This window comes from Candoia aspera, chromosome 4 (genome assembly GCF_035149785.1).
Source record: "Candoia aspera isolate rCanAsp1 chromosome 4, rCanAsp1.hap2, whole genome shotgun sequence".
Classification (NCBI taxonomy): domain Eukaryota; kingdom Metazoa; phylum Chordata; class Lepidosauria; order Squamata; family Boidae; genus Candoia; species Candoia aspera.
The window spans coordinates 90,217,942-90,506,299 of record NC_086156.1 but is presented as its reverse complement, the minus strand read 5'-3'; the positions used below and the strand labels follow the sequence as shown (position 1 = coordinate 90,506,299).

Below are 288,358 nucleotides of genomic sequence, written 5' to 3'. Positions count from 1 at the left end.
AAATACTTTTACTCTTGAAAATGTAATGAGGGATATTTTATATGCATCACTAGTCATTCCGTCTTTTGTTTTTAGCAGAAATGTTTCAGAAAGAAATGGAAACTCAGCAGCCACGAATAACTCAACCCTCTAATCTTTATTATTCAAAAAGTGAAGGAAGAATTTGGAAGACCTTAGTGATGCTTTAATTTCATGGATGTATCTCCTTGCAGATTTGCTTGGAAACAGGGAAAGAGGATCTATTTGCTAATCTGCTCCAGGCAGTAAAATATATTGGGCTTGTCCTACATGGAAACACTGTGTTGAAAGAATTAGCTGAATAGGGGTTTATTTGTTTGTTTGTTTGTTTTTCACTCATCCTAGGCTATTCAGTGATGATGGGACACAGATGAATGTATACTTCTACGTGCTACAATATTGTTTCTGTGTCTTCATTCAAGATGTAACAGTTTTTCATGACTGCTACTTAAACTCATTTTATGTCTTTCTAAATTCTGGACTATTTATGGAATAGGAAAATCTAAATTAACTTCAAACTAGAATTCCATCTTTACCCCTTTGGAAGAAACTACTATAAATGTATTGGAAAATATCTGTTTTCCATTGGTATTGAGAAGTTCTAGCAGATTCTGTGAGTGTTATATCTGCAGGTTTATACTGAAAACCCAGCTGGATAAGGGTATGGGCAGATAGGATAAATTCAAATAATATCTAATTCCGTTTCCAGTTATTGTTTTTATAAATTTTGCTAATCTCCACATTCTACATAAGGGCAAAATGCTTCATTTTATTTTCTTTCTTAGTTTAAAAGCACAATCAATTATTGAGTCAATGATTTGAACCAGAAGAGGGAATGAGATTTTTCTTAATCTGATTTCCATGCTATATTTTCATAACAAAAATGGTCTGCACTCATTTTGTTTCCCGTATTCCCCTTATTAGTTTTATATTTGTAAGCGCTAATTATAGATGACAGATTTTGTCCATACATGCAAGAGTTCATACCTTAAAAGGTTAATGCATTAAATCATACTGGTTCTGCGCATCTTTTTTGAAAATAAGATTACACTGAAACCACAATTCTGTCATATTTTATGTTTTATGCTGCTTTTACTTCCATGTGTATAATACTTAAACTTACCAAAAAGGATTTTCTTATTCCCTATAGGAATAAGTCTTGTTCTCACTGAGACATGGAGGAACAAAATCAAACTGCCTTGACCGAGTTCATCATACTTGGCTTTAGAAATCTGCAGGAGATCCACCTTTTGCTCTTCAGTGGGTTCTTCACCATTTATCTCTTCACTGTGGTGTGGAATACCTTCATTGTCTTAATGATGCTGGTGGACCAGAAGCTCCAAACCCCCATGTATTTCTTTCTTGGGAACCTCTCATTTCTGGACATTTGCTATACTAGCACCACTATCCCCCAGATGCTGGCTCATTTACTCTCAGAGAAAAACAGCATTTCCTTTTTGGGTTGTGCATTTCAGGCATATTTCTTTTTTTCTTTTGTGGGCATTGAGTGCCTCCTTCTTGCAGTTATGGCCTTTGACCGCTATGTTGCCATTTGCAATCCTCTACGCTACACACTGATTATTAGCAAAGCATTTTGTCTGCAACTGGCCACGGCCTGCTGGGCCGGTGGCTTACTTAACTCAGTGGTACATACCACTTTTGCCTTCCAGTTACCATTTTGTGGCAACAACCACCTGGATGCCTTCTATTGTGATATTGCTCCACTGCTGAGATCATCATGTGGAGACACTTCTCTCAACCAAGTTCTCTTGCTCTCCATTGGCCTTTTCATAGCCTGGACCCCTTTAGCATGCATCCTTCTGTCATATGGTTATATCATTTCAACTATCTTAAGGATGCACTCTTCAGAAGGGAGACAAAAAGCTTTTTCCACCTGTTCCTCCCATCTCACAGTGGTCCTTTTGTACTATGGAAGTGCTCTTTTCACCTACTCAAGTTCAAATAACAGTCATTCTTCAAATCAGGCTAAGCTCATTCCAGTAATATATAGTATTTTAACCCCACTTTTAAATCCCATCATATATACCTTACGCAATAAAGATGTAAAAGATGCCTGGAGAAGCACAATTAAAAAAAGGTGAAACATTTATTTCTTAATTATACTTGTTTTCAAGGTTATGTTCACCATTGAAATTAATATTCAGTTAATTAAAACTATGGTGAAATACACAGATTCTAATGTATATATGTATTTCAATTTGTACTGGTTTTCCCAACATTTACTGTAATTTGTTCATTTCTTATAATTATTCCAAAATGTAACTTTTTATTGTTCTTCTGAAATAATGACACTTCAGTTGGTAAAAAATACATGCAGCCAATTCTTGCACAGCTAGCCTATTCAATTTTTTATCACATGTACTTAAAATAGATTGTTTATGCCACGACCTGGCTATACCTGTGAAAACAGGAGGTAGTTTTGCTAAATAAGACTAAAAGTTTTTAACTAGTTGAAAGTTTTGTCTTTCAAATATCTGTGGAAGCACAGACAGAGTACAAGGGAATATTGTCCTCTGATCTTTTCTTTGGTGGCTGGTATTTAGAGGTGTGCTGATTTTGAATCCAGAGCTAGTATATAAAGCATCATGATGAGCACCCTTTCACATACTTAATTTCCAAATTTACATCATGTGAACTTAACAGTGATTCCTCCTAGTCATCATACAGTATGTTCTACCTACCACTTTCCTGATGAATTTTATGACTACAGCAAGTCTCTGAAATATATATATATATATATATATATATATATATATATATATATATATATACTGTGATCTGTAAGTGGTTGCTAAAACTGCCAGATGTTGCCCACAGCATGTGACTTCCTCATTCCTATCATTGCTACGATACCTCAGGTATTAGCACAAATTCTGTTTGGCATAATTTGTTTAACCTAGATGCTACCATTAATTGTTCTTTAATGGTAGCTTTCTCTAAGGAATTAAAAAAGTAAATAATGTTGGAAGAGCCTCAGGGATTTAGTTAGTTTCAGCACTTTATAGAAAATAAGTGTTTCTTCTTATTAAAAGAGATCTGCATTTTAGTAAAAGTTGTCTCTCTGCACCATATTTCAATACTACATTACTACATACTACAGTACTACAAGAGGCTGCAGTCATCCACTTTAATTCAGAGATAGATAGAAGGTGATGATAGATAGATAGATAGATAGAGATGATAGCTACATTCTAAATGTTTAGAACAAATGTAAGTACACTATAGCTTCTGATCCAATATGAAGCATACATTTTCTTATACAGTATGAATTTGGTATTCTGTTCACAAATGAACAAAGAAATTGTTGAAATCACCATGCATATACTGGGGGTGGGGGATGCTATATCTATATGCTTATGTACTTGATTTTAGGGATTCTGAACAGCTGAATATTTTGTTTTATTTTCAATATTTTAAAAGTCTTGTATTCTATTTTGCGTGGCTATATTGTACAGAATGCCTCAAGCACTCCTAGAATAGAGGGGCAGATAACCAATATAATAAACGAAAAAAGCTTCAAGATTTATGCAGAGGATAATCATTGCTTTAAAAACTTACTTGGTTGACCTAATGAAATAAGCCATAAGAATAAAAATAGATAACTCTCAAATTGTGTTTGTGTTTGTGGGTGTGTTTTACTGTGCTCAGAACTAGTGGTAGCACTGGTCAGAAGGAAGAAAATAGTTCTGAGATCTCTGGTTGTACCCCTGAACAAAGCTACAGAATCCAAAGAATAATTGAAATGAAACCTGAAAATGCATATTCTACGACAGCTCAAGTACTGGACAATGTAAGCTGTGGCTTACATTTCTGTTGTGCTTATCACTATATAGGTGGAGTCTGGTGAGCAAAAATGTGGACTCACAATGGAACTTCAGTGAATGGATTCATTCTCCTCGGCTTTACCAGCCATCCTGTACTGCAGCCTCTCCTCATGGTGTTATTTTTCACTATGTCTCTCATCACTGTTCTTGGAAACAGCCTGATCATCTTCTTGGTCTGGATCAACTCCCGTCTCCACACAGCCATGTATTTTTTCATTGGTAACTTATCTTTGCTCGATATATTCTTTACACTGATCACTACCCCTCAGATGCTAGCCCACATGGTTTCGGAAATTAAGATAATCTCTTACAACAGATGCATGGCCCAATTGAACTTAACTCTCTGTTGTGGGATGACTGAATGTTTCATCTTAACTCTCATGGCATATGACCGTTATGTGGCCATCTGCTGGCCACTGAGACATCCCATCATCATGAGAATGCCAGTGTGCATGCAGATGGCTGGGATATGTTGGTTTGGAGGCTTTTTCAATGCTGCAGCATTAACAGTCTGCACAGTAAATTTCCCCTTCTGTGGACCTAATCAAATCAACCATTTCTTTTGTGAAGCACCAGCTGTGCTTCAACTAGCTTGCATGGACACCTATGTGATGAAGGTGTTGATCTTTGCACTAAGTGTAATTGTCCTCATGCTTCCTCTTAGCTTTATAGTGCTCTCCTACCTCCACATTGCCAGAGTGGTCTTCAATATGCATTCAGCTGAGGGGCGACAAAGGGCTTTCTCTACCTGTGCCACACATCTCATCATTGTTGTGTTGTTCTACAGCACCATCAGCTTCACATACTTGCAGCCCCAGTCTGACCACTCTGCTGATCAAGAGAAGAAAGCTGCAGTCTTCTATTCTTTAGTCTCCCCCATGCTCAATCCCATCATCTACAGTCTGAGGAACAAAGATGTTAAAGAAGCCTTAGCTAAAGTGAAGTAAATCTCCTCTTTGGGAAAATGAGAACAGGACATTTGGTCTGTGAATCCATTTAATTGATACAATTCTGCAACTTATCCTTTTCTGACTCTGTCTTTCTTGCCAGTAAATTGTGCAAGTGATCATTAAAAAAACCTGTTCCATACATTGTTATATAAATTGTACAAGACATGTACAAAATATGGAGAAATATACTGTATATTTGCTTATTTCCTAGTTATCACAACAGGTGAATAGTTAACAATAAGTATGAGGCTCTTCTTAAGTGGGGATGCAGCTCAAGAAGCATCTGGTTCTTTACCTTCCTGCATTGAGCTTACCAAAATTCTGGAAGGCCAGACCTGCCTTATCTATTCTTTGTGAGTGCTTCACCTGAGTTGGCTGCTTTAAGGTTTTCTGTCAGGCTAGGACACATTCTATCAAGACTTGTTTTACTGCTTCCCAGTAAATGCTGCCCACATTTCCTCTTCTGAAAGTCTTCATGGAAGGAATAAATTATTCTGCTCTTAAAATTGAAGGGAAGGCACCAAAAAACTTGCAGAGAACACATTGGAAAACAGAATTTATCCTTAAATTTTAGTGAACATAAAGGATTCATCTGTATACTATAGATGATGCCAGGCTGCTAATAGTACTTCTGAAATGTTATAGCTCCTTTTTTAAGATAAATTTCCTTCTGTACTTGAACAATATTATTGATTTTTTGTGATGTCCCACCACTTCTCAGCCTTTCATGCACAAACACCTATGTCAACATAATGATTCTTTTTATATTCTCAGCTATCATAGTATTAAGCACCTTTTTGTTGACCATGCTTTCATATGTCTGCATTCTTGCAAATGTCATAAGGATTCCCTCAACAAAAGGAATGCAAAAAGCCGTTTCTACATGCAGCAAGGACCTGACTATAATATTACTGTACTATAGAACAGTGATCTTCATGTATCCAGCAGCAAAGTGGTCAGCTAAAGTCAACAGTGTGCTTTCTTTTATTAATGTGGTTACTCCTATGCTCAACCCAGTCATCTGCAGCCTGAGAAATGAAGATGTCAGAAAGGCAGAATGATACCCAGTAAATTCTGTCACAGAAGACGAAATTCTTAACTGCAGGGACTTAATCTTTGTAGTTCATAGTTTATTACACTGAGCTTTCTAAAATGTTTTACATAAGCAGCTGGACTCTGACAATGATTGACTAAATAACAGAATTTTCCTCTGACCATCTACCAGACTGAATAGGTGATGGATGTATTTTATAGAGATAATCATAGAAGTGGATATTATTAGTGATACTGTATACTATTGTTGATACAATGCAGTAGGTTATGATCAAGGATAATTGGGATATTGTGCATATAGGGTTTTTTTTTAATGTTTTCCACACATTTTTCAAAGGGAGCACATTCAGATATCTAGGGAACAAAATGGTTTTCAGGAATCATTTATTCTCAGCCAAGAATGTTGTTTGTAAAGCATGGCTGATGGTTGGTTTTAGCAGCTCATCTGTTTGGTTCATTTTCTAGAAACTTATATTTTATGTGAACATTGTATTTTTTTTAAAAAAGGAGTTGTGGATGTGTGTGGTCTGTCTATATCTGTATACATACATCTTGCCCTTCAAGTTGAGCTCAGTTTCTGGTGAGTTCAAAGAAACATTCACAATTGTCATTTATTTGCAACAGTACAGAAATAGTTTATTGCTGCTACAGTATCTTCTATAAAGTTTGCATCACTTATCAGTCTAACTTGGGATTTCCCAGGGAGAGCCTAGGCAGTCCTGTGGTCTCCAATCACAATACAAACCCATTGCAATACTGCTTAGTTATCTGAGGTCATCTAAAGTAAAATAAGTATTGTTACCTGCTGAAATTTTTCTGATTTATACATAGATACAGTAAAATATACATCACAATTTTTAAAATATTTCAATCATTATATTCCATTATTTCAGTTTGGTGCTATATAATCATCAGCCTGCTAAATTTAAAAAGTGATAGTCATATTTTCTTATTTCTCTGAACATGTAATTCCCAGATTCATTCAATAATTAATACACTGAACAGAAATGTAATTGGAATAATTAAGAACTTCAAGCTTCATTTCACTGGGTTATTCTTTCACCCTAAGGTGTGACTGAAGTAGCAAGGGGGTGCGGGGTGGGAGTGAGGGAACACTGAAAAAATACCCTTTTTCTTATCCAAAGAATTTATGAATATAGTTGGTCTGAAGAAATGAGATTTTTTTTAATTTGAAATTTAATTAGTTATAGGAGGAATATTTCCAAAGACAGACAGACAGACAGACAGACACACACACACACACACACGCAGACACAAACACAAACATGCTTACAATCATTACAGTGTGTTTGTTTACTTATCCAAGCAACCAATGCATATGGGCAATAAAGCTTTATATTCAATAAAGCTCTGAGTGGTCAACTAAATAAAAACATAAAATCCCATTATAAACCAAAAGAAAGAAATTAAGTTGGGGCCCTTATTAAAAACTCAAATCCCACTTATCACAAACCTTCCTGTAAGCAGTCCAATAATTAACATCCTGACCATAATGCCTGGGGGACAACCCAGGTTTGATGGTTAACTGAAAGGCAATGAAATCAGGGTGGTCCATATTTCTGGGGAGACACTGTTTCACAGGGCAAGTGCCATAGCAGAGAAGTCTCATTTCTTGGCACTCACCAGGTGACACTGATTCACTTAGAAGACCCAGAGCATGTCTACCTTACCAGACCTGGCAAGACATGTGGAAACCACTGGGGATAGGTGGTTCCACAAGTAACTAACCTGGCCCCATGTTGGAAAGGGAAGGGAAGGGAAGGGAAATTGAATATGGCAATGGGCAGATATGGCAATAAACAAAAATTCCCAGTTTGTATGCAATATAACAAAAATGTGATTGCTATCAGGGATTTAATTACGTCTCCAAATACTTGGACTGAATATTTTTTGGTAAGCACAAGGAAGGAAGGAAGGAAGGAAGGAAGGAAGGAAGGAAGGAAGGAAGGAAGGAAGGAAGGAAGGAAGGAAGGAAGGAAGGAAGGAAGGAAGAGGAAGGGATGGATGGATGGATGGATGGATTCAGGTGACTGTCAGGGTTACAACTCATGAGGCTACTATAGAAAAAGTAATCATACTTTGTCTCACTATATTTTGATGATGAACACATATATGACTTGCTCTCACTTGGAATTCCTACAGGACCAGTTCCATTCCCATCTGTTTTGCTTCCATCTACTGTATCTCATTATTTTACAACCTTTTCTTCTTCTATAGACGTTAAATAGTAAAGTTTCAGTTATTGTATATGACTGTTTGATACGAGATCATGTTCTTGAGTCATCCAAAAAGATATAGGCCACTGAAACATGTTTAGGTTGTCCCCCTGTTTCTACAGAATCATAAAGCAATGTTGAAGTTGATATTGTGGGGAAGATATGGCATAATTAATAACATGAAATTACATCATAGTGTCTAATGACTTCTATGTTAGATCATAGCATTTAGCACTATCAGTCTGGAGATGGATTCATTTTTGTTCCTGGAAATATTCCAGAAGGAGTGGCCAGAAGCACTTTTTATTAAATAAAGCAGATGAGAAATTATATGTATCCAATATCATGCATGTTTTCTGTATTACCTAGGAATGAGATGTGTGTTTTTTTAAAAAAATGTTAAACTGTTTAACTTTTTTTTTTATTCATTAAGAACTTCCTCTTTGTATTAATAATAAAGCTGTATTTAAAATATAGTATAGTAGGTTTCTTTTTGTTATGTCTGTTAGCACTAACATTATAGCAGACCTTGTTTATAATAATGCTGCATTCTTGTAATATTAATATTAATATTCATCAATATGCCTTGCTTGTGCTGTGGCCAAAATTACATTTGAGAAAGAAGAATGTTTGGAATACATATCTTTTCAAAATATTTTAAAATGCAATAGAATAGTGGAGTTAATGGAAATGGGTGTAGGAAAGATCACTGTATTACAAATGATATACATGATTTAATTTTGAAAGTATATCACAGATTATTTTTTACATTTTCAGCATAGGTATGTTTTTCAGATGGATGGCTTGGACCTAATGTTTAGTTCAATTCTGTATTAAGAACTTAGTTCTCATACATGTGCACATATTAATTTTATAGAGATAATCACTTGTTAGTGAATATTTTTTTAAACTGTTTGGAAACAGACAACTGTAAATAGAAATTACCTCAAGTTGCTATTACTATGGCTTGCTAATAAGTTTTTGTTCGCCTTTCATACATGAGTCACATAAAACTGTAAGCAGAGTCACCAGCAAAATAATCTCAAAGTAGGATTCTTACATTTTTAGGCAGACCTGAATTAAAAAAAAAAAAAAAAGTTCAGATAGTTGTGCAGAGAAGATAAACTAGTTTTTTGAAAAACCACCAGTTCCTTTAATCCATCCAAATATTCTTCTTCAGGATTTGTTTGTAACATAGCATGCTGTACTCAAAAAGTACTGGTTTCTATTTTTAAAATCAAAAGGATGGAGGGAAGTAATTCATTGTGCTTGCCTTCTTTGCCCATTACCATCCCTTCCATCTCCTTGCAGAAATAATAGTAGCATTATTATTAGTAGTAGTAGTACTAATTAATAATAGTAAAAATATAGGTGAAATCTGCTCAGCAAAGTATACATGGAAAGGAAGTCAAGATAAATAATAGAATTCACATATGTTTATTTATTTAATACTCTGATTTCCATCCAGGAAGTGATCAAGACAGATTTCAGCAGGAAAATATGAATTATAGTACAAAGGAAATAAACATGATTAAAAAATCCATCAAGATGTGTATTGTTTTTACACATATTATCATTTTAACTCTCTTTGGGAAAAAAGAAATGTACAAAGGACATATACAATTGAAGTGATATTTTCCATGTCATGGGACTCCCCACCCCGCCATCCAAAAAAGCAAACTGATGAGAAAGAAATAGAGACCAAAATCAGATTTTAAAAGCAAAACTGAGAGTAAAGGGAAAATTGTGATTGATTAGATCAGAGCTATTAGTCAACTCTTACCAGCAAATAATGTAAAATAAGGCAATGGTTTTTTTCTAATATTTGATCTTACAACATTCTTGTTGTTATGCAGTGTCCATAAATTTATTTCTGCAGAAATTTTGTAACAACATGCTATATGAAAATGTCCACAGGGCTTCATCTCTTACCTAAAATGTGACATCTCATTTAAAGTTTCTAAAAACTAAGTGAGAACATTTTCTCTCCTATCAATTTCCTCACTGACACTTTCACTTCCTTGTTCCGTAGGCTGTAGATGATTGGGTTGAGAGTTGGTGTTAAGATGCTGTATAGAATCCCCACAAGCTGGTCTTTTTCCAGTGAGTAGCTGGAAGTAGGACGGACATAAGTAAAGATGCTGGAAACATAGAACAGAATCACGATGGTGAGGTGTGATGCACAAGTAGAAATGGCTTTGTGAAAGTGTTTTTGCTGTTGGTTGCTAAAAATGGTATGGAGGATGAAGGCATAAGAAACTAACGTGAAGAAGAAAGGACTAAGGCCTATGAAAACACCCACAGTGAGCAGTGCAAGTTCATTGATATATGTGTCAGAGCATGAGATACTCAGCAAGGGAGGAATATCACAGAAAAAATGACTAATCCCATTTGATCGGCAGAAGGATAGACGGAATGTGAGTGTGGTATGAAGACAACCATTAAGAAAGCCACAAGCCCAGGAAATTGCAGCTAGCTGCAGACAGATATGTTTATTCATGAATCTACTATATCCCAATGGACAACATATAGCAAAATAACGGTCCAGAGCCATGGAGGCCAGGAGGAATCCCTCAGTACCTACCAATGCTACAAGAAAATATAATTGTACAGCACAGCCCATCAAGGAAATGCCTGGAGATTCCACCCAGAGATCTGCTAACATTTTGGGCACAGTCACAGAGATGTAGCAGATGTCTAACAATGAGAGATTGACAAGAAAGAAATACATGGGACTGTGAAGAGATTGATTCAGAACAACTACAGTGATCATAAGTGAGTTTCCCAAGAAACAAGTGGTATACATAATAAGAAAGAGGATGAAGAGGAAACTCTTCCCTTGTTTAATATTCATAAATCCCAGGAGTATGAACTCTGTGACAAATGTTTGATTTTGAGCACACATTGAACACATGATCTATAAGCAGACTACCGTGAATAAAATGGATATTTAAGATAGTTCTATACTATGCAATATTTGTGCTTGATCTAATAGTTGCCTTTTGTGTTGATTGTTACTAAACACTAATTATCATAAAGCAATAATTTGTGCCTCTTAGGAGGATCATATAAAATTCCAGCATCTAATATTCAATTGGCAAAACTTCATTGCCTTGATTACCATTCTGAGCGTTCCTTCATGGCATTCAGTCCTGTTTCTGTTCTCCATAATTAGCATACTATTAAGGAAACAAGTCCTACTGCACACAGAAGTCCTAAATCAATTTTGAGCTCTGCTGTGAAGATTCCAATTTTCCCAGTTTCTTAAATCTTGTTCCAGGTCCAGAAAGGTTAAACCAGGCTTCCTTTGCTATCCCACATTATGGTTTGCAATCAGGCTTTTTTTTTTTAAAAAAAAGTTGTTTTTATCCTAATTTGGAGAATATAATTTAGTGGCCAAGCTGAATATTAACTAAATGAATGACTTTAAATAACATCTTCATTTATCCATTCTTTTTTTTTTTTTAATTGTCAGTTTCTTTTTAACCCAAGTGGAGACTATATCTAGGGTTTCATTATGGCTGTAGATAATGGGATTAGGCATGCAGGATCTGTATACAGTGGAGTAATGTGTAGCAGCTTTTCCCCTGCAAGTAATAGTAACTTGAGAAACTCATCTCAAGCCTGGCATAAAAGTAAGGAATAATCTTGTTCCTGCATGTTGCAGTCCTGATCACTTTTCCCAAGGAGTTCTATTTATAAAAAAGCAAAAACAAAACAAATCCTAAGTCAGTCTTTCATGCATATTAAATAAGATCTAGCATGTAATGTTATATATAGTATGACATTTGTCTCTCCCCTTCCCAAGTACCCTATAGAAGTCAATTCTCTTGATTCCTCAGAGGGGAATGATTCAAGTTCCACAATAACTTATCTCACTTAAGGAACAGGAAATGTGACTCATCACTGAGACAACATAAGTATAGTATTGTTATATCTGCTACTTCTTTAACCCACCCAAACCTGTTTACTTCAACTGCAGTGATGGCACTAGGAAGAGAGAGAGAATGCATTTATTATCAAGGAAGCTATTAGAATTTTGAAACAGAAAAAAAAAATAGCATATTTCACACTAGTTTCATATATCTCTCTTCCCACTCTGAAACCAACATTTGATCCTCTTATCTTCTGTAAGGGACAGCCCTTGGGTTTGCCTTCCATAATATTTCTAATTAAAGAATACTAATACTAATTAATACTAATTAAAGAATACTCTAAGAATACTAAATCACAGGAATATTATTGGTGTACTGGATTGTGTAATCAGATTGAGGATTCATTCTAACTGTTCAAGGTAAACAAATTCAGGGGAAAAAATCCATATGGGTAAAAACTTGCAAATTGTCAAATCAATTGAGACATCTCTAATCTGTTGGATACTTTGTTTATGGAACATCTGAATAGAAGCTTCATGTGCTGTTTATAGATAAAATTCTGTTGAATTCACTGAGTTCCTAGAACCTTGTCATCAGCACTTTAGATAATCTCTAAAAATAAAGGTCCCATGGATACCAAGAGTCTATCTGCTAAATACCCAAATCTTACATAGTAACAAATTATTACTTTTGGCAGATGGATAAATATTACTGGAAGTTATGTTCAGTCTGTCATAGTTTCCAATCATACATCTTATGAAGCTCTGAAATGGCTATGTCTTCCAAATGAATATCTGTTTTAACATGAGTCATTTTGTTATATTTGTACCTAAGAGTTATCTATTACAAGAGTGGTAACTTTGCTCTTAGGAATTTAAATTGTGGGCATCATTGCCCAAACAGATATTTATGTATTTATATATTTTCACAATTGCCTTTTCCCAAGAGAAGATGATGAAATCTTGTTTTAAACATAGTTTAAATAAAATTTGCAACAAAAAAGTGTATGTTAAACTGGTTATGAAATTAGAATTATCCTTTAAAATAGCCACCAAAAGAGCAAGGAAAACCAAGACAGTTGCAACATCATCTACAAATATAATTAATGCTGTTTCTTTGCTCTATCTAGGTATGAAACCACTGGGCATTATCTGCTTCTTCCAGGCCTCTTTGAAGTGGCCTCCTACCTACCTTCTCAACAACCTTTCCTTAATTGAAAAGGTTGGAGGGGGGATGCAGCAAGATGGCCAGCCATTACTAGCAAGTCTCATGAGCTCCTTGCTACCAGTTTTTATTTATTTTTAAATGGCAATATAGACCATTTTATTTTAATAGCTGTAAGTTGCTGAGAGCAGGAAGAAAGGAAGAAAAGAAGTAAGGAGAAGTGGAGGAGTGGAGGAAAAACTATAGCCTCCCTGAGGAAACTGAGCAGGATGGGCAAAAGGAACATCAATGAAGCCTGTCTTGGACAACAACCCTCCACCAAGTCGGCCAAGCTGTTAAAATTGAGGGATTCCTGTTATCTAAGGAAGCTTCAGGTAGAGCAACTTTTACTTCTACCTCTATTTCCACCTCCAATAGATTTGAGGTGCTTGAATGGGACCTTCAAAGAGAAATAATAATAATAATAAAAAGCAACAGCTGCCAGAACTCTGGTAAAGATGACCTTCTTGAAGGTCTACTTCCCTCCCAGCTTCTTCATCTTCTCTCCTAGCCCCCTGCTTTAATTTACCTTTTATGGCTATAGAAGAAGAAAACAAGGCTACACAGAAACAGGAATGGAAGAAGCTGTTTCTACAGAGTGGCTCAACTGATTTTATGCCCTAGTGATGCCTCCTCACAGTTCAGTTATTTTGCTTTGTGAGCTATTTGATTATATGAAGAAATTCTTTGATTACTTAAGTTTACAAGCTAGACATGGACAAATAGCATCTTTTAGAAACAAGTCTTAAGAGACCTCACACTAATAAGGTTGACAAAGCTGACATCAATTTTTAAGGTGAATTTTTCTCCCTATGGCGAAGTCAAGTGGTGCTGTTCTTGCTTGCTCCAGAAGTTCAGAATATACTCACCTTTGTAGCCAAATCAGATTATCCTCCACAAATTATTGAATAGTTTGAACTTTAGTCATTCAGACACAAAAAGAACAATTTTAATATCTATGCTTTAGGTTTTATGCTGACAGCATCAGCGGGTGATCTTTGTGAAGCTGAGTGGCTTCTTACTCACCCTGGAAGGAAATTGATTTTACTGTCCTTCAAGCAATCTACCATACCTCACTATTTGCTCAAAATGAAGTGATATCTTGCTGATTTTCAAATTTCTTCTGAGTTTTCTGTAATGAAAAAGCAATAACTCTCTTTAGCCCTGCTTATTCTGCAAATTAGCTTATTTTGCAAATTAGCTTCCTGTTATCAGTACTCTCTCATTCACTCTTGATAAGGCAAGATTCTGGGAGTCATTCTGATATGCAGTTGGAATCCAAGCAAGATGCAGTAGAAGCTGACCTTAAGGTATAACAAATTTCCAAGAATGACAAGTTCACCTGGACAAAATACATGGGAGTTCGGAGGGAGGGGTTGAGTATAGGAACAATCATCTCTAACCTATTATCCCATTGTTCAGCAATAATTTTAAGTACAGGAGATTTTCAGAAATTTGATCTTTGAGAATTGCAATAAAAACTGACCTGATCTGAAGTTTCCAAAAGTGAAACAACAATGTTTACAAGCTTTGCCTGTCTTCTTATATTCCCATTTCCACTCCAATAACTATTTCAAATATTTACTTTGACTCTTCCATAGCTAATGCAGTGAAGATGTTGCAGTCTAAAAAGGTTCAGATGAAGAATCATGCAAAACTGTCATTTCAGGAGAACAGCTCCCCGCCCCCCTTCAAATGGACTCATACATTGTCTTTGTTTCAACACTTCTTTTGACACAATGCCTTCAGACATACCAACATTTTCATCAGGATGACGGTGAAGTACTCCAAGTTAGGGTTTAGGCATGAATTTGAAAGCTTGTAAATAAGTGTAAGTATGAACCCAAACCTCTCTTTCTGTTGTTGATGAATATATGAGCCAATGAGCCAGATAATATTCCCAGAAAGGATATTTGTATTCATATCTAATTTCCCCTTTCACACACACCCCTATTCCCAATTCCCTGCCATCTCTCCTACATTTACTCTTGGGGACTCAATCAACACAGTATCTGGGATTAAGGGAATTTGAGATATAAATGGCAGTGAGGGAAATCCAGACATTTGAAGTGGAAGCCAAGAAAACTGATTATTTTTTCTCCTTTCACTCTTCATTATTTTCATTATAAGTGCAGGTCCTGTATCTAGGCCATGTATGTACTTGGACTCCAGTCCAACATCAAGATTGGAACCAAGAGGAATCATCATCATCATCATTATCCTCATCCCATGAATGAAAGTATATTATTATGTTTAATTACATTTTATAACATTATATTTTAGTTAAACAATAAACCTTATTACAATCACAGAACAGTGTCAGAAGTCCATTATGTTGCTTCAAATTGTAATACAAGGTATATAATATGCAAACTACATAACATTTCATTAAAAAATATAAAATCAAATAACAGCATAATAAAAAGGCAGACCACAAATTTCTATCTTCCTGCACTTCTGCTCTTTCTTACAATAGTGGCATAGCCAGCAAGCTCCCAAAGATGATTTTACTACTTGCATGGGATTTTGGAGTATTTACATGCAAATAAGTAGCTTATATAGTAAAAGTCATCTGGTGCCCCTGGAAATTTTGATAATGGAATGCTCTGATGGTGCTAGCATATTTTAGTGAAAGCTAGCTCTTTTTTAAAAAAGACAAGAACACACTCACACAGAGAAATGTACTAGAATGCTTTGAAATATAAAACCCTGCAACCATTGTAATGGGTGGAACCGTTATATATATATATATATATATATATATATATATATATATATATATATATATATATTTATGGAGCAGGAGTACAGACTTTGCTATGTTGGTTGTGTAGCCAGAGGAACTATGTGAATAAGTCATATTTATTTATTTAAATTTATTTATTATTGGCATTTTTATTCTGCCTTTTTCCTCTGAAAATGCATGGTGGCATACATGATGGAGTTTCCCTTAACTTTATTCCCATAACGACCCTTCAGAGTAAGTTGCACTGAGAATAATTAGCCATTATCCATTATTCAACCAGTGAGCTCTGTGGTGTCATGTTCGCCGTTTCAATGTCTTTGATGCATCGTAACATTTCGCATGTCATTAATTGGATGCGTGTTTCATCTTTCTGGGGAGGATGGGAACGGTTATCTTTTGGCTTCGCTTTGGAATGTATTTGTATTATCTCTTGCACTCAAGGTTACTTTCCCAGGCTAGCAACGCTGACGATTGCTAGCACCTGTGCCGGGCGGGGCTGTTACGAGGGAGGCGGGATACGTTTGCACCAAGGGTTTAAGTTTGTATTTGGCGCGCTTTTGCTCATTCTCAGCTTTCTCTGTATTTGTCTTTAGTACTCTAATAAATCAGATTTCATTTAGCAGCCTCTTGTGAGTCTGAGTATTTGGGGCTAGGGCAATCATTACATAAAGCTGAGAATCTAAGTTCCTAACTCCGCTGGCCCCTGTCCAGGAAAGACAAGCGTCTAACCCTGTGAGGGAGAGAGCCCGCGATGACTGAACCCGACATCATGATGATGGAGGAAGGGGAACCGGACTCGACCGTGAGGCAGTCCGGCCGACCGTCCCAAGGTGGGGAGCTGTCAGCCATCCGAGAGGAGGCGAGCTCCGAGTCGGAGAGTGAAGCCGGGGGGCTGAAAACGGCCCCAGAGACCACCGTAAATTCTCCGGGCGAGCTGCTCACCTGGGACGAGACCCACGGAGATGCCACGGCAGCGGGGGGTCCCTCCTGGAGGCAGAGATACCCATTATCCCCCAACGTGGTGCAGGTGCAGCCAACGGAGGGCTCACCCACTCCGGATCGGATCCGAGTGTTGGAGTCCAAAATGGATTCGTTGGAGGCTATATTGAAACAGCTGAGCTTGGATGTGACCTCGTTGCGAGAGGTCCGGGAAGAATCAAGCCAGAGGCATTCAACCCCCTCTTCCCAGGGGCTGTCCCCGGAACGGCGACGGGTGGTGCGGAGGCGCGAAGGGGACCAGTCGGTCCAGATGGAAATCGCAGCATCGCCAGGGCGATCGCCCCGGGGCCCCGTGCCGCCCCGAGCCAGGGAAACACAAGCCGCGGCAGCACCAGTGGTAGGGCGCAGCCCGGTGGGAGGCGGCATGCGAGACTTCCCTGTCAAGTTTGATGGGGACCCGACCAAACTCTCGTTCTTCCTGACGAACGCGAAAGCCTATATGGAAGAATGGGGGGCGTTTTTCCAATCGGAAAAGGCAAGGATCATCACCATTGCCACCAAACTGAAGGGGAGGGCGGCAGACTGGTATGTCCAGATGTGCCAGTCGGAGGCGCCTGAACTGGAAAGTCTCGAGGAGTTCCTCGGGGCATTGAAGCAACACTTCGAGGACCCCTTAGCAAAGGAGAGAGCAAAGCGAGCCCTGAAGGAACTCAAGCAGGGGTTCAGATCAGTGGCCGATTATGCTTTGGAGTTTAAAGCGCTAGCTGGGAAGGTGGATGACTGGTCCCAAGCTACCATTATCGAGCTCTTCAAGGATGGCTTGAATACAGAAGTGCTGCGCTGGTCCCTGGGGAGGGACGACCCATACACGCTGTATGAGTGGATCCTGCTGGCGGGGAGGGCTGAACATGCCCAGGAGATCTTTGCCCAGCGGAAGACCGCCAAGTCGGGGCAGGAGGTGAAGCCCAGCCGCCCATCGACCACCGGGGGGAAACCGGGACAACGACCCTGGGACGAGGAGCGGGAGAAGCGGTATGCTAAAGGCTTGTGCCTGAGATGTGGTAAAGAGGGGCATCGAGTGGCAGCATGCCCGAAGGCAAAGGTAGAGTAACGGCCCGGAAAACCGCCAACAAAGTCCCCTGCATTGCCGAGGAAACAGAAAGCTGCGGTGGCTGAAACCGAGGGAGACGATGTGATGTTCTACGAAATTGAAGGGGAGACCGAAATCCCGCAGCCGGCGGGAAACGCCAGCCACCTGCTCTAAAGGGCGCCGCTGGGCAGGTGGTAGAGGACGGGCGCGAGCCTCCATCGGTGAGTGGCACTTACCGCATACTCATGGTGAAATTGAAATTGGGCTCCCAATCCAAGACTGTGGAAGTATGGGCCATGATTGATTCGGGGTGTTCCCGGTGTCTTATGCACCCTGACGTGGTGGCGGCTTTGGAGCTCCCCACTTTCCCTTTACAACGACCCATCGCTTTTACTCAATTGGATGGGTCCATGGCAGGGGGCAAACCGGTCACCCATTTTACAGGGCGGGTAGCCTTGCAACTGGGCAGTCACCAGGAAGGGTTGTCTTTTGTAGTGGCTCCTGTAGGGGGACCATTGGTGGTGTTGGGGGTACCCTGGTTGGTGCAGCAAAACCCCCAAATAAATTGGGTTTACCGAACTATCACGTTTAGGGATGGGTTTTATCAAGCGGCAGAGGGGAAGGGTGCCCCAGAGGAGATGGTGGGGGTTGCGGCAGCTGCGACTCCGCCTTACCCGGCCTCTCCTCTGGAAGGCTTGCCGGCCGAGTACTGGATGTTTGCTGATGTATTCGGTGAAAAGGAAGCTGACCAGTTGCCCCCCCATCGAAAGACGGACTGTGCCATAGAACTGCTGCCCAACACCCAATTGCCTAAACCAAAAATTTATTCCATGACGCAGAAGGAACTGACTCTGTTGAGGGAATTTGTGGACAAAAATCTGGCGCGCGGATTTATTGAGCCGGCGAATTCACCCGTGGGGGCGCCGGTTCTTTTTCGCCCAAAAAAGGACGGGACATTGAGACTTTGTACGGATTTCCACGGATTAAATGCCGTCTCAATTTCCAACAAATATCCCTTGCCATTGATAAAGGACATGTTGTCACATCTGGCCAAGGGAAAGATCTTCTCAAAGCTTGATTTAAGAGAAGCCTACTACCGTGTACGAATCAAGGAGGGGGATGAGTGGAAAACTGCATTCAATTGCCCGTTGGGAGCTTTCCAGTATAAGGTGTTGCCGTTTGGGTTGGCTGGGGCCCCTGGGGTATTTATGCAATTAATCAATGAAGTTTTGCATGAACATCTGTTCAAAGGTGTACTGGTGTATTTGGATGATGTGTTGATTTATACTGAAACCATGAAAGAGCATGTAGCTCTAGTAAAGCAAGTATTGTGTAAACTCAGATCTGCTGAATTGTATGCCAAGCTGTCGAAATGTGCCTTTCATCAGACCCAAATTGACTACTTGGGGTATAGGATTTCAGATAAAGGCATAGAAATGGACCCTGCCAAGGTGCAGGCTATCATGGACTGGGAGAGTCCCCGCACCCGCAGGCAACTTCAAAGTTTCCTGGGGTTCAGCAACTACTACAGATTGTTCATAAGGGGGTTCGCTGAGATTGCCTTGCCCCTAACTGAGCTGCTGCGAACCAAAGGGGTGGGAGATACTAGAAGAGTAAAGAATCCCGGAGCGCTGTTGAGGTGGACGCCTGCTTGTCAGACGGCGTTTGAGCGACTGAAAGCAGCTTTCGTCAAAGAGCCCATTTTACAGCATCCTGATCCTTCAAAGCCGTTTGTTGTACAGGCAGATGCCTCCGATTATTCTGTTGGGGCATTGTTGATGCAAAAAGACGAGGCAGGATGCCTCAAGCCCTGTGCCTACTTATCCCGCAAATTCTCCGAGACTGAGAGGCGTTGGCATGTTTGGGAGAAGGAGGCATTTGCAGTAAAAGCTGCCTTAGAAGCTTGGCGGCATCTGTTGGAAGGGGCAAATCATCCCTTTGAAGTATGGACTGACCATAAAAACTTGGAGGCTCTTAGTACCCCTCGAAAACTGAGCCCCAAACAGGTTCGTTGGGCTCAATTTTTCAATCGATTCAATTTTCAGTTCAAATTTATTCCAGGGAAAAAGAACTTCTTGGCTGATGCCTTGTCAAGGCAACCTCAGGACTCTGGGGCAGCGCCAGATGTGGTAAGCACCCTGTGGACGGCGCCCCAATTGGGCATGCAGGCTGTGACGCGAAGCCAAACGCGCACGCAGCAGCCGCCCACCACAAGCGCTGTTCAGCCAAGTACTTTGTCAATTCCCTCCCAGTTGCAACAAAAGTTTCTAAAAGAACTGAAAACGGATACTTGGTTGCTTGCGAATAAAGACAATGTTACTTTTGACAGAGGCTTCGCTTGGAAATCCGACCGCCTCTACGTTCCTGAAAGCCTCAGAAAAGATGTGTTACTACGTTCACACGATGACAAACTCGCAGGTCACTTCGGGTTTGTAAAAACCTTGCACCTCGTTCGGAGGCAATTCTGGTGGCCCACATTACGTAAAGATGTTAAAGACTACATTGCCTCCTGCACTGTTTGTGCAATGTCCAAGCGCAAGGTGGGCAAGCCCCAAGGACTGCTGCAACCCGTGGCAGCCCCTTCTTCCCCTTGGGAGGAAATTTCCATGGACTTTATTGTCGAGCTACCGCCCAGCCAACGCAAAACGGTCATTTGGGTGGTCAAAGACTTTTTCTCCAAACAGGCTCACTTCATCCCTTGCGTGTCCATTCCGTCGGCACGTCAATTGGCTCGCCTATTCCTGGTACACGTGTACAGATTACACGGATGTCCCTCCCGCTTGATTTCGGACAGAGGTACACAATTTACCTCGCAATTTTGGCGGGCGTTTCTCAAGCTGTTAGGCACGAAGCAAGCCCTGTCCACGGCTTGGCATCCTCAGATGGACGGGGCCACTGAGGCGGTTAACTCTACTCTAGAGCAGTACCTTCGAGCTTTTGTGAATTATCAGCAGGACAATTGGGTAGACCTCCTACCGTTTGCTGAAGTGGCTTACAACAATGCAGTGCATCAAAGCACTGGCCAAACCCCATTTCGGGTAGCTCAGGGTAAAGACTTTGTACCTATCTCTGATCTACCGCAACCTCCGGCAGGTGCAGTCACTCCAGATGATTGGACAACACAACTGGCTGACTCCTGGCCAATGATTCAAAAGGCATTGGCTGATGCACAAGCGGATTATAAATTGTATGCTGATCGGAAGCGGGCTCCCCAACCTGCATTCCAAGTTGGGGACTCGGTGTACCTTTCTACCAAGTTTATCAAGTCATCACAACCTTCAAAGAAACTTGCGCCTAAGTTTGTGGGTCCTTTCCCGATTATCGCTCAGATTAACCCTGTGACTTTTAAACTTGACTTGCCTCATAACCTTAAACGCTTACACCCTGTTTTTCATTGCAGCTTACTCAAACCGACTATTCCTTCTGACCGCTGGCATCGCCAACCTCCACCTCCCACCCCCATCATGATTGATGGTCAGCAACACTTCGAAGTTAAAGAAATCCTGGACTCTAGACGCCTTCGAAATAATTTGCAATATTTAGTTCGTTGGAAGCATTTCCCTCATCCAGAGTGGGTCGCTGCACCAGATGTGGCTTCCCCTGTTCTGGTGGCCCGTTTCCACTCTGCTTATCCCACAAAACCAGGTCCCTAGGTCTATTTTTAGGGAGGCGGTATGTCATGTTCGCCGTTTCAATGTCTTTGATGCATCGTAACGTTTCGCATGTCATTAATTGGATGCATGTTTCATCTTTCTGGGGAGGATGGGAACGGTTATCTTTTGGCTTCGCTTTGGAATGTATTTGTATTATCTCTTGCGCTCAAGGTTACTTTCCCAGGCTAGCAACGCTGACGATTGCTAGCACCTGTGCCGGGCGGGGCTGTTACGAGGGAGGCGGGATACGTTTGCACCAAGGGTTTAAGTTTGTATTTGGCGCGCTTTTGCTCATTCTCAGCTTTCTCTGTATTTGTCTTTAGTACTCTAATAAATCAGATTTCATTTAGCAGCCTCTTGTGAGTCTGAGTATTTGGGGCTAGGGCAATCATTACATGTGGTCACATGTGGATTTGAACCTGACTGCCTCCACTCCTCATTCAACACCTTTACCACTACACTACATTGGCTCTGCATGCAAATTCTACATACACACAGTAAGAGCTCATCTATAAGGACCAGAATTCCACCTAAGCCTGCAAAGTCTATTGTAGAAACATGGACATTGCTGAGAAGCCAAAGGCTGTCACCTATTCTTTGTCATGTTTACTATAGCCACTCTGATCAAGATTGTAGGCAGTTTATATTTCAAAGTTCACTTCTACATTTAACTGCATCTATATCATACATAATTAGGCTATGATGGGATAAAACCCTGAGGCCATCTGTTTATCTTTTATAACTCAAGTGCTGCATAATGTCAGTTCTAATACCTCTCTCTCTCATTTAGCCAACAAGTGTTACATTACCTGGAAAAATCTTAAACATTGCTTCTTTGGGGTCAGATAAGCTTCAAGAAGATTTTCATTCATAATCAGATACAACTAAAATATAATGGAAGTTTGGAATGTGTCTCTAACTTAAGGGATGAGGATGAGCTTTGAAAAAAATAATGCAGCTGAAAATTTGAGCCTGGGTTTTTACCAGGTCTAGTTAAATATTAGACCTATGACCATTCATACAGGAACAATGCTTTTAAAAATATCAGAATAGGAAAGGATACAACAGAAAGATTTATCACATTCTCAAGCATAGTTTTTTCCTTCTATTCCTTAACTTCCCCAGCCATGTCTATGCTTCAGCAGATTTTAGTTTCTGGATGATTATCTATATCCTCTGATTATCTGGATCAGCTCTTTGATTTTTTGGGGGGAAGGAATTGAATTAGTGATTTAGCTGTGCAAAGATGGGGGAAATGAGTTTGGTTTCTATGGACATACACATAAACTCTTCAATCAAAGGGGTTTTTTTTATTATTTTTTTAAAATCTCCATTAACTCTTCAATCTTTCAATATCCTATCTTTATACATGAAGATCTGGATCAAGTTCAGTAACTGTCTTCAGCAATTTTGTTTAGAAAGATCTGAAGAAAAAATTACAAGCTTTTAAAAATAAGAATTTGCTAGAAAGAGTTCTTTGAGATAGTAATTTGTTTAACTTAAGACAAGTAAAATTCTCAGATCATTCAAAATGAAAATGGGGAAATGTGGGTATCAGGTCCCATTGCCCAAATAAAGAAATTAGAGGATTGAATAACTCTAACCTTTAGAGGACTGAGTAACTTAAATAACATGGTTATTTAAGTGACTTATACCTATAACCTGCTTCTGCTTTACTTGAAGTCATGTTTGTTTTTCTCTTTTTATAGCTTGCCATAAACAGAATTCTAAGCTATAAGAATTCCAATGTAACTTTTCAGTTTCAGGACTCAAACTATCTTCCTTTTTTTTTAAAAAAAAGTGAGTCTGTCATATATAACATTAGAGATTTATGTGGCAATAATAATTTTATTATTAATTATGTTTGTGAAAGAATGAATTAATTTGACTCATCTGAAAGTAGATTGGAATCTCTGTCCATTCTTTTTGCAATATTTATTCTGAAGTGATAGAATTGACATCTACTATTAAATACCCAGTTCTATAAAATTCTTTATCTTCCCATGTCTTGTACCAAACACGTTTTATCCTCATGCTTAAAAAAAGGATAAAACAATAAGGGAAGCAAAAAACAAAAAAATAGGGGCCCAAAACCTGTTTCAATGTTTTCTAACTTTCTAAGCAGAATTTAACGATGGAATTCAAATAAGGTTAGTTCCTCCCCACCACAGCAGAAAGAAATAGCATAACTCTAATTGATGAAAAGTCTAATGCTAAATCAGTTTGTTCACACTGAGTGCTGAGTTAGCAGAGTGGGGAATCCACAAAGCCTTTGTGTTGAGTTGGCTGCCATGTAAGATACATTAACTCCTTGAAAATATGGAGTCAGTTATAATAATGCCCAACTGCCATTGGATTAGATTCAGTAACATTACCCTTCATTTAGGAATTTGTCTATGAATGAACAATAGGAAACAATGTCACTAAGTAAATGGCTTGAAACAAATACAGTAAGAGCTTTCTGTGTTGTATTCTTAAATCTAAGTTTTTATCTTCAATTTATTATATTGTGCTATAAGATCTATTGAGAGATTTTCATTGAGTTTATGTTATGATACAGTTTGCAAGAGATGAATATCCCAAACAATATTAACATAGCAATCATTCAACACTTGTACTTCTTAAATTTTATGATGCAGTTTTTCAAACAGAACAAAACAAAAACAAAAAAGCCCATACACAATTATAAATTAATGACAGTAATATCAAACAATATATGTAAGCTTAAGGAGATGTATGCCATAAATCTGTATCCTAAAGTACAATTTAGGAACTATTTGATTGGATGATCAAATAGTCCAAAAAAAGAAGAGGACAAATATCAATAAAAATTGACATTTATTATCCTTCTCAAGTACTACAGTCTTTTCTGGCACTCATACAATTTAGGAACTATTTGACTGCATTAATCTAATCAGATATAATTTTCTTTTGTCAACTATCTGCAGTATGTCACGAAGCAGAAGACTGAAGCTGAAAAACAATTGAAGGCTTTGGCCTGAATACAGAGTTCAGAGGAAGAAAGAGGACTTACAGCATCTGTCATCTCATTTGCCACATGTTGGTTGATCACATATTTCATACAAGGGCTGTACAGTCTTTTCTTCTGTAGACTGTACCAGTTGAGTGAAACAGATTTAAGTCAATCCTAACTGCCTTGGGCCAATTTCCTCAGACCAATCAATTTCTTCAGGGCCAATTTCACTTCCTTGTTCCGTAGGCTGTAGATTATGGGATTGAGTGTTGGTGTTAAAACATTATATGAAACCCCTACAAGCTGATCCTTTTCAAGTGAATAGGTAGACGTGGGATGGAAATATGTGAAGATACCAGAACCATAAAACAGAATCACAACTACAAGGTGAGATGCACAAGTAGAAATGGCTTTGCGATGCTGCCGTTTGTGATGCTTGCTCATAATAGCATGAAGGATGAATACATAAGAGACCAATGTAAAGAAGAAAGGGCTAAGGCCTATAAATATGCCTGCTGTGAAAAGCGCAACTTCATTATATGATATGTCAGAACATGAGATACTCAGTAATGGAGGGATGTCACAGAAAAAGTGATTTATCCTATTAGATTCACAGAAAGACAAATGGAAAGTGAGTGTTGCATGGATAGAAGCATTCAGGAAACCACAAACCCAAGACATGGTAGCTAGCTGGAGACAGGTGTATTTATTCATGAATCTGGTATAGATCAAAGGTTGGCATATAGCAAAATAGCGGTCCAGAGCCATGGAAGCCAGTAGGAATCCCTCAGTGCCCACTAAGGCAACAAGGAAATAAAGCTGTGCTGCACAGTCTGGCAAGGAAATGATGGGACAATTAACCCAAAGACTTGCTAGCATTTTTGGTACAGTCACAGAGATGTAACAAATATCCAGGAAAGAGAGATTGCTAAGAAAAAAGTACATGGGGGTGTGGAGAGATTGATTTAACACAGCTACAGTAATTATGAATGCATTCCCCAAAATGCAGATAATATATATTGTAAGGAAAAGGAGGGCAAGGAGGTTCTTTCCATGTGTAATATTTAGAAATCCCAGTAGTATGAATTCTGTAACTGATGTTTGATTCCCAGTATAGGATAGGAACATGATGTTTAGACTGGATATGAAAGGGGGAAAAAAAAAGGAGAGTCAATATCATGTATTATAATTATAATCAGAATAAAACTATTCCAAAGAAACATATGTGCTTCATCAAGGCTCTGACCAATATTTTTATTATGTGTTCATAGTGGCAACTATTTTTCCCATGTATTACCATAATATACTATTATACTATAATATACTATTATTTTAGATCCTTTGTTTCTCAGATTGCTATAGACTAAATAGCATAATATTGTTAGTATTTTGCAGTTCAACACTTTCTTCAAACTTTTTTCATTCCTTCTTACTACTTCCAAGCCCAGAGTTTTTAAGCTGTTTTTCTCCTTTTTAAATATAGGGTTGTATCTTGGAACATCTGTTGGCTATTCACAACAGGAGAGTCTTGCCTACTGACAAAGATTTTAGATTTGAATCAGAATATCTCTAACTGAAATCTTACCTTGGGAAAGTTAGTATCAGCCTCAGCTTCACACTATTCTTTAGTATTAATTGTGTCATGTATATAATTTAGTCTAGAAACATATTTTTTTATTAAATATTTGGTGAAAGAAACTATGGCTGTATATAAAAATCCAGCTTTCCTTCAGGCTAGGTAACATTTGACTGATACAATGGAAAAGAAGACTGTTAAGGGAGCTTTTGAACCACTCCTATGTGAAGATTAACTTTTTTTCTAACTAATTAATATCAATCACTTTGTCCCTAATGTAGTTCCAGAGCTCCATTATCTTGTGTATTTTTGACTAGTATTTTTTTTTTTTTTTTTACTTAGTTCACCCTAAGACACTACTGAAATAATTTATAAATCTCTGTCTGGGCATGTTCTTGCAGAAGAAATCTTCAGTGGACCATAACTTTATCCTTTACCTCACATCCATAATGTTGATACAGTTAAAGAATCTTAGAGTTAAAAATGACCATAGAAGCCACCTAAGCAAAATCCCCTGCTTAATATAGGATCCATTATACATCTCTTATAGATGACCACCTAGCCTCTGAAGACGACCAGCAAAAGAAAACTTGCTGTGCCATGTAACAGCCTGTTCCACTTATTGACAGGTCATACAGTCAGGAAGTTTCTCCTGATGTTCAGCCTGAACTTCCTATTTTTAGATGGAAGCAATTATGCAGGTGGAAGGTTTAGCTTCTTCATCATCTTCTTCTCATTACTAAAATGCTGAGAAAGGACTGGAGAGCAGAACAGACAGCAAAACAGAGAGTGCAGCAAGACCATAAAACTCTGTAGTGAGGTGCCTGCAGGGGTGCAGACTGCTGTAAAATACTAAAAACATGTAAATTCTTCTCTAATTCTCTGTACTACATACTGTGTATCTTTCCTCCTAGTTGTGAAATAAGCTAGACATGTGATATTATTCTCTGTTTAAAAGATCAGATAGAGAGACAATAAACACATCTCACTTCCACTAAACTCTTACTTTGCAGAAGAAACATTATTCTTGTTTGTTTTGAAGCAGTATATTATGATACAGCAAAGCAAAGGGTTTTCATTTATGCCAGTGAAGGCTTGAGGGGACCTAATTCTTCAGGGTGTATTCACTGATAAAACTAATCAGGGATAAACAACAGTACATTACTGAAGCAACACAATGAAAGAAAAATACCTCTATAGATTCCTGGCAGCACTAATTATTTGCAGAAGGAAATACTTTTACCATTTACACTCAAGCCTGCCATTAGAGTAGATGCTTGCTTGTCTCACAAAATCTTGAGAAGGAAGAATAACAGCATGAGAAAGTTACGTTTGATCTAATAGTACATAGTCTTGGTAAAAGAATATATTACCAGCACTTGTTAGTAGCTCCAGTGAAATGGCTCCATGGCATTTAAAACATGGGCCTCTCCCACAGGTTTTCACCCCACAACCATCTCCAAGACCTACTGCTCCCCAATGGGCTTTGGATTTTTCTTGCACCAGGATTTCTCAGTTCTCTCAGGAATCCAGGTCTCTCTCATACACATTCTGTGATGAATACTTTGTCACTTGAAGATTCTGCATGTTTTTTTGTTTTTTTCCTTTTGTATAAGCTCAAGTTTTCTCACCCACCATTCAGACACTATTCCTTCCAAACCACACAGTATGGACTTACAACAGTGCTGAAAAAAAGCAACTTATGACTTGTATTCACACTTATGACTTTTGCATTGGTCCCACAGTCATGTGATCACAATTTGGATGCTTGGCAACTGGTTCACATTTATGTACATTGAAGCATCCCATGGCCATATGATTGCCATTTTCGACCTTCCTGGCCGGCTTCCGGGAAGCAAAATCAATGGGGAACCGTGTGATTCGCTTAAGCACCATGTGTTTTGCTAAATGCCCACTGTAATTCACTTAATGACCACCACAAAAAAGTCATAAAATTGGGTCAGATTTGCTTAATGACTGCTTTGCTTAGCAACTGAAATTCCAGTCCCAATTGTGGTTGTTAAGTGAGGACTAACTGTAGTTGAACTCAGGTTAGGATACATGCAATTCATATATTTCACACTAAGCCTATGAACACTTATCTTCCTCCCTCCCTCCCTCTGAACATTCCCTCTCTCATAAGTCCACAGTTTGCCCATGATGGAAACTTTTCTGGTCTCATTGTAGTGTACTGTGATGGAAGTAACAAAGAAATTTTGTTACTGGGAGGGCAAGACAAAACTGACTTTGACCCCTCACAGTATGCCTTAACAAAAGTACAAGCAGAATAAATTCTACTGCTGCCTTTTCTGGAGAGATATTAGAGTTGTGAAGCACAACAGGACGTCATGCCCAGTATAGCTTGTAATCATATTGATTATAAAAGTAATAATATATTTTTATAATTAAAGCTGGATAAATGGGTAGTTGATTTTCTCCTTTCTTTGTATAAAGCAAAAGCACACTTATATCAAAGTGTTGTTGTCTTGCTTAAAGCTACATTTGTAATGTAAGAAAAATTATGTTTAAAAATGAACTGAACAAAATTATTATTAATTGGGCTCAGTGTTTTCATTTTCTAAATATACTAAGGATATTATCACTATTTACTTTTCATAGCCCACTCCCCCTTCCATCCATCCATGTGTCAAAAACAACTCAACAGCACATAATTAATCAATATGCAAACGTTATGGTGAAACAGCGCATGAGCCAGTAAGATCACAAAACGGTAATGTTACATTGATAATGTAAATAGAGTTAATGGGCAAAGAAGCAATACCATTATTTTCCCTCTTCCTGTGACCACATTCTGCCTGTATATATGTTTGTTTTACGCTTTGCCTTTTACCAACCTTGTTGTACCCTTTTAAGTTATATTTTACCAAGCAAAATGACATTTAGAGACAGCTGACATCATTTATTATCCACTGCACAATAGAAAACACTCTACACCATTTTATTATTTTATTTATGTGCCAGATCAAACCAATAGATTAGTATGAAAATATTTTTCCCCTCACATTTGGCAAGCTGAGGTTGAAATCTTGTTTACCACTTAGAAAAATGGTTGCTAATATTTAAAGCTGAATTCAGAATCCTCTTCCTTCTCCTCCTCCTCCTCTCCTTCCTCTCTTTTAATAGGGAAAATTACCCTAAGCACACACCCACTACCAAAGTATAACTTTATTAGTCAATATGCTATGAAGTGTTCACTACATTTGTTACTAAGAATGCAATCTTATGAAAATATCACAGAATGAGGGCCTACTGAGTAACAACCTTCCAGGTTGAGTGATTACAAGATAGCTAATAGAAGCTAGTGTATAAAACATAGTTTTTGTTCTGTTTGTGTAACATATATCAACATCTTTCAGAACACATATTCAACACTGTAGGTCTTCCAATTTTTTACATACAATTTTTTTAAGGGCTTTTTTAACCTCCTTGTTCCTAAGGGTGTATATCATAGGATTCAAGAGTGGAGTGATAACACAGTAGAACACAGCTACCAACTGGTCCATGATGAAGGAGAGATTTCGGGTAGGTCTGACATAGATGAACATCATGGTTCCATAAAAGATACCAACCACTATCAAATGGGAGGCAAAAGTAGAAAAGGCCTTTTTACGTCCATCTGAAGAATGAATACCGAGAACAGCAATCAAGATGGCAGCGTAAGAAATTGCAGTTAATGTGAATGAACCAACAAGAATGAAAGAACAGATGAAAAAACTCAACATTTCATTGAGTTGGGTCCGATTACAAACCAGCCTGAGCAATGGCAAGATGTCACAGAAAAAATGATCTACCACATTGCTTCCACAGTAGCTGAGCTGTGATATAAGAAAAACTGGTACTAATGGTAGGACCAAACCAGTAATCCAAGACCACATGGAGAGTTGATTATAGACAATACTGTTCATAATTGTGTTATATCTCAGAGGAGAACATATAGCCACATATCTATCATAAGCCATTGCAGCCAGAAGGAGGCATTCAATGCCACCAAGAGCATGGAAGAAATATATTTGAGCAAGACAACAGTTGAAAGACATAACATTCTTTTCTCTAATGAGGTCAGCCAATATTGTTGGGACTGTGACCGTAGTAAAGCAGATCTCCAGAAAGGAAAAATTTCTCAGGAAGAAGTACATTGGGGTGTTGAGAGAAGGATCATAACTGGTGATGAAGACTATGACTATGTTTCCTATTATTGTTAATGTGTACATGACTAGAATGAGTATAAATAGTGGAATCCTGGTCTTTTGCAGGCTGGGGAACCCTGCAATAATAAACTCAGTCACAGTAGTATGATTTGAGAGCTCCATCTTAGAACTGCTGCTGCTTCTGTGGAAACAAGTAATATATATATATATGTTTTTTTTAAAAAAAAGTGTGATTGAATTTTCTTGTCTCTAACAATATGACATAAGAGTTTTAACCCAGAAAGACAAATAACAAAAAGCTATATAACAGGTGAAATACAATAGTTTAGGAATAAAGTGAGACAAAAGAAATAGAAATACAAGACATTATTTCTTTGCTTATATAATTGATTATAACCATTGAAAGCAAAGAAATATTTCTTAAGAACCAAACATACTGTGAAATATTGCTACATTTTGTTCTTTGAATTCATGGCAGACATCAAGTCATACTAAAGTTATGCAAACAGAAAATGATGGATACTATTCAGGATCTGATGGTCAGTTTTAGTGTTTGTTTGTTTTTAAAAAAATAAAACAAAAAAAAATAAAATAAAAATAAACAAGGTGCTGAACCTCACTGTAGATTACCATTTTGAACTATAGATCGAAGCTCCTATATTAGAACACTCATGTATACATGAGAAAAATCATAGTGCCTTTCAGAAAATTACACTTTTCCTTAATATTTACTTTCCAACATACAACAGTTATACATAGCAGCAATCAAACATACGACACTATGCTTTCTCCCTGAAAGGGTCTAGGCTACACACAGCTTTGGAACTCCTGTCTTTTTCCTTTAAATTAAGCCTACATTTCATGTAAAAGAGAAAAAAAAGATTTAATCTTGCTGACTTCAATGAGAAAAACACACAACAACTAATTTGTGACCAGTGTGATTACAGTTTTAGGGATCAGTTTAGAAATATGAGAACCCATTACAGCAGTCAAAGAATGGAAAGTAACATATGAACCTGATCAATATAACTTCTCTTCTGAAAAGAGAAAAGAAAAAACAGGTGGAAAGCCCATAATTGAGAAACAGCAGAAATGTTCTTACAGATATAGTACTGTGCAAAGTCTTAGGCCCACCATTAGATTTGTTGTTTTACCAATGGTATAATGACCATATATAATTATTTCTCAAAGCCCAATCCTATGCATGTCTATTCAGAAGTAAGCCCCATTATACTCAATGAGTAAAGGTGTTTGTTTCTGGAGAGTAGAATAGGATTACACCTACTTCCTGCAGAATACAATGGGCTTACTTCTGAGTAAGGTAAGTAACAACATTTTCAAACACTTCTATCAATAGGGCTTACTCCCAGGTAAGTGCCAATAGGATTGCAGCCTCAGTCTCTTTATTAGAATACAACCAGAAAATACAGGAAAACAGTCTAAGATGTTCTGAAATTTGTGTTTGTCAGCCCATTGTATTCAGCAGGAAGTAGATATAATCCTATCCTACTCCCCAGAAAAAAAAACCTCTACTCATTGAGTATAATGGGACTTACTTCTGAGTAGACATGCACAAGGTTGGGCTCTGAGAAATAATTATATACAGTATGGTCATTATACCATTGCTAAAACAACAAATCTAATGGTGGCCTAAGACTTTTGGACAGTACTATTAAAAGAATACTGGACATTATGCTTTCATTTACAGCAGTAAACGTGGAACCAAGATGGTAACAGCAGTAAACAGAAAATAATATGGTAAATCACAATAAACAGAAATGCAGGAGTCTCCAGTCTTTGTGGGGTTCTCTGGAATTGAGAACTTGTTGTGGGCACTGTTATGAAATATGTGTTGGGTGGGGCTTGCCCATTAACAAAATGGGTGCCATGGGGATATAGCCAGTTACAAAGCATGGATTTATCAGAATGCTACCTGTATTCCCCCCATGCACATACATATATATAAGTAACTCCTCCACCTTCCAAAAGATGCTCCCTTTGGGGGCCCAGTATATAATGTGTCAAGATAAAATGGTTAAGAAAAGAAAAAAAAATATTCTTAGTGGTATCTGTTGACAATAAAAGAATAGAATCTGAATGCAAATATCCCTATCTTCCCTATCTTCCCTAATCTCTCCCTCTCCCTCTCTCCCTCTCTCTCTTTCATCTGCTATCTGCTATTTGCTATCTATCTATCTATCTATCTATCTATCTATCTATCTATCTATCTATCTATCATCTCAGTTGTATAGACTGAAATTCTGTGAGCTATTCCTCTTCCTGCTCCATTGATTTCAGTGAACATTGTTTACAATTGTAGCACTTAATTTACTTGGGCTGGTAGAAGAGCAGATAAATACACCCTGCAGGTTTCTATTGCTTTATCCCCCTCCCCATCCTGCCCTTTCTTTCAATATGGCAAAAATAAAAGACATCTTACTTGGATATTACTATGTCTAGCTTTTAGTTTTGCATGAGCAATCCTCCTCCACAAGCATGTTTGTGTGTTTGTGTTAAAATAATTTGTGTTAAAATAATTTGGAATAAATTCTAATAGTTTGTATGGAAGACTTATCAGATAATTGCAATGATCTACAATGTTCTGTTTCTCTAGAAGTGTTTATATTAGATTAAATTATGTTTAAATGCATTTTATATTATACTTTGCTTTGGAAAGATTCCTGAAAAAAAAGGTATTCATTACCTCGCTGTGTTAGAAGCCATTGTTCAATTTTATTTTAGTAATTTTTTAAAATGTATTTGAATAGTGGCAATATTTTGATACCTCTTTTAATGTCATGTATACTGTCCAGGCAATTGGACAGCCAAGGAAACAAGCAAATGAATCATAGACTTAATCAAACCAGAATTCTCACTCAAGGCACAAATGACAAAGCTCAAATATAATATTTTAGACACATTATATGAAGTTCTAGATTCCTTGAAAAGTCCATATTTTGGGGAAAAAATAAAAAGAAGGAGAAGAGGATGGCTAGCAGCAAGGTGAATAGACTCAATTACAGCAGTGGTAGATGCACTATTGGAAGATCTGAAGGACCAAGTTAGGGACAGATAATCTTGGAAAAGATTTATTAAGTGGTTGCCAGAAGTTGACACCAACTGACAGTGGCACTTGATTAATAAACATTGTCCAATAAATAATAATAATAATAATAATAATAATAATAAGTTGCTTGACTCCCAATTACTCTGGACAGCTCACAACAAACAGTATTATTTAATTGGCAATAATAATAATAATAACCGTTCTGAAGCCATATAGTTTTAACCTCAGTTTTGTCCTTTAAATAAAAATAAAAGGCATGTATTAAAATACTTCATTAAAAAGGAAAAAAAAATGTAAAACAGCATCCGTATGAAAATATTGTGCATATTTTCTGATATTTAAAAAAAGAGAACAGCTAGAATCAATTAAAACCAACTTCATACTTTCTACTAAAATAAAATTACCTCATGCAGCAATTCAGCAGCACAACTGTACTTACCTTGATGAAATCCATGTATCTGAAACTACCTAGTTCTTCAAGAGGATAATTAGAAGTGTGAGTAGAAAACATAGCCACACAGGGCATATAAAAATGGGTATAAGAGAAGTAGTATGTAGATATTTGATATATTTTCAAATGATAGCCAAAATACAAAATGTGTAATCATCCTTTTTTATGCATAGCTACAGTATTTTTTTTTTTCCTGCTTATAAATAGCTTATAAAAATGAAGCCATTTTATCAACATGCAATATGCAAACCCTGGGGAACAAGATCTCTAAAGGACCAAACTCCAGAGCTTAAAGTTAGCAAATAAGGATTCTTTTTTTTTTGGCAAGTCTTATTACAGATACCATCTTGCTCTCTAAACAGCAAGTGGAAAAATCAGCAGTCATGCTTACCTGAAGGCAGAGAGATTTTTTTGAAGAATGACTAAGAAGACAAGTCACCGTTTAACTGAAAAAAGATTCATGCAACTTAAATTTAGGACATGATTTGTCATTTTAGGAAGGTTAAGGAGTCCCTATATTCAAGGAATGATTTGGTGAACAGCACAAACTCCTATGAAATGACATAACTGGAAGAGAAAGAAGCATGTTCAAATGGAGTGCAGTTACATACAAAAATCTACACACATATTATTCATATCTCATATTACATTGTATACTAGGATTCTACAGCACTTTGAAAATAACTTGGAAAAGGTGCTTCAGAGTGCACTGTACCATAAACATAACGCACAACTGTAGCTCTGTGAAGCAGCTGTATCTTTTCACAGTCTCATATGACCACCCTATGCAGTTGCAGAGAGCTGTTGTGTTCACCACAACCCTTCCCCGTCCCCCCACTTATAAGCTCCTCTTTGGAACTGAATTTAAATAACTGTGTTGCAAGTTGATATGCCAATTTCTTCAAGCAACCATTTTTTCCTTATAAGGTGTCAGTGAAATGTTGTATTTGTTGGGCTCAGAGATGGTAAAAAAATTGGAACGTTGCAGAGGTTTGCAGAGTAAGGCTGGACATGGAGGACTGTTTTGGAAGAAGAAGGATCCTCCAGGATTTCCCCAGGTTTTTGTTCTGGGTATGTGGCTGAAGAATTGCCCAGTCAGCCCAGTGTGTTCTGGATCTCTGTCCTCTCCTGTCTCCTTTCTTTCTCATCTCACATACCAGACAGCTGAGTATAGGCTGCCTCCTCTTCCCCAAGAGCTCTTCAAAGTGCTGCATGGAACTCCTCTCCTTTCAACTCTCATTGATGACACATGCTGGGATCCAGAGTCAGCCACTGAACACATAACACTGACTGCCCATCAGGTTCCTGCAGCCAAACCTTCTTTTGCAACATACTGTCATGGGTCAAAGCTGCTAACGAGAACTGTTGAGTCAGCTATTTGCTCCACCATCTGATTAATTAAACATTACAAGGAGGGCCACTTTATCTCCTGTGGCAGAGAGCTCCACAGTTGTAGCGGTTGCCTATTCTGACAAACTCAGACTCACTAGCAGACTCTTAATGAAATCTGATTTATTGAAGAATAGTATGCAAATCCAGAGAAAGCTGAGAATGAGCAAAAGTGTGCCAAATACAAACTAAAAACCCTTCGCCCAAACATGATCCCTCCTTTCTCTCGGGCGTGCAAACCTCCCCCCTCCCAGGTGCTGGTAACCGTCTCCGCTGCTAACTTGGGAAAGAAACCTTGAACATTCCAGATAACCCAAACACATTCCGATCCAGCGTTGAACAGATAACATTCCCAGGCGACAGAATCCTCCTCCTCTCCCAAAGAAACACGTATCAGCAAAATGACATGTGAAACATTACAATGCACCTTTTCATTGAAACAGTGAACATGACAACAGTAAGCATCTTCTGCCACCAAAAGCTTGTTTGTCCTAGTTTCTTAAAACATTTTTATTAAATATTTATATTTAATAATCACTTCTGTTTTGAACTATGTTTATTCAAAGGCCTGCATATCCTACTTACAGCAAGAGTCTGAACTGTCCTACTATTCTCAAAATCTCAGTAGATCGTGAAGCTTGTTATTATGAGGAAAACCAAACAAAAAGTAAACCCAGCAGCTTCAAGGATTAGAGCCATGTAGAAGAGTTATGTATATGTTACAATGTGCTTGATTCTGCCTGCCACTGTTAAATCATGTTGGGGCCTACAGGCTGAAAAGATAGAGGTCCTGAACCTACTGCCTCAGAAGCTCTCTGGGCTTTCACAGCATAGTCCCATTTCCTGATTTGACATAGCATCTTGCTAGTTCGTTCTAAATAAAAAGGCAAACATTGAAATAATTTTGAGTGTCTTTATACTAGGTGTAGAAGTGTGATGTAGTGACTATACTATTCACCCTTCTTCCACCCAACACCAATCTCATAGAAGATAAACACAATCAAACTTTATTATAACAGTATGCTTTTAAAAATCCTTTTCAATATTAAAATGGAGACATTCAGTGCAAAAGGAGAATATTATAGAGTTGCACAGATAATAGTAAAATGACAGCTTGCAAATTAGTTAAAAATGGAGAAATCCAAAACAAAAGACAGTTTTCCAGATAGACTACAAAGCTGATCTGCTACAAATGAAGACCATTCTGTCCCAAACAATATAGAAGCAATGCAAATAAAATATATACCCAATATAAAACAGTACAACACTTATGGGGGGTGGGGAGGGGAAAACAGTAATGATGACAGAAAATGCAGCATAAAAAAAACACAATAGTAGAATAGCAGGTAGTATTACTGATGTCACTATTTATCTTCCATGGAGCATCTCATGTAGTATCCACTCCCTAACCCCAATGTGGGGGAGTAAGTGGTGTCTGACAATTGTTCCTAGTGATTTGAAAGTAAAAATGCTAAAAAAAAAAGTAATAACTTTCAATACCATCATTTCCTGATTATAGCATAGAGCCATGTGGCTAGAAAATTCACAATAACAATTTCATTGGAGATAAACAATATCAAACTTTTTTAGAAAAATAAAAGATAAATTATAAAAATCCCTCTGATTTTAAAACCCAAGTATGAAGATCATTGTAAATATTTGAATTATGCTTACAAATTGATGAAGTTTGTAATAAAAGAGACTCTACCATTAAATGCGGGTCTGTCAGATTCTCTCTCTCTCTCATTCTCTCTCTCTCTCTAGATTGATAGATAGATAGATAGATAGATAGATAGATAGATAGATAGATAGATAGATAGATGTAGTTTTTTAAATCAAGAATAAAAATTAATACAAACTAAATTAAAGTAAGAAGGAAAATAGAAAAAGGAATGGGTTTCCACACAGCAATAAATGTAGATACTATCTTTTCTCTAATCAATCAGGTCCATTTGGCCATAGGTTCTTTCTCTGATGAACAGTCTGTAACCCTGTATTTGGAAAAGAAAGTCTGTACTTAATAGTACAATAGACCCATGGAATATTTTAGACCACAGATCAACATCTGACACCTTTATTCATGACAAGCGTTCATGAGAAATGCTGTTGTTTTATAGATGTTCTGTCTGCGATAAGTGATTATATTGCTATTTGAGAATGAAATACTATTACAGGTCCATCATCTCCAGCCAGCCATCTAAGTGAAAGAAACTGGTGTCCCATACAGCAGAGTGGGATGAATATTAGACAAACCAGAAGTCACTTTTTTTCCCTTCAGTTTGGGATTGATAGAGTCAGTGAGATGAGTTGAAGGAACAATATGGGAGTCTGGTTAAGTCATTCATTAGAGTAACTGTGTGTATACAGACTTCGCCAAGCATCCACAGAAGGAATAATAGTTCAACAATTAGTAGCAATTCTCCCTCCCCTCCCCTCCCCTCCCCTCCTTCCTCTTCTTACTCATCAATAAAATTATTTCTTGGGGGGTTATTTACACTTCTTGAGGGTCACAATGCCACATTTTTTTGAGGACCCTTACTGTAGATGAAAACCTGTGCAGCAGGAGTTTTGAGTAGCAGGTATTGCCACAATCATTTTCAGACATGCAGCCCCTTCAGTGGATATTAATTGCATGAAGATTCATCTCCTGCACCTGCACCAAACACACACACACACACTGATGTCTTGCAGCTCAATTTCTCTATTTAAATTCTTCAGTTCAGCATTGTCAGTTTCATCCAGGGTTTCAACAAAAGCCTGAATCTTGTTCTTAGGAGAGACAATTCCATTGTTGTTAGATTCTTCCATTTCATCCCCAACATCCCCAACCAGATGGCCCATTTTAGAACACATATTTTCCACAATACTCTGAATGTCTTGCATAACAGCAGGAGGAATAAGAAAGAATCTGCTTAATATCTGCTTTAGTGCCTCTATAAAAGTTGGTGAGAGTCTGATTAAGGTCCTCCATGTCTGAGGCAGTAGATTATGGTGCCCCCTAGATACCTAACTGGCAAATACTTAACATTTAAGTATTAATTTAACTTAACATAGATTATGGTGCCCCCTAGATACCTAACTGGCAAATACTTAACATTTAAGTATTAATTTAACTTAACATAGATTATGGTGCCCCCTAGATACTTAACTGTAATGGAAAATTCCCAATCTGAGTTAAGATAAGGTAACAGACAGTTCCCCAGGAAAAGTAGAGGCAGGAAAGTAAAAGTTCAGAATGGCAGATTCAACGTGTAGGAGAAAAGGTAAAATCTTCAAAATTAACACAAAAATAATAACAGGGAGACAATAACATACTTTCAACCCTTCTTAGTATTGGATAGAAAGCAAAATCCAGAACTTAAAAAAAAATAAAAGAAATTAATCACAGAAATAATGATAAGCACCAAGAGAGATTGTTTCCCCTTAAAGTAGAAAGCCTCTCTTAGGGTACAAATGCTTAAAAAAAATGGGTGCTTTAGAAATGGAGTGGCTGGACTTAACATCCCTTTGAGGCTGCAGTGCAGCTTGGAAATGGTGATGTCCCAGTCTCCTGGTGATGTCTTACCCATCAATTGCAAACGCTGTTTACGATCTCCTAGCTGCAACTCGCCATCCAGAGGACAAATGGGTCAATTCCGAGCTTTTTTCTTGATCCATAAAAAATGCTCCTGGGCTTCAGGAGAAACAAGACTGAGCCTGAAAAAACAAACACAATGCCAGTTTTGCCTACAGAGCTTGTAGGCAAAGCTGTTCAGTCCACCATGATCCCACCAGAAATCCTTGGCCTCACATTCCTAAAGCAGGGACTGCTATAATATAAAATCACAACAATAAGATGAAAACTGCAAGTAGAGAAAGTTTTCCTTTTTGCTTCTGCTGAGTTCAGCTTCAGGATAGTTGAGATGATATGGATGTAGGAGACTAGGATAATAATCAATGAAGATGAGCAATGTCATCCAATTGGGGAATGTTTCTGTGCAGGATAAGACAAGTAGAGATGGAAATTCATAGCTGAAATGCCTGATAAAATTGGGTCCACAGAAATCTAGCTTCAAAATAGGTAATATATTTATGAAAGCACATAAGAAACCAAATGACCATGCACCACCCACCAGCCACCTACAAAATGCTTTGTTCATAACTCATACATAATGGAGGGGCTTGCAAATGGCAACATGTTTGTCATAAGCCATTGCTGCAAGGTCACTCTTCACTACTGCCTGTGAGAAAGACAACAAATACCTGAGTAAAGCAGCTGGGGTATGAAATAATCTTTTTTGCCCAGAAAATCACCAGCAGCTTGGGCAGAGTAACAGAAGAGAAGCAGATATCAATAAAAGCCAGATGAGCTAGAAGAAAGAACATGGGCTGGGGAGATGACTACCAGAATCACCATATTTCCCAGTAAGGTAAGGGCATACATCAGGAAGAATACCAAGAAGAGGAAAAGATTGACTGGCCAATTGTACAAAAATCCCAAAAGGAGAAAAGATGTTGCTGTGGTGTTCTGATCTCCATTTCAGATGCTGTTGAAATTTGAAGAAAAGAAGAGAAAATAATCTTTCATTTACATAATAGAATGCATTGCACAGTGAGATGGGGGGGGGGAAACTTGTTGATAAAGACAATTTAGGGCTGATAAATCATTAGAACATGATTTAGGAATTTAGGAGATTCTGCTTTGCCTAAATACTTAAAGCATGAGGAGGATACAACCCCAAAGTGCCAGGTGAGCCAAATGGCAGGGAAGGTTAATGTTCTGGAACTCAACTCACAAGGAAGCTGGGAAAAAGGGGTAGATCTTACAGCCCTTTTTTTCCCAGTTCCCCACCCTTTGGAATTCTCACCTCAGTCCTGGGATAACTAGCAAGGGGAAATTAATGTTTGTCTTTACATTCACTGAAGATGAAGAGATTACAAGAAGGTAAGCAAGTACACAATGGGGGAATACACATTGAAGGGAATGCCTTGGCACTGGCTGCTTGCTTAGCATGCTGGCTACTGCAAGCCCGGAGACATTTAAGAAAGCTTTTAGGGTGAAATCGATTAAGTTCTTTGTCAATTTCAGATAGCAGCACAAGCTGGTCAAGGGTGCTTGTTTTTCCAAATTTGCTGGCATATAGCATGGCATATCATCTTGCAAGATTTTGAACAGTTCAGCTGGGATACCGTCGTCTCCTGCTTCCTTGTTATTAGCAATGCTTCTTAAGGCCCATTCAACCTCACTCTTCAGGATGTCTGGCTCTAGCTCATTGACCACACCTTCAAAGCTATCCCCGATATTGTTATCCTTCCTATACAGGTCTTCTGTATATTCTTGCCAACTTTTCTTGATCTCTTTTTCTTCTGTTAGGTCCTTGCCATCTTTGTTTTTGATCATACCCATTTTTGCCTGGAATTTACCTCCAATGTTTCTAATTTTCTGGAAGAGGTCTCTTGTCCTTCCTATTCTATTGTCTTCTTCCACTTCCGCACATTGCTTGTTTAAAAATAATTCTTTATCTCTTCTGGCTAGCATCTGGAATTTTGCATTTAACTGGGCATATCTCCCCCTATCACTGTTGCCTTTTGCTTTCCTTCTTTCTTGGGCTACTTCTAGTGTCACAGCAGACAGCCATTTTGCCTTCTTGGTTTTCTCTTTCTTTGGGATGTATTTTGTTGACACCTCCTGAACAATGTTGTGAACTTCTGTCTATAGTTCTTCCGGGACCCTATCTACTTGAGGTATGACAAAGTTAAAATTAATAAGGATTTTAAAGACCATTATATCAAGAATGTGATATTGTGGATCTGGAATAAATACAAGGTAAGATTTTCTCCCAATGTACCTTTGTGGTTATCACCTCAGGAAGCATTCTTGAGAAGAGAAAATGTGGGAGAAATAAAGTGGTTAAAGTGTAAAGATATATTGAATTTTGAGGAAGAAACTTTCTTTTGAATGGCAGTATTTAAAATTTAAATTTTGGTAGTGCTTGGATAAGATAATTTATTTAAATGGATCATCATACTATGTTATGTTGTGAGATTTTTTTGATAATTGTTTGAACTTCATGTGATTTAACCTTTGAGTGTACTGCACTTAAAAGTGTACATTGCACAAAATCATTACTACTAAGAAGGACATTAAGTGGCATCCACAATCATATGATGTGCTAAGCAAACAAATAATCTGAAGGAGATATTGGTATAGCATGCAAACAGGCATAATCCTGTTGAGCCTGAGGAAGTGGAAAGGACCCTCTGGACTGTAAATGCAACCACATGTCTACTAGACCAATGTCCCTCCTGGCTGGTGAAGGCATCTTTGAGGGAGGGGGTATTTCTGGCTGCCTTTAAGGAGGCACTGGTGTACCCCCTCCTCAAGAAGCCATCCCTGGACCCTACTATACTGGGCAATTTTTGCCTTGTCTCCCACCTTCCCTTTTTGGGAAAGGTGGTTGAGAAAGTGGTTGTGTTGCAGCTCCAGAGAATTCTGGAGGAAACAGATTATCTGGACTCCTTTCAGTCAGGTTTCAGGCCAGGATATGGGATGTAGACCACATTGGTCACACTTATGGATGATCTCTGGTGGGAGCAGGATGGAGGGAGTGCTTCCATCCTGGCTCTGTTGTATCTCTCAGCAGCTTTCAATACCATCGACTTTGGTACCCTTTTGGGGCAGCTCAGGGAGTTGGGGGTGGGCAGTGAAGTTTTGCACTGGTTCACCTCCTTCCTCCAGGGCCAGTCCCAGTAGGTGGTGATGGGAGGGAGAGATCCGACCCTTGACCTCTCCTTTGTGGTGTGCCACAGGGTTCGGTTCTCTCTCCTGTCCTATTCAACATCTACATGAAACCGCTGGGTGAGATCATCTGTTACCACGGGATGAGGTATCATCAATATGCTGATGATACTCAGTTATATATCTCCATCCCAGGTGAAGAAGTGATGCAGTTGCCACCCTTTCCAATGTCTGGGTGCTGTGGGGGTCTGGATGGGGAACAGCAGGCTTCAACTGAACCCTGGTAAGACAGAGTGGCTGTGGATTGATGGCCCCTTGGTTTATAGGAAGTTGTCATCTTTGGTTCTGGATGGGGTGGCACTTCCACATTCAGAACCAGTGCAGAACCTGGGCGTCCTCATGGACTCGCAACTCCTGCTCAATGAGCAGGTGGAAGTCACGGCCAGGAGGGCCTTTGCTGGGTGGTGTGCCAGCTATGCCCATTCCTGGACTGAGATGCCCTCCGAACAGTCACTCATGCCCTTGTCATCTCCCATATAAACTATTGCAATGCACTCTACATGAGGCTACCCTTGAAGAATATTCGGAAGCTTCAGCTGATCCAGAATGCAGTTGCGTGGACAGTCATTGGTGCTTTAAAATCAGTGACACCACTATTACATGAGCTGCATTGGGTACCAGTTTTCTTCTGGGTCCAATTCAAGATGTTGGCTATTACCTTTAAAGCCCCACATGGCAGGGACCAGGGTATCTGACGGACCGTCTCATCCCCATAACATTGATCCACCCCACCCAGTCAGGCAGGGAGACCATGCTATGGACCCCATCAGCAAAGGAATTTCATCTAGTGGGGTCCAAGAGGTGAGCCTTCTCTGAAGTGGCGCCTGCCCTTTGGAATATCTTGCCCCTGGAGTTGGGATGGGTCTCCTTGCTTCCGGACTTCTGGAAGAAATTGAAGACCTGGTTCTGCCACCTTGCTTGGGATGGGGAGAGTGATAGTTCCACGTAGGGGTGGCTGGAACCATAGCACCCCTTATTGATTGTGATTCCATCTCCACTTGGATTTTATATTTATTTTCCTATTTATATTTTTAACTACAACTTAGGTGGATGTTTTTATCATTATTTTATTGTAAACCACCCAGAGTCCCCCATCAGGGGAGATGGGCATCGACATAAATTAAATTAAATAAAAATAAATAAATAAATAAAACTGGCACTTCAGCCTCTGAGTAGTGACCGGGGATGAAAGGCAGGCAAGCAGGCAGGGAGTTCAACTTCTGTACAGATCTGATTGCTGGGGAAGACAAGTGGGGAGAAGCTCACTCTGTGGGGAGTGGGGAGTGGGGACAAGTGGGGAGAAGCATGTGACCTATGGCTAAGGAGGAAGAAAGGCACAAGGCCTAGCCAAGCAGGCCCAGGTCCCCAGAGCCAACCTAAAGGTTAGAAGGCCCAAATTTCCATCTTCCAGACCCTTGGAAGAATTTCAGCTCAGCACAAGACAGGTTTGCAATTTAAGAAAAGCATACAAACTCCCCAGAAGCAGCTTTTTCTAATGTTCACTTCTATGTGTAGAAAGGAGCTAATCCACAGATAATTTTTAAAGATTTTTTTTTAATCCTGCATTTATTATTTTTATAAATAACTCAAGGTGTTGAACATACTAATACTCCTTCCTCATAATACTTTCCCCACAACAACAACCCTGTGAGGTGAGTTGGGCTGAGAGTGAGTGACTGGCTCAAAGTCACCCAGGTGGCTTTCTTATATTGGGAGATATTACATCATAAAAAATTATAATATATATTATAAGTAAAATTATATTGAGAGCTACCTTTATAGCTTGAGCTTCTAGAGTGCACCAGAGTGGGACAAAGAGCTGTTAGTCCAGGGGTCCTTAACCTGGGCTCAGTTGACCCCTTGATTGTCTCTGAATATATTTTACAGAGTCTATGAACTTGGATGAGAAAAACAACAACAACAATAACAACAACAACAACTTTACTTTCACATATATAACTCTTTTACAGTTTGGTTAATTAAAACAACAACAAGAATATTTTGGTAATTGTAGTTTACCACAGTTGGGGTCCTTAGATTTACCAGACTGTCATCAGTAGAAAGTATTTGGACAATAGTCCCAAACATATCTGGCTCCAAGAGATATTATCTGAATGAGGTTTGATCATAAAAAGAAGCCTACTAAACTATGATTATACAAATGAAATCCACTTATTTTGATTCAACCAGATCTGTTAATCTATATGAACAAACAAGCTTTGGAATAGCTTTCCAGAACAACACATTCACTTCTCAGCTCACTCTCTGCATAGTATTCAACTTGCTTTATAACAAGGCATTTTACACAGTACGAGAATTCAACGGTTTGTAGCCCATTAGCTTTTTGATGGCTTCCTTCACTTCCCTGTTTTTCAGGCTGTAGATAAGGGGGTTCAGCATGGGTGTTGAGATGCTATACTGAACGGAGAAGAGTCCATCCACAATAATTGAGGAAGCTGAGCTGGGCCTAAGATTCCTAAAACATCCAGTGCTATAATACAAAACCACAACAATGAGGTGAGCACTACAGGTAGAGAAAGTTTTTCTTTTTGCTTTTGCGGAGTTCAGCTTCAGGATAGTTTGGATTATATGAATGTAGGAAAAGAGAATCACAGTCAATGAAGATATGACAAGGGTACTACCAGTGATGAGGAATACTATCCAACTGAAGAGTGTGTCTGTGCAAGATAAGGCAAGTAGAGATGGAAATTCACAGCTGAAATCCCTGATAAAATTTGGTCCACAGAAACCCAGCTTCAAAACAGAAAATGTGTTTATCAAGGCATATGAAAAAGCCATTGCCCATCCACCACCAACCAGCCATCTACAGCATGCTTTGTTCATAATTTTTATATAATGGAGAGGTTTGCAAATGGCAGCATATCGGTCATAGGCCATAGCTGCAAGAATGCAAGTTTCATTGCTTCCTGTCAGAAGTATGAAGAACATTTGGGCAAAACAGCCAGAATATGAAATTGTCTGCTTTACAGTCAAAATCTCTAAGAGCTTAGGCACAGTGACGGAAGAAAAGCAGATATCAAGAAAAGCCAGATGAGCCAGAAAAAAGTACATGGGGCTTGGGAGATGACTTGTAACAACCATGATCACGATATTTCCCAGTAAAGTTAGGGCATAAATAAAGAGGAATGCAAAGAAGAGGAAGATATTCACTGGCAAGTTATAGGAAAATCCCCAAAGGACAAAGGAAGTTATTGTGGTACTTTGATTTTCTATTTCCATTTTCAAATGATGTACAAACCTCAAGAAAAGGAGAAATAGTGAACTTTCATTGGCATGATTTAGGGTAGAATACAGGGCTCAACTAGGGGAGAGAGATGGAATAGCAGAGGAAAAACTTGAAATAGAGAAAATTATGATTCCCACTTATATGGCAACAACCTATTCTATACATTCAAATCAATACATGGGGGGTGGGATTTCTCCTCCAAAATGTTTCTTTTCCTGAGTTTAGCACTGCTTTCAAAATGTGCAGGGCTCTGGATTTGAGCTCAGCATTGATGGATTGATAGATGGATGGATGGATTATATGCCATCAAGTCATGTTGACTCTTCACAACCACATCAATAGAATTTCTCCATGATGATCTGTCTCCAACTTGATCCTTTAGCTGTAAGTATTCAGTAAAGATAAAATATTTACTGTTTTAAAGAACTGCCAGGCAGGGGCTACCTGAGGATGTTTCATTTCCACTGAAAAACAGAAAGGAACAAACAAACAGCCCTATAATAATTCAGTACATTTGCCAAATTGAACCATTCAATTTTGAGAAGTTCCTCAAGATTGTAAACATAAGGATTTGGAGGTCACATAGTGGGTTCTTGATTTCCTGTCTCTGAGTCCAAGAACCTTAATAAGCAAGTAGCTCAAAACACCTTTCTACTTTAGATTTGAAGGATTTGTTGCAACATGTTGGAGGAAATCCTAACACTTTATTGATAGCATCCTAAGTGCCATTCTTTCCATTTCATATCACAATTAATCCTGCTGCAGTGTGTAGTGGTGCAGTATCTCAAATGTGAGGATAAAATTATAATTGGTAAAAATTGGAAAGAAGAAAGTTTTGAATGATTTGCATACAGTTTTAAATGATCTTTCTGTAGTCCTCCTAAACCAACAACTACAAATCATCACTAGTGCTGACTTTTTGAAGAAAAAACATAGTTTATTTTACGTATATAACATACATTATATTTATATATTATGTCTTGTCTTGTCTTGTCTTATTAATGGTTGTAGTAGAGTAGGATGATATTCATGAACAACCAAAAACAGCGCTACCAGGTATCAGGAATGCCATGCAGTTGGGGAATGGGGAATGTTTCTATGAAAAAGGCAAGTAGAGATGGAAACTGACAGCTGAAATCACTGATATAATTTGTTCCAGAGGTAATAAATCATTAGAACATGATTTTAGAATTTGAAAAGCAATCCATCACATCAAGTTACAGCATAGACAGCTTATCTACACACATACACATACTTCATGCAGACACTCATACATACATACATACATAGATATTAGAGAAGCTTTTCCAGAATTTATTTATTTTGGCCACTGAAGACCATAAAAATATAAGGTCGCTGGAGAAAGAGTTTTAGGATTTTTGGTCACTTTTTCCACATATGGTTATGATATTGTTGTTTGTGTTGAGAATATGCAAATTAAACATAATAGTGGCTTAATGTACCAATGAGAGAGAGAAGAAGGGAGGGATGAAATGCATCAGTAATTTTAAAAAGTTTATTCCTTCAACCAGAATTTATTTGTGCTTCTTTCCTCCCCAGTGCTAATGCAAAATACAAGCCATAGGTAAGGATGAAAATACATTCTACCATTGATCCTGTTTGGCATGAAATTCTGTAATTAATTCCCAAGGAATGACAGCATAATCATTAACAAAAACAGATTCAGCTGATATTTGTATTTCTGTGGAGGAAAAGTTTTAATGAGTAACAAAATGAACTACAGAAGAAGCACTCTACAAAGTCCAAATATCAAAAGGTCTATTTCAGTATATCCTATACTATTTCCCCAACACATGTCTTTCAGAAACTTCCCAGAATTTGATTAAGAATTAAGAGAGGTTTCAAAGGAACATATTTAGAGGGCCTTAGATTGCAAAAAAAAACTGGTCTACTGAACAATTATTGACAGCAATTCTGTGGAGTATTTAGCGATGTCTTATCCTTTGTTATCTGAACAATTCACTGAAGGTTACACAGAATTAACTAGGCGAGATTCTGCTTTGCCTAATTTCAGAGGAGGGGGGGAAAGAAATCAACTTTATTTTAATACAACACTGTGTTGGGTTTCAGTTTTGGTTTTTAAGTAAAGAAACATGCTTCCTTTGCTTAGAAAACTTACCTATTCATGCCAGAAGCTCCCTGAAAGCAATCTTCACTGAGGTTGAATGCATATTCTGCAAAGATTCTGCAATTTTAAAGTGCTGTGTCACTTCTTGGCTTTTAAGGACCCTTCAAATGCTCATTTCATATGCAGGTATCTGTTTGGTGTCTGTAATACCAACAGTCTCCTTTGGGACAAGTGATGTCACACAGATCATAAGGTTGCTGTATGTACAGGAATAACCATTGAATTTTATTTCCTTTCCTTGTTATGCTTCCAGTACTATCGAGTATAGAGCATGCAGGCTGATAATTTCCTAACAGCTCTCCAGAGCCTTTGACTTTCCCACCCAAATTAAGCATCCATGCACTGTTCAGGTGGCAACACCTTTACCGTTCTGGACATCACTGGAAAGCCTGGCTTTGCCAACTCTTGTTTCTATTTCTTTATAGCAGTTTCTATTTTGGCTTTTCTCTGAGAGCCTAAGGCAATGTGGCCAGTGAGGCTGTCCCCTCCTTTTATCAGCAACCATATGAGTTGATTGAGAGAAACTCCTCTTCGGGTATATACAAGTCAGTGGAATTTGGCCTTTATGACAATATATTTAAAGATTCTGTCAATGAACGGGATTCCATGTGTGCTCCAGAATATTTTGAGATATAACAATACATTTTGTCCCCACAAAAATGGACAAGTAAATTAGACACTTTTCAAAATAAATTGCTAACTGAGGATGGCAGCAAAAAGGCTCCTGTAGCACCTATTGATCTCTGTTATTTTAAGCAATGTGTTGCAACCTCTGATGGGTTATGTTTTGCAACTCAGCCACTCAGCCTTGTGGAGTGGCCCAGGAATACATCTGGTGACCAAACGGACTGCAGAGAAAAAATAAAAAGTATCTGCCATATTTCTTGCTGTTTCGGGAGGAGTGAGTTTTGGGTGTGAGCCAGAGGCCTGTGGAAGGAATTATTTCCAATTCCCTTCCTCCGTGTCCCTCTAAAGCACCCCAATATCACAAAAATGTTTATGTGATCAGTTGATGATCTTTAGATATGTCACAGAATGCTTGGCTCTGCCTACTATTTTTGAATCAACATAGGTTTATTTGTAGATTGTCTTTCATCCTGTTGCTCCTTCTTTGTCACCCACTGTTGCTTTTTAATATTTTTTAAATCATTTTAAGATTGTCAACTGCTAATGTTTCTAAGAGTATGAATTTTGGGAGTTCTTATGCAAGACAATTTCAGTGATAAGACCACCAAACTACTAACTTCCACCTTCTGAATATATTTCCTTTCCTTACCATTAAGATCGTTAAGCAGTTAGTTCATGCTTGGCTGCAGTGTCATGTGAACTACTGTAACAGTTTATTGGGTGGTCTTCCTGACTCTGCTTTTTGCCCTCCAGTTCTCACCCAGAACAGCATTGTCCTTGACCTCTCCCAATTCACCACTATTTCTTCTTTTTCACAACCTGCCCAGGTTTTTCTCATCCAGCTCCTGTTCCTTGGAATTGACTCCTACACAGTTAGAACCTGAATAGCTGAGAGTTGAAAATGACTTTTCCCCCCCAAGATCCTTAAAGAAGTTGGAAGAAACTTTCTTCTGAGTGAAAGTATTTAAAATTTGGTGGTACTTGGATCAGATAATTGATTAAAATGGATCATTGTATTATGTTGTTAGTATGTGTGTGTATCTATATGTATATGTATGTATGTATACACACCCACACACCATGTGTTGCAGTCTATTGTGATTTTATACCTTTGACCATACTGCACATAAAAAGGTACATTGCATAAAATTATTACTACTAAGAAGGATACAAAGTGGAATCCATGATCATATGACATGCTAAGCAAACAAATAATCTGAAGGAGATATTGGTATGTCATGCAAAGAGGTTTAAAATTGGCACTTAGGCCTCTGAGTAATGACTGGGGATGAAAGGCAGGCAGACAGGGAGCAAGTTCAATGTATGCACAGTTCTGACTTCTGGGGAATGCAAATGGGAAGAAGCTCACTCTTTATGTGGCCTATGGCTGATGAAGAAAAGTACAAGACTTAGCTAAGCAGGGCCTTGTCCTCAGACCTAGCCTATAGGCTAGAAGGTAAGCCTTCTATCTTCTAGCCCCTTGGAAGAACTTCAGCTCAGCAAGATATGGACAAGAAAAGCTTCCCATTTAAAAAAAGCATAACAACTCCCCAGAAACAGTTTTTTTCCCCAAATGTTCACTTCTGTTTTCAGAAAGGAGATTAGATCCCATGATCCTCAGCTAATTGTGAAATAGTATAGTGGCCTTAGCTTCTGGGTGCACTAGCATGGGAAAAACAGCCATTAGACCAGAGGTTCTTAACCTGGGTTGAATGGACCCTTGGCCATCTGAGTATATTTCTGTCAGGCTTATCAGATATGGTAGACTGGACAGGAATCACCACCACATGACCTTATTCTACATTATTGTAAAGTTACATTAACAGAAATTTGCAAGTCTGAAAGTACAATTCTCCCACTGTTTCCTTTCAAGCCCGAGAAATTAGGGAGATTCCCACCTGAGCCTCCTGCTCCTTCCATTATGCAGCTGCAGGCTATGCCCTCTCTTATCTGACTGTTCCCTAGGCAGCATCTCTTGGCCATGTGATCCAAGATCTTTCCCACATACCATTACATTTCAGGGGAGTTTGAACTTGGATGAGAAAAACAACAACAGCAACAACAACAACTTTATTTGACTCTATGATATAAAATGAAGAAATAAAATGTTTGTTCAGATAAATAAATGATTGTCTCATTAAAATAAATGGTCACATTTTATCAAGTTACCTACAGAATTCTTCATGCAAAAAGACCTACACAAATGGAGAAAGTTTCATTCCACTAGCAATTTTCACCATCATCATCACCATCACCATCAATATCATGATTCTTGGGGATGGTCACACAAATTCACTTATTACTTTAGCATCTCATACAATCACAAACTTTGAGAATCTCTGCTACACAAAACAACCACTTGAATGAGACTCATCAGTAGAAGTGATTTGGACGATAGTTCTAAAATAACTGGCTTCAAGAGATATTATCTTAATGAGGATTGATCATAAGCCTACTATAATATGATTATACAAATTAAATCCACTTATTTTGATTCAACCAGATCTGTCAATCTGTATGAACCAACAATCACTGGAATAGCTTTCCAGAACAACACATTCACTTCTCAGCTCACTCTCTGCATAGTATTCAATTTGCTTTATAACAAGCCAGTTTACAGAGTAGGAGAAATCAAGGTTTGTAGCCCATTGGCTTTTTGATGGCTTCCTTCACTTCCCTGTTTTTCAGGCTGTAGATAAGGGGGTTCAGCATGGGTGTCGAGATGCTATACTGAATGGAGAAGAATTCATCCACAATAATTGAGGAGGCTGAGCTGGGCCTCATATATCTAATACCTCCAGTGCTATAATACAAAACCACAACAATGAGGTGAGCACTACAGGTAGAGACTGTTTTTCTTTTTGCTTTTGCGGAGTTCAGCTTCAGGATAGTTCAGATGATATGACTGTAGGAAAAGAGAATCACAGTCAATGAAGATATGGCAAGGGTACTACCAGTGATGAGGAATACTATCCAGCTGGAGAGTGTGTCTGTGCAAGATAAGGCAAGTAGAGATGGAAATTCACAGCTGAAATCCCTGATAAAATTTGGTCCACAGAAACCCAGCTTCAAAGCAGGAAATGTGTTTATTAAGGCATATGAAAAAGCCATTGCCCATCCACCACCAACCAGCCATCTACAGCATGCTTTGTTCATAATTTTTATATAATGGAGAGGTTTGCAAATGGCAGCATATCGGTCATAGGCCAAAGCTGCAAGAATGCAAGTTTCATTGCTTCCTGTCAGAAGTATGAAGAACATTTGGGCAAAACAGCCAGAATATGAAATTGTCTGCTTTACAGTCAAAATCTCTAAGAGCTTAGGCACAGTGACGGAAGAAAAGCAGATATCAAGAAAAGCCAGATGAGCCAGAAAAAAGTACATGGGGCTTGGGAGATGACTTGTAACAACCATAATCACAATATTTCCCAGTAAAGTTAGGGCATAAATAAAGAGGAATGCAAAGAAGAGGAAGACAGTCACTGGCAAGTTATAGGAAAATCCCCAAAGGACAAAGGAAGTGATTGTGGTACTTCAATTTTCTGTTTCAATTTTCAGGTGGAAATTTCAAGAAAAGGCAAGAAAATGAACTGCCATTGGCATTATTTACGGTTCAGCTCAGCATGGAGCTGGAATAACAGAGGAAAAACTTGGAATAGAGAAAAGTGTGATTCCTACTTATATGGCAAACAACCTATTCTCTTCTTTCAAATCAGGACATGGGGAGGGGATTTGTCTTTTGAAATTTTTCTTTTCCTGAGTTTGGCACTGCCTTCAAAATGCGTAGGCTTTGGATTTGAAGTCAGCACTGATGGATGGATTATATGCTCTCAAGTCATTCTGACACTTATCAGCCACGTCGATAGATTTCCTCCATCATGATCTGTCTCCAACTTGGTAACCTAATGGCTTTTTGATTGACTGCCACTAAGTCCAGGAATGTTAATGAATGAGTAGCTCAAACATGTCTTTCTACCTGAGCTTTAGAAGGTTTGTTGCAACATGAAATAGGGGATCCTAACACCTTATTGGCAGTGTCCTAAGTGCCATTCTTTCCATTTCTTATCACAATTAATCCATTCTATGTTGCAATATACAGTGGTGTAGTATGTCAAATGTTAGGAGAAAATTGTAATTGGTAATGAAAAGCAAACAAACCAATAATTATTCTGAACAGACAAGCAAGGGAACAACAACATCTAGGAAGAGATATAATCAGAAGATCTACATATAACACTGACTTGGGAAGTAGAAAGTTTTGAATGATTTGTTGAAAGTTTTATACGATTTTTCTGTCATCTTCCTTTAAAACAACTACAAATCAATACTATGCTGATCTTTAGAGAAAAAAAATATAAATACGAAGTGCATTTTACATATATGTTATATTTCTATTTCTATTATATTATTATAATATTTTTGTTTCGGGGAGGATTTTCTAGCTAAATTATGGCTAGAAAATCCTCCCCAAAACAAAGGCCATTATTATAGTATTAATATAATCTAACGGCTTAGAAACGGAGATGAGCACCGCCCCCTAGAGTCGGACACGACTGGACTTTACGTCAAGGGAAACCTTTACCTTTACTATAATATAATATACTATATGATATATAGCTTCACAGTAATAATACAAAATACATGTACACAAGGATGCATAGAAATTGTACCACTGAATTGGCTTGGGATGAAAATCACTGTTTTATTCCTGCAGAAATTATGGCAGATAAACATTAGCTGAACATTATGCATTAACTTGAAGAATTTACAACAGATAAGTGTTATCCATATTTGTACTTTCCTGAGACAGGGCAGAGAAATCTTCAATGTGTACTAGATTAAGATTCCAAGGAGTGGTACTTTAAACTTTGGAAGATGACCTATACCAAGTGATAGTACTGTTATCTCAAGCTCCCTATTTCCTACATCATTTTCATCAATCAATGTCCTCAACATATACTTCTTACCATTTTCAGCTAACATATTGTCTGACAAAATATAAAAAATCTGGTGGAAAATTGCTGGCATCAGCTCTATTTTCATTAAAGGTGTCAGGGAAGGAATAGGGAACTTTCTACTGCACAGTCTAAGTTTTGTAGGAAAAAAAATATCACATTTCCCTAATGGTATAGAAATATTTATATTTCAGGAGAATAATATAGAAAAGTAGATGCATTTCAGTTTTTAAGATTTAGGGGACAGCTGCTGGATTTACCTTTATGGAAGATTTGTGGAGGTTTTTTTTTTTTCCCCCTTTAAGTTTATCTCTCTCTTAATTTCAACTTTCTCATCCTCAAAAGAAAAGTTGACATGTTTTTAATTACAAGACACTTCTTGTTAGGAGCTGCCTATGTTCCTGGAACATGGTGTCCCTGGAAACAATGCTTTACCCTGGAAAAAACAAAAAGAAAACAGCTTTTCCAGTGTTCTTCTTTTACTGGAAGCAATATGGATTGTTCAGAGTGTCAAATCCTTGCTTGAAAAAGCAGTGATTCCCTTCCATCAGTGAAAGAAAGAAAGAAAGAAAGAAAGAAAGAAAGAAAGAAAGAAAGAAAGAAAGAAAGAAAGAAAGAAAGAAGGAAGGAAGGAAGGGGAAGGGGAAGGGTTTTTTTTTTACCTTACTTAAAATTTAAGAACATTATTTTTCTAAGGATGCTTTTAGTTTTCCTCTCCAAGAATAATAATAAAAAAAGGTTAGAATTACATCAATCTAAAACATATTTTACTACTGAATTATTCGTTCTTATCCAACAATGTTTTATTAGGAATGGGTTGGGAGGTGGGATTAAAAAGAATTATTGGGAGGTGGGTTTAAAAAGAAAAAGAAAATAAAACCTTGCGTCTTTTCTTAAGAAACTTAATAATTCCTTTATTGCTTCTAGAAAATCATGAAAAAAAGCAGTCAAGATTGGAGTTTACCTTATACTCTTTGTTGATTTTTTTAGCCTGAAAAATGCTGCATCTGTTATTGGCTCCTAAAAACATATAAATGCTCATTTCATACACTATTATGAGTTTAGTATTTGCAGTAGTGAATTGCTTCCCTTGGGGCAAGCATACAGACTTTTTTAGGTGTTAGAGATAGTCTACCTGCAGGAATTACCTTGGGGTTTTACTTCCTTTCTGTGATATGCCTCCAAATATAGCTGTTGTGGAGTTTTCAGTCTCCCAAATTTCCTAATAGCTCTTCTGAGGTCTATTTTATTTATTTATTTATTCTATCCTGCCTTTATTATTTTTTTTATAAATAACTCAAGGTGGCGAACATACCTAATACTCCTTCCTCCTCCTATTTTCCAAACAACAACCCTGTGAGGCGAGTTGGGCTGAGAGAGTTACTAACTCAAGGTCACCCAGCTGGCTTTCAGCCCTAAGGCGGGACTAGAACTCACAGTCTCCTGGTTTTAACCCCATTGCCTTAACCACTAGAGCAGACTGGCTCTCTGTTGTTGTCTGTTTATTTAATATTTATTGTACTTCTTATTTTACTTATTTTGGGAGATCCAGACAGAATGTACAATGGAGCAGATTTGCTGTTCTTAATACCTGAGTATTAAAATTTTAAAGATTGATTTTGTTTATCTCCTGTGAAATGTGTTTATTTCCCTTGGGAGTGGAACAGCAACTGAACCTTCTAGATGCATGGTCACACTACTGAAATTTATTTGTTTATATTTTCTTTGAGCATTTTTTGAGGATGCTAGGTGAGATGAAAATAGTTTGTGATAACAATCATGATGAAGGTGTTCTTTTCAATGCAAGAGACAGGATCATGTGGTGGGAACCCAGAGTTCCTGGGAAGGAATTTGACACCTCCAACTATCTGTTCTGTAATCTCAGTCAGTTCTTCTACAGTATATGCTGCTATATGGTGGCAGTGGCAGGATCAGGTGGATAGTGAAGGGCAGCACATAGCAGAAATATATTTTCTTGTCTTTTTTAATTTCAATTTTTTAAAACACTGTAATTTCCCCCCACATACACTTCCAAGGCATATAACACCTGATATGAATATGTGGGAGTCAAGACAGCCAAACAAATCATAAAATTATGCAATTTGAACAGTCCATGTCTCAACAACCAACCAGATTTTCCTAATGGTCCCAAATGGGAAAAAACAATAGGAATTATGGTTTAAATGCTTTGGGATCCGGACTTCACACTGATGGTTAAAACGTATACACATAACCAGTCCAAACTGTGGCCTTGAGGTGGAAAAAAAACTAGTTCATGGGAGTTACTGCTGAACCACTCAATGGTTAAAGTTACTCAGACCTTGTCAAGCACTACTTAGATTTATAATCAGTCAGCCTTCAAAGGTTTCAAATGTGAATTTACAGGACATCTCAAGAAAGTCTATCCCAAAATGACATCCAAATAAAGCAGGTTGAGTCTTTATTGAGAAATGTCCCAGTAAATACTTCAGTAAGAATTCTCTTGCTCCCATGACATATATGGATGTCATAGAGGATGGTTCCAGTTTCCATCCACTTATGAATTGTGAATATATCTCATAGTTTCCCCAAAGTTTACCTAGCCACAATATTCACTGGATACTCCTCACTCCTCAATGACCAACATTCTACCAACAAGGCACCAGAAGTGTAAATCCTATTTGCCAAACAGGAAAGAGAAATGACCCTCATTTATCTACCATGATCAATTTAGAACATTTAGTAAAAGAAATTTAGGATATACTCTTTCATTCATCAGGATGTACATTGTGAGTCTTATTCTGCAGTGTGGCTTGCAGGCTACATTCACAACACTGAACAAAGATAGCCAATTGTATCTTCCCTTAATGCAGTGTGGAAGCTAGAAATCATCTACTGAACTCAAAACTAAGTCACAATACTTTAACTGGGTCTTTCATTGTTAAAATATTGATTGATTGATTGATTGATTGATTGATTTACTGTGCTTTTGCACCATCCAAGATGTTAAACATTTTTAATGTATCTGGAAGGCAGTTCAAAGAAATATAAACAAAAGTTATTTTTTAAAATGAATTTGGAAAACAATATAAGGAAAAAAAACAGTATAAAAGTCTATAAATCTAACAAATAAATAAATGAACATCAAACAGAAAAAGCATCAGAAAACAGAAAAAAATAAAAACAGGAGCAATACATAATGAGGTAGTAAATTTGGCATAATGATAAAATAACAAAATAAATAATAAAATAAAATAAAATAACAGCAAATCACACAAATTCTAAAATATGAAAATGTTCTGCAAATGCAAATTAAAGGATTTTACTTGGTATTTAAAACACCCTAATGTAGGCACCAAGGAAGTTTCTCTGGGAAAACATCATGCAGAGAGAACTTCACTACTAAAAAGGCCCTGTACAGTTTGCCTGAAACCCAGAATTCATGAAGACATGAGATGATGGATAAATTTAAATGCAGTCTTTATTACAGTTAAACAATAACCACAACAACTTAAAAGAACGTATAAAGAGCCTCCTTGCATAACTTTGCATATTTCTTTTCTGTTAGAGGTTCTCAGACTGTGCATGTTGGCCTCCCAAGAGGTTTCGAACAAGTTTGCCATGGCATGGACAATTCCTTGAAGGCCAGAAAGAGTCAAAGTTAGGCAGATAGGAAGGTGAGCATCTACAAAGATCTATTGCATGGGTGGGGCACTAAATGTCACAACCATCTGAATGGGATTGAGGAGAATCCCTGCCCCAAGTCACCACATTAGATTGCTGCTGGAAAATAATGCTACACTCATTCAATTGCTTTCCCAGCCACTGCTGGTAATGTACTATCAACTAGGGCAGAGGAGATAACTCCTAGACCCAAACAGGAGGATGGAAAGCTTCAGTACACTCCTGAGTTTTCCTTGGAGGCATCTGAGCTCAGTAGAATATGGTCAGGTTAATCACACAACTTCTTCAAGGAAACCTTACAGGTGCTGTGCTACTGAAGGCTGGTCAGGCTACCCTAGATGAGGCTTCAGCAGCAGCTTTACATCTAAATGCTTGCTTTCATATGCAGAATGGAGTACAGATTCCATCCTATCCAGCCAGTTAATTGGCCAATGGGAGTTGAGTCTTAAGCTTCTAGAATACAGCAGATTGTGACAAATGTCAATCACTAGAAATAAAAAAAAGTCCCATTGTTTCAGACTCAGATTTATGAAATCAATGAGATAAGATGAAAAAACAATATATGAGTAAAATATATGATCATCCCAATAAAATCACATTCCTCAATGCAAAAAGCCCATGGGGGGGCATTAATTTAATTCTACTAGCAGTTATTATTGTGAACATCATCACCATCATCAGTGTCATGAACGATATGGGAAGGAGTCACACAAGTTTACACGGCATCAAAACATCTTTCCAAAACAAAGCATTCAACACTGATCAGTTTGAGATTAGATAGACACATTGAGAGACAGAGAGATACTATCTACAGTATGTCTCTATTTATCTACTACAGAGAGAGAGAGAGAGAGAGAGAGAGAGAGAGAGAGAGAGGTGCACACACATACAAACATGTGCATGTGTGTGCATGCATTTTGCCTAGTACAAGAAATCAAGATTTATAGCCCATTAGCTTTTTGATGGCTTCCTTCACTTCCCTGTTTTTCAGGCTGTAGATAAGGGGGTTCAGCATGGGTGTTGAAATCTTGTACTGAATAGAAAAGAGTTCATCCACAATAATTGAGGAGGCTGAGCTGGGCCTCATATTCCTAAAGCAGGCAGTGCCATAATACAAAAGCACAACAATGAGATGAGAACTGCAGGTAGAGAAAGTTTTCCTTCTTGCTTCTGCTGAGTTCAGCTTCAGGATAGTTGAGATGATGTGGATGTAGGAGACTAGGATGATAATCAAAGAACAACTGGAAACAGCACTACCGGATATCAGGAATGCCATCCAATTGGGGAAGGTTTCTGTGCAGGATAAGGCAAGTAGAGATGGAAATTCACAGCTGAAATCCCTGATAAAATTTGGTCTGCAGAAATCTAGCTTCAAAGCAGGTAAAATATTTATCATAGCACATAAGAAGCCAACTGCCCATGCCCCACCCACCAGCCACCTACAAAATGCTTTGTTCATAATTAGTACATAATGGAGGGGCTTGCAAATGGCAGCATATCGATCATAGGCCATTGCTGCAAGAACGTAATCTTCAGTGCTTCCTGTAAGAAAGACAACGAACATCTGAGTGAAGCAGCCAGGGTACGAAATAGTCTGTGTTGCCCAGAAAATCACTAGCAGCTTTGGCACAGTGATGGAAGAAAAACAGATATCAATAAAAGCGAGATGAGTTAGAAAAAAGTACATGGGGCTGGTGAGATGACTTGTGACTACCAGAATCACCATATTTCCCAGTAAGGTAAGGGCATACATCAGGAAAAATACCAAGAAGAGGAAAATATTGACTGTCGAGCTGTATGAAAATCCCAGAAGGGCAAAGAATGTCACTGTGGTGTTCTGATTTTCCATTTCTATTTTCAGGCGACATAAAAACTTCAAGAAAAGAAGAGAACATGAACATTCACTGATACAATTTAGGATAGAATGTCTTGTACAGTTAGAGATATGAATGAAATGACAGACAATCAAGAATGGAAAAGATTCTTTAGTAGAATCTTTATATTAAAACAGATATATTCTTCACTTTCAACCCAACATGCAAACAATTTATTATCTTTTGAAATATGCCTTTTCGTTGAATTTCTAGAGTCTTTTAAAAGGTGCATATAAAACTCTCCAGGGCTTTAGAGGTGATCACAAAAATGTATTTTGAAACAGTGTGCAGTGGCACTGTGCACCTTATTTTAAGTTTTTAATATAGCTATGTTTTTTTTTTTTCCCCATAGTCATACAGTAACTTTGAAGGTTCTTTATAGGGTTGCAGAGAGTTGCACCTTGTTCAGATGCAACCCTCTTCCAGGGCCAAAATATGTCAAATTTTATTTTCATACAACATATTAATCAGTTTAATGGAAAGAGAGAAAAGAAAAAAATGCAAACAGCAAATCTGCTTTGTAAATTACAGCATTTACAATTGAATAAGTGTAGAACATTACTGAAGCTTCATCCAAACAAACAATAAACAAGAGCATCTAGGGAGAAATCTAAATCAGATTTCCATAAGCCACTGAAATGGGGAAGGGAAAGTGCTGAAGGCTTGTCAGATTTCATTATTTGATTTTTCTGTTATCTTAATAAATAAACCAGAAAATAATATAAATATAAATATAAATAGTAGTGTAAACAGAAGGTTAAAAAGTTTCTAAGGCTGAAAGGATAGAATCTTGGGGCTGCCAGATCTTGGGGCTGACATGGAAAAGACATGCTTCCTAGGTCCCATAAGATGGCAGCATCTAATTTAAGGGATCAGGAACATAGCTACCCTATTCAATCTGGTGGGATGGGCAGATGTCCTTAGGGAGAAGCAGTCCTGCAAATAAACTGGACCTGTATCAAGTAGGGCTTTAAGGTAATAACCAGCACCTTGAATTGAACCTGGAAAGAAACTGGGGCCAGTGCAGTTCACATCCAGGGGTATAATGTAGGTGAGCCTGCATTCTGGACCACTTGTATTTTCTGGGTGGTTTTTAAGGGCAGCCTTATTGCAATGATCAAAGCAGGAAGTGACCAAGTCATGAGTGACCATGATCAAGGCTTCCCAGTCCAGGAAAGACAAATCTCTCTGTCAAACAATTGTCACAGAAGAAAAATCTGTTTAAAAGCCCCCTTAGCTACAGCTGCTACCTGCTCCTTAAGGAGGAGCCATGATTCTAGGAGGACCACACATTGTGTACCAGCTCAATCCAGGGGACTGCCACTCCATCCAGAGTCTAAGATGACATATCACCAGGGCCTGGAGGGCCAAAAAACCATTCATTCATTCATTCATTCATTCCTGGGGATTTATGGCAGGATACATTAACCACAATGAAGTCCAAATAATACCTGGAATTTTCTGGAGGGAAACAAATAAATCTGGGTGGTGGAAAGAATGGTAGATTTAACAAGAAGATAAACCCTGAGTGAGAAAATTAGTATGTCTGTGTCAGTATTTCCTAAAAACATTTTCTCCAGTCAGTGTTCTCCAGACATAGCTCCTATCATTTCCAACTAGCATGCTGCCTGAGAATGGGAGAGGTTACAATGCAACATGTCTAGTAAACATTAGATTGAGGAAAATAGGATAGAAGTATTGGAAGCATCTCTGTAGAATTTCTCTCCTCTGTTTTCTTATGCCCTAATATTTAAAAGTTTAACTATAGATGAAAGAGATTGAACCAGCAAGTTTCTGATATTAATGTATCTTAAATAAACTATTGCTTTTCCTCAGTTTCACGGGAATATTTAACTTTCAAGAAAGTTGTACAAAACCTTCAATCCATTTCAACACTATTGAAGATGGTGGGAAACAAATACAGCACTTACCTGAATGAAAAACTTGCTGAGGATTTTCTTTTCTTCTTACTTTTAATTTCAACTGTCTCACACCCCAGTGGAAAATTTGATGTGTCTTGAAGTTAAAGCAAGTCTGATCTCAGGAGCTCACAAAAATTCTGGAACAGGCTGATGATGGGAATAATGCCAAACCAGACAGTGTTATTCTGTCCCTGGAACAGACATGCATTTATCAGAGTGTAAAATTCCTGCTTGAAGACTGAATCAATCCTCCTCCCTGCTTAAAAAAGAGCAACAACAACAACAAATGTCTATTAATTCGGTGTAAAAAATCACCAAACAACAAAGATGGAAAATCAATTTCCGAACATGTTTTTTGAGCCACCGAAGCTTAGAAGATTTGATTGGAATATGTCACTCCTGTATTAACTAAGAATAATGTTTACATGTCTAGTTTTGTCTCTGTGTGTCTGGAGATGGGGGAGGGGAGAGAGAGAAATGAATAAAAAGAATGTGACTTTTTTATTTGTTAACTTACCACTTAAACTCTTGCTTTTACAAATTTATAGAAAATCTAGACTGAGGTCTAACTGCTGTTTGGTATAGATGCTTATTCTTTAAACTGCTGTATCTATTTTTAGTTCCTAAGAACCTGGAGAAGCTTATTTTATACCCAGGTGTACTGTATGTTTCGTATCTGATTGCTTCCTTTGGGGCAAATGATGTCAAATCCAATCATATAAATCTTTTTAGGAGATACAAATTATCTTCAATTTTAAAAATCACAGTTGAATTTTATTTTATTTTATTCTTATGCTTCCAAATACATAGGGTGGAGAGTATACAAGCTGAGAATTTGCTAATAGCTCTTCTGAGTGTCATGGGTTCTTTTTTAAATTGTGCCCAATTAGATTGAGTCAGACTCGAAAGAGCCACAAAAGCACTGGATCCTGGACAGGCTTTTTTTTTTAATATCACCCTATAAGGAAGATGCTTTATTTTGGGGAAAAAAAATAGATATAAAAGTAAAATGTGAAACTTACAAATCTATACATGAGTGCTTTCTATCCTATATTCTACTCTGTTGCTATTATTGCTATATTACTATGCTAATTACTATTACTCTAACAATTACTCTTTACTATTGCTATTGCTATTGCTATTGCTATTACTATTACTATACTCCACTCTATAGTATTCCTATTATACAGCAATGTTTTCTTCTTACAAATTCTGTTCTGCTTTCTGTCTTAATTCTCTCTCTGGGATTTCTTCTGCCTTTTTTCCTTCTCCATTAATGGTCAAAATGTAGAGTGGTTGCACCTTTCCACGTTGTGCTTTTCTTTGCTGTGCCTCTATACATCTTTTTCCTCTGGGCCATCTACTCCCTTCAAAGAAAAAACACCTTCTTTTGTTTGACTGTTCTACTCTGTTTGCTGGTGGCCGCAGAGCTTCCAAAACAGGCGTCTCCTCTGTTCTCCTCCCATACCTGTCTCAAGGTTGCTGTTTTATTGGCAACTCTGTCATGCTGACACTAGGGAGAAGGCTCAGGATGAGGGGAGGAAGGCAGCACAGGTGCCTGCATTTTTTCTCAGCAGCCTGCTCTTCTACACAGAGCTTCTTGACTTTCCCAGAAGTGAGAATATTTGCACTGTTGAGGTGATGATCTGGTTAGGCACCATCAACAGGCCTTGCCTTGCCAATCCATTCTTTATTTTATTATTTATTCATAGCATTTTCTATGCTGGTTTCCTTGGAAGCTCAAGGCAATGTACTGGTGGGGGTCTCCCCACATTTTATCAAGAACCCTAGGAATGAAGTAAGATGAAATTATCTCAGTCAGCTCCCTTGTTGAGTGTAGGTGTTAATCTCCATTGTTCAGCTCCAATGAGGTAAAAGGGGTTTTATTTCCTACTATCAGAGTGGAACCCTAATACTTTGAACAGAGTTGCCAAGTTCTTATTGGCAGCTATTGCTACAAGGTGTCCTCATCTTGGAATGATGACACAAGAGTTGGGGTAAGGGTAAGGGTTAGGGTCCTTTTATTATTTTTTCTTATTTTTATTTTATCTATTTTATTTTGCTTTCTTTTCTCTTTTTTGCTTATTTCTTAGATGTGCAAATTTTAACTGGCAGGTCTATACTGGACTTCAGCCTGATTTTTTGTGTTGTTTTATTCTTGTAGCTACTGTGCTGATCATTGATAATAAATAAATAATAAATAAATACTTCAGCAGCACTGTTCGAATCTAACACCTTAACTACTAAACTCCTACTCACCTAATTCCATAATATGTCTATTTATCCAAAAAACCCACTTCAACTGAAAGAAGCTGAGAAAGATTTTTTACTTGGGTTATATGAAAATTCAGTACAAACTATGTTGATTGAATCTTCTAAGCAAACTGGTTTTCTAAATCAAATTAAAAAAAAAAAATCAGACTCAGCCCAAATCTAGTGCCACTGAATCAATATGATTACCTTTTCCAATGATTCAAACTTCATTTATTTGAATCAGATAGGATCTGCATGGCACCTATTTTCAGGGAGATGGGCAGTGATGAAATTTGAAATATAAACAAGCAAGCAAACAAACAAATAAATATTAGAGCCCCATTCCAACTTGCTGGTTTGTTTGTTTTTTTACATATTTAAAACTAGACAAAACTTTTCAGAAAATGCTAAAATAACCTTCAGTTAGCTAGTTTGTTTATTTAATTATTTATTTATTACTCAAATTTAGCCACCGCCCATCTCCCCCATAAGAGGGACTCTGGGCAGTTTACAATAAAATCTAATGCAATATTTGCCATTGTTCTTTTTTATACTTCCAGGAAAACATGGAAATCTGTTTTTCTTCCAGGATAGGAATCTTCCAACTTTTCCTCACATAGAACACCATACATACATACATAGTGTGTACTCAAATAAACAAACAACAGAGCATCAGCCGTACATTAACAGAACAGACAAAACCACAAACATATTCCTAAGTTCACATTCTTCTACTGATGCAGCTATATCAGTTGAATATTTCAGGTGGTAAAGCATTCACTTGTTCTAAAGACTCAGGTTCTGTGAATATGTGAAAAGCCTTTACAGTGTCAGCCTGAAACCGTGATGGAGGAATGCCTCTATTACTTCTCTGAGAACTGCGAGGTAATACAGGGCTTAATTTTTTACTCCTATCACTTTCCTGAGAAGCATCTGTCTCATCAGACAGATCTTCAGTTTGCTTTTCTGGTTTAATGTCCTCATCAGGCAACAGATCACCATCAGCAAGTCCTTGCTGTTCTCTTGTGGTGGTCAGAACAACTGTAGAGCTAGAATTTAATCTCCCCCAGTTTTGTTCAGCAAAAGAAGCGCTTTTGCTAATTATCAATTTCTCCCCCATTATGAACCTGTAGCTCCTTTGGCTTTGTCCATAGCCAACAAAGATGGCTTTCTTTGTTGTGGGGCCTCCTTTCCTTCTCTGCTGTTGTGGAATATGAACCCAAGCAGTGCTACCAAAAACTCTAAGATGGTTTACCTTTGGTTTCACACCATAAAACAAATGGAATGAAGTGTCCTGAATCACAGAGCTATACAATCTGTTTTGTACATAAGAGGCAGTAGATATGGCCTCTCCCCAATACTTAAGAGATAAATGAGAATCTTTTAGCATGTATTTCATTGCATTTTGCAAGGTTCTGCCCTTTCTTTCAGCAACACCATTTTGCTGAGGTGTGTAAGGGTTAGAAAGAATTTGTTCTATCCCCTTTTCTGCTAGGAACCTTTTAAATTTGTTAGAAAGGCATTCTCCTCCTCTATCACATTGGAGTGCAGATACAGGCCCACAGAACTTTCCATTTACCCATGTCACAAAACTTTTAAATTTCTCAAATGCCTCATCTTTATGTTTTAAGATGTAGATAAATGTGTACCTTGAGAAATTGTCATGTTCGCCGTTTCAATGTCTTTGATGCATCGTAACGTTTCGCATGTCATTAATTGGATGCATGTTTCATCTGTCTGGGGAGGATGGGAACGGTTATCTTTTGGCTTTGCTTTGGAATGTATTTGTATTATCTATTGCGCTCAAGGTTACTTTTCCAGGCTAGCAGCTCTGACGTTTGCTAGCAGCTGTGCCGGGCGGGGCTGTTACGAGGGAGGCGGGATACGTTTGCACCAAGGGTTTAAGTTTGTATTTGGCGCGCTTTTGCTCATTCTCAGCTTTCTCTGTATTTGTCTTTAGTACTCTAATAAATCAGATTTCATTTAGCAGCCTCTTGTGAGTCTGAGTATTTGGGGCTAGGGCAATCATTACATAAAGCTGAGAATCTAAGTTCCTAACTCCGCTGGCCCCTGTCCAGGAAAGACCAGCGTCTAACCCTGTGAGGGAGAGAGCCCGCGATGACTGAACCCGACATCATGATGATGGAGGAAGGGGAACCGGACTCGACCGTGAGGCAGTCCGGCCGACCGTCCCAAGGTGGGGAGCTGTCAGCCATCCGAGAGGAGGCGAGCTCCGAGTCGGGGAGTGAAGCCGGGGGGCTGAAAACGGCCCCAGAGACCACCGTAAATTCTCCGGGCGAGCTGCTCACCTGGGATGAGACCCAAGGAGATGCCACGGCAGCGGGGGGTCCCTCCTGGAGGCAGAGATACCCATTATCCCCCAACGTGGTGCAGGTGCAGCCAACGGAGGGCTCACCCACTCCGGATCGGATCCGAGTGTTGGAGTCCAAAATGGATTCGTTGGAGGCTATATTGAAACAGCTGAGCTTGGATGTGACCTCGTTGCGAGAGGTCCGGGAAGAATCAAGCCAGAGGCATTCAACCCCCTCTTCCCAGGGGCTGTCCCCGGAACGGCGACGGGTGGTGCGGAGGCGCGAAGGGGACCAGTCGGTCCAGATGGAAATCGCAGCATCGCCAGGGCGATCGCCCCGGGGCCCCGTGCCGCCCCGAGCCAGGGAAACACAAGCCGCGGCAGCACCGGTGGTGGGGCGCAGCGCGGCGGGAGGCGGCATGCGAGACTTCCCTGTCAAGTTTGATGGGGACCCGACCAAACTCTCGTTCTTCCTGACGAACGCGAAAGCCTATATGGAAGAATGGGGGGCGTTTTTCCAATCGGAAAAGGCAAGGATCATCACCATTGCCACCAAACTGAAGGGGAGGGCGGCAGACTGGTATGTCCAGATGTGCCAGTCGGAGGCGCCTGAACTGGAAAGTCTCGAGGAGTTCCTCGGGGCGTTGAAGCAACACTTCGAGGACCCCTTAGCAAAGGAGAGAGCAAAGCGAGCCCTGAAGGAACTCAAGCAGGGGTTCAGATCAGTGGCCGATTATGCTTTGGAGTTTAAAGCGCTAGCGGGGAAGGTGGATGACTGGTCCCAAGCAACCATTATCGAGCTCTTCAAGGATGGCTTGAATACAGAAGTGCTACGCTGGTCCCTGGGGAGGGACGACCCATACACGCTGTATGAGTGGATCCTGCTGGCGGGGAGGGCTGAACATGCCCAGGAGATCTTTGCCCAGCGGAAGACCGCCAAGTCGGGGCGGGAGGTGAAGCCCAGCCGCCCATCGACCACCGGGGGGAAACCGGGACAACGACCCTGGGACGAGGAGCGGGAGAAGCGGTACGCAAAAGGCTTGTGTCTGAGATGTGGTAAGGAGGGGCATCGAGTGGCAGCATGCCCGAAGACGAAGGGAGAGGAACGACCCGGAAAACCGCCAGCAAAGTCCCCTGCATTGCCGAGGAAACAGAAAGCTGCGGTGGCTGAAACCGAGGGAGACGATGTGATGTTCTACGAAATTGAGGGGGAGACCGAAATCCCGCAGCCGGCGGGAAACGCCAGCCACCTGCTCTAAAGGGCGCCGCTGGGCAGGTGGTAGAAGACGGGCGCGAGCCTCCATCGGTGAGTGGCACTTACCGCATACTCATGGTGAAATTGAAATTGGGCTCCCAATCCAAGACTGTGGAAGTATGGGCCATGATTGATTTGGGGTGTTCCCGGTGTCTTATGCACCCCGACGTGGTGGCGGCTTTGGAGCTCCCCACATTCCCTTTACAGCGACCCATCGCTTTTACTCAATTGGATGGGTCCGTGGCAGGGGGCAAACCGGTCACCCATTTTACAGGGCGTGTAGCCTTGCAACTGGGCAGTCACCAGGAAGGGTTGTCTTTTGTCGTGGCTCCTGTTGGGGGACCATTGGTGGTGTTGGGGGTACCCTGGTTGGTGCAGCAAAACCCCCAAATAAACTGGGTCTACCGAACTATCACGTTTAGGGACGGGTTTTATCAAGCGGCAGAGGGGAAGGGTGCCCCAGAGGAGATGGTGGGGGTTGCGGCAGCTGCGACTCCGCCTTACCCGGCCTCTCCTCTGGAAGGCTTGCCGGCCGAGTACTGGATGTTTGCTGATGTATTCGGTGAAAAGGAAGCCGATCAGTTGCCCCCCCATCGAAAGACGGACTGTGCCATAGAACTGTTGCCCAACACCCAATTGCCTAAACCAAAAATTTATTCCATGACGCAGAAGGAACTGACTCTGTTGAGGGAATTTGTGGACAAAAATCTGGCGCGCGGATTTATTGAGCCGGCGAATTCACCCGTGGGGGCGCCGGTTCTTTTTCGCTCAAAAAAGGACGGGACATTGAGACTTTGTACGGATTTCCGCGGATTAAATGCCGTCTCAATTTCCAACAAATATCCCTTGCCATTGATAAAGGACATGTTGTCACATCTGGCCAAGGGAAAGATCTTCTCTAAGCTTGATTTAAGAGAAGCCTACTATCGTGTACGAATCAAGGAGGGGGATGAGTGGAAAACTGCATTCAATTGCCCGTTGGGAGCTTTCCAGTATAAGGTGTTGCCATTTGGGTTGGCTGGGGCCCCTGGGGTATTTATGCAATTAATCAATGAAGTTTTGCATGAACATCTGTTCAAAGGTGTACTAGTATATTTGGATGATGTGTTGATTTATACTGAAACCATGAAAGAGCATGTAGCTCTGGTAAAGCAAGTATTGTGTAAACTCAGATCTGCTGAATTGTATGCCAAGCTGTCGAAATGTGCCTTTCATCAGACCCAAATTGACTACTTGGGGTATAGGATTTCAGATAAAGGCATAGAAATGGACCCTGCCAAGGTGCAGGCTATCATAGACTGGGAGAGTCCCCGCACCCGCAGGCAACTTCAAAGTTTCCTGGGGTTCAGCAACTACTACAGATTGTTCATAAGGGGGTTCGCTGAGATTGCCTTGCCCCTAACTGAGCTGCTACGAACCAAAGGGGTGGGAGATACTAGGAGAGTCAAGAATCCCGGAGCGCTGTTGAGGTGGACGCCTGCTTGTCAGACGGCGTTTGAGCAGCTGAAAGCAGCTTTCGTCAAGGAGCCCATTTTACAGCATCCTGATCCCTCAAAGCCGTTTGTTGTACAGGCAGATGCCTCCGATTATTCTATTGGGGCATTGTTGATGCAAAAGGACGAGGCAGGATGCCTCAAGCCCTGTGCCTACTTATCCCGCAAATTTTCCGAGACTGAGAGGCGTTGGCATGTTTGGGAGAAGGAGGCATTTGCCGTAAAAGCTGCATTGGAAGCTTGGCGGCATCTGTTGGAAGGGGCAAATCATCCCTTTGAAGTATGGACTGACCATAAAAACTTGGAGGCTCTTAGTACCCCTCGAAAACTGAGCCCCAAACAGGTTCGTTGGGCTCAATTTTTCAATCGATTCAATTTTCAGTTCAAATTTATTCCAGGGAAAAAGAACTTCTTGGCTGATGCCTTGTCAAGGCAACCTCAGGACTCTGGGGCAGCGCCAGATGTGGTAAGCACCCTATGGACGGCGCCCCAATTGGGCATGCAGGCTGTGACGCGAAGCCAAACGCGCGCGCAGCAGCCGCCCACCACAAGCGCTGTTCAGCCAAGTGCTTTGTCAATTCCCTCCCAGTTGCAACAAAAGTTTCTCAAAGAACTAAAAACGGATACTTGGTTGCTTGCGAATAAAGACAATGTTACTTTTGACAGAGGCTTCGCTTGGAAATCCGACCGCCTCTACGTTCCCGAAAGCCTCAGAAAAGATGTGTTACTACGTTCACACGATGACAAACTCGCAGGTCATTTCGGGTTTGTAAAAACCTTGCATCTCGTTCGGAGGCAATTCTGGTGGCCCACATTACGTAAAGATGTCAAGGACTACATTGCCTCCTGCACTGTTTGTGCAATGTCCAAGCGCAAGGCGGGCAAGCCCCAAGGACTGCTGCAACCAGTGGCAGCCCCTTCTTCCCCTTGGGAGGAAATCTCCATGGATTTTATTGTCGAGCTACCGCCCAGCCAACGCAAAACGGTCATTTGGGTGGTCAAAGACTATTTCTCCAAACATGCTTACTTCATCCCTTGCGTGTCCATTCCGTCGGCACGTCAATTGGCTCGCCTATTCCTTGTACACGTGTACAGGTTACACGGATGTCCCTCCCGCTTGATTTCGGACAGAGGTACACAATTTACCTCGCAATTTTGGCGGGCGTTTCTCAAGCTGTTGGGCACGAAGCAAGCCCTGTCCACGGCTTGGCATCCTCAGACGGACGGGGCCACTGAGGCGATTAACTCTACTTTAGAGCAGTACCTGCGAGCTTTTGTGAATTATCAACAAGACAATTGGGTAGACCTCCTACCGTTTGCTGAAGTGGCTTACAACAATGCCGTGCATCAAAGCACTGGCCAAACCCCATTTCGGGTAGCTCAGGGTAAAGACTTTGTACCTATCTCTGATCTACCGCAACCTCCAACAGCTGCAGTCACTCCAGATGATTGGACAACACAACTGGCTGACTCCTGGCCAATGATTCAAAAGGCATTGGCTGATGCTCAAGCGGATTATAAATTGTATGCTGATCGGAAGCGGGCCCCCCAACCTGCATTCCAGGTTGGGGACTCGGTGTACCTTTCGACCAAGTTTATAAAGTCATCACAACCTTCAAAGAAACTTGCGCCTAAGTTTGTGGGTCCTTTCCCGATTATCGCTCAGATTAACCCTGTGACTTTTAAACTTGACTTGCCTCATAACCTCAAACGCTTACACCCTGTTTTTCATTGCAGCTTACTCAAACCGACTATTCCTTCTGACCGCTGGCATCGTCAACCTCCACCTCCCACCCCCATCATGATTGATGGTCAGCAACACTTCGAAGTTAAAGAAATTCTCGACTCTAGACGCCTTCGCAATACTTTGCAATATTTAGTTCGTTGGAAACATTTCCCTCATCCAGAGTGGGTCGCTGCACCAGATGTAGCTTCCCCTGTTTTGGTGGCCCGCTTCCACTCTGCTTATCCCACAAAACCGGGTCCCTAAGTGTATTTTTAGGGAGGCGGTATGTCATGTTCGCCGTTTCAATGTCTTTGATGCATCGTAACGTTTCGCATGTCATTAATTGGATGCGTGTTTCATCTGTCTGGGGAGGATGGGAACGGTTATCTTTTGGCTTTGCTTTGGAATGTATTTGTATTATCTATTGCGCTCAAGGTTACTTTCCCAGGCTAGCAGCTCTGACGTTTGCTAGCAGCTGTGCCGGGCGGGGCTGTTACGAGGGAGGCGGGATACGTTTGCACCAAGGGTTTAAGTTTGTATTTGGCGCGCTTTTGCTCATTCTCAGCTTTCTCTGTATTTGTCTTTAGTACTCTAATAAATCAGATTTCATTTAGCAGCCTCTTGTGAGTCTGAGTATTTGGGGCTAGGGCAATCATTACATAAAGCTGAGAATCTAAGTTCCTAACTCCGCTGGCCCCTGTCCAGGAAAGACCAGCGTCTAACCCTGTGAGGGAGAGAGCCCGCGATGACTGAACCCGACATCATGATGATGGAGGAAGGGGAACCGGACTCGACCGTGAGGCAGTCCGGCCGACCGTCCCAAGGTGGGGAGCTGTCAGCCATCCGAGAGGAGGCGAGCTCCGAGTCGGGGAGTGAAGCCGGGGGGCTGAAAACGGCCCCAGAGACCACCGTAAATTCTCCGGGCGAGCTGCTCACCTGGGATGAGACCCAAGGAGATGCCACGGCAGCGGGGGGTCCCTCCTGGAGGCAGAGATACCCATTATCCCCCAACGTGGTGCAGGTGCAGCCAACGGAGGGCTCACCCACTCCGGATCGGATCCGAGTGTTGGAGTCCAAAATGGATTCGTTGGAGGCTATATTGAAACAGCTGAGCTTGGATGTGACCTCGTTGCGAGAGGTCCGGGAAGAATCAAGCCAGAGGCATTCAACCCCCTCTTCCCAGGGGCTGTCCCCGGAACGGCGACGGGTGGTGCGGAGGCGCGAAGGGGACCAGTCGGTCCAGATGGAAATCGCAGCATCGCCAGGGCGATCGCCCCGGGGCCCCGTGCCGCCCCGAGCCAGGGAAACACAAGCCGCGGCAGCACCGGTGGTGGGGCGCAGCGCGGCGGGAGGCGGCATGCGAGACTTCCCTGTCAAGTTTGATGGGGACCCGACCAAACTCTCGTTCTTCCTGACGAACGCGAAAGCCTATATGGAAGAATGGGGGGCGTTTTTCCAATCGGAAAAGGCAAGGATCATCACCATTGCCACCAAACTGAAGGGGAGGGCGGCAGACTGGTATGTCCAGATGTGCCAGTCGGAGGCGCCTGAACTGGAAAGTCTCGAGGAGTTCCTCGGGGCGTTGAAGCAACACTTCGAGGACCCCTTAGCAAAGGAGAGAGCAAAGCGAGCCCTGAAGGAACTCAAGCAGGGGTTCAGATCAGTGGCCGATTATGCTTTGGAGTTTAAAGCGCTAGCGGGGAAGGTGGATGACTGGTCCCAAGCAACCATTATCGAGCTCTTCAAGGATGGCTTGAATACAGAAGTGCTACGCTGGTCCCTGGGGAGGGACGACCCATACACGCTGTATGAGTGGATCCTGCTGGCGGGGAGGGCTGAACATGCCCAGGAGATCTTTGCCCAGCGGAAGACCGCCAAGTCGGGGCGGGAGGTGAAGCCCAGCCGCCCATCGACCACCGGGGGGAAACCGGGACAACGACCCTGGGACGAGGAGCGGGAGAAGCGGTACGCAAAAGGCTTGTGTCTGAGATGTGGTAAGGAGGGGCATCGAGTGGCAGCATGCCCGAAGACGAAGGGAGAGGAACGACCCGGAAAACCGCCAGCAAAGTCCCCTGCATTGCCGAGGAAACAGAAAGCTGCGGTGGCTGAAACCGAGGGAGACGATGTGATGTTCTACGAAATTGAGGGGGAGACCGAAATCCCGCAGCCGGCGGGAAACGCCAGCCACCTGCTCTAAAGGGCGCCGCTGGGCAGGTGGTAGAAGACGGGCGCGAGCCTCCATCGGTGAGTGGCACTTACCGCATACTCATGGTGAAATTGAAATTGGGCTCCCAATCCAAGACTGTGGAAGTATGGGCCATGATTGATTTGGGGTGTTCCCGGTGTCTTATGCACCCCGACGTGGTGGCGGCTTTGGAGCTCCCCACATTCCCTTTACAGCGACCCATCGCTTTTACTCAATTGGATGGGTCCGTGGCAGGGGGCAAACCGGTCACCCATTTTACAGGGCGTGTAGCCTTGCAACTGGGCAGTCACCAGGAAGGGTTGTCTTTTGTCGTGGCTCCTGTTGGGGGACCATTGGTGGTGTTGGGGGTACCCTGGTTGGTGCAGCAAAACCCCCAAATAAACTGGGTCTACCGAACTATCACGTTTAGGGACGGGTTTTATCAAGCGGCAGAGGGGAAGGGTGCCCCAGAGGAGATGGTGGGGGTTGCGGCAGCTGCGACTCCGCCTTACCCGGCCTCTCCTCTGGAAGGCTTGCCGGCCGAGTACTGGATGTTTGCTGATGTATTCGGTGAAAAGGAAGCCGATCAGTTGCCCCCCCATCGAAAGACGGACTGTGCCATAGAACTGTTGCCCAACACCCAATTGCCTAAACCAAAAATTTATTCCATGACGCAGAAGGAACTGACTCTGTTGAGGGAATTTGTGGACAAAAATCTGGCGCGCGGATTTATTGAGCCGGCGAATTCACCCGTGGGGGCGCCGGTTCTTTTTCGCTCAAAAAAGGACGGGACATTGAGACTTTGTACGGATTTCCGCGGATTAAATGCCGTCTCAATTTCCAACAAATATCCCTTGCCATTGATAAAGGACATGTTGTCACATCTGGCCAAGGGAAAGATCTTCTCTAAGCTTGATTTAAGAGAAGCCTACTATCGTGTACGAATCAAGGAGGGGGATGAGTGGAAAACTGCATTCAATTGCCCGTTGGGAGCTTTCCAGTATAAGGTGTTGCCATTTGGGTTGGCTGGGGCCCCTGGGGTATTTATGCAATTAATCAATGAAGTTTTGCATGAACATCTGTTCAAAGGTGTACTAGTATATTTGGATGATGTGTTGATTTATACTGAAACCATGAAAGAGCATGTAGCTCTGGTAAAGCAAGTATTGTGTAAACTCAGATCTGCTGAATTGTATGCCAAGCTGTCGAAATGTGCCTTTCATCAGACCCAAATTGACTACTTGGGGTATAGGATTTCAGATAAAGGCATAGAAATGGACCCTGCCAAGGTGCAGGCTATCATGGACTGGGAGAGTCCCCGCACCCGCAGGCAACTTCAAAGTTTCCTGGGGTTCAGCAACTACTACAGATTGTTCATAAGGGGGTTCGCTGAGATTGCCTTGCCCCTAACTGAGCTGCTACGAACCAAAGGGGTGGGAGATACTAGGAGAGTCAAGAATCCCGGAGCGCTGTTGAGGTGGACGCCTGCTTGTCAGACGGCGTTTGAGCAGCTGAAAGCAGCTTTCGTCAAGGAGCCCATTTTACAGCATCCTGATCCCTCAAAGCCGTTTGTTGTACAGGCAGATGCCTCCGATTATTCTATTGGGGCATTGTTGATGCAAAAGGACGAGGCAGGATGCCTCAAGCCCTGTGCCTACTTATCCCGCAAATTTTCCGAGACTGAGAGGCGTTGGCATGTTTGGGAGAAGGAGGCATTTGCCGTAAAAGCTGCATTGGAAGCTTGGCGGCATCTGTTGGAAGGGGCAAATCATCCCTTTGAAGTATGGACTGACCATAAAAACTTGGAGGCTCTTAGTACCCCTCGAAAACTGAGCCCCAAACAGGTTCGTTGGGCTCAATTTTTCAATCGATTCAATTTTCAGTTCAAATTTATTCCAGGGAAAAAGAACTTCTTGGCTGATGCCTTGTCAAGGCAACCTCAGGACTCTGGGGCAGCACCAGATGTGGTAAGCACCCTATGGACGGCGCCCCAATTGGGCATGCAGGCTGTGACGCGAAGCCAAACGCGCGCGCAGCAGCCGCCCACCACAAGCGCTGTTCAGCCAAGTGCTTTGTCAATTCCCTCCCAGTTGCAACAAAAGTTTCTCAAAGAACTAAAAACGGATACTTGGTTGCTTGCGAATAAAGACAATGTTACTTTTGACAGAGGCTTCGCTTGGAAATCCGACCGCCTCTACGTTCCCGAAAGCCTCAGAAAAGATGTGTTACTACGTTCACACGATGACAAACTCGCAGGTCATTTCGGGTTTGTAAAAACCTTGCATCTCGTTCGGAGGCAATTCTGGTGGCCCACATTACGTAAAGATGTCAAGGACTACATTGCCTCCTGCACTGTTTGTGCAATGTCCAAGCGCAAGGCGGGCAAGCCCCAAGGACTGCTGCAACCAGTGGCAGCCCCTTCTTCCCCTTGGGAGGAAATCTCCATGGATTTTATTGTCGAGCTACCGCCCAGCCAACGCAAAACGGTCATTTGGGTGGTCAAAGACTATTTCTCCAAACATGCTTACTTCATCCCTTGCGTGTCCATTCCGTCGGCACGTCAATTGGCTCGCCTATTCCTTGTACACGTGTACAGGTTACACGGATGTCCCTCCCGCTTGATTTCGGACAGAGGTACACAATTTACCTCGCAATTTTGGCGGGCGTTTCTCAAGCTGTTGGGCACGAAGCAAGCCCTGTCCACGGCTTGGCATCCTCAGACGGACGGGGCCACTGAGGCGATTAACTCTACTTTAGAGCAGTACCTGTGAGCTTTTGTGAATTATCAACAAGACAATTGGGTAGACCTCCTACCGTTTGCTGAAGTGGCTTACAACAATGCCGTGCATCAAAGCACTGGCCAAACCCCATTTCGGGTAGCTCAGGGTAAAGACTTTGTACCTATCTCTGATCTACCGCAACCTCCAACAGCTGCAGTCACTCCAGATGATTGGACAACACAACTGGCTGACTCCTGGCCAATGATTCAAAAGGCATTGGCTGATGCTCAAGCGGATTATAAATTGTATGCTGATCGGAAGCGGGCCCCCCAACCTGCATTCCAGGTTGGGGACTCGGTGTACCTTTCGACCAAGTTTATAAAGTCATCACAACCTTCAAAGAAACTTGCGCCTAAGTTTGTGGGTCCTTTCCCGATTATCGCTCAGATTAACCCTGTGACTTTTAAACTTGACTTGCCTCATAACCTCAAACGCTTACACCCTGTTTTTCATTGCAGCTTACTCAAACCGACTATTCCTTCTGACCGCTGGCATCGTCAACCTCCACCTCCCACCCCCATCATGATTGATGGTCAGCAACACTTCGAAGTTAAAGAAATTCTCGACTCTAGACGCCTTCGCAATACTTTGCAATATTTAGTTCGTTGGAAACATTTCCCTCATCCAGAGTGGGTCGCTGCACCAGATGTAGCTTCCCCTGTTTTGGTGGCCCGCTTCCACTCTGCTTATCCCACAAAACCGGGTCCCTAAGTGTATTTTTAGGGAGGCGGTATGTCATGTTCGCCGTTTCAATGTCTTTGATGCATCGTAACGTTTCGCATGTCATTAATTGGATGCGTGTTTCATCTGTCTGGGGAGGATGGGAACGGTTATCTTTTGGCTTTGCTTTGGAATGTATTTGTATTATCTATTGCGCTCAAGGTTACTTTCCCAGGCTAGCAGCTCTGACGTTTGCTAGCAGCTGTGCCGGGCGGGGCTGTTACGAGGGAGGCGGGATACGTTTGCACCAAGGGTTTAAGTTTGTATTTGGCGCGCTTTTGCTCATTCTCAGCTTTCTCTGTATTTGTCTTTAGTACTCTAATAAATCAGATTTCATTTAGCAGCCTCTTGTGAGTCTGAGTATTTGGGGCTAGGGCAATCATTACAGAAATCATCAATGATGGTCATTGCACACCTTGCTTGTCCAAGACTTGGAGCAAAAGGACAGATAATGTCAGAGTGTACAATTTCTAGAGTCTAGTTGTAACTCTGTCACTGTGCTTATTCACAGGAGCTTTTTGTGTTTTGCATTCTTTGCAAACTACACTGTCTAAGTATTTATCACAGGGTTTTAACTTTAGGTCAGCACACAGCTGTGGCATTTGTGCTATATACTTGAAATTAGCATGACCAAATCTCCTGTGCATCAGGTGTACACATTGGTCATGATATGGCATGTTGCCAACTGCAGCCTTGCAGCTTGGCTTCCTTGCATTTTGCACAATGTACAAGGAGTCTTTTAACATACCAGTAGCACACAATTTCCCATTTTCCATATCTCACAACCATTTTTCTTAAATGTTATGAAATACCCTGTTGCAGCCAATTGTGCCACAGATAAAAGGTTTGATTGTAAATTTGGCACATACAACACACCTTTTACAGTTTCTCCTAAGCAGGATAAATACAAGTCACCTTGTCCCATAATTTTGGTCACAGACCCATCAGCCAAAGATACACTTTGTCTTTCAGTTTTAGACAGTGACACAAAAGAGCTTTTACAATTACATAAATGACAACTGGCCCCAGAATCTAACACCCATACATCCAAATTACCCTTCTCAGCAACCTGTGCAATTTGGGTTGTCTGAAGAGCCTCCTTCTGTGTTGCCCTTGTGTTTTTCTTCTCTGTCTTTCTACTCTTGGTCTCAAGGCACAGTCTTTCTGCAAATGTCCAGCTGAACCACAAGTGAAGCATCGCTGGCTGGCTAGTGCTGTGGCCTCAGCTTCCTTTCCCTTCTTTTCCCTTTTCTGGTATTACAGCTTTCCAGAAGAGATGGGGTGGGGGGATCTTTCCTCTCTCTTCTCCCATTCAGCGAGTAAGCGCTGTGTAACATACGATGGGGTGAGGTCTGCTTCAGGCATAGCCTCCAGGGTACAAATCAGCGTGTCCCACGTTTCATTTAGTGAGGACAGGAGGATATATGATTTTGTGAGAGGTGTAAATTCTATTCCTCTCTCCTGCAACTCAACAAACAGCTGCTGAATATAATGCAGGTGCTCAGGAAGGCTATCTCCTTCTGCAAGGTAGGCTTTGTACAGCTTTTTTGTCAGGGTACCTTTACTCCCTGCTGTTGCCTTCACATACACGTCTCTTAAAGCGTCCCAAAGTTGCTTTGCAGACTGCATGCCTCGCACGTGGACTAACTGATTGTCCTCCACTCCCAGGATAATGGTGGCTCTATCCCGCTCATCCTGTCTCTACCATTCAGCACTGGGATTTTGCGGGGTTTGCTCACCAATTGGCAGCCAGAGATTCTCTCTGCAAAGATACATCTCCATCTTCAGGGCCCAATTCAAATAGTTGGTCTCTGATAGGCGCTCCAGAGGCATCGCTGAGGGCTGGGAGGTAGCCATGGCTTCATGCTTATTTTGCAAGTCACCTCAGCTCACTTCTTTGTCCTGTAGACCGGCAGTTGCTGGAAAATCTCCAGGTGGCGCCAAAGAAAATCTTCACAGGTGTTTGCTACCTGCCTTTAAATTGTGCATGAGGTGTGGAGCTGATCTCTCTATTCTCTCTGGGTTTTACTGGGCTTACTGGGCTGTTTACTGGGCACATAACCTGTTGGCAGATTGCTGGGAAAGCCTTTGGCCCAGGAGAGATCAGAAAAGTCACACACCAGGCATTTCTATAAAAATAATTTATTTACAGAAAGCAAAACATATTTAAAAGTCTTGGGCTCTCAGTGAGAGCAGCCTCACTTTCTACATGCCTGCACAGAGAGGAAACAGAAAGTAAAACAAGTCCGGGCAGATTCCTCCCCCCAAGGTGATCCAACCATTAACACGTGAAAAGGAGACAATTAAATTCTACCTCTTCACCCGACCAAAATTATTAGTTACTATAGCAACCTTAATCTGCAGTAGGAACCATTAACACATATATCAGCATCTGTTTCTTCAGGAACTCACTATGGCCCCCATTTTCTTTCCCTTTAGAAATCCACTTAACCCAGATCTTAAATGAAAAAAAATTATTTCTATTTATGACTTCCTTCCTTCCTTCCTTCTCCTTCTCCTTCTCCTTCTTTCAATATTAACTGTTTCTCTTATCTTGAAAACCAGATTAAGTGTGCTTTTTTCAGTAGAAAGACAGAATGAGAAATGAGTAAATAAATGAGTTCCATTGAAAGAAATACAATATAATGCTTTAAAGGATGAAGGGACAAAATACAAATAGCAATTAGATTTTTTGTATAGAAAGTAAATATTTGAGCTAATGCAGTGTTGATATATACTGTAACACACAGTCACCATGTCACTATCCTGATCCGGCTTCCACGACCCAAATGATGTCTTCTGGTTGGCACTTGCATAATCAGCACAACTCTCATTAGGATTAAAAAAAACAAAAAACAGAACAGAACTTCTGCTGCTGACAAGCATGGCTTTTGACCGTTATGTTGCAATCTGTTAACCAATGTGATATACACTTATCATGAGGAAGGAAGTGTGTGCTGCCATAGCTGTTGGAATATGGGTTATAGGACTGATAAATTCTGCAGTCCACTCTGGACTTGTCCTACAATTATCTTTCTGTTAATCTGATATTATCAATCATTTCTTCTGTGATCTGCCTCCACTTTTAAAGCTATCGTGCTCAGACACCAGCTTGAATGAAACTATGGCTTCTGTGGCAGATGTAATTTTTGCTGTTTTCAGTTGTGGACTGACCCTAGCATCATACAGATTTATTATAAGGGCCGTCTTCAGGATCCGTTCCACTGAAGGGAAGGAGAAAGCATTCTCCACATGTTCCTCCCATGTCATTGTTGTTAGTATATACTTTTCGTGAGTCATCTACACATATATCAGGCCCACTTCAGTCTATTCTCTAAACCAAGACAAAAATATCTCTCTCCTTTATACAGTGGTAACCCCAGTTATTAATCCAGTCATATAAGAAACAAAGAAGTAAAAGAAGCTCTCAGGGCCTTTATTGGAAGAGGTAGAATGTTCCCCAGAGCTCAAAATTAATATCTATAAAATTCTTAAATTACAGTTTGGGGATTGGAGGAGATTCATTGAAGAATGTTTGCAGGAACAAATTATCAATCTGAACATATGTAGGAATAGTTACATAACATAATACTTGGGGGAGTCAGTTTTGGAGAGTGTGTCTTATGTAAAAACAGCAAAAAAGAATAGTGATAATATTAGTTATGATGCAGACATGTATCATAATTTCATGTATGTTTCAAAGAAAGTCATAGGAATTGAGAATTTGATTCATTGTAGCTAGAAGTACCAGGCAGCCTGTATAACCAACTGATAGGAACTCTCAGTCCTAGCTGTAGAAATAAACGAAATAAACCTGAAAAAATGTACTGTGGAATTTTAAAAAACTAACTGTGCCTCTAGACTCTCCCCCAACTTACCACCCCATGGCTACAAAATGGTTTACTATCTTTGTGTGTGTGTATGTATCTGTATATATATACTCTCTCTGTGTATATATACACACACAAGCACACACACACATGCATTTATTAAATTTCTAACATTTAATGTTAGATGTTCAACATCACTGAACAACAATAGAAACATATATCGAATACCACATTATTACAACATAATGTTTCAAGGCTGAAGCCACAGAAAAAAAATAAGAATGAGCTTTTTTTTTTCATAAACCATAAAATTATGAGCTCCATTCAGTCTTTCTTAATATTGAAGCACACACTATAAGGACTCCGCCTGTGCACTCATGCACCCTGCTACCATGTTTTAAATGACACCCACCCTCAGTAGGACCAAAACTAAAACAATAGCAAAACAACCAACACTCAAGGTGTTTATTGTTATAGATATGTTGGAGTCCATGGCGGTAAGGATCCTGTTCTGGATAACATTAGCTGTCTTTGGGAGCAAGATTATCAAGAGCACTCATATAGAAAATGTTCCAATTTTAATAACAGTGAAAAGTGTTATGGGCTGAGGCAGAATTTGATTGCCCAATGATGATCCCACCATTAATATTATGTTTTGTTTTTATTTTCTTTTAATGCATTTCCATCCATATTTGTATAAATTTGTTTTTTATTTGTAATTCTGGGCTGTGACCGTAATAAAAATATTGATTAATTGACTGATATGGACTGTGTATCTGCTGATAAGTACAGACTTATGTACTTTTAAAAAATCAAAAAGAAAACAAATCTATAAATGTTTTTCACAGGTCATACAGTATATTCAATATCAGTTCTCAAATTTACATACAGAGAAGGGGATAAATAATTACTATACATACATTGTACAGGAATCATATTTTATGATGTACAATTATGGAGTACAGAATGTGTAAATTTGTTTTTTTTTTGTTTTTTTAGTTCATTTTCTTTTGTCTTCTTGGCAGAATGATCCTTTCAAATATGAAATACAGTTCAGTATTGAAGTCCACTGAGCAGCCTGAATATCCTTGTGATTGCTGTCAATCCTTCCTTAAACTTCTTGTTTCTCAGTGAATGTATGACCAGATTCACAACAGGAGTGCCAACTGTATAAAGGAGAGAAATTAGCTTATTTTGGTCTGAAGAGTAGACTGAAGTGGGTCTGAGTGTAGACGGCTGAGGAGTAGAAAAGGCCGACTACAATTAAATGTGAGGAACGGGTGGAGAATGCTTTTTTCTTCCCTTCAGTGGAACGGATTCTGCAGATAACTCTTATTGTTAAACTTGTTAAACTCCATTATAGCAGTCTGGTTCTTGATATCAATATTGTTCATCCTGGTATCCTAGAGAGACATACTTACTATCTTTATTATCAAAATAGTTGTACAATTTAATAATAACTCTAACTTAGTTCCTTTTAAAAAAAAAAAAGCTGGAAATTTGAAATGTTTATATTTTTAAAGGCAACAGAAAGTCCTGATGAAAATATGATAACTCCTGCCATTCTCGCTTCAAACTCAGGGAAAAGAACTGCTTTCTATCATTATCAGATCCACCTTTCTTTTAATTAATTAATGCAGACTCCATATTTTGGGAGGATTCTATTCTTTGTCTTGGAGCTTATTACTGAGGCCAAACAGTTGTAAATGTGTGCTTTGGACAGAATGTTATGCTATAGAATAGAATGTAAGTATTTCAAAAAATAATAGAGGTTTCGCTACTACACCGCTTCATAATAAAAACTTCATAGCGTTTGCATTATAGAAAGTAGCTGCAATTATAATCATTAGATAAAAAGGGACTGCAGGAACCTTTTAGTCACTATTCAAACAGTAAATCTTTAGGCAATAGATGGAACCTAGACTAGTCAGGAATCCCTCAGAACTCAGCAGCTCCAGAGAGCAAAGCCAGTGATCATGGATAGTGTGAGGAATATTCCAAAACTTAAAGAGAGATACAGGTTTCCTATCCATTCAGAAGAGAAAAAAAGAGGCTGTTAGGAACATTATAGTGGAAATATATCTCCTACATAACATTGATTCCTCTTTCAAATACACTTTATGGCTTTGGTAATACCAAGGAATATGAATAGAAGTGTTCACCGAAAGTTTTACTGAACTAAAGGAAAATATAAATTGGAAGCACCAATTTGTGTCCAATATTTTAGAAATCTGGAATAAATAACTAGTGAATCAGGTATGCATTCAAATTCAATTTTATCTTTTCCATCACTGAAAATACATCTGCATGTAAATGTTAAAGTCTACCCCCCACCCCTGGCTGCATTTTCTCTTGTAAAGAAAAGAGAACTTGAGGAGCTGTGTAAATTCATGGAACTGAGATTCTTTTTTAAAATAATAATAATAATAATAATAATAATAATAATAATAATAATAATTATTATTATTATTATTATTATTATTATTATTGCTTATGTTTCCCCATATATTACAATCCATTTTTATTTTTTTTAAATAAATTGTACACATTATATGTAAGAAAAAAGGAAAATGAAATGTAATTATATGATATGACTCAGAGTGAAATAATTATCTTTGTTCTTTTTTTGTTCTTGTATGCTTTTGGTTGAGGCTCCTTTTTATGACTTAGAGGTATGGTTGGCTGTTTCCTTTCTCCTCTGCTGATGTCTGGAAGATAATTAAGCCGGTTGCTTTTCACCACTATGGAGATGGATGATGATGACATGGGCACACAATCACTTTGAAATAAAGAGATGATACCAGTGGGAGAGAGACCTTGGAGGCATCATCTGGTGATTTCTATTACTCATCACCATTGCTGAAGAAGAAAAGAAGTCTACCATATCAGTATTTCACAAATGGTCAGATTGAGAAGTTAGAACCTAATCCTCACTTTGCAGAGAATGAAAGTAAACATTGTTTTCAAAGCCCATCCAATAATGTAAGCAAATAGGCAGCAGGTGCTTGGGAGTAAAAACAAGGTATTACCTGAGCTACCCCACATATCTCAAACAGAAGGCCTCAGGCTGCATTAATTGCTCCATGTGGGGGAGATGGGCAGTGATAAAAAAATGATAAATAAATAAAAATAAATAATTCATCAAAATCAAATCAGGAAGAGGGATTTTACTGAGCTTTTTACTAATACATTATCCCTTCCATATTTAAGTCTTTTAAGTGATGGGGAAGAAGACAGTGTGTAAAAGCAGGCAGTGTGGATAAATTACATTCTAGGAGTAAGTCAATCCAAGTAATGGGGAGATTTGTTTCATTGTTTGGGGATCTCTGCATTTTATTCTGTGGGTAGAATAAAATGCTCTTTTATCAAAGATGAAACAATTAGATATGTTCTTTCTGGGATGGACCCAACTACATATCTGGTTCACACACAAAATTTGGAGCATTTGTTGGGTGTTATTGATAAGCTGTTGATGAAATAATCTGACAGAATTTAATTCAACTTGGAAAATATTTTGGGGTTATAATTCTATATATGGCCAGTAGAAGTTTCTAGTTGATTTTATTATTAAGTTTATATTATGTGATGACAAATAAACAAGCTAAAGAGTTTCTGAATAGTCTTCAAGGGTTGCCTCATATTGATTGAATTATAGTAATTATAGTAATAGGAACTATTAACTCAGGGAATCAACCAAGCAGCAAAAACAACAGCGAGGTCAAGGAACTCCTAAGGAAAGAACAACACCTCCACCAACACAAGCTGGACAAACTACGGTATATAAACTGAGAGCAAGGGCCACTCCCTTTTCGCACCAAAGATGTTGCCTAGTTTGTCAATGAAATGTCTGCAAGAAAACAACAAGGCTCAGACAGCACCAAGGACTCCACAATTCTTTTGTTGATTTGGAGGTATGCTTCGGGTCATTGTCATGTTGAAAGGTGAAATTTCTCTTCATCTTCAGCATTTTAGCAGAGGCCTGAAGGTTTTGTGCCTAAATGGACTGATACAGTATTTGGAACTGTTCATAATTCCCTCCACCTTGACTAAAGCCCCAGTTCCAGCTGAAGAAAAGCAGCCCCAAAGCATAATGCTTCCACCACCTTGCTTCACTATGGGTATGGTGTACTTTTGGCGATGTGCAGTGTTGTTTTTGCACCAAACATACCTTTTGGAATTATGGCCAAAAAGTTGAACCTTGGTCTCATCAGACCATAACACATTTTCTCACAAGCTTTTTTCAGACCTGATGTAGGTTTTTGCAAAATGTAGCTGGGCGTGGATAGTTTCCTTTGTAAGAAAAGGCTTCCACCTTGCCACCCTACCCCACAGCCCAGACATATGAAGAATATGGGAGATTGTTGACACATGTAGTACACAACCAGTGTTTGCCATAAATTCCTGCAGCTCCTTTAATGTTGCTGTAGGCCACTTAGCAGCCTCTCAGATCAGTTTTCTTCTTGTTTTTTCATCAATTCTGGAAGGATGTCCAGTTCTTGGTAATGTCACTGTTGTGCCATATTTTCTCAACTTGTTGATGACTGTCTTCTCTGTGTTCCATGGTATATCCAATGCCTTGGAATTTTTTTTTTGTACCCTTCTCCTGACTGATACCTTCCAACAAATGAGATCCCTTTGATGCTTTGCAAGCTCTTTGCAGACGGTGGCTTTTGCTAAAAGAGGCAACTGAGTAAATGTCAGAAAAATCCTATAGAGCAGTTGAACTTTATATGGGCTTGATCAGACTCACTTTAATTGATGGCAGGTTTGTACTGACTACTATTTAACATCAGTTTGAATGTGATTGGTTAATTCTGAACAGAGCCAAATCCCTACTAATAAGACGCTGTGTACATTTATGCAACCACATTAGTCTAGTTTTTTTTTATTTTTATTTCCCCCCCTGAGATTTCAGTTTGTTCTTCAGTTGAATTGTACAGCTTATGTTATATTAAAGGTGGAAAAATTCTGAAGTGATTTATCTTGGCCTGATTTTTTTACATCACAAAAACCTGGCATTTTAACAGGGGTATGTAGACTTTATATATCCACTGTATGTGTCAGCATAGCAATCTTTGTATGGATTGCTGGAATGGTAAACTCTGCAGTACAAATTGGACTTATGCTACAGCTTTCTCTTTGGGATTCCAATGTCATCAATCACTTCTTCTGTGATATACCTCCAATACTAGATCTTGCATGTTCAGACACCAGTAGAAATCATTTACAACAATAGTTGCCAATGTGGGGTATGGGATTGATAGTTGTGCATTGACTGTAGTGTCCTATTTTTTTTATACTGAGGACCATCATCAGGATCCATTCTACAGAAGGGAAAAATAAGGCATTCTCCACATTTCTCACATCTCATGAACATGTGTTTTTGAATCTGAAATAAATTGTCTCCAAGGAACAAGTCTAAATCATGAATCCTCTTAATCCAGTGTTTCTCTCATACAAAAAAAAAAAAACGGAGGGGGAGGGATTCAAGGGAGCCACAATGAGAGGAGTCTCTCAACAATTACGTACAGTTTTAATTCCCCAGGAAGTCAGACAGAAAGAGTTTGCACTGATCATAATGCATACCTCAGGAGAAGGAGAATCAGACAGGTCCAGCTGGCTACCTCCAAGGGCCATGAAAAGAGAGTTCAGTGCCAGGTTTAACTAGTCACTGGTAAAAGGGACACAATAGCTTGGCAGAAAACCCTATAAGGTGAGGCAGAAATCTCTGAGCCCATCCTGGAAAATAGAAACCCTGGTTGAGGTTCTGCCTATACCTCAGGGTATTTAAACCCGGATTCAGTTGTACCTATTCACCTATACCAAACAACAAGATTTGGAAAATGTTCCAAAATTCTTCATTTATTTTTCAGCCTAATAACAAGAGACTACTCAACATGTTTAACAACAGTTTAGATTTTAGACATCTAGGATTTGTAGCCCATTGGCTTTTTGATGGCTTTCTTCACTTCCCTGTTTTTCAGGCTGTAGATAAGGGGGTTCAGCATGGGTGTTGAGATGCTATACTGAACGGAGAGGAGTCCATCCACAACAATTGAGGCGGCTGATCTGGGCCTCATATATCTAAAACACCCAGGGCCATATCAAAAAACCACAACAATGAGGTGAGCACTACACGTAGAGAAAGTTTTTTTTCTTTTTGTTTCTGTGGAGTTCAGCTTCAGGATGGTTGAGATGATATGCATGTATGAAAGTAGAATAATAATGAATGAACTACCTGCAAAGGCACTTCCTGTCATGAAGAATGTCAGTTTATTGAGGAAAGTTTCTGAACAGGATAGTGCAAGAAGACTTGGAAACTCACAAATGAAATGCTTAATAATATTTTGTCCACAGAAACGTAGCCTCAAAAGAGGTAATACATTTATTGTGGAACATAGGAAACCAACTGCCCATGCACCACCCACCAGCCACCTACAAAATGCTTTGCTCATAATTTGCACATAAAGGCTTGCAAATGGCAGCATATCGGTCATAGGCCATTGCTGCAAGGATGCAATGTTCAGTGGTCCATGTTAGAAAGACAAAGAACATTTGGCTGAAGCAAGCAGAGTATGAAATAGTCTGGCTTGCATAGAAAATCACTAGCAACTTTGGAACAGTAACAGAAGAAAAACAAATATCAAGGAAAGCCAGATGAGCTAAAAAAAAAATACATGGGGCTTGGTAGATGACTTGTGATCACCATAATCATCATACTCCCCATCAAAGTTATGGCATATATAAGGGAAAATACCAAGAAAAGAAAAATATTGACTGACGGGTTGTATGGTGCTCTGATTTTCCATGTCCATTTTCAGTCTGTAGGAACTTCAAAGAGGAAGGGAGGGAGGGAGAGAGAGAAAATAAAAAAAAAAGTCATTGATATGATTTATGACAAAAAATGTATTGTCAGGGATGAAATCTCAGAGGATAAAAAGCAGTATGGAGATAATAGTTTATCTAATCTATTCTCTGTTTTTAAAACTATATTGATAGCTACAGATACACATAGACATAGACATAGACATACACGTATACATATACATATGCATATACAGTTTGGAATAATATAAGATTTTGCTGATGACTTCTTTTTAGAAAAAGAAACATACAGTGTGTGTGTGTGTGTGTGTAAACAAAAATAGAAAAATAATTTTAAAATATCGCTAACCAATTTGAAAGATTCTCACCAGAATTTAGGTGGGCATCTTTGCTTTAAATTTTCAAGGGCATCAAGTACATGTCATACATAAAGATATGCTATTGATCCATTTTTTTCATTTTAGGTGATCTATCATAGGATAATCATTTACCAAAACTAAGTCCACCTAATGAGTATACAATCATAGACAGGAGAGAGAGAAAATTAGAGGGGAAAAGGTATTGAATGTTTGAAAATGAATGTGAAGACTAAACTTTTTTAGATAGTCAATATCGCATCAGAGGTTTGGTATGTCTATCACAGTGTACAAATATTAATTTCCCCAACCAATGTCCTCTAGAAACAATTCCCAACATTTCCAACTAGCATGTTGATTAAAAATGAGAAAAGTTGCATCATAATATAACTAAAGGCATTAGAGGAAGAGAAAAAAAAAATCTGGTTTGTTTTCTTAAGAAACGTACCCATTAATCCCTTGCTTCTAATTTTATAGAAAACAATGTAGAATGAATTCTAACTGATGTTCTCTGTAGATTCTTAGCGTTAAATTGTTGTACAAGTTCTTAATTGCTAAGAACCTGTAGATGCCCAATGTATATATTGATATGTGTTTGCTATCTGTGTTATCTCACTGCTCCTTTGGGATATATGATGTTAAATTCAATCATTATTTTAATCATTAAATACATAATGGAATATACAAAGGTATCGAGTTTTAAAGCTGAGAATTTCCTAATTGCTTTCCTGAGTTTCTTAATTACCCTATGAGAAGTAACGTTATTTGAACTGTTGAAATTGTCAGGACCAGGTTTGCCTCTGGCTTGGATTTGGTTTCACTTTCCAGGTCAGAGGAGAAAATAGAAATGTATCATGCTGGATTTGGAGAAACAAAACTCCAGCACGACTCAGCAGAGTTGGAAGAATCCATGACACTGATTGGGCGAGATCTGGAGGAGGATTTTAATATGCCAATCAGCATGCGCCAGAGACGTGCTGAAAAGCGTGTGAAGGAGAAGCCAGCCTGATTGGCTGCAGGAGATTCTAAGCATGCCCAAAATCAGGATAAGGTGGAGCAGCAGAGCGCGGCGGAGCGGAACGGAGGAACACAGCAGAACTCTGGGGCAGCTGCTGACTCTGTGGAGCCTCCGTGGATGAGGGAGCCTCCCCTGGATTTGGGGAGACCACTGCGGACCCGGATGGACCCTGGATGCCTGGTTGGACTCAGAGGCCCTGGCGGATGCCTGATAGAACGCGGCAGTGTGTGCAAGATTCTGGGGAGAACGCAGCAGGCCCTGGGGCGGTTTCCCTTTGTGGGAAATGGTGGACATGGCTTCCTTGGGGCAGCGGTGGACCCAGGTTGACCGCAGGAGATCTTCGGTGGGCCTGGGTGGACCCTGTCAGACATGAGAGACCCTGGCAGATTGTGACGGCCTCCACAAGGTGGCAGAAGACTGGAGGCCTTGGAGGTGGAGTCCCATGGTGTGGACCAGAGGACCGTGGGCCCCTGGGTGGACCTTGTGATCTCTGGCAGGACTCTGGTGGAACACTCATAGACATCGGTGTACTGGGGATTGTTGGTGTTCTCAGGCTTGTGTCTGGGGGTCTGGGAAATGCCCATTTGTTAGAAGCGGCAGAGTGGTTTGGTGGGCCCCTCAGAGTGAGTGTGGGCTTACCTCCAGGGTTGAGAGTACACAGAGGGAGCCCAAGATTGAATGGGGTGTGTAAGACTACCCATCCCTGAGTGAGAGACAGGATGTGGGTAGGAATGGGTGGGGTGCCCCCCCGTGACCAGTGAGAGTGCTGGCAGGGTGGACACAGTGAGTGAGTGGATGGGGGGGTAGGCTTCAACAGCACCGAGAGCAGGAGCTGGTGCGCTGGAGGGCCTGCCTCCATCTGAGTTTGACTGAGGGTGGGAGGATGTGTGCATGGGGGAGGGGACCCTTGCGTTATCCCAGGATGGCCAGTGGTTCGGGAGTGAAGGCAATGGCCTGGCGACTCTGGGGGTTGTAGGGCGGGTTTCACTATTGAGGTGGTGACAGGCTGGGGATGTTATGACGGGAACTGGAGGGCAGGGCATTTCCAGGGAAGACGCTCCCAGTGTATATTACCAGTAGCATGTTCCAGCCTTCCAGGTTCATACCCAGGTCCTGGTCAGCAGGTTCCTGAGGGCCCTGGTCTCTGGCTACTGCTTCTGAACACCAGGTCAGTCAACAACAAAGCCCCCTTATAAATGACTTGATCTCAGAGGAGGGGGCAGACCTGGCATGTATCACTGAGACCTGGCTGGGTCAGGAAGGGGGGGTAGCCCTTTCAGAAATGTGCCCGGCCAGGTTTCAGGTGTGGCACCCGCCGTGACACTGGGGCATGGGAGGTGGGGTGGCAGGTGACATCCGAGAATCTCTAGTAGCCTTCAGGGGCACTGCCCCACAGGTAGCAGGTTGTGAGACCCTGTTTCTCAAGTTGGGCACCCGAGAACAGTTGGGAGTGTTGCTGCTGTACCAGCCTCCCTGCTGCATGGCAACCTCCCTGCCTGAACTGCTTGAGGCCGTCTCAGGGTTGGTGGTGGAGTTCCCCAGGCTTATGGTCTTGGGGGACTTCAACCTACCTTCCCTGGGGTGTGACTCAGATGTGGCTCAGGAGCTCAAGGCTACCATGGCAGCCATGGGCCTGTCTCAGATCATTCCGGACACAACTCAAAACAGTGGCCTCACTCCGGACTTGGTTTTCTTGTCAGAGCAGTGGCAATGTGATCAGAGGGGAGAGGTAGATCTGTCCCCATTGTCATGGTCAGACCATGCTCTGGTGGCCCTGAGATTGTCTTGTGCTGCCCCCCTCTGCAGGGAGGCAGGACCCATTCAATTGGTCCGCCCCCAGAGACTGATGGACCCAGTGAGGTTTCAGAAGGAGCTGGGGGTTATACCCGGGAATGTACCGCATGGTCCAGTGGAGGTCCTGGCCGCAATCTGGAATAGAGAAGCGGCCAGGGCCTTGGACAGGATCGCGCCTGTGTGGCCTATCTTGCCCACTCAAACCCAGCACTCCCTGTGGTTTACGGAGGAACTGTGGGTTTGAAGAGGGTGAAGAGATGCCTAGAGCACCGCTGGAGGAAGACAAAGACTGAATCTGACCGAACACAAGCTAGAGCCACTAATAAGGACTACCTTGTGGCAGTAAGAGCAGTGAAACATCAATATTTCTCCACTCTTATTGCAGATGCAGAATGCTGCCCAATGGCCCTGTTTAAAATTACACCATCGTTATTAGGTAGTGGGGGCTCTGTCTCCACCTACAGGGCTGTGCATAGGAATTTGCTGAGCATCTGCAGGGTAAAATCGCTCAGATTCAGTCCAAGTTGGACTCTAAGCATGGGGCAGAGTCTGGGGAGATGCTGAGGGAACGTACTTACCCGGTTATCTGGGAACAGTTTGATCCTGTTGGGCCTGAGGAAGTGGACAGGATCCTCCGGATTGTAAATGCCACCACTTGCCAATTAAATCCATGCCACTCCTGGCTGGTGAAGGCAGCTCGGGAGGGGACATGTGGTTGAGTCCAGGCAATGATAAATGCATTCTTGAGAGAGGGGGTATTTCTGGTAGCATTCAAGGAGGTGCTGGTGTGCCCACTCCTCAAGAAACCATTGCTGGACCCTAGCATACTGGATACTTTTCACCCAGTCTCCCACCTCCCTTTTTTGGGGAAAGTGGATGAGAAAGTGGTGGTGTTGCAGCTCCAGAGGATCCTGGATGAAACAGATTATCTACACCCCTTTCAGACCCAGTTATGGGATGGAAACAGCATTGGTCGCACTTATGGATGATCTCTGGTGGGAGCAGGATGGAGGCAGTGCATCCATCCTGGCTCTTCTTGACCTCTCAGCAGCTTTCAATACCATCAACCATGGTATCTTTTTGGGTCGGCTCAGGGAGTTGGGGGTGGGCGGCATAGTCTTGTTCTGGTTCACCTCCTTCTTCCAGGGCCGATCCCAGTCAGTGTTGATAGGGGAGAAGAGATCGGCCTCGCGGCCCCTTCTTTGTGGGTGCCACAGGGATCAGTACTCTCCCCTCTCCTTTTTAACATCTATATGAAACCGCTGGGTGAGATCATTCATCACCATGGGATGAGGTATCATCAGTATGCTGATGATACTCAATTGTACATCTCCATCCCAGGTGAAGTAAGTGATGCTGTGACCACCCTTTCTGAGTGTCTGGGGGCTGTGGGGGCCTGGATAGGGAACAACAGGCTTCGACTGAACCCTAGTAAGATGGAGTGGCTGTGGATTAATGGCACCTCGTGTGCCAGGAACTTGTCAACTTTAGTGCTGGATGGGGTCACACTGCCCCAGACAGATCCAGTGTGTAACTTGGGGGTCCTCTTGGACTCATGACTCCTGCTCAAAGAGCAGGTGGCAGTTGTGGCCAGGAAAGCCTTTGTGCAACTTCGTGTTGTGCACGCTTACACACTTTCCTGGACAGAGAGGCCCTCCGAACAGTCACTCATGCCCTGGTTATCTCCCACATAGATTACTCTAATGCGCTCTACCTGGGGCTACCCTTGAAAAATATCTGGAAGCTACGGCTGGTCCAGAATGCAGCCACACGGACAATCTTGGGTGTTCCAAGATTTGCACACATAACACCTTTGTTGCGTGAGCTCCACTGCGTCCCAGTTTGCTTCTGGGTCCAATTCAAGGTGTTGGTTATCACCTTTAAAGCCCTACATGGCATGGGACCAGGATATCTGAGGGACCGTCTCATCCCTATTACATCGACCTGCCCCACCCGGTCATGCAGGGAGGACATGTTACAGGCCCCATCTATAAAAGAATTCCATCTAGCAGGGTCTCAGAAGCGTGCCTTCTCTGCTGTAGCTCCCACCCTTTGGAACATCCTTCCCCCAGAGGTGAGACAAGCCCCCTCACTCCTGGATTTCCACAAAAGATTAGTTTTGTAGGCAGGCTTGGAATGGGATGGCAAATAATTATACCTGGGGATGGCTAGTGCCATGAAGTGATCCGGAGGGACCTACCACACTGAAGGTCTGATTAAGATCTCTTCGCCATGTAGATTTTATTATATTTATATTTTTATTGCATTTTTAATTGTAATGGTTTTACATTTTAATCTTGTTTTATTGTAAGCCACACAGAGTCCCCCCATTGGGGAGAGATGGGTGGTGAATAAATTTATAAATAAATAAAATAAAATAAAATAAATAATGCAGAATAGTCTGTATGTCTAGGTATCCGTGTGACAAGACGGCCGGCAGTGTTCTACTTTCTCCATTCTGTCACATCCAACTTCCACAGAAAACACCCCTGAAAAAAGCTGTTTAAAAACTGTTTTAAATTATCTTGGTTCTCTTAGAACTATCCTTCCTCCTTCATGATCTTGTTTAAATTTATCTTTCTGTTCTCCCTGGGATTAATCTTCTCTTTACTTCTCCAGCATAGTCCATCTTTATTCTTGAACAGAATAAAATAAAAATCCTACCGCTCTACCTACTTTAGGATTACTTGTGAGTTCACTAAGCATGCTGGTTGATAATCACCTTTTCTTCTTATATTTAACATTAACCCAGATACTTCATTTTATACTCAGAATGAATTCTTCTAAGGCTTCTCCACTTTAAGTAGAATAGCACATAATGTCTGCATATCAATTTATCTCTAATTCTGATTCCAACTGTACTTCCAATCATGCCATGTGTATTTTTGCTATACAAGTTAAATAAATACGGGGACCTACTCATTCCTGACTCACTTCCTTCTATATTGTAAAAACAATCTGTTTATCTACATTCAGTTTTCACAGTAACTTCTTGCTCATTGTAAAAGTTCCTGAATATAATGATCAATTTTCTGGCATTCTTACACACTTTAATTCCATTTTCTGGTATGATCTACATAATCAAGAGCCTGCTGTAGTAAAAACAACCTCCCCTTTGCCAAAAGAAAATCCTTAAATTTTCTTGTTCTCTCCAGCTTATATTAGATATTTGATCTCATGTTACTCTGTCTTTTCTGAATCCAGCCTATTTGTTTGGTATTTTTCTCTCCATATTTAGCTCTATTATTCGTTGTAAGATCTTCAGCAAAACTTTGCTTCTGTGAGGAACCAGTAGAATATCTTGATAATTTCCCACTGTCTTGCATCTGCCTTCTTTGCCTTGGATATATGCACCAATCATTTCCAGTCTCTGGCCCAGAGAGTCTTGCTTCATATTTGTTGATGTAATTAGCATGTTATCCACCTCTTCTCCCACAATTTTAAGCAGTTCAGTGGATATTCCACCTGTGCCCATTGCTTTCCTAATTCCCAGCAGCTCTGTCATTTCTCATTTCTCACATTCTACTGGGATTGGTTCCTGAATTACATTCTCTCTCCAGATATTTTGTCATTTTATAATCCCATTTGAAAAATCTTTCAGTACCTTCATTTCATGTTTTCTTCTACAAAACTTCATCCATGATTATTCTTGAGTAATCCTATTGCTAATCCTCTTAAAAACATTTCTCATTTTCTTGTCTTGTTAGTTTTGATAGTTTCCCCTATTTTTCTATGTTTAATTTAGATCTCTTTCATTGTCTTTCCTTCCATGATGCTGAGAGTTTGTGTTCAGTCATCATACTTTCCTCTTGTTGCCCAAGACTTTTATCCTTCATCTTTCCCTAGGCATCTAGATGGCATTTTCTGAAGCCCACTTAGATATTTTCTGCTTGGGAATATTGTTTTCCTCTTTGGTTTTCACAATATCTCTTACTTCTTCCCATAGCAACACAAGCTCACTCTCACATAAGCTTAGTCTAGTTAATCTGTTCCTTATGTTGAACTTATACTGTGACTATTTTCCAGGTCAAATTTGGTGGCATATCTACTCTCTTTAATTACAAATTTAACCTGTTTGCTCTGTTCCACAATTGATCTATTTCCTGCTTTACAACACAAGTCATGTCCTAATCAGCTGCAAACGCAGCACCTGATTTACAGGGAGGTGGATGCTGCCTTGTAAAGGAGGGAAGTTCCCCATCCCACAGAGTAGTTGTCTTGGTCCTAGATTTTGACAGACGGTTAAATCCATGGATCTAGCTGTCTGTCAAAACCACTCAGCAATTGTAACAATGTTGTGATTGGTGGGTGGTTTCCTACCAGATTGCATTGTTGAGAAAGAGGAAGGGCTGCAAAGCCATGGGGGCAAACCAGTGGCTTCAGTTGATTTGTCTTGCCCATCCTAAAATGGGATACTACTATCTGGCAGCCATGGGATATAGAGGATATAGAAACAGGATAGGGATCAGCAGTAGGGAAAGCAAATGTTACACTGGTTTATTTGTTTGCTAGTTCAAGGACAGATGGAGAGCACTAATTGAGTTGCTGAGAAAAGCTCCTAGGCCTTTTTTGTATATATTTGATACTCCATTCTTTCTGATACTCTGAATAGTATAGTCATAATTTCATGTAGCCCATTCTTGTCAATTGAGTTTATTATTCTTAAATCATTCAATTTAGCATGTTTTATTTCTACTGCACATTTTCCTTGGTTCATCATCTTGTTTTCTTCCTGCGTAGAAGTAGATGAGAACTGCTAGCTTTTTCATTGGGCATTATTAATAGTTTTGCTATTCGTAAAAGCCCATTTATTGGTATATATGTTACTATAGAGTTGGAACTATTAATGTTTTCATCCTATTCATAGAAGAGAATATTGGTGATCAAAGATTTTTCTTCTTCTTTTCTTATGTTACAGTATACAGTACATACTTTGTGCTAGAACTCCAGAAGCTGCTTAAGCTTTAAAGAGGAACAATGTGTTCCAAAGAAATGACTAGGCATATGCAAGCTGCCCAGTTCATGACTGTTTAGCCAACATTGGCAGATTTTCTGCAAATGGAACTGAAAAGGTCACATCCAGTCGGTGAATCTCAGAATGGGGTCTCTCTTGCATTAAAATATATGCAGTGCTGTGATTTCATTGGAAAAGAATCAGGTCTTATCTTGTAAATGCCAAGTACAGCTGATATACCAACCAAAGCTAGTAAAATGTGTTATAATTTATAGAAGGACTTTAATCCACAGAGTTAGATCTAATAACATACCCAATCTATAAACCTGATCCTTCAGTAGGAGTGCAATCCCATCCAGAATAAGCCAAATTCTAAATTCATTTTCAGCTACATTTCCACCAGTAGCACCTTTACTGTATCTAAGCTGTGATCCAATCCACACAGTGAATATATGAGAGAAAGTTGTTAACAAAAGCCAGGTTGGGCTCAAGCATTTGCACACATGCCTTTCATGTGATGATCTGGAGAACGAGATTCCTCATGTTGGGCAATTCTTTCTGTCATGTTTGTGTACGGTTGAAAGTTAGCTTCAGCAAACAGATATCTTAGTGCTCAGGGGAATTTTCTGTTTGATCATACCGCTTCAAAAATGTCAACACATCCAGGTCGAAGGCAATTCGGTTAGCAATGCATTTCTTCAATAAGTGATAGGGTCTGTATGAAATTTTGCTGATAGGCAGATCTATGGATGATAGAATTAGCGATTTTGTGTACCCGTGTGCTATTTCCCCAAAATGGAAGCAATAAAGCAGGAAATATGATCTCTCTCTTTTCCCTCCTTTCTTTGTGAAACCATCTCTTAAAAATTTCCTATTTTTAATTAGATGGTTAAGGTGTAAACATAACCCATCATAAAGGCAATTTGTTTATTTCTGCCTCAGAATGGATACTTTTCATTATATTGTTGCTAAATTATCCTTCTTCCAATATTTGCAATAGAAGTCATTATGGTATATAAGGAAGAATCTTCTATCAGTAAACAATGGTTGGGTGAGGAATGTACAAGTTTTCAAGTTAGGCATAAGCTCTTAACATTTATAATGTATTGAACAAGTGTTTATGCTGATCAGTTGAGCCCAAAGCCAACTGGCAGTATCTAATTGTCAGCTGATCTTAAAAAATAAGAACTGGTTAATATTTGAATGGGAGACCAACAAGAAATTTGAAAGGTATATCCTAGTATGGGAAGTAAAAAAAAAAAAAAAAGTGGAAGAAGGCAGTAGCAAATGAGTTGTGTTTGTTGTAAAACAAAAAACAAAAAACTACAAGTTTCTCCAGGAAGACTAGGGGACAAGGTTGACTCAAAGGAGAGCTTACTTAGATCCACTAAAATCAATGAAACAACTTGATGAAAACAAAATTTAGATCCAACCCCATGTGAACCGGTAACAGTCCCCCCCACCCACAAGTAATCACAAGATGAACAAGCATAAAGGTGCTCCTTAGCCTCTGGCTTATGAACAGGAAACTAGTTACAAGAATATTCCACCAATATTTTAGAACTCCTTATTGGGCCCTAAATGGATAGTTTTTGTTATGAACAGGGATCAAAAACAAAGAGTAAAATAATGAAAATATATTCCAATCATAAAAATGTGTGTGTATGTGTATATCTGAGCCTGTTTTATAAAATTTGATTTCATCTATGAAAGTCCTTTTCCATCTCTAGCTAGAGGGCTAAAGAATGTGCAGAGTTTCTACTCCATCATTAAGCTGCAGGCTCAAAATATAGCAACCTTACATAAATAAGGATTATTCTGATCCTCATCTATCTGTATATGCATTTACCAAATTTACATGCCACCATTCAAAGTAGACTTCCTAAGATGGCATACAATCAAATGTCCTAAAAAACTATTATTAAAATGTTTCAAAACCTACCTTAAAAATAGTAGCATAAAACAAACTACATAATAAAAACAGTTCAGACTTTTTACAAAAACTTTAAAAAGTGCATTAAACCAGTCTGTTACTCTGAAACATTAAGCAGGATTGGAAAACAGCAAAAATCCACTCTCTTCAAAGACCACTTTGTAACACAAAATACAGACATTTGCATTAAAAGAATAAAAAAACTTTGCATGATGATGATGGTAATAACCCTAACCCGTTCTGGGACAGCAAATAAAGATAAAGAAACTACTAAGCTGGGATGACATTTAGAACAGGACCTGTGAAAATCAACATCATTGAACCCAGGGAGAAAATACTGTTGGTCCAACCAATAGCAACATTTTGAACTGGACCTGTCAATGGACTAGAACTCATAAAGATGCCACAAGAGGGGCATAATATGATAATCATGTTCAGTTCCAGTCAGCGATCTAGTTGACCTATAGTTTGAACTAACCATTTAGAAATATTTTCCTCTTTACATTGTTACCATTTGGTATTAATTCAGTGGTTTACTTGGAGAGAAGGAGAGGAAGAGGGAAACATAGGCTGCTTAAAAAATAAACTCTACTTAGGAACTGCAAACCTATATCAAGTGTTTGGGTGTATGTACGTATCATTCACTAATAAGGAAAAGGCACACTTCATATGCTCAGAGGCACATTTGTTGTTGTTGTTGTTGTTGTTTTGGCATATTCTAAAGCTTATCTATGACAGCAAAAATTAATCCTGGGACTGGAACATGATGCACATTAAACCATAGCTGTATGCACGTGATTCATCTCAATTACTCCCTAGCTCTTGGTGTTTGTGGGGAACTGAACGTTGTTTCCCAATGTCCGAAATGTAAAAAATAACTGCAGTACTGGCAAATAACTAAGTGAAATTATTAGACTGCCCCCTCTGGGTATTTTGCTTCCCAACCTTTGCTTGTGGCATTGACCTATGAGAGTGTCCCATCAGGACAAGCTGCCGGAATACTTTGTGAAAGTCCAAGCTTTCAGCACTACAACCAAGTTCTACCTAATTGGAATCTATGACTTCCTATGCTCTCCCCTTTGGGGAGAAATACCTAGGAAAGAAATTCAAAAAGGTTACAATGACCCTTTTATTCCTGACCTGTCTTTGGGGTGAGTAATCCTTTTCTTGTTTATCCTGCAACAAACTTACAGATGTTTGTTTCCTCTAACTTCAGCTCCTTCCACTGCTGTGCATGGTGCCAGAGCATGTTCCTCTTCTCTCTCTTGTACTTAATTATTAGAAATCACACTAAGCCAGTTGTTACTATAAAGTTATTGTTGACTACTGGTAACCACCTGACTTGTTTCTGGTGGATCTCTTGATGCTTGCTAGTCAATGTTTGTAACTCACTGGTGACTCACTAGTCTCACTAGCTAATTTCTAATGGACCATTTAATGCCTGCTGGCTTCTTTTATTATGTTTTACCAGAATATATGTTTTCAAGCTAAAACTGGAGTAGTAGAAGATGGATGACGATCTACTTGGAGGCATATCTAGTATCTGATGATTGCAAAAGTTCTTACAAAGAAATGTTTATTAAATAAAGGCTAGCCTGGTCCAGTAGCTCTTCTCTATGTTCTTTAAAAAGAGTGCATGCTTAGAAGTACTTCACACTAGTTTCTTGTGCCTTAATTATACCTTACAATGATGATGATGATGATGATACTAATAGTGATAGCATTATTCACACAATGCTAAATAAACCCATCCTCAGATTAGGCTATTAAATCTCAGCCCTGAAATAAATGAATTCCAAAATGAAGACTGCTTTGAGCATGTGTAAAGTGTTACTAACCATTAGGTGATATAGATCTTTTTTAGAAACCAGATAAAGTTTTCATTAAGCCCTGCACTAAAAACTAAGTACTAGAACAAGTTTATTTTATCTCATTGTTCTGGTGAGGAATATAGTCAAGAAGGACATGGAAAGGCCTCCATAATTCCTCACTGAGTCAAAGGTGGATCAGATGGATCAGCAGTATTACTATGTCATGGATCCTGGGTTGCCTTGGTTTTTCTTTTCTCCTCTACATAGCATCTGTTTGTAGAGTAGCATTTTATCAGAAATGTGAAGGAATGACTTAAGCTAGCAGTACTCTCTGTCTTGGACAATAATCTCAGTTTGGACTATGCTGTTTCTAATTATTTGACAGACAACTGTTCTGGTGTTTAGATGAGTCTTTATCAGCTTAGGGGACATCATGGTGGTGTGCAAATAAGTAGCATATTGAGTCCGTATCTTCTTTATATTGTCTAAATTTCAGGCCAGGGAGAGAGAAGGAGAAACAGACGCATATGGGGGTATATTTCAGCAGCCAGGCAAATGGCAAGCAAATAATTGGTGGGCTTGCCACAGGGAAGTACTTCTTCCCCACCTAAGCCATTGAGAAACTGAAATTAGATTGAAAGGAGTCACAAATATACAATGAGAAAATAATTGAGTCTGTAAAAATCCAGATGAAATTTGATGGCAGGAAAGAGATACAGACTTTGCTGCACTGTAATGGTTGACTGGAATTTTGGAACCCAAAATCTGAGAGCTCTTGTAATGGGGACTGTCATGTTCACTGATTCAATGTAGTTTATACATCATAACATTTCACATGCCATGGCGCTGATGGGCGTTTCTGTTTGGGAGAGAGCTGCTGTGAAACCTTGTACCAAGCTCTGTATCTGTATTCATTACAATGGAACGTGTTTGGGTTATGTTCTCTGTTCAAGGACTTTTCCCGCAGACCATCAGAAACCGTTAGGAGCACCTGGGATTGTGAACTTGGGAAGATTTTACCGGGGGAGGAATTTCATTTGCACCGAGGGTTTTTAATTTGAATTTGGTGCGCTTTCATCATTCTCAGCTTTCTCTGTGATCCTGCATACTATAAATCAGATATCTTTGAACTCCTGCTCATGAGTCTCATGGTATTTTAGAATAGGCAACCATCACAGGGACAATGAATGGATGCAGATTGCCCACTTCCTCCCATACTAATTTTAAGCTCTCACTATATTTTTATAAGTTTGATATTAAAAAAGAAAGAACAACCATAAACACACAGGTTGGGCTAATACCCTCTCCAAGCCAAGTTTTAGGAAATAGGACTTTCCAAATATTGCCCTTCACTATTGGCCATGATGTCTAAGATTTCTGAGAGCTCTTCCTCATCTTAATATGTTTTCCTTTAGTTCCTCAGGCAACAGGAAAATATGACACCAGACTTTCTACTTCATTGACTGCTAACCCCTATTGTGCCGCCCTCAGTGAGGCCAGCAACTGATTTCATGCAGGACAATCTAAAGAAAGTGATTGATAGATTCCCCTGGTGTCACCTGCCAGTTTGAAAAAAAACAATCATTCATTGCTCTGTCCAAGGTTGGAGGCAGGTTTTGACAGATAGCTACACCTGTCTAGCAGGATCTGAGTTTAAAAGTAACCCTCCCCCAATTCTCCTGTAAATCATGTGGGGAGGGGAGCAGTTTAATCTTCCCACCAATGCCTTTTTGTGGAAGACCAAAAGATTCATACTGAAAAATAGTGCCCTTTACTACTCTTGCCAAAATGGGTGACAAGCAGAGGTGGGTGAGTAGTGATTTACAAGCTAGCTCTATGGAAATTAGGTGTCTGATCTCTTCAGCAGCCAAAGCTAAAGTGGTCATGGAGGGCAGTATAGAGTGACTGGAGGGGAGAAGGTCTTAGCAGAGCCTAAAATGGCTTATAGAAACTGGGCAGATCCTAGTCCCTGACTACTTCATCACCAGCATCATCAAGGAGACATCATAGTTTGTTCCTATGGCAAGATGTGTCAAATGAAGAGGAAAAATGCTATTTTAATGTCAGAGCATCTATATACATCTTAAGGCTGGTTCCATGATTGGCTGGGGATGAGACTAAGGCAGTGCCATCTGGATACTCCTAGTCTTTTTAAAATAATATTGATGTTCTTATTATGGGATGTTTTTAATATTTTAATAGGTTTTTTATTATTATTGTACATTGCCCAGAGTCATGTTTGTGAGATGGGCAGCTATATAAATGTGAGGGATAGATAAAATAAATAAACAAATGACAGAATTTTGCAGCCCAAATACGGTAATCTTAAATTCAGTAGTATATGGATGGTCAATGGTTCCTACAACAGAACTACTCGATGGTCTGTTTGTTTTTGCATTAGCATGTTGAATAAAGTTCTGTGGTTTATTCAAGAAATCATTGTTTTGCATAGTGTATGAACTCTATCAGAGTCCAATGGTGCCTAAAGCAAATATTATGGCATGTGTTGTCAGCAAAGCCTAATTTTTTTTTCATAGGTCACAGTAGGTTTCAGGCCACAAGGAGCCTGTGTGTGTGTGTGTGTGTGTGTATTAAATGTGTTGGGCTTTAGACTTCGATTTGTATATGCGCATACAACTGGCATTGCAAGCAACTGTAGGTTGTGAAAATGGAGCTTCCAATTATTTGAGCACATGCTGCTCTCTGAGAAGACTTAATGATTGTGATCAATACCAGGCCACACCCCTGCCTATTCCAGGAGCCTGTGAAACTTAAGAGCTTTGGGGAGGTTTCCTTGGACCACCCAGACCCAGACGTCAGAGAAATATCAGCAATGAACATTTCCTGCTTGCTAAAAAAAAAATTAAAAATGGAAGATAAAGAAAACATAGACTTTGATCACTGACCACAAGGCTGCCAAATTAGTACAGATGAACAAACAGAACACATCCAAGCCAAACTACACAAAGGTTGGACCGTCATGTTTTTATTTTTTTCATATAATTTCTAAATAGTGGCTACCAGGAATGGAGCTAAATGTGGGATCATGGCCAAGGGGACAATTTTTAACTCCAGATTAGCTCTCGCAAAATGCACTCTTCCAAGGCTGCTATTGGTGTCAGTGGCTTCCATTCCTAAAGTAAATAGTGGTTTGTGGGGAATGTGTTTGGTAAGAATATGAAAAGAATTGAAAATTTAAAGGAAAAAAAAAACGCATTTCTTTGCACCCATGCCCCTGTCTCTCTTTCTAGGCTGCTAAACAGAATCTCTCTCTTTCTCTCTCTCTCTCTGTCTATCTCTCTATCTATCCCTCTATCTCTATTTATTATGACCCCAAATCAATCCACTGCAGGATGAAGTCTTCTTCATTGAAGGTTATGGACTGCAATCTACCACACTAGCCCAGGTTACTAAGAGTGCATAGAAGCAAAGGAATGTAGCACACCTCCATTCTCCTCATAAGGTTTTAGAAAGCTGAGCTAGCAAAGTTTCTTCTGATGTGCAGTTGTTAAAGATATAGAAGCACAGTTCTCCTTGGCCTATGAGATTACATTCCTTTGTCCTCAGACCACTTCTTACTGTATCTTCAATGGTTCTGGCTTTGCTCCTTCCTTTCTCTGACTCAGAGTAAGCTTACTGTGCTCTACCTCTCAATAGTTAAGTCTTCCAGTTTTTACTCGACAGAATTTTTCTTTCCTTTCTCTTTTTCTACCAACAGATTCACTATTTCAGCAGCATGTATGCCATTTTTCCAACCTGGAGCCTTCTAGAGGGTTCTAGGCAGAAAAAACGTCCTGAAGGGAAGTTAGAGAGATTTTTGAACACAAGCATGGGTGTCATAATTAAAAGGAAATATATGAACAGGAAGGACAATGTTTCTCTCATAAAACACTACCCTTACTAATTTCATTACATTGTTGCCAGGACCACTCATTGGCTGGACTCAGAATGGGAAGCCTTCATTGTGGGGAGCAGGGAGTTATCATGTTATCATGTGAGGATAATTGGCAACTGAGTTCAACAAAAAATTCTGAACTATGGAATCAAGGATATCTTATAAGATTTTTTTTCTTCCAGTACCATTTCTAAAATAGAGCAAAAGAGCAAAACTCGTTAAATATTTTTGGACTACCCTACTTTTTTGCCCCTTCTGTCATTTCTCATTTAAATATTTCTTATATTTATACCCTTCTTTTGTTCAATAATTTAAGTTAGTGTGTGTCAGACTCTTCTCTTACCTACTATGCTATCATCACAACAGTCTAATATTTTTAGATTGCAAATCATTCAATGATTTTGATCGCTTAAGATGAATTGAAACTGGGATTCTCCAGTCCTGTCCAAAACTCTGACTACATTACACCTCATTGGCTTTAAAATCTACTAATGAAACTTCAGTTTTCATTGTTACTGTACTTGTTTTTGCTTAAAATCAAGTTCTCTCTTTACCACAATGTCTCCACATTCACTATTTTAAAAATAGAGAATCCAAGACAGCTAGCCAAGTCAAATCTGGGTTCTTTTCTATAATGTATTAAATTATAACAATTAGTGCAGGTGAGCTCCTTTTAATCATGATTTTCCTTGACTGGTTCATATATCGTTCTAAGAATAATATTGTTGATTTTTCCTCTCTTATCATCTGTTTCATGAAACCGGTCACTCCTTGTAATTTGTAAACCATGGTTTATGGCCTAACATGTGGGACCTAAACCCTACCCTTTATACAAGAACAGAAAAAAGTTGGTCAATCTAATCTATCACTGATGCCAGCAATTCTTCATGTTTTCAATGAGGGATTGGGAGTGAACTACTACCAAACTACAGCCTCCTTATAATGCTCTATGTATATTTGGAGGGAATTTAAAAATCTAGAGTACAAGAGTTTCATCAGAGAATCAAGCTGCACACATGTAATATATAGAGTGATTTTCCTCAGGCCACATTCAAAATTCCCTAAGAGCTTGAAGACATGGAGAGAACAAAACTTTCAGTATAGATAGCTCATTAGAAAAAACTGCAAACATACCTTAGATATGCAGACAGATAAAGAGGCTATATAAGAGACATATCAGAGACAACTAATTGCAAGCATCACCACTGCCTGTAATTGCCTATAGCAGTTGCTTGTAAAAAGAGATGAAGCCTTGAAAACAATGGGGAAGAGAGCAAATGTCTACCAATCTTGCATGGAAGCTGTTTCGCTCTGCAGCTAGCAATATCAGCACTTGTAGCTGAGCTCTGAAGCAACTTCTCTCATAGATCCAACCAGCTAGGAGTGCTGAGCAATGTTTTCCATCTTCTATTTCATGATTAAAATTTCCAAGCAACTGCCCCTTTCATAGAAATTCAGTGAGATTATGAAATGTATGCCTTGCAGAGCATTTCAGAAATAGAGAACCATCTGTTATACTAGCAGCTGAAATGCTAAGAGAGTAAAATAAATCAAGGGTGCAGGTAAAAGATAAAGCATTCATATGGAATAAAAACCAACTCCTAAGACTACAAACATGGAGCCAAATTAAACCTGATGATAGCCACCCTTGTGTAGCCTTGCTTTGCCCAACCACATTGAAACCAAGGCACGGGGAGAGAAGAGCTCTAATCTTTTGTCTCACCGACCAATGTCAATGGAAACTTTCAGATAGTGGGAGCACGTGTTTTTCATCTGGATTGTTATTAAAGCACCATGCCTTTTATGATGTTAGTTAGTCATTTTCAATAGACACATACAGAGAGCTAGGGAAGAAGAAATTTTGTGAAAAACACAAAGTCTGGATTTCCAGTCAAGCAGATTTGGACTCTCACTGCTTGCTTCATTGCTCCCCTGCAATGGATGTTGCAGTTCAAACTTAACATATTGAGTCATTCTTCCAAAGTTCAGTAACTGCCACTAAACTCATCTGTGTGTACTGTTTTGGTTTTCCCGGAAAGAAGGCCATACCTTCACTGGGTTGCGTAAAAGGGAGTGTTCTTGAGCTAACAGCAAACTTCCCAAATGCTTCTGTTTCTATCTATCTTCTGTGAGACCTTTTGGGTCTTACCGGGCATTTCAGAGTTTTTAAGCTTACTGTGTACTCCAATTTTGAGCACCGGAAAAAACAAAACAAAACAGAATTTAACTGTTTCTAAATATGTGTATTCTCTCTCTCTCTCTCTCTATCTCATCATCTATCTATTGCACAGCAGTCCTACCTCGAATTTCTAAGGGCTCTGATAGCAAATCCTCCAACACATCCAAAGCTATTGCCAGACTTCTGAAAGGATGGAAACAGAGGCAGACTGGCATTTGTCCACCACACTGACCATTTAAACATATAGATATTGTCACACATGCACACACTCCCACTGAATTTATCTGAGGATTATGAAAGTTGTGGATACAGTAAATATATAGTTAATCCCAGTACAAACAGTGATTCTTATGTAACCAACCCCTTCGTTGCAGTTCTTGAATTTAGCATGGCAATAACTTCTAGGTTGGGGGAGGGTGGGTGGAAATCCAAGGTCACAGTACATCTACGCTGCTCACATTGAGTCCTGTGAGGACCTATGGAGTAGTAGAAGCCACATTTTGCTATAACCAGCATTGCTATGACCAGTACAACAAGAAGAGTCCTGGGTGGGTGATCATGATGGTGCCACTGGGAAATTCTGCCAGTGTTACCTAGCAAGACATGAGCATTCCTTCAGCCTGAAAATAACTGCATACAAACTACTTTCAAATGAGTGCATACAGAATACTTTCAGATATCTGAATTGCCTCCCCACTCCCTGGGCTTTACTGCATCATTTTTCACTTTCTTTCCCCCCTCTTCATGGATTTGCAAAATGAATTGTAGGAGGAAAAGGTAAAGAAGCAGATTAAAGTGTTAGTCAACTCTTTGGAGGACATTTGTTGTTTTTTCATTCAGTCGCTTCCGACTCTTTGTGACTTCATGGACCAGCCCACACCAGAGCTTCCTGTCGGTCGTCAACACCCCCAGCTCCGCCAGGGATGAGTCCATCACCTCTAGAATATCATCCATCCATCTTGCCCTTGGTCGGCCCCTCTTCCTTTTGCCCTCCACTCTTCCTAGCATCAGCATCTTCTCCAGGGTGTCCTGTCTTCTCATTGTGTGGCCAAAGTATTTCAGTTTTGCCTTGAATATCATTACCTCAAGTGAACAGTCTGGCTTTATTTCCTGGAGGATGGACTGGTTTGATCTTCTGGCAGTCCAAGGCACTCTCAGAATTTTCCTCCAACACCACAGTTCAAAAGCATCGATCTTCCTTCTCTCAGCCTTCCTTATGGTCCAGCTCTCACAGCCATATTTTACTACGGGGAACATCATTGCTTTAACAATGCGGACCTTTGCTGTCAGTGTGATGTCTCTGCACTTAACTATTTTATCGAGATTTGTCATTGCTCTTCTTCCAAGGATTAAGCGTCTTCTGATTTCCTGACTGCAGTCAGCATCTGCAGTCATCTTCGCACCTAGGAATACAAAGTCTTTCACTGCTTCTACATTTTCTCCCTCTATTTGCCAGTTATCGATCAGGCTGGTTGCCAAAATTTTGGTTTTTTTGAGGTTTAGCTGCAAGCCAGCTTTTGCACTTTCTTCTTTCACCTTCATCATAAGGCTCCTCAGTTCCTCTTCACTTTCAGCCATCAAAGTGGTATCATCTGCATATCTGAGATTGTTAGTGTTTCTTCCAGAGATTTTAACTGCAGCCTTGGATTCCTCAAGCTCAGCATGTTGCATGATGTGTTCTGCATACAAGTTGAATAGGTAGGGTGAGAGTATACAGCCCGGCCATACTCCTTTCCCAATCTTAAACCAGTCCATTGTTCCGTGGTCTTTCTCTTCCTGTTGCTACTTGGTCGTTATACAGATTCTTCAGGAGGCAGACAAGATGACTTGGTATCCCCATACCGCTAAGAACTTGCCACAATTTGTTATGGTCCACACAATCAAAGGCTTTAGAATAGTCAATAAAACAGAAATTGATGTTTTTCTTAAATTCCCTGGCTTTTTCCATTATCCAGCGGATATTGGCAATTTGGTTCCTAGTTCCTCTGCCTTTTCTAAACCCAGCTTATACATCTGGCAATTCTCGCTCAATGAATTGCTGAAGTCCACCTTGCAAGACCTTGAACATTACCTTACTGGCATGTGAAATGAGTGCCACTGTTCGATAGTTTGAACATTCTTTAGTGTTTCCCTTTTTTGGTATGGGGATGTAAGTTGATTTTTTCCAATCTGATGGCCATTCCTGTGTTTTCCAAATTTGCTGGCATATAGCATGCATTACCTTGACAGCATCATCTCGCAAGATTTTGAACAGTTCAGCTGGGATGAGGTCGTCTCCTGCTGCCTTGTTATTAGCAATGCTTCTTAAGGTCCATTCAACCTCACTCTTCAGAATGTCTGGCTCTAGCTCACTGACCACACCATCAAAGCTATCCCCGATATTGTTATCCTTCCTATACAGATCTTCCGTATATTGTTGCCACCTTTTCTTGATCTCTTCTTCTTCTGTTAGGTCCTTGCCATCTTTGTTTTTGATCATACCCATTTTTGCCTGGAATTTACCTCCAATGTTTCTAATTTTCTGGAAGAGGTCTCTTGTCCTTCCTATTCTATTGTCTTCTTCCACTTCCGCGCATTGCTTGTTTAAAAATAATTCCTGATCTCTTCTGGCTAACCTCTGGAATTTTGCATTTAATTGGGCATATCTCCCCCTATCACTGTTGCCTTTTGCTTTCCTTCTTTCTTGGGCTACTTCTAGTGCCTCAGCAGACAGCCACTTTGCCTTCTTGGTTTTCTCTTTCTTTGGGATGTATTTTGTTGCCGCCTCCTGAACAATGTTGCGAACTTCTGTCCAGAGTTCTTCCGGGACCCTATCTACTAAGTCCAGTCCCTTAAATCGATTCTTTACCTCCACTGCATATTCCTGAGGGATATTAGTGAGCTCATATCTAGCTGATCTGTGGGTCTTCCCTAATCTCTTTAGTCTGATCCTAAACTGTGCAAGAAGAAGTTCGTGATCAGAACTACAGTCAGCTCCAGGCCTTGTTTTTACCGACTGTACAGATGTCCGCCACCTTTGGCTGCAAAGGATGTAGTCAATCTGATGTCGGTGTTGTCCATCTGGTGAAGTCCATGTATAAACCCATCTCTTAGGTTGTTGGAAGAGAGTGTTCGTTATGCAGAGTGAGTTGTCTTGGCAAAATTCTATCAGCCTATGCCCTGCTTCATTTTGTTCTCCCAGGCCATGCTTACCTGTAATTCCAGGTGTCATTTGACTGCCCTCCTTAGCCTTCCAGTCTCCTGTGATGAAAATAACATCTCTTTCAGGCGTGTTGTCCAGTAGGTGCTGCAGATCCTCATAGAACTGCTCTACTTCAGCTTCTTCAGCATCTGTGGTTGGGGCGTATATTTGGATCACTGTGATGTTAGATGGCTTGCCCTGAATTCAAATTGAGATCATTCTATCATTTTTTGGATTGTATCCGAGCACTGCTTTAGCCACTTTACTATTAATTATGAAGGCTACTCCATTTCTTCTGTGGTCCTCTTGTCCACAGTAGTAGATCTGGTGGTCATTTGATGTGAAGTGGCCCATTCCAGTCCATTTCAGTTCGCTGATGCCCAAAATGTCTATCTTTAATCTTGACCTCACAAGAACCACATTCAATTTGCCCTGGCTCATAGATGTTACATTCCAGGTTCCAATGGCATGTTGATCCTTAGAACATCGGATTCGCCGTTCACCACCAGCACCGTCGGCCGCTAACCGTCCTTTCGGCTTTGAGCTAGCTGCGTCATCACATCTGGGGCTAGTTGAACTCATCCTCTGTTCCTCCCCAGTAGCATTTTGGCCATCTTCTGAACTGGGGGTCTCATCTTCTGATGGTATACCGACATATCTCTGGTTGTACTGATCCATTTAGTTTTCATGGCAAGAATACTGGGGTGGGTTGCCATTACCTTCTCCAGTGACCGCATTTAGTCTGACCTCTCTGTCATGACCTTCCCATCTTGGGTGGCCCTTCACGGTTTAGCTCATGGCATCATTGAGGTGCTCAAGCTCCAGCACCATGACAAGGTAACGATCCTTTGCTGAAGTTGGAGCACATAGGGACTTGGTATAGTAATGCAGAAAGTAAAGAGGATGATCTTGACAGAGGGAAGATCCATTAACAAAGCAACAAAAAGAAAAGATTGCTTAAGTCCAAACAATGAGGGAGAACTACGAAAACATCTTGTCCCTAATTCACAAGAATATAAAAGGGGGAGAAGGAGAAGCACAATCAGACTTAGAAGATTATGTTACTGTAGGCAGTCTAACTGGAAGTTGTTTATTAGTCTTCTATGGATTCTATTTCTTGGTCTGGTCTACCTTACAGGGCTGATAATCAGTGTGCCTGGTGGCAACATACAGTATTATTATCTGCATCCATTTTCACCATCTTCACCTATCATCATCAGCAGGCACATTTAGAGGGTCGTATTCAAGAGAAGGGGAAAACAATTGTGTTATGTGTGACCCTTTTGAATGACTTGCTCCATTCCTAATGTTAGTGAGATTGTCTCAGTCAGGTAATGAGAGACAGCACTGCCTCTGAAACTAGAATTCATTATATTATCAGTGAATATCAAGAAATCTCCAGCTCAAATCTCATGATCCCTGGGATGGCATTCTGTCAGCCTTCACAGGTAAACTAGACAGGGAACATGACCAGTTGAGCTAATTCTACTTTATTGTAAGGCTGTATTAACAAAAACTTGCAAGTCTGAATATACAAATTTCCCACCATCACTTTTAGCAGCCTGTTACGTTAAGGCGGATCCTTTTTAAGTTTCTTTCTTTGCCATTATGTAGCTGTGGGCTCCTCGCCCTTTTATCTGATCATTCCCTAGGCAGCATCTCTTTCCCTTATCCCTCAAGGTCATTCCCAATACCATTACACGTTCCAGATCCCATGAAAGAAGTTGGTTTCTATCTCTGACAGGTATGCAGTTTTAGAGGAGGGAATATAAGATTAGGACATCCTCACTATCATCTGAGTCCAGATTTTTCTGGGACTGGAAAAGTTTGAGTTTGGCAACCACCAAAATTTTGGGGCCAAGGATTTGGCTGGGAATAAGCAAAAGGGAATAAGCAAGATCCATGTGAACTTAGATCCTAGCTGCATCTGACCTTTGCATGGTTCTGGTCTGGGAAAAGGGAATCAGATTCCCTGTTGTGCTGTCTAACCTCTTTTTTCTGATGGGTGTCATGGAAGTATATTTCAAAAATACTCAAGTAAACAAAAACAACCCCAGGAAGGGGATGCAAAGATGCAAACAGGATGAAGAGATGAAGCCAATAGGACATTTATATTCTGGAATATTCTAATGTTGGAGCATATAAGTAAATTATGTATGTAAAAATCTAGTGGATAGGATGGGTATCGAAGAAAGGTAAAAGTTAATGATTAGCAAGATTAGGCCAGCTCATTTTAACCAAAAATTAAAACAGGGAAGTAATTTATTAGAAATTCACATTTCTTAAAGCTACCATTAAACAAAACAAAATGTTTACATAACCAAGACGATGTCTGTGATTTGTCAGATTTGTATAGAACTCAAGGATTCAAACCTGGTTTGTAGTTCTCACATGGTATAAAAATCAGATTAGGAACGGAATAGTTTTTTACCATTAAAAGGCTTATTTCTACACTGATATGTGGGAAACATGTATTTTGCAGTGCAACAGTCAGTATTAGGCAGCTTTTGAGAAAATGCGTCAAAATTTCATAATTGTTCATGCAGTAGGGACTATGTAGTTCAACGCTGGAGTCACATGTATGATGAAACCTATGACATTACTTTTATAACACATTTCACATATTCTAGCATGTTTAGTGCACTCTTATGGTTTATAATAATTTAATATATTTACACTCCCACCACTCTTCAACAGACCTAAACTAGCTAAAGAAACATTCTGGAAAACAGTTCTTCCAAGCTTTTGGGCCAGGCAGTTAGGCAAGCTCTTTTGGTGAAATGGTTTTGGTTTGGAGATCACTGTTTAATCAGGGCGTCATGACTTTGTATTGTTATCATGGTTTTAATCTTTGTATATGTCCAGATGCACTGCTTTTAGATGGGAGGTTCCATAAAGGGTTTAAATGAATAAATGAATAACTAAATAAATTTTAAACAATTTTTCAAAATAATTTATTTGGCAATAAGAGTAAGTGCTGAGTGACCAAAAAACGCTAAAAGAGCAGATAACAATCAGAACTCCAGTAAATGTCAAAAATCATTTTGGCCTGCAATGACATTACATCTCTCTGAGGAAGCGAGGAATCAATGACTTACAATTCCAATCTTACCAAAATGGAAGATTCGACAACTTCCAGGGGATGTATGGCAAACTGAAGACTCCTCTGTGAAAGCAGAGCTGACGACTGTGGCAAAGACTAAGGAACCAGTGAGTAGACTGGCTCCTTGCAATCTCTCCAGATAAGAAGATGATGGGAGATCATCCACATGTGTTCCAGACAGCTGGTCCCTGTGAGCAGACTGCAGGACACTGGTTTTCCACAGTTTTGACTAGCAGAGGATGATGAGATGAGCCATCTTTCTCGCACCCACGGTGGAGGTTTTTAAAGGACATTAAGTTCACAAATCTCACTTTCTAATCACTTTCAGAAATTACCTATTAACCATCTTAAAGCTATTACAGACCTGTGGTTCTCTAGTTTGAAAAGTCTTCATCAGGTGAGTTGATAAACTCTGAACAAAAGAACCATTAATTACAAGCTTAAGAACTTAAAGAATTTGAAATAAACAGCAAAAAGCTAAATCAGATTTTGATCTAAGAAAATGATAAGAGAGCCAGTTTGGTCTAGTGGTTAAGGCAATAGGCTAGAAACTAGGAGACTGTGAGTTATAGTCCGCTTAGGCACGAAAGCCAGATGAGTGTCCTTGGGCCAGTCACTCTCTGTCAGCCCAACTCACCTCACAGGGTTGCTGTTGTGGGAAAAATAGGACGAGGAAGGAGTATGAGGTATGTTTGTCGCCTTGAGTCGTTTATAAAAATAATAAAGGCAGGATAAGAATCAAATAAATAAATAAATAAATAAATGGATTATGAGTCCGGTTAAATTTGTAATATTGACTTTTACTATAAGATTTTGGAATTAACTATAACAAATGAACAGCTTCTCATGAGAAACAGACTTATTCTGGCTATCCTGGCTATTTTAAGTCATACAAAAGATAAATGATGATTTCAAGAACTGGACATTAGAGTGGACTAAAGATTTTATGCAGAAGAAAAAATAATACAAGCCTGTTCTTGATATGAGTTAATACTGGGACTTATAAAATGACACAAAGCATTGTAACATTGGAGATATTAAAGGAGATCTTTAAAGAATGGAGCCAGTAATTAGTAACTACAATATCAACTCTGTCAGTAATGATGTCTGCTTCTCTAGATAGACTATGTCCAAAAGATGTTAATGAAGGAGATGCAGAACAAATTTTATCTGACAAGACAGAAACACTATCAAAAGTGGAACTACAAATAACAGGCCAAGAGAATGATTTGGAAAAGGATGCTTTACTTGATATACAAAAGAAACTGATTGAAGTTTTAAAAATTAAAAGGGAAGTACAAATAATAAACCAAGAGAATGACCTGGAAAATGTTTTCTTACTGGATCTAGAAAAGAGCCTTGTTACAGTGTTGAAGAAATCTATGTGATGGGAAAAAGAAGAATTAAGAGAAATTAAATTCTATGACACTATTTGATTGAATGAAAGATTAAGGCTGTTAGAAGTAAAAGGAAGGAATATAAAGTTGGTTTATTTTATTGAAGTTAAAATAAGATATTTTTTGCAACGTTCTGGCACCCCTTTATAGACTTTTTGCTGACACCACAATTAAGAAGTTGACGTTTTATGGATTTGCTTATAGATAAAGGATGGGATATGGGATGAAGAGATATCTGTTTAACCTTATAGGGTCTGAAGAGTTATTAAATTTGTTTATATTTGTTATGATAAATGTTGGAAGTCACTTCTTCATATTTATTTTCTTTTTCTTTATTATATTCTTTTTATTTTTTCCTGCACATTTTATTCTTTCTTTCCATTCTCTTCTCTTTAAGTTTTTTGTTGTTGTTTATTCGTTTAGTCGCTTCCGACTCTTCGTGACTTCATCGACCAGCCCATGCCAGAGCTTCCTTTCTTTAAGTTTAGTTTGTATTAATTTTTACTATTGTAATAAAAATTCTTAATTAAAACATATTCAAAAAGGAAGATTTGAAGTATTTTACAGAAGGCCATTAGACTAAAGAAGAGATAAGATCCCGAGCTTTCATGAAGTCATTGAAAAGGCCTTCTCTTTGACACATTTAGGCCTTTTTCTGGAGAGGTTAGAATATACTAGGTTCTGTTTTAGATTTCAAAAGGCACAAATTTTAATATGAAGTTTACCCATCTTCCTCAAGCTGCTGCCATCCAGGACCTCAACTCATAGTTTTTGCCTAGGTTGGCAGAACATCACCAGCTTGCTTTAGCAGAATTAAGGATCCTTTAGACATCCTTGTTCTAAATCATAAAGGGTTTTAAAAATTAGTGTTTCACAATATGTCCATAAATGAATTGAAAACTTGCATGCTGTTTAAATAAGGAGCTACATAATTCCATATATGTGATCTCTGTTTACAGTCTGGCTGCAGCATTCTGGACCAACTGTAGTGTATGACCTTATGAAATTGCAGTCCCATACAGAGTTCACTGCAATAATCCAGTGTGAAGTAATTGTGCCAGTGACACTCTGGTCAAGATCTACTGACAATGAGTAGCAGTATATTTACATACTATGACATTCTTGTTTTAAATGGCAACAGTATTTCTGTAAAGTACACACTGTACATTTGTTCTCAAAGAGCAATTGGTTGTATGGTGTAAAGTTGCATGATTTTGCATGTTTGCTATTGTTACAACACTATATCTGTTTCAGAAGGAGTTGTAGCACCTCTTCAGACTTACTAAAAGGCTTTCATGAACTAAGCTCACTTATCAGATGCTAAACTAACATAGGATTTAAATTGGGATGAGGAGGCAGGGAAAGGAAGGAAAGGCAGGTTGGTTATACAGATGTAAATTACACAAGATCCATTAAGAATTGTAATGTGTTATAAAATCCATTTTTTTGAGATAGCCTGAAACCTTTTCATGGATGTTCATTCAGCAATCTCTTGGTCAATTGTGCTGCTAAGTTTCTCCTTCTTCCAAAATGAAAATTTGCAATAAAATGTCTTGGGAGATATGCCTAAAGCATCATTTGTGCTTCTGTGATTAAATCCAATATATTTATAAAGCTGAACAAGGTAAAGTAGTAATGGTGGCCACCAATATTTCTTTAGGTTTACTTTGTAAGTTGTATTTCAGTTTGGAAATATGATTTCCATCTTACTTACCTGCTCTTGTTAAAAGGTTTATTGGCAATTGTAGGTAAGTCCCCATTAATTTCTTTAACTTCTTTAGAGCAGCACTGAACAGAGTTGTAAGCTACAGGACTTTTCTAAAAAAAAAATTCCCAAAATTATTAGGATCTGTTCAATTAACCTACCATCTCTTTATCCTTGTTTTCTTAGACTACTCTAAATTCCTGGACAAGATGTTTTGATTTGAAATAAGATTGAGAGCATAAGTAGTAAGTAGTAAGATCTGCATTCAAGCAAAGGTGGTGAAAGAGGCTTTGGCAAAGGCTATGATGACCACTACCCTTATAGCCTATTGAGAGTTGCTACATATTATTCTAATCCAGCAAGCGCTTCTCAAACTTTTTCATTAATTCCCTTCTTTCTCTTCTGTTGCTATATTCTCAAAGGAATTATATAAAGCAACCTTTTTTTTTTTTAATCCATCCTGTCCTGTCCACACCCCTTATGAATCCACTCTATGAAATTTGCTTTCATAGGTACAGTTTGGACCAGCCTGCCAGCAGTTGCAGAGCAAGCAGATATCCGCCTGGTGAATGGCTCAAGTCGCTGTGCAGGAAGACTGGAAGTACTCCATAATGATGTGTGGGGTACTGTTTGTGACGATAGCTGGGGCATTGAAGATGCCCGCGTTGTATGCCGGCAGCTGGGCTGCGCCGGTGCAATATCAGCACCAAGGGAATCACATTTTGGCAGAGGAGTTGGTCGCATCTGGATGGATGGAGTTCGATGTGTAGGGACGGAGAGCTCCCTCAATCAGTGCCCATCAAGACCTTGGGGAGAAAATGATTGCCATCATGGAGAAGATGCTGGTGTTGTGTGCTCAGGTGAGTTCATCAACTATGAGTTGTGTCACACTTGCCTTCTAACATCATCAAGTTTGCCAGGTCGCATGGCCTGTGTATGTACTAATAAAGGTGATTGATAAGAAGGTTTCAACAAGTCAAGCTTTTAATGGCATGGAGGGAATTACTGTAACCCAAGCAACTGCTAAAGGTACACATGCATTACAGAATAAGTAGTTGGATAGCACCTTTGGATTTGCAAGCTTGGAATGATAAACTTATCACAAACAATTAATGCACCAGAAAAGTTTTGTGTTGTACATATTTCAGTGAAAACATGTTCTTTTGTGGTGATAAGTGATATTTACCACAACAAAAGAAAGGCATATACATAGAATAGCTCCACATATTAGAAGAGGACAATTTAACTATCACTTGGAACTAAACTCAATAACCTCTGTCTGCAACACCAGCAGTACCTGTGAACCAATATGAGACTTAAAAATGGTAAAAATGTATTTCAGAGTATTGCGAAGGCGTCTAGAGTCCAAAATTTCTTTAACTTCAAAGTGTTGCTGACTGTCAATCATGATGGGGGTTGGAGGTGGAGGTTGGCGATGCCAGCGGTCAGAACGAATAGTTGGTTTGAGCAAACTGCAATGAAAAACAGGGTGTAAGCATTTGAGGTTATGAGGCAAGTCAAGTTTAAAAGTCACAGGGTTAATTTGAGCGGTAATGGGGAAAGGACCCACAAATTTAGGAGCCAGTTTCTTGGAAGGTTGTGAGGACTTTATGAACTTAGTGGAAAGGTAAACCGAGTCCCCGACTTGAAATGCCGGCTGAGGGGCACGCTTCCGATCAGCATACTGTTTATAATCCAATTGTGCATCAGCTAGTGCCTTTTGAATCATCGGCCAGGAGTCTGCCAGTTGCGTTGCCCAATCACCTGGAGTGGTTGATCCGCCAGGAGGTTGCAGTAGATCCGGGATAGGTACAAAGTCTCTGCCTTGGGCAACACGAAATGGGGTTTGGCCGGTGCTTTGATGAACCGCATTGTTGTAAGCCACTTCAGCAAAAGGGAGGAGGTCTACCCAGTTGTCCTGCTGGTAATTCACAAAAGCTCGAAGGTACTGCTCCAGAGTAGAATTTAAAGCCTCTGTGGCCCCGTCCGTCTGGGGATGCCACGCCGTGGACAGGGCTTGCTTCGTTCCTAACAATTTGAGGAACGCCCGCCAAAATTGTGAGGTAAATTGTGTGCCCCTGTCTGAAATCAAGCGGGAGGGACATCCGTGTAGCCTGTACATGTGTACCAGAAATAGGCGGGCCAATTGACGTGCCGACGGAATGGACACGCAAGGGATGAAGTGGGCTTGTTTTGAGAAATAGTCTTTGACCACCCAAATGACAGTTTTGCGTTGACTGGGTGGTAATTCAACAATAAAGTCCATGGAAATTTCATCCCAGGGGCAAGAAGGGGCAGCCACCGGCTGCAGCAGCCCCTGAGGCTTCCCCACCTTGCACTTAGACATCGCACAAACAGTGCAGGAGGCAATATAGTCCTTGACATCTTTGCGTAATGTGGACCACCAGAACTGCCTCTGAACAAGGTGTAAGGTTTTAACAAACCCGAAGTGACCCGCTAGTTTGTCATCGTGTGAACGTAGTAACACCTCTTTTCTTAGGCTTTCAGGGACATAGAGGCGGTTAGATTTCCAAGCGAAGCCTTGGTCAAAAGTAACATTGTCTTTATTTGTAATTCTATACCCCAAATAGTCAATTTGTGTCTGGTGAAATGCACATTTAGACAGTTTGGCATACAATTCTGCTGATCTGAGTTTACTCAGCACCGTTTTCACCAGAGAGACATGCTCTTCCATGGTTTCAGTATAAATCAATACATCATCCAAATACACCAATACCCCCTTAAACAGATGCTCATGCAGTACTTCATTGATCAATTGCATAAATACCCCAGGGGCCCCGGCCAGACCAAAAGGTAACACCTTATACTGGAATGCACCCAACGGGCAATTGAAGGCAGTTTTCCACTCATCGCCCTCCTTGATTTGTACACGATAATAGACTTCTCTTAAATCGAGTTTAGAGAAGATTTTTCCCTTAGCCAGATGTGACAACATGTCCTTGATCAATGGCAGGGGATATTTATTGGAAATTGAGACGGCATTTAATCCGCGGAAATCGGTACAAAGTCTCAATGTCCCATCCTTTTTTGGGTGGAAGAGAACCGGCGCCCCCACCGGCGAATTCGCTGGCTCAATGAATCCGCGCGCCAAATTTTTGTCCACAAAGTCTCTCAACAGAGTCAGTTCCTTTTGTGTCATGGAATAAATCTTTGGCTTGGGCAATTGGGTGTTGGGCACCAGTTCAATGGCACAATCCGTTTTATGATGAGTGGACAATTGATCTGCTTCCTTTTCGCCAAACACATCAGCAAACATCCGGTACTCCGGCGGCAAGCCTTCCAGAGGAGGGGCCGGGAAATGCGGAGTCACAGCTGCCGCAACCCCCACCATCTCCTCTGGGGCACCCTTCCCTTCGGTCACCTGGTAAAACCCATCCCTAAACGTGATAGTCCGGTAGACCCAGTTTATTTGGGGATTTTGCTGAACCAACCAGGGCACCCCCAACACCACCAAGGGACCCCCTACTGGAGCCACGACAAAAGACAAACCTTCCTGATGGCTGCCCAGCTGCAAAGCTACCCGCCCTGTGAAATGGGTGACCAGTTTGCCCCCTGCCATGGACCCATCCAGCTGTGTAAAGGTGATGGGTCGCTGTAAAGGGAAAGTGGGTAGCTCCAGAGCCGCTACCACATCGGGGTGCATTAGACACCGGGAACACCCCGAATCGATCATGGCCCATACTTCTACAGTCTTGGATCGGGAGCCCAACTTCAACTTCACCATGAGAATGCGGTAACTGCCACTCACCGATGAAGGCTCGCGCCCTTCTTCCACCACCTGCCCTGCGGCGCCCTTTAAAGCAGGTGGCTGGCATTTCCCGCTGGCTGCAGTAGTTCGGGTTCACCCTCATCCTCGTAGAACATCACATCGTCTCCCTCGCTTTCAGCCACCGTGGCTTTCTGCTTCCTCGGCAGGGAAGGGGACTTCGTCGGCGGCTTGCCGAGCCGTTCCTCTCCCTTTGCCTTCGGGCACGCTGCCACTCGATGCCTCTCCTTACCACATCGCAGACACAGGCCCTTTGCATACCGCTTCTCTCGCTCCTCGTCCCAGGGTCGTTGCCCTGGTCGCCCCCCGGTGCTCGGTGGGCGACTGGGCTTCACCTTCCACCCCGATTTGGCGGTCTTTCGATGGGCGAAGTTCTCATGTGCATGCTCATTCCTTCCTGCCAGCTGGATCCATTCGTACAGCATATAGGGGTCGTCCATCCCCAAGGACCAGCGCAGCACCTCTGTGTTCAGGCCGTCCTTGAATAACTTGATGATGGTGGCTTGGGACCAGTCATCCACCTTCCCAGCAAGCGCTTTAAACTCTAGCGCGTAATCAGCCATGGATCTTGAGCCCTGCTTAAGTTCTTTCAGAGCTCGCTTTGCCCTCTCTTTCGCCAGGAGATACTCAAAGTGTTGCCTCAATGCCCAGAGGAACTCGTTGAATTTCTCCAGTTTAGGCGCTTCTGACTGGCACATCTGGACATACCAGTCTGCCGCCCTCCCTTTCAGTTTGGTGGCAATGGTGATGATCTTTGCCTTTTCCGATTGAAAAAGCGACCCCCATTCTTCCATGTAGGCTTTAGCATTTATCAGGAAAAATGAGAGTTTGGTCGGATCCCCATCAAACTTGACAGGGAAGTCTCTCATCCCGCCCCCCGCCGGGCTGCGCCCCGCCACCGGGGCTACAGGGGTTTGCGCTTCCCTGGCTAGTGGCGGCGCGGGGCCTGGGGGCGGCCGCACCGGCGATGCTGCTATTTCCATCTGGACCGTCTGGTCCCCCTCACGCATCCGCGCCGTCCGTCACCGCTCCGGGGACTGCCCATGGGACGAAGGGGTCGAATGCCGTTGGCTTGATCCTTCCCGGGTTTCTCTCAACGAGGTCACATCTAGACTCAGCTGCTTCAGTATAGTTTCCAACGAGTCCATTTTTGACTCCAGCACTCGGATACGATCTGGGGTGGGGGAGCCTTCTCTTGGCTGCACCTGAACCACTGTGGGGGATAATGGGTATCTCTGCCTCCAGGATGGGCCCCCCACCACCGAGACATCCCCTTGGGTCTCATCCCAGGTGACCAGCTCACCCGGGGAAGTTATGGTAGTCTCCGGGGCAGTTTTCATGCCCCCGGCTTCACCCTCCGACTCGGAGCTCGCCTCCTCTAGGATGGCTGACAGCTCCCCCACTTGGGACGGTCGGTCGGGTCGCCTCATGGTCGAGTCCGGTTCCCCTTCTTCCATCATCACGATGTCGGGTTTGGTCATCGCTGGCGCTCTCCCTCACAGGGTTAGACTACTTGCTTTTTCCTGGACAGGGGCCAGCGGAGTTGGGATCTTAGATTCTCAGCTTTATGTCATGATTGCCCCCAGCCCAAATACTCAGACTCACAAGAGGCTGCTATATGAAATCTGATTTATTAAGGAACTTAGAGCAAATACAGAGAAAGCTGAGAATGAGCAAAAGCACGCCAAATACAAACTTAAACCCTTGGTGCAAACGTATCCCGCCTCCCTCGTAACAGCCCCGCCCGTCACAGGTGCTGGCAATCGTCAGAGCTGCTAGCCTGGGAAAGTAACCTTGAACGCAGTAGATAATGCAAATACATTCCAGAGCAAAGCCAAAAGATAAATACTCCCATCCTCCCGAGAAAGATGAAACACGCATCCAGCTAATGACATGTGAAACGTTACGATGTATCAAAGACATTGAAACGGCAAACATGACACTTCCTTTAAAAGTAATCCCAAAGTGGTTTCAATGTAAGGAAAGAATAATAAAGAAATAAGTGAAACAGTAATAGGAAAGCAGAAGTTGGCTAAAACTGGTATGTGGTTTCCAGAGGCCCTTCAAGTTGTTTCCTCATTAAGAGGAAAGTAGAGTGGAAAAACATGACAACATGCTTAATCGCCCTCGTATTGACAAAGAACCCCCAGTGCAATAAAGTGCATTGGGTTATCACTATCCTGTTCTGATATACCAGATGCAAACAATTCTGAAACATATCTTGCCCTTAAACAATTTACCACCTCTTATTTCAGAGAACTTTCAGGAATGCTTGTAAGAGGAGGAAGTGGCCAATGGAAATAGTCACTTCCATTCCAACAGTCCTTCCCCTCTCTTGATCAGTGTTTTTGCCAAGAGAAGGGGAGGTGGGATCATGGTGACATAGCACTTTGTTTCCCCGTCAGGGTAGAACAATGAAGAACTGTGAAATACCCTTGACTCCAGTTGTCTATGTATACATGTCCATGTTGCTTTCTTGGAGCAATATGGAAGTTGCTAGCCATTGCTTTCTTCCAGGAGGGAGTTTGTTTTCTGCAAGTATTTCTTGTGTTGTGTAGTGTTTTGTTGCATCCGAGACTAGCCTATAGCCCTGGGATGTCCTGGTATTCTCCCATTCAAGCACTAGGTAGACCCGGAGCTGCTTGACTTTTTGAGATCTGACAAAGTCTTGCTACTTAGTTGGGCTCATCATAGGATAGGAAAGAAAAACTTCACCTTAAGTGAGGTAGCAAAGACTAGCTCAAAAGACTGTAGTTCAAAGCCTTTCAAACGGTTACCCAGAAATCTGATGTGGTCAGTAACAAAAAACCTGGGTGCCTTTAACTGGGCTGGCATGGACATGTCAGACAGTATTGGATCTGATTTTGCTTACAAGGTCCTTTCTGCTATCCCAAGATTAGCCTTTGGGTTCTTTAAACAGATGCTTATATTAAAAAAAAAAAATGGTTTGTCTGTGCGTGCATAAATGTGTGTGTATGTACAATGTTTGCATCACATTTTTGTTTTCCCCTGGTAAATATGTTTCCCGTCAAGGTTGTGAAAATTTTACTCAGAGGATGCACTACTGAGCTTATTTCTTTTGTCCCATCAGAACTTCGACTAATGGATGGACCCACTCGTTGCTCAGGAAGGATTGAAGTGTATCACAACGAGCAATGGGGGACTGTGTGTGATGCAGACTGGGATTTAAATGATGCCAACGTGGTATGCAGGGAACTGGAGTGTGGAACTGCCATAAAAGCCACTGGAGGAGCACAGTTTGGCCAAGGATCTGGAACCATTTGGCTAGACAGAGTGAACTGCACAGGGAAAGAAGCTTTTCTGAATGAATGCCCGAAAAGACCTTGGGGAGAGCACAGCTGTGACCACAGCAGGGATGCGAATGTGGAATGCTCAGGTAATTTGATCAGCTATGTTGCAATCAGGAGCCCAGATCAAGATCAGACTCCTGCTTTGGTTGCCAGTTGTTTGGCCATGGCAGTTTCTAGATGAAACCTACATGGCTCAGCTCAGCTTAGGGTAATGAATGATTCCTAGAAATAAGTGAGGAATATATGGCAGACATGCAGACAGATCATACCACCATTTAAAGTACCCTCAGTAGTCCAAAAAGTAGCAGTATCTGAACAGTCTCTCACAAGACTTCTCAGGTACTTTCAGAAGGCAAGCAGGCAGGGGGGCAGGCAGGCAGGCCAAGTTTGATTGTGTTTAAATATTCAGAGCATTTCATTGATAATGGGTTTATTTCCTTTGCCATCAATGTTCTTCTGCCTTGTGCTGTTTTTGTGCAGGTGTTTTTTTTTCCTATTGTTCTTTGTTTTTAAATGTGATGATGTTGATGATGATGATGAGGATGAGGATGAGGATGATGTTTCCTTATGTGGAAGTCAGTAGAATTGCGGGTGTAGGTTAAGTGGTTTGTCTAAGATTGTCTAAGATCATGGTGAAAATCTATTTATGTGGTCACTAAGAGTCGACAATGACTTGATGGCACATAATCAATCAATCAATCAATCAAAGATTACCTCTTAGTCATTTAGTCCAGGTGGAAAAAGTAGGACATCTTGTATAATGACCAGCAGCATCCATGGGGTTGGAGACTGTCAAAACAAGCAAGATGGCAGTTACAGCATTGCTGTACAGGTCCTGCTCCTTTGTACGTGTCAACACAAATATAAAAGGAACAAGGATTGGATTGGGATACCCCGAATGCTCTCTTGCCTCCCTTATGACACCTCCCCACCCCATGGATGCCATTAATAATGAGCTTAGAAATTGTTCAAACATACATGATTGAAATACCACTTCAAGCCATGGTTTGTTTCAAGACCACACCCAGCCAAAAGAAAAACAGTCTTGCAGACTAAAAAATAATAATATCTTGTTTGGCCAATTTCTAGTTTGTGTTCCTTCCTTTTTAGTGGTTGATGTCTTGTGTCCTTGTCCTTTAGGCTTCACGAAAGTCTTGAGTGGGACACAAGACAGATCAGGAATAAATCAGGAAATGATAAACAAACTGCATAATCCTGCTGACACAGGAATTGTGTCAGCAGGAACATGCCAACAATGTTGAAGCCAACAATGTCAGATCATGACTTACTCTGTTAGAATAAATCATGGTTTAATCCTTGGCCATTCACAAATCACAACCAAACAAGGCACATTATGGCTAAGTGTAACACATGAAGCCAGATATAGGTCCAGAAGCTCCTGTATTGATTCTGCATAGCTTTCATATCGCCTACTGTGAGAGGTGGGAAAGTAACACTGAGTCTAACCATTTCAGACCCCAATGCAGTCAGATTGGTGAATGGAACAAGCCGCTGCTCTGGGAGAGTTGAAGTGCTGCACAACCAACAGTGGGGAACAGTCTGTGATGATGGCTGGGATCTCAGCGATGCTGAAGTTGTATGCAGGGAACTGGGCTGTGGAGGAGCCTTGGAGGCCCCACAAGGAGCACATTTTGGAAAAGGAAGTGATCCCATTTGGCTGGATGATGTCAAATGTAAAGGAACAGAAGCTGCCCTCCGGGACTGTCGTCTAAAATCTTGGGGAGAACACAACTGCAACCATGGAGAAGATGCTGGTGCAATATGCTTAGGTGTGCACTTAGGAGAGCAATATATCATGGGCTTGGAGATTGACCCCAAATAATAGTTTAGCATTGTTTAACTTTGCTCTGCCATCTAATGGTCATTTAGATTTTGGCAGCCCACATACAATTGCCCTACATATGGCTCCTGGCATGCCATTCAATGGCCAAATGTAGCTGTTGGGTTGAAATAGAGTGTAAGTGTCTATTCAATTGGGTATTTGTTCCCTCTCAGCTCCTGCTCCCTCTGCTTCTGGTATACTAAGATTAAAATGCAGTTTTCTCAATAAGACTGAGTTTGTTCATCTCAAGTAAGTCATTTGCTGTTTAAAAATTGCTTTTCTGTAAATATCAGGAACCAACTTTTCTGGAAGCAAAAAGGGTCAAGAAGGAGTAGCTTCTCCTTGTGGAGAAAAACAAAAATGAGATTTATTGTTGATGATGATAATGATGATGTGTAAAACCATGCTTACTCTGAAGAAGCCGTTATTCCTCATATTCCTCCCCTTTAGGTGAAGTGGCCCAGCAGTTAGATATCCAAGAACTTTGCCAACAATTTACTTTGTGATCTCGTGATTCTTCAACCTTTTGTTTCCCATCAGAACTCCGACTGGTGAATGGCTCAAGCCGCTGCGCAGGAAGAGTGGAGATCTTGCATGACCAGCAGTGGGGGACTGTGTGTGATGATCGCTGGGGCCTTAAGCATGCTGAGGTCATCTGCAGGGAAATGGGCTGTGGTGTTGCTTTGAGAGCCCAAACAAAAGCATATTTTGGACAGGGAACAGGGAGGATCTGGCTGAATGATGTGAACTGCCAAGGAACAGAAAGCGCCCTCAGTGAATGTACAGCAAGTGCTTGGGGAACGAACAACTGCAACCATGGAGAAGATGCTGGGGTGGAGTGTGCAGGTTAGTTTTTCCTGACTTTGGATTTTTATTTTATTTTATTCCAACTGCTTTGGGGATGTTTATTATGGCTGAAAATTCTAATCTTCATAAATCGCTAAAGAATATACATTTGAGAAGGAGGGAGCATTAGATTCAAATGTTTTGGAATAATATTTTTGACTAATCTGCAAGATCTTCCTCTAACCACCAACAAGGGTGAACTTACTTTTTCTTAGTAAATTAGGAAAAGTGCTCTCAGATTCTGTCTGAAGGTAGTTTCAAGGTAGACCAGCAAATTTCACACATTTTAAATGAACTCATGGCTGGGCATCAACTCAAAAGCAGAGGGGGTAAAGAGGGCTTCATCCTGATATTTGTAAAACATCAGGCTGCAGTCTTTCAATTACTAGATTCACACACCACATAAAGCCAAGGTTTTTTAATCCTGGATTGTGGAATGACCCACAGTTGTTATGATTCACGTAGTATATAACCATAATCCATCATTTGCAAGTCAAAATGACTATATTCACACATTTTATCATTAAGCTGAGTGCAAATAAGCTACATTATGACCTCCCAATAAACATTATCACCTGAACAGACAAAGTTGGTCAGTCTAGTCTAGTACTGATGCCAGCAATACTTCATGTTTTCAATGAGGGATTGGGACTGAACTACTACCAAACTACAGCCTCCTTATAATGCTCTATGTATATTTGGAGGGAATTTAAAAATCTAGAGTACAAGAGTTTCATCTGAGAATCAAGCTGCATACATGTAATATATAGAGTGATTTTCCTCAGGCCACATTCAAAATTCCCTAAGATCATTAAGACATGGAGAGAACAAAACTTTCAGTATAGATAGCTCATTAGAAAAACTACAAACATACCTTAGATATGCAGATCAGAAAAAAGAGGCTCTGTAAGAGACATATCAGAGACGACTAATTGCAAGCACCACCACTGCCTGTAATTGTCTATAGCAGTTGCTTGTAAAAAGAGAGATGAAGCCTTGAAAATAATGGGGAAGAGAGCAAATGTCTACCAATCTTGCATGGAAGCTGTTTCGCTCTGCAGCTAGCAATATCAGCACTTGAAGCTGAGCTTTGAAGCAACTTCTTTCATAGATCCAACCAGCTAGGAGTGCTGAGCAATGTTTTCCATCTTCTATTTCATGATTAAAATTTCCAAGCAACTGCCCCTTTCTTAGAAATTCAGTGAGATTATGAAATGTATGCCTTGCAGAGCATTTCAGAAATAGAGAACCATCTGTTATACTAGCAGCTGAAATGCTAAGAGAGTAAAATAAATCAAGGGTGCAGGTAAAAGATAAAGCATTCATATGGAATGAAAACCAACTCCTAAGACTCTATAAGAGACATATCAGAGACGACTAATTGCAAGCACCACCACTGGAAATTTGCCTGGAAATGAAACGAAGGGTCATTTAGATTTATGGTCATAATAACTGCAGATGTATGTGACTATAAGCAATGTAATGTCTGCGAATTAAGTACAAATGATTGCTTGCAATGGCAAAGCATGATTCATGATGCATTTTATCCATCTTAAAATAACATAATCATCTTCATTATTTAACTTTAAAATAGTTGCAAAACTACTCAGAATGGTTGTTGCAGGAGGCATAATGTCATAGGTTCTAGGGCATTAGTAGGAGAAAGTTCCTATTTTTGAACCAAACACGATTTAATGCTCTTCTCAGCAGTCACAACATTCCACTTATATTCATTTTCAGACAAAAACAGAATGAGGGCCACAGTGTTATAAAAGACATTTGTACATTGTAGAAAAGCAATTATGGAGTAAGCTATCTTCAGAAATGTTCATTCCTTATCTCTGTTTCCCTCTTCAGAACCACCTGAGATCAGATTATCAAATGGTCCCAATCATTGCTCTGGGAGAGTTGAGATCTTGCATGATAAACTCTGGGGAACAATCTGTGATGACAACTGGGACCTTGATGATTCTGAGGTTGTATGCCAGTATTTAGGCTGTGGGAGTGCCCTCTCGGCACTGCAAGGTTCTCATTTTGGGCCAGGAGCTGGTCCCATCTGGCTGGATGGTCTAAATTGCACAGGGTCAGAGACAGCCATCACCAAATGTCCAGCAAAAGCATGGGAGGAACATGACTGCACTCATACAGAAGATGCTGGTGTGATATGTGCAGGTAAGAAGCACTCATGGAAACTCAGGACTGAAACTGAGTATGGGAGTTTTTTGGATCAATCTTATTCTGGAAACATCTCATAGATTTGTTTTTCATGATTTGGTGGATTAATAGACTGCCTAGTACTTATTCATTTATTTGTTTATTCATTTTTGTTTATATTTGTGCATTTATTTTATGCATGTATCTATTTTAACAGCCTTCCTTTAAAAGTAAACCCAAAGTGGTTTCAATGTAAGAAAAGAATAATAAAGAAATAAGTGAAAAAGTAATAGGAAAGCAGAAGTTGGCTAAAACTGGTATGTGGTTTCCAGAGGCCCTTCATGTTGTTTCCACATTAAGAGGAAAGTAGCCTGGAAAAACATGACAAAATGCTTAATCTGCCTCGTATTGACAAATAACCCCCAGTGCAATAAAATACATTGAGTTATCACTATCCTGTTGTGATATACCAGATGCAGACAATTCTGAAACATATCTTGCCCTTAAACAGTTTACCACCTCTTATTTCAGAGAACTTTCAGGAATGCTTGTAGGAGGAGGAAGTGGCCAATGGAAATAATGCAGTCCTTCCCCTCTCTTGATCAGTGTTTTTGCCAAGAGAAGGGGAGGTGGGATCATGGCGACATAGCACTTTGTTTCCCCGTCAGGGTAGAACAGTGAAGAACTGTGAAATACCCTTGAGTCCAGTTGTCTATGTATACATGTCCATGTTGCTTTCTTGGAGCAATATGGAAGTTGCTAGCCATTGCTTTCTTCCAGGAGGGAGTTTGTTTTCTGAAAGTATTTGTTGTGTTGTGTTTTGTTTTTTTGCATCCGAGACTAGCCTATAGCCCTGGGATGTCCTGGTATTCTCCCATTCAAGCACTAGGTAGACCCGGAGCTGCTTGACTTTTTGACATCTGCCAAAGTCTTGCTACTAAGTTGGGCTCATCATAGGATAGGAAAGAAAAACTTCACCTTAAGTGAGGTAGCAAAGACTAGCTCAAAAGACTGTAGTTCAAAGCCTTTCAAACGGTGACCCAGAAATCTGATGTGGGCAGTGTCATGAGTGCCGTTGAGCTGAAGTCATCAGCGCAATGGCACACATGACAATAGCAAGGAAATAGGTGAAGGGGCTCAAGATAAGTAGCCATCAACCCACAACGACTAACGGCCAACAAACAATAACTAAACGGATCACGGAGCACACCCAAGCCATCAGCGCCAATACAACGGAGATCGCCCAGCTGACAGCAATCACCAGAGGAATAGAAAACCTGATGATGGGCGATCCCGGAACCCCTCACCCACCGGCAGGGCAACATATTGGACAAAGGGGGGTGACGTGACCGCGAGTGAGGGGGCGCTGACCGGCGCGGGGTATTTAAACCCCGCACCGGCACGCTCCTGTCACTCTCAGCTTTTTCCTTCTGACGCTGTAACTGCGCTGTGAATAAATCAGAGCCTGATCCAAGAACCAGTGTCTGAGTATTATTCAGAGGCAGGCAGCACATGACATAAAGCTGAGAGTCATAAACTCAGCCTCGCCGAGCCCCACCAGACGACAACGAGCCGCGGGAGGAGTAGACGGCGAGAAGACCAGCAAGATGAGGCCAGAGCGGCGCGGGCAAGGAGGGCGAGCCGCGCGGCAAGAGACAGAGGAGGACCGACCAAGGCCAGAGGCACCGCGGACTCCCGGAGCCATGGACGCCCACCCCAGCCGACCCGAGCCTCAGCTCCAACCCCAAGGGGAGATGGCGACGGAGGCAACCCGACCGCGGGAGGGAGCAGCAAGACTTCCGAAACCAGCGGAGGACCCCGCGCCCCACATCGCACCCCAGCAACGGGCGTGGAGTGACAGCCCAACGGCGGTCAACACGGAGGAGGACAATGGAGACACCCAGCAGACGGCGGAGGAAGCGGACCCGCGGCAGAGGGAGGAGGAACCCCGCCGGCAACCCACCCCCGAGGACGCGCCAGCGGAACCGGCCCCAGCGGCGGCGCGGGCTGTGGACGAGGAGGCACGAGCTGAACTCGTGGCCATGCGGGCTCAACTGATGGAACTCCGGACCATGCTCCAGTCGCTTATGCCCCCCGCGCCACCCAACGACGTCCCCGCACAGGCCCACACCCCGAGCGAAGCACCGAACCCCCACGGGCCAGCGGAGGGTCAGCAGACGGCACAGGCGGACGACACCACAGACCGGGAAGTGAGAGGCAGGGCCGCGCAAAACGCCCAGGCCCCAAAGGACTTCCCCATCTTCTTCGATGGGACCCCCACGAAACTCTCGTTCTTTGTTACGAACGCTAGGGAGTTCATGGGGAGGCACGGACACTCCTACGACTCCGAGGCCGACAAGATCGCCGCCGTGGCGATCAAACTCCAAGACAAGGCGGCGGACTGGTACGTCCAACTGTACGAGTCCAGCTCCCCCGCCCTCGCCACCTTCCCTGCTTTCATCAATGAGATGAAAAACTACTTCGAAGACCCACTAGCCAAAGTAAGGGCGAAAAACGCACTCCAAAGACTTAAACAGGGCACACGCACGGTCCCTGACTACGCCCTGGAGTTCAAAGCCCTCGCGGGGAAGGTCAGCGACTGGTCCGAGACCACCCTGCTGGAAATGTTCAAAAGGGGGCTCAATAGCGACGTTCTCCAATGGGCCCTCTACCGCGACGACCCAGAAACGCTACATGGGTGGATCCACCTCGCGGGGAAAGCCGAACACGCGCACCTCACCTTCCTCATGACAACCACGGAAGACACAAACTATGCCGGAAAAAAGGTACCCGCACCACACGTGGGGATGGCCGGCCCGATATACCCAAAAAAGAAATTCAACCGGGAGCCCTGCGGGAGGTGTGGCAAATTAGGGCACAAGACGGTGGATTGCTTCGCCAACCGACCGCCGACCAGCGCGCCCAAACCCACCCCGAAAATTAGCCCCAAACCACTCAACCTGGGGCCGCCCCCTCACCACCGAATGACCGTGGCCATAGCGACACCAGAGGAAGGCTGGGACGCTTACTGGGGGGAAGAGGATAACGCAGACCCCGAACAGCCGGCGGGAAAAGCTCCCCGCCTGCCCTGAAACGCGTGGCGAGGCAGGCGGTGGGACAGCAGCGCGGACCACCTCGACGGAACGACGAAAGCCCCGTAATAATGGCAGCAATCAAACTCTCTGCCGGCAACGGAGCCACCACGGCCGCGGCACTAGTGGACTCGGGGTGCTCAAAAAACCTCATCCACCCCGACCTAGTCGCCAAACTCGACCTCCGCTGCTTCCCCCTCCCCACGCCGCTGGCATTCCACCAGCTGGACGGCTCCACAGCGGGAGGGAAACCAGCCACACTACAAACCGAGCCGGTCACCCTGCAAATGGGCACTCACACCGAGCGCACATCGTTCGTCTTCACGCACATCGGACGGCCCATTGCAGTCCTGGGGATGCCATGGCTCGCGACAAACAACCCGCGGATCAACTGGGAGACCCGCACCTTCACATTCGGTGACGGCGAGTATCGAGCACCAGTTCCAGCGGGCAGAACCAACCCCACTGTAGGACGAGCGGAGGCGACTACACAAGACAACGCCGCTACCACAGCAGACCTACCGGAACAATACGCCGACTTCTCCGAGGTCTTCGGAGAGGCAGAAGCTGACCAACTACCCCCCCACCGCAAGACGGATTGCCGGATCGACCTACTGCCCGACGTCCCCTTACCTAGACCAAAGATCTACTCAATGACCCCGAAGGAGATGGCAACCCTCCGGGAGTTCATCGATAAAAACCTTGACAGGGGATTCATAGAGCCAGCATGCTCACCGGTCGGAGCCCCCGTCTTATTCCGGGAGAAGAAAGAGGGCACCCTACGGCTCTGCACCGACTACCGGGGCCTAAACGCGGCTTCCCTGTCCAACAAATACCCCTTACCCCTGGTGAAGGACATGCTCGCCCACCTGTCCACGGGCAAAGTCTTTTCCAAACTGGACCTTCGCGAGGCGTACTATCGCATCCGAATCAGGGAGGGGGACGAATGGAAGATGGCGTTCAACTGCCCCCTAGGCGCCTTCCAGTACAAAGTACTGCCCTTCGGACTCGCGGGGGCCCCTGGGGTGTTCATGCAGCTCATCAATGAGGTACTGCATGAACATCTGTTCAAAGGGGTCCTGGTCTACATCGACGACGTCCTTATTTACACAAAAATGCACGAGGAACATGTGACCCTAGTCAGGCAAGTCCTCGACAAGCTCAGAAGGGTGCAGCTCTATGCCAAGCCTACAAAGTGCGAGTTTCACAAAGAGCGCCTAGACTACCTGGGGTACCGAATCTCCGGGGACGGCATCGAAATGGACCCCGCAAAAGTCGAAGCGGTGCTAAACTGGGAGCGCCCCCGCAACAGACGCCAACTACAGAGCTTCCTCGGATTCGCAAATTTTTACAGGTCATTCGCCCGGGGGTTCGCAGAGATAGCCCTCCCCCTAACGGACCTCCTCAAAACCAAAGGGGTGGGGGACACCCGATGCGCCAAGAACCCAGGCACAGTGCTGAATTGGACTCCCGCGTGCCAGACCGCATTCAACAAGCTGAAAGCGCTGTTCACTACGGAGCCAATCCTCGCACACCCGGACCCAGAACGGCCGTTCGTGGTCCAAGCCGACGCCTCAGACTTCTCCCTGGGAGCCATCCTGCTACAGAAAGACCCCACGGGACTCCTGAAACCATGCGCCTACCTGTCAAGAAAGTTCTCCGAGACAGAAAGGCGATGGCACGTCTGGGAGAAAGAAGCCTTCGCGGTGAAATCAGCGCTAGAGACATGGCGACACCTACTCGAGGGAGCCACCCAGCCATTCGAGGTCTGGACTGACCACCGGAACCTCGAGGCCCTACGAACGCCTAGACGCCTTAGCCCAAAACAGGTCCGATGGGCCCAATTCTTCAGCCGCTTTAATTTCCAGCTGAAGTTCATGCCGGGCAAAAAGAACTTCCTGGCCGACGCCCTCTCCCGACTGCCCCAAGACGAAGAGCCCGCCCCAGACACCATTGGGACGGTCCTATCCGCCTCGCAACTGGGGATGGCCATGACCACCCGAAGCGGCGCGCGGAGGCAGCTCGACTCTATGGCGCAGCCGACGGCGGGACAACCGGCGTCCGGAAGAAGCCAACCGCAACTACCAGGGGGAATGCACACGGACCTCGCCGCCGCCCTCAAAACCGACCCCTGGTTCCTGGCAAACCCCGACAAGGTAACGATGGCACAGGACCTGGCATGGGGGGAAGGCAGAATCTACGTCCCGGACTCGCAACGCCAGGCGACCTTGCATAGGTCACACGACGCCAAACAAGCGGGACACTTTGGGTTCCTCAAGACCCTACACCTAACACGGCGTCAATTCTGGTGGACTGCGCTCAGGCAAGACGTAAAAGCCTACGTAGCGTCCTGCCCAACGTGCGCTAGGGCCAAACGGGCACCAGGCAAACCCGCGGGGCTATTACAATGGGTGGCAGAACCCTCCCGCCCATGGGAGGAAATCTCTATGGATTTTATAGTGGACCTCCCACCCAGCCAGAAGAAAACGGCCATTTGGGTGGTGAAGGACTACTTCTCAAAGCAGGCCCACTTCATCCCCTGCACGTCGGTCCCATCCTCACAACAGCTAGCCAAACTCTTCCTCATCCACGTGTACAGGCTACACGGATGTCCCGCACGTGTGGTGACCGACAGGGGCACACAGTTCACCTCCAAATTCTGGCAGGCTTTCTTAAAGCTGACGGGGACCCAACAGGCCCTATCTACGGCTTGGCACCCCCAGACGGACGGAGCCACAGAGGTTCTTAATGCCACCTTAGAGCAATTCATACGATCATATACTAACTACCACCAAGACGACTGGGCTGAACTGCTCCCGTTCGCCGAAGTCGCATACAACAACGCCGTCCACACGAGCACGGGGAAAACTCCGTTTGAAGTAGTCTCGGGGCGCGACTTCGTCCCCATACCGGAGCTACCTCAACCCCCGGAACCCCAGGTGGACGCTAGCGACTGGGGACGGAAGATCGCGGAAGCATGGCCAGTAATCACGGCGGCGCTGAAGGATGCACAGGCAGCCTACAAAGAGCAGGCCGACAAGCACCGGCGCCAACAACCGACGTTCCAAGCGGGGGATATGGCCTACCTATCCACCAAGTTCCTAAAGTCAACCCAACCCTCGAAAAAACTGGGGCCTAAGTACATCGGGCCGTTCCGAGTCACGCAAATAGTGAACCCGGTAGCAATACGCTTGGACCTGCCACACAACCTACGGAGACTCCACCCGGTGTTCCACACCAGCCTCCTGAAACCGGCAACCACCTCCCGATGGCACCCAAGCACGCCACAGCCCGCACCGGTGATGATCGACGGGCAACACCACTTCGAGATAAGGGACATTCTCGACTCCCGCAAGCAACGAGGAACTCTACACTATCTGGTCAGGTGGAAACACTTCCCCCACCCGGAATGGGTGGCGGCGCACAACGTTAACGCGCCTGACCTGACCAGAGCATTTCACCGGGCATACCCCGACAAGCCACAACCAAGGTCAGCAAGCCAAACCCCCCCCCGCAGGCCCCCCCCCTGCCTCCCGTGCCCCAAGGGAAAGGGCCCCCCCAAGCCCGCGACTTGGGCAGACCTCCCCCCCCCGGGACTCACTCCCCCTGCCCCGGGCCCACGAGGTGGGGACAAGCGTTCGCCAGCACCCTCCCCCCGCCCCCCCGGCCGCGGGGGAGTGGCAAGCAAGTCAACAGAGCAACCTGGGGGCAACGCCCAGGAGATACAACAAAGGCGACGCACTTTAAATGGGAAAAAAAGAAGGGCCGTACCTGGAGCTGATAAGCACCCGACCAGCCACGCCTCTCTCCTCGCCGAACTGAGCCAAACAAACAGGGTGTGGCTGGAGCATGCGCACGCCAGGACGGGACCCGAGCATGCGCACCATGGACACACCCTGGGAAGGCACGTGGTAGAGGGAGGAGCAAAGGGAGGGGTGACAACTACTCTGGCGGGAATTTCAAAAAAAAAAAAAAAGTGCCGTTTGACAGCTCCACCGGAAAAAAAAAAAACAAACAAACCAGAAAACCGTGGGGGAGCACTATTCGGAAAGGGGGCAGTATGTCATGAGTGCCGTTGAGCTGAAGTCATCAGCGCAATGGCACACATGACAATAGCAAGGAAATAGGTGAAGGGGCTCAAGATAAGTAGCCATCAACCCACAACGACTAACGGCCAACAAACAATAACTAAACAGATCACGGAGCACACCCAAGCCATCAGCGCCAATACAACAGAGATCGCCCAGCTGACAGCAATCACCAGAGGAATAGAAAACCTGATGATGGGCGATCCCGGAACCCCTCACCCACCGGCAGGGCAACGTATTGGACAAAGGGGGGTGACGTGACCGCGAGTGAGGGGGCGCTGACCGGCGTGGGGTATTTAAACCCCGCACCGGCGCGCTCCTGTCACTCTCAGCTTTTTCCTTCCGACGCTGTAACTGCGCTGTGAATAAATCAGAGCCTCATCCACGAACCAGTGTCTGAGTATTATTCAGAGGCAGGCAGCGCATGACAGGCAGTAACAAAAAACCTGGGTGCCTTTAACTGGGCTGGCATGGACATGTCAGACAGTATTGGGACTGATTTTGCTTACAAGGTCCTTTCCGCTATCCCAAGATTTGCATTTGGGTTCTTTAAACAGATGCTTATATTTTTAAAAATGTGTTTTGTGTGTCCGTGCATCCGTGTGTGTGTATGTACAATATTTGGATCACATTTTTGTTTCCCCCTGGTAAATATGTTTCCCCTCAAGGTTGTGAAAAAATTACTCAGAGGATGCACTACTGCACTTACTTCTTTTGTCCCATCAGAACTTCGACTAATGGATGGACCCACTCGTTGCTCAGGAAGGATTGAAGTGTATCACAACAAGCAATGGGGGACTGTGTGTGATGCAGACTGGGATTTAAATGATGCCAACGTGGTTTGCAGGGAACTGGAGTGTGGAACTGCCATAAAAGCCACTGGAGCAGCACAGTTTGGCCAAGGATCTGGAACCATTTGGCTAGACAGAGTGAACTGCACAGGGAAAGAAGCTTTTCTGAATGAATGTCCGAAAAGACCTTGGGGAGAGCACAGCTGTGACCACAGCAGGGATGCGAATGTGGAATGCTCAGGTAATATGATCAGCTATGTTGCAATCAGGAGCCCAGATCAACATCAGACTCCTGCTTTGGTTGCCAGTTGTTTGGCCATGGCAGTTTCTAGATGAAACCTACATGGCTCAGCTCAGCTTAGGGTAATGAATGATTCCTAGAAATAAGTTAGGAATATTTGGCAGACATGCAATCAGATCATACCACCATTTAAAGTACCCTCAGTAGTCCTAAAAGTAGCAGTATCTGAACAGTCTCTCACAAGACTTCTCAGGTACTTTCAGAAGGCAGGCAGGCAGGCAGGCAGGCAGGGCAAGTTTGATTGTGTTTAAATATTCAGAGCATTTCATTGATAATGGGTTTATTTCCTTTGCCATCTATGTTCTTCTGCCTTGTGCTGTTTTTGTGCAGGTGTTTTTTTTTCCTATTGTTCTTTGTTTTTAAATGTGATGATGTTGATGATGAGGATGATGATGATGATGATGATGATTCCTTGTCTGGAAGTCAGTACAATTGTGGGTGCAGGTTAAGTGGCTTGTCTAAGATTTTCTAAGATAATGGTGAAAATCTATTTATGTGGTCACTAAGAGTCGACAATGACTTGATGGCACATAATCAATCAATCAATCAACCAATCAAAGATTACCTCCTAGTCATTTAATCCAGGTGAAAAAAGTAGGATATCTTGTATAATGACCAGCAGCATCCATGGGCTGGGGGACTGTCAAAATAAGCAAGATGGCAGTTGCAGCATTGCTGTATAGGTCCTGCCCCTTTGTAGGTGTCAACACACATACCAAAGGAACAGGGCTTGGATTGGGATGCCAGGAATGCTCTCTTGCCTCTCTTTTGACACCTCCTCACCCCATGGATGCCATTAATAATGAGCTTAGAAATTGTTCAAACATACATGATTGAAATACCACTTCTAGCTATGGTTTGTTTCAAGACCACACCCAGCCAAAAGAAAAACAGTCTTGCAGACTAAAAAATAATAATATCTTGTTTGGCCAATTTCTAGTTTGTGTTCCTTCCTTTTTAGTGGTTGATGTCTTGTGTCCTTGTCCTTTAGGCTTCACGAAAGTCTTGAGTGGGACACAAGACAGATCAGGAATAAATCAGGAAATGATAAACAAAGTCCATATTCCTGCTGACACTGGAATTGTGTCAGCAGGAACATGCCAACAATGTTGAAGCCAACAATGTCAGATCATGACTTACTCTGTTAGAATAAATCATGGTTTAATCCTTGGCCATTCACAAATCACAACCAAACAAGGCACATTATGGCTAAGTGTAACACATGAAGCCAGATATAGGTCCAGAAGCTCCTGTATTGATTCTGCATAGCTTTCATATCGCCTACTGTGAGAGGTGGGAAAGTAACACTGAGTCTAACCATTTCAGACCCCAATGAAGTCAGATTGGTGAATGGAAGAAGCCGCTGCTCTGGGAGAGTTGAAGTGCTGCACAACCAAATTTGGGGAACAGTCTGTGATGATGGCTGGGATATCAGCGATGCCGAAGTTGTATGCAGAGAACTGGGCTGTGGAGTAGCCTTGGGGGCCCCACAAGGAGCACATTTTGGAAAAGGAAGTGATCCCATTTGGCTGGATGATGTCACATGTAAAGGAACAGAAGCTGCCCTCCGGGTCTGTGATTTAAAATCTTGGGGACAACACAAGTGCAACCATGGAGAAGATGCTGGTGCCATATGCTCAGGTGTGCACTTACGAGAGCAATATATTGTGGGCTTGGAGATTGACCCCAAATAAAAGTTTAGCATTGTATCTCTTTGCTCTGCCATCTAATGGTCATTCAGATTTTGGCAGCCCACATACAATTGCCCTACATATGGCTCCTGCCATGCCATTCAATGGCCAAATGTAGCTGTTGGGTTGAAGAAGAGTGTAAGTGTCTATTCAATTGGGTATTTGTTCCCTCTCAGCTCCTGCTCCCTCTGCTTCTGGTATACTAAGATTAAAATGCAGTTTTCTCAATAAGACTGAGTTTGTTCATCTCAAGTAAGTCATTTGCTCTTTAAAAATTGCTTTTCTGTAAATATCAGGAACCAACTTTTCTGGAAGCAAAAAGGGTCAAGAAGGAGTAGCTTCTCCTTGTGGAGAAAAACAAAAATGAGATTTATTGTTGATGATGATAATGATGATGTGTAAAACCATGCTTACTCTGAAGAAGCCGATATTCCTCATTTTCCTCCCCTTCAGGTGAAGTGGCCCAGCAGTTAGATATCCAAGAACTTTGCCAACAATTTACTTTGTGATCTCGTGATTCTTCAACCTTTTGTTTCCCATCAGAACTCCGACTGGTGAATGGCTCAAGCCGCTGCGCAGGAAGAGTGGAGATCTTGCATGACCAGCAGTGGGGGACTGTGTGTGATGATCGCTGGGGCCTTAAGCATGCTGAGGTCATCTGCAGGGAAATGGGCTGTGGTGTTGCTTTGAGAGCCCAAACAAAAGCATATTTTGGACAGGGAACAGGGAGGATCTGGCTGAATGATGTGAACTGCCAAGGAACAGAAAGTGCCCTCAGTGAATGTACAGCAAGTGCTTGGGGAACAAACAACTGCAACCATGGAGAAGATGCTGGGGTGGAGTGTGCAGGTTAGTTTTTCCTGACTTTGGATTTTTATTTTATTTTATTCCAACTGCTTTGGGGATGTTTATTATGGCTGAAAATTCTAATCTTCATAAATCGCTAAAGAATATACATTTGAGAAGGAGGGAGCATTAGATTCAAATGTTTTGGAATAATATTTTTGTCTAATTTGCAAGATCTTCCTCTAACCTCCAACAAGGGTGAACTTACTTTTTCTTAGTAAATTAGGAAAAGTACTCTCAGATTCTGTCTGAAGGTAGTTTCAAGGTAGACCAGCAAATTTCACACATTTTAAATGAACTCATGGCTGGGCATCAACTCAGAAGCAGAGGGGGTAAAGAGGGCTTCATCCTGATATTTGTAAAACATCAGGCTGCAGTCTTTCAGTTACTAGATTCACACACCACATAAAGCCAAGGTTTTTTAATCCTGGATTGTTGAATGACCCACAGTTGTTATGATTCACGTAGTATATAACCATAATCCATCATTTGCAAGTCAAAATGACTATATTCACACATTTTATCATTAAGCTGAGTGCAAATAAGCTACATTATGACCTCCCAATAAACATTATCACCTGAACAGACAAAGTTGGTCAGTCTAGTCTAGTACTGATGCCAGCAATACTTCATGTTTTCAATGAGGGATTGGGAGTGAACTACTACCAAACTACAGCCTCCTTATAATGCTCTATGTATATTTGGAGGGAATTTAAAAATCTAGAGTACAAGAGTTTCATCTGAGAATCAAGCTGCATACATGTAATATATAGAGTGATTTTCCTCAGGCCACATTCAAAATTCCCTAAGATCATTAAGACATGGAGAGAACAAAACTTTCAGTATAGATAGCTCATTAGAAAAACTACAAACATACCTTAGATATGCAGATCAGAAAAAAGAGGCTCTGTAAGAGACATATCAGAGACGACTAATTGCAAGCACCACCACTGCCTGTAATTGTCTATAGCAGTTGCTTGTAAAAAGAGAGATGAAGCCTTGAAAACAATGGGGAAGAGAGCAAATGTCTACCAATCTTGCATGGAAGCTGTTTCGCTCTGCAGCTAGCAATATCAGCACTTGAAGCTGAGCTTTGAAGCAACTTCTTTCATAGATCCAACCAGCTAGGAGTGCTGAGCAATGTTTTCCATCTTCTATTTCATGATTAAAATTTCCAAGCAACTGCCCCTTTCTTAGAAATTCAGTGAGATTATGAAATGTATGCCTTGCAGAGCATTTCAGAAATAGAGAACCATCTGTTATACTAGCAGCTGAAATGCTAAGAGAGTAAAATAAATCAAGGGTGCAGGTAAAAGATAAAGCATTCATATGGAATGAAAACCAACTCCTAAGACTACAAACATGGAGCCAAATTAAACCTGATGATAGCCACCCTTGTGTAGCCTTGCTTTGCCCAACCGCATTGAAACCAAGGCACGGGGAGAGAAGAGCTCTAATCTTTTGTCTCACCGACCAATGTCAATGGAAACTTTCAGATAGTGGGAGCACGTGTTTTTCATCTGGATTGTTATTAAAGCACCATGCCCTTTATGATGTTAGTTAGTCATTTTCAATAGACACATACAGAGAGTTAGGGAAGAAGAAATTTTGTGAAAAACGCAAAGTCTGGATTTCCAGTCAAGCAGATTTGGACTCTCACTGCTTGCTTCATTGCTCCCCTGCAATGGATGTTGCAGTTCAAACTTAACATATTGAGTCATTCTTCCAAAGTTCAGTAACTGCCACTAAACTCATCTGTGTGTACTGTTTTGGTTTTCCCGGAAAGAAGGCCATACCTTCACTGGGTTGCGTAAAAGGGAGTGTTCTTGAGCTAACAGCAAACTTCCCAAATGCTTATGTTTCTTTCTATCTTCTGTGAGACCTTTTGGGTCTTACCGGGCATTTCAGATTTTTTAAGCTTACTGTGTACTCCAATTTTGAGCACCGGAAAAAACAAAACAAAACAGAATTTAACTGTTTCTAAATATGTTATTCTCTCTCTCTCTCTCTCTATCTCATCATCTATCTATTGCACAGCAGTCCTACCTCGAGTTTCTAAGGGCTCTGATAGCAAATCCTCCAACACATCCAAAGCTATTGCCAGACTTCTGAAAGGATGGAAACAGAGGCAGACTGGCATTTGTCCACCACACTGACCATTTAAACATATAGATATTGTCACACACGCACACACTCCCACTGAAATTATCTGAGGATTATGAAAGTTGTGGATACAGTAAATATATAGTTAATCCCAGTACAAACAGCGATTCTTATGTAACCAACCCCTTCGTTGCAGTTCTTGAATTTAGCATGGCAATAACTTCTAGGTTGGGGCAGGGAGGGTGGAAATCCAAGGTCACAGTACATCTACGCTGCTCACATTGAGTCCTGTGAGGACCTATGGAGTAGTAGAAGCCACATTTTGCTCTAACCAACATCGCTATCACCAGTACAACAAGAAGAGTCCTGGGTGGGTGATCATGATGGTGCCACTGGGAAATTCTGCCAGTGTTACCTAGCAAGACATGAGCATTCCTTCAGCCTGAAAATAACTGCATACAAACTACTTTCAAATGAGTGCATACAGAATACTTTCAGATATCTGAATTGCCTCCCCACTCTCTGGGCTTTACTGCATCATTTTTCTCCTTCTTTCCCCCCTCTCCAAGGATTTGCAAAATGAATTGTAGGAGGAAAAGGTAAAGAAGCAGATTAAAGTGTTAGTCAACTCTTTGGAGCACATAGGGACTTGGTATAGTAATGCAGAAAGTAAAGAGGGTGATCTTGACAGAGGGAAGATCCATTAACAAAACAACAAAAAGAAAACATTGCTTAAGTCCAAACAATGAGGGGGAATTATGAAAACATCTCAGACAGTCACCTCCCTAATTCACAAGAATATAAATGGGGGAGAAGGAGAAGCACAATCAGACTTAGAAGATTATGTTACTGTAGGCAGTCTAACTGGAAGTCGTTTATTAGTCTTCTATGGATTCTATTTCTTGGTCTGGTCTACCTTATAGGGCTGATAAACAGTGTGCCTGGTGGCAACATACAGTATTATTATCTGCATCCATTTTCACCATCTTCACCTATCATCTGCAGCAGGCACATTTAGAGGGTCATATTCAAGAGAAGGGGAAAACAATTGTGTTATGAGTGTCCCTTTTGAATGACTTCCCACCATTCTTAATGTTAGTGAGATTCTCTTAGTCAGGTGATTAGAGACAGCAGTGCCTCTGAAACTAGAATTCATTATGTTATCAGTGAATATCAAGAAATTTCCAGCTCAAATCTCATGATACCTGGGATGGCATTCTGTCAGCCTTCACAGGTAAACTAGACAGGGAACATGACCAGTTGAGCTAATTCTACTTTATTGTAAGGCTGTATTAACAAAAACTTGCAAGTCTGAATATACAAATTTCCCACCATCACTTTTAGCAGCCTGATACGTTAGGGCAGATCCTTTTTAGGTTTCTTTCTTTGCTGTTATGCAGCTGTGGGCTCCTCGCCCTTTTATTTGATCATTCCCTAGGCAGCATCTCTTTCCCTTATCCCTCAAGGTCATTCCCAATACCATTACACATTCCAGATCCCATGAAAGAAGTTGGTTTCTATCTCTGACAGGTATGCAGTTTTAGAAGAAGGAATATAAGATTAGGACATCCTCACTATCATCTGAGGCCAGATTTTTCTGGGACTGGAAAAGCTTGAGCTTGGAAACCACCAAAATTTTGAGGCCAAGGATTTGGCTGGGAATAAGCAAAAGGGAATAAGCAAGATCCATGTGACCTTAGATCCTAGCTGCATCTGACCTTTGCATGGTTCTGGTCTGGGAAAAGGGAATCAGATTCCCTGTTGTGCTGTCTAACCTCTTTTTTCTGATGGGTGTCATGGAAGTATATTTGAAAAATACTCAAGTAAACAAAAACAACCCCAGGAAGGGAATGCAAAGATGCAAACAGGATGAAGAGATGAAGCCAATAGGACATTTATATTCTGGAATATTCTAATGTTGGAGCATATAAGTAAATTATGTATGTAAAAATCTAGTGGATAGGATGGGTATCGAAGAAAGGTAAAAGTTAATGATTAGCAAGATTAGGCCAGCTCATTTTAATCAAAAATTAAAACAGGGAAGTAATTTATTAGAAATTCACATTTCTTAAAGCTACCATTAAACAAAACAAAATGTTTACCTAACCAAGACGATGTCTGTGATTTGTCAGATTCCTATAGAACTCAAGGATTCAAACTAGGTTTGTAGTTCTCACATGGTATAAAAATCAGATTAGGAATGGAAGAGGTTGCTCCATTAAAAGGCTTATTTCTACACTGATATGTGGGAAACATGTATTTTGCAGTGCAACAGTCAGTATTAGGCAGCTTTTGAGAAAATGCGTCAAAATTTCATAATTGTTCATGCAGTAGGGACTATGTAGTTCAACGCTGGAGTCATATGTATGATGAAACCTATGACATTACTTTTATAACACATTTCACATATTCTAGCATGTTTAGTGCACTCTTATGGTTTATAATAATTTAACATATTTACACTCCCACCACTCTTCAACAGACCTAAACTAGCTAAAGAAACATTCTGTAAAACAGTTCTTCCAAGCTTTTGGGCCAGGCAGTTAGGCAAGCTCTGTTGGTGAAATGGTTTTGGTTTGGAGATTACTGTTTAATCAGGGCATCATGACTTCGTACTGTTATCATGGTTTTAATCTTTGTATATGTCCAGATGCACTGCTTTTAGATGGGAGGTTCCATAAAGGGTCTAAATGAATAAATAAATAAATAAATAAATTTTAAACAATTTTTCAAAATAATTTATTTGGCAATAAGAGTAAGTGCTGAGTGACCAAAAAACGCTAAAAGAGCAGATAACAATCAGAACTCCAGTAAATGTCAAAAATCATTTCGGCCTGCAATGACATTACCTCTCTCTGAGGAAGCGAGGAATCAATGACTTACAATTCAAATCTTACCAAAATGGAAGATCTGACAACGTCCAGGGGATGTATGGCAAACTGAAGACTCCTCTGTGAAAGCAGAGCTGACGACTGTGTCAAAGACTAAGGAACCAGTGAGTAGACTGGTTCCTTGCAATCTCTCCCGATAAGAAGAAGATGGGAGATCATCCACATGTGTTCCAGATGGCTGGTCCCTCTGAGCAGACTGCAGGACACTGGTTTTCCACAGTTTTGACTAGCAGAGGATGATGAGATCAGCCATCTTTCTCGCACCAACGGCGGAGGTTTTTAAAGGACATTAAGTTCACAAATCCCACTTTCTAATCACTTTCAGAAATTACCTATTAACCATCTTAAAGCTATTACAGACCTTTGGTGCTCTAGTTTGAAAAGTCTTCATCAGGTGAGTTGATAAACTCTGCAGAAAAGAACCATTAATTACAAGCTTAAGAACTTAAAGAATTTGAAATAAACAGCAAAAAGCTAAATCAGATTTTGATCTAAGAAAATGATAAGAGAGCCAGTTTGGTCTAGTGGTTAAGGCAACAGGCTAGAAACTAGGAGACTGTGAGTTCTAGTCCACTTAGGCATGAAAGCCAGCTGGGTGTCCTTGGGCCAGTCACTCTCTGTCAGCCCAACTCACCTCACAGGGTTGCTGTTGTGGGAAAAATAGGATGAGGAAGGAGTATGAGAGATGTTTGTCGCCTTGAGTTATTTATAAAAATAATAAAGGCAGGGCAAGAATCAAATAAATAAATAAATAAATAAATAAATAAATAAATAAATAGATAGATAGATAGATAGATAGATAGATAGATAGATAGATAGATTAAGGGTTCGGTTAAATTTGGAATATTGACTTTTACTATAAGATTTTGGAATTAACTATAACAAATGAAAAGTTTCTCATGAGAAACAGACTTATTCTGGCTATCCTGGCTATTTTAAGTTATACAAAAGATAAATGATCATTTCAAAAACTGGACATAAGAGTGGACTAAAGATTTTATGCAGAAGAAAAAATAATACAAGCCTGTTCTTGATATGAGTTAATACTGGGACTTATAAAATGACACAAAGCATTGTAACATTGGAAATATTAAAGGAGATCTTTAAAGAATGGAGCCAGTAATTAGTAACTACAATATCAACTCTGTCAGTAATGATGTCTGCTTCTCTAGATAGACTATGTCCAAAAGATGTTAATGAAGGAGATGTGGAACAAATTTTATCTGACAAGACAGAAATACTATCAAAAGTGGAACTACAAATAACAGGCAAAGAGAATGATTTGGAAAAGGATGCTTTACTTGATATACAAAAGAAACTGATTGAAGTTTTAAAAATTAAAAGGGAAGTACAAATGATAAACCAAGAGAATGACCTGGAAATGTTTTCTTACTGGATCTAGAAAAGAGCCTTGTTACAGTGTTGAAGAAATCTATGTGATGGGAAAAAGAAGAATTAAGAGAAATTAAATTCTATGATCTTATTTGATTGAATTAAAGATTAAGGCTGTTAGAAGTAAAAGGAAGGAATATAAAGTTGGTTTATTTTATTGAAGTTAAAATAAGATATTTTTTGCAATGTTCTGGCACCACTTTATGGACTTTTTGCTGACACCAGGATAAAAAGTTGATGTTTTATGGATTTGCTTATAGATAAAGGATGGGATATGGGATGAAGAGATATCAGTTTAACCTTATAGGGTCTGAAGAGTTATTAAATTTGTTTATATTTGTTATGATAAATGTTGGAAGTCACTTCTTCATATTTATTTTCTTTTTCTTTATTATATTCTTTTTATTTTTTCCTGCACATTTTATTCTTTCTTTCCATTCTCTTCTCTTTAAGTTTTTTGTTGTTGTTTATTCGTTTAGTCGCTTCCGACTCTTCGTGACTTCATGGACCAGCCCACGTCAGAGCTTCCTTTCTTTAAGTTTAGTTTGTATTAATTTTTACTATTGTAATAAAAATTCTTAATTAAAACATATTCAAAAAGGAAGATTTGAAGTATTTTACAGAAGGCCATTAGACTAAAGAAGTGATAAGAAGTGAGAGCCCAAGCTTTCATGTCATTGAAAAGGCCTTCTCTTTGACACAATTAGGCCTCTTTCTGGAGAGGTTAGAATATACTAGGTTCTGTTTTAGATTTCAATAGGGACAAATTTTAAAATGAAGTTTACACATCTTCCCCAAACTGCTGCCTTCCAGGACCTCAACTCATAGTTTTTTGCCTAGGTTGGCAGAACATCACCAGCTTGCTGGTAGCTGAATTAAGGATCCTTTAGACATCCTTGTTCTAAATCATAAAGGGTTTTAAAAATTAGTGTTTCACAATATGTCCATAAATGAATTGAAATCTTGCATGCTGTTTAAATAAGGAGCTACATAATTCCATCTATGTGATCTCTGTTTACGGTCTGGCTGCAGCATTCTGGACCAATTGTAGTGTATGACCTTATGAAATAGCAGTCCCATACAGAGTGCACTGCAATAATCCAGTGTGAAGTAATTGTGCCAGTGACACTCTGGTCAAGATCTACTGACAATGAGTAGCAGTATATTTACATACTATGACATTCTTGTTTTAAATGGCAACAGTATTTCTGTAAAGTACACACTGTACATTTGTTCTCAAAGAGCAATTGGTTGTATGGTGTAAAGTTGCATGATTTTGCATGTTTGCTATTGTCACAACACTATATCTGTTTCAGAAGGAGTTGTAGCACCCCTTCAGACTTACTAAAAGGCTTTCATGAACTAAGCTCACTTATCAGATGCTAAACTAACATAGGATTTAAATTGGGATGAGGAGGCAGGGAAAGGAAGGAAAGGCAGGTTGGTTATACAGATGTAAATTACACAAGATCAATTAACAATTGCAATGTGTTATAAAATCCATTCTTTTGAGATAGCCTGTAACCTTTTGATGGATGTTCATTCAGCAATCTCTTGGTCAATTGTGCTGCTAAGTTTCTCCTTTTTCCAAAATGAAAATTTGCAATAAAATGTCTTGGGAGATATGCCTAAAGCATCATTTGTGCTTCTGTGATTAAACCCAATATATTTATAAAGCTGAACAAGGTAAAGTAGTAATGGTGACCACCAATATTTCATTAGGTTTACTTTGTAAGTTGTATTTCAGTTTGGAAATATGATTTCCATCTTACTTACCTGCTCTTGTTAAAAGGTTTATTGGCAATTGTAGGTAAGTCCCCATTAATTTCTTTAACTTCTTTAGAGCAGCACTAAACAGAGTTGTAAGCTACAGGACTTTTCTAAAAAAAAAATTCCCAAAATTATTAGGATCTGTTCAATTAACCTACCATCTCTTTATCCTTGTTTTCTTAGACTACTCTAAATTCCTGGACAACATGTTTTGATTTGAAATAAGATTGAGAGCATAAGTAGTAAGTAGTAAGATCTGCATTCAAGCAAAGGTGGTGAAAGAGGCTTTGGCAAAGGCTATGATGTCCACTACCCTTATAGCCTATTGAGAGTTGCTACATATTATTCTAATCCAGCAAGTGCTTCTCAAACTTTTTCATTAATTCCCTTCTTTCTCTTCTGTTGCTATATTCTCAAAGCAATTATATAAAGCAACCTTTTTTTTTAATCCATCCTGTCCTGTCCACTCTCCTTATTAATCCACTCTATGAAATTTGCTTTCATAGGTACAGTTTGGACCAGCCTGCCAGCAGTTGCAGAGCAAGCAGATATCCGCCTGGTGAATGGTTCAAGTCGCTGTGCAGGAAGACTGGAAGTACTCCATAATGATGTGTGGGGTACTGTTTGTGACGATAGCTGGGGCATTGAAGATGCCCGCGTTGTATGCCGGCAGCTGGGCTGCGCCGGTGCAATATCAGCACCAAGGGAATCACATTTTGGCAGAGGAGTTGGTCGCATCTGGATGGATGATGTTCAATGTGTAGGGACGGAGAGCTCCCTCAATCAGTGCCCATCAAGACCTTGGGGAGAAAATGATTGCCATCATGGAGAAGATGCTGGTGTTGTGTGCTCAGGTGAGTTCATCAACTATGAGTTGTGTCACACTTGCCTTCTAACATCATCAAGTTTGCCAGGTCGCATGGCCTGTGTATGTACTAATAAAGGTGATTGATAAGAAGGTTTCAACAAGTCAAGCTTTTAATGGCATGGAGGGAATTACTGTAACCCAAGCAACTGCTAAAGGTACACATGCATTACAGAATAAGTAGTTGGATAGCACCTTTGGATTTGCAAGCTTGGAATGATAAACTTATCACAAACAATTAATGCACCAGAAAAGTTTTGTGTTGTACATATTTCAGTGAAAACATGTTCTTTTGTGGTGATAAGTGATATTTACCACAACAAAAGAAAGGCATATACATAGAATAGCTCCAGATATTAGAAGAGGACAATTTAACTATCACTTGGAACTAAACTCAATAACCTCTGTCTGCAACACCAGCAGTACCTGTGAACCAATATGAGACTTAAAAATGGTAAAAATGTCCTCAGGTTGAGCTTGATTTCTGGTGGTTGTAGTTTGCCTGGCATCGTTAAAGAGATGGTTGATCATTGTTTTTTTCTGGGATGATTTTTTGATATCTCAATCCAACTAACAGTTCTGGATTTCCCACATGGTCCCCTGTCCAAGTACTAACTGGGTCTAACTCTACTTGGCTTCTAAGACTGGCCAAGTCTGAGCACTGTTATATTTAAGAAGGGGAGGAGTAATGAAAGAAAAAGGATATGGTTAAGCTCTGTGTGGCGGGGACTCTAACTTTCTTTGTAAGATCCCTGCCAGAAGCTACAAAAGCTTCTCATAGCATGACCATCCTCAAGGAGAACATACTTACTGTCCACATAGGATTTTCTTCCACAAGAGAAAGGAGATAGCATAGCAATCAGTAATGAAATCCAAAAGACCTCGTGACAGATGGCATCAAGTTCTGGAAAGATAGCAGGTCAAAGATGGGAAAGGCACATTTTTCTTAACTTAAAACTTAACATCTTCCAGTAGATGCTCAGTTGGAGCAAACAAAAGCATTCCTTCTACCATCAACTTAACTATCACTTTGCCACGTAAGGTGGCCCATATATGTTTTTAAAATAATTCAGAAGATTCTCAGAAGGTAGGTCAACCCACAATGATTAAAAATAAAACAAAACTGGTAGATTTCTATGATGTTGGGATAAACAAAGCTGATGGATTCTGTCAGTCTATGCTGTTGGTGACCCCACACAAGTAATTAGATGGGCCCCTATCAAATGCAAAGAATGCTGGCATTAGTGTCATTGAAGCTGTGACTGCTTTTGTCTGCAAGTTATAAATATGCTCTTTGCTTGCTCTTTAATCCAGGAATGGCTACACTGAAAGCCTGCCATGTTTGCATCTACTGCACTGAATTAGCTTTCCATTCTCTCTTTTTCTCTCTATGCAGAGATGAGACTGGCAGGCGGTTCTACCCCTTGCACTGGCAGAGTCGAGGTGCTGTTTAACCAAACATGGGGAACAATATGTGATAATGGCTGGGACTTAGCTGATGCCAATGTGGTGTGCCGAGAAGTGGGCTGTGGCAATGCATTAGCAGCAGCAGGTGCAGCTAAATTTGGACAAGGAACTGGTCCAGTCTGGATGGATCAGATGAATTGCACAGGGGAAGAAGACAGTCTAAGAAAATGTCCTCCGAAAATCTTGACAGAACACAGCTGTAGCCACAGCAAGGACGCTGGGGTGGAGTGCGAAGGTAATAATCACAAAACATTAGAGGAAAAACATCTTGATAAAAGATTGAATATTCTGTTTCCCTTGTTTGTGGGGATCTTGTTTGTTCATCAATTTTTTTAAAAAAATTCTGGAGCAGTGGAACCAATTCCAGCACGAAACTGGATTAGAAACTGGCAGATTGTGGGATGAAAATCACTCCTTGAAGAGTGTTCCTCATTCATCAATTATCTTATAAAGTGTCATTGTCCTTTTCTTCCAAAGATGTCAGGCGGGTATAAAGAGAAAGGAGCTTAGACAAAAGAAGAAGAAGAAGAAGAAGAAGAAGAAGAAGAAGAAGAAGAAGAAGAAGAAGAAGAAGAAGAAGAAGAAGAAGAAGAAGAAGAAGAAGAAGACGAGGAGGAGGAGGAGGAGGAGGAGGAGGAGGAGGAGGAGGAGGAGGAGGAGGAGGAGGAGGAGGAGAAGGGAAATAGCAATTATTGCCTTGGGGATGGGGAAAAATAGGAAATCTGCTCAAAGTCATCTTGAAGGACATAAAAGATCTGACAAATTTCCCCTTCTTTTTTTTCCAAATGTCATCCACCACTCATAAGGATGACATCAAAAGTCTTCCATGGGGAGCTAATGTCCTCTAGAAATTAAAGATGGGGCAAATGAGCTGTTTAACTCTCATTTGTTTCTCTATTGTTTTCCTCAAAGTTGCATTGGTAAAGATCCTCTAAATCTAATTTATGAAAATCCATTTTTAATTTCCTACTATACCTTCTGAAAGCAAGATTCTGTGATGTTCTTAGAACCCACAGAGGATAAGAATATTTGATTTGCAAAGAAGGGAAAGACTAAAGATTATTTTTATGAAAAACTATAAAATAATTTCCTTTTCATGTCACATAGCAATTTAGAGCTGTTTTTTTCCAAAACTTCCATCAGATTATCAGCACTTTTATTAGTTCCCTCTAACTTTTGCACATATATATCTGCAGTCACACATCTGGGCATTTGTGCCTGGAAATGAAAGGAAGGGTCATTCAGACTTTATGGTCATAATAACTGCAGATGTATGGGACTATAAGCAATGTAATGGCTGGAAACGAGGTACAAGTGATTGCTTGCAATGGCAAAGCATGATTCATGATGCATTTTATCCACCTTTAAAATAACATAATCATCTTCATTATTTAACTTTAAAATAGTTGCAAAACTACTCAGAATGGTTGATGCAGGAGGCATAATGTCCTAGGTTCTAGGCCATTAGTAGGAGAAAGTTCCTCTTTTTGAACCAAACATGATTTAGTGCTCTTCTCAGCAGTCACAACATTCCACTTATGTTCATTTTCAGACAAAAACAGAATGAGGGCCACAGTGTTAGAAAAGACATTGGTACATTGTAGAAAAGCAATTATGGAGTAAGCTATGTTCAGAAATGTTCATTCCTTATCACTGTTTCCCTCTTCAGAACCACCTGAGATCAGATTATCAAATGGTCCCAATCGTTGCTCTGGGAGAGTTGAGATCTTGCATGATAAACTCTGGGGAACTATCTGTGATGACAACTGGGACCTTGATGATTCCGAGGTTGTATGCCAGTATTTAGGCTGTGGGAGTGCCCTCTCGGCCCCGCGAGGTTCTCATTTTGGGCCAGGAGCTGGTCCCATCTGGCTGGATGGTGTACACTGCACAGGGTCAGAGACAGCCATCACCAAATGTCCAGCAAAAGCACGGGGAGAACATGACTGCACTCATACAGAAGATGCTGGTGTGATATGTACAGGTAAGAAGCACTCATGAAAACAAAGGACTGAAACTGAGTATGGGAGTTTTTTGGATCAATCTTATTCTGAAAAAATATCATAGATTCCTTTTTCATGATTTGGTGAATAAATAGACTGCCTAGTATTTATGCATTTATGCTTTTATGCATTTATTTGTTTATTTGTTTATTCATTTTTGTTTATATTTGTGCATTTATTTTATGTTTGTATCTATTTTAACAGCCTTCCTTAAAAAGTAATCCCAAAGTGGTTTCAATGTAAGGAAAGAATAATAAAGAAATAAGTGAAAAAGTAATAGGAAAGCAGAAGTTGGCTAAAACTGGTATGTGGTTTCCAGAGGCCCTTCAAGTTGTTTCCTCATTAAGAGGAAAGTAGCCTGGAAAAACATGACAACATGCTTAATCTGCCTCGTATTGACAAAGAACCCCCAGTGCAATAAAGTGCATTGGGTTATCACTATCCTGTTCTGATATACCAGATGCAAACAATTCTGAAACATATCTTGCCCTTAAACAGTGTACCACCTCTTATTTCAGAGAACTTTCAGGAATGCTTGTAAGAGGAGGAAGTGGCCAATGGAAATAATGCAGTCCTTCCCCTCTCTTGATCAGTGTTTTTGCCAAGAGAAGGGGAGGTGGGATCATGGTGACATAGCACTTTGTTTCCCCGTCAGGGTAGAACAATGAAGAACTGTGAAATACCCTTGACTCCAGTTGTCTATGTATACATGTCCATGTTGCTTTCTTGGAGCAATATGGAAGTTGCTAGCCATTGCTTTCTTCCAGGAGGGAGTTTGTTTTCTGCAAGTATTTCTTGTGTTGGGTTGGGTTGTGTTGCATCCGAGACTAGCCTATAGCCCTGGGATGTCCTGGTATTCTCCCATTCAAGCACTAAGTAGACCCGGTGCTGCTTGACATTTTGAGATCTGACAAAGTCTTGCTACTTAGTTGGGCTCACATAGGATAGGAAAGAAAAAAATTCACCTTAAGTGAGGTAGCAAAGACTAGCTCAAAAGACTGTAGTTCAAAGCCTTTCAAATGGTTACGCAGAAATCTGATGTGGGCAGTAACAAAAAACCTGGGTGCCTTTAACTGGGCTGGCATGGACATGTCGGACAGTATTGGATGTGATTTTGCTTACAAGGTACTTTCTGCTATCCCATGACTAGCAATTGGGTTTTTTAAACAGATGCTTATATTTAAAAAAATATATATATTTTTTGTTTGTGTGTGCATCCATGTTTGTGTATGTACAATGTTTGCATCACATTTTTGTTTCCCCCTGGTAAATATGTTTCCCCTCAAGGTTGTGGAAATTTTACTCAGAGGATGCACTACTGAGCTTACTTCTTCTGTCCCATCAGAACTTCGACTAATGGATGGACCCACTCGTTGCTCAGGAAGGATTGAAGTGTATCACAACAAGCAATGGGGGACTGTGTGTGATGCAGACTGGGATTTAAATGATGCCAACGTGGTTTGCAGGGAACTGGAGTGTGGAACTGCCATAAAAGCCACTGGAGCAGCACAGTTTGGCCAAGGATCTGGAACCATTTGGCTAGACAGAGTGAACTGCACAGGGAAAGAAGCTTTTCTGAATGAATGCCCGAAAAGACCTTGGGGAGAGCACAGCTGTGACCACAGTAGGGATGCGAATGTGGAATGCTCAGGTAATTTGATCAGCTATGTTGCAACCAGGAGCCCAGATCAAGATCAGACTCCTGCTTTGGTTGCCAGTTGTTTGGCCATGGCAGTTTCTAGATTAAACCTACATGGCTCAGCTCAGCTTAGGGTAATGAATGATTCCTAGAAATAAGTTAGGAATATTTGGCAGACATGAAGACCAATCATACCACCATTTAAAGTAGCCTCAGTAGTCCCAAAAGTAGCAATATCTGAACAGTCTCTCACAAGACTTCTCAGGTACTTTCAGAAGGCAGGCAGGCAGGCAGGCCACGTTTGATTGTGTTTAAATATTCAGACCATTTCATTGATAATGGGTTTATTTCCTTTGCCATCAATGTTCTTCTGCCTTGTGCTGTTTTTGTGCAGGAGGTTTTTTTTCCTATTGTTCTCTGTTTTTAAATGTGATGGTGTTGATGATGATGATGATGATGATGATTCCTTGTGTGGAAGTCAGTAGAATTGCGGGTGCAGGTTAAGTGGTTTGTCTAAGGTTGTCTAAGATCGTGGTGAAAATCTATTTATGTGGTCACTAAGAGTCGACAATGACCTGATGGCACATAATCAATCAATCAATCAATCAATCAATCAATCAATCAAAGATTACCTCTTAGTCATTTAGTCCAGGTGGAAAAAGTAGGATATCTTGTATAATGACCAGCAGCATCCATGGGGTGGGAGACTGTCAAAACAAGCAAGATGGCAGTTGCAGCATTGCTGTACAGGTCCTGCCCCTTTGTACGTGTCAACACACATACCAAAGGAACAGGGCTTGGATTGGGATTCCCCGAATGCTCTCTTGCCTCACTTTTGACACCTCCCCACCACAAGGATGCCATTAATAATGAGCTTAGAAAATTGTTCAAACATACATGATTGAAATACCACTTCAAGCCATGGTTTGTTTCAAGACCACACCCAGCCAAAAGAAAAACAGTCTTGCAGACTAAAAAATAATAATATCTTGTTTGGCCAATTTCTAGTTTGTGTTCCTTGCTTTTTAGTGGTTGATGTCTTGTGTCCTTGTCCTTTAGGCTTCATGAAAGTCTTGAGTGGGACACAAGACAGATCAGGAATAAATCAGGAAATGATAAACAAAGTGCATATTCCTGCTGACACTGGAATTGTGTCAAGAGGAACATGCCAACAATGTTGAAGCCAACAATGTCAGATCATGACTTACTCTGTTAGAATAAATCATGGTTTAATCCTTGGCCATTCACAAAATACAACCAAACAAGGCACATTATGGCTATGTGTAACACATGAAGCCAGATATAGGTCCAGAAGCTCCTGTATTGATTCTGCATAGCTTTCATATTGCCTACTGTGAGAGGTGGGAAAGTAACACTGAGTCTAACCATTTCAGACCCCAATGAAGTCAGATTGGTGAATGGAAGAAGCCGCTGCTCTGGGAGAGTTGAAGTGCTGCACAACCAACAGTGGGGAACAGTCTGTGATGATGGCTGGGATCTCAGCGATGCCGAAGTTGTATGCAGAGAACTGGGCTGTGGAGTAGCCCTGGGGGCCCCACATGGAGCACATTTTGGAAAAGGAAGTGATCCCATTTGGCTGGATGAGGTCACATGTAAAGGAACAGAAGCTGCCCTCCGGGTCTGTGATCTAAAATCTTGGGGACAACACAAGTGCAACCATGGAGAAGATGCTGGTGCCATATGCTCAGGTGTGCACTTAGGAGAGCGATATATCATGGCCTTGGAGATTGACCCCAAATAATAGTTTAGCATTGTATCTCTTTGCTCTGCCATCTACTGGTCATTCATATTTTGGCAGCCGACATACAATTGCCCTACATATGGCTCCTGGCATGCCATTCAATGGCCAAATGTAGCTGTTGGGTTGAAGAAGAGTGTAAGTGTCTATTCAATTGGGTATTTGTTCCCTCTCAGCTCCTGCTCCCTCTGCTTCTGGTATACTAAAATTAAAATGCAGTTTTCTCAATAAGACTGAGTTTGTTCATCCCAAGTAAGTCATTTGCTCGTTAAAAATTGCTTTTCTGTAAATATCACGAACTAACTTTTCTGGAAGCAAAAAGGGTCAAGAAGGAGTAGCTTCTCCTTGTGGAGAAAAACAAAGATTTATTGAGATTTATTGTTGATGATGATAATGATCACGTGTAAAACCATGCTTACTCTGAAGAAGCCGTTATTCCTTATATTCCTCCCCTTCAGGTGAAGTGGCCCAGCAGTTAGATATCCAAGAACTTTGCCAACAATTTACTTTGTGATCTCGTGATTCTTCAACCTTTTGTTTCCCATCAGAACTCCGACTGGTGAATGGCTCAAGCCGCTGCTCGGGAAGAGTGGAGATCTTGCATGACCAGCAGTGGGGGACTGTGTGTGATGATCGCTGGGGCCTTAAGCATGCTGAGGTCATCTGCAGGGAAATGGGCTGTGGTGTCGCTTTGAGAGCCCAAACAAAAGCATATTTTGGACAGGGAACAGGGAGGATCTGGCTGGATGATGTGAACTGCCAAGGAACAGAAAGCACCCTCAGTGAATGTACAGCAAGTGCTTGGGGAACGAACAACTGCAACCATGGAGAAGATGCTGGGGTGGAATGTGCAGGTTAGTTTCACCTGACTTTGGATTTTTATTTTATTTTATTCCAACTGCTTTGGGGATGTTTATTGTGGCTGAAAATTCTAATCTTCATAAATCGCTAAAGAATATACATGTGAGAATGGTGGAGCATTAGATTCAAATATGTTGGAATAATATTTTTGTCTAATCTGCAAGATCTTCCTCTAACCTCCAACAAGGGTGAACTTACTTTTCTTAGAAAATTAGGAAAAAATGCTCTCAGATTCTGTTTGAAGGTAGTTTCAAGGTAGACCAGCAAATTTCACACATTTTAAATGAACTCATGGCTGGGCATCAACTCACAAGCAGAGGGGGTAAAGAGGGCTTCATCCTCTTTGATATTTGTAAAACATCAGGCTGCAGTCTTTCAGTTACTAGATTTACACACCACATAAAGCCAAGTTTTTCTTAATCCTGGTTTGTTGAATGACCCACAGTTGTTATGATTCATGTAGTATATAAACATAATCCATTATTTGCAAGTCAAAATGACTATGTTCACACATTGTATCATTAAGCTGAATGCCAATAAGCTACATTATGACCTCCCAATAAACATTATCACCTGAACAGATAACGTTGGTCAGTCTAATCTAGTACTGATGCCAGCAATACTTCATGTTTTCAATGAGGGATTGGGACTGAACTACTACCAAACTACAGCCTCCTTATAATGCTCTATGTATATTTGGAGAGAATTTAAAAATCTAGAGTACAAGAGTTTCATCTGAGAGTCAAGATGCACACATGTAATATATAGAGTGATTTTCCTCAGGCCACATTCAAAATTTCCTTAAATCATGAAGACATGGAGAGAACAAAACTTTCGGTATAGATAGCTCATAAGAAAAACTACAAACATACCTTAGATATGCAGATCAGATAAAGAGGGTCTATAAGAGACTTATCAGAGATGACTAAGTGCAAGCTCCACCACTGGAAATGTGTCTGGAATGAAACGAAGGGTCATTTAGACTTTATGGTCATAATAACTGCAGATGTAGGGGACTATAAGCAATGTAATGGCTGGGAATGAGGTACAAATGATTGCTTGCAATGGCAAAGCATGATTCATGATGCATTTTATCCACCTTAAAATAACATAATAATCTTCATTATTTAACTTTAAAATAGTTGCAAAACTACTCAGAATGGGTGATGCAGGAGGCATAATGTCATAGGTTCTAGGGCATTAGTAGGAGAAAGTTCCTCTTTTTGAACCAAACACGATTTAGTGCTCTTCTCAGCAGTCACAACATTCCACTTATATTCATTTTCAGACACAAACAGAATGAGGGCCACAGTGTTAGAAAAGACATTGGTACATTGTAGAAAAGCAATTATGGAGTAAGCTATGTTCAGAAATGTTCATTCCTTATCACTGTTTCCCTCTTCAGAACCACCTGAGATCAGATTATCAAATGGTCCCAATCGTTGCTCTGGGAGAGTTGAGATCTTGCATGATAAAATCTGGGGAACTATCTGTGATGACAACTGGGACCTTGATGATTCCGAGGTTGTATGCCAGTATTTAGGCTGTGGGAGTGCCCTCTCGGCCCCGCGAGGTTCTCGTTTTGGACCTGGAGCTGGTCCCATCTGGCTGGATGGTATAAACTGCACAGGGTCAGAGACAGCCATCAGCAAATGTCCAGCAAAAGCATGGGGGAAACATGACTGCACTCATACAGAAGATGCTGGTGTGATATGTGCAGGTAAGAAGCACTCATGAAAACTCAGGACTGAAAATGAGTATGGGAGTTTTTTGGATCAATCTTATTCTGAAAAAATATCATAGATTCCTTTTTCATGATTTGGTGGATAAATAGACTGCCTAGTATTTATGCATTTATTTGTTTATTCATTTTTGTTTATATTTGTGCATTAATTTTATGTTTGTATCTATTTTAACAGCCTTCCTTTAAAAGTAATCCCAAAGTGGTTTCAATGTAAGAAAAGAATATTAAAGAGATAAGTGAAAAAGTAATAGGAAAGCAGAAGTTGGCTAAAACTGGTATGTGGTTTCCAGAGGCCCTTCAAGTTGTTTCCTCATTAAGAGGAAAGTAGCCTGGAAAAACATGACAACATGCTTAATCTGCCTAGTATTGACAAAGAACCCCCAGTGCAATAAAATACATTGAGTTTTCACTATCCTGTTGTGATATACCAGATGCAGACAATTCTGAAACATATCTTGCCCTTAAACAGTTTACCACCTCTTATTTCAGAGAACTTTCAGGAATGCTTGTAAGAGGAGGAAGTGGCCAATGGAAATAATGCAGTCCTTCCCCTCTCTTGATCAGTGTTTTTGCCAAGAGAAGGGGAGGTGGGATCATGGCGACATAGCACTTTGTTTCCCCGTCAGGGTAGAACAATGAAGAACTGTGAAATACCCTTGACTCCAGTTGTCTATGTATACATGTCCATGTTGCTTTCTTGGAGCAATATGGAAGTTGCTAGCCATTGCTTTCTTCCAGGAGGGAGTTTGTTTTCTGCAAGTATTTCTTGTGTTGTGTAGTGTTTTGTTGCATCCGAGACTAGCCTATAGCCCTGGGATGTCCTGGTATTCTCCCATTCAAGCACTAGGTAGACCCGGAGCCGCCTGACTTTTTGAGATCTGACAAAGTCTTGCTACTTAGTTGGGCTCATCATAGGATAGGAAAGAAAAACTTCACCTTAAGTGAGGTAGCAAAGACTAGCTCAAAAGACTGTAGTTCAAAGCCTTTCAAACGGTTACCCAGAAATCTGATGTGGTCAGTAACAAAAAACCTGGGTGCCTTTAACTGGGCTGGCATGGACATGTCAGACAGTATTGGATCTGATTTTGCTTACAAGGTACTTTCTGCTATCCCAAGATTAGCATTTGGGTACTTTAAACAGATGCTTATATTTTTAAAAAAAAATGTTTTTTATGTCCGTGCATCCATGTGTGTGTATGTACAATGTTTGCATCACATTTTTGTTTCCCCCTGGTAAATATGTTTCCCGTCAAGCTTGTGGAAATTTTACTCAGAGGATGCACTACTGAGCTTACTTCTTTTGTCCCATCAGAACTTCGACTAATGGATGGACCCACTCGTTGCTCAGGAAGGATTGAAGTGTATCACAACGAGCAATGGGGGACTGTGTGTGATGCAGACTGGGATTTAAATGATGCCAACGTGGTATGCAGGGAACTGGAGTGTGGAACTGCCATAAAAGCCACTGGAGGAGCACAGTTTGGCCAAGGATCTGGAACCATTTGGCTAGATAGAGTGAACTGCACAGGGAAAGAAGCTTTTCTGAATGAATGCCTGAAAAGACCTTGGGGAGAGCACAGCTGTGACCACAGCAGGGATGCGTATGTGGAATGCTCAGGTAATTTGATCAGCTATGTTGCAACCAGGAGCCCAGATCAAGATCAGACTCCTGCTTTGGTTGCCAGTTGTTTGGCCATGGCAGTTTCTAGATGAAACCTACATGGCTCAGCTCAGCTTAGGGTAATGAATGATTCCTAGAAATAAGTTAGGAATATTTGGCAGACATGCAATCAGATCATACCACCATTTAAAGTACCCTCAGTAGTCCTAAAAGTAGCAGTATCTGAACAGTCTCTCACAAGACTTCTCAGGTACTTTCAGAAGGCAGGCAGGCAGGCAGGCCATGTTTGATTGTGTTTAAATATTCAGACCATTTCATTGATAGTGGGTTTATTTCCTTTGCCATCTATGTTCTTCTGCCTTGTGATGTTTTTGTGCAGGTGTTTTTTTTTCCTATTGTTCTTTGTTTTTAAATGTGATGATGTTGATGATGATGATGAGGATGATGATGATTCCTTGTCTGGAAGTCAGTAGAATTGCGGGTGCAGGTTAAGTGGCTTGTCTAAGATTGTCTAAGATCATGGTGAAAATCTATTTATGTGGTCACTAAGAGTCGACAATGACTTGATGGCACATAATCAATCAATCAAACAACCAATCAAAGATTACCTCCTAGTCATTTAGTCATGGTGGAAAAAGTAGGACATCTTTCATAATGACCAGCAGCATCCATGGGCTGGGGGACTGTCAAAATAAGCAAGATGGCAGTTGCAGCATTGCTGTACAGGTCCTGCCCCTTTGTACGTGTCAACACACATACCAAAGGAACAGGGCTTGGATTGGGATGCCAGGAATGCTCTCTTGCCTCTCTTTTAACATCTCCCTACCCCATGGATGCCATTAATAATGAGCTTAGAAATTGTTCAAACATACATGATTTCAAATACCACTTCAAGCCATGGCTTGTTTCAAGACCACACCCAGCCAAAAGAAAAACAGTCTTGCAGAATAAAAAATAATAATATTTTGTTTGGCCAATTTCTAGTTTGTGTTCCTTGCTTTTTAGTGGTTGATGTCTTGTGTCCTTGTCCTTTAGGCTTCACGAAAGTCTTGAGTGGGACATAAGACAGATCAGGAATAAATCAGGAAATGATAAACAAACTGCATATTCCTGCTGACACTGGAATTGTGTCAGCAGGAACATTCCAACAGTGTTGATGCCAACAATGTCAGATCATGACTTACTCTGTTAGAATAAATCATGGTTTAATCCTTGGCCATTCACAAATCACAACCAAACAAGGCACATTATGGCTAAGTGTAACACATGAAGCCAGATATAGGTCCAGACGTTCCTGTATTGATTCTGCATAGCTTTCATATTGCCTACTCTGAGAGGTGGGAAAGTAACACTGAGTCTAACCATTTCAGACCCCAATGCAGTCAGATTGGTGAATGGAAGAAGCCGCTGCTCTGGGAGAGTTGAAGTGTTGCACAACCAAATTTGGGGAACAGTCTGTGATGATGGCTGGGATCTCAGCGATGCCGAAGTTGTATGCAGGGAACTGGGCTGTGGAGGAGCCTTGGAGGCCCCACAAGGAGCACATTTTGGAAAAGGAAGTGATCCCATTTGGCTGGATGATGTCACATGTAAAGGAACAGAAGCTGCCCTCCGGGACTGTCGTCTAAAATCTTGGGGAGAACACAACTGCAACCATGGAGAAGATGCTGGTGCAATATGCTCAGGTGTGCACTTAGGAGAGCGATATATCATGGCCTTGGAGATTGACACCAAATAATAGTTTAGCATTGTTTCTCTTTGATCTGCCATCTACTGGTCATTCATATTTTGGCAGCCAACATACAATTGCCCTACATATGGCTCCTGGCATGCCATTCAATGGCCAAATGTAGCTGTTGGGTTGAAGAAGAGTGTATGTGTCTATTCAATTGGGTATTTGTTCCTTCTCAGCTCCTGCTCCCTCTGCTTCTGGTATACTAAAATTAAAATGCAGTTTTCTCAATAAGACTGAGTTTGTTCATCCCAAGTAAGCCATTTGCTGTTTAAAAATTTCTTTTCTGTAAATATCACGAACTAACTTTTCTGGAAGCAAAAAGGGTCAAGAAGGAGTAGCTTTTCCTTGTGGAGAAAAACAAAAATGAGATTTATTGTTGATGATGATAATGATCACGTGTAAAACCATGCTTACTCTGAAGAAGCTGTTATTCCTCATTTTCCTCCCCTTCAGGTGAAGTGGCCCAGCAGTTAGATATTCAAGAACCTTGCCAACAATTTACTTTGTGATCTCGTGATTCTTCAACCTTTTGTTTCCCATCAGAACTCCGACTGGTGAATGGCTCAAGCCGCTGCTCGGGAAGAGTGGAGATCTTCCATGACCAGCAGTGGGGGACTGTGTGTGATGATCGCTGGGGCCTTAAGCATGCTGAGGTCATCTGCAGGGAAATGGGCTGTGGTGTCGCTTTGAGAGCCCAAACAAAAGCATATTTTGGACAGGGAACAGGGAGGATCTGGCTGAATGATGTGAACTGCCAAGGAACAGAAAGCGCCCTCAGTGAATGTACAGCAAGTGCTTGGGGAACAAACAACTGCAACCATGGAGAAGATGCTGGGGTGGAGTGTGCAGGTTAGTTTTACCTGACTTTGGATTTTTATTTTATTTTATTCCAACTGCTTTGGGGATGTTTATTATGGCTGAAAATTCTAATCTTCCTAAATCGCTAAAGAATATACATTTGAGAATGAGGGAGCATTAGATTCAAATGTTTTGTAATAATAATGTTTTTGTCTAATCTGCAAGATCTTCCTCTAACCTCCAACAAGGGTGAACTTACTTTTCTTAGTAAATTAGGAAAAGTGCTCTCAGATTCTTTCTGAAGGTAGTTTCAAGGTAGACCAGCAAATTTCACACATTTTAAATGAACTCATGGCTGGGCATCAACTCACAAGCAGAGGGGGTAAAGAGGGCTTCATCCTGATATTTGTAAAACATCAGGATGCAGTCTTTCAGTTACTAGATTCACACACCACACTTAGCCGAGGTTTTTTAATCCTGGTTTGTTGAATGACCCACAGTTGTTATGATTCATGTAGTATATAACCATAATCCATCATTTGCAAGTCAAAATGACTATATTCACACATTTTATCATTAAGCTGAGTGCAAATAAGCTACATTATGACCTCCCAATAAACATTATCACCTGAACAGACAGAGTTGGTCAGTCTAGTCTAGTACTGATGCCAGCAATTCTTCAAGTTTTCAGTGAGGGATTGGGAGTGAACTACTACCAAACTACAGCCTCCTTATAATGCTCTATGTATATTTGGAGGGAATTTAAAAATCTAGAGTACAAGAGTTTCATCTGAGAATCAAGATGCACACATGTAATATATAGAGTGATTTTCCTCAGGCCACATTCAAAATTCCCTAAGATCATGAAGACATGGAGAAAACAAAACTTTCAGTATAGAAAGCTCAATAGAAAAACTACAAACATATCTTAGATATGCAGATCAGAAAAGAGGCTCTATAAGAGACATATCAGAGATGACTAATTGCAAGCACCACCACTGGAAATGTGCCTGGAAATGAAACAAAGGGACATTTAGACTTTATGGTCATAATAACTGCAGATGTATGGGACTATAAGCAATGTAATGGCTGGGAATGAGGTACAAATGATTGCTTGCAATGGCAAAGCATGATTCATGATGCATTTTATCAAACTTAAAATAACATAATCATCTTCATTATTTAACTTTAAAATAGCTGCAAAACTACTCAGAATGGGTGATGCAGGAGGCATAATGTCATAGGTTCTAGGGCATTAGTAGGAGAAAGTTCCTCTTTTTGAACCAAACACGATTTAGTGCTCTTCTCAGCAGTCACAACATTCCACTTATATTCATTTTCAGACACAAACAGAATGAGGGCCACAGTGTTAGAAAAGACATTGGTACATTGTAGAAAAGCAATTATGGAGTAAGCTATCTTCACAAACGTTCATTTTTTATCAATGTTTCCCTCTTCAGAACCACCTGAGATCAGATTATCAAACGGTCCCAATCATTGCTCTGGGAGAGTTGAGATCTTGCATGATAAACTCTGGGGAACTATCTGTGATGACAACTGGGACCTTGATGATTCCAAGGTTGTATGCCAGTATTTAGGCTGTGGGAGTGCTCTCTTGGCCCCGCAAGGTTCTCGTTTTGGACCTGGGGCTGGTCCCATCTGGCTGGATGGTGTAAACTGCACAGGGTCAGAGACAGCCATCACCAAATGTCCAGCAAAAGCATGGGGGGAACATGACTGCACTCATACAGAAGATGCTGGTGTGATATGTGCAGGTAAGAAGCACTCATGAAAACTCAGGACTTAAAAGGAGTATGGGAGTTTTTTGGATCAATCTTATTCTGAAAACATCTCATAGATTTGTTTTTCATGATTTGGTGGATAAATAGACTGCCTAGTATTTATGCATTTATTTGTTTATTCATTTTTGTTTATATTTGTGCATTTATTTTATGTTTGTATCTATTTTAACAGCCTTCCTTTAAAATTGACCCCAAAGTGGTTTCAATGTAAGGAAAGAATAATAAAGAAATAAGTGAAAAAGTAATAGGAAAGCAGAAGTTGGCTAAAACTGGTATGTGGTTTCCAGAGCCCCTTCAAGTTGTTTCCACATTAAGAGGAAAGTATCCTGGAAAAACATGACAAAATGCTTAATCTGCCTCGTATTGAGAAAGAACCCCCAGTGCAATAAAATACATTGGGTTATCACTATCCTCTTGTGATATACCAGATGCAGACAATTCTGAAACATATCTTGCCCTTAAAGTGTTTACCACCTCTTATTTCAGAGAACTTTCAGGAATGCTTTTAAGAGGAGGAAGTGGCCAATGGAAATAATGCAATCCTTCCCCTCTCTTGATCAGTGTTTTTGCCAAGAGAAGGGGAGGTGGGATCATGGCGACATAGCACTTGGTTTTCCTGTCAGGGTAGAACAATGAAGAACTGGGAAATACCCTTGACTCCAGTTGTCTATGTATACATGTCCATGTTGCTTTCTTGGAGCAATATGGAAGTTGCTAGCCATTGCTTTCTTCCAGGAGGGAGTTTGTTTTCTGCATGTATTTGTTGTGTTGGGTTGGGTTGTGTTGCATCCGAGACTAGCCTATAGCCCTGGGATGTCCTGGTATTCTCCCATTCAAGCACTAAATAGACCCGGTGCTGCTTGACATTTTGAGATCTGCCAAAGTCTTGCTACTTAGTTGGGCTCCTCATAGGATAGGAGAGAAAAACTTCACCTTAAGTGAGGTAGCAAAGACTAGCTCAAAAGACTGTAGTTCAAAGCCTTTCAAATGGTTACCCAGAAATCTGATGTGGTCAGTAACAAAAAACCTGGGTGCCTTTAACTGGGCTGGCATGGACATGTCAGACAGTATTGGATCTGATTTTGCTTACAAGGTCCTTTCCGCTATCCCAAGATTAGCCTTTGGGTTCTTTAAACAGATGCTTATATTTTTTTAAAAAAATGTTTTTTGTGTCCGTGCATCCATGTTTGTGTATGTACAATGTTTGCATCACATTTTTGTTTCCCCCTGGTAAATATGTTTCCCGTCAAGGTTGTGGAAATTTTACTCAGAGGATGCACTACTGAGCTTACTTCTTCTGTCCCATCAGAACTTCGACTAATGGATGGACCCACTCGTTGCTCAGGAAGGATTGAAGTGTATCACAACAAGCAATGGGGGACTGTGTGTGATGCAGACTGGGATTTAAATGATGCCAACGTGGTATGCAGGGAACTGGAGTGTGGAACTGCCATAAAAGCCACTGGAGGAGCACAGTTTGGCCAAGGATCTGGAACCATTTGGCTAGACAGAGTGAACTGCACAGGGAAAGAAGCTTTTCTGAATGAATGCCCGAAAAGACCTTGGGGAGAGCACAGCTGTGACCACAGCAGGGATGCGAATGTGGAATGCTCAGGTAATTTGATCAGCTATGTTGCAACCAGGAGCCCAGATCAAGATCAGACTCCTGCTTTGGTTGCCAGTTGTCTGGCCATGGCATTTTCTAGATGAAACCTACATGGCTCAGCTCAGCTTAGGGTAATGAATGATTTCTAGAAATAAGTTAGGAATATTTGGCAGACCTGCAGACAGATCATACCACCATTTAAAGTACCCTCAGTAGTGCTAAAAAGTAGCAGTATCTGAACAGTCTCTCACAAGACATCTCAGGTACTTTCAGAAGGCAGGCAGGCGGGCAGGCAGGCAGGCCAAGTTTGATTGTGTTTAAATATTCAGAGCATTTCATTGATAATGGGTTTATTTCCTTTGCCATCAATGTTCTTCTGCCTTGTGCTGTTTTTGTGCAGGTGGTTTTTTTTCCTATTGTTCTTTGTTTTTTAAATGTTATGATGAAGATGGTGATGATGATGATGATGATGATGATGATGTTGATAATCATGATGATGATGATGATGATTCTTTGTCTGGAAGTCAGTACAATTGCGGGTGCAGGTTAAGTGGCTTGTCTAAGATTGTCTAAGATCATGGTGAAAATCTATTTATGTGGTCACTAAGAGTCGACAATGACTTGATGGCACATAATCAATCAATCAAACAACCAATCAAAGATTACCTCCTAGTCATTTAGTCCAGGTGGAAAAAGTAGGACATCTTGTATAATGACCAGCATCATCCATGGGGTGGGGACTGTCAAAACAAGCAAGATGGCAGTTGCAGCATTGCTGTACAGGTCCTGCCCCTTTGTACGTGTCAACACACATACCAAAGGAACAGGGCTTGGATTGGGATGCCAGGAATGCTATCTTGCCTCTCTTTCGACACCTCCTCCCCCCATGGATGCCATTAATAATGAGCTTAGAAAGTGTTCAGACATACATGATTCAAATACCACTTCAAGCCATGGTTTGGTTCAAGACCACACCCAGACAGAAGAAAAACAGTCTTGCAGACTAAAAAATAATAATATCTTGTTTGGCCAATTTCTAGTTTGTGTTCCTTCCTTTTTAGTGGTTGATGTCTTGTGTCCTTGTCCTTTAGGCTTCACGAAAGTCTTGAGTGGGACATAAGACAGATCAGGAATAAATCAGGAAATGATAAACAAACTGCATATACCTGCTGACACAGGAATTGTGTCAGCAGGAATTGCCAACAATGTTGAAGCCAACAATGTCAGATCATGACTTACTCTGTTAGAATAAATCATGGTTTAATCCTTGGCCATTCACAAATCACAACCAAACAAGGCACATTATGGCTAAGTGTAACACATGAAGCCAGATATAGGTCCAGAAGCTCCTGTATTGATTCTGCATAGCTTTCATATTGCCTAGTGAGAGAGGTGGGAAAGTAACACTGAGTCTAACCATTTCAGACCCCAATGAAGTCAGATTGGTGAATGGAACAAGCCGCTGCTCTGGGAGAGTTGAAGTGCTGCACAACCAACAGTGGGGAACAGTCTGTGATGATGGCTGGGATATCAGCAATGCCGAAGTTGTATGCAGAGAACTGGGCTGTGGAGTAGCCTTGGAGGCCCCACGAGGAGCACATTTTGGAAAAGGAAATGATCCCATTTGGCTGGATGATGTCACATGTAAAGGAACAGAAGCTGGCCTCCGGGACTGTGTTCTAAAATCTTGGGGAGAACACAACTGCAACCATGGAGAAGATGCTGGTGCCATATGCTCAGGTGTGCACTTAGGAGAGTAATATATTGTGCGCTTGGAGATTGACCCCAAATAATAGTTTAGCATTGTATCTCTTTGCTCTGCCATCTACTGGTCATTCAGATTTTGGCAGCCCACATGCAATTGCCCTACATATGGCTCCTGCCATGCCATTCAATGGCCAAATGTAGCTGTTGGGTTGAAGAAGATTGTATGTGTCTATTCAATTGGGTATTTGTTCCCTCTCAGCTCCTGCTCCCTCTGCTTCTTTTATACTAAGATTAAAATGCAGTTTTCTCAATAAGACTGAGTTTGTTCATCTCAAGTAATTCATTTGCTCTTTAAAAATTGCTTTTCTGTAAATATCACGAACCAACTTTTCTGGAAGCAAAAAGAGTCAAGAAGGAGTAGCTTCTCCTTGTGGAGAAAAACAAAAATGAGATTTATTGTTGATGATGATAATGATGATGTGTAAAACCATGCTTACTCTGAAGAAGCCGATATTCCTCATTTTCCTCCCCTTCAGGTGAAGTGGCCCAGCAGTTAGATATTCAAGAACCTTGCCAACAATTTACTTTGTGATCTCGTGATTCTTCAACCTTTTGTTTCCCATCAGAACTCCGACTGGTGAATGGCTCAAGCCACTGCTCGGGAAGAGTAGAGATCTCGCATGACCAGCAGTGGGGGACTGTGTGTGATGATCACTGGGGCCTTAAGCATGCTGAGGTCATCTGCAGGGAAATGGGCTGTGGTGTTGCTTTGAGAGCCCAAACAAAAGCATATTTTGGACAGGGAACAGGGAGGATCTGGCTGAACGATGTGAACTGCCAAGGAACAGAAAGCGCCCTCAGTGAATGTACAGCAAGTGCTTGGGGAACGAACAACTGCAACCATGGAGAAGATGCTGGGGTGGAGTGTGCAGGTTAGTTTTACCTGACTTTGGATTTTTATTTTATTTTATGCCAACTGCTTTGGGGATGTTTATTATGGCTGAAAATTCTAATTTTCATAAATCACTAAAGAATATACATTTGAGAAGGAGGGAGCATTTTATTCAAATGTTTTGGAATAATATTTTTGTCTAATCTGCAAGATCTTCCTCTAACCCCCAACAAGGGTGAACTTACTTTTCTTAGTAAATTTACCAATATACTGTATCAATCCCATATCAGCTCCTGAGGTTCTGGTGATGTCGGTTACAAAGGGATGGAAACTCAGAATAAAATGCAAACAGCTCTGACTCCTGTTCAAAGCAGGAGAGCCAGGTTTTGCTTCCTGCCAGCCCCCTGCATGAAAGGAACACATGGTTCTCTTGGTTGGGTATTTATTTGTTTTTTTGAGATTGGAACTCCTGCTGCCATTAGCAATGGAAAGAATAAACAAGGTTCTTTTTTCCTAACATTTGCATTCTCTGTCATCCCTCTCTGTCTCTTCTGAAAAATGCAACATGAATGTAAGTGGGAACAACCAGAAGCAAATGCCCCTTAGGGTTGTGTCTCCTTGGTCCAGTGGCAAAGCTCAATGTGTGAAAATTGGTATCCACTAGTTGTGAAGTGTAGAATGAAAAAGGCTTCAGACTGTCCTTTCCAGGGGGTGTTTTCTGCAGGGGAGAGTGACAGGCAGAAAGCCCTTCTCCTCCAGCAGATCTCGTCTTCCCAGATGACATCACAGAGATGGAGAGAGGGGGACATTATTGAAAATGATAAAACTCTTCCAAAAGCTGCTTGCTTTCTTGCAACTAGGGCTCCACCAGGGATTTTATGATAATGATACCAGATGTAATTGGGGTATCTTTACAATGATGCAATGCTGCTAGTGTGAAGGAAAAAAGAAAGCAAGGAAAAGACGTTCCTACCAAAAAAAAAAAAAATCCCTTAATTTAATCCTGGAATAAACCAGGAATAAATTTAATACTGGAATAACCAAGGCTTTGGTTTTAGACTGAAAGTAGATGCTTGCACAAAAGTCTGGACATTTGTTAGAAAATTCAGCAAATAAGGGATGTGGGACACTTTTTTTTTTTCCTTTAATGCAGACTTTCTCCACCTTTTTGACTCTGGAGGAACCCTTGAAATATTTTTTTTCAGACGTCGGAGAACCCCTGCATATTCAGGCTTAAATAATGGCCACAAGTTACAAAATTATTATATTTGTTTCATGTGTAGGCCTGTATAGATGCATTAACAGTGTTCTTAAACTAAAAATGAAGAATGAAACTTACCTCTTTAATGTGAAGTTGCCCAAATTTGGAATATTTTTTTTTAAATAAATCATTATCTCCCAAGGAAACCCTAGTGACCCCTTGTGGAACCCTAGGGTGCCATGGAAACTTGCTTGAGAAGCCTTGCTTTAATGTATAGAGAAAAAAGAAAAAAAATATATGCCAGGAATGGAAAAAAGAAAGAAACGGAAACCAGGCAAAAAGGGGTAAAAAGGAAAAAAGGGGGGCAACAGTATATATAGTAAACATTTCATGAAACAGGCAAACGAACAGCACTGGATCCTAACCCCAGAGTTAATCACTCTTTCCATCACAGTGACAGCAAGTTCATAAGCAGAATGAACATGTACCATCAGTCTAAGACTGTAAATCCAAGGGAGCAATGACTTTCCGTTCTACAAGAGTAATCATTCTTGCTACTCCACATGACTGATAGTTCTTCATATAATGATAAATTCCATTCTCTGTCTCTTAATAGGCAGATAGGTAGAGATAGATGGATGGATGGATGGATGGATGGCTAGGTAATGATTCAGAATCTCATTTCTGTCTTTAAACTCTTCTCAAAACCATGTTGATAAATTTATGAATGTTAAACCAAAATGAGACAATAGTAGGAAAAATCTATATCATACAGTATATGTGAGAGTCCCCTCAATCATTTTTGATTCCCAACATAATGAAATAGACAGCCAGCATCTGTGTCCAATGCAGTTTTTCTTAAAAAAAACATTTTGTTGAATTAATTTTATCTTAAATTCAAAAGAAGCAATAATCCTTTAACTATTGAGATTTAATAAGAGGTATTCCAACCTCTTATTTCAAAGTTCTTGCGATTAACTAATATTTACGTTAACATTATTCTTTAATTGCTTACTTAAAAAGGGGGATGGGTGGAATAGTTAGCTCTTTCCTTGCTCCATTATCTATCAGATTTTCTGCAGCTTTTCCTCCTACCAAGCTGAGATGTAATGTTTGTTTGTTTGTTTATTGCCTTACCTGCTCGCACCAAAGAAACATGCAGTCTAAAGTCTGACATAATGAAAACAGAGGAAAAGAAAGGAAGAATGAGGATAGTCTTCAGTAATGCTCTTCCAGTGGCCAGCAACAGAAAAATAATATCACCATTCATAAAAATTAATAATACAAAATCACAGTTAATTTAATGATAGTTAATAATAACTAAATAGCAAAGAAACAAGAAGTAAAAGTGGGCTAGGTTAAGACATAAACACAAAACCTAACAGGCAGCAGCAAATAAAAATCTGATGCTGAAAAACAAACAAGGATACCTGGCACATTTCTTGACCCGGTGCATTCCAAAGATGGAATGGCACAGTAGAAAAAAAAATAATCTAAAACAATCTGGGATATATTTGAGGAATAATCAGCAGGTTCAGGAAAGGATAAGCACCTCCAGACATACTTGCTGATTTTTCCCATGAAAGAGTTTCTACCATGTGTGCTTGCAGGTAACCAACATTTGAGAAATGAACGTTTGTCAGAATAAGATATTGTGCTGATATCAGTCTAGAGCAGATTTCCCTGACACAGTGCCCCCACCATCACAATTAGCTGAGACAAGAGCTGTTAGAATTTCCAGACAACATGGCCAAAGGCTCACAAAGTTGTAAAAATGTTCACATTACTTTTGTGGGGAATCTCCTCAGTGTCACTGGTCTTGTGGTAATATCTTCTGTCATTCCAGATCCAGTGGAGCTCAGGGTGGTCAACGGCTCACACCGGTGTACTGGGAGGGTGGAGGTATTTCATCTCCAGCAGTATGGGACCATTTGTGATGACAACTGGGACATGAATGAAGCTGTTGTTGTGTGCCGATACCTTGGCTGTGGATCAGCCATTTCTGCCCCTCGTTCAGCTCGGTTTGGCCGAGGAACTGATGCTATCTGGTTGGACGATGTTGAATGCACAGGAGCTGAAACTTCCCTCTCTGCTTGCAAGGCCAAGCCTTGGGGAATCAATGACTGTAGCCATGGAGAAGATGCTGGTGTTGTATGTTCAGGTAACTGGCTTTGAGCATGTATCCTACACTAGAAGAAAGCAACACAAGGAGAGTTAAATCAGATTGGCTTCCAAATCTCAGCTGTACCTGATCTTCAGAGAAGTCACTGGTTTGAACTGTTATGTAAGCTGTCTCATGTGCTTCTTGCAAAGTTTTCTGAATAAGTCTCAGCAGGAGTAATGGAGTATTGCACTAATGTTTTGCTTGTGGATTTCACAAGGACATCTGTTTATTGGCTAGACTGGCATTTGGACTTATCCAGTCCAACTTCTTCCTATATTTTGCCAGCTGGTGATGATTCCTTCCTCAGGGAAAGGAGATTATCTAATTTCTAGATAGGGTAGTATGTGGTTGTGTGCTGCATTGCAAATGTAATCAATTTGAACAAGAGAAGAAGACTAGTGAAGACTCAGATTCATGCTGGAAACATGTTGGTATCATCTGTCATATACACAATCAACAAAAGAGAGAGGGGATTTAGTAAAAGTAATACTGATGTATCCCCATAATCTGAACCAGAACATATGTTTACAAAGAAAATTATCTCTCCCAATTGTTCTGTTCTTGCTGGTTTCTCTGAGGACCACTGTAGGTCTAGCTCAATTTGAAATACCCTTCCTGTCTCTTGGGAAAAGGTTTATTCACATCCTGATATTTCAGAACCACCTAAACTCATTTTCTAGAAGGCTAATCCATTTATCTCTTTGCTTTATTTTCAGAGAATCTCAGACTAGTTAATGGCACAAATCGCTGCAGTGGAAGAGTTGAGATTCGGACATCAGACAGTGACGAGTGGGGGACAGTCTGTGACCAGACTTGGGACTTAAAAGAGGTAGAAGTTGTATGTAGGCAACTGGGCTGTGGAAGTGCTGGATCAGCCCCAGGTGGAGCTCATTTTGGGCGTGGATCAGGCCGCATCTGGATGGATGATGTCAATTGTGAAGGCACAGAAAATTCCATTCAAGAATGCAGAGCAAATACCAAGGGGACTAACAACTGTAATCATGGACAGGATGCAAGTGTTATTTGTCCAGGTAATTTATTTTTTATTTATTTTTTATTTTATAAATTTATTCACCACCCATCTCTCCCCAACAGGGGGACTCTGGGTGGCTTACAATAAAACAAGATTAAAATATAAAACCATTTATATTTATGCTGGCAAAGTTGTGAATTGCAAAGTGGAGGAGAAATGATGTGTCCTGGGATGGGATGAAGAGACCACCTAAATTCTGTGTCATTTATGATGGAGAAGTGGAGGGAACAATTAGTACAAGGAATTGGGATAAGTAGTATGACAAACTTGAAAGAAGCTGAATAGACTGAACAGTCAATTCAATATGGCGGTAACAACAAGTTTATTTCTTTGGAGCTTAGCTTGGCCCAGCACTGGAGAGAAAACTGGCAGCTGCCTTGATTTTCACTGTGGTCATTTTTGCACTAGTACTTAAGTCACTATTAACTATTATTAAACAGAGAAAAAGTGGGTAAACCAATAGCAGTGGGGATCTGTGTGAGATGACAAATGGGACCTTCCAGATATACAGTAACTGTTGTGTATAGGCATCTAAATTGTGGCATTCCTTTAGAAATCCTATTTCAGGCACACTTCAGAAAAGGTTCTGGCTCTAAAAATGTGGAAAAGACTACCTGCCCTTTTTAGCACACATATGAAAAAACATCTGAAAACAAAGAAACATCTTAAAAATGGATGACATCCTTTGCATTCAGGGAACACAGACTATTAAGTTTTCTTATTTTCTTCAGCCATCCAGCTTCATCACATATACGTGCAAAGGGGAGGAGTGTCAGGTTCTGAACTTACAATGAAAAAAAAAAAATAGGAATAATATTCTCATAAAGGGATAGACATTAGACAATTGGGCTTTTTCTTTCAATTTTCAAGTCAAAAGGACATGGCACTGATCTCAGCAGAGTTCATATTTTTTTACATCTTCGGGAAGGATGGTTAAGTCCTACAAAAGTCCTACAAAAGTATGGTGCATCTACATTATTAGAGCTCCAAGAAAACACAATTAATGTACTACCAAATTTTCTATTTGGAGGAAGTATTTTGCGATTGCAAAAATGGGCTGGACACCCTTGGTTTAATGTAATAAGAGATACAAAATTCTGCTTACTGTAATGAAAGAAGAATGCTGAGTCAGCAGCCATGTTTAAAATCTTCTTTTAAAAACTTACTTCCTGGTGGTAGTTTTATCTTTTACTGAGCTTTCTGATGAAAGATCACTGGCAACAAAGCTGCCAGAGACTGTAGTTGCTTCTTCAATCAACGGAAAGCATTTTGCCATATTAGCTCAGCTGTGTGCCTTGGCAAAACTGAGCGTTCCCTGCTATGTATCTTCCTTGTTTTCATTTCAAACAGTTGGGATGAGCCTACAATTATTTCCTCTCCTTTCTTTTATCAAAGGCCAGTACCTGTTCTAATAAACTTCTAGACAGAGGCATTGGTGGTAATAGAGTGAAGGCAAGTGAACTAGACTTCTTGGAGGAGGAGGAGGAGGGGTCCCCATCACTCCTTGGAAAAGTGCCCATCACTCTCCCTTGCCCATTCCTTGGCCCATATCTTCGTCAAACATGATTGCTTGGGGAAAGACTCTTGCATCTGGGCCACTCAAATATGGATAATTACTAGATGAAAGCAAATAAATGGTATACAGCATGTTTCTGCTGCCATATCTAGTGATTGCCTGGATTTCTGCATTGGACATGGTCACACAAGTGCTGAGCCTCAGTAGGAATATTATTAAATGAGTGGGAAGGGAGGGAGGGTGTAGTAAAGGGACATTGCAGCTACCACCTGTCATCGTAACGTTCCACATGCCATGGCGCTGACGGGCGTTTCTGTTTGGGAGGGAGCTGCCATGAAACCTTGTACCAAGCTCTGTATCTGTGTTCATTACAATGGAATGTGTTTGGGTTATGTTCTCTGTTCAAGGACTTTTCCCGCAGACCATCAGAAGCCGTTAGGAGCACCTGGGATTGTGAACTTGGGAAGATTCTACGGGGGGAGGGATCTTATTTGCACCGAGGGTTTTTAGTTTGCATTTGGCACGCTTTTATCATTCTCAGCTTTCTTTGTGATCCTGCCTACTATTCTTTAATAAATCAGATATCTTTGAATTCCTGCTCATGAGTCTGATAGTGTTTTAGAATAGGCATTCATTACACCACCTCTTTCTCAGTTGCTATTCCTGAGTCAACTGTTGCCCCAGCATTTGCTGGTAGTAGAGAGACCCTGGACACTTCCTCAGCATTTGCTGCAGTCTGCTTTTTCCCTCTTTTGGCCCTCCTCCTCCACCACCTTCCAGCTCATGAAGGGCGAGGGGAAAGAGAATATGCCAAATATATTTGAGGTGCAAACATCTGGGTGACCACTACATGGTAACGAAGAGATAGAGAATACTTTCTGCTGCCATCTAGTGGTTGTCCAGATTTTTTCAGTGTGGGTCTAGTATGTCTAAAAGATAAAGATTTTGAGACAGCTGTGTGGGGAGGGGTCTTCTGAGAGGAGGAATCATGAGTCTATTCTGAATGGGAGGGGACAGGAGGTTCTCCCTGAACAGAATGGTGAATAAGAGAGGGAAGGAATACAGTGCTTCGGGTGGAAGAAGGGGAACTGAGATACTTCTGGGGCTATAGCAGTGACTCTCCTCTTCCATTTCTTCCACCAGCCCTCAACTGCCGCAACATGTTTGGGGAGACTTTGCACTTTGGTTCTCTCTCAGAAAGATTTTTTGGGGGGGCAGGAAGCTCTACTTGCAGCTTTGAGTGGATGGAAAGCCTTTAAGTCACACCTTTTAACATGTATTAAATCTGTTCATTTTGTAGAAACATCCACCCTCAATGTGGGCAACATAAGACTGGAAGATGGTCCAAACTCCTGTGCAGGGCGGATTGAAGTCTTTTACCAACAGCAGTGGGGAACTGTGTGTGATGATGGGTGGGGCCTTCAAGATGTAGCTGTTGTGTGTAGGCAGCTAAAGTGTGGCATTCCTTTGGAATCCCTGACTGGGGCACACTTTGGAAGAGGTTCTGGCCCTATTTTCCTGGATGATGTGAACTGCACTGGGAGAGAAAGATCAATCAAAGAGTGCACAGGACGCTCCATAGGAGAGCATGACTGTGATCATGGAGAAGATGCTGGTGTGATTTGCTCAGGTAACTTACAGATGGGGGAAGTTACAAATTAAATACAAATGTGTGTAGCTGAAAGTTTAATATTGAGTGTGTATGTGTGCAACTTCAGTTTGGAGTAAAGGAAAGGTGTGTGTGTGTATGCAACTTCAGTCTGGAATAAAGGAAAGGACTGCTTTTAAACTCAAAATCCTTTTAAGTGTTCCTGAGAGGTAATTACCCTCAAAAGCACAACCAAAAACATGGTTGTGGAAAGCAACATGGAAGGAGGATGATCTGGAGCCAAAACAACTTGTGCATCCTCTTTCCTATAGCGTTTCAGTTTGTTATCGTACATCCTTCTTCAAAGAAAGCAATAGTCCTCCTCCATTAGTGTGCTTGTTTAGGATTAGCAGGAAACTGTGGTTACTTTAAAGGTGAAATAAAAGTTTCCGCTTACCTGACTGTTGTGTTGGTAGCGGCTCTTCCTTCTATCCTTCCAGGCCATTCCCATTCTCTCTACAGGGCTAAAGTCAAAACACAGCTGAACAAGAAAGATCAAACTCATACCTAGAATGCTGGAGAGGAAAACAAATATTTCTAAAATCTTAAGTGTGTCTGACAGAACCTCCAAGTGAGCACTTGGGCACACCACATCAGCTTGAAAGGTCAAGTTATCTCCCTTTTGTTTTCCAGGTCCCTTGGATGTACGATTAGCGAATGGCCCCAGTGCCTGTGTTGGACGAGTAGAGTTGAACTATAATGGCTCCTGGCTCCCTGTCGGGGATTCTGGTTGGAGTCTTAAGGAAGCCACAGTGATATGTCGACAACTGGGCTGTGGTTCAGCATTGTCTATCCCAACGGGCAATGGATATGGCATGAGTTCTGGCCCAGCATTTTTGGTTGATTTGAACTGCACAGGAACAGAGTCATTCATTACTGAGTGCCAAGCCGCAGCAGCAGGTTCCAAGATGTGCATCTGTGGCTCCTATGCAGCAGCCTTATGTGAAGGACGGTCAGGTATATATCCAGTCCAAATTTTAGGAACAATGATCAGCAAGAGAACAACACTGTAGCTCTCTCACTCTTGATTTCTCTTCTTGCCCACTTTCCAGGCTCGATGACAACTGCTGCAGTCCTTTTGAGCTTGCTACTTATTGTTTTACTCATTGGTAGGGTTTTGTTTTACCTGTGGAAAAAGGGAATGAAATTATCTACACTGAATCCTTTCTAGACCCACACCCTTCCTGGCTTGTGAAAGCAGCCTGGGAGGTGGCATGTGGTTGGGTCCAGGTGATGGTTAATGCATTGTTGAGGGAGGGAGTGGTTCCAGTTGCCTTTAAAGAGGCACTGGTACACCCTCTCCTCAAAAAGCCATCACTGGACCCTACTGTCCTGGACAACTTTCATCCAGTCTCCCACCTCCCCTTTTGGGGGAAGGTGGTTGAGAAAGTGGTGGTGTTACAACTTCAGAGGATTCTGGATGAAACAGATTATCTAGATCCCTTTCAGTCAGGTTTCAGGCCAGGATATGGGACAGAGACTGCATTGGTTGAGCTTATGGATGATCTCTGGCGGGAGTGGGATGGAGGCAGTGCATCCATCCTCGCTCTCCTTGATCTCTCAGCGGCTTTCGATACCATCGACTATGGTATTCTTCTGGGACAACTCAGGAAGTTGGGGGTGGGTGGCGTGGTTCTGTGCTGGTTCACCTCCTTTCTCCAGGGCCAGTCCCAGTCAGTGGTGATAGGAGATGAGAGATCCGACCCTCAACCCCTGCTTTGTAGGGTGCCGCAGGGTTCGGTTCTCTCCCCTCTCCTATTTAACATCTACATGAAACTGCTGGGTGAGATCATCCATCACCATGGGATGAGGTACCATAAGTATGCTGATGATACTCAGATATATATCTCCATTCAGGGTGAAGTAAGTGATGTGGTCAATGCCCTTTCTCAGTGCCTGGGGGCTGTGGGTGCCTGGATGAGGAGCAACAGGCTTCAGCTGAACCCTGGTAAGACGGAGTGGCTGTGGATTGATGGCTCCTCAGTATCCAGGAAGTTGTCATCTTTAGTTCTGCATGGGGTTGCACTGCCCCATTCAGAACCCATGCATAACCTGGGGGTCCTCCTGGACTCACGACTCCTGCTCAAAGAGCAGGTGGCAGTCGTGGCTAGGAGGGCCTTTGCACAACTTCAGGTTGTGCTCCAGTTATGCCCTTTCCTGGATTGAGATGCCCTCTGGACAGTCACTCATGCCCTTGTCATCTCCCATATAGACTACTGCAGTGTGGTCTACATGGGGCTACCCTTGAATAGTATCCGGAAGCCTCAGTTGGTTCAAAATGCGGCTGCGCGAACAGTGATGAGTGCTCCAATATCAGCACATGTAACACCTCTACTGTGTGAGCTGCATTGGGTTCCAGTTTGCTTCCCAGTCCAATTCAAGGTGTTGGTTATCACCTTTAAAGCCCTACGTGGCATGGGGCCAGGCTACCTGTTGGACCGTCTCATCCCTATAACATCAACCCATCCCACCTGCTCATGCACAGAGGGCAAGTTGCGGACCCTGTCTGTAAGAGAATTTAATCTGGCGGGGTCCAGGAGGCAGGCCTTCTCTGCAGTGGCACCCCCCCCTGTGGAATATTCTACCCCCCGAGGTGAGGCAGGCCCCTTCACTCCCGACCTTCCGGAGGGACTTGAAGGCCTGGCTTTGCCACCTCGCCTGGGATGGGAAGGGGAATAGCTCTTTCTTGGGGTGGCTGGTGCGGTAGAGTTCTCCCAATGGAATGGAAATCTCCCACTTGGATTTTATATTTATATTTTTATTATTTTAATATTGGTGATTTTATGATGTTAGGTTTTAAGGTGAATTTTATTGTAAACCACCCAGAGTCCCCCTTTTAGTGGGAGATGGGCGGTGATAGAAATGTGAATAATAAATAAATAAATAAATAAAAGGCAGCAGCGCAGATAGCATGTTGCTGGAGACAACCGATCCTCTAGACCTGCAGCTTCAGAGGAAGATTCCCTACTGACATCAGAAGCGGCATCTGTGATCAAAGAAGAAGCAGTGCCAGACTTGAATTCTGCAGAAGGGATTTTTGTACCTACTGCAGCTGAGGAACCAGCGTCACCTGAGCCCAACAGCCAGCACCTTGCCTCCAGCTTCAAGAGCTGGTGTTGCTCTCAGAAGCACAACTGAGCCAAGGTTTTTTTGTGCTGCCATCTGTCAGCAGCTTACTACAACCGTTCTTTGCAAAACCCTCCAAATTTCAGGGGTTGTTGCTTGCCTTGCTCAGAATCTGTATTCATGGCACACAGGGTGCTTCCAGCCAAACCCAGCCTAATTCTGAGTTCCAAGCCTTGTTCCAAGTCTCCTGCCCAGCGAATCCAGCCTAGTCTGTGGATTCCAGCTGAGTCAAGCAATATTTCGAGTTTCAACCCTTGTTTCCAGTCTTCTGCCATGTGAAACCTTACTTAAAACCTAATTTGTTACTTGCAGATGCCAATGGTAGATATAGAGTGATTGAAATAGAAACACAAGGATCTAAAATGATAATAGTCGGTATATATGCTCCAAACTATAATAAAAATAATTGCTATAAGAAACTATTAGATGAATTACCAGCTTTCTTTTATAACAGTTGATGTATGATGGATTGGAATGGGGTTATTGGACCAACAATAGATAGAAGTTCAGAGCAACAAATCAAATGTAAACAGGAGAAACTATCCAGATCTTTCTTTGATTTAATGGAAAATTTGTGGACTCCAAGTCCACTTGTGGACTCTTGGAGACTTAAGAATGGATTAGCAATAGATTATACTTTTTATTCAGAAAGATTCAAATCATTCTCTAGAATTGATATGATTTGGATTTCATTAAATTTGGCAAATAAAATCATTAAAGTAAATATTCTACCAAAAACTTTCTCAGATCATAATCCAGTTAGTATAATAATGAATTTAAGTTCCAGAAGCTATAGGTGGAGATTCAATGAAGCCACTTTGAAAAAGGAAGAATTAGTAGAAGAATGTAAAAAAAAGTTAAAATATTTTTTTGAGATCAATTTAAATAACAAAATTGACATTGGAATTGTATGGGACACTAGTAAAGCATATATGAGAGGGGTCCTTACCCATCTAAATTGAGTTTTAAAGAAAAAAAAATATCAACAAAATTTACAAACTGTTTTAGACCAAATTAAAACAAAGGAACAGAAACTACAGGGAAACCCTTCAGATAACAGAATAATTCATCACATTAAATTATTACAACAACAAGTGAAGTTGTTAACAGTAAATGAAATTGAATTAAAATTGAAATATGCCAAACAAACAAACAAAAAATTGAATATGCTAACAAAACAGGAAGATGGTTGGCATACAAAATAAGGAAGGACAAAGAGAAAAAAAAATACCAAAATTTGGGAACACAATATAGATCTAGTAGATAATAAGAAAATTTTAAAAAGCATTTCACTTTTTTTTTTTCAAACTTATACGAAAAGCAAGAAATTTCACTGGAAAAAATCAATGAATCTTTGACTAAACAAAGGCTAACAAAACTGTCACAAACACAGAAACTAATAGTGAATAGTCCTATTACAACCCAAGAAATATTAGATGCAATAAAGAGAAACCAGGAAAAGCACCAGGACCAGATGGTATCACAGCAAGTTACTATAAATGTTTTATAGGCCAAATAATCTTACCATTCAAAGAATTGATAAATTTGATCATGACAGGACAAGCAATACCAAATACATGGAAAGAAGCAAATATTATACTAATTCCCAAAGAAGGACAAGATTTGACACTGTGTAAAAATTATAGACCTATATCATTATTAAATAATGATTATAAATTATTTACATCAATATTAACTGAAAGACTGAAAATAGTCCTACAAGGAATTATTAATCAAGATCAATCTGGCTTTTTACCTAAAAGACAAATAAAAGATAATAAAAGGATTGTATAGGATATTATAGATTATGCACATTATCATAACGAAAAACAAATAACTTTGATATTTATTGATGCATAAAAAGCATTTGACAATCTAAATTAGAGATTTATGTTTAAGGCATTAGAAAATATGGATTTTGAAGAGTGTTTTGTAAAAGCAATTAAATCAATGTATACAACTAAAAAAGCAAAAATCATTGTAAATGAAGAATTGATGCAGGATTGTAAGATAGAGAAAGGTACAAGACAAGGTTGTCCTCTGTCACCATTGCTATTTATAATGGTTCTAGAAGTTCTTAATAGAGGTATTAGAGAGGATAAAACAATAGAAGGATTAAAGATTAAAAAAGAAATTTTCAAGTTAAGGGCATTTGCCAATGACTTAGTTATAATACTACAGAACCCCCTAGAATTAGCTGAACATCTGATGAAAAGCTGAAAGAATATGGAATGTTAGCAGGTTTTAATTTTTTTAAAAAAATGATAAGTAAAAATATGACATATAAAGATCAGGAAATATTAGAAAATAGTACAGGGTTTAAACATGAAAAGAAGATTAATTATATAGAAGTGGATATATCAACTAAGAATAGGGATTTGTTCCAAAATAATTATAGTAAAACATGGAATGAAATAAAACAAGATATGGCGAGATGGGAAAAATTACATCTATCCCCTAATGAGGCAAATTTATATAATAAAAATGAATGTACTACTCAGAATGTTATTTTTATTCCAAACGATACCAATATTATTAACAGAACTACTTTTAAACAATGGCAAAAGGATATTTCAAAATTCATTTGGCAGGGGAAAAAAACGAGAATAAAGTATAAACTATTACAAGATGCCAAAGAAAGAGGAGGGCTAGGTTACCAGACTTAAAAGTATACTATGAAGCATGTTGTCTAATGTGGATAAAAGATTGGATAACATTAAAGAATCATAAATTGTCACAATTGAAAGGTCATGAACTAAAATTTGGCTGGCGTGCATATATTTGGTATGACAAAATTAAATAAAGAATTTAATAATCACCATATTAGGAAAGCTTTACTAAAGACCTGGAATAGATATAAATCTAGATTAATACCAAATATGCCATCATGGATATCTCCACAAGAAGCCTTTGTAAGAAGGGAAAGTGCAGAAAGAATAAGATGGTTAAGATACAAGGACTTTGTAAAGTATGAGAAGGCAACTGTGTAATCAAGACAAGGGAAGAACTAGAAATAGAAGGACATATGTCATTCATTTACTTATATACAACTAGTGGAGCGGTTTAAATTAGATAAAAAGAAGTATAAATTTGTAAAGGAAACAACATGGTTGGAGAACCAAGCATATCTGAATGATGACCATATAATAGATAAATTATATAAATTGTTATTATAAATAAAATTGGAAGATGAGCAAGTTAAAGATTGTATGATTAAATGGGTGAAAAATTTTGGTTACAATATTATGTTGGATCAATGGGAAAGAATGTGGACCAAGGGTTTAAAATTTACATTGAATTATAAATTAAAAGAAAACTTTTACAAAATGATGTATTGCTGGTATATGACACCAGATAAATTATCGAGAATGTACAAAAGTACTTCAAACACTTGTTGGAAATGTTTGCAAGAGAAAGGAACATTCTATCACTTATGGTGGACTTGCAAGAAGGCTAAAAAATTCTGGAATCTGGTTCATAAGGTTACTCAAGAAATTTTGAAAGCAAACATAAGAAAAAAGCCAGAATTGTATTTATTGAGATTAATGGAAGATTTAGAAAGAGTCATGGAAAACTTTTATTATATATGATTAAAGCTGCAAGAACCATATATGCCCAATGGTGGAAAGAACACATACAGACAATAGTAGATGATTAAAATAATGGACTTAGCCCAAATGGCAAAAATGACAGACATGATGAAGGATAAAAGTTTGGCTGAATTTACGAAAAGATGGCAACCATTTCTTGATTACATTATTAAAATGGGGGAAAAAAATGATGTAATGACTGTAGGTTTTATAGATTAGATGATTAATGAAATAGAAATAGGAGCAGATAGATAAAATAAATAGATATATTTATAATTTATATATTTATAAATAGATAAAATAGATAGATAAAATATTGCAGATGCTGACTGCAGTCAGGAAATCAGAAGACACTTAATCCTTGGGAGAAGAGCAATGACAAATCTCAATAAAATAGTTAAGAGCAGAGACATCACACTGACAACAAAGGTCCGCATAGTTAAAGCAATGGTGTTCCCCCTAGTAACATATGGCTGCGAGAGCTGGACCATAAGGAAGGCTGAGAAAAGGAAGATTGATGCTTTTGAACTGTGGTATTGGAGGAAAAGTCTGAGAGTGCCTTGGACTGCAAGAAGATCCAACCAGTCCATCCTCCAGGAAATCAAGCCAGACTGCTCACTTGAGGGAATGATATTCAAGGGAAAACTGAAATACTTTGGCCACATAATGAGAAGACAGGACACCCTGGAGAAGATGCTGATGCTAGGGAGAGTGGAGGGCAAAAGGAAGAGGGGCCAACCAAGGGCAAGGTGGATGGATGATATTCTAGAGGTGACGGACTCGTCCCTGGGGGAGCTGAGGGTGTTGACGACCGACAGGAAGCTCTGGCGTGGGCTGGTCCATGAAGTCACAAAGAGTCGGAAGCAACTAAACAAATAAACAACAAAGATAAAATAAAGATAAGAGGTTAGGATGCTATAGTTAAAGATATAGTCACATTAGCAATAGTCAGAAACCATGTTTTTGTTATGTTTGATTTTTTTAGTCTGTTTGTGTTAGATGTGTGTAATATAAGTATGTAATTTTGTAATTTTAATATGTTGTTTTTGTACTTTTTTTTTTTTTTTTAAATTCTGTATGGAATGGAGAATATTTATCCACAGTGACTAAAGAAGCTGAGCTGGGCCTCAGACATGTAAAGCAGGCAGTGCTGAAGTACAAAACCACAATAAAAAGATGGAAACCACAAGTGGAAGTTTTCCTGTTTTCCTTTGAGTTTATCTTGAGGATAGTATGCATCATGTGACTTTGGACAAAGAGTTAGAAAATGATATAAAAAAACAACGACAGAGCAGGCATTATTGGAAATTAATACTCTGTTCAGGACCATTTTGATACAAGATAAGGCAAGTATAAATGAGAATTCAGAAATGAGATATTTGATTTTGGTCTGCAGAAATCTAGATTTATATCGGGTAATGCATTTGCCAAGATAATGCAAAATACTTCAACAGAATATAGGGGCCTGTAAATGACAACATAATCAGTCATAAGTCACTGCTGCAAGCATGTAGCCTTGATTCTAGAAAAGCATTTAAAAAGCTGGGAAAAATAGCTGGTACATAAAATTTCCTTGCTTGTCCATAATATCACTAGGAGTTAGGTGTATAAGCAACGGATAGCAAGAAAAACCAGTTAGATAAAACATACATAGGACTATTGTGGTAATGACCTTCCTTGAGACCAGCAGCATAATTGTCATATTCCCCAATGTGGTTGCAGCATACATAAGTGAGAATTTTTTTAAAAAAATGTATTTGTTTCCTATCTTTTGTTTCTAATCTTCCCCCCCTCCTTTTGTACATGAGAACAACAAAAAAATGTTATCTTGTTTTCCATTTCCATTTTCTGAAGGTGTTGAAACTGAATCTGATGTTTTTTATTTTATTTAACAATGGCATATGGAAAGAATTTATATTTTGTTTCTTTGATTTTCTCTTCACATCGGGCTCTGACCATTCCAAGGTTCTCCTGTGCCATCTAAAAATAGCCTCGAACCCCCCTCCCTTCCCCCCCAAAAGACAAAGAAACAGGATTCAGAAGTGTTTGTACAGTGCTGTGTGTCACACCTGACACCATCCTTTGGTGCTAGTACATCTCATTTTTATATTAATTGATAGTTTTACAATCAGTAACCATATTATTATCGGGGAAGGAAAGAGTAAAGCAAACTTATTTTTCTTAGGAAACATACCTAGTAAATTGCTCTTATTTCACTTTGCTAACAGACAACATTCCAGTTAAAAACCTAACTGGACTTCTCTTTAGATTAGTTTTCAGTGTAATGTCTTGTCTTTTTGCAAAGAACCTGTCAATGCTCATTTGAAATAGATAATTGCTTCCTTTGGAAAATGAAGTCAAGTCTAATGATATAACGTTGTCTTCCTGCACATACCTTTACAAGATTAAATTTCTTGTACTCCTTAGAAATGTCTTGCACTCATTACAAACTGTATTGTCAATGAGATAATCATACACTTGTGATCACTTTTAGAAGCTTATTATTATTCAGTATAGGTCCATTAAAAATACTGCTTCCTTCAACAGCCTTTATGGTGACCAAAGAGTAACCATGAGTCCAGAATTCATCTTCCGTTGTTCCCAGAATTATTTAATGGACCAAGGGGGAATTTTGAGTTAGCTACCATAAAGACTTGAAATCAGTTTCTTATTAATAATGCCCTTGATGGTTAACTATTTTGCTAACTGTGAAAGCTGCTGCATCCTGCTTGGAATGACTGAAAAAAAGTTATTGTCGATAAGCAAGAGAGTTTTAATGCAAAAGTTTTAAGTTCAGTTCCTATCACGCCTAGCTATACTGTCATGTTCAGTAGCTAGTGATAAGAAATACCCACAACTGCAATTCTGGGAAGCTGATGCCAATACATATACAGATAATATTAAAATAGTGGCACAAATATTTTCACTTGTAATAATGTGGCTTTCTGCAGAGGTTTCAACTAATGTTATCAATATATGAACCACAATATTGCTGTCCCTGATTCATAACATATGACTTAATAACTTACAAACAAAAATCAAAATATCCATATTTATGTAAACACTTGTATAAATTAGGGTGGTAAAGGGAACTTTCACCCTATTCAGTTTTTGTCAACTAGGAATTGATTTTCAAAATTCAAGATATCCTGGAGATTGCATTTCAGAAAAATTGAAAGGTGCATGTGCATATATAAGTGTACATATGTCCACTGGACTCCCTCAGTTGGAATGAAAATCTCATTGGGATTGCATGGGGTAAAGGGGCAAATAATTTCCTAATTGTATCCTAAACCCCTATGTTGTCATAAATGTGTTCTCTAGGGCTATAGAGAATCTTGGTAGACACTCAAACTCCCAAAGAGATTTAAGGGGAGCTTATTATATTTACCACATTACTTTCAATTTAATGGAATGAACATGAGTTTCATTAGTTCTGCATGTTGTTCTCTGGAGCATCATCTTTAATTATCATTAGTTATGAAGAAAGAATATTTATTGAAGAGCACTTGGTGTCTTGAGTTCTCCAGCTGCCTTCCAACAATATTCAGTATGATTTTAGTTCTCTGACAATTTTTTTTTTTTGTAGAAAAAAGTTGGAAATAATGTGAAATCAGCTGGAATTTCAGGCCGTTTAGAATTCAAGAAAGGTAAGTCTTATATTAAAGTATACTTTCTATGAAAGGTTGAAATACAACACAGTAGTGCTCAGGAACAACAGTTTTTGATTTACAGAAAATTATGCTTGAGATCCAGTTTGGTGAAATTATTAAAGGCACTGGGATAGAAAATGGGAGACATGAGTTCTAGATTTGCCTTAGGCATTAAGCCAGATGGATGACTTTGGGCCAATCACTCTCTCTCAGCCCTAGGAAGAAGGAAGTGCCAAAATACTTTTAACAATGCTGCCAAGAAAATTGCATGGACTTGTCAATGGAGTTGCAAGGCCATGCTTAATCTTTGTATGATTGTATGATTGGAATTGTATGGGGCAAATGAATAGCAACTTGTTTAAGTCCTACTGATCGTTCATTCAGACAAGGAAATCTGGATCTTATACATTGTTCCCCCCCACCCAAATTTTAAATGAAATTTTTAAATTGATCATAATCACATAGTGGAACCTGAACATTGGGCTATTGTTAAGAACAAAACTGTGATCTACAAGCAAGAATTACACATATTGTAATTCCTTAGCACCTTCTGTGAAACCATCTGTAGTGGCTTAGATAAAAATATACAGAACAACTGTGACTAATGAAACAAATGAAAAACATACAATTCCAAAATACATTATCTGTTACTGTGAGAAAAGAAAACATCCACTAAAATCTTGCCTCTGTGTTGAACTCAGTGAGTGCTTTTGCAATTCTTGGTCATCTCGCTTCATGCAACATCGATAATCAGGGCAAATCTCCCAATATAAAATAGGACACTTTCCTACTAAGTCTGAAGCAGCTTCAGATCTGTATGAGGCTGCAACATAGCCTCTGCTTAAAAGCTGAATGGTAATGATGATAATGCGGATAATCATAATATTGATGAGGATGAGGATGATGATGATGATAAAATTCCACACTAATTCATCTGGAACTGGCTCCAATATATATATATATATATTATTATTTTTTCCCCTTAAAGGCTGTAGCACTGCCTACATCCTACCAGTGGTGAGAAATTTTATCTCACACATCTATCTGAATCCTTCAGCTGTACATTCATATTAGGAAGGTATTTTTAGGAGAAAAAAGTATTGTACTTTTTTCCCCCCTCCTTTAAATGTTTAATTAGAAATAAGAAATAATAATAAGAAAAAAAATTAGCAGAAAAAGAGTTAGGTTCAGCAGGGCTTGCTTGTTTTTGCATTTGTGTTTTACGTATGATCCAAAAGATATACACAACATGAACTAACATGGCCTGAAGAAAGCAGAATAAATGCTAACAATTTATTCTTCTTTCCATCTATGCATTAGGAAAAGAATTTTTATACCTCCAAGGTTTGTTATTGTTTATTCATTCAGTCACTTCTGACTCTTTGTGACTTCATGGACCAGCCCACGCCAGAGCTTCCTGTCGGTCGTCAACACCCACAGCTCCCCCAGGGATGAGTCCATCACCTCTAGAATACCATCTATCCATCTTGCCCTTGGTCGGCCCCTCTTCCTTTTGCCCTCCACTCTTCCTAGCATCAGCATCTTCTCCAGGGTGTCCTGTCTTCTCATTATGTGGCCAAAGTATTTCAGTTGTGGCTTTAATATCATTCCCTCAAGTGAGCAGTCTGGCTTGATTTCCTGGAGGATGGACTGGTTGGATCTTCTTGCAGTCCAAGGCACTCTCAGAATTTTCCTCCAACACCACAGTTCCAAAGCATCGATCTTCCTTCTCTCAGCCATCCTTATGGTCCAGCTCTCGCAGCCATATGTTACTACAGGGAACACCATTGCTTTAACTATGAGGACCTTTGTTGTCAGTGTGATGTCTCTGCTCTTAACTATTTTATCAAAATTTGTCATTGCTCTTCTCCCAAGGATTAAGCATCTTCTGATTTCCTGACTGCAGTCAGCATCTGAAGTAATCTTCGCACCTAGAAATACAAAGTCTTTCACTGCTTTACATTTTCTCCCTCTATTTGCCAGTTATCAATCAAGCTGGTTGCCATAATCTTGGTTTTTTTGAGGTTTAGCTGCAAGCCAGCTTTTGCACTTTGTTCTTTCACCTTCATCATAAGCCTCCTCAGTTCCTCTTCACTTTCAGCCATCAAAGTGGTATCATCTGCATATCTGAGATTGTTAATGTTTCTTCCAGGGAATTTAACTCCAGCCTTGGATTTCTCAAGCCCAGCATGTCACATGATGTGTTCTGCTTACAAGTTGAACAGGTAGGGTGAGAGTATACAACCCTGCTGTACTCCTTTCCCAATCTTAAACCAGTCCGTTGTTCTGTGGTCTGTTCTTACTGTTGCTACTTGGTTGTTATACAGATTCTTCAGGAGCCATACAAGATGATTTGTTATCCCCATAGCACTAAGAACTTGCCAGAATTTGTTATGGTCCACCCAGTCAAAGGCTTTAGAATAGTCAATAAAACAGAAATAGATGTTTTTTTCTGAAACTCCCTGGCTTTTTCCTTTATCCAGCGGATATTGGCAATTTGGTCCCTAGTTCCTCTGCCTTTTCTAAACCCAGCTTGTATATCTGGCAATTCTCGCTCCATGAATTGCTGAAGTCTCTCTTGCAGGATCTTGAGCATTACCTTACTGGCATGTGAAATGAGTGCCACTGTTCGATAGTTTGAACATTCTTTAGTGTTTTCCTTTTTTGGTATGGGGATATAAGTTGATTTTTTTCCAATCTGAGGGCCATTCTTGTGTTTCTCAAATTTGCTGGCATATAGCATGCATTCCTGCCAACCTAGCAGTTCAAAAACATGCAAATGTGAGTAGATTAATAGGTACCGCTTCGGCAGGCAGGTAAAAGCATTCCGTGTAGTCATGCCGGCCACATGACCATGCAACTGTCTACGGACAAATGCCGGCTCTTCAGCTTTCAAACGGAGATGAGCACCGGCCCCTAGAGTCGGACATGACTGGACTTAATGTCAAGGGAAACCTTTACCTTTACTTTTAGCATGCATTACCTTGACAGCATCATCTCGCAGGATTTTGAACAGTTCAGCAGGGATGCCGTCGTCTCCTGCTGCCTTGTTATTAGCAATGCTTCTCAAGACCCATTCAACCTCACTCTTCAGGATGTCTGGCTCTAACTCACTGACCACACTGTCAAAGCTATCCCCAATATCATTATTCTTCCTATACAGGTCTTTCGTATATTCTTGCCACCTTTTCTTGATCTCTTCCTCTTCTGTTAGGTCCTTGCCATCTTTGTTTTTGATCATACACATTTTTGCCTGGAATTTACCTCCAATGTTTCTAATTTTCTGGAAGAGGTCTCTTGTTCTTCCTGTTCTATTGTTTTCTTCCACTTCCACACATTGCTTGTTTAAAAATAATTCCTTATCTCTTCTGGCTAACCTCTGGAATTTTGCATTTAATTGGGCATATCTCCCCCTATCACTGTTACCTTTTGCTTTCCTTCTTTCTTGGGCTACTTCTAGTGTCTCAGCAGACAGCCACTTTGCCTTCTTGGCTTTCTCTTTCTTTGGAATGTATTTTGTTGCTTCCTCCTGAACAATGTAGCGAACTTCTGCCCATAGTTTTTTCCGGGACCCTATCTACTAAGTCCAGTCCCTTAAATCTATTCTTCACCTCCACTGCATAATCCTTAGGAATATTAGTGAGCTCGTATCTAGCTGATCTGTGGGTCTTCCCTAATCTCTTTAGTCTGATTCTAAATTGTGCAAGAAGAAGTTCGTGATCTGAACTACAGTCAGCTCCAGGTCTTGTTTTTACTGACTGTGCAGACGTCTGCCACCTTTGGCTGCAAAGGATGTAGTCAGTCTGATATCAGTGTTGTCCATCTGGTGAAGTCCATGTATAAAGCCGTCTCTTAGGTTGTTGGAAGAGAGTGTTTGTTATGCCTCCATGGTTAGCAGTTGGAAAAAAAAAAGGATCATTGGATTTAAACATGAATCATGATATCATATAATTGTTGGAGGGGATCTGAATCAAAATCCACATTTTTGTTTAAATGGCAACATTCCCTTCCCATAATTATACTATTAGATTCCTAATACCAAGTATTATATATACTCTCTCTCTCTCTCTCTCTCTCTCACACACACACACACACACAACTTTTACATAGCACATATTTACCTAGGAGACATTATATAAATCCTTCCCAAACACAAACTTACTTTCCTAACACACACAGACAGAATGTTTTAATTGAGATTTAAATTAGATTATTTCCAGATATCCCTGGGTATCTAATGTTTAAAGTGAAGTTTTTAAGCTTAGGTTGAGCATGTAAAACTGAATCTTCTTTTTGAGATACAAATGGGAAAATATATACATATAGTAGATAAATTAACCACACACAAATACACACACACACAAATTATATAGTTCCCAACAATACATACTACAGAATATGAAAATATGAGAATACTGTAGCTCTTACTTTACCTCCTTTTCTTGCAGCAATAAAACCAATGAAATTTGTGAAGGATCCTAACCCTTGTAGGTTCTCCATTTTATCTCCTCTTTTACTGAATGTGTTCTTCAAAAATAATCTGGGTTTTATTTCTTAGTTTCAATCATTACAGTCTTTTCAAAGCTGGAGTCTCTCCTTCAATTATAGCATCTGCTTCAATTAGAATTTTCTGTCCTGGCCCACAGATGATATCTCATTTTTCTCACTATTTTGCACCTGGTTATGCTGGAATAGTATAGGATGGGAAAACTTCTGATAGTGTTAAATTAATTGATAAATACTCAATTTAACAGTCTAATGGAGTAAAAAGTGTCCATTAGCGAAAAATATCTGCAATGTGGAAAATGGCATTTTATACATGTGTAAATTACATAGTGCATGAAACATATATCTCTTTTGCTGCTTCATTTCTCAGAGCTCCTTGGAAAACAAAGACTTCCCCAGAATCAATGGTCCAGAAGACACCAGGCAATTTCATCTAGCACAATAATCAAATCAGAATTCTAGCGATAAATCATCTATGTTGTGAAATTGTGTACCTGTTCACTTGTCAAACTGACAGTAAAGCAGATGGCAAAATCCAATGCTCAAATTTCAGATGTTCTTCCATTTATAGAACTCAGAAAACAATTTTGTCTCCATCCTGTAACATCTAAATATCTTCAAAAACTTCTTCTACAAGGTTAGAAGACTCTTCAAATCCCAAATACGTTTGGAGAGACTCCAGGAAAAACAAGAGTAGTACAAAGTCCTACTGTGGAAGTGGGCATCTGTTCACCAATAATAATAACAATAATGATATTGATAATCTATATATTTTGTCTAAGAAAGCTGTTACATGCTTTATCCCTCATTCCTGCTGCTGACCCTTTTTGTGTCTTATTTTCTCTCTCTAGTATCACAGCAATCTGTTTAAAGTAAATGATCATGTTTAAAGTATAGTTTGGTTTAGTGGTTAAGGTGCTGGGATAGAAACCAGGATTTCGTGATTTCTACTCCTGCTTTAGGCATGAAAAGTGGTGGGGTGACCTTGGGCCAGACTCTCCCAGCTGAATTCTCCTCACAGGGATGCTGTTGTGGGGAAAATCGGAGGAGGAAGGAGTATTACATATGTTCGCTGCCTTGAGTTATTTATAAAAAATAATAAAGGTGGGATAAAAATTAAGTAAATAAATAAATAAAAATGTTTCATTTCACACAGTGACTACAATTTAGTGACTAACAACACTGGCCTAGTTCCATTTTGATTTGTTGTTGTTATATTATCCTGTCTTGTTTTTGTGGTTTTGTTTTTCTTCTTTTTCTTCCATAGGTCAAAATATGATCATTGAGAATAAAACTGTAGTAAGCCATTTCATCATTTTGGGCTTCCCTGGTCTGAAGAATCTTCAGCTTCTCCTCTTCTTTGTAGGGTTGCTCATTTATATCTTGACTCTGAGTGGGCACCTGCTCATTATCAGCATAGTACACATTGACAGACGTCTCCACACCCCCATGTACTTTTTCCTCAGCAACTTCTCCTTCTTAGAGATATGGTACACATCCAATATTATTCCCAAAATTCTAGAAGTCTTCCTAACAAAAAACAACTCTATCACATACACTGGCTGTATTGCCCAACTCTACTTTTTAATTTCATTTGGTACAGCTGAATGTTTTATCTTGGCAATCATGGCATTTGATCGTTATTTAGCCATATGTAATCCCCTACGGTATCAAAACCTCATGAATAACAAAATTTGCCATCAACTGGCTGTATGTTCATGGATCAGTGCCTTCATAATTAACATTCCTCCACTGGTGGCAGTCTGTAGGCTGCCATTTTGTGGACCAAATGAGATCAACCACTTTTTCTGTGATGCATCACCTTTACTGAAACTGTCTTGTGTAAATCCCCATGAAGCTGAACTGTTCAACTTCATTGTGGCTACTAGTGTCATTGTTAGTTCATTTTTCCTCATTCTGATCTCTTATATCTTCATAATTGTCACTGTTCTGAAAATCCCCTCAACTACAGGACGGCAAAAGGCTTTCTCTACGTGTGGCTCCCATCTGGCTATAGTAACTATTTTCTATGGCACACTGATGTTTATGTATGTCCGTCCAACCTCAAAAGTTTCCATCAGTTCGGTGAACTTCAACAAGATGGTGTCTGTGTTTTACACAGTGGTCACTCCCATGCTGAACCCTATCATTTATTGCCTGAGAAACAAAGAAGTCAAAGATGCCTTGAAGAGAGCTATCAGTGGGAAACATGGGCTCATACAGAAACCAAACTGCATTAGAAGTAGAGTAATAAAGAAGCACCCCCTCCCCAAAAACATACTGTCCACTTGCATTGGATTATAAAATTCCCAGTCATATTGGGATGTTGCCTAGGTGGGGTAACCTGAATTAATGTGATAATTAAATAAATATTATTGGCATAATTACAAAATAAAATAAACTGTTTAGCTTATGTAAAGGCTTTCTTACAAAGTTGTAGAATTATACAGAGTCAGTTCTGTGTAACATATTGAGCCATCCTGGTGTGTTCTCCCCCCCCCCCCCCAGGTCCTGAGTATGGTTCTGGAAAAATGGAGTTCCATTCTTCCTTGGGGTGTTCCCCATGTAGCATTAATAAGGGAAATTACGCTTGATGTGAAATGGTCTAAATTAGGAATGCAATTTCATTAAATTGCTTTTCATTCCTTCCCTTCTGAGCACTTACCTTCTCCGAGTTTCTCAAGAGGAACTCTAAAGAGAGAATTTTTGTCTCGACTGCATTCATCACATATCAGAGCAACTCTAATTTCCAAAGGACTGGTTAAATAAATAAGTCCTTTATGCTTATGGTCTCCTGGCATCATATTCATGAAACCCAAGTTTCTCCAATGTATGACTACAATCCTTACTTTTCTCTGGTATGATCAGTCATTTGTTTGCTTTGTATTTTGATAATAAAAGTCCAGAAGCAGATGGTTACATTTAGTCACTGTTCTCTTGCACCAGTTAACCAGAGCCACAAGGTTACTTAGGTCTTATATGGCATGTTGATCTAAGATCATTTCAGCATTCATCAATTAATGAAAGACCCCATTCTTACAACTGATAAGGAAACAAGATTACTGCAGAGGGAGACTTAGGCATCCTTCATACATTGTTAAAATGCATTGTTTAAAAGCAGTATGGTAGTTTTGATAAATGACTTACACCAAGTCTCTAAATGTTATTTAAGAAACAGCCCCTCTGCTTTACTGCAGAGAAATAAGGAGCTCAGCAGTATGTATCCTTGAATCTCCGTCTCCACTCAAAACATGAATTCTAAAATCAATTAATTTTAGGAGCCACAGGGATGACTTTGGTGAAACTATATAGCAACAGTTGCAAGAACATGCTTTAAGCCCAGGAAACTTAACAAAACATTAGAAAAAACTGAGGCTGACTCTGCCTTAACTCCCTGGAGTATAAGAAGAAAGGAAGGGAAAACACTATCAAGCTTTTAAGATTCTGTTATTATAGCCTTCATCAGTCAAGCATTATTGTGGAGTCCTGACTTGTATCTCAAATGGCTGATAATTCGACACTAATAGATCCACGCTGACACAAAAGGAATTCATGATATATGAGAGATCTATAAAAAGACACATATGAAATACTCTATTTGTATAAGAAAGTATTTCATTATGTAATTAATTCAACTTAAGTTCACAGTCTAACTCTTCACTCACATATATCCTATACTGTTATCTATACATACCAGTCACTGGTAGTCAACAAACATTGTCCAAAGGACCCTGCCCATATGATTTCACAACTCATCCAAAAGTCAGCAACTGACCACAGCATGATCAAAATAGTATTCTGATTTGAGGACAGACCTGCCAAACATTTAAAGCATTATTCTCACAAAATCATGGTATACAAGCAAACTTCAAAATAAAATTCTTTTTAAATGTCCCTTTTGGTATGGCTGCCCAGGTACAGCCTGAATTAACAAAACTGGATTTGGAAAAGGATAGTTTTTGTTTTCCATAACTGGGGAAGGAAAGGTTGGAGCCATATACAGACTTTGGAGGAGGAAAAACATTGTTATGAATTAACCTATTTTACCCTGAATTTCAACTTTGTGGTAAAAATGACTCACCAGGAAACCAACAAGCTGGGAAAAGTTCAAATTATCATTGCACTAGTCCAAAGCTAGCATATTATAGTGAGTCACTTTTTAAAAAATTGTTCTGGAGCAAATTAAAATATATATATATATTTCCAGTCTTCCAGTGAGTCACTTGTCTCTTGCACCTAGCTATAGAAAGAGCAAGAGCCACAAGGATACAAACCTCCTACACAGAATGTGGACCAAAGACAGTTGGAGCATGTTGACTCACTAGTGATGGATCCTAATTCTAAAATAATTGATTTACAACTGCTAAGGCATAGGCAGAGTATACAGTATCCTTCATGGTTTATCCTTCTTAGAAATGCTTGTAAATACATTTCTAGATAGCAAAGGAAGGCTGTGTTTTCAACAGGAGGTAACCAGTCAGGATGGTATAAATGCTTGAGTCTTCAGTGTGCAAACTGTACAATATATTTGTTGCTAACAGGCACAGAAGTAAAAATATCTGTCCTAAAAATATTACATGAGAGATGCAGGGATGGGCTTATAGGATCTTAAATACACATATAGCAGTTATGTACCTGTGAGCATTGACTCAAATCCAGAATCTTATTCCAACTCTCTACAGCAACATTTGCACATTGGAATGCAAATCCTAGAAAAGGTGCTATCCTAATTTATCCACTTTTTTTTATCTGTTCAGTTGTGTCCAATTCTTGGAGACTGCCTGGACAAGTCCCTGCAGTTTTCCTGGCAAGGTTTTTCAGAAGTGGTTTGCCATTGCCTCCTTCCTAGGGCTGAGAGAAAGTGCCTGGCCCAAGGTCACCCAGCTGGCTTTGTGCCTAAGGCATGACTAGAACTCACAGTCTTCCGGTTTCTAGCCTGATGCCTTAACCACACCACCAAACTGGCTGCCTTATCCACCATATATATATAGTGTGTTCTATTTGCATAAATATTAAGAAAACCTTTCCTGTCAGTTGAAGAATTCCTTTATCAATGGAAGCTTCTCTGATCTTTTTCTGAACTTAATATATATGTGTGCTGCCCCCAGAACCAAACATTATTTTTGTTTTGTAAAAGTTCAGTTATTTTAACATCCACATACTGGCTCTGAATGATTCTTTTCCCCTTCCTTTATGGCAAGTATTTGAGTTTGTTATGACTATGATATGGTTTGACTATGGTACAATTCCATACAATTCTATTCAAAAGTAATATTATTTCATTTGCTGGAGCTTGCTTTCAAGTCAGTATACATGGAAAGGCAGCCAAAATCTATGAATATTACCTTGCCATATATTCTTACTGATGAATCTTGTTACTAATGTATTTGAAATTTAGATTGAAATGGCATGGCCCTTTGATCAGTTCCATTGTCTTTTAGATATTACACACACAGAGAAGAAAGATGTTGGGTCACTCCTTTTTAATATTTTTTTCCAATTGAGAATTAGTAAAAATATTCTTTTTTCAAGACTCCCATTTTTCTTTTAATATAAATGTTATTTTATTATCCATACAGTACATACTGTATAGAACTTATACTCTAAAATATGTATGGCTTCTTTTTCAGAGAGCACTTTTGCTGGCCGTTTTGTGACTATTGCATTCATGTACCTGGATAGTGCTCATGATACCATTACAGGTAGTCCTTGCTTAACAACCACTGGTTTAGTGATGCTTTTGACTTACGACAGTGCTGAAAAACCCACTTATGACTGGTCCTCACCCTTATGACTGTCTCAGCATCCCTGTGGTCACGTGATCATAATTTGGGGGCTTGGCGACCAATTCGTATTTATGACTGTTGCAGCATCCCATGGTCACATGATCATCATTTTTTACCTTTCTGGCCGGCTTGTGGCAAGCAATATCAATGAGGAACTGTGTGATTCTCTTAACGGCCATGTGGTTCTCTTAATGCCTGTGGTGATTTGCTTAACAGCCACTGCAAAACAGGTTGTAAAATCAGGTCATATTTGCTTCATGACCACTTCACTTAGCAAACAAAATTCTGGCCCCAATTATTGTTGTTAAGTGAGGACAACCTCTAATAGCTTAATATAAACTTCCAAATAAGTTGGATTAGACTGTCAAAGTTTATCCCATCTGGATGTATCAAGATTGGGCAAGGCTGGAGACAGAATCTTACATGTGATCCTGCATAATTCTACCTTTTTTGGTTTGGCTTCCTCAATAGAATAGGCTGGAAAGTAACTTATTTACAAATATGTTGCTTTATGTCAAATAATGAAATAAATATATACAGAATACGGCATGAAAAATACAAATAAACATACACACACATATATACATGCACACATACTAGGATTGGGTGTTGGTTTGAAGTCATTTTTCTCATGTTAGATAGAAGAAATCTCAGACTTTGAGCCTTTGCATTACTTTCCTCATGGCCATTCTCAGGTCCTTATTTTTTCAAACTGTAAATGATGGGATTTAACATGGGAGTTAAAATGCTGTACTGGATGGAGACAACTTTGTCCAACTCTGATGATGAACCTGATGCAGGTTTCATGTACCTAAAAAAGCCTGACACATAAAACAAGCCAACAACAAAAAGGTGTGAACTGCAAGTGGAGAAAGCTTTGCTTCTGTCCTCCATGAATGGCATTTTGAGGATGGCAGAGATGATCTGAACATAGGACACCAAGGTGAGAACTGAGGCACTCATGACAAACATTACCAGGGAAACCAACAGCACAAGCTGGTCTGCCAAGATTTCAGAACATGATAAAATCAATAGTGGAGGCAGTTCACAGCTGAAATTGTTCACAGCTTTGGGTCCACAGAAATGCAGAGTTAATATGGGAAGACTATTAATTAGAGCATGGAAGAAGCCAACCACCCAGGCACCCCCTACCATCTGGTTGCACATTTGTTTGTTCATGATTTCTAGGTAATGTAGTGGGAGGCATACAGCTGCATATCGGTCATACACCATAGAGGGTAAGAGTATAAATTCTGTGCATGCAAACTTGATGATGAAAAACACCTGAGCAATGCATCCACTGATGGAGATGGTCCTCTGGTCAGCAAGAATACTATGCAACATCTTTGGGACTGAGACTGACGAGTAGCAGATATCCACAAAGGATAAATGAGAAAGGAAGAAGTACATTGGGGTGTTATGGTGAGAGTCTGCTCCAGTAACCAGAATGGTAGTAATATTTGCCACAAGAGTAACAAAATAAAAAACTAAAAATATGACAAAAAGGAGACTCTGCAGTTTTGGATCATTTGAAAGCCCTTCAAGAATGAACTCAGTCACCATGGTTAGATTTTCCATCGAGGCTTGTTTCACAAGGCTGTTAGTTTAAAAGAAAAAGAGAATCACAGGTATAAACAGAAATTAACACTACATTCCTATGGCTATGTTTTCATGACTAAGATTCTGCACATTTGGAGGGATGAAAATAAGTATAAAACTGTAATTTAATGTGAACTTATTTAGCAAATACATCCTTCAAAGTCAGTGGGATTTTCTTTGGAGAAAAAAAATAGACACATTTTGCATGTTAGATATCCATGAACATAATTGTTATCATGCTGAACATACCTGAAAATAAATAATGATCTGTAATTGCTTTATCCTGTGTCTGTTAGAGGTGCATCTTGCTCAGTATTATATATACTGGTTTATAGTAACTTTTCAGGATCACAGGGAAAAGAGACACTTTTTAATCAGAGATAAATTATTTGATTTTAGAGTTCCAACACTGAGTCGGGTGATTTTTGTGTGCATGTATGACTGTCTGAAATGTTCTTGCATCCTAAAATGTATTCATTGTGACACCAATTTCTATCATGTTGCAGAGCACAGAAGGGAAATACGGATGTTTCAACTTCTTTGGTACATGGAATTCAGCTCTCAAGTACTGTCACCATCCATCAAGTTTTCTGAGCTGTTTCTATCCTAGCTAATCTCTATAAAAGAACAATACTTTTAGTTATAGTTGCACAGCAATCCAGATTCAAAGGGAAAAATATTATTTTGAGAGTGCATGGTCATATAAGTCACATTGGTCAGCTGATCTTAAGTCAAATGTGTCTTTACCTGAGTATGTGCAACTACAGAGGCCCAGAAAAGTCAGTTAAGGAGTTACTGACAAGTGAAACTTGCATAGCCATTCATATTCCAAATCACCTTTGCTTTATTCATCTTTTATTTATTTATTTATTTATTTTCTATCCCACCTTTATTATTTTTATAAATAACTCAAGGCGGCTAACATACCTAATACCCCTTCCTCCCCCTCTTTTCCCCACAACAACAACCCTGTGAGGTGAGTTGGGCTGAGAGAGAGGCATGAAAGCCAGCTGGGTGACCTTGGGCCAGTCCCTCTCTCTCAGCCCAACCCACCTCACAGGGTTGTTGTTGTGGGGAAAAGAGGGGGAGGAAGGAGTATTAGGTATGTTTGCCGCCTTGAGTTATTTGTAAAAATGATAAAGGTGGGATAGAAAATAAAATAAAAACAAAAACATAATTATAAACTCAAAAAATATATCTGAAATTGAATTCTTAGAAGAATGATAGGTTTGATCCAGTATTTACCCTACCTAGACATGTTAAGAAATTCCTCGAATGGGGCAGAAAGTTGTTTAAAATATGATACAACGTTGTCAAGTCAGAAAAAAATATCTGCAGTTGCTTTGATCAGATTTAGAATTTAATTCTGATTACACATGCATAGCAATCTGATGCTGATTTTCATAGAAAAATAGAGAGCTGCATTTAGAGAAACAAAAGAATCCAGTCCATTGGGGGGAAAAAAAAGTGGTTGGGGACTATCATGTTGCCAAATGGTGGTCATTGGTAGAATAAGCAAGGAAGAAGTGACATTATTTTCTTATAGCCCCATACAGACATTCTTTCAGCCACTCATACCAGCAATAGCAATCTCAGTGTCTTCTAAACCAGACTGCATTCTTTAATCTAAATCCATTGGTTTGTTTGTTTGTTTACTACAGCAACTACTTGTTCAGAACATTTTTGTAACTTCACCAAAGTTCCCAGGAATCCTTGGGAAGCATATTTTGACTAAGAAGCAACCCTTTTCTGCCCTTGCTCAATTGCCCAATCACAAGGATAACTCTCAGTTTAGGAAATATGTATTTATCAAAGAATACTATGCTCATATTTTACAAAAGGTTATTAATTTTTTTTTGCTACTTTTGGTCATGTTTGCTAAGGGATGACATACGCAGTGTGATGGTAAAGCTTCATAAATGATTTTAAATCAGTGAGAAGGGAAATTAGAGATCCCTCTAATCCCTAACTAGAGTAAGTTAAAAACTATTTCAAATTGTCTCATTCTACATAAGGTTAGGGATTCCCCCAAAACAGAGCACAGCCTAATTAAAAAATATAATTATGGTGATTTTGGTTTATTTCCTTTTTCTTCCAAAACCATAAAAATCATGTTTATTTTTGTCTTATTATCTTTAATGAAATAAATGTCAGTACAAAAATTAGAAATGTTATATTTTTTTTAATATATTTTATTAAGCATTTTAGGGAAATATATATAAACAGGGAAGGGAAAAGAACAAAAGAAAAGAATAAAAGAGTGAAATAAAAATGAATAAACAAGGGATTTACAGAAGTAAGAGAAATTGTAATTTTCCAGTATGTCAGTAATTGATTGTCAATAACTGAATATATTATATCCCTTTAAAAGCATGAACATCATTATTAAGCTTAAAGCAACACATCATTATCAGCAACCATGGTCAACACACTATATAAATCACAGAATGAGATTGTGATCTACAATAAATTATATCCATACTTCTAAAAGTCTCTTCTAATTTAGGAATCCTATACAACTGAAATATAGACTTTGTCCAAAGACAAACCAAATTTTATATGTGGTACAACAATGCCATGTATTCAATTGTAATCTAGGAATGGGTTCCAGTTTGTATTACATTATGTGTTAGATTTAAAATATAGTATTTACGATATTTAAGACTTAAGGTATCAGAGCATACTCCCACATCTTAGTCATTTTTCCACAGAAAGTATAAAATATCCTTCCCGATAAAAGGCTTATTCTTGCAGCAGTTAGCATGTACAAAGCTAATTCAGTATCCTTTGAAGAAATGCAGGGTTTAGTATCCCAGGATGAAATGTGAATTAAATTTTAAAAATTTGTTTCATTCTAGTATGGATCATTTTCCAAAATTGCTGAACTTTACAATTTTGCCATAAGATATGGGAAAATAAAGCCATTCAACAATCATAACTGGAGTGATATGCCAATAATAAAATAGTTTACACCTATTCCCTCTAATATTGGGTACAAAATATAATAATCTTCCATTGAAATTGTAATGGGAGATTAACTTGAAAAAAGTTAATTGTTATATTTATTTCCTTTTACTGTATGAACAAAAGGCAGTATACATAACGTTTCACCTTGCAATTTAATCTGTGCAGCGACACTTACAGGTCCACCAAAGATGATAAAAAGTTCCTTCACCCCGTAAACATTTCCAGCAAACATTTGTTACACAATTAGTCATTTTTGATATCTTTGTGATGTTAACAGATATCTTTTCTTAGGATCTAAGAAACATATCTGGGGAAATCAGGTTAAGCATGAAGAGAAATAGGATAAAGCCTGGATGCAGGTCATGTGTTAGCCTTAAACAACTTAGAAGATGTTTTTTTAAATCATTCTAAGTTCTCAACAACTCCTTTAAACATTCTGCCAAATTCACATTATATTTGAGTTCACTTGGAGATAATAGCAATTACCAAGAGTTATTTACTATCCAATCACATTTGCGCTTGCTCAAAAACAAAATACGCATGATCTGAGTATGTTACAATCCTTCTGCAATCAGCTCATCCATTCCCCACACCAAAACCACACACAAAAATGTTATCTGACTCTCTGTTGTTACAGATGAATCTGGAAGATGAACATGTCAAGGAATGTATGATTAAATGGGCTAAGCACTTTGGTTATAATATTATGCTGGAGCAATGGGAAAATACGTGGACCAAAGGTTTGAAATTTATGCTGAATTATAATCTAAAATATATTTTTTTAAATAAAATGATGTATCATTGGTATTTAACCCCTGATAAGTTGTCAAAAATGTATAATGGGGCAATGAATGTTTTTTGGAAATGTTTATAGGGTGAATGAACTGTTTATCATCTTTGGTGGACCTGTGAGAAGGCGAAAAAGTTTTGGGACCAAATATGTAATATTGTTCAAAAGATTCTCAAAGTGAACATATAAAAGAAACCAGAAATATTTCTCTTGGGGTTGATGGAGAAGGAGTTAGGGAAGCAACATGGAAATCGACTTTTATATATGATTAGAGCTGCGAGATTTTATATGCATAACAATGGAAAGATCCACATATACATAAGTTTCTTCACTTTTACAGTTTTTCTTTTTTCTTTAGGTCTATCTTCTTGCTTTCCTATATTTCCCATACTGTATTTTAACTACCTTCAGCAAAAGATCGTTACCTTGTCATGGTGCTGGAGCTTGAGCACCTCAATGATGCCATGAGCTAAACCGTGAAGGGCCACTCAAGACGGGAAGGTCGTGACAGGGAGGTCAGACTAAATGGAATCCCTGGGGAAGGTAATGGCAACCCACCCCAGTATTCTTGCTGTGAAAACTAAATGGATCAGTACAACCAGAGATATGTTGGTATACCATTGGAAGATGAGACCCCCAGGTCAGAAGACAGTCAAAATGCTACTGGGGAGGAACAGAGGATGAGTTCAACTAGCCCCAGACATGATGACGCAGCTAGCTCAAAGCCAAAAGGACGGCTAGGGGCCAATGGTGCTGGTGGTGAACGGCGAAACCGATGTTCTAAGGATCAACACACCATTGGAACCTGGAATGTAAGATCTATGATCCAGGGCAAATTGGATGTGGTTCTTAGTGAGATGTCAAGATTAAAGATAGACATTTTGGGTGTCAGTGAACTGAAATGGACAAGGCAATAGGAGACAATGGCGTTCCAACTGAACTGTTCAAAATCTTGGGAGATGATGCTGTCAAGGTAATGCATGCTATATGCCAGCAAATTTGGAAAACACAAGAATGGCCATCAGACTGGAAAAAATCAACTTATATCCCAATACCAAAAAAGGGAAACACTAAAGAATGTTCAAACTATCAAACAGTGGCACTCATTTCACATGATAGTAAGGTAATGCTCAAGATCCTGAAAGGGAAACTTCAGCAATTCATGGAGCGAGAATTGCTGGATGTACAAGCTGGGTTTAGAAAAGGCAAAGGAACTAGGGACCAAATTGCCAATATCTGCTGGATAATGGAAAAAGCCAGGGAGTTTCAGAAAAAACATCTATTTCTGTTTTGTTGACTATTCTAAAGCCTTTGCCTGTGTGGACCATAACAAATTGTGGCAAGTTCTTAGTGGTATGGGGATACCAAGTCATCTTGTATGCCTCCTGAAGAATCTGTATAATGACCAAGTAGCAACAGTAAGAACAGACCACGGAACAACGGACTGGTTTAAGATTGGGAAAGGAGTATGGCAGGGCTGTATACTCTCACCCTACCTATTCAACTTGTATGCAGAACACATAATGCAACATGCTGGGCTTCAGGAATCCAAGGCTGGAGTTAAAATCTCTGGAAGAAACATTAACAATCTCAGATATGCAGATGATACCACTTTGATGGCTGAAAGCGAAGAGGAACTGAGGAGCCTTATGATGAAGGTGAAAGAAGAAAGTGCAAAAGCTGGCTTGCAACTAAACCTCAAAAAAACCAAGATTATGGCAACCAGTTTGATTGATAACTCGCAAAGAGGGGGAGAATATGTAGAAGCAGTGAAAGACTTTGTATTTCTAGGTGCGAAGATTACTTCAGATGCTGACTGCAGTCAGGAAATCAGAAGATGCTTAATCCTTGGGAGAAGAGCAATGACAAATCTCGATGGAATAGTTAAGAGCAGAGACATCACACTAACAACAAATGTCTGTATAGTTAAAGCAATGGTGTTCCCCGTAGTAACATATGGCTGCAAGAACTGGACCATAAGGAAGGCTGAGAGAAGGAAGATCGATGCTTTTGAACTGTGGTGTTGGAGGAAAATTCTGAGAGTGCCTTGGACTGCAAGAGGATCAAACCAGTCCATCCTCCAGGAAATAAAGCCAGACTGCTCACTTGAGAGAATGATATTGAAGGCAAAACTGAAATACTTTGGCCACATAATGAGAAGACAGGACACCCTGGAGAAGATGCTGATGCTAGGAAGAGTGGAGGGCAAAAGGAAGAGGGGCCGACCAAGGGCAAGGTGGATGATATTCTAGAGGTAACGGACTTGTCCCTGGGGGAGCTGTGGGTGTTGATGATGGACAGCAATCTCTGGCGTGGGCTGGTCCATGAAGTCACAAAGAGTCGGAAGCAACTAAACGAATAAACAACAAAATTTTAACTATATATTTTGAAATTGAATAAAATTCTTATTAAAAAAAACGTCATCTAACTCTCACAGATGACACTGGGCCAGTCACTTTATCTTAGTCAAACCTATCTCTTTCAGATAAACATCTCATCTCTGCCTAGGTCAGGCTAACAAAATGGCAGAAATCTGGAGTCTCTTTGGTTCTGGATAAGCAGTATTCAGATAAGCAGTACCTGAATCTTAATGAGACTGAACTGATGTTTTCCCAAGAAACATATGGTTCTTTGATTGCTCCAGTTATAAGTCAAGATGGAATTGATGGTTCCTTAAATAATGAAATGTGTGACCTGGTTCTTGAGTACTGCCGGGTAGTTAGCGGCAGGTTGTGGCAAGAGGGGCTTTGCAGAGCTACAACTGGTTTATCTATTGTGCTTTTGCTGGAGAAAGTGACTCGTACAATTATTACTTTCCTTTTTTTCTCCAAGATGCCCTTGAAAAATGAAATTGGGAGACCATTACTGACTATGCCACAGTTTGAGAAACACAACATAATGAACAAGATTTATAGATATATTTAAAAATCAAATTGGTATGCCTGCTTGCCATTTGCTTCTAAGTCTTATGGTGGTGGGAAATGACACAGAAGTGTTCCAGATCCAGATGATATGTAGCAGTGAACCCTCTGAATTCACTAGGATCTTTCTTGATGGTGAATAATGAAATGCCCCCAGAAGCAGCCTTATATAAAATTAGGTCCTGCAACTAGGAACATTACTAGGAACATTATCAATAGTCTATTGAAAAGAGCTGCCAGAGTAGATGGATCAGACTATTGGAATATAAGTTCTTCCACTTGGATTGTTACATTGCATGCATGCCCAAAGGGAGGAGAGATTGCAGTGTAACTTCATAATGGTGCTTTTGTCATGTTGAACAAAGTGGCAAGTTCCAGTGCATGCTGCTTCCTATTAATTTAATTTGACTTAAGTGTCTAAAGCTAAGCTAGAATTTGCCTCTCATTTACCATAAAATGTTTATCAAGAAGCTGCTTTATATGAGTGTGCCCTATTTTAAAAATCAGTGGCTCATTAATTTGATTGAAGGCCCCTAATTGTAGAGGAGATCCTACACATAATTTCCCAGTAAAGTTATGCATACCAAAATGAATGTGGTGCAAAGTAAGGATAAGATTACTTGAGCATGTCCAGAGAAATTTAAAAGTCAGTGATATGGTAATTCAGGTTAAATGTGCATAAACATAGACCCTGTCTGGTATTTTCTTCAAAATTGCCAATCAGTAGGAAAGATTAATAACACAGAAAAATATATTAAGGAGTTAAGTAGATCTCTCTCTCTCGCTCGCTCGCTCGCTCAAGTGTGCTAGAGAGCTAAGTATACCTACTAACTTTGATAATTACTGGCAAGAAGTTTCAAGTAGGAGTATTTTCCCCTCTGGAATAATTCTCTTCTAGGTGGTGGAATTAAAATTATCTTTATATAAAACGGATAGTATTATCCCCACAATACTTCCTGGCCAAGCATTTTTATGAAGGAACCAAGGGTTTAACTAAAAAGTCCCCTAAATAAGTCAGCTTTAACTTTGGGATTTTTTTTCTGTCCAAACTTAAAGGTTCATTTTGAAAGGTAAGTGAATTTTTTCTGCCTCATTTCTTGCAACCGTCCTCTGTCTTCAAAAATCTAGATAATGACAAGTATGTTTCTTAAACAATGACCAGTTCTTAAACTATCTGAATGCTCCTCTTTATTTACAGGTAGGACTGATTAATAGGAAAATTCCTCTCTCTGAAATACTAATGGGGTGCCAGTGTATGGCAGATTTCAAACATTCTGCTTTTGAACCACCCCTATTCCACATTGACTCATTGGATGACTCTGATATAGATTCTCAAAACTTCACAGAGATTTCTAGAGCATGTTCTAAATCATCTTGCCCATTACCCTTTGGATACTTAGGAGATAACACTAAGCAGTGACAGCTAAAATAACCCTCAGGGTTATTTAGGCATCCTTATTCCCCTTTTAACTTTAGGAATTCTAATGAGCTTTTAGAAAAATCTCAGGTTTTCCAGAAATACAGTTTGATAGCTGTCCTAATAATAGAATACACTGGGAGGACTCTTCATTTTCTTGTTTGAGTTAAAGCTTAAGGTTAACATATTGTTCCATCAGTATTAACTTGGTTTCTGCCTATGAGTCAAAATTATCCGTGTTCTGATGATTTTTTTTTCTTTTTCCTTTGTAAAAGGGAACCAAACTGTTCATGCATAAACTTAAGTGAATACAATTGTGAGGTGAAAGCAATGTTCTTCAAGATCCACCAAGAAAACTGCAGGAACTTATCCAGGCAGTCATCACTAGGAGTCAAAACAGGCAGAAGGTACCAAAAAAAAAAAAAGTTGAGCTGTACTGCTTTATACCTTTATCGTTTTGGTGCCTTTGAGTCAGTGTTGACTCCTGGTGACTACCTGGACAGGTTCCTGCAGTTTTCTTCGCAAGATTTTTGGAACTGGTTCATCATTGCCTGCTTCCTAGGGTTGAGAGAGAGTGACTGGCCTAAGGTCATCCAGCTGGCTTTGTGTCTAAGGCAGGACTAGAATCAGGACTAGAGTCTCCTGATTTCTAGCCCGGTGCCTTTAACCACTACACCAAACTGGTTTCTTATATCTCTACTTGCCTGTTTATTCTTGTTTTACAGATACGTAAGCAGAAATGGAGAACCAAACTGACTCCTCAGACTTTATTTTGCTTGGACTTTCCAGTGATCCTCAACTACAGATTTGGTTCTTCTTGATATTTTCAATCATTTTTCTGATCACAATGTCAGGAAACATCACAATCATTCTGATAATAAGAATGGGTCCTTCTCTCTCTGCACCCATGTACTACTTTTTATCTCATTTGTCCTTTGTTGATATATGCTACTCAACAAATATTGTTCCTAAAATGTTAATGAATTTTCTTATGAAGCAAAAGACCATTTCCTTCACTTTCTGCATTTTGCAAATGTTTTGTACCCTTCTGCTAGGTGTTACAGAGATTTTCCTACTTTCAGCAATGGCTTATGATAGATACACTGCTGTGTGTCATCCACTTCATTACATAATGATCATGAATAAAGCAATATGCATGTACTTGGTTTTGGGAGCATGGCTTATGGGCTTGTTATCTGCAACCTTAAACACAGTACCCATTTTTGGCTTACACTTCTGTGGCCTCCATGAAATTAATCACTTCAGCTGTGAACTTCCTCCACTGTTGAAAGCATCTTGTTCTGACACTTTCCTTAATAATGTGATCCTTTTGTGTTTTGCTGTTATGTGTGGGCTTGGTTCCTTCTTACCAACATTGGTCTCCTACGTTCACATCATCTCCACCATCATGAAGATTCATTCTGCAGAAGGCAGAAGCAAAGCTTTCTCTACCTGTAGCTCCCATCTCATTGTGGTAGGCTTACAATATATGACAGGAATGTCCCAGTACATGAAACCCAGCAATATTTCTTTCATTACACTGGATGAGCTTATCTCTATTCAGTATAACATTTTGACCCCAATGCTGAATCCAATTATCTATAGTCTGAAAAATAAGGAAGTGAAGAGAGCATTTGAAGGAATGTTTAAGAAAAAATAAATGCTAGATCTAACTCATTAAACTCATCAGTTACAGGTGGGACTTTAAAGATGATCCTGTGTTTCCTTTAAAGGTGATTGTATGTGTGTTTGTATATGTGGGGAGACTGGAGAAAAGGTGGGAGAGGGGAGGAAAGGGGAACCTGGTATTACTGCTCTATGCAAGCTCAATCACTTCATTAACATTTGGAAAGGCTAAATTTATATCAAGGAAATATAAAGTGCATAATGCAGATGGCTGCACACTGATCATTTACAGCCAACTTCTTGAAGGAGTTCCTACGTCCATTTTATGAGCCTGACTGATCTTTTGACCAGGTGTCTTCTCCAAAAGTTATTTAAGCTGGTAACATCTATGGGTTTCCAAAGCTGAAGTTTGGTGATGTTTCCACAGTGATGATTGTCCTGTTTTGGAAAATTCCACCTGTTTTCTCCTCTCACTTTTATGTACATTTTGCCAATATTTCTTTTTCACAAGATTGTTTATTAGTGACAGCATTAATAAATTTATCAGCATAGGTTTATATATATTTATCCTTTTTGATCTTCTCCTTCTCCTTCCCCCACTCTTCCTCCTCATCTTTCTCCTTCTTTCTTTTTTTTTCTTCTTCCCTCAGAATGTTTTATTTTGAAAAGAAGCTTAATGTTAAAATGACTAAATAAAAATGAAATTACCCATAAAGAATGGCTAAAGATATGCTGAAGGATTTGGCTCATAATTTTGACTAAGTTGAGACTGTCACATTTCCTTAGCTCTGCAAACCATCTACAAAATTATGCACAGGACATTTTATTACACTCACACCACAAACAACAGCAAGTTCTTTGACATCTTCCACCAATTCCATGCTTCATGGTTTACTGCTTGTTTTGACCCAAAGTTTGTTGTTGTTTATTCGTTCAGTCACTTCCAACTCTTTGTGACTTCATGGACCAGCCCACACCAAAGCTTCCTGTCAGTCATCAACACCCCCAGCTCCCCCAAAGTATTTCAGTTTTGCCTTTAATATCATTCCCTCAAGTGAGCAGTCTGGCTTTATTTCCTGGAGGATGGACAGGTTTGATCTTCTTGCAGTCCAAGGCACTCTCAGAATTTCCCTCCAACACCACAGTTCAAAAGCATCTGTCTTCCTTCTCTCAGCCTTCCTTATGGTCCAGCTCTCGCAGCCATATGTTACTACGGGGAACACCATTGCTTTAACTATGCGGACCTTTGTTGTCAGTGTGATGTCTCTGCTCTTAGCTATTTTATCGAGATTTGTCATTGCTCTTCTCCCAAGGATTAAGCGTCTTCTGATTTCCCGACTGCAGTCAGCATCTGCAGTAATCTTTGCACCTAGGAATACAAAGTCTTTCACTGCCTCTACATTTTCTTCCTCTATTTGCCAGTTATCAATCAAGCTGGTTGCTATAATCTTGAACCTTTTTTGAGGTTCAGCTGCAAGCCAGCTTTTGCACTTTCTTCTTTCACCTTGATCATAAGGCTCCTCAGTTACTCTTCACTTTAAGCCATCAGAGTGGTATAATCTGCATATCTGAGATTGTTAATGTTTCTTCCAGCAATTTTAACTCTAGCCTTGGATTCCTCAAGCCCAGCACGTTGCATGATACAGGCTGAGTACAAGTGGAATAGGTAGGGTGAGAGTATACAACCCTGCCATACTCCTTTCCCAATCTTAAACCAGTCCGTTTTTCCATGGTCTGTTCTTACCGTTGCTACTTAGTCGTTATACAGATTCATCAGGAGGCAGACAAGATGAATTGATATCCCCATACCGCTAAGAGCTTGCCACAATTTGTTATGGTCCACACAGGCAAAGGCTTTAGAATAGTCAATAAAACAGAAATAGATGGGGTTTTTTTTCTGAAACTCCCTGGCTTTTTCCATTATCCAGCGGATATTGGCAATTTGGTCCCTAGTTCCTCTGCCTTTTCTAAACCCATCTTGTACATCTGGCAATTCTCACTCCATGAATTGCTGAAGTCTATCTTGCAGGATGTGCATTACATTACTGGCATGTGAATTAAGTGGGTCTGTTCGATAGTTTGAACACCCTTTAGTGTTTCCCTTTTTTGGTATGGGGATATAAGTTCATTTTTTTTCCCAATCTGATGGCCATTCTTGTGTTTTCCAAATTTGCTGGCATATAGCATGCATTACCTTGACAGCATCATCTTGCAAGACTTTGAACAGTGAAGCTGGGATACCGTCGTCTCCTGCTTCCTTGTTATTAGCAATGCTTCTTAAGGCCCACTCAACCTCACTCTTCAGGATGTCTGGCTCTAGCTCACTGACCACACCATCAAAGCTGTCCTCAATACCATTATTCTTCCTATACAGGTCTTTCGTATATTCTTGACACATTTTCTTGATCTCTTCTGATTCTGTTAGGTCCTTGCCATCTTTGTTTTTGATCATACTTCTTCCACTTCTGTGCACTGCTTGTTTAAAAATAATTCCTTATCTCTTCTGGCTAACCTCTGGAATTTTGCATTTAATTGGGCATATCTCCCCCTATCGCTGTTTGCCTTCCTTCTTTCTTGGGCTACTTCTAGTGTCTCAGCAGACAGCCATTTTGACTTCTTGGTTTTTTCTTTCTTTGGGATGTATTTTGTTGCTGCCTCCTGAACAGTGTAGCGAACTTCTGTCCATAGTTTTTCCGGGACCCTATCTACTACGTCCAGTCCCTTAAATCTGTTCTTCACCTCCACTGCATATTCCTTAGGAATATTAGTGAGCTCATATCTCGCTGATCTGTGGGTTTTCCCTAATCTCTTTAGTCTTATCCTAAATTGTGCAAAAAGAAGTTCATGATCTGAACTACAGTCAGCTCCAGGTCTTTTTACCGACTGTATAGATGTCCGCTACCTTTGGCTGCAAAGGATGTAGTCAATCTGATTTCAGCGTTGTCCATCTGGTGAAGTCCATGCATAAAGCCATCTCTTAGGTTGTTGGAAGAGTGTGTTTGTTATGCAGAGTGAGTTGTCTTGGCAAAATTCTATCAGTCTATGTCCTGCTCCATTTTGTTCTCCCAGGCCATGCTTACCTGTAATTCCAGGTTTCATTTGACTGCCCTCCTTAGCTTTCCAGTCTCCTGTGATGAAAATAACATCTCTTTCAGGCGTGTTGTCCAGTAGGTGCTGCAGATCCTCATAGAACTGCTCTACTTCAGCTTCTTCAGCATCTGTGGTTGGGGTGTATATTTGGATCACTGTGATGTTAGATGGCTTGCCCTGAATTTGAATTGAGATCATTCTACCATTTTTTGGATTGTATCCAAGCACTGCTTTAGCCACTTTACTATTAATTATGAGGGCTACTCCATTTCTTCTGTGGTCCTCTTGTCCACAGTAGTAGATCTGGTGGTCATTTGATGTGAAGTGGCCCATTCCAGTCCATTTCAGCTCACTGATGCCCAAAATGTCTGTCTTTAATCTTGACATCTCACCAATAACCACATCCAATTTGCCCTGGCTCATAGATCTTACATTCCAGGTTCCAATGGTGTGTTGATCCTTAGAACATCGGATTTGCCGTTCACCACCAGCATCGTCGGTCGCTAGCCATCCTTTTGGCTTTGAGCTAGCTGTGTCATCACATCTGTGGCTAGTTGAACTCATCCTGTCCCTCCCCAGTAGCATTTTGACCATCTTCTGAGCTGGGAGTCTCATCTTCCGATGGTATACCAACATATCTCTGGTTGTACTGATCCATTTTGTTTTCATGGCAAGAATACTGGGGTGGGTTGCCATTACCTTCCCCAGGGATCGCATTTAGTCTGACCTCTCTGTCATGACCTTCCCGTCTTGGGTAGCCCTTCATGATTTAGCTCATGGCATCAATTAGGTGCTCAAGCTCCAGCACCACAACAAGGTACTGATCCTTTGCTGAAGGATCCAAAGTTATTCCACTGTTATATGATTTATTATACATATCTTCAGTAACATCATTAAGAAAAAAAAAATAATAGTCTGGGTTTGAACTATTCAAATGTTGGTTCAAAAAAAAAAAAAATCAATAAAAATCTTGGCCATTTTTTCAAGCTATGTAGTAACTTGAAAATTGTCTCCTCAGAAGTCCCAAAGCCGTTTTGGACAAAATCTCACCTGTTCTTTGAACCAGAGGCATAAACCCATAAGGACCTCCAAACTGCAAGCCAGCTCTTTCTGGGGGAGTGCAATTCTAGTGATTTTTTATTTTTTTAATGAAGCAGTCCTGAAATCAGTCAGTCTCAGTAGTCAGTCTCCAGTTTGAATTGAATCTGAGCCTGTTTTTCCCAATCCAGACCTTAACACTCCAAATCATGAGTTCCAATGTTTATTCCAAGGGGCCACTTATGAAAATATATAGCTGAGCATTATCTGAATATTGGTAAAATGTCACACTAAACCAATCAATGGCCTCACCCAGTTGTTTCATCAGATGTTGCACAGATAGGGGAAAGGACTTGCCCTGAAATACTCTATAATGAAATAGTAATATGACCAATTCACCCCAAACACAGACACACAACTTTGTTTTTTTAATAGTAATTTTACTAAAAGTTACAATTTAAAAAATAAAAAGTAATACAAGCTTAAAAAGTAACTGAATAAAAAGAGAAAATAGAAAGTGCAAAAATGAAAAAAAAGTAGAAAGAAAAATATTGTAGGAAAGAAAAAAATAATATAGTAAAGAAAAAGAAAAGAAATATATCAAGAAATAACTTCCACCTTCATCAGAACAAGTATAAACAATTTTAGTAACTTATCACCTTCTCTTAAGATGCAACAAATGATCATTTCTTCCCACATCCCACCTCTTATCTGTAAACAAATCCTTAAACATTTTCATTCAGTTCTGATGAGCAAAAGTCCATTAAGGGTTACTAGAGATAACAGCATATCTATTTTATCCTTGATCAAATAAACCAACTTTATATTCCTTCCTTTCACTTTTAACAATCTTGATATTTAGTCCCATCAAATAATGTCCTAGAAATTAATTCCTTTTCATTTTTTCTTTATCCCTTCTTAAAAAATTTCTTCAAAGCTCTAAGAAGTCTCTTTTGTAAATCCAATATAGGAAAATTATCCACATCACTCACTTAGTTTGTTATTTGTATATCCATTTTAAATTGCACATTTCTTTTAATTATTAAGACATCAGCTTATCCCTTAAGGATATTATCAGGTATGTATCTATCTAAATAATAATAATAATAATAATAATAATAATAATAATAATAATAATAATAATAATAATAATAAACCATGAAAAACCAATAATTCAAAAGGGGAAAAATATTAAGTACTGTACATGCTGAAGATCTTGTCTTGTCTGTGTGTGTGTTTGTGTGTTTATGTGTGTGTGTTTATGTGTGGTATATAGTGAGAGAGTGAGTGAGTGAAAGAGAGAGAAAGAAAGAAGGAAGGAAGAGAGAAACACACTCATCTTAACCATACCCCATAAAGAATGAGTTTAATGAGTTAGAGCCAAACTCACTATTGTTTAAAATTGACCACTAGAGTTTGTAGTAGGAAAATATATATATATATATATTTTAAAACAATTTGCTACTCTAAACATGAATTATCACCTGATACATGTTCATGAAGAAACCTGGTCAACAGACTCCAGCATGCTCATAAAATGGCACAGGAAGTTCTTTAAGAATCAGTTCTTTAATTATCAATATTCTGTCTATAGAGTTTTTATCTCCTTGACATAAATTGACCCTTTCCAGATGTTAATGCAGAGATTGATATAAATTGACCCTTTCCACTGAAGCCAAATCAGTGGCCTGCTTGAACCAACTGAAATGGAGCAGAGCTTAACACAGCTTAGAAGCTAGAACAGAAAAAGAAAATTATCTTAGATAGCTTCAATGAGCATGCCAGAGAAACACAGGTTATTGCTCTTACACATTCAGCCCTCCCAAGCATAAAGAATAACAAGCTTAGACACATTAGGTTAAGAAGTAAAAAGAAGCTTACTGACTTTATTCTTTGTTGCTTCTGCCACATCCATCTTGGTGGAAAAGATGAAGTTCCTTTGTTTTTCTTTTCTTTCTAATTACATAGTTTGCCCTGAACTGTCAGCCCTACAGCTGCCAAGAGGTTTGTGAAAGAAAGGGGCAGAATCCCTCATCAAGGCCCAAGCACATGGCCCTGGTGAAGAGAGCAGCATCCATGCTGCCTCTCCCTGGGTGGAGAAAGGGGAAAGCAAGAGGGAAAGAGGAAGTGGGAGTGGCAACAAACAGCTTCCTCAGAGTTACATTTTGGGTGACTTAATTTACATGTTAATGATGCATGCTGGATTTGCCAAAAACTTCCAACATCCACAAGTTAATGAAGAGATAAAGGACATGCATAGATGAATAGCAAGAGATCCTGTCTCTGAAATATGTGACTGTATCTCTCTATGTTTGTACACACACACACACACACACACACACATGCATACATACACACACAGAGGGGGGGAAGAGAGAGAAATTGAGCCTTTTCAAATGTTCATGAAGAGATAAAGAGCATGTATGTAGCAGGATGTTATTCATCCATGTATGGCCATACATAACAGAGACTCAAATGAACATAAACAAATCTAAACACAAACACTGAGTCCACACTTACCATGAAAGTCTTTACATTAATTTAATAAGATTATTGTATTAGCCCCAAACTCACTAAAGTAGAATAAAAGTGCTTACATTTGTCATGAGTAACTCAATTCCTTTTTGAAATCACGAGCCTACTCAAAATTTGACTTTCAGTCACTCTAATTTCAACTCAATAAAAACTTCCAAAAAATATAGCAATACTGGCATGACAAAAGGGAAAAAAATTATAGGATTTACTTTTTTGTAAATATTCTTCTAAGTGCCTTCTTCACTTCCTTATTTGTCAGACTATAAATAATTGGGTTCAGCATGGGGGTCAAAATGCTGTACTGAATAGAGAAAAGCTCATCCAGTGTAATGGAAGAAATACTGCTGGGTTTCATGTACTGGGACATTCCTGTCACATATAGCAAACCCACCACAATGAGATGAGAGCTGCAGGTAGAAAAAGTTTTGCTTCTGTCCTCTGCAGAATGGATCTTCATGATGCTGGTGATGATGTGAATGTAGGAGATCAAAGTTGGTAAGAAGGAACCAAGTCCAAAAAACAATACAGAAGATAAAAGAATCCAATTATTAACAATAGTGTCAGAACAAGACACTTTCAATAATGGTGGAAGTTCACAGCTGAAGTGGTTAATTTCATGAAGACCACAAAACCGTAAGCCAAATGTGGGCACTGAGTTTATGGTTGCAAACAGCAAGCCCATGAGCCATGCTCCCAAAACCAGGTAAGTGCATATTGCTTTATTCATGATCATTACATAATGAAGTGGGTGACACACAGCAGTGTATCTATCATAAGCCATTGCAGAGAGCAGGAAAACCTCTGTAACACTTAGTAGAAGACTGAAAAACATTTGCATAACACAGTCAGTGAAGGAAATTGTCTTTTGCTTCATAAGAAAATTGATTAACATCTTAGGAACAATGTCTGTAGAGTAACAGATGTCAACAAAGGACAAGTGAGAGAGAAAATAATACATGGGTGCAGAGAGGGAAGGGTCCATTCTTATGATCAAAATGATTGTGATGTTTAATGACAGTGTAATTAGAAAAATGATTGAAAATAATAAGAAAAGGAAGATCTGTAGTTGAGGATCACTGGAAAGTCCAAGAAAAAGAAAGACCAATGAATCAGTTTGGTTCTCCATTTTTGCTTACTCATCTGTAAAACAAGTATAAACAGGCAAGAAGAGATATAGGGCAAAGTACAGCTCAGCTTAGATGATGTTAAACCCCTTTGCTTTCAACTCTCAGTTGTATTCAATTAAGCTTATGTATGAACTGTTTGGGTCCCTTTTACAAAGAAAAAAAAATAGATATCAAATCACAGAAAATTTTGACTGATAGGCAGAAGCCTTAAGATGCAAAATTAACATGGATAGAACTTAGACAACTTATTAACATTAAGATTTAAGTCAAACAAGAAAATGAAGAGTCAGCCCAGTGTATTCTATTACTGGAACAGTTATCAAGCTGTATTCCTGGACAACCTGGAATTTTTCTTAAAGTTCATGGGGGTTCCTAAAATTAAAAGGGGAATAATGATACCTAAATAACCCTACTGTAATTTTATCTGTCACTGCTTAGACTTATATCCAAAGTGTTGTGGGTGAGATGACTTAGAACGTGGCCTAGAAATGTGCAGTGTTTTGGGAGTCTATATCGGACTCAGTCAATATAAAAAAGTTGTTTTGTGAAAATAGAATATTTAAAAACTGGTATACATTGCCAACCCATTAACATCTGAGAGGCAAAGATTTTCTGAAGCATTACCATTTTCCTAATAGTCAGTTGTAGTCATAAATAAAGTGGAAAATTGAGCAGAAGTGTTACACGCACCTTACCTTTCAAAACAAATGTTGAAGTGTGGACAGGCAATACCCCCAAATCCAAGCCCATTTATTCATATTTCTTTTTAGTGAACTAAACGAAGTCCTCTGTTTTTTTTCCAAAACAACACATTAGCCAAATTTACTCTTGGCATATCATTATCCATTCTATATAAAAACCGTATAAATTCTGCAACCTGAAAAAAAAAAAAAAAATCAGAAGGGAAAATATTCCCATGTGAAAACTCCTTGCCAATAATTATCACAGCGTTATACTAATTTCTCCAGTGCCTGTTTGAGCAATGAGAAGCACATTAACTCTTCATATTTAAAAAAAAAAAAACAGATGAAAAAGAAAAACCTGATAAGAAACTAATTTATTCATTAAAAAAAAATAAAAATAGAAACCACCCATGTCACAAAGAACATCCATCCACTGCCTAATTATTTATTCCTTACCATGAATCTTAATAATTATGTGGATCAGTAATTTTGGAAAAAATCCAGGGCAGGATATAATCTATGTTGTTGCACAAGGAAACCCAACTACCAGGTTTCTGATTTTCAAATATCTCTAGACACGCTCATATGAAGTAATCTTACTATTGCCTTGTATCCGATTCATTTTAATGATTGAATCTTTACTCTGAAATCACATAATGGATGTAGTCTAAGATTCGATGCCTTCACTCAAATGAATGAGTTTTAAAATTGGGACCACTCAGATAGTTTCTTGATGAAGATTTCATTGGGAAACCAGAGAAAACACCTAGCTTAGATTTTAAGCAAGTAAGTCCAATAAAATTAATAGATAGCAGCATCCATAAGTATTTGCCATTTTTGCCAGAATTATGAAAACAGTATTGTGGTGTTGATATCTCCCTTAGCTGTGCTTCTTTTGGGCATGCAAGTGCCATAGCAATGCAAGCACAAAAGGGCTGCAGCTTATATTGCAATCTTTACTTATTTGCTTTAATTTATTTATTTAACAAATGCATATAGCTGCACGTTTACCCAAGGAACTCTGGATGGTGAACAGAGATAAAAGATAACCAAATTATACAATCCAAAAGAAACTGGGTTGAGGACCCTAAATATTACATTATCAGCATATAAATCTAAACTACACCCATACCAGAGCAATATCAACACCCTGGCTCCAAAGCTTTGAGGAAGGGTCAGGTCTTCATAGACTTCTGAAAGTTAATTGAGCTCTGGTTGTCCATGTTTGAGGGAGGATGCTGGTTGTTCCACAGGACAGGTCCTACAGCAGAGAAAGAACACCACACACACAAACATACACACTGACTAGAATTGACCTCAGAGGAAGGAGGAAACCACGGAAGAACCATATCCCCCATTCAGCTAGATCAGAAAGTTATCATGAATTATTTATTTATTCATTCATTCATTCATTCAATTTCTATAGACGCCCATCTCAACAAGTGACTCTGGGCAGTTTATAACAATAAAACCATAAAACAGCTAAAACAAATACAATTAAAACAATTAAAATATAAAATAAATACAAGATAAATATATATGGCAGCCAAGTAAGCAATGTATAGATGTTAATATAACCAAGAGGTGGGACCATCCACACACTTGAGGCCCAAGGCCAGGTCCTCACGGCCTTACGAAAGTGAGGTTTCAACACCTAATGGCACGCTGTATTTGAACAGATAGTATACATGGTTCAGATTTTAATGATTCAGTGTTCAGAGGAGAGAATTCAGAGTGTCATTCAGGAAATGTTCTGAACATCATAATGGGAATTTTCTTCATTTGACAGAAACATAGCAACATATGTGTTACTTGATTATTTTAGATACCATCAATGATGCAAGCCAGGTAGAACAAATAAATGAAAATATTCCTATATGTGGGCATTTTGTGGGACATTGTTTAGTAGACAACACAACTGGAGTAAGATTATACAAAATTTTTGTTGACTATTTACAAATTTGAATGTGAACAACAATAATCTGAGAGGTTGGTGATATGATGATGCTACAGAAAGGGACAGTCTGGTGTAGTGGTTAAGGTGTTGGACTAGGAACTGGAGATTGTGAGTTCTATTTCTTCCTTAGGTATGAAGCCAGCTGGGTCGCTCTGGGCCAGTTGGTTCTCTCAGTTCAATAAACTTTGTTTTTGTTATTGTGGGGAAAATAGGAGGCAGGAGCATTAGAAGTTTGTGCTCCCTTGAACTGACCAGAAGTAAAGACATGATAAAAATCAATCAGATAAATAAATAAATAAATAAATGTAGAAAACATAGCAGATTGCAACATAATATCTTTGAAAAAAATTCTGGGTCATTCTATATTCCTTGTTTTGTGCATTCTTTGAATTTGGTAGTGAACGATGCAACAAAATTATTTCATGTTATAAAAGAACCATAATACTAATTTTCAGCTTCAATGAAACATTGGAGAGTATTGAAACAAATTTACCAAAATAAAATTGAAACAATCTTTGAAGAAAAACAAAACAATGATGTTTATGAAAAATACATTTTTGCCAAAGAAATTGCAGGCAGAAACTTTTAACCTTGACACCAAATTCTCCAATATAGAAAATAGCAGAAAAAGCAGGAAGAAGACTCATTTTGACTACAAATCCCATGATCAGCCTACCTATGATCCAAAACTAAATTTCAAAGTAATTTCCTTTTTTTCTACATTGGATACAATACCATCTTTAAAATAAAGGTTTATGATATTACATAGACATGATACCTTTTTCAATGTCCTAGCAGCTATGTAAATACTTACAATTGAAATTGAGTGGAACTTAGCAAGGAATGTGATGTTGATGATATACAGATGAATGAGGAACTTGTTTTAAGTTTAATAATTTGGTTTGTATGATATATACAGATATATACAGATTAGTACATAATGTACTAATATATTAACAAAAAAACAGCTTAGGAAGGGACAGCGTTTTCTAATATGTCAAAGGTACCATATGTTGTAGTACCCATTAAAATAAAGTGCCCCCAGGTCATGGACTTGCTTCTTCAGGAGAAGTTCTATTCCACCCAGAATGGAGCAGAGGAAGAACCAGATGGTTTCCGAACAAAGAGAAATTCACTCTAGATCCCTATACTTTGAGGATCATTTAGCCCAATATTAAAGAGTTGGCCATCTCCTCTTTAAAGTAACCCTTGCCTTGTTCAGCTACATCTATTCGTAGGGGAGAAAAACTAAGCATATTGTATAGGTGTAAGTTCCTTATCTATTCTGACATACATACAGTAGGGCAGGTTTAACAATATCCCCTATTCAGAGCACTTCTGTATTTGCTTGGACTCCACTATCAAGTCAGTTGCTCACATTTCACCCCAAAGTGCTCCCTTTATGATAATTATTCTCTAGCCTTATACTTCCACTTCTTACAGGCTGCACTGGTTGGCCTGAAATTGAAATTGTTCACATCCTACTTTCAGATTTTTCACTGAAGGTTTCCAGGAATGTTGTCAAGTGCTGTTTCATCACTATTGTCAAAAGAAAGTTTGAGGTTCAGCCTTTTCTTTAGGTGCTCATATGGGTAATTTCAACTGTACTAGATTATTCTTTCCAATCTTTCTTTGTTATATTGCTTCCTTTATTGTATATTATTTTGTATTTCTTTTGTTTGATTTACTATTATAATAATTATTACTAGGGTTCTTTGGTTGTTAGTTTTGTATGTACATATGTGTGTGTGTGTGTGTGCGTGTATGTGTGTGTGTGTGTTTGTGTGTGTATATGCGCACACACACACACATACAAACATGCATACATACATACATAAAGATTGGAATACTATATGTGGAGAGAGGGAGGAGAAAATAAACTTGTATTTTTTTTTTAAGTAGAATTTTTCCTTAACTTTTTTAATGAAACATGTCATTTCAATGCACCCACTCATGTGATCCCAGATACTTCCATCCCACACATGTGATTGCCTTGATGATCTGCAGCAGAAGACTGTAGTTACATTTTTACCATCAGTGATACAATTAGCTCTTATTTAACCCTACCTCTCCCAAAAAACAGCCTAAGAGGACTAACAATTTGACCTTAATCCTAAAGTTGTTTAGTCTGTCTGAATGCATATTTTACAACCATTTTAACACACACACACACACAAATTCTTTCTTCCTGTTTAATTTACACATATTACATTAGTTGAATTTGTACTCAGGTCTTTTCTTGATAATAATCATAACAACAACACAAACAATAATGCATGCAGTCCTTTCTTCAAGATGCAGGTTGTGAGTGGGATCAACAGTTCTATGCATGCAATGGTAACTGAATTAATATTGATAAAGCCAATCTGATTGCTTCAGTACTATGCAAGTCATAGTTATGACAGATCTGCAGATCATTGAAGGAACATATAGTATCCCACCGTTTGTGTACTTTTGAAACCATCAGATGATTGTCTTCATTATGATTTCAGTTATCACTATGAACAAAACAGCCTTGGAATCCTTCCAACACAGCTGAGTTTTGCCACTTTTTAAAATGGAGCTTTAGAGACTATTTCTAATGATGTTTTTCTTAAAAGCTTCTTTTACATCCTTATTTCTAAGAGTGTATATCATAGGATTCAAGAGAGGAGTTATCACTGAGTAAAAGACAGCCACTATTTTGTTCGCATTCGATTTGTATTTCACTGCTGGTCGGACATACATGAAAATAAGAGTCCCAAAATAGATGGTGACCACTGACAGGTGAGAGGCACAAGTAGAGAACATCTTCCTCCGGGCAGCAGCAGAAGACATTTTCAAGATTGTAATTATAATTTGCCCATACGAAATGAGAATGAATAAAAGAGAAGCCATTACAATGACAGAACTAAGGCTATAGCCCACTGTTTGGATGATAGATGTGTCAGTACATGCTAGGTGAAATATCTGTCCAGCATCACAGAAGAAATGGTTGATTCTATTGGGGCTGCAAAAGGATATTTGAGCTAACATAGATGATGACAAAATAGGACACATGAAACCCACAAGCCAACACATTATAGCCACATTTCTACAAGTCGTAGAGTTCATGATGGTGGAGTAACGTAATGGATTGCAGATTGCAACGTACCTGTCATATCCCATGACGGTGAGTATAAACAATTCAATGGTACCAAAGGCAAAGAAGAAATAGTATTGGGCGATACATCCTGGAATGGAAATAGTCCTCTTCTCTGACAGCAGATTCTCCAGCATCTTAGGCACTGTGACAGTGGCGTACCAGACTTCAGCCATTGACAGATTGCAGATAAAGAAATACATGGCTGTCTGTAGATGCGAATCCATTACCACAATAATAATGATCAGCAGGTTTCCCATAAGAGATAGGATATAGATGATTAGGAAAAGCACAAACAGCATTGCTTCAAGGTTTGGCAGGCAAGTGAAATGAAGAAAGACAAATTGTGCAACAATAGTTTGGTTTTCATTTTCCATTGTGCCATAGAGCTAAAGGGGCATAAAGCATAATAAGAACAGTAAGAATAATGATGAAAATATAATCAAAGACTGGAAAAGACTATAGCAAAGTCCTTCTTCCCCTCTCTTAAGAAAAATAATACAATTGTACATCTATTAGTACAAAGGTAAATTTAAAAGCATCTTAAGGACAGAAAAATAACATCACCTGGTTGTTCCTTTTCCATAGTGTATCCTCTTCAGAAAAGACTTCCTCTCTCTAAAGGTGTCAAGAAGTTAAGGAATATTGTTTCTTTATTAACACTGGAAACTTGATGGAAGCCTGTGCCTGTGAAAGTTTTACTAACTTTACTAATAAAATGGCCTAGATTTGTTCTTTCTTTCTACTAATACCAATACTTTTATGCCTAAGTATCTTCCCCAGCATGTGAGTTATCCCTTGACTTGCAAACTGTGCTGTCATCTCCATTATTTGGCAAAAAAATAATTTTCTGTATGTTAGGAGAATGTCTAGTGGCTGGCTACAATAAGCGAGTTGTTCTCTTATGTAACAGTCTTCTTTTTTTGTAATGCTAATATTGCTTCTGTTCTTTTGTCTATGTTAAAATAAATCTTTGGAAATCTGGAATATGTGATTGAATTTATTTTTCATTTGAAAGTAGTCAAACAGTGCATGAATTTGTTCTTTGCATTCTGAATCTTTATGAAATTCTCTCATTCTAGCATCTATGTACACAAATTGGAATTGATTTAGCATACAAATAAATATGAGTTTATTGCATAATAAACACATGAGTACATGCATTCTGTTTGATAAAATAGTTTTCCATGAATTGATCTCACCTTTTCAAAAAGATATCTTATTATAAACCTTCATCATTAGCACCACCACTACCACATATATGGGCAATTATTTCTGAAAGAGATATGGACACAATTTTCCAGACACCAACTGAGAAGATGAGTACACCAAAATCTACTTCTTGGCAAACAAGTATAAGAGAATAGCCTGAATTATGAAGGAAAACAAATCAAGCTATGTCTAAAAAGACAGCTACAATACTGAACTCTAGTCGTTTAAGACACTCAGCCTGATACATTTGTTATACAGAATGGGAGGGAGGGAGGGAGGGAGGGAGGGAAAGAAAGAAAGAAAGAAAGATAGATAGATTTACCATTCAGTCAAATCCCGATAGCACCCAGACATTTATAGGATTATTCTAATAGTAATTTGTTAAAGCTACTTAAGTTTAGCTGGGTGGCCATGTGTAAATGATTGATCACAAAATTCTGTTAAATTAAGATCTGGATTGCTACCACTGGTTTATAATGAGTCTTTCAGGAATTCTGTCCCAAATGCATTTTGTATCTTATAGCTACATAGAATTACAGGATTTAAATCCCTTGGGAATCTATATTATAAGATGTGGATATAATTTATGATATATTTAATACAATCACTTTAGTTTTAGCTTTTGATATTAGATTGAAATAAGGTGTCCAAGTCGGGGGTGGGGGGGGAGTGGTAGCAAATGATATAATCTAACAATAGTTTAAACCATGATATAAATAATAGGGAATCAGCAATAAAATATAAAGGAAATAGATAAAATTAGAATTAAAATTAAGATAAATAGGGTTAAAATCATTGGTACATTCATGAGATCTCATGCTCCAGATGACAAAAGGTATGTATAGATTCTAAGAAAATTAACAGTGTAGTGGCTTATTCCAAAGGAAAGAAATCATCACCAAGAAGGCCTGCCTATGGGTTTCCATCCCCTTAAACTCCCAGGAGGAACATAAGGCATTCCCTCCTGGCATACTCAAACAGGAAGTATAGATGGTTTTTGGATGAGTAACCATTCCATCAAACTTGGAATTAACCTTCATTGTGTTTCATCCCAACCAATTCTTACTGATTCTATGAATTAGATCAGGATACCTCCTACATCTCCTGCTTGGTCCTGGGTGATACCAATAAACTAAGTATCAAAAGCCTCTAAGAGATCTAACAGCATCAAGAACTCTGCACTCCCCATGTCTAGGTCCTGGAAGAGTCATTGATTTTTTTTTTTTTTTTAAAAGGGGTTATGTTAATTTTAGAATACAGTTGATAAAGAAATCCACTAAAAAAATCACCCAGCATGAAGTATTGATTGCAAGGCAGATGAACAAAGTCTTTCTTTGATATTCCAGTCCTATATAATAGGGATGGATAATTTTTTGATTAGGATGTTCTTATCCTTAAAGTGCTTTGGAACATCAGGAGACTGAATGTAGTACCTGTCTGTAATATATTCACATAATCATGCATTTTTCTGGGATCTTGGGCAGCTACAGAGAGCAGTCACACATTCATAAAAAATGTAATTAGGTCTAAATTGCTTCCCAGTACTATTAAATAGCCAAAGTGCACTGCTCTTCCTTTATTTCTTTATTTGATTGATTGATTGATTTTTAAGGCTGCCCAACTCAAACAGTGAGACTCTGGGTGGCGTATAGCATAAAAAACAAACAATAAAGCAACCCTTCTCCCCATTCACCATATAACATTAAACATATACAATGACGTAAAGTCCAGTCGTGTCCGACTCTAGGGGGTGGTGCTCATCTCCATTTCTAAGCCTTAGAGCCGGTGTTGTCCGTAGACATTTTCCGGGTCATGTGGCCAGCATGACAACATGGAACGCCGTTACCTTCCCACCGAAGCGGTACCTATTGATCTACTCACATTTGCATGTTTTCGAACTGCTAGGTGAGCAGGAGATGGGACTAGCAATGGGAGCTCACCCCGCCGCGCAGTTTCGAACCGCCGACCTTCCGATCGGCAGCTCAGCGGTTTAACCCGCAGCGCCATCGCGTCCCAACAAACATATACAATAGATAACTCTAAAATTCAAAACATATAAATACAGCATTATCTATGTGAGTTCTGTTCTATCATTCCAATCACATTCATTTCATCAAAACATGTTTCTACTTTGTTAAAAAAGAAAAGAAAAAAGAACAATATATGTTCTTACAAATTCATTGATTTTTTTTTTTAAAGCCTGGATAAATATATTTAACCAGGCGTGTTCAAAAATAAGCAGGTTAATTTATGGCAATTTAATCTAAAGTATTTATGTTATTTTGTGGAGAATAAATTCTCAGTTGGCTTGCATTGTAAATGCATTCCCAAAGGAAATTACATGGAAAGAAGAAATATAAATACAAGATTCTAAGTAGAAATAATCTCACCTCTTACCTTGCTCAAGAAAGAAAAAAAATATCTTATGTTCTTATGAAAACTGCATAATTTAAAAGATGTACTCGTACTTTTCAAACAAAATTTAACAAGATTATTATATGAGTGAGTTTCATTCCATTATGTTTTCACATTTTAATGAGAATATTGATTCCTTAGAATCCATTAGAAAAATGATTGTGAAATTAATATTTTCCTTGAACTGGTTTTCCAGCAAATATCAGTTAAGTGGTTATTTGTTTATGTTATTTTATGCTGTTTTCTAGAATTTGCTGTTTCAAATTTTCTGAAGCTGTTGTAAATTGTATCACTTGTCTTTTAAAAAGACTGGCTGGTCTGCTTCTACCTATTATTAATATTCAGGAATATTTTTTTCTTCATCCGTCTTCTATGAGGATGGAAGGGATAAGTGAGAATGTAAGATCTATATCTAGAGAGATAGAGATAGAGATAGAGAGATATGTGATAATAGATGCAGATGCAGATATACAGTAGATACTCCTTAAAAGGTGCAAGAATGCATTTCTGTAGTCTTCTCAAAGCTCTATCAGCTTCCATTCTGTTTTTGTGAAGATTTGCTCAGATAGAAATATCAAAAGCCACTTTTACTTAAGGCAAAATTCTTCAGACACCTTTGTTGTTGTTTATTCATTTAGTTGCTTCCGACTCTTCGTGACTTCATGGACCAGCCCACGCCAGAGCTTCCTGTCGGTCGTCAACACCCCCAGTTCCCCCAGGGACGAGTCCGTCACCTCTAGAATATCATCCATCCATCTTGCCCTTGGTCGGCCCCTCTTCCTTTTGCCTTCCACTCTCCCTAGCATCAGCATCTTTTCCAGGGTGTCCTATCTTCTCATTATGTGGCCAAAGTATTTCAGTTTTGCCTTTAATATCATTCACTCAAGTGAGCAGTCTGGCTTTATTTCCTGGAGGATGGACTGGTTTGATCTTCTTGCAGTCCAAGGCACTCTCAGAATTTTCCTCCAACACCACAGTTCCAAAGCATCGATCTTCCTTCGCTCAGCCATCCTTATGGTCCAGCTCTCGCAGCCATATGTTACTACAGGGAACACCATTGCTTTAACTATGCGGGCCTTTGTTGTCAGTGTGATGTCTCTGCTCTTAACTATTTGATCGAGATTTGTCATTGCTCTTCTCCCAAGGATTAAGCGTCTTCTGATTTCCTGACTGCAGTCAGCATCTGCAGTAATCTTCGCACCTAGAAATACAAAGTCTTTCACTCCTTCTATATTTTCTCCCTCTATTTGCCAGTTATCAATCAAGCTGGTTGCCATAATCTTGATTTGCTTGAGATTTAGCTGCAAGCCAGCTTTTGTACTTTCTTCTTTCACCTTCATCATAAGGCTCCTCAGTTCCTCTTTGCTTTCAACCATCAAAGTGGTATCATCTGCATATCTGAGATTGCTTCAGTCACCTAAAGATGTGCAAATCTTCCTTGCTTTAAAGAATGCAGATTATATTAAGACTATGTTAATGTTTCTTTCCAAATCATGAAGTAGTTTGTCCTCACAAATGCTAACTATATTTCAAAATATTTTCTGTAGCTTGGAAGAAAAGAGCAAAAGAAATTATTTCCTTATCATAAGAAGACACATTTCTGCAAAATGGAAATTAATCTTAATTACAATACCATAAACTTTGGGGATGCAACTACTTCATTTTTGCCTGCTAAATGGCAGGTCACTGACATTCTGCATGAGTGGACCTACATCAAAAATCATTTTGGAATATAACCTTCACTGTTTTCATGGCAGCATCAATAGTGTTGATCCTAGTGCAATAAATTAGAAGTAAACTTATTCTGGCATGGTACAGTGCTTCTAGAATTAGAATTCTTTCTTTTAGCAAGGCCAGGATTTGCACTGGTATTGATTTATTCTTTTGTTTACACTTATATCTTGTTGCAATCCACTTAAGATGTCACAGTGGTTCACAGTTATAGAAACACAATTAAAATGCTCACAGTACAAAATATTTAAAAACAAAACAGTAGAAAAACAAAAACAACAATAACAATAAATGATGTCAGTCTCTAGACTGTCTGTAAAACAAGGCACTTAGGAGGGTTGTTGTTGTTTATTCGTTTAGTCGCTTCCGACTCTTCGTGACTTCATGGACCAGCCCACGCCAGAGCTTCCTGTCGGTCGTCAACACCCCCAGCTCCCCCAGGGACGGGTCCGTCACCTCTAGAATATCATCCATCCATCTTGCCCTTGGTCGGCCCCTCTTCCTTTTGCCTTCCACTCTCCCTAGCATCAGCATCTTCTCCAGGGTGTCCTGTCTTCTCATTCTGTGGCCAAAGTATTTCAGTTTTGCCTTTAATATCATTCCCTCAAGTGAGCAGTCTGGCTTTATTTCCTGGAGGATGGACTGGTTGGATCTTCTTGCAGTCCAAGGCACTCTCAGAATTTTCCTCCAACACCACAGTTCAAAAGCATCAATCTTCCTTCACTCAGCCTTCCTTATGGTCCAGCTCTCGCAGCCATATGTTACTACAGGGAACACCATTGCTTTAACTATGCGGGCCTTTGTTGTCAGTACTTAGGAGGGAGCCAATCTGATTTCAATGAGGAGGTTGTCCCAAAGGGCCAGTTCTGCCACCAACAAGCAGTACCTCCTGGCCTCAGGCCTACCTCACTTCCTAAAACCACCAATTGCTTCTCCCATAAAGATTTTAAAGGGCAGGCTGATTCTAGTGGGTGATGTGGTCCTAAAAGTAATTTTATATTGAGCAACTGACGGTTTCTTAGGTTAAAACCAGAACTTTAAATGGGATCTAGAAGTTTATTGGTAGCCACTGCAAAGCCTGTAGTACCAATATAAGGTGTTCCCATAGTTGGGTGTTACTGAGCTCATGAGCTTCTACTACATTCTGGACAATTTGCAGCTTTTGAGTGATTTTTAAGGTGGAACAAGCAGAGCATATTACACAGAAGATTATCTATAAATAATTTGGGATGTTTCTAAAACATAGTTTCCCCAGGATGCATGAATTCCTTAACTGATTTTGACCATAATTTTTGAATTAATAAACATGCTAACAAGATAATTAAAAACAATTAAAATATAGTTAAAACACATACAGTACATAAAATAAGTAGCCAATAGACTTTACTTCTGCTAACATTAAGTGGTTTCATTCTGTTCTGTTTTTCTTAAAACAAACAAACTCATTTGTAACTTATCCTTCACAGTGCCCTGGAATATTATTTTATACCTTAAAGAGATAGAAACTTACAATTTTTATCTGTATTATTATTATTATTATTATTATTATTATTATTTGTAATGATTGTATTTATCACATATTAAACTATTTCTATCTGTTTTTCTTTTGGACAGATCTTATTTTTTTGAATAATCTGAGATGGAAAATCAAAGTGTAATAACAGAGTTTATACTCCTGGGACTCTCAAAGGATCATTATCTACAAGATTTTCTTTTTGTCTTGTTTCTTATCATCTTTTTAGTGACATTATTAGCCAACATGGTGATTATGCTGGTGACCAGGATTGAACTTAGCCTTCAGATTCCCATGTTCTTTTTTCTTAGTCATTTAGCTTTTGTTGACATCTGCTATTCATCGGTTACTGTTCCAAAATTGTTAGGAAACCTCATAACAAAGAAGAAAACAATTTCTTGGGAAGGATGCATTGCACAGAATTTCTTCCTTTTCCAAACTGTCTGTGCAGAAGTATTCATCCTCTCTGCAATGGCTTATGACCGATATGTGGCTATATGTGACCCACTACATTACACCATAAACATGACAAAAGAAACCTGTAGACAGTTAGTGGGTGCATCCTGGGCAATGGGATTCCTGTATGGGATGGTGAATGTACTGCCTTTGTTAAATCTGCATTTTTGTAGTGACAATACCATCTGTACAATATTTTTCTCCTACAGTATAATACTTGGCATATTATGAACAAGTGAGAGAACAAGTAAGTACGAAAAATATAAGTAATGCTATATCTCCATGTGGTCTCAGCACCTCATACAGATATTATTGAAGCATTATAATTATTCCTTTAAATTATATAAAAAGAATTAAACATTATTTTCCTCAAGCCAACTACTTTATTACCATTTTACTTTAAATAAAATGCAGTATAAGTTTTTAAGCACTGTGATGTAGGGAGATTGCAAGAACAGTATTTCTTCGCCTAACTAGGGGGGAAAAAAAAAACTGAAGAAGTCTAGTAGCACATTTTCTAACACACTTTATTAAAAGATATACAGGTAGTCCTCTCTTAACGACAATAATTGGGATTGGCAACTCTGTCGCTAAGCAACATGGCTGTAAACTGCAACATCATGTGACTTATGATGGCAGTTGCAGCAGTTCTGGTTGCCATCATGAAGCGAATCCTGGGCAGTCATTATTTTTTTAAAAAAATGTTCCCATGAACAGTATATATCTCTAAATATATATTAATATTAAAACCTGTATTTCCCCAAAAACTAATTTCTAAACATATATATTCATATAAAAATGAGCTACAAGATCAAACAAATGGAACATCCAATATATTCAATACTATAAAGGAATCTGCACATTTATCTGGGAAGCTGGGATCTATCATTAAATAGCACAATACAAAATGACGTTACCTTTTTAGAAATGCCATTAATTTCATATCTCTGCATTGAGGACAGTCTGAGAATGTATTACCTATACTCATCATGTAGCTAATTTTCAGTTGCTGCTGCTGTCCTGAGAGCATTTCTAGTCCTAATCCCTGCAATTTGGTTCACTTTGATAGACCTGCACATAGAAGATTCAATGGCCATTTCTATGTGCTTTGTGGACAAATTTAAAGCATAAACTACAAATGCTAGAAAGGTATATTCTTTGCCATACAATGATAAATAAAGACCCAGTGGACAATTTCCATGTTCCTTTTCCTACTTATTTAATGAATACTTCTTTGCTTCCCAAAACTGTACCATGGAAGAATCTGTCTCAGAGGTTGAATTTTGCTTTGAAATTGGGACATAAGGAATCCTCATCATGACTTTGATTGCCCCAAAAGTATGAAAGCAGCATATATGAAGGAACGGACAAGGGATGAGAGTAAAAGGGCATGGAACGTGCTATGGTATGAAAAGTTCAAATCTTAGGTTGTTGAAATGATTAAATGTACAGTATACTTTTCAACCCTAAACTCCCTACCCTTCTGGAACACTGTGAAGACCTGGCTCTTCCTCCAAGCTTGTATGGGAGGATTGAGCTGTAAGGATGTTTGGCCTGGTGCCTGGGGGGAAAGTTTTTAACTATGATTTATGGATTGTTGTGAGCCACCTAGAGTCATTGTATGAGATGGGTGGCCATATAAGTCCAATACATTCATACGTACATACATACATATTTGAAATGGATGTAAAACATAATCTTCTATCCTTTCTGTAGTACTCACAATAAAAATCCTGATTTGTCCAACAACTTTTGTGCAGAGAAATTGATTATTATATGAATTCCTTTGAACACTTGAGGGTGCTTGAGTAAATGTAAAAAAAGACCAGTTCCTTTTAGTCTATATCCTGTTTGCAACAACATTCAGATTGTTGTTCAGATGCCCACATTCTTCTCTCTCAGCCATTTAGCTTTTGTTGACATCTGCTATTCCCCAGTCACTATTCAAGAGATGCTGGCAAACTTCGTAACAAAGCAGAAAACCATTTGCTGGAAAGGATGCATTGCCCAGATTGCCTTCTTTTTCCAAATTGCTTGTACAGAAGTGTTCATCCTCTCAACAATGGGTTAATTTTAATTAATTAAAATTAAAGTGATCTGCACTCAATAGATCAGACAAAAACAACAACAAATCAAATATATGTGTGTGTGTGTGTGTGTGTGTGTGTGTCTATGTATATGTGTATGTATGTATGTATGTATGTATGTATGTATGTGTGTGTGTATATATATATATATATAAATAAAATATTACCTTACATTGAAAAAAGAAAGGAAAACAAAGCAAAGGAAAATATTTTGACATATCTACCCTGCATATATTTTTATCTGGGGATGATGGATTCCCAATCGGTTTCCTCTGCCCTGAATTCCAGAAGGAATATGGTATGAACTCAGGGCTTTTTTTATTATCTTGCTCCAGGAAAGACTCCCTCACACTTAGACAAGGGTGGCAATGATGCAGAGGGTTTCTCTCCTGCAACGAAACTACATCCTACAAGGTAAATGCATGTTTCATGTGGACTGGGAGTTAGAGGAAATAAAGCATTTTTATGAACAAGGTAGTTGTCCAATAGAGGTTGGTACTTTTTTCAGACGTTGGTGCAACACTCCACTCAAGGAAGTTCTCTAACAGAGGTTGGTTAGGAATTTGTGTTAACCTGTATCAAGACAAATTTTAAGACCAGTTTGTCTTGACATAATGCATTTGTATCTAATAAAGAGCTCCTCAATTGAAATTCAGTGTTTTTTCACGTGCAATGAAGTTTAATTTCTATGCAGTAAACTTGGAGGATGTCACACTTCATACATGGACAGATGGATAGGCAAAACAATATTAAGAGCAAGTACCTTTTATAATAATTAACGAATTATGTCATAAAAACAGCTAAACACATCATGAAAATGGAAAAAAATAAACACTTAAATTTGCCCTTTAGTGAAAGAAATGAAAAGTAGGAAACTCAACATAATGCATTCTTATGTAGTTTTCAACTTTAATTTGAAGTTTTACCAATTTTGTTTCCTTTTCTGACAGATCCTATGGTTCTTAAATCATCTGAGGTAGAAAATCAAACTGTAATAACAGAGTTTATCCTTTTGGGACTCTCCAATGATCCACACATAGAGGATTTTCTTCTTTTCTTCTTCATGATCATTTTTTTAGTCACCATCTTGGGAAATGTAATTGTTATATTGGTGATCAAGTCTGAGCTTCACCTTCAGACCCCCATGTTCTTCTTTCTCAGCCATTTAGCTTTCGTTGACATCTGCTATTCCTCAGTCACTGTTCCCAGGATGCTGGCAAACTTCGTAACAAAGCAGAAAACCATTTCTCAGGAAGGATGCATTGCACAGATCTTCTTCATTTTTCAAACAGCTTGTACAGAAGTGTTCATCCTCTCAGCAATGGGTTATGATCGATATGTGGCTATATGTGCCCCCCTGCATTACAGCAGATACTTGTCAAAAGAGATATGCAATAAAATGGTGGGTGGAGCTTGGCTCCTGGGATTCTTTCATGCTATAGTGAATGTCCTACCTTTGCTAAATCTCCATTTTTGCAGCAAGAATATCATCAGACATTATAGTTGTGAGCTTCCTTCACTTTTGGCCTTGTCTTGTAAGCAGAACCTCATCAACTACATTGTTCTTCTTATCTCTGTCTTCATATTTGGCTTGAGCTCATTTCTTTTCACCCTGGTCTCTTACATTTATATCATTTCAACCATCCTGAAAATCCATTCAGCAGAAGGCAGGCGAAAAGCTTTTTCCACCTGCAGCTCCCACCTCATTGTGGTGGGCTTATTTTACATTACAGGTTTCTTCCGGTATATGAAACCAAATTCAGAATCATTCATTGATTTGGACAAAGTGATCTCCATTCAGTACAGCATCTTAACACCCATGTTGAACCCCATCATATACAGCCTCAAGAACAAAGAGATCAAATCTGCTTTGGTGAAACTGTTTGGAAAATATAACCCCATTTCCAATCCATGAAAAATCATCCATAATGCTTTATTCCGAGCACCATAGCCCTAGTACCATAGCTCCAACCTAGGAGGAAAAGGTCAAAAGTGATTTCTTTATTTCTCCAAAGTCCCTGGTAGGCAAAAATGGGAGGAGAGTTATACTTGCAATTTGGGAATACTTATTGTCTTCATTTGTCCTTGCTGGTTTAATGCCAGAGATCCCCACCCAAACATGTAAGGTTGCTATATTTTTATACAGACACAGACACACAGGTATATCACTTGGAATTTAAATACTGTTTGATTTATTTCTTCTTTAAATATGCATATCAGTACCTAACAAAGCATTCTGTGTGCATTTTTTTAAAATAATACACTTTACATTGATACATGTTTATGGATAAGAATTTAGTTGCAAATTTAAAAGAAATGGAAATATGTTGTTGTTATTGAACAAGGTTTGAAACTTGTCATTTCAAATCAGCATGTTGAAACTGTAACAGAAGGATAGGTCACATAGATAATTAAACCAGCCTGCAGAGAAATTAATGTACTAGACATACAATAAAATCATGTGTTTTATAATGAAACTAAGACAGTGTTTTATATGCTTCTTTTCTGATCATTTAACACTGCTTCACATTGTTATGCTTATGTAGTTTTGAGGTATAAATCAATAGCACACATCCTCCTTCACTGCCCTTTTTATTTAAATTGGTGTAAAAATTTAATTCCAACACTTTTTTGACTACTAACCTCAGGAAAACAGGTGCTAATTTTACTGTTCCCTCTCAACTGATACTTCAAGGATTCTGAAACCACATTTCCATCACTGTTCACTACAGGTAACATAGTCCTCCATGTTTAAAACCTTATGGACCCTGACAGAATTTTAAAATAGTTGTTTCATATTTTTCCAATGTTTAGTAAGATAGTCAATGACAGCAAACAAATTGACATTTATTCATCCTTATCTAGTTTTTTATAACTTTAACATTTTAGTAACCATTGAACTGATTGATTGATTGATTGATTGATTGATTGTTATGTGTCTTCAAGTTGGCATCTACTCTGAATGACCACAATTAGATTGTATCCAGGATTAAATCTCTTTTCACTTCTGGATTTTAATGGTTAGTACTTGCTTTATAGCTTTAGTTGCTTTAAAGCAACTAAATTAATTCTGTATCCTTCAGATTTAATATTTTTGTTTTATTTTGTTGTTGCTGTTGTTTATTTTATTCTAATTGGTGAATGGGGGGAAATACTCAACCCTAGTCAATAACAGCAATAAAAGTATTTGAAAGAAAGTTTCTGAGTCAACAAATCTATATGCAGAAAGGATATGTCTTGTAGGACGAATCATGCTTAGAGATTGGGGTGACATCCAGATTTAGAGGCCTTGAAAAATGACAAAAGGGATTTTTATCATTCACTTCATCATAAGATCTCTATCTATCTATCTATCTATCTATCTATCTATCTATTTATCATCTCATCATACAGTAGATCTATCTCATCATACAGTAGATCTATGTACTCACTAGGAGTAAAAATGACTTGATGGCACATAAGCAAGCCTGCTCTTTCCCCTTATCTGGTTTGTCCCATGACTGTTTGGGATATTGATATTACCCATCTGTTCACACCTTATCTTTTTTTATTTCTTTCTGGGATTTCTTTTTGAACTTGATCGTGCTTGGTAATGCTGGTATACACTTGCTAGGTGCCATCTAATGCTGTTTGCAAAAATATAGAGAAAAAAACGAGCCATGTCTTTCAAGGGATACAACTTTGGCATCAGTTTTAACTGTAAATGACACTTTGAATATTCAATTTTTATTGACATTTATATTTATTTCTATACTTTTTTTTTCATCAATGAATGCTAGCACAATTCTTTAACAGCCTACCCTTTGCAGACTTCCAATACAAGTACTACTTTTGTCCTAAGTACATTTCTAATCTTCTCCTTTAGCTTCCAACTTTTCCAAACTGAAGTAGAAAATCATAGCCCCAAAGTTATATAATCATTGTATTTGCATTTTCATGCCATGATCCAAACAAAATTTGCATTTTTCTTCATTTTATTTTTAGTTATTCTGTAACACTCATTGGAATATAATGATCATGCTGGTTATCATGAGCAATAAAAGTCTTCTTAACCATGAGTATGTTTTCTTCTTCAATCTTTTTCCTCTGTATCTATCAATGTTATACATATTTTCTTTTGGCAATGCACCAATGTAAATCCTCTACAGACTTTACGCTGACTTGGAGAAATGTCATGGGATGAATTCCAGAAAGAAAAGGGATCTTATTACATCATCCTCTTGCCCTCTTCCCCCAAATATTGTCCTATTTTGCTTGATAAAAACACTGCAATCCTTACAAATATTGGGAAAAGAACATTCTCAGCACCAGATTCAAGGGATACCTATTATTCCCTTAAAACAAATAACAATGTGTTTAATATATCTTTAATAAGAAAATTTAGTCTCCTTTCTTTTTTTCCTTTAGTAAGAACAAGCTTAAAATAGATTAGTTGCTCCCCTCCATTTTTTTTTATCATTTCATAGAAATAGTTTCTTCTTCTTTTTTCTTAAAGAGTGTTGAATTGTTGCAGGCATATAATTGGGATGAACTACAGTCTCACAATAAGTAAATCATGGAAACTCTGATTTCATTTTTTTTTTTCTTAGAACCTATCCCACGTCATGATTACTATATTTCTGTACAATATTTTTCTCCTACAGTATAATACTTGGCATATTATGAACAAGTGAGAGAACAAGTAAGTAAGAAAAATATAAGTAATGCTATATCTCCATGTGGTCTCAGCACCTCATACAGATATTATTGAAGCATTATAATTATTCCTTTAAATTATATAAAAAGAATTAAACATTATTTTCCTCAAGCCAACTACTTTATTACCATTTTACTTTAAATAAAATGCAGTATAAGTTTTTAAGCACTGTGATGTAGGGAGATTGCAAGAACAGTATTTCTTCACCTAACTAGGGGAAAAAAAAAACTGAAGAAGTCTAGTAGCACATTTTATAACACACTTTATTAAAAGATATACAGGTAGTCCTCTCTTAACGACAATAATTGGGATTGGCAACTCTGTCGCTAAGCAACATGGCTGTAAACTGCAACATCATGTGACTTATGATGGCAGTTGCAGCAGTTCTGGTTGCCATCATGAAGCGAATCCTGGGCAGTCATTATTTTTTTAAAAAAATGTTCCCATGAACAGTATATCTCTCTAAATATATATTAATATTAAAACCTGTATTTCCCCAAAAACTAATTTCTAAACATATATATTCATATAAAAATGAGCTACAAGTTCAAACAAATGGAACATCCAATATAATCAATACTATAAAGGAATCTGCACATTTATCTGGGAAGCTGGGATCTATCATTAAATAGCACAATACAAAATGACATTACCTTTTTAGAAATACCATTAATTTCATATCTCTGCATTGAGGACAGTCTGAGAATGTATTACCTATACTCATCATGTAGCTATTTTTCAGTTGCTGCTGCTGTCCTGAGAGCATTTCTAGTCCTAATCCCTGCAATTTGGTTCACTTTGATAGACCTGCACATAGAAGATTCAATGGCCATTTCTATGTGCTTTGTGGACAAATTTAAAGCATAAACTACAAATGCTAGAAAGGTATATTCTTTGCCATACAATGATAAATAAAGACCCAGTGGACAATTTCCATGTTCCTTTTCCTACTTATTTAATGAATACTTCTTTGCTTCCCAAAACTGTACCATGGAAGAATCTGTCTCAGAGGTTGAATTTTGCTTTGAAATTGGGACATAAGGAATCCTCATCATGACTTTGATTGCCCCAAAAGTATGAAAGCAGCATATATGAAGGAACTGACAAGGGATGAGAGTAAAAGGGCATGGAACATGCTATGGTATGAAAAGTTCAAATCTTAGGTTGTTGAAATGATTAAATGTACAGTATACTTTTCAACCCTAAACTCCCTACCCATCTGGAACACTGTGAAGACCTGGCTCTTCCTCCAAGCTTGTATGGGAGGGTTGAGCTGTAAGGATGTTTGGCCTGGCACCTGGGGGGAAAGGTATGTTTTTAACTATGATTTATGGATTGTTGTGAGCCACCTAGAGTCATTGTATGAGATGGGTGGCCATATAAGTCCAATACATTCATACGTACATACATACATATTTGAAATGGATGTAAAACATAATCTTCTATCCTTTCTGTAGCACTCACAATAAAAATCCTGATTTGTCCAACAACTTTTGTGCAGAGAAATTGATTATTATATGAATTCCTTTGAACACTTGAGGGTGCTTGAGTAAATGTAAAAAAAGACCAGTTCCTTTTAGTCTATATCCTGTTTGCAACAACATTCAGATTGTTGTTCAGATGCCCACATTCTTCTCTCTCAGCCATTTAGCTTTTGTTGACATCTGCTATTCCCCAGTCACTATTCAAGAGTTGCTGGCAAACTTCGTAACAAAGCAGAAAACCATTTGCTGGAAAGGATGCATTGCCCAGATTGCCTTCTTTTTCCAAATTGCTTGTACAGAAGTGTTCATCCTCTCAACAATGGGTTAATTTTAATTAATTAAAATTAAAGTGATCTGCACTCAATACAGCAGACAAAAACAACAACAAATCAAATATATGTGTGTGTGTGTGTGTGTGTGTGTGTCTATGTATATGTGTATGTATGTATGTATGTATGTATGTGTGTGTGTGTGTGTATATATATATATATATATATATATATATATATAAATAAAATATTACCTTACATTGAAAAAAGAAAGGAAAACAAAGCAAAGGAAAATATTTTGACATATCTACCCTGCATATATTTTTATCTGGGGATGATGGATTCCCAATCGGTTTCCTCTGCCCTGAATTCCAGAAGGAATATGGTATGAACTCAGGGCTTTTTTTTATTATCTTGCTCCAGGAAAGACTCCCTCACACTTAGACAAGGGTGGCAAGGATGCAGAGGGTTTCTCTCCTGCAACGAAATTACATCCTACAAGGTAAATGCATGTTTCATGTGGACTGGGAGTTAGAGGAAATAAAACATTTTTATGAACAAGGTAGTTGTCCAATAGAGGTTGGTACTTTTTTCAGACTTTGGTGCAACACTCCACTCAAGGAAGTTCTCTAACAGAGGTTGGTTAGGAATTTGTGTTAACCTGTATCAAGACAAATTTTAAGACCAGTTTATCTTGACATAATGCATTTGTATCTAATAAAGAGCTCCTCAATTGAAATTCAGTGTTTTTTCACGTGCAATGAAGTTTAATTTCTATGCAGTAAACTTGGAGGATGTCACACTTCATACATGGACAGATGGATAGGCAAAACAATATTAAGAGCAAGTACCTTTTATAATAATTAACGAATTATGTCATAAAAACAGCTAAACACATCATGAAAATGGAAAAAAATAAACACTTAAATTTGCCCTTTAGTGAAAGAAATGAAAAGTAGGAAACTCAACATAATGCATTCTTATGTAGTTTTCAACTTTAATTTGAAGTTTTACCAATTTTGTTTTCTTTTCTGACAGATCCAATGGTTCTTAAATCATCTGAGGTAGAAAATCAAACTGTAATAACAGAGTTTATCCTTTTGGGACTCTCCAATGATCCACACATAGAGGATTTTCTTCTTTTCTTCTTCATGATCATTTTTTTAGTCACCATCTTGGGAAATGTAATTGTTATATTGGTGATCAAGTCTGAGCTTCACCTTCAGACCCCCATGTTCTTCTTTCTCAGCCATTTAGCTTTCGTTGACATCTGCTATTCCTCAGTCACTGTTCCCAGGATGCTGGCAAACTTCGTAACAAAGCACAAAACCATTTCCCGGGAAGGATGCATTGCACAGATCTTCTTCATTTTGCAAACAGCTTGTACAGAAGTGTTCATCCTCTCAGCAATGGGTTATGATAGATATGTGGCTATATGTGCCCCCCTGCATTACAGCAGATACTTGTCAAAAGAGATATGCAATAAAATGGTGGGTGGAGCTTGGCTCCTGGGATTCTTTCATGCTATAGTGAATGTCCTACCTTTGCTAAATCTCCATTTTTGCAGCAAGAATATCATCAGACATTATGTTTGTGAGCTTCCTTCACTCTTGCCCTTGTCTTGTGCAGACACCCTCACTAATTACATTGTTCTTCTCTTATCTGTGTTGGCATTTGGTTTTAGCTCATTTCTTATAACCCTGGTCTCTTATATTCACATCATTTCAACCATCCTGAAAATTCATTCAGCAGAAGGCAGGCAGAAAGCTTTCTCCACCTGCAGCTCCCATCTCATTGTGGTAGGCTTATTTTATATTACAGCTTTTGTTTGCTATATGAAGCCAAGTTCAGAATCACTCATGGATCTGGACAAAGTGATCTCTATCCAGTATAGCATTTTAACTCCAATGTTAAACCCAATCATCTACAGCCTGAGAAACAAAGAGATCAGATCTGGTGTAGAGAAACTCTTTGGAAAGTGTAGGCCCATTCTTTACTCATGAAACAATATCCACAGTTCTTGACTTAATATCCCCACAGCTCCAGCAATGAGAGAGAGAAAAGAATTAATGACACAGCAGGGTGAGGATTGCTACTTCCCCAAGGTCTCCAACATTGCAAGTAGAGTTATGCTCCGATATGCGTATATGCAGACGTCTCACTGAGCCCTGCTGTTATACTGTAGAATAATTCAAAAGATGCAAGGCAGTCTTGCCCTAATATCCCTCTGAGGAGGGTTTTTTTAAAAGAATCAGGATGAAAGTATCCACTGAAATTTATTTATTTTTTATTTGTTTCCTCTCACAGTATCCATCTCTCTATTTTTACTTAAATCATGTAGTTTAAATGTATTTCCAAAAGAATATATATTTCTAAACATATTTTATGCAAATGTATAAGTACTAAGGTTCAATATTAAAAGAAATGGAACATCCAATATATTGTGGACTATGACGTCTTCAGCACATTTACAGGGGAAGTTGGAATCTATGCTTTCTCATTAGAATTTAGGAATAGATAATACTGTATGTCCTGTTTAGAAAACCCATCAGTTTTTTTTATCTCGGACATGGTAGTCACTGAAAACAGTCCTAGCAAATTCATTACATTTATTAATCATGCAGCTATTCTTCAGTTGTTGCTGCTATCTTGAGAACTTTTCTAGTCATAGTCCATATAATTTGGTTCATGTGGATAGACTTGTGAAGGACAGAAGAATTAACTGGCCATTTCTATTTGCTTCATGGGCAATTGTAGATTTACAACAAATATTGTAAGACATATGCTTTACCATTTTTGATCACTCAGGAGCTACTGAAAAACTTACCTAGTTTCTTTTCTAAAAATTAATAAATATTGTTTTGCTTCTCAAAACTGTATCCAGAAAGAATTTGCTTTGGGTGATGAACAATGATCAGGGGTTATATCCAGCCTTATAATCTTTAAAAAATTGGGGCCTAAGTAATTTATGTGAAGTAGCAGTTTGTATGAAAGCAGCATGTAAGACCCCTCCTTTACACTGAACTTCAACTGGGGATCGGGATCTGATCTCAGGATACAAGTGACAGGGCAGGAAGAATAGATGGATGAAAAATTCAAACCTCGCATTGCTGAAACTTTGGGCTGGTGATGGTTCCTTGCTTAGTTCATTAAACTGTGGGAGGCTTGTTCATTTGCTCAATTCAGGTGGCAAAGTTATTTAGAGTTTTTGAATTTTTTTTGTTTTGTAGTTTTATTAGAAGTTTATACTTGATCTGTATGTATTTTTGTAAGCTATCTAGTGGAATTGGAGTGGATAATATGTACATCTATGATGAATAAGAAAAAAAAATGCTTACTTTTAAACAGGTAACCTAAATGGATCCTTAATCATCATCCTTTCTATAACACTTGTAATTACAAAACATATTCATCCTATGTGTCTCTTGGAGATAACTCAATCTGGTATTAGGTAAATTGCTTTGAACTCTTGAGGGTGCTTGTGTAAATGTAAAAAGAGACTACTTCCTTTTAGTCTGTCTGCAATAACATCTGTTTCCTGTAATTTCAACTGAAATGACAGAATGGACTTTCTGCAGGTTGTGTTTCAGCTTAAAATAAAATAAGTCAAATACTTTGGCCAACTCTTCTTCTACTAAAATCAGTGGCAAAATTCTTTTAATTCCTACTCCAGATATGCTGAATTAGAGAGCTTCCAAACTCCTCTGGTTTAGAGTTGTGTTTCCTTCTAGTTTTGTCACTGGCAGAAGGGACAGCAGGGAATACTTGTGAGGAGAAGGGAAAAAATGAACTCTCCATATCCTTTTATAGCAACAAGTAGCAGAGTTTCTTGGAATTGCAGCTCTTTTGTCCATTTATTTTACCCACCTAACTAAAAATATTTTTTTAGACTGGATTTGACTGACCGGTTCCAGGCAGTGTTGGTGGATGAGGAGAGATTGAGCCCTAGGGACCTGCAGTATGGGTTGCCTCAGGGCTTTGATCTCTCCCCTCTCCTCTTTAACATCTACATGAAACCACTGGGTGAGGTCATCCAATGGCACAGGATATCCAGCTATCCATCTCTACCCCAGCCTGGAGAAGTGATCAGGCACTTCGACAACACAAGTTGTGGTGTTGTCGAAGTGCCTGAAGCTGTAAGGGTCTGGGTGGGATGAATTGACTTTGGCTTAACCCCGGCAAGACAGAGTGGCTCTGGGGTTTTGGCACTCCAGGGTCTGGTGACTTGTCATCTTTGACTTTGGATGTGGTTGCACAATCTGGGGGTCCTCCTAGACCCACGGCTCCTGCTTGATGAGGAGATAGCAAATGTGGTGGTGGTGGGGCTTTGCACAGATCCATCTTGCATAACAGTTGAGCCCATTCTTGGAACAGGAGGCCTTGCTCAAAGTTATTCATACTTTAGTCACTTCCTGTTTGGAATATTGCAATGTGCTTTACATGGGGCTGCCCTTGAAGACCACTTAGATGTTATTTTGCTCCAGAATGCAATTGAGCACACAGTATTGTGTGTTCATAGCTAATGTTTGCTCATGTTATCCCTTTATTACATGAGCTGCACTGGTTCCAAGTTTCCTCCCAGGTGCAATTCTAGGTGCTGGTTATCATCTTTAAAGTGCTACATGGCATGGGATCTGGTTATTGTGGGACCATCTCTCCTTAAGAATATCTGCCAATCCCACTAGAGTGGATAGGATAAGCACGCTGTCATTCCTTTCCCTGAAATCCTGTCACCTAGTGGGGCATAGGAAGTGTGCCTTTTCCTTGGCTGCCCATACCTTAAGGAATACCCTTCCCCCAGCAATTCAGCAGGCCCCATATCAGCCTTTCAGAAGGCCATGAAGACCTGGCTTTTTACTGAGGCACTGGGATAAAATAAGATGAAAGATAATAGACATAGATAACAGATAGAAAGAATGGAATGAGGGTAATTGGCACTTCCTACAGGACATCCTAAGGGGATGATTAAGGAGTAAGGTTTTGTCAGAGTCAAGCCTGCCTCTGACTTGGAAAGCAAAACCATTTCTGATTCAGAGGAGGAAATAGAAACTTACCAGGCTGAAACAGGGAAAATGAAACTCCTGCATGAGTCAGCAGTGTGGGAAGAGTCCAAGGTGCTGATTGGTAAGGATTCTGGGGAGGATACAAATCCACTAATCAGCCTGTACCAACAACAGGTTGAAAAGTGCACAAAGGAGAAAGCAGCCCGATTGGCTACAGGAGGGTCCAAGCACTCCAAGGATCGGGATAAAAGTCAGCTGTGCAGAGAGCGAGCTGCCAGACACAATCGATCCTCCCAGCCTCGAGTGTCTACAGAAGAGTCCTTACCTGCATCAGAGACAGTGTCTCTTGCCGAAGAGGAATGAGTGCCTTTGCTCCATTCCAAAGAGGACTTGAATCCCACTTCTGCTGCCATCGAGGATCCATTGCTTGCCAAGCCCAGCAGTCTCAGTCTTGCTTCCAGCCTTGAAACTCCATGATCTTCCAAGCAGCATCTTTTGCATCTTGAAACTCCAGTGCTGCCATGTGTCCTCATTCCTGTCCAACTGTGCCTTGTGTGCTCAGTCGTGTTCAGGTATTTCACACCTGTCATGTTCAGGATCTGGGTTCCAGCCCAGTCCAGGGCTTTCAGCTGAGTCCAGCCTTGTTCCTAATTTCCAGCCTTGTTCCAAGTCTCCAGTCCAGAGAATCCAGAATAGTCCAGGGCTTCCAGCTGAGTCCAGTCTTGTTCTGAGTTCCAGTCTTGCTTCTAGTTTCCAGTCCTGAGATTCCAGCTGAGTCCAGATCTTCATGTCTAGTCTAGCTGTGCTTCCAGTTACCAGCTTCCAGTACAGTGTGGGTTTTCAGTCCCATCCAGTGTGTGAGTCTTCCAGTTCCCAATTGCGGGGTCCTGTTCTGCTGTTCATTGTGGCCCAGTGGGCTTGATTGAATCCAGCTCTTCACCTTCAAGGACTTAATTATTGTAAATAGTTATTTAATAAAGAATGTTTCTTAAATATTCCTCTGCCTGGTCTCATAGTCTGAACAGGACAGGTTTTGTTTTGTTTTTACATTATTTTACTGTTTAATTGTTTTATGGTTGTTTTATTGTTACTGGTTTTACTGTTCTTGTGAGCTGCCCAGAGTTGTTTCAGATGGGCAGCAATATAAATCTTTTAAATAATAAAATAAAATAATAATAATAAAAAACCTATACACAGAGAGAGAGACATACACAAGGGCTTTCAAGCAGTTCTTCAGTCTCTCTCTCTCTACACACACACAGAGAGACACAAACACACACACCTATTAAGCAAAAGAAAAGCCATTTGATTTGCTATATTAGACTATAGAGTATAAATTTATTTCTTCAAATAGTAAATAATAAATCCTACTAAACTACAACTTGTCTTGGAGCCTGGCTTGTCCTGAATCATTAAAACAAAAATAAAAGGCATTTTAGATGTTATTATGACCATTAAGAAAAAATGAGAAAAAAAGGCAAAAGATCTTGTTGACTCAGTTAAACAGTACACATTGTTGGTTGGGGAATATGTATTCCCAGATGGTTTTAATTGCATGAATTCCAGAAGGAATGAAGGATGAGCTCACTTCCCTTTTTATCAGCTTGATCCAAATTGGACTCACACAGTCTTAGCATGAAGGCTGCAAGGACTGAAGTAAGATGCAAAGCATTTGTCAGCTACAGGGTAACTGCTCCCTTCAAGGTAACTGCTCTCTCTGTGTTTACAAGAAAGAAAGGATTTTTTTTTTCCTATATGAAGAAGATTGTTGTGTATCTCCATTTTGTCATCTTTTCACATTTAGCCCAAAGGCTTTTCCACAAAATTAATGACAAGAATGATTGGGAAAACAAATGGAAAGCCTTTCTAAAATAAACTTTTAATCAAATCGAAGCAGAGTAGCAGTACTTGGACTTGGTTGTTGTGACTCTTATAACTAGACCATTACCGGAACAGACAATTGTTTTAAGGGTTCGCCTATGCTTATTCTGTTCATTATTAGTAATCAGGGTTCCATTCCTCCAACTCCTCCTCCTCCTCCTCCTCCTCCTCCTCCTCCTCCTCCTCCTCCTCCTCCTCCTCCTCCTCCTCCTCCTCCTCCTTGTTGAGTTCCATGTCAGGTATATATTAAAAAAGAAATCAGAGTAAAAACAACTCAAATTTGGATGTATGCTGATTTTTGTTTTTAATCCTAGCAAAGTTCCCTTTGAGAAGGACATCCATTCAGATGCTTTTTAAAAAAAAAAGAAAAACATTGAATAAAGTTTTCATGTCATGTATATATTTTTTGTCCATTTTGTCACAGCCACTAGGTGCCACTATCTAGCCTTACTTGGCTACTCTCAAAAAGCATAACATATCACCAAAAAAATAGTATCACATATCACATCTAATTAGCAGTTGTTGCTGGGAGGGCAACAAAAAACTAAACACAAGAGCTCAGAAGTTGAAAGAAAAAGAACAGAACATTCTGGAAGAAGAAAGTAACAAACTCCTTCCTCATTACTGCCAAAGAAAAAATTAATACCTTGCACTTCAAAATCTTGAAATATCTCTATTTTGACACTAAGATGAAACAGATGTCTGAGATAATATCTATCAATATTTTCCTTAGGAACAATTTCTGTTGACATTATGTATGACTTCAACTCTCTTCACAAATGCATAGATGGGGATGCAAATGTTATTCATAGAAAATAGTTTTTATTATAAGCTATATAGTTGAACTGAAACATCATAACAATCCATGAGAAAGGCAAATCTTAAAACTTCCTTTTGGGGAAACAGATGAAAAAAAAAAGAAAAGAAAACATAGTATCATACATTATAATAGAGTTCATAATATTGATCTAGAGTAAAATGTTATCCTTAAATTACTATGAATGTGTAACTGAAGTTCATTTTTATGTTTGTAAACTATATCATTAACTGTGGGGGTAGGGGGAAAACATGATCAGGATTTCAACATTTTGTTTAGGAACAATTTCTCTTGACATGATGTATGAATTTAACTCATTTTACAAATGCAAAGATGGGGATGCAAATGGTATTCACAGGAAATATTTGTTGTTATTATCAATGAATTGAGAAAGACAACATTTAAATGCCAAATTTTCCATTTGGTGAAACATACAAAAAGAAAAAGAAAAGAAAAGAAAACACAGTAGCATACTGTACGTTACACTTGAATTTTCAGTATTGATATGGAGTAAAATGTGATCCTTAAATTAATACGAATGTTTAACTGGAGTTCATTTTTATGTTTGTAAACTATATCATTAACTGTGTTTTATTTTTGACAGATCCTATGTTTTCTGAATCCTCTGGGCTGAAAAATCAAACTGTAATAACAGAATTTATCCTGTTGGGATTCTCCAATGATCCACACATAGAGGATTTCCTTCTTTTCTTGTTCATGATCATTTTTTTAGTCACCATCTTGGGAAATGTAATTGTTATATTGGTGATCAAGTCTGAGTTTCACCTTCAGACCCCCATGTTCTTCTTTCTCAGCCATTTAGCTTTTGTTGACATCTGCTATTCCTCAGTCACTGTTCCCAAGATGCTGGCAAACTTCGTAACAAAGCACAAAACCATTTCCCGGGAAGGATGCATTGCACAGATCTTCTTCATTTTGCAAACAGGTTGTACAGAAGTGTTCATCCTATCAGCAATGGGTTATGATCGATATGTGGCTATATGTGCCCCCCTGCATTACAGCAGACACTTGACAAAAGAGATATGCAATAAAATGGTGAGTGGAGCTTGGCTTCTTGGTTTCTTTCATGGTATGGTGAATGTACTACCTTTGGTAAATCTCCATTTTTGCAATGACAATGTCATCAGACACTATGCTTGTAAACTTCCTTCTCTCTTGGCCTTGTCTTGTACAGAGACTCTTACTAATTACCTTGTTCTTCTAATATCCTTCTTGATACTTGGCTTAAGCTCATTTCTTATCACTCTGGTCTCTTACATATATATTATTTCTGCCATCTTGAAAATTCATTCAGCAGAAGGCAGGCAAAAAGCTTTCTCCACATGCAGCTCCCATCTCATTGTGGTGTGCTTATATTTTATTACAGCTCTTTTTTGTTACCTGAAGCCAAGTTCAGAATCCCTCAGGGATCTGGACAAAGTGATCTCTATCCAGTATAGTATTTTAACTCCAATGTTAAACCCAATCATCTACAGCCTGAAAAACAAAGAGATCGTATCTGGTGTAGAGAAACTCTTTGGAAAGTGTAGGCCCATTATTTGCCCATGAACTATATTCACAGTTTTTGACTTAATATCCTTACAACATCAACAATAAGAGAGAAAAATAAAAATTAATGACACAGCAGGGGTGTTGGGTTCTACATCCCCAAATCCCTAACACTGTGTGTCTTGCTCTAATATCCATCTGAGCAGTTTTTTTAAAGAATCAAAATGGAAGTATCCACTGAGATTCAAATAAGTTTGTGATTTTTTTCCTCTCATAGTATCCATCTCTCTTCCCCCATCTCTTTTCCTTTATAGTATGTAAATTAAATCCATCCTCCCCTAAGAACATATTTATTTCTAAACATATTTTATTATATTTATATAAGAACTGAGCTGCAAGATTGAAACAAAATAGATGATGCAATGAATTCTACACCATTTTATGTTCTGCACATTTATCTGGGATTTGGGATCTATTATTTCTTATCAGAATTTAGAAATAATACATCCTGCTTATAAAACCCAACAGTTTTGTATCTTCACAAGATGGTCAGTTAGGACATTCCTAGAAAATGTACATATGTTTTACATATATTTATCATGGAGCTATTTTTTTTCAGTTGCTTCTGCTGTCTTAATAACATTTCTAGTCCTAATCCATATAATTTCAAATGGATAGACCTGCACACAGAAGGATTAACTGGCCATTTCTATGTGCTTCATGGGCAACTTTATATTTATTACAAATTCTGAAAAGACATATTCTTTGTAATTTGTTGATCAAGAGCAACAAAGTCCTAGTGAACAATTCTTCATGTTTTCTTTTCTAGTAATTTCATGAATATTTCTTTGTTTTCCGAAACTATATCTTGAATGAACTGGCCTGGGAGACTAAATCATGCTTAGAGATTATGTGTTACTATATATCCAGACATAGAATATTTGGGAAATGGGATGTAAGGAATTCTTAAGATGCACCAGGTTCCACAGAAACCTGGTGAAAGCAGCATGTAAGACCTCTCCTTTACACTGATCTTCAACTGGGGATCAGGATCTGATCTCAGGATACAGTTGGAAGGGTGGAAAAGTGTAGATATATGAAAAGTTCAAACCTTTCATGGTTGAGACTTTGTACTCGGTGATGGGTGTTGACATCATTTGGTCTAGTGGTTTAGATGCCAGGCTAGAAACCAGGAGACTATGAGTTCTAGTTCCATCTTAGTCATGAAAGTCAGTTGGGTGACTTTGGGCCAGTCTCTCTCTCTCAGCCGAACTCCCCTCACAGGGTTGTTGTTGTGGGGAAAATAGGAGAAGGAAAGAACATTAGATATTGCCTTGAGTTATTTATAAAAATAATAAAGGCAGAATTTTAAAAAAAATCTTTAAAAAATCTATGGGAGGCTTATTCATTTGGGTTAACTCAATTCTGGAGACGAAAATATTTACATTTTTTGGATTTTTTCAGCATTCTGTCTTGTTAGGTTTTTTTTTTGGGGGGGGCAGATTTTAAATTCTTTTGGTGATTTGTATGTATTTTTGTAAGCCAGTATAGTGGCAATGTGGAACACCATTGTTATTTCAAGGATTTTAAGTGACATATTTTGATTCTCTCCTTCACACAAAGAAGCTTAGAGTTTATTTTGAGTTATACTAATGTTTATCTGGCTTGTTTTTTATTTCTGTTTGAAATGTGGGGGCGGGGGAGAAGAGAAAACCCCAATATTGTTTTTGTTAAGCACTAGCTTATCTGTACAGCTCCCCAGGCTCTTTATGTCATAAACAGGTGCTCCAGACCCTGGGAGCTGTCCAGTCAAGGTCAGGCCCTGCAGCCTCTGCACCATGGAAACAGAGTGACAAGGTTTTAGGGCCAGACTTTGATAAAATCTGAGGATAGCCTTTTGAGTTTGGGAGCTTCTGCACAGACCTGAGTGCTGGGTGCTGTGGAAATGGAGCTGTCCTGGGATATCTCTGCCATCCTTATTAAGGGGCTCCTGAGAGCCTGCAGGAGATTGGGTAACAACTTGCTTGGTATGTTATGATTATTTTTTTTTTCTTTATGCTATGCTGTTTATGCTTCTGTTTAATCTACCTAAACTGTTTCTGTTTAAATCTGTTTGCTTAAGTTAATAATAAATCTTAAACTCTCTTGATCCACTGGTGTGCTTGCTGTCTCTGGATCTAAAAGAAACAATTATCTGAGCACCTGATCACTTCTTGGACACTTGGGAGAACAGCCATCTAGTGAATTTGGAGTGGGTTATATGTACCTCTATAGGTACATATAAACACAATTAGATATTACATGAATTGCTTTGAACACTTGAGGGTGCTTGAGTAAATGCAAAAAAATAAAAGACTAGTTCCTTTTAGTCAATATCTTGTCTGCAATAAGATATTTTCTGTACTTCCAACCAAAATTGCAAAAATTACTTTGTGCAGATTGTTTTTTTCCAGGTGACAAGAATGAAAAAGTCAAGTACTCTGGCCAACTCTTCTTCTGCAAGAATGAGTGGCAAAATCCTTTAATTCCTAGGCAAGATATGCTGAATTAGACAGCTTCCAAACTCCTACAATTTGGAGTTATCTTTCCTTTCAGTTCTACCATTAGCAGAAGGGACAGCAGGAACTATTTGTGGGGAGAAAGGAAAAAAAATGAACTCTCCATAGCCTTTTATAGCAGCAGTCAAGTAGCAGAATTTCTTGGAGACTGCAGCTCTTTGTCCATCTAATTTAAGAATAATAATTTAGGCTTAGTTTCTTAACAGAATTACTAGGGAATAAGTCCACTTCAGGAGAGCCACTTTGGTTTAGTGGTTAAGGCACCAGACTAGAAACTGGGAGACCTTGCGTTCTAGTCCCACAAAGCCAGCTGGGTGACTTTGGGCCAGTCACTCTCTCTCATCTTAGGAAGAAGGCAATTGCAAACCACTTCTGAATTTCTGCTAAGAATACTTCAGGAACTTGTCCAGGCAATTGCCAGGAGTCAACAATGACTTGAAGACACCCACAGATAAAAGGTCCATTTAAACACAATGTGCCTTTTTCCTGGGGGGTGGGGGAGAAACATGATCAGGATTTTACCGTCACCAGGTTCACCACAGGCCAAACCTATTTTGCTAATTTTTAGAGAAGTAGGTACTTCTGGAACATTTAAATGTGTGTTTTGATTTATTTCCAAATCTGCCAAAAGATGTGAAACCATAGCACATATGTATGAGGTAGAATAATTTACCTTTTCATTTTAGCTATCAGTACTGCATGGATTTGCAAAGCTTTCCACACCCAGATATTTCAAGACTGAAACATCCCATGGGCTGTTTGTGCCAAAGTGGAGCTCAGGGGCAAAATAACCTGCTTCTAAATTTGCAATAATATCAAGTGATACAATAATATAAATAAAATATCATTCTTTAATATTATACCAATATTAGACATAATGATATAACAGTTTAAAGGTGATAAATAAACATTTTTTTTAAAAAAAGTAGTACTATTGCTTCATTGAATTTCTAGATGACCTTTTCAACTTTTCTCCAACTGGCTCAAAAACAAAAAGAGACCAAAGTGATGGGATCATGTTAATCCAATTATTCTTGTGGTGTTACTCACTAAAACAGGCATCATCATCATCATCATCATCATCATCTTGGAGAATCTAACTACTCTGAATGAGAATGCCTTGCCCATTCCACCCACCCTCCTCTGACAATTATGATGTATTCAAAAGTTTAGTAACTGTGATGAAGAAAGGCATTATTCCAGCAACAGGCATTTTAACCAAAGGCTGAAAATCTGATTTTTTGGGAAAACAAGGTAGCCCTGTTCCACAAAAGCTTTCAAGCAGTTTCAGTGTCTCAGTAAGTACAGTATCTACATTAAGCAGAAGAAAAGTAGCTTTTCAAGTGAGATGGGTGGCAATAAAATTCAAAACATAAATAAAGAAAAGCCCTTCTGAATTGCTGCATTAGATTTTAGAGTATACAGTTTTGTTTTGTTTTTTCCTGAAGTAACTCATATAGAATCTACTAAAGTCCAACCAGTCCTGGATCCTGTCTTGTCTTGAAACATGAAAAACAATTTAAAGACATTTTAGATGTTATCACAGTATGACAATTAAGAAAAAGGAGGGGGGGGAAGCAAAATATCTTTTTGACTCATTAAAACAGGACATACTGTTGGTTGGGGAATATGTATTCCCAGATGGCTTTAATTGCATGAATTCCAGAAGGAATGAAGGATGAGGTCACGTCCTTTTTTATCATCTTGCTCCAAATCAGACTCACAGACTCTTAACATGCAGGTTGCAAAGATTAAAGTAAGATGCAAAGCATTTGTCAGCTACAGGGTAACTGCTTCCTTCAAGGTAATTGCTTTTTTAAAAGCTGTTTTTACAACAAAGAAAGCAATTTTATCTATTTCAAGAAGCTAGTTCTGTATCCCTTTCTTTCTTGTCTTTTCATATTTAGCCCAAAGAGCTTTCCAATGAATTAATGATAAGAATGATTGGGAAACTGATGAACTGAGTATATGGATTGGGTTACTGTGGCTATTATAACTAGATCATTACTGACACAGACCATGGTTTTAAGGGTTCAGCTAGGCTTAATTTGCTCATTTTTAGTGATCAGGGTTCCTCCTACCACAATTCCTCCCCCTCCCCCTCCCCCTCCCCTCCTCCTTCTCCTTGTTGAGTTTCATGTCAGGTACCTATTAAAAGAACTCAGAGTAAAAAATAGGACTCATCTTTGGGTCCTATGATAGTCGACTTTGTCCATTCATCGATTCAGATTTACAAAAATGTATTTGAATGATCTATGAAATTTTCTTTCTCCATTTTGCACTGCAGACTCCACTATCTACCCTTGGCTACTCTAAAAAAAAAAAATCAGCATCACATCACATAACTAATTAGCATCTGTGGGAGTGGGAGCCAAAACAAAAGCAAAAACCCAAGAGCTCAGAAGCTGAAAAACAAAAGAAAACAAAAGATTCTGGAAGAAGGAAATAACAAACCCCTTTTTTGTTGCAGCCAATGGAAAAAAATCAGAGTGGTTGTTTCTATATAATTACATCCACCCTGACTAGTATGACAGTTTTTGGGAGGGCAGAAGGGGTCAAAAAAGATGGGGGAAGAAAGCATACAGAACAAAGAAAGAGCAGATCAGTGGATACCTGTATAGAGAGGACAAGTGTGGCCAAGTTAAACAGAATGGATAGCACTACAATTTACACTTCAATGTCATGAAATCCCTCCATTTTGGAATTCTGAAGAAACAAATGTCTGAGATAATATCAATCAACATTTTGTTTAGGAACAATTTCTCTTGACATGATGTATGAATTTAACTCATTTTACAAATGCATAGATGGGGATGCAAATGGTATTCACAGGAAATATTTGTTGTCATTATCAATGAATTGAGAAAGACAACATTTAAATGCCAAATTTTCCATTTGGTGAAACATATAAAAAGAAAAAGAAAAGAAAAGAAAACAGAAGCATACTGTACATTACACTTGAATTTTCAGTATTGAACTGGAGTAAAATGTCATCCTTAAATTAATATGAATGTTTAACTGGAGTTCATTTTTATGTTTGTAAACGATATCATTAACTGTGTTTTATTTTTGACAGATCCTATGTTTTCTGAATCTTCTGGGCTGAAAAATCAAACTGTAATAAGAGAATTTATCCTGTTGGGATTCTCCAATGATCCACACATAGAGGGTTTTCTTCTTTTCTTCTTCATGATCATTTTTTTAGTCACCATCTTGGGAAATGTAATTGTTATATTGGTGATCAAGTCTCAGCTTCACCTTCAGATGCCCATGTTCTTCTTTCTCAGCCATTTAGCTTTTGTTGACATCTGCTATTCCTCAGTCACTGTTCCCAAGATGCTGGCAAACTTCGTAACAAAGCAGAAAACCATTTCCTGGGAAGGATGCATTGCACAGATCTTCTTCATTTTGCAAACAGCTTGTACAGAAGTGTTCATCCTCTCAGCAATGGGTTATGATCGATATGTGGCTGTATGTGCCCCCCTGCATTACAACAGATACTTGTCAAAAGAGATATGCAATAAACTGGTGGGTGGAGCTTGGCTCCTGGGATTCTTTTATGCTATAGTGAATGTCCTACCTTTGCTAAATATCCATTTTTGCAGCAAGAATATCATCACACATTATGTTTGTGAGCTTCCTTCACTCTTGGCCTTGTCTTGTACAGGGACACTCACTAATTACATCATTCTTCTTATATCATTGTTGGCGGTTGGATTCAGCTCGTTTCTTATCACTCTGGTCTCTTACGTTTATATTATTTCTGCTGTCCTGAAAATTAATTCAGCAGAAGGTAGGCAAAAAGCTTTTTCCACTTGCAGCTCCCATCTCATTGTGGTAGGTTTATTTTATATTACAGGTTTCTTCCGGTATATTAAGCCAAATTCAGAATCACTCATTAATCTGGACAAAGTGATCTCCATTCAGTACAGTATTTTTACTCCCCTTTTAAACCCAATCATATATAGCCTGAACAACAAAGAGATGAAACATGCCCTGGTGAAACTGTTTGGAACGTATAATCCCATTCCTCGATCCTGAAATAATATTAACTTGACCTGAAAGACTGTATTAGGGACATGTCATGCATACTAATGGTGAGCAGGAGGGGGACTCTATCCAGGGGGAAAAATGCATGGAGCTTTCTTTCAAAGGCTTTGAACTTTCCTTCAGAGAAATTCAGAGGAGACCCGTCCTGAGTTTTGGGTTTATCTGTGTGGGTTTCCCACAGTCTTTCAGTTTGGCAGGATTTTCTGTCTACTAGAGTAGGTCAATAAACACTAGAGACCAAGATACTGTCTCAGCATGATTCTTCACTCTAAGATAGGACAGGACATGTCATCATGGAGAAAATCTATCTATGTGGCTGCTGGGAGTTGGCAATCACTTGATGGCACATAATCAATCAATGAATCAATCAATGATGAGATAAGAACCTTTCATATTGCTCTGTTGATATAATTTAATTATACCAAGTCCGAGGTTCACCTTCAGATCCCCATGTTCTTCTTTCTCATCCATTTAACTTTTGTTGACATCTGCTATTCCTCATAAATTCAAAACAAGCTCACCCTCCTCTCTCTCTTTCAGCCTCCCCCTCTCTCTGCATGTCCATGTTTCTGTGTGTGTGTATGTGTGTGTGTGTCCATGCATCTTCAAGTCAGTGTTGGCTCCTGGTAACTGCCTTGACTTATCTCTGCAATTTTCTTGGCAAACTTTCAGAAATGGTTTGCCATTTCCTTCTTCCTAGGGCTGAGGGAGACTGACCCTCCCATGATCACCCAGCTAACTTCATGCCTAAGGCAGGACTAGAACTCATGGTCCTCCAGTTTCTAGCCTGATTCTTTAACAACTACACCAAACTGGCTCTCAGGTTGAACTTAGGCTTGCTCAAACATGTTCTCCATTTCCTCATGATTTTCATTCTTCACTGTTTTCTTTTTTGGGGGTGGGGGGTGGGAATGGGGTGAGTAAAACTTGGTTTAATTCAGAAATATGCATTCCTTTCATAAACTATTCATTTTTGTGTATTGATTAAAAAATCAATAACAAGTCAACTATAAATTTTAAAATATTTTCATAAATGAAAAAAAGGAAAAGCAAAGCAAAGGAAAATATTTTGACATATCTACCCTGCATATATTTTTATCTGGGGATGATGGATTCCCAATTGGTTTCCTCTGCCCTGAATTCCAGAAGGAATATGGTATGAACTCAGGCCTTTTTTATTATCTTGCTCCAAGAAAGGCTCCCTCACATTTAGACAAGGGTGGCAAGGATGCAGAGGGTTTCTCTCCTGCAACGAAACTACATCCTACAAGGTAAATGCACATTTCATGTGGACTGGGAGTTAGAGGAAATAAAGCATTTTTATGAACAAGATAGTTCTCCAATAGAGGTTGGTTCTTTTTTCACACTTTAGTGCAACAGTCAACAGAATTAACTAATAAAATGACTGGGAAACAGATGGAAAGGCTTTCTCAAAATACTCTTTCAATCAAATCTAATTTGAATTGCAACACTTTAATTGGGTTATTTTGGCTTTTAAATATAAATCATTATTGCACAGAACTTTGTTTTAGGGGGTCATCAAGACCATTTCTGCTCATTCTTAACATTCAGTATATTTTTCCCTTGAGTTACATGTTGGTACATTCTCTATAAGCAGGTGTTTAGAGTAAAACTAGAGGGCTAAACATGGAATGCTTAATATCTATCTATATCTACATCTCTATCAACTATATCAATATCTATATATCACCTATATTGTCTGTGTCTGTGTCTGTGTCTGTGTCTGTGTCTGTGTCTGTGTCTGTGTCTGTGTCTGGGTCTGGGTCTGGGTCTGGGTCTGGGTCTATCTATAAATTGCCAGACAATCTTCCCCTCTTTTGGAAGAAACAAATATGATGTATATATCACGTCCATTTAGATATTTTGCAAAATCTTCAAAGGTTATGTAAAGTTTCCTTTTTCGATTTTTTCACAACATATACTTCATTTTGCCAGACTTGGCTAAGGATAAAAAAAACTAACCATCATGATTTATCAGTTACCAGTTACCAGTTACCAGTTACCAGTTACCAGTTACCAGTCACCAGTCACCAGTCACCAGTCACCAGTTACCAGTTACCAGTTAGGGAAGGGAAGGGAAGGGAAGGGAAGGGAAGGGAAGAAGTCTTCCAAACTAAAAAGAACTTCTAGCACAATAGTTTCACATTTCACGTTTGAATGTCCTGAAATCTCTGCCCTCTGGACAAGTAGAAATTTGCCATAATCTGTATCAATGTTTTCCTTAAGACCAGTTATTTCTTGACATAATGCATTTGTACCTAATAAAGAGCCATTTAAATCAAATGCAATGTGTTTGTTTTTATTATTCATGTGCAATAAACTTTATTTTCTATGCAGTAAACTTGGGAGATGGCTCACTTCATACGTGGACAGATGGATACACAAAACAATATTAAGAACAAGTACTTTTAAGAATAATTAATGGATTTTCTCATGAAAACAGCTAAACACATCATGAAAATGAAAAAAAAACAAGTTAAATTTGTCCTTTGGTGAAAGAAATGAAAAGTAGGAAATGCAACATAATGCATTCTTACGTAGTTTTCAATTTTAATTTGATGTTTTATCATTTTTGCTTTCTTTTCTGACAGATCCTATGATTCCTGAATCCTCTGGGCAGGAAAATCACTCTGTAATAACAGAGTTTATCCTGTTGGGACTCTCCAATGATCCACACATAGAGGATTTTCTTCTTTTCTTCTTCATGGTCATATTTTTAGTCACCATATTGGGTAATCTTGTAATTATATTGGTGATCAAGTCTGAGCTTCACCTTCAGACCCCCATGTTCTTCTTTCTCAGCCATTTAGCTTTTGTTGACATCTGCTATTCCTCAGTCACTGTTCCCAGGATGCTGGCAAACTTCATAACAAAGCAGAAAACCATTTCCTGGGAAGGATGCATTGCCCAGATCTTTTTTTTTCTGCAAACATGTTGTACAGAAGTGTTCATCCTCTCAGCAATGGGTTATGATCGATACGTTGCTATATGCGACCCATTGCATTACAGCAGATACTTGACAAAAGAGATATGCAATAAAATGATGGGTGGAGCTTGGCTCCTGGGTTCCTTGTGTGCTACAGGGAATGTCCTGCCTTTGCTAAATCTTCAGTTTTGCAACAACAATATCATCAGACACTATAATTGTGAGCTTCCTTCACTCTTGGCCTTGTCTTGTGCGGACACTCTCACTAATTTCATTGTTCTTCTAATATTTGTGTTGGCATTTGGTTTTAGTTCATTTCTTTTCACTCTGGTCTCTTACATATATATTATTTCTGCCATCTTGAAAATTCATTCAGCAGAAGGCAGGCAGAAAGCTTTCTCCACCTGCAGCTCCCATCTCATTGTGGTAGGCTTATTTTATATTACAGCTTTTGTTCGCTATATGAAGCCAAGTTCAGAATCACTCATGGATCTGGACAAAGTGATCTCTATCCAGTATAGCATTTTAACTCCAATGTTAAACCCAATCATCTACAGCCTGAGAAACAAAGAGATCAGATCTGGTGTAGAGAAACTCTTTGGAAAGTGTAGGCCCATTCTTTACTCATGAAACAATATCCATAGTTCTTGACTTAATATCCCCACAGCTCCAGCAATGAGAGAGATAAAAGAATTAATGACACAGCAGGGTGAGGATTGCTACTTCCCCAAGGTCTCCAACATTGCAACTAGAGTTATGCTCCGATATGAGTATATGCAGAGTTCTCAATGAGTCCTGCTGTTATACTGTAGAATAATTCAAATGAAGCAGGGTAGTCTTGCTCTAATAGATATCTGAACAAGTTTTTTTTAAAGAATCAGGATGAAAGTATTCACTGAGATGTATTTATTTTTTATTTATTTTCTCCAAGATTATGGATATATATGTCTCTCTGTTTTACCTTGAAGCATGTAATTGAGATGTATTTTCCAAAACGATATGTATTTCTGAACAGATTTTATGTAATTGTATAAGAACGGAGCTGCAAGATTAAAACAAATAGAACATCCAATAAATTGTACACCATGATGTGATCACTATATTTATCATGGAAGTTGGCATCTATCTTTTCTTATCAGAATTTAGGAATAGACAATACATCCTGTTTAGAAAACCCATCATTTTTGTATCTCTTCATGGTGGTCACTGAAAACAGTCTTAGAAAATATATTACATTTATTCATCATGCAGGAATTATTTCATTGCTGTTATCTTGAGAGTGTTTCTGGTCATAATCCATATAATTTGGTTCACAAAGATAGACTTGCAGAAAGAATGATTAAATGGTCATTTCTATGTGCTTTGTGGGCAATTTTAAATTTACTACAAATACTGTTAAGACATATTCTTTGTCATTTTTTTGATAACTGAGGAGCTACTGAACAACTTTACTAATAATCTAATAGATATTGTTTTGCTTCCCAAACTGTATCAGGAAAGAATTTGCCTTAGGGGATGAATCATGGTTAGGCATTAGGGGTTATGCCCAGCTTTATAATCTTTAAAAAAATTGGGGCTTAAGTAATTTTTATGATGCAACAGTTTGTACGAAAGTAGCATGTAAGACCTCTACTTTACACTGATCTTCAACTGGGGATCAGGATCTCATCTCAAGATACAAGTGGCAGTGCAGGAAGTATAGATGTATGAAAAGTTTAAGCCTTGCATTGTTGAAACATTGGGCTGGGTGATGGTTGCTTACTTAGTTCATTGACAGTTAAACTGTGGGGGGCTTGTTCATTTGCTCAATTCAGGTGATGAAGTTATTTAGACTTTTTGACATTTTTGTTCTGTTAGTTTTTTATTTTTTTTTGAAATGTATTAGAATTTTATAAATGATTTGTATGTAGTTTTTGTAAGCCATTTAATGAAACTGGAGTGGGAGGCATGCACTTATGATCAATACAAAAAAATAATGCTTCCTTTTATATAGGTAACCTAAATGTATCCTTGATCATCATCCTTTCCATAACACTTGATAACAGAACATATTTATCCTACATGTCTCTTGGAGATAACAGATATTAGTTGAATTGCTTTGAAAGCCTGAGGGTGCTTGAGCAAATATTAAAAAAAAGACTAGTTCCTTGTAGTCTCTAACCTCTCTGAAATCTGTTTTCTGTACTTTCAACCAAAATTACAGAAAGGACTTTCTGCAGGTTGTGTTTGAGCTGAAAATAAATAAAAAGTCAAGCACTTTGGCCAACTCCTCTTCTACTAAAATTAGTGGCAGAATTATTTTAATTCCTAGTTTTGCCATTGGCAGAAGGGACAGCAGGAAATACTTGTGGGGAGAAGGGAAAAAATGAACTCTCAAAAACCTTTTATAGTAACAGCCAAGTAGCAGAGTTTCTTGGATATTGCAGCTTTGTCCATTTATTTTATCCATCTAAATTAAAAATAATTATTTAGACTGGATTTCATAACAGAAGTATTAGAGAATAAGTTCACTGAAACACAGGGTACTTTTTTTCTGGAGGAAAAAAACACTTGATCAGGATTTCACTATGAACAGGTTTAGCATATGTGAAAACCTATGTCTCCAATCTGATTTATATTCAGTCTTAGCTCATTTCTTATCACCCTGGTCTCTTATATTATATTATTTCTGCTGTCCTGAAAATTAGTTCAGCAGAAGGCAGGCAAAAAGCTTTTTCCACATGCAGTTCCTATCTCAGTGTTGTGGGCTTATATTACATCATAGGTTTTGTTTGTTACGTGAAGCCAAGTTCAGAATCACTCAGGGATCTGGACAAAGTGATCTCTATTCAGTATGGCATTTTAACTCCTATGTTAAACCAAATCATATACAGCCTGAAAAACAGAGAGATCAGATCTGGTGTAGAGAAACTCTTTGGAAAGTTTAGGCCCATTCTTTACCCGTGAAATGCTCTCTTTTCCATTATAGCATCTAATTTAAATCTATTTCTTCCCCCAAACAATATTTATTTCTAAACTTATTTTGACATATTTTGTTGTACTTACAGAAGAACTGAGCTCCAAGATTAAAACATTCATCTGGGCAATTGGGATGTATCCTTTCAAAGCAGAATGTATGAATAATTTAGAAATAATATGTCGTGTTTAGAATACATCATGTTTAAAGAATGCATCAGTTTTTATCTCCACATGGTGGTCACTGAAGACAGTTTTAGAAAATGTATTACATATGTTTATCATGCAGCTATTTTTTTCAGTTACTGCTGCTGTTTTATAACATTTCTAGTCTTAATCCATATAATTTCATTCAAATGTATAGACCTGCACAAAGAAGGAATAAGTAGATATTTCTGCATGCTTAATGATCAATTTGAAATTTACTACAAATCCTGTAAGGACATGTTCTGTGAAATTTTATGATCAATAAAGACCTAGTAAACAAATCTTCATGTTTATTTTTTTGGTAATTCCATGAATATTGTCTTGCTTTCCAAAACTGTGTCCTGAAAGAATTTGCCTTGGAGATTGAATCATGCTTAGAGATTATGTGTTACTATATATCCAGACTTAGAATATTTGGGAAATGGAACGGAAGGAATTTGTATGATTCACCAGGTTGTGCAGAAAGTATGAAAGCGTCATGTGAGACCTCTCCTTTAGACTGATCTTCAACTTGGGGTCAGGATCTGAACTCAGGATACAATTGATAGGATGGAAATGTGTAGATATATGAAAAGTTAAAAACTTACATTGTTGAAATGTAGAGCTGGGTGATGGCTGTCTGCTTCATTGATTGATAGTTAAACTATGGCAGGCTTGTTCATTTGGGTTAGCTAAATTCTGGTGAGAAGGTTATTTACAATTGTTGAATTTTTCAGCATTCTGTTTCATTCAATCAAACAATTCAAGTGACAGAGTTATTTCGAGTTTTTGAAGTTTTTGTTCAGTTAGTTTTATTATTTTTTGAAAGGGGTTAGAATTTTGTAGGTGATCTGTATGTACTTTTGTAAGCCATCTAGTTAAATTGGAGTGGACTGTGCAGCTGTAATGAATGAATAAAGAAATGCTTACTTTTAAACAAGTAACCTAAACAGATCCTTAATCATCATCCTTTCCATAACACTTCTGGTAACTATACTTATACATCCTATTTATCTCTTTCAGAGAACACAATTAGGTATTAGATGAGTTGCTTTCAACACTTGAGGGTGCTTGAGTAAATGTTAAAAAAAAAGACTAGTTCCTTTTAGTCAATATTCTGTCTGCAATAACATCTGTTTTCTGTACTTCCAACAAAAATTACAAAGATGAATTTCTGCAGATTTTTCAGATTGGAGAAGGAAAATGTCAAGTACTCTAGCCAACTCTTCTAGAAGAATCAATAGCAAAAATCTTTAATTCCTCGTCAAGATATGCTGAATTAGAGAACTTCTAAACTCCTCCAATTTAACATTTTTTTCCTTCTAGTTTTGTCATTGGCAGAAGGGACAGCAGGAAATACTAGTGGGGAGAAGGGAAAAAAATGAACTCTCCATATCCTTTTATACCAGCAGTCAAGTAACAGAATTTTTTTGGAGATTGCAGCTCTTCATCCATCTAATTTAATAATAATAATAATAATAATAATAATTTAGACTCAATTTCTTAACAAAATTACTAGGGAATAAGTCCACTTAAGGAGACCCAGTTTGGTTCTCAACAAAAAACAAAACAAAACAAAACAAAAAAGCAATGAAGAATGAAGAATGAAAGCCATGGGGAAATTGAGAACACTTTTGGACAGCCTGAAGTCCAACTTTACAGCCATTTTGGTGTAGTGGTCAAGGCATCAGGCTAGAGACATGGTGACCTTGAGTTCTAATCCTGCCTTAGGCACAAAGCCAGTTGTGTGACCTTGGGCCAGTCCCTCCCTCTCAGCTCTAGGAAGAAAGCAATGGCAAACCACTTCTGAAATCTTGCCAAGAAAGCTACAAGGATGAGTCTTAGTGTTGCCATCGATAAGCAATGTGGTTGCACAAGAGCTACAAGGTTGTTTTATTGAACTGAGGAGTCAACAACAGATGTTGCAACCTCTGCTGGAAGGTGGCTTGCCTCATGCATGTCCTGCATCGGCTCCTGGTGATCTTCTTCAAAGTTAACATCAGCCAGCTGATCTTGCCTTACCGAGGCTCCATTCAGTGACAATGGAGACATAGTTGCTGTGTCATGCTGCATTCAACTCAATGGTGTTGAAGCTGGCATAAAACCCCTCCAGTCCCCTGATTTATTGCTAAATCCACAATAGAATGTCCTGAAGAGAGTAATGGCTCCTTCTCAGCTACATGTTCCCCGATTGACCCAAAAGGATCTGGACTGCTGTTTTTTGGCAAGTCATAATCAGACAGTCCCTTGTTCACTGGGGGGAGAGAATTATTATCAGTGTTTGGGGACACAAGGTCTATGAGTGGCTCAGCTGTAGCCATTATGACCAGCAAGGTTTTCTTCAAATTTTCCAGCTTAAGCAAAATGTTATCTTGTTCTTTTCTTGGTAAAGAGCCGAAAGCATTAATGAGGCCAGCTTCAGTTGAATCGCAAACATCTTCATCAAATAGGGCAGGCTGACTCCCACACTCTTGCACTCTCAAGGCTGGAAGAGGAGAGACAGCCTTGGGAGCTGTCATGTCGCCACATAAGGATTTAACCTTTTCGTCGCAAAAGACTCTGATAGGGAAAATTTGAAACAAAGCTAAATACGACCTCATCTTAAATAGCATCAAAGGGATGGTAGATTGCTTGAAAGACAAGAGGATCCGCTTCTGGTTTGGAGCACTCAGAAGCCATTCTACAGCACGGAAATCTATCTGCCCCTGTTGGCAATGAAGAAGCTGACCCAGGGAAGTTACAATTGTTCTCCTAGCATTCCAGCATCCGACATTATGTCTATTCATGGAGACAACAAGAGCAATCTCTTGTGTCTGCAGTAGATGATTTGATTTAGCAGGAAATGCTTTGTTTTTTTTCCAAGGAATCTTTGTTGTATATAATTTCCCCACTCTTTGCCTTATCAGAAGTTGAGGGACTGTTCTTTAGGAGCTTCAGCTTTTTATCTAATTGCTTAACTTTCTCTTTAGCTGCTCTTTATCAGCACACTTGCCCTGGGTGTGAGGTTTAGCTGCATCTGTTTCATAAGCTTTTATAAGAGTAGAAGGTTTAAATTCACACTTTTGCACAAAAGCCCCTATATCTCCTTTCAACACATCCAGCTCATGTTTTATATCTGAGAGCTTTTCGAGTATCGAGATAACAGTTTGAGCCTTGAGCAAGCATTACTTTGCCATGAACTCCTTTGAGTTTTCCCATGGAAGTCTCTCCATATTCTGACTTTGCTTTTTATTTTTAGTATCAGACTTAATTTCGGATCCAGATACTTCGGCTAAGTGCCTGGAATGACAATGCATGAGGGGAGCCCATACCAAAGTCCTGGCTCTCATTTAGCTCTTCCCTAACAGATAGGGATAGCTCTAATAACTGTTGATTCTCCACCTCTGTTTGAAGATCTCATTCCAGTATTTCAATTTTGTTGGGAGCGGGAAGGATGTTTATTTTACTTATGTTTCCCTTTCGTGCAAAGCAATCTTTAATTCTTGGTTGTTTAGCAAGCTTCAGTGGAGGAAGGGAATTTGGGCTAACATCATTTCTTTTCTTCCATTTACCCATGTCAGTCAGTCCCGCATAAAATCCTTTAGATGAGAATTTATTTTCAAAGTCGTCTTATCCAAACAAATTACTAAAATTAAAATAGGTCTAAATAACTCTAAGACTACTAGAAAGGGAAAGGAAAAAAAAAAGTTATACTAAAAAATACTAAAAATAATTGAATCTATTTTGGAGTGGCAGGAGCTGCAAAAAATGTGTGCTATCAGGCTGGTGACTCCGTCTGCAACCTTGTGGTTGCACTTCATGACCATATCATTTTGTGATGGGAATTCCAGTCCCAAGTTTCTTCATAAGTTGAGGACTACCTCGATTCAGATTGTTCTTGATGAAAGCAAGCCAGTGGGTCCTCTAAACAAAGTATATTTGTTCCAAATTCTGATATGAATTGACAGATTCTAGATTCACAGATAGATGTGCAGACCTATAACAAATGTACAGAATATATTGGATATTCCATTTGTTTTAATGTTGTAGCTCAAGTCTTATATAAAGAAATATACCAACTTATATTTAGAAAAGCATTTTTGGAAAACAGTTTTTGATTACATGTTTTAGAATAAGATATATTTAGCGATACATACTTTGATATATAAATAAAAAAAGATACTTAAATGTAAGTGCATACATTTATACATTTAAAAAAAAAGTATTGATATTAGATTAATCATGTGTGTGTGTGCACATGTACATGCTGCTGCACTTGGAAAGAGAAAGAGAGAGAGAGGAAGATTACCTTGTTTTGAATTTGTTATGGTATAACTAAATTATATCAACCGAACAATATGAAAGTTCCATACAGTATATCCTCATTGATTGATTGATTGATTATGTGCCATCAAATGCCAACTCCTAGCAACCACTCAGATAGATTTTCTCCATGATTATGTGTCCCTAACCCGGTCCTTCAGGCCTTACAATAAGCACCCATCACCACTGTGAGTCTATCCACCTTGCTACTGGTCATCCTCTTTTTCCCTTTCCTTCCAGCTTCTCTAGAGAGTTAGGTCTTTCCTTAATGTCTCTGAACTAGGATAATGTGACCCTGATATAACCTCATATTGGAAATAAAATTCCACTCCTAATGGGAAGAGCTTCGAGGAAGATAGTGAGACCACCAATCACTTTGCTATGTTATTAAATTCTTTGGTAGTTAGCTCCCACATTTCTAGCTGTGTGAATATAAAATAAATAAATATCTATGGATATTACTTCAGGATTAAGGAATTGGATTATACTGTATCACCAGGGCACGTTTGATCTCTTTTTTGTTGTTCAGGCTATATATGATTGTGTTTAAAAGGGGCATAAAAATATTGTATTGAATGGAGATTTCACAGTTCAGAAAGAAGCTGGGAAATGGCTGAGAAAGAACATGGAGGTCGGAAGGTGATGCTCAGACTTGATCACTAATATAACTGTTATATTTCCCAGGATGGTGACTAAAAAAATGATCATTAAAAATCAAATGATCATATGATCATAAATAAATAAACAAAACAAATTATCATAAACAGTAAAAAAGCAATCATAAATAAAAAAAGAAGACAATCCTCATTGGAAAGTTGCAACAGGGAAACAGCCCATGGGATATTTCCATCTTGAAATGTCATGATTTGGAAAGATTTGCAAATCCATGCAGTATTGATAACTAAAATAAAAAAGGTAACTTATTCTACTTCACACATCTCTGCCATGGTTACACATATTTTGGCAGATTTGAAAATAAATCAAATCCCACATTTAAGTGTTCCAGAACTATCTACTTCTTAAAAAGTTAGTGAAATAGGTTTTGACCTATGCTGAACCTCCTGATGGTGAAATCCTAATGATGTATTTTTTTGGGGGGGAGGGGTCTTTTTTAAGTGGACTTTTTTGTTTGTGTGTCTTCAAGACATTGTTGACTCCTGGTGATTGCCTGGACAAGTACCTGAAGCATTTCAGAAGTGATATGCCATTGCCTCTTTCCTGGAACTGACAGACTGTGACTGGCCCCAAGTCACCCAGCAGGCTTTGTGGGACTGGAAATTAGTCTCCTGGTTTCTAGCCTGATGCCTTAACCACTACACAAAACTGGATCTCAGGTTGAAACTCAGGCTGTTCAAACATGTTCTCAATTTCCTCATGGCTTTCACTTCATTCTTAAAGGTTTTTTGTGGGTCCTTTTAGTGGGGGTAAGTATCATTTGGAAGTCAGCTGAGTAACTTTGGGCATGGGATTCATTCATTCCAATTACCTCCAAAACAATATTTATTTCTAAACATACTTGATGAAGTTATATAAGAACTGAGCTGCAAGATTAAAACAAATAGATGATCCAATGAATTCTACACCATTTTATGTTCTGCATATTTATATGGGAAGTTGGGATCAAAACTTTCTTATCAGAATTTAGAAATAATACATTTTCTTATATTTCTTTTATATTTCTTAAAATATTTTATTATAATACTAACATTTCTTATAAAACCCAACAGTTTTGTATCTCCACATGGTGGTCAATGTGCACAATCTTAGCAAATGTGCATATATTTTACATATATTTATCATGGAGCTATTTTCTTCAGTTCCTGCTGCTGTCTTAATAACATTTCTAGTCCTAATCCATATAATTGTATTCAAATGGATAGACCTGCACACAGAAGGATTAACTAGCCACTTCTATATGCTTCATGGGCAACTTTACATTTATTACAAATTCTGAAAATACATATTCTTTGTAATTTGGTGATCAAGATCAACCAAGTCCTAGTGAACAATTCTTCATGTTTTCTTTTCTAGTAATTTCATGAATATTTATTTGTTCTCCGAAACTATATCTTGAATGAACTGGCCTAGGAGACTGAGTCATGCTTAGAGATTATGTGTTACTATATATCCAGACTTAGAATATTTGGGAAATTGGAACAAAATAAGTTCTTATGATGCACTGGGTTCTACAGAAAGTGTGAAAGCAGCATGTAAGACCTCTCCTTTACACTGATTTTCAACTGGGGATCAGGATCTGGTCTCAGGATACAATTGGAAGGGTGGAAAAATGTAGATATATGAAAAGTTCAAACCTTTCATGGTTGAGACTTTGTACTCGGTGATGGGTGTTTACTTCATTTGGTCTAGTGGTTTAGATACCAGGCTAGAAACCAGGAGACTATGAGTTCTAGTTCCATCTTAGTCATGAAAGTCAGCTGGGTGACTTTGGGCCAGTCACTGTCTCTCAGCCCAACTCCCCTCACAGCGTTGTTGTTGTGGGGAAAATAGGAAGAGGAAGGAGTATAAGGTATGTTTCCCACCTTGAGTTATTTATAAAAAAATAATAAAGGTGGGATGAAAAATCTAAAAAATAAAACAAAAATAAATAGCAAAATATATTTCACATATTTACCCTGCATATATATTTAACCTGGGGATGATGGATTCCCAGTTGGTTTCCTCTGCCCTGAGTTCCAGAAGGAATAACAGTATGAACCCAGGCCTTTATTATCATCTTGAACCAGGAAAGACTCCCACACATTTAGACAAAAATGCAGTGTTTCTTTCCTGCAACAGAACTACTTCTTACAAGGTAAATTCACATTTCATGTGGAGTGGGGGTTAAAGAGAGAAAGCATTTTTATCAACAAGGAAGCTCTCCAAAAGAGGTTGATTCTTTTTTTCACATTTTAGTGTCCTGAAAACAACTAAACACATCATGAAAATGAAAAATCAAATTCACCCTTTGGTGAAAGAAATGAAAAGTAGGAGACTCAACATAATGCATTCTTATGTAGTTTTCAAGATTAATTTGAAGTTTTATCATTTCTGCTTTCTTTTCTGACAGATCCTATGATTTATGAATCCTCTGGGCTGGAAAATTACTCTGTAATAACAGAGTTTATCCTGTTGGGATTCTCCAATGATCCACACATAGAGGGTTTTCTTCTTTTCTTCTTCATGATCATTTTTTAGTCACCATCTTGGGAAATGTAATTGTTATATTGGTGATCAAGTCTGAGCTTCACCTTCAGACCCCCATGTTCTTCTTTCTCAGCCATTTAGCTTTCGTTGACATCTGCTATTCCTCAGTCACTGTTCCCAGGATGCTGGCAAACTTCGTAACAAAGCAGAACACCATTTCCTGGGAAGGATGCATTGCACAGATCTTCTTCATTTTGCAAACAGCTTGTACAGAAGTGTTCATCCTCTCAGCAATGGGTTATGATCGATATGTGGCTATATGTGCCTCCCTGCATTACAGCAGATGCTTGTCAAAAGAGATATGCAATAAAATGGTGGGTGGAGCTTGGCTCCTGGGTTTCTTGTGTGCTACAGGGAATGTACTACCTTTGCTAAATTTCATTTTTTGCAGCAAGAATATAATCAGACACTATATTTGTGAGCTTCCTTCACTCTTGGCCTTGTCTGGTGCAGACACCCTCACTAATTACATTGTTCTTCTTATGTCTGTGTTAGTATTTGGTTTTAGCTCATTTCTTATAACCCTTGTCTCTTATATTTACATCATTTTAACCGTCCTGAAAATTAAATCAGCAAAAGGCAGGCAGAAAGCTTTTTCCACATGCAGTTCTCATCTCACTGTTGTGGGCTTATTTTACACCACAGGTCTTGTTCGCTATATGAAGCCAAGCTCAGAATCTCTTATGGATATGGACAAAGTGATCTCTATCCAGTATAGCATTTTAACTCCAATGTTAAACCCAATAATCTACAGCCTGAAAAACAAAGAGATCAGATCTGTTGTATTGAAAATATTTTGAAAGTGGAGGCCTACTCCTTATCCTTAGAATTATATCCAGGTCTCTTACTATTTGCATATATCCATCACTGGATGATAAAAATGATGAATAATGCAGTTGGGCCCAGATATAGGCTCCTTATCTCCTAAAGCTTCCAACACTGTGCTGCTAAATTAATTAAGAATAATCCAACCAAAACAAGGTAGTTATGTTCTATATGATCCATCCTATTTAGCAATTAAAAAAAATGTTCTAAATATATTTTATCTTATAGCATGTCTTTTCAATGTATTTTTCAGAAATATTTATTTCTAATCAGGTATTAATATGTTTATATATAAGAATTGAGCTGCATGTTTAAAATAAATGAGAAATCCAATATATTCTGCAGCATGTTGTGATATGCACTTTTAACCACAATATTAGGATCCATCATTCTGTATCAAAACTTAGAAGTAAAACATGACATTTTGTGAACCCATATATTTTAGAGGTGTTGAAGCTATGATGGAAAGCTAAAGAGACAGACCTCACCATTTCAATTATTTAGTCCTAAATAAAATACTATACATATTCATCATGCCGCAGTTGTCAGTTTCTGCTGTTGTTCTGGTAGGATTTCTAGTCACAATCCATCTAACTTGGATCAGATAGATCAACCTGCACACAGAAGGATTAACTGGCTTTGTGGATCATTTTAAAGAATCTTCTATGAACAATAAAGAGACACATTCTATGTCATATGATGATTAAAACAGACCCAATGAATAGCTTTCCATTTCTTTTTTCTGTTATTTAATGAATATTGTTTTATTTCCCAAAATTCTACCATGAAAAACTCTGCCTTGGGTGGAGGGTGAAGCATGCTTAGAGATATCATTAGAGATGATATCCAGACTTAAAATCTTTGAGAAATTGGGACATAAGAAATCTTTATCATGCACTTAGTCATACATAAAATATGAAAGCAGCACAGAAGACCTCCCTCTCTTCTTTACATTGATCTTCAGCTGGTGATAAAGATCTGACAAGGGACAAGGGTGGAAGGGCAAGGAAGGATTGGGAGTCTGAAAGTTCAAAAATTATATGGTTGGAATTTTATGAGCTGGGTGATTGTTGCTTACTTTGTTCATTGACAATTAAATAATTGTGGGAGCCTTGCTCATTTGGTTTAATACATTTCAACTGACAAAATCATTTTAAGGTTTTAGCATTCAGTTTTGTTACTTCTAGAATTTTTAAAATGTGTTAGAATTTTATAAATGATATATGTGTACTCTTGTATATCATCTAGTATAACTGGAGTGGATAACATGTACATTCTCTGATAGTCAAATCCAAGTTAGACTTTTTACACATCTCCTTCATTTAGTTCCATCATTAAATATATGTAAAGAAAAAGTAGTATGAAATATTCTTACTCTTTTAGTCCTATTTCTATCTTAGGTACTACTAATACCATTATATTCTAAATGTTGTCATGAATGCACTTTATATATAACATTTCAATTATCACTGGATTGTCAAGAATGAAAAGCTATAGGATACAATGTATTGGTAGCACTACAGATTAGAACTTTATTAACTGATCAGTTTGATTCAACAAATGAATAAATCCTAGTTTATCAGACTAATGCTCATCTCCTGCAGCTGCTCACTCTGTAGGATCAGCTCTGCCTGGCTTCAAGTATCAAATTAGTGACCAAATTGACCCTTTTTAATGAAATCATGTCAAAATAACTTTAGGGGGGGGGGTGTTTTTGTTTTTTGCTTTCCCAACCACAAACAATTCTGTATAAGAACATATAATCAAAATACATCAGGAATCTTTCAAGTAAAAATGATGAATTTAGACAGTAAATTATACTTGAATAATTACTACTTATATTAGTATTATTATGTTCAGCTTTGTACAAATGTATTTCCTGGCCTCAGAAATTTAATGATAAAAATCATAAGAAATATGGAATACTGATAGCAAGAGAAAGTGGGGGGGGATAAAGAATGGATTTTTTCTCCATATAGTATGTAGAGGTCCCCAGTTTTCAGGGCACTTGGATAAATTTCAGATTTTATGAGAATGTGTTAACAAAATCTCTGCCAGTCATAATGGGATTTTCCAATTGCATAGCTTGTCATTTTCTTTTTTTTCTGAGGAGGTAGGCAAACAAAACACTGCATAACCAGCTACTATTTTCTTTTGTAGCACTTCAGATGCACAAAAGAAAATAGTAGCTGGTTATGCACTTCAGATGCACAATTAATTTAAAACTAGACAGGTTATAAAAGAAAATGATGTAGGCCCACTGCTTTAGAGGAAGGCCTCTTAAAAGAACAGAGGCAAGAACCAAAGTACAAGGTATATGTTGAGTCTAATTTGTTAAATATCAGTAAGAACATAAGCAGTGCCCTGCTGGATTGGACCCCAAGCCTATCTAGTCCAGCAGTCTGGTCTCACAATGGCCAACCAACTGCAGAAGGAAGCTTACTAGTCTCCCAGCAGATGGCCTTCCACGAATTGGTCCAAACCCTTTTTGAAGCCAGCCAGGTGGGTAGCCCACACCACATCTTGCAATGAATTTCAAAGTTGAATTACATGTTGAATAAAACAAGAGAAGTCATGAAGAAATGAATAGGCTGCAACCCCTTGATTTCCTATAAGGGGTTCTTATAAAATTGTGTGGAAGTAAGCCTATCTATCTATGCACTGAGGTTGAAGTGATAAATATTATGAAAAATATTCAAGTATTCAGAATCTTCTTGTTTGGCTATCATTAGATATATTAGATTGATGCCAGATTAATTTTATTTAATATATAGTGAGTTAATGGATTATTAGGATTAGCTTAATAAACCAGATACCTCTACTGTCCAAAAGCATGGTTATCAGTGTATAAGAGAAAGAGAATTAAAAAAAAATATATGGAAGGAGTTTTTAAGAACTCATCATCTCCACATACAGATGAATTTTGTCAGGGTAAAATTAAACTGACTTAGAATATGTACATATTATGTTATAATATTTGGTTGGGACAGAAGGGTTCCCATTTGACTTAACCATACAAAAGATTTGTTTCTTTTCCTATTTTAGCCTAAACACTTTTCCCCCATAGATTTCATTATAGAGTGACTGGGAAATTACTGGACCCTCCAGTAGGACGAGTGGTGCCTCCAACATTTTCAATCCAACTTATATAATACTTTAGATTCAACTACATCAACAACCACAGCAAAACTATGTTGTTCTTTTTAAAGTAGCAACTGCTTTAGAGAAACATATAAAATTCTAAAATATCTAAGAAAAATTAGAGGAATTGCTATGATGTATTGTGCAAACTACAGAACAGTACTTGGCTGTGGTCAATGAACTAAAATCAGATTGATCAAATAGTAACAATTTAAGATAAAATGAGTCAGAATGACCAGGATGTTTAGTGAAGAATGGGGATAGTAATTCCTGGTGAGCATCTGCATAGAGGGAGCAATACAAAATAACATGTTGGATCGTTTCAATTGTTCCTCCACCAGGACCATAGTGATGCCAGTACCCACAAATGGGGGACTCTGACTTCTTCAAAATATTCAAAATATTGTTCTTGAAAGAACAAACCTTTCAAGCCAATACCCTTATGTCAGCCTATATGTTATATAAAAAGTCTGCATAGGCTGCATCTCTCTTTTGCCAAACCTTTGCATGGAAGGGAACAAATGTTCTAACACAATGTCTGTATTGAAAGGAAATGCATTCTTCCTTTATGTGAATCCTTCTAGCTGTTTTTAATAGTCAAATGCAGAAATCTATACTAACAGACCACTGTGTTAGATAAAACTATTTCTAAATATTCAAAGAGACCCACTCATACAAACTTAACTGGCCTTTTGGGATAAGTCTTTCTATTTCTTCTCCAAGTTTGTGTGGTTCAGGAGATCCCCTTAGAGTTTGTACCACTGTTATAAATAAAGCTGTTCATTCTATGCATGATTTAAGTGAGCAGTGAAACCTTTCTGAAGCATATCAGGTATTTTTTTTTCCAATTCTTTTTATATTACTGCATGTGTGTCCATTCTTTAGGTAATCAAATGCATGTATTTGTCATAACAGAATAGACACATACATGTTCTTGACCAATACATCTGATCTTACAAGGATGCAGAAAAGTACTGCTAACAAAAACATCATTTTTCATGCTTGATTTTAGTATATATACACATTACTAGATATTTTTCTTATATATTTTTTTCAAGAAAAAATGGTGTCCTCGAAGCTTTAGTCTATATTTAATTGTTGTTATGTCATTGTTCTACACATTTTTATGCTCTTTTCTCAAAACTGGGGAGGTTTTGTGGTTTTGCTAGGTACACTTGACTCTCAAATGGTCCTTGTAGTACACCCCTCCCCCACACCAATTTTTTACCTCATAACATTGGAAAATCTGGTTTTGCTAATCTTCACTGGAAAAAAATTGTGTAGCCCAAATTTTTTAATTAACCTTGAGGACTGCTAACTTCTATGGCAGCAGCTCTGAGATGATGAAGGTTCATCTTCAATATGTTACCAAGTGTCATCAGCATGTGTGTGTTTGGTTTGCAATAGCCAACATTTACCTCCATACTACCAACTGAAATTTCAAAATGTGTTTCTGTTCATGTCTTTTTTTGAATGACTTACCAAAAGAACCATGAATCCAAAATATATATTTTTTAACAATGCTATGTTTGCACATTTTAAATAAATGAATGAATGAACAAATAAATAAAGAAATAGTTGGGTTAATAAAAGTTACCAGTGATTGAGATATCATCATCAATGGGATAACTTGATTATTTTTATGGAATACAATAAGGATTAAAAATGCTACACTTTGGCTGAAGGTTACATGCTTATTACACCTTTAATACTTTAATATTTTATATATATCTATATCTATCTATCTATCTATCTATCTATCTATCTATCTATCTATATCCTTTTGTTCAGTGAAAAGACAAGCCATTCTTGCTTATCTACTATTTGCTTCTTCCATTTTTTTTTTCCTAAACACATTTATAATGTTTTCTCCACATTGTAGATGGTATTTTGCTGAAACGGGAATGGAAAATCTGAATACTACAGTGACCTACTTCATTCTGTCTGGCTTTTCATACAATATTCCAGTACAGATGTTTCTTTTTCTTGTGTTTTCACTCATTTATGCAGTGACATTAATGGGGAATATGATTATTATGTTGGTAATAAATAACTGCAGTCATCTTCAAAACCCCATGTACTTTTTTCTGAGTCATCTTTCTTTTCTGGATATTTGCTATTCCTCAGTCACAGTCCCTAAAGTTCTTCTGAATTTCTTTGATGGTCAAACCATTTCATATAACAACTGCATTACTCAGATGTTTTTTATTCTTCTGACAGGAGGCGCAGAAGTTTTTATTCTTACAGCAATGGCTTATGACCGATACATTGCCGTACATGACCCACTTCATTATATAGAAAGAATGAACACATTATTTTGTAAACAGTTAGTGGGAAGTGCATGGGCAACTGGGTTTTTCTATGCTGTTGCAAATACAGTGCCTATGCTGAAGCTAGTGTTCTGTGGTCCAAATACTATCAGACACTTCTCCTGTGAATTTCCATCTCTTCTTGCCTTGTCCTGCACTGAAACCATAACAAGTAAAATTATGTTCTATGTTACTGGTGGTATAGTTGGGATGTTCACATTCTCACTTACTCTGGTGTCCTATGTCAACATTTTCATCACAATCCTGAAGATGAATTCAGCAGAAGCTAAGAAGAAAACCTTCTCCACCTGCAGTTCTCATCTCATCGTGGTGGCTTTATTCTATGTGACTGGCTACTTTCGGTATCTAAGACCCAGTTCAATCTCTTCAGTGGTTATGGATGAACTCTTCTCTGTGCAATACAGTATTTCTACACCCATGTTAAACCCAATTATCTACAGTCTGAAGACTAAAGAAGTAAAGGAGGCCATTAAACACCTGCTGAATATTAAGCAAATAAACCAATGAATATCAATCTCTTGCAAACTCTGTTTCCTTTACGTGAAACTGTTCAAATATTTCTGAATCAATTCATTTCAGTTTAGGTTACAAACAACTGAGCTTCCTTTTGTTTAAAGTATATAAAACTTCCTTCTTTCCTTCCTCTACCTATATTAGATTTTTTGGATAATATCTAGAGATTTACCCATAGAAGAGGCCTATGAATATGGAACTATCTCAGAAGAATATGGTTTGTAATTCACAAAGGTTAAGAAGGGGAGCAAGATTACAGAAACAAACAGACACAAAACAAAACCCCACAGTCTGTTACCTCTGCTACTTTTCTGCTGGATATATCAGACTGGTGATTCCTCTCTGGCCCTTCCCTGAGCACTGATCCCTCCAGCACTTAAGGGAGCAGTAGAGAAGGAACAAGTTGTATAGCCTGTTTTTCCAAAGCCATCTCCATGGGTAAATCTCTGAGTCAGATCCTTCATTATATGACCATTAAGGAAGGCTACTGTAGTTGCTGCTTCTGTATATTTAAGGTAAAATAAATAAATACATATTTATGTGCATATTTTATTTCACTGTAGCACTTGAAAAATTAGGACAATATTACACTACTAATCATTTGAGGCCTAATCCAAGTAAGACCCAAGTGTGCACTTTTCATCTTCGAAATTGAGATGCCGGGGCTAAACTGAATGTTACATAGCAAGGGAACCGATTACAGAATTGTCCTACACCAAAGTACCTCACTGTGACACTTGATTGAACACTTTCCTTTAAACAGCACTGCATGAATCTTAAGGCCAAGTTTGGTGCTAGGAATAACATGATTAGGAAATTGACAAATTATACATGGGGAGCCCAGCCATCCACGTTACGAGCATCAGCTTTGGCCTTGAGTATCGCTGCAATATGTTCTGCATCATGTTATGATATGCACTTTTAACAGGAGTATTAGGATCCATCATTCCGTATCAAAACTTAGAAGTAATACATGACATTTTGTGAACCCATATATTTTAGAGGTGTTGAAGCTATGAGCTGAAGTGCTCTTTATCCATCTCTGAGTTGGTAGACAGTTATACCTTCTTGAAAGTTTGCTCTCCACCATTGCCAATTCATATCTTCATCTATTGCCTGTTTCAAATCACTGCAATAACCCCACCTCCCTTCAACATAATGGGGCACAAAACTGAACAGATATTATCCACCCTGAGACTGACTTTTGTTTAGCATTGTAATAAGAAGGAAACTATTACTTAAACACAGGTACAGGTAAGGATGACTTAAAGAGGTTTCACTCATGGGCTGAAAGCTACATCATGGGGAGATGCAAGAAAAAAAGAGGTTGCCAGGGCTTGTATATGATGCACTTAAATACAAATGGGAAAATACCTTAAGATCTAGAAGAAAGTTGTCACTGGTTGGTTTGCCAGTGAATCTGGAAGATCACCCCAAATGAACTTTACTATAGCATGGAGGGAAACTTTGAAATAAACTCTGTAATATTTGCCATTCTCTGGTCAAAATTTTATATCTGTTTCTGAAAGATGCATCTGACAGGCAATGTAAATTTCTGAAAATGTATATGGAAGTATTAGTCACTTTGGAAGGAGGAAAAAAAAAAGAATTTACCAAAGTCTGCATCAGAAATTTTTGTAATGAAGAAAGAGATCGGGAAGAGAAAAATTATTTCAAGGAATATAGGTTAACAACAGCCATAGATATTAGGAGAAATTTGGTAAAATATTTGACTATGTTAGAAATAAACATGGATGCAGTACTATGAATTCTTCCTAATCTATTTCCTTGCAGATAGGCAACTTACTACTATCTATTTTGCACTACAATTTTGTGTAGGTAAAGGTAAAGGTTTCCCTTGATGTAAAGTCCAGTCGTGTCCGACTCTAGGGGGTGGTGCTCATCTCCGTTTCTAAGCCTTAGAGCCGACGTTGTCCGTAGACATTTTTTTTTCCAGGTCATGTGGCCAGCATGACGACACGGAACGCTGTTACCTTCCCACCGAAGCGGTACCTATTGATCTACTCACATTTGCATGTTTTCGAACTGCTAGGTGAGCAGGAGCTGGGACTAGCAATGGGAGCTCACCCCGCCGCTTGGGTTTCAAACCGCCGACCTTCCGAACGGCAGCTCAGCAGTTTAACCCGCAGCGCCACCGCATCCCCAATTTTGTGTGGTAGCACATAAAATATATATCAACAGCTAATGAGAGGATCCTACCTAAATGGGTAATTTCTCTCTCTCCCCAGTTGTACTATGTAATCTCTTCCTGTTTTACATTATTGTCTGTTTTATTACTCTCTGTATTCTACTATTGTCTCAACATGTCTTTTGGCCATAATAAAGAATTAATTCAAAGTGCTATAATCCCGTTGCAAATTTTATTTGCATGACTTTTTTTTCTCTTAACAATGGAAATAAGATAAAGCAGGTGCAATGTTTAAAGTATCTCAGAGTGATACTTCTCTCTTCAGGAAGCATAAAAACTGACATTGATTATGCAAGACAGATGGCTACAAGAGTTCAGCAGCCATTCTGAAATTAGCCTATATTTAAGGGATGGGATGATAACCACTGCTATTATATTATTTAGCACAGCTTGTATGTGGTATGCAACTGGGTCCCTACGTTAATTGCAAAGTACAAACTAGATTCATAAAAACAATCACATAATTTCCTAGATGTGTCTCCAACATAACCCTGCAGTTGGAGGAAACAAGTATATGGTGAACAATTGCCAATTATGCAGTGTAGGGGGAAAAAGACTAACTTATTTCCAGTTATATTTGTGAGGTATAGAGATTGATAGATGATAGATAGATAGATAGATAGATAGATAGATAGAGATATGCACTTCCAGACTCCAGAATTATTATATATTTATTCATTCTAATGGAAACAGGAAATATCCTTAAAAGTGCATGCCCTTGGTCTTTCCCTTGAAAATGGGAGTGTTATAGAAAGTATATGTATTATAGTAAAGAAAGAGACACAAACAAATATGGGGCTGATGATAAAAGGATCATGAAATGTATTTTTCTTGGATTATGTAAATAGATTTTGAAAATGTACTTTTCTTGGATTATGAGCAAGCCATATGGAGAATAAGGCAGTGAACTGAGAATGTAGACCAACAACAAGAATTCAATTCTCAAACAAAGGAAATCAGAGAGATTTATTCATTTCAGTAAGAAACCTACCAGATATCTCCTCTTATTCCACTCTCAAAGCACAGGATGTTTAACATATAATTTGCTAATATTTTAGTGTTATTGATATGTTTGCTTTAGCTTTCAATGCATTTTTAATCCTCATGCAGATGTAGCAACTGTTTCTGATTCACAGGCAGGGTGGAATTTATCCAGATGTGCATTCACACTGTGAGCAAAGAGTTAATTTGACTTATTGCTGACAGACCATAAATATTAATGAGCTTGATCCTTTTATCATCAGCTCCATATTGGTTTGTGTCTCTTGATTTACTGTAATACATATACTTTCTGCATCACTACAGCAGAATACCAAGTAAACTTGGCAAATAAAAAGGGTAAAAGGGATCCAATTTTCCCCCATGAATAGTACAATCTCAATGGGGATATTTAGAAATTTTACCAAATGCATCTCAAAGGAAATAATTAAGTTTTGTTTTGTTTTTTTAATTACAGTACTGAGTACAAATCACATCTTTTAAAAAGGTCCATTTGATTCCTTCTTGACATAAAATGGAGAATGTCCAATCAGCCACTCATGGTTTAGGCATAGATAGATAGATAGACAGATAGATGGATGGATGGATAGATAGATAAATAGATGTACATAGAAGTGAAAAAAAAGCAAAATAAACTGAGTGGAGGGCACAGAAAGATAACTGTTATCTGACTCTTTATGTTCTGTGACACATATCTGGAAAGAATGTGGCATACTCCATCAGCATGTTAAAAGGAAGTGAAGGAAACCAAGAAAAAAATATGGCATAGATTAGTGATTGTTTTATTCTAAGTAAATTTGATAAATGTTAAGCAAAGGTAGGTATATAAGTAAAGCTTTATTTTGGTCTTTGACCAACATGAAGCAAAGCAAACTAGTGCATCTGCATTGCTATGGTGGTGAAGTTAATCATTCAGTCTCATAACACTTGAGTAGTTTGATATTCTTATTTAGTTTGCAATGAGGGTGTTATAATCAATATTGGGCAATTATTTTGGACACAATTATTATTATGAAGTTATTGTTGTTGTTTGTAACATTACTGATGCATCTTCCTACAAAAACTTCATTGATATAAATAAATTTATATAATGAAATTCCCTGTGGAATTTCATTATATTATTCATATTATATTATTCATTATATTATATTATATTATTATATAATATTTATTATATTATGTAGGACTTAGGATTCTATTTTTCTGCTTGATGCTATTCTTATTCCAACTTGATGAATGCAGTTTAGAATCCTCTCATTAAAACCTGAATAAATGCTGATTTTATTTTATTGGTCACATGATCAACATTTTTTTTTTAACAGCAGACATTATAGGATAAGGGGAGTAATTTATTTAAAATAGTGTAACCATGGGCAATTCCCAGAACCATTTTCTACCTATAACTGATCTGATCACATCAGAGTATTAATGTTCTATGAAGAATTCATTAAGCACTGTTGAATATTTGTATCAGATTTTGCAAATATTTCTTATATACCAAGTCAAATGTATTTCTCTTCCTTTGGACAGACTTCAGTTTTCTGAAAATTCTACATGGAGAATCAAACTAGAGTAACAGAATTTATTCTCTTGGGACTATCCAGCGATCCGCAAATACAGGTTTTTCTTTTTTTGTTGTTTCTAATAATATATGTTGCTACACTATTTGGGAATGCATTGATCATGCTGGTGATAAGAACCAATCCCACTCTTCATACCCCCATGTTCTTCTTTCTGGGTCACCTAGCCTTTCTTGATATCTGCTATTCATCTGTCACTCTCCCCAAAATGCTAAGAAATCTCTCAACCAAGCAGAAAACAATTTCCCAGGAAGGCTGCATAGCACAGATTTTCTTTTTCTTCCAGGCTGCTTGTGCTGAAGTATTCGTTCTCACAGCTATGGCTTACGACCGGTATATTGCTATATGTGATCCATTGCATTACATATCCATCATGAGAAAAGAAATCTGCAGACAACTATTAGGTGGAGCTTGGGTTATGGGCTTCTTGTATGGGGTAATGAATTCACTCCCTTTGGTGAAATTGCATTTTTGCAGGAACAATCAAATCAGCCATTATAGCTGTGAAATACCTTCCCTTTTGCTGTTATCTTGCGATGAAACGTTTTCCAATTATGTCATACTTCTTGCCTCAAGTTTTCTCTTTGGCTTTACCTCCTTCCTTCTCACCTTTGTTTCCTACATCTATATTATCGCCACCATCCTGAAGATTCACTCAGCAGAAGGCAGAAGTAAAGCATTTTCAACCTGCACTTCTCATCTTATTGTTGTAGCTTTATTCTACGTGACTGGTTATTTTCGATATCTCAGACCCAATTCATTTTCATCAGTCATTCTGGATCAACTTTTTTCAATCCAATATAGCATTTCTACACCCTTGTTAAACCCAGTTGTCTACAGTCTGAAAACCAAAGAGGTGAAGGAAGCCATCAAGAAACTAATGAAGCAAAATTTTGGTTATTCACATTAAATTAAATTTATTTTTATTTATTTATTTATTATATTTCTTCACCGCCCATATCATGTCGTGACAACTCTTAATAATGACATATTAAGCAAACCAATGCATTATGCAACTTTGAGACCAAAGAAAAGTTCAAAGCTGTGATCTTTTTCTTCTATTTGAAAATACTAGTGGAATCTTACCAGGTCTTTCTAGCTGGGTTGGATTTCATTTGCACTAGATTGGAGAAAGCAATATTAATTCATGCAAATATAGGTTTTATACATCCACTGCATCCATAATTTATTTTTACCATGAATAAGTCACTGCCATGTTAGAGAGAGGGAGTATTTTTCATTTTTGTTTTTAGTTTTATATTGTCATGGGATTTCATGAACTCTATGATGGACAAGACCATAACAATTTTTAAATACTGTCCTATATTGTTATATTTTACCAAATAACAGAAACACGAGTTCCTTGTGTGTATGTGTGTGTGAGCTTCTCTGTGATGATTTTGCCATGAAAGACATCGTAGAAATATCTGAAATACATTCATACATGCATACATCTCTTTCTATCTTTTGAAGCATTACTTGCTTTCACAAAAGTATCTCTTTTCCTGCTTTAAGTTTCTCCTTACATATTTTAAAATGAATTTGTATTTGGAGTAAGAGAATCCTAAGTAGCCATTTCAGCTAAACAGTAAACATTATAATCTCTGGTTCCTTCTCAGACTTTGATTTAAAAAAAAAAAATCAAATCTTTACCCTTCTTACAAAGAAAATTTATATTATATATTTTATAAAGATTAATTGTCTCTCTCCTTTATACTTTTTCCATATAAAGCTGTTTCTGATTGTAAACACTGTCATTGCTGCTGATTCCAAGTCATAAACTTATTCTACATATAATAATAATAATAATAATAATTTATTTAAGCCATTTATATATCTGCCCATCCTATAACAATGACTCTAAGCAGTGTACAACAATTAAATCTAATAGTTATATAAACTACATTTAAATTAACAATATAACAATAAGTATATGGACAATAAGGGGCGTGGTGGCACTGCGGGTTAAACCGCTGAGCTGCTGAGCTTGCCGATCAAAAGGTAGGCGGTTCGAATCCACGTGGCGGGGTGAGCTCCCATTGCTAGTCCCAGCTCCTGCACACCAAGCAGTTCAAAAACATGCAAATGTGAGTAGATCAATAGGCACCGCTTCGGCGGGAAGGTAACGGCGTTCCGTGTCGTCATGCTGGCCACATGACCTGGAAGTGTCTACGGACAAACACCGGCTCTTTGGCTTTGAAACAGAGATGAGCACCGCCCCCTAGAGTCGGACTTGACTGGACTTAACATCAAGGGAAACCTTTACCTTTTATATGGACAATATTCTGTTTCAGATATTATACCAATTTGATATTGTTTTGTATACTTGGCACCAAGTGCATACTAGAAATATGTCTTTCAAAATGTGCATGTAATAACTTACAAGTTCCTAGTTAGAGCCATAACCTTATAAGGAAGGTTTTAAAAAAATAATCTTAAAATGTTTATGAGATTCAGTTTTGGGGGGGATACAATTAGACCCATATTCATTTAATTTGGAAGCATTCCCTGAGACAAAAAATGTTATTTTCTTTAAGTAGCAAGAATCAGAGGATCAAACATGTCTCAGTTTCAAGCAATTATAACATTAGGTACGACTGTCACAGGTTCTAATCGGTTTAGCCATAAACTTAGTAGCATATCTCCATGATGTGAATCTCTCCACTCCCCCTCCCCACATTCATGGAAATGTTCCCTATAGAATGGTTTTCTATAGTGTGTAAAGAGACCAGTTTTGCTGATGGCCCATTGCTGTAGTACCATTGGTGCCTTCAAGACCATCTCAACTGCCGGAAAAATCCAGAGAGCTGAATCAAATAGAAAGATCGCAGACAAGTTGCTGGTTTGACAGTGCTCCAAAAAACATGAAGAGGAAGACCATGAGAGAGACTGCCTATCCAAATAATTGACCCCATGCTTAACTCTAAGTAGAAAGGGAATATATAGATAGTTCTACATACATATTAATTACTGTGGAGTTTTGTGGGTTTATATTTATTTGTTTGTTTGTTTTGTTTTTATGGAATGTTGCTATGAGCCACTTAGTCTTTTCATGTATGAGATAGGCAGTCATATAAGTTTATATATAAATAAACATATATACGTAAATAAACATTGTTGCACGCATATCCAGTAGCAGTAAAATGCACAGTACTGTTTATCAGAAAGGCTGAAAGGAAACAGGAAAGTGGGGGGAAAGGAATTGTCTTGTTCCAGTGTGGCAGTTAAATACCACCTAAATTGCTTTTGATGCCTGTGTGCTCTCCTTCACTGAAAGCAAAACCAGTAACTTGTTACTAGTCTGTAAGAGAATTTCATCTGGCAGGGTCCAGGAAACTGGCCTTCTCTGCAGTGGCCCCTGCCCTCTAGAACATCTTGCCCCTGGAGGTGAGGCGGCCCCCTTCACTCCTAACCTTCTGGAAGGCCCTGAAGACTTGGTTCTGCCATCTCGCCTGGGGCAGGAAAGTGAATAACCATTCTTGGGGGTGGCTCGCACCCTAGAGTCCCTCCCACCAGCTTGGATTTTATACCTTCTTGGATTTTATATTTATTTATTGTATTTTATAATAATTGTGATGTTGTTGTTTTTTATGAGATTTTAATGTTTATATTTGGAGCCTGATTTTATTGTAAACCGCCCAGAGTCCCTCTTTTGGAGGAGATGGATGGTAATTAAATTTGAATAATAAATAAATAAAATAAATAATTAAAATAGGAGGGGAAAAAAAGAAAACCCAATAAAAACAGGAGGAAGAAAAAGAAAGAAAAAAACCCAAGGAAGTATGTTGTGTGCTCTGAGTTGGGTCAGGTCCTGTGAACCTTTGAAGCCCACATGACACTCTACTACATTAATCACAGAAATCTCTAATGGTACTCCTCTCCATTTTGTTGTTACATGATCTAGTCACCCACACACCATGCCAAGAGTAGCTTCTATATGGAGTCCACTCCTGTGGACCAATCTGGTTACATACATACATACATACATACATACATACATACATATATATATAACCATAGATATCAATGCACTCATTTCAGAACTTACTATTGGCCCTCACAACTAGCCACCACCCTCCTCTATCACCTTAATCAACATTGCACTGCCCCCACATATGCTAGAACCTTCAAACAGTTCAGTGGGCAGTCTTCCTGAGCAGATTAGCAAAATGCTACCAGAAAACTGGACTTCTCCTATTCCAGCACAGTCCCCGTCACTCCACTCTGAATGGAGGACCTTCCTTAGTTTCTGAATGTCTTTCTTTACAAATAAAAGTCCTTTGAGAATTCACAAGCTAGGGAAATTTCAAGGGAAAAATTACACAAGATACTTCTTTGTTACTTACTTTAAAAGGAATCTGAGCACAAACTGATTTTCTAAGTCTATTATGAAATCAGTTTAGAAAGCTTCTCATGATAACTGTACACATTTATACCTGAAAACAACTGATTACTGAAAGTGGGTCTGAAAAAAGTTAGACTGGGAAACAACAAGCTTGTTTTAAAACAAGCTGGTGGGTGATCACACAAAGAGTACAGGTAAGTTGAAGAACTTTTAAGAAATGTGTTCACAAGTAATATGAAATACAAAATCTTTTAAAACTACAGTATAGTTCAATATTCCTAAATTATTTTCATTGAAATTTCATAAAGCCAGCCTAATAGAAAGGACAGAAGATTAAGGTTTTACAAGTGATAATCAGAGACTAATTGCAAATTATGCTTCTTTTTCTTCTTGATTTATATAAACTTAGTAATAACCCCTACATGTTTAATAAATAGGGACATTTGTACTTTCAGAAGTAGCACTTTAAAAAAAAAAATAGCCAGTCAATTTTTTGAAGCTTTCTACTTTTGAGAATTGACTCCGGATTCTCATTAACAACTTTTTTAAAAAATATTTGTTTTAAGCATGAGGACAATTTCCAAATACAGTATTTGGGACAATTTAGGACAATGTGCAGGTCAACACCTGCTGGGACTCACAGTGGCTACAGATTTCAGTTTGTATCATAGAAAATTCAACTTATTCTGAAAATGAACTAAATCTTACAAAGGAGTCATATTTTTTTAAAGCAACCTATATCCCAAAAACTATTAATACAATGCTTTAACTTCTCAGTAAAAAATGGCATAATTAAGCAGCACGCTTCAAACTAAAGATTTCTATAATAAAAAAGTCTAAAAGTCAGTGTTCCACATGAATACAATGCAGGAAAATATACTTTAAATAAATAAGTTACAGTATATATAATTATTTCAACATATTCTGTATCAGCAGAACAAATTATATCAAATATGTATTCATGTTTTAAAATGTATCATGTTTTAAAATCTATGAACTATTAATTTCCTTTTTTTTTTCACATGAACAGACCATATTGATGTTTCCAATTTTCCATGGAAAATCAAACCATAACTACAGAATTTATACTCTTGGGACTTTCAAGTAATCCACAAGTACAGATACTTCTCTTCTTTGTGTTTTTAATTATATACATGATAACAGTGTTGGGAAACTTTTTGATCATACTGATAATCAGGACTGACTGTGGCCTTCACACTCCCATGTTCTTCTTCCTCAGTCATCTAGCCTTTGTTGACATTTGCTACTCGACAATCACTGTCCCAAAGATGATGGCAAATTATATTTCAAGGCAGAAAACAATTTCTTTGGTAGGATGCATTGTGCAAATCTTTTCCATTATAGATTTTGCTTGTGTGGATTTCTCTCTGCTTTCAGTAATGGCATATGATCGCTATGTTGCAATATGTAACCCACTGCATTATTCAACAATTATGAAAAAAGAAATGTGCAGACAGCTGGTGGGAGGATCCTGGATAATGGGATTCATGGATGCTTTAATCAATACTTTGCCTTTGAAACATTTGAAGTTTTGTTGGGTGCCTTCAATCAATCACTACATGTGTGAACTTCCTCTAGTCTTGAGCTTGTCTTGTAGCCAGACTTTCAACAATTATATGTTGTTGATTGCCACAAGCATTGTTTTTGGTTTTACACCCTTGTTCCTTATTGCTGTGTCTTACATTTATATTATTTCTTCTATCTTACAAATTCACTCAGCAAAAGGCAGGAGCAAAGCCTTCTCCACCTGTAGCTCCCATCTCATTGTGGTTTGTATGTTTTTATTTTCAGTTTTTTTCCGATACCTGAAACCAAATTTTAAAGCTCCTACAGATCTGGAAAAAGTTATCTCTATCCAATACACTGTATTAACACCCATGTTGAATCCAATCATATACAGCCTTAAAAATAAAGAAATTAAAATAGTTATTGGAAAATGTTTAGGGCATATAGGTAAAATTCCCATGTAGCTTGCTGCTCAGAAATGTCAAACTAATTCCATCTTCCACAGCTGTTTTCTATATATTGTAGTCCTGTTTCTTTTCATCCTTATAAAATGTTTTCTAATATCCTTCAGAAGAAACATGAGTCCCTGAAAATCTTGAGAGCTGGGTCCATGGGAATAGCAATGACAATATATCTGGGACTGTAGAAGGGGGAATCAATCTGTACAGTGCACTTCGTGACACAGTTTGTTAACCATGGTTTCCTGAGGAAAATGGATAGGGAATGTACATTGCATCAAACCCCTTGTTTTTTGAGCCAGTGCTACAAAATAACTCTATAGTCCTATTCCACTTATGTTTCATATAAGAAGATAAATAAATAAATATAGCAACATATTACCACTGTAAGGTTTCTCTGATATGCATGTCTTGTATTGTCTTGCAAATAAATGTGGCACTGCTGTCCTGTTCACATCTGTGAGTACAGGAAAATGCTCTGATTTACACATTATTTCTTTTGTATTCTCGGAACTAGTGTGACAATCTATTATATGTCTAAACTATTGGGGAAGGAGGAGGAAAGAAATATGATTCAATTTTACCCATAGTAGTGTTTGTGTGTGTGTATGTGTGAGTGTGTGTGTGGTTAGGTAGGTAGGTAGGTAGGTAGGTAGATATTGTTTTAGTCACACAGACATTAATTCTATATGGATAATCAAATATTACTGTCAGAATTTATACTATTGTGAGCTGCCACTGATCCATAACTACAGATTGCTCTATTCTTCATGTTTCTATTAAGTTACCTCATCACAATATTAGAAAACGTGCAATTATGGAGGGACTTTATTGCACTTGAGCACAATAATCATGATGTTGCATGAATGAACATCCAAACAGCCATGTGGACAAGTACAGGAAGCCCCCTTCCCATTAGGTCTAAATCTCCCCTTCTCTTCTAGACTCCTCTGATTCTGAAGAGAACCTACCAGACTTTCAGCCTGTAGTTTAAGAGGCAACACCTTGAATGATCTGTCTGCAGCCAGTCACTGATTCCAATAGTGAGGAGTCATGGCCTGCTGCCTGGAGAGTGCCAAGCCCTAAATCATGCTGCCCAGTAAAGCTGGCAAAGCAATGGTGCTAAGCATGGCTCTTTCAGCGGAAGGGTATTAAATCCTCTAATTATGCATAGCCAGGAATTTGGGCTATGTAAGAGCATGTTCCTAATCTCTTTCTTTGTTTGGAAACAACTCTCTTGCTTCGTCTGCATTCCTGTGACATTCTATTCTAAATGCTTCCTGTATCTTGCCCTGCAATTGTTCAGCTTTACTTTTTGATTAATTTCTGTGCAATTCTCTAGTGTAAAACCCACAAAAAATCCAGACACCCCAATTTTCCCAGCACAGGCCAAAGGTTACCTGTGTTACCTGCCCATCACAGCACCCTGTGATTAGGGATGGTAACCTGGCAATTATTCCCCATGATAGCTTGTGGAGATAGATAGATAGATAGATAGATAGATAGATAGATAGATAGATAGATAGATAGATAGATAGATAGATAGATAGATATTTTTTTTCCCCTGTGATCTCAAATTGGCATCAAATCTCAAGTCACAAACTCACATTGAATCAAGTTCTCTCTGAATCTAAAATCTCCAGTTCAAAGTTTACTTGGTGTGTGGCTTTCTTTACAAATGAACCTCCCTTGAGAATTCACAAAGCTAGGGAAATTTCAAAGGAAAATGTACACAAGGCAATTCTTCAAAAATAAATTGAGCACAATCTAATTCTCTAAAAGGCTATTATGAGATCAGTTTATAAAAGTTCTCATGGTAGCTGAACAAGTTTATATATGAAGGAAACATTACTGAAAGTGCTTCTGAGAAGAATGAGATTGGGAACAATTGGATAGTTTTAAAATCGGTTGATAATCTCACAAAGAGTAGAGGTGAGCCTAAGGATTCTTTAAAAGTTACTTTCTACGCACAGTGTCAGTTCACAGGATCATTTAAATGATTATTTTGATTATGGCAAAAAATCATTTGCTATACTTTCATCTAAGGAATTTTCCATTTTATAGCCAGGCTATGACTAGTGTGCATCATTCATATGACTTTCATTTTGAACTAGCAACTTATACTAACCATCTGTATTTAAAGTTACATAATAATAATAATAATAACAATAATAACAATTTCAGTTTTGATTAACTATTTTGATGTGGAAAGTGGATGGGACTTTGTATTTTCCCTGACAAACTTCTAAGAGGCCAAATAGACTGTTTATGATACAGTTGCCTAGACTATTTGCTTATATGTAGAGAAAAATTTAAAAAAGAGAGATAATAGCAATAATTTCAATCTTGTGCAGCTATAAGAACTGCATTCCTTCTGGTTAATATCAAAGACACCCTTAGAAGTACATTTAAAAAAATATATATATTTATAGCAATATAGCTATTTTTTTTACATTCTTTTTCACTGAAAACTGAAAGAAGGCAGCACAATGGAAAGGATAGAAAATAAATATTTTACAAGTGATAATTAGAAAGGAAATGTGAATTATACTTCTTTTCCCTCTTTATTTATATAAGCTTAGTACTATGTTCTGTGTACTTAATAAATATGGAAATTCTCATTTTCTTAATAGAATTTCTCATTTTAAAAAAAATATTAAGCATTCACGTTTTTGAAGCTTTCTTTTTTTAAGAACTTCTCTACTAAGACATAAGAATTTTTTCTATTAATAAGAAATTCAAGTACAGTATAGTTTGGGACAATATGGGATAATTTGGGACAATATGCAATTTGGGATAGTTTGGGACAATATGCAATTCAACACCTGTTGGGACTTACCGTAAACAACAGAATCTGTGTAATGCTACCATTAAAGCCACAACCTATACCTAATATGGACCCCACCTTATAAAGGCATTGCAATTCCTTTAAGCAATCTGTGTCCCATAGTCACATGAAATGTGACATCCCTACAACTTGTGAAAACCAATGCATTGATTCTTAAGTAATAATTTACATGCTAAGCATCAAGGTTCAAACTAGATAGTTCATTAAATAAAATAAGATCCATACAATAATAAAAAAAAAATCTAAAAGTCAGTGTTCTGCATAAATACAGTGCATATTGCTAATAATTATTTTTATCAAAAATACTCTAATTATAATTATTTTAACACATACTACACCAGCAGCAAATATATATTTTATCTGATACATATTCATTGTTTAAAATGTTCATATATTTTTCTCTTCTCACACACAGACTTTATTGTTGTTTGTCAATTCACCATGGAAAATCAAACCATGACTATGGAATTTATATTCCTGGGACTTTCTAGTAATCCAGAAGTACAGATGATTCTGTTCTTTGTGATTCTAATTATATACACGATAACAGTGTTGGGAAACTTTCTGATCATACTGATAATCAGGACTGACTGTGGCTTTCACACTCCCATGTTCTTCTTCCTCAGTCATCTAGCCTTTGTTGACATTTGCTACTCGACAGTCACGGTCCCAAAGATGTTGGCAAATTATATAGCAAACCGAAAAACAATTTCTTTGGTAGGATGCATTGTGCAAATCTTTTCCTTTATCCATTTTGCTTGTGTGGATTTCTCTCTGCTTTCAGTAATGGCATATGATCGCTATGTTGCAATATGTAACCCACTGCATTATTCAATAATTATGAAAAAAGAAATGTGCATACAGCTGGTGGGAGGATCCTGGATAATGGGATTCTTGGATGCTTTGATCAACTCTTTGCCTTTGAAACATTTGAAGTTTTGTTGGGTGCCTTCAATCAATCACTACACATGTGAACTTCCTCTAGTCTTGAGCTTGTCATGCAGTAATACCTTTACCAATTATATGTTGCTATTTGGCTCAAGTATTATTTTTGCTTTTACACCCTTCTTTGTTATTGTTGTGTCTTATATTTATATTATTTCTTCTATCTTAAGAATTCACTCAGCAAAAGGCAGGAGCAAAGCCTTCTCCACCTGTAGCTCCCACCTCATTGTGGTTTGTATGTTTTTATTTTCAGCTTTTTCCCGATACCTGAAACCAAGTTCTACATCTCCTACAGATCTGGAAAAAGTGGTCTCTATCCAATACACTGTATTAACACCCATGTTTAATCCAATCATATACAGCCTTAAAAACAAAAACATTAAAATGGTGATTAGGAAAAAAATTGCAAAACATGGGTAAAATATGAGTGTAGTTTGCTGCTCAGAAAGGACAAGGAAATGAAAAGGTATGAGTGTATCCCAAGCACTTTAGGGGTTAAACAAAGAGAAACGAAGAGAAATCTTCTAAATAAGAACAGAATATTCTTCTTATGCCTGAACTGATCCACAGGAATTAAGACCATTTCTTATGCTTTGGATCTGTATATGAAATTAGCTCTACAGTCCATGTTCAGGACTGATACCAATACGGAGAATAACATGGCACTACATTTTTACTTATCTCATTAACTTTTCCTGAGCTTCAGTTGGCACTAGTGTAAGTTACAATTAACTGGCATCCCAACTCCTTTATTTTCTAATTTTTATGCATATGCCACTATTAATATTGGGGAAAAATGGTTCCCATGGTGTTTATAGGAAGAGTTTATTAATATTACATTAAAGAATACCATGTTTTATTTTTTATTTTTTTAATATTACCAAATAATGCATTTACATTTTCATATCATTTCTTGGAAATTCTTCTTGAAAGTCAGTGTAGAAAAGGTAGAAAAATAAAAATACCTTTCCACCTTGTGCAGCATTATTTCTTCTATCAGTGTGTTTCCTTTTCTGTTCTACTTTCTTATTTTATGATACAGGAAGTCTGTTGCTTTAACTTAAACCTTTTTTCTTTTAAAAAAATGTTGATGTTGATCAATTATATTTTGGGATAAGATAGGTCTGAGGGTCAGTTCAGCTAAGGAATAAGCATTACAATCCTTGATTTTTTCCCCCATGTTCTGTTTTTATCCCAGTAATGTTCAATTCCTGCCTCTTACCACAGTCAGTCACCAAACTACACCCTCCATTTCACTGATACATATGGATAAGACTATATCTGGGTTATTACCAGTATTTGACAAAAAATCAAATACTACACTCTTGTCAGGAGTCAAGCCAGACTTAAAAGAGGAAAAAAAAAATCAAATAATAGACATCTGACACGTTTTGCAAATTATGTTAAAAATACACAATGGCAGCTTCTCCTCTGGACTTTTTAGAAAACAGCATTGATGTTGGACTTTTGGGGGTGGGGAAGGTGTAGAAGTTAAGGATGAAAAAGTGAAATCTAAATAAATCTTGTGTACAGCCATACATTATACCTCTACATACTTTTCTAATTTTTGCAAACTATCCTGGCTTCCACTGCATCCCTCCATCAATTCATACATTGCTTTATACATTACTTTATGGAATCATGATTTCCTCAGCTTTTCCCTTCCTTTCAACATTCTCTCTCTCTCTCTCTCTCTGTATGCATGCCTGCATGCATGCATTACAATGTATGCTGGTCTATGGCTGAAATAAAGATTTAATTTGATTTGATTTGTATTGCAATTTCATCCCATTTAATCTCTCTGAATACATTGAGGTGGTCTGGCTATATAGACAGAAAGAATGAAGATCAAACTGAAAATATTAATGGAGAACAACTGGATTTTGGGAAGAAAGCTACACAATATTAGAATTCTAATAATTAATGGAAAGGTTTTTTTTTAGCAGGATCATGTACTCCTTATTGTCAGAATATGCTGACATACATCATTGTATAGACCAACTGGTCACTGAAATAGACAGAGAATTCAGATGTGTATGTGTATATGCATTTATTTTAGAGATAAATAATATAAAGTAACCAACAAACAAAAAATTCAGCATGCTTTTCAGTTGGAAAAGTTGAAGAGAGAAGTACCTTCTAGAGGGTTATAAAAGATGTGCAGCAACTCCTGTGGAAAAACTACAGGGAAGGAAGGGTACTGATGGTTTCCTGAACAATTTTGAAAGTTACAAGTTACAAGATGGAGAAAAGATGGCATACTGTATGTATTATATGAGACTACATATAACTGGTTTCATTTGACAGGGGCCTGTGAAATAACATGGGGTGAAATAGAGAGCCATGAACTATTCCATGAAGACTAGGTTAGGATTGACAAATGGAAGTGAAAGAAATAATTTCAGATTCCTATGGTGGAAGGCATATAATTCCTATCAGAACTTTGCCCACCATATGAACAGAGTATATGATATTTAGCATAGACATGCTGGAGCCAAGACAGAAAAAACCATTGAATTGATTCAAATGCATAGCTGTATTTCCTGATTGGTCTTCTGCATGGTACCAAAATCCATACTGGTAGTGGAAGAGATGGCCTAGAATATGGCAGAATCCATATCCCTCCATACCCCCTAAAGTATATACAGTAAAGATATACTAATATATAATAGGCAAAAAAGGTAAATATGTTCCTGTTGTCTTGGATGGACCTTTCAGTAGCATTTTAGCATAGCATTTTTTTCTGAACAATCTGGAAGGTGGAGGTACAGCTTTACAATGCAAATGGTTGCTCTTAGAGAGGCAACTTCAAAGAAAGATGTTGGAGGACACTTCTTCAGTGCCATGCCATTGGTCTGTGATGTTCATTGGATTCCATCTTGTCACCCACAAGTCTAATTAACATTAACATGAAACATCTGGGGTTGTGGCCACAATATATTATTAACAGTGAACCTGACTTCTTGTTATTGAATTCTAAGAAAACTGTTCACATTCAGAATTAGTATGTGAAATTAGTGAATGTCTGGGTAAGAGCATACTGTATGCATTGATGCTTAATATAGACAGGACAAAGTAAGTTTCATGCTAAGTGTTCCCTTAATTCTGATATTTTTATATTAAATGTTTCACCTTTTATTTTTCTAGCCACTCTCCAACTTGCTTTGTAGTCCTTAATTAAGCTGGCTTTTTATTAAATAGTGGGATTTATGATTGGAATGAACAACATTTTCTGAGCTGCTCTTGGCCTTTGGAGAGTTGATATGGTCTGCATTCCAAAAGCTGATTACATTTTTTTTTACATTTAAAAAGAATACAAATAGAATACAGTTCCAGCTAAAGGAATCATAGAAACATAGAATCATAGAGTTGGAAGGGATCACATGGATCATTTAGTCCAACCCTCTGTAATGTACAGGAAAAATAGTTAAACCATCCATGACTCTTCTCAAAAGTCTCCAGAGATGGACAACCCACACCCTCCATAAGCATACTACTCTAACATTGTACACCTCATACCCTCAGGAATATTTTTTATCATATTTAAATAAAATCTAGTATTTAAATGAAATTTAGGTAGCTGCAACTTATACCCTTAATATCTTCTGATTAATGGTATTGAGAGATCAAGGGGAATCAGGACAATTACACCACCCCCATCCTGGCTTTATCAGAGGTTCATCAACTAATTTGATGTCCACTAGATTAGT

General features: G+C 39.2%; 20 protein-coding genes and 5 pseudogenes across 20 annotated transcripts; 14 read left to right on the top strand and 11 right to left on the bottom strand.

The window, feature by feature from the left end:
• Nucleotides 1-1,193: 1,193 nt before the first annotated feature.
• On the top strand, nucleotides 1,194-3,886 carry LOC134496545 (olfactory receptor 5V1-like). The gene is made up of 3 exons (XM_063302266.1): nucleotides 1,194-2,100; nucleotides 2,334-2,397; nucleotides 3,688-3,886. The coding sequence occupies exons 1-3, from the start codon at nucleotides 1,194-1,196 to the stop codon at nucleotides 3,884-3,886; spliced, it is 1,170 nt and encodes a 389-aa protein (XP_063158336.1).
• A 6-nt stretch (nucleotides 3,887-3,892) lies between these two features.
• LOC134496544 (olfactory receptor 2G3-like) lies at nucleotides 3,893-4,810 on the top strand. The gene has a single exon (XM_063302265.1). The coding sequence runs from the start codon at nucleotides 3,893-3,895 to the stop codon at nucleotides 4,808-4,810; it is 918 nt and encodes a 305-aa protein (XP_063158335.1).
• A 5,253-nt stretch (nucleotides 4,811-10,063) lies between these two features.
• LOC134496543 (olfactory receptor 5V1-like) lies at nucleotides 10,064-11,008 on the bottom strand. Its single transcript, XM_063302264.1, has one exon. It carries the CDS (start codon nucleotides 11,006-11,008, stop codon nucleotides 10,064-10,066), a length of 945 nt encoding a protein of 314 aa, XP_063158334.1.
• Nucleotides 11,009-24,757: 13,749 nt separating this feature from the next.
• On the bottom strand, nucleotides 24,758-25,711 carry LOC134496542 (olfactory receptor 5V1-like). The gene has a single exon (XM_063302263.1). The coding sequence runs from the start codon at nucleotides 25,709-25,711 to the stop codon at nucleotides 24,758-24,760; it is 954 nt and encodes a 317-aa protein (XP_063158333.1).
• A 3,834-nt stretch (nucleotides 25,712-29,545) lies between these two features.
• On the bottom strand, nucleotides 29,546-30,490 carry LOC134496541 (olfactory receptor 5AS1-like). The gene has a single exon (XM_063302262.1). It carries the CDS (start codon nucleotides 30,488-30,490, stop codon nucleotides 29,546-29,548), a length of 945 nt encoding a protein of 314 aa, XP_063158332.1.
• An 8,496-nt stretch (nucleotides 30,491-38,986) lies between these two features.
• LOC134496540 (olfactory receptor 8S1-like) lies at nucleotides 38,987-41,090 on the bottom strand (annotated as a pseudogene).
• A 3,224-nt stretch (nucleotides 41,091-44,314) lies between these two features.
• On the bottom strand, nucleotides 44,315-45,253 carry LOC134496539 (olfactory receptor 8H3-like). Its single transcript, XM_063302260.1, has one exon. It carries the CDS (start codon nucleotides 45,251-45,253, stop codon nucleotides 44,315-44,317), a length of 939 nt encoding a protein of 312 aa, XP_063158330.1.
• A 5,414-nt stretch (nucleotides 45,254-50,667) lies between these two features.
• LOC134496538 (olfactory receptor 8S1-like) lies at nucleotides 50,668-53,019 on the bottom strand (annotated as a pseudogene).
• A 4,569-nt stretch (nucleotides 53,020-57,588) lies between these two features.
• Nucleotides 57,589-58,503, bottom strand: LOC134497305 (olfactory receptor 5V1-like). Its single transcript, XM_063302973.1, has one exon. The coding sequence runs from the start codon at nucleotides 58,501-58,503 to the stop codon at nucleotides 57,589-57,591; it is 915 nt and encodes a 304-aa protein (XP_063159043.1).
• Nucleotides 58,504-84,930: 26,427 nt separating this feature from the next.
• Nucleotides 84,931-87,786, bottom strand: LOC134496537 (olfactory receptor 8H3-like; annotated as a pseudogene).
• Nucleotides 87,787-96,888: 9,102 nt separating this feature from the next.
• Nucleotides 96,889-188,303, top strand: LOC134495498 (deleted in malignant brain tumors 1 protein-like). Its single transcript, XM_063300992.1, has 29 exons — nucleotides 96,889-97,034; nucleotides 113,667-114,014; nucleotides 120,033-120,338; nucleotides 121,728-122,042; nucleotides 122,636-122,941; nucleotides 124,799-125,113; nucleotides 133,002-133,307; nucleotides 134,694-135,008; nucleotides 135,602-135,907; nucleotides 144,567-144,914; nucleotides 146,322-146,627; nucleotides 148,062-148,376; nucleotides 149,741-150,046; nucleotides 151,429-151,743; nucleotides 152,342-152,647; nucleotides 154,060-154,374; nucleotides 155,711-156,016; nucleotides 157,390-157,704; nucleotides 158,298-158,603; nucleotides 160,013-160,327; nucleotides 161,664-161,969; nucleotides 163,386-163,700; nucleotides 164,294-164,599; nucleotides 167,607-167,921; nucleotides 168,641-168,955; nucleotides 171,774-172,103; nucleotides 172,755-173,078; nucleotides 182,427-182,487; nucleotides 187,367-188,303. The coding sequence occupies exons 1-28, from the start codon at nucleotides 96,941-96,943 to the stop codon at nucleotides 182,441-182,443; spliced, it is 8,292 nt and encodes a 2,763-aa protein (XP_063157062.1). The 5' UTR covers nucleotides 96,889-96,940; the 3' UTR covers nucleotides 182,444-182,487; nucleotides 187,367-188,303.
• Nucleotides 188,259-189,974, top strand: LOC134495499 (olfactory receptor 6F1-like). The gene has a single exon (XM_063300993.1). The coding sequence runs from the start codon at nucleotides 188,272-188,274 to the stop codon at nucleotides 189,298-189,300; it is 1,029 nt and encodes a 342-aa protein (XP_063157063.1). The 5' UTR covers nucleotides 188,259-188,271; the 3' UTR covers nucleotides 189,301-189,974.
• Nucleotides 189,975-193,194: 3,220 nt separating this feature from the next.
• LOC134497304 (olfactory receptor 5A1-like) lies at nucleotides 193,195-194,567 on the bottom strand (annotated as a pseudogene).
• Nucleotides 194,568-203,215: 8,648 nt separating this feature from the next.
• Nucleotides 203,216-204,136, top strand: LOC134497303 (olfactory receptor 5A2-like). Its single transcript, XM_063302972.1, has one exon. It carries the CDS (start codon nucleotides 203,216-203,218, stop codon nucleotides 204,134-204,136), a length of 921 nt encoding a protein of 306 aa, XP_063159042.1.
• A 6,834-nt stretch (nucleotides 204,137-210,970) lies between these two features.
• LOC134497302 (olfactory receptor 5V1-like) lies at nucleotides 210,971-211,891 on the bottom strand. The gene has a single exon (XM_063302971.1). It carries the CDS (start codon nucleotides 211,889-211,891, stop codon nucleotides 210,971-210,973), a length of 921 nt encoding a protein of 306 aa, XP_063159041.1.
• Nucleotides 211,892-217,097: 5,206 nt separating this feature from the next.
• Nucleotides 217,098-218,030, bottom strand: LOC134496535 (olfactory receptor 6N1-like). The gene has a single exon (XM_063302259.1). It carries the CDS (start codon nucleotides 218,028-218,030, stop codon nucleotides 217,098-217,100), a length of 933 nt encoding a protein of 310 aa, XP_063158329.1.
• Nucleotides 218,031-228,022: 9,992 nt separating this feature from the next.
• LOC134496534 (olfactory receptor 8S1-like) lies at nucleotides 228,023-228,982 on the top strand. The gene has a single exon (XM_063302258.1). The coding sequence runs from the start codon at nucleotides 228,023-228,025 to the stop codon at nucleotides 228,980-228,982; it is 960 nt and encodes a 319-aa protein (XP_063158328.1).
• A 5,577-nt stretch (nucleotides 228,983-234,559) lies between these two features.
• On the top strand, nucleotides 234,560-235,519 carry LOC134496533 (olfactory receptor 8S1-like). Its single transcript, XM_063302257.1, has one exon. It carries the CDS (start codon nucleotides 234,560-234,562, stop codon nucleotides 235,517-235,519), a length of 960 nt encoding a protein of 319 aa, XP_063158327.1.
• Nucleotides 235,520-241,826: 6,307 nt separating this feature from the next.
• On the top strand, nucleotides 241,827-242,786 carry LOC134496532 (olfactory receptor 5A1-like). The gene has a single exon (XM_063302256.1). It carries the CDS (start codon nucleotides 241,827-241,829, stop codon nucleotides 242,784-242,786), a length of 960 nt encoding a protein of 319 aa, XP_063158326.1.
• A 5,579-nt stretch (nucleotides 242,787-248,365) lies between these two features.
• Nucleotides 248,366-249,325, top strand: LOC134496531 (olfactory receptor 5A2-like). Its single transcript, XM_063302255.1, has one exon. It carries the CDS (start codon nucleotides 248,366-248,368, stop codon nucleotides 249,323-249,325), a length of 960 nt encoding a protein of 319 aa, XP_063158325.1.
• A 2,626-nt stretch (nucleotides 249,326-251,951) lies between these two features.
• Nucleotides 251,952-252,911, top strand: LOC134496530 (olfactory receptor 5AR1-like). The gene has a single exon (XM_063302254.1). The coding sequence runs from the start codon at nucleotides 251,952-251,954 to the stop codon at nucleotides 252,909-252,911; it is 960 nt and encodes a 319-aa protein (XP_063158324.1).
• A 9,885-nt stretch (nucleotides 252,912-262,796) lies between these two features.
• On the top strand, nucleotides 262,797-263,728 carry LOC134496529 (olfactory receptor 8S1-like; annotated as a pseudogene).
• A 5,070-nt stretch (nucleotides 263,729-268,798) lies between these two features.
• LOC134496528 (olfactory receptor 5T17-like) lies at nucleotides 268,799-269,731 on the top strand. Its single transcript, XM_063302252.1, has one exon. The coding sequence runs from the start codon at nucleotides 268,799-268,801 to the stop codon at nucleotides 269,729-269,731; it is 933 nt and encodes a 310-aa protein (XP_063158322.1).
• Nucleotides 269,732-274,499: 4,768 nt separating this feature from the next.
• LOC134496527 (olfactory receptor 5V1-like) lies at nucleotides 274,500-276,223 on the top strand. The gene is made up of 2 exons (XM_063302251.1): nucleotides 274,500-275,421; nucleotides 276,192-276,223. Exons 1-2 carry the CDS (start codon nucleotides 274,500-274,502, stop codon nucleotides 276,221-276,223), a joined length of 954 nt encoding a protein of 317 aa, XP_063158321.1.
• A 7,909-nt stretch (nucleotides 276,224-284,132) lies between these two features.
• Nucleotides 284,133-285,068, top strand: LOC134496526 (olfactory receptor 5V1-like). Its single transcript, XM_063302250.1, has one exon. It carries the CDS (start codon nucleotides 284,145-284,147, stop codon nucleotides 285,066-285,068), a length of 924 nt encoding a protein of 307 aa, XP_063158320.1. The 5' UTR covers nucleotides 284,133-284,144.
• The last annotated feature ends 3,290 nt before the right edge of the window (nucleotides 285,069-288,358 follow it).

Coding starts and splice junctions, on each gene's coding strand:
- LOC134496545 (XM_063302266.1), top strand. CDS start 1,194: ATGGAGGAACAAAATCAAACTGCCTTGACCGAGTTCATCATACTTGGC. Junction 2,101..2,333: donor TGTAAAAGATGCCTGGAGAA/GCACAATTAAAA, acceptor ATAATGACACTT/CAGTTGGTAAAAAATACATG. Junction 2,398..3,687: donor TATTCAATTTTTTATCACAT/GTACTTAAAATA, acceptor TACTGTGCTCAG/AACTAGTGGTAGCACTGGTC.
- LOC134496544 (XM_063302265.1), top strand. CDS start 3,893: ATGTGGACTCACAATGGAACTTCAGTGAATGGATTCATTCTCCTCGGC.
- LOC134496543 (XM_063302264.1), bottom strand. CDS start 11,008: ATGTGTGCTCAAAATCAAACATTTGTCACAGAGTTCATACTCCTGGGA.
- LOC134496542 (XM_063302263.1), bottom strand. CDS start 25,711: ATGTTCCTATCCTATACTGGGAATCAAACATCAGTTACAGAATTCATA.
- LOC134496541 (XM_063302262.1), bottom strand. CDS start 30,490: ATGGAGCTCTCAAATCATACTACTGTGACTGAGTTTATTATTGCAGGG.
- LOC134496539 (XM_063302260.1), bottom strand. CDS start 45,253: ATGGAAATAGAAAATCAAAGTACCACAATAACTTCCTTTGTCCTTTGG.
- LOC134497305 (XM_063302973.1), bottom strand. CDS start 58,503: ATGGAAAATCAGAACACCACAGTGACATTCTTTGCCCTTCTGGGATTT.
- LOC134495498 (XM_063300992.1), top strand. CDS start 96,941: ATGACTTCCTATGCTCTCCCCTTTGGGGAGAAATACCTAGGAAAGAAA. Junction 144,915..146,321: donor TGCTGGTGTTGTGTGCTCAG/GTGAGTTCATCA, acceptor CTCTCTATGCAG/AGATGAGACTGGCAGGCGGT. Junction 154,375..155,710: donor TGCTGGTGTGATATGTGCAG/GTAAGAAGCACT, acceptor TTGTCCCATCAG/AACTTCGACTAATGGATGGA.
- LOC134495499 (XM_063300993.1), top strand. CDS start 188,272: ATGATCATTGAGAATAAAACTGTAGTAAGCCATTTCATCATTTTGGGC.
- LOC134497303 (XM_063302972.1), top strand. CDS start 203,216: ATGGAGAACCAAACTGACTCCTCAGACTTTATTTTGCTTGGACTTTCC.
- LOC134497302 (XM_063302971.1), bottom strand. CDS start 211,891: ATGGAGAACCAAACTGATTCATTGGTCTTTCTTTTTCTTGGACTTTCC.
- LOC134496535 (XM_063302259.1), bottom strand. CDS start 218,030: ATGGAAAATGAAAACCAAACTATTGTTGCACAATTTGTCTTTCTTCAT.
- LOC134496534 (XM_063302258.1), top strand. CDS start 228,023: ATGGTTCTTAAATCATCTGAGGTAGAAAATCAAACTGTAATAACAGAG.
- LOC134496533 (XM_063302257.1), top strand. CDS start 234,560: ATGGTTCTTAAATCATCTGAGGTAGAAAATCAAACTGTAATAACAGAG.
- LOC134496532 (XM_063302256.1), top strand. CDS start 241,827: ATGTTTTCTGAATCCTCTGGGCTGAAAAATCAAACTGTAATAACAGAA.
- LOC134496531 (XM_063302255.1), top strand. CDS start 248,366: ATGTTTTCTGAATCTTCTGGGCTGAAAAATCAAACTGTAATAAGAGAA.
- LOC134496530 (XM_063302254.1), top strand. CDS start 251,952: ATGATTCCTGAATCCTCTGGGCAGGAAAATCACTCTGTAATAACAGAG.
- LOC134496528 (XM_063302252.1), top strand. CDS start 268,799: ATGGAAAATCTGAATACTACAGTGACCTACTTCATTCTGTCTGGCTTT.
- LOC134496527 (XM_063302251.1), top strand. CDS start 274,500: ATGGAGAATCAAACTAGAGTAACAGAATTTATTCTCTTGGGACTATCC. Junction 275,422..276,191: donor ACTAATGAAGCAAAATTTTG/GTTATTCACATT, acceptor CTTCTTACAAAG/AAAATTTATATTATATATTT.
- LOC134496526 (XM_063302250.1), top strand. CDS start 284,145: ATGGAAAATCAAACCATGACTATGGAATTTATATTCCTGGGACTTTCT.